The sequence below is a fragment of the Coregonus clupeaformis genome, chromosome 15, assembly GCF_020615455.1.
Source record: "Coregonus clupeaformis isolate EN_2021a chromosome 15, ASM2061545v1, whole genome shotgun sequence".
NCBI lineage: Eukaryota > Metazoa > Chordata > Actinopteri > Salmoniformes > Salmonidae > Coregonus > Coregonus clupeaformis.
The window spans coordinates 37812950-38101307 of record NC_059206.1 but is presented as its reverse complement, the minus strand read 5'-3'; the positions used below and the strand labels follow the sequence as shown (position 1 = coordinate 38101307).

General features: G+C 43.7%; 1 protein-coding gene across 1 annotated transcript; it reads left to right on the top strand.

Moving 5' to 3' along the window:
- The first annotated feature begins 49472 nt into the window (after window positions 1-49472).
- On the top strand, window positions 49473-246334 carry LOC121582486 (BMP/retinoic acid-inducible neural-specific protein 1-like). Its single transcript, XM_041898305.2, has 8 exons — window positions 49473-49905; window positions 104137-104404; window positions 148992-149182; window positions 159854-160023; window positions 174557-174662; window positions 226946-227182; window positions 228735-228957; window positions 242444-246334. Exons 2-8 carry the CDS (start codon window positions 104187-104189, stop codon window positions 243582-243584), a joined length of 2286 nt encoding a protein of 761 aa, XP_041754239.1. The 5' UTR covers window positions 49473-49905; window positions 104137-104186; the 3' UTR covers window positions 243585-246334.
- The last annotated feature ends 42024 nt before the right edge of the window (window positions 246335-288358 follow it).

Genomic DNA, 288358 nt, shown 5'->3' with positions numbered 1-288358 from the left:
GAGATTCAGGCCGGAATGGATCGCCGTCCTTGGGAGGAGACAGTGGAGGCGCGCGTCGTGCGAAGATGGGCATTCAGCCAGGACGGGGTGTGCCGGCTCAACGCTCGTGGTCTCCAGTACGCCTCCTCTGTCCCGTATATCCTGCGCCGGTGCTACGTACGGTATCGCCAGTACGCGTGCACAGCCCCGTACGTCCTGTGCTAATGCCTCACACATATTGTGTGGAAGTAGGCATCCAGCCAGGACGGATTGTGTCAGCTCTCCGCTCCAGACCTCCAGTCCGCCTCCAAAGTTCGGTACGGCCCGTTCCTGCTCCCCGCACCAAGCCAGTGGTGCGTGTTCCCAGTCTGGCCCGGCCCGTTCCTGCTCCCCGCACCAAGTCAGTGGTGCGTGTTCCCAGTCCGGTCCGGCCCGTTCCTGCTCCCCGCACCAAGCCAGGGGTGCGTGTTCCCAGTCCGGCCCGGCCCGTTCCTGCTCCCCGCACCAAGCCAGTGGTACGTGTTCCCCGTCCGGCCCGGCCCGTTCCTGCTCCCCGCACCAAGCCAGTGTTGCGTGTTCCCAGTCCGGCCCGGCCCGTTCCTGCTCCCCGCACCAAGCCAGTGTTGCGTGTTCCCAGTCCGGCCCGGCCCGTTCCTGCTCCCCGCACCAAGCCAGTGGTGCGTGTTCCCAGTCCGGCCCGGCCCGTTCCTGCTCCCCGCACCAAGCCAGGGGTGCGCGTCTCCAGCCCGGTCCGGCCCGTTCCTTAAGACTTCACGTATCGTTTGTTTGTTGTTTTGTCGTGTGTTTATTCGTTTAATAAACATGTACGCTTATCACGCTGCGCCTTGGTTCGACCAGTCTTTAAACGATCGTGACAATGTGGAAATAAGTATAGCCAGTTTATAATTGTAATGGCTTAGTAGATAATAACAAAAGAAGAACAATATTTACATGGCTCAAAGATAAGGATTATAATATATTTTGTTTACAGGAAACTCATTCAACAATTCTAGATGAAGTTGCGTGGAAAAGGGAATGGGGGGGGAATATACTTCTCCCATGGGCATAGAAACTCAAAAGGGGTGATGATATTAATTAACAGTAATAAATATGTTATTGGACCATGAACAGATATGGCTCATTAACCTTTACGGACCAAATAATGATGATCCACACTTCTTTGACAATATATATAATAAATTATCAACCCTACAAGCAATTCAATACTCTATTATTATGGTGGGAGATTATAATACTGTTTTAAATAGCTAAATGGACCGTAAAGGAAATCACACTACAAACTATCACCCTCATGCTCTTAAGGAAATCGTGAATGTCAAGGATACATTAGAACTAGTAGATATATGGAGGCTTAAATATCCTGATCTAGTGAGATATACATGGGGGAGACTCAATCAAGCTAGTTGTCTTGACTTCTTACTTATGTCATTCTCGTTGGCACCAAAAGTTAAAAAAGTGTTGATAGGGGACATAATGCGGTAGGACCATCATATAATTGGCATATACATTACTCTTACTGAATTTCCACGTGGGCGAGGATATTGAAAATTTAATCAAAGCCTATTGGATGATAACTTGTTTTTAACTAGGACAGAGGAATTTATAACTGATTTTTTCCGACATAACATAGGTACAGCAAATCCCCTTATTGTATGGGACACTTTTAAATGTGTCTTTAGCAGCCATGCAATTCAGTACTCATCTCGAAAACAAAAGCAATTTAGGTCAAAAGATTCCATACTAACAAAGGAAATAGAAGGTCTAACAGAACAGATAGACAGCAATAAAAACTAACATAGAGGCTCAGAATAAATTAGAGGGAAAAAAAAAGAAATGGAGAAACTTATTCAAGAAAGATCAAGTGTAGTATATTATAAAAATAAAGCAAACTGGATGGAATATGGGGAAAAATGCACCAAATTCTTTTTAAATCTTCAACATAGAAATGCTACCGAAAAGTATTTACCGAAACTGGTTACAAATGACGGAGTCACCCATGATTCACCAATTGATATTCTGAAGGAGGAAGCAAACTACTTTAAGCATATGTTTTTATTTCAGTCCCCTCCATCTCCTCTAACTGAAGCTAATTGTAGAGAATTGTTTTCTATTGATAATGTAAAATTAACAGCCATACAGAAAGACTCATGTGAAGGTGAAATTACAGAGGAGGAACTTTATATTTTTGGCCATTTTAGCAGACACTCTTATCCAGAGCAACTTACAGTTAGTGAGTGCATAAATCATTTTTTATTCTGGCCCCCCGTGGGAATCGAACCCACAACCCTGGCGTTGCAAACATCATGCTCTACCAACTGAGCTACATCCCTGCCGGCCATTCCCTCCCCTACCCTGGACAAATTGTGCGCCGCTCAATGGGTCTCCCGGTCGCGGCAGGCTACGACAGAGCCTGGATTCGAACCAGGATCTCTAGTGGCACAGCGCCACTGGGGATGTACTTAGACCACTGCGCCACTGGGGAGGTACTTCTGTACGCAATTAAATACTTTAAGTCCGGGAAAACTCCAGGGTTGGATGGTATACCAGTCGAGGTATACCAAACCTTTTCGGCGTTTCAGGTTATGTCGATATAGGACTCGATTTACTATGGATATAGATACTTTTGTACCTGTTTCCTCCAGCATCTTTACAAGGTCCTTTGCTGTTGTTCTGGGATTGATTTGCACTTTTTGCACCAAAGTACATTAATCTCTAGGAGACAGAACGCATCTCCTTCCTGAGCGGTACGACGGCTGCGTGGTCCCATGGTGTTTATACCTGCATACTATTGTTTGTACAGATGAACGTGGTACCTTCAGGCGTTTGGAAATTGCTCCCAAGTATGAACCAGACTTGTGGAGGTCTACAATTCTTTTTCTGAGGTCTTGGCTGATTTCTTTTGATTTTCCCATGATGTCAAGCAAAGAGGCACTGAGTTTGAAGGTAGGCCTTGAAATACATCCACAGGTACACATCCAAATGACTCAAATTATGTCAATTAGCCTATCAGAAGCTTCTAAAGCCATTACATTTTTCTGGAATTTTCCAAGCTGTTTAAAGGCACAGTCAACTTAGTTTATGTTAACTTCTGACCCACTGTAATTTTGATACAGTGAATTATAAGTGAAATAATCTGTCTGTAAACAATTGTTGGAAAAATTACTTGTGTCTTGCACAAAGTAGATGTCCTAACCGACTTGCCAAAACTATAGTTTGTTAACAAGAAATGTGTGGAGTGGTTGAAAAATGAGTTTTAATGACTCCAACCTAAGTGTATGTAAACTTTCAACTTCAACTGTATATGTATTTATATGTATGTATGTGTGTGTATATATATATATATATATACAGTGGGGGAAAAAAGTATTTAGTCAGCCACCAATTGTGCAAGTTCTCCCACTTAAAAAGATGAGAGAGGCCTGTAATTTTCATCATAGGTACACGTCAACTATGACAGACAAAATGATTTTTTTTTCTCCAGAAAATCACATTGTAGGATTTTTAATGAATTTATTTGGAAATTATGGTGGAAAATAAGTATTTGGTCAATAACAAAAGTTTCTCAATACCCTTTGTTGGCAATGACACAGGTCAAACGTTTTCTGTAAGTCTTCACAAGGTTTTCACACACTGTTGCTGGTATTTTGGCCCATTCCTCCATGCAGATCTCCTCTAGAGCAGTGATGTTTTGGGGCTGTCACTGGGCAACACTGACTTTCAACTCCCTCCAAAGATTTTCTATGGGGTTGAGATCTGGAGACTAGCTAGGCCACTCCAGGACCTTGAAATGCTTCTTACGTAGCCACTCCTTCGTTGCCCGGGCGGTGTGTTTGGGATCATTGTCATGCTGAAAGACCCAGCCACGTTTCATCTTCAATGCCCTTGCTGATGGAAGGAGGTTTTCACTCAAAATCTCACGATACATGGCCCCATTCATTCTTTCCTTTACACGGATCAGTCGTCCTGGTCCCTTTGCAGAAAAACAGCCCCAAAGCATGATGTTTCCACCCCCATGCTTCACAGTAGATATGGTGTTCTTTGGATGCAACTCAGCATTCTTTGTCCTCCAAACACGACGAGTTGAGTTTTTACCAAAAAGTTATATTTTGGTTTCATCTGACCATATCACATTCTCCCAATCCTCTTCTGGATCATCCAAATGCACACTAGCAAACTTCAGACGGGCCTGGACATGTACTGGCTTAAACAGGGGGACACGTCTTGCACTGCAGGATTTGAGTCCCTGGCGGCGTAGTGTGTTACTGATGGTAGGCTTTGTTACTTTGGTCCCAGGGTGAGATCTTGCGTGGAGCCCCAGATCGAGGGAGATTATCAGTGGTCTTGTATGTCTTCCATTTCCTAATAATTGCTCCCACAGTTGATTTCTTCAAACCAAGCTGCTTACCTATTGCAGATTCAGTCTTCCCAGCCTGGTGCAGGTCTACAATTTTGTTTCTGGTGTCCTTTGACAGCTCTTTGGTCTTGGCCATAGTGGAGTTTGGAGTGTGACTGTTTAAGGTTGTGGACAGGTGTCTTTTATACTGATAACAAGTTCAAACAGGTGCCATTAATACAGGTAACGAGTGGAGGACAGAGGAGCCTCTTAAAGAAGAAGTTACAGGTCTGTGAAAGCCAGAAATCTTATTTTCCACCATAATTTGCAAATAAATTCATTAAAAATCCTACAATGTGATTTTCTGGATTTTTTTTCTCAGTTTGTCTGTCATAGTTGACGTGTACGTATGATGAAAATTACAGGCCTCTCTCATCTTTTTAAGTGGGAGAACTTGCACAATTGGTGGCTGACTAAATACTTTTTTCCCCCACTGTATATATATATATTATTTATTTTTTTGCATAAAAAACACATGGGGGATTGGAAGTGATGCAGACAATTACATTGATGGAAGTTACAATCTATCTGCAATATTAAAGGTGATCTACTCCCTAAAATGTTTTACAATTAAATGTTGCCTGTGTTGCTCGTTGCTTGAGTTAAGCCCCTCTTGGTCCTTCATGGCGTATCTCCATGTGACAAGACATGACTGCCTCAGACCATCACTCTGACAGAAAGGAACAAAAGGTATAATTGACTATAAAAACCTGGGTCTCTACACTTTCATTTTTGATTGTTGTCATGTTTCCAATGCTTATAGAAATTTACAGAAGAGTATTAGGACTTTGATTTTTTTGTCGTTGCAAGATAGTACTTTAAAAAAGTGGCAATATTTTGAGAATAAAGTGGCAATATTTCGAGAATAAAGTCAAAATAAAATTGTGTGAATAAAGTGGCAATATTTCGAGAATAAAGTGCCATTATTTTGAGAATGAAGTGGCAATATTTCGAGATTAAAGTCTAAATGTAATTTAGAGAATAAAGTAAAAAATACACTCTTTCAAACAGTCATCACACAAACACACACACACACACGGTATCCCCAAAGCAATACCATTCTAACGACAATGGTTCGTGCATCAGTCCCTGTCATTGTGCCCTTCGAATTCGCTACAATGTTATCCTCAATTCCCTGCGTAGGGGAGACCGGGGATGGTTGCAACACATGATAGTTGTAACACTTGCAATTCGTCCAATCAGGAGCAAGGTAGAATCATGAGATTCACTGTGCACATGCTCAGTTTATTCCTGAACTCTCAATTGAATAAGTCCCTGTGATAAACTCTTCAGATTCTATTGTCAGAAATCAGATTTTGAGTTAACCAAATTATTTTTTGTGATGGCATCAACTGCTTTGTAGTTCCATTCACCAAACTTATATCAGGTTTATAACCAGTCTTTGTAGAGATATTTGATGCAAGTTAGCAATGCTAAAGTTTTAACATTTAGCAAAAATGAAAGCTAGCTAATGGCTGCAAAGGTCAGGTTTAGTTGTAACAACTTGTGAGAAAATGTTACAACTAACCCTGGTGTCAGGAAGGACAGACTGATATTCTGCAAAAGGTACAGGGATTGGACTGCTGAGGACTGGGGTAAAGTCATTTGCTCTGATGAATCCCCTTTCCGATTGTTTGGGGCATCCGGAAGAAAGCTTGTCCGGAGAAGACAAGGTGAGCGCTACCATCAGTCCTGTGTCATGCCAACAGTAAAGCATCCTGAGACCATTCATGTGTGGGGTTGCTTCTCAGCCAAGGGAGTGGGCTCACTCACAATTTAGCCTAAGAACACAGCCATGAATAAAGAATGGTACCAACACATCCTCCGAGAGAAACTTCTCCCAACCATCCAAGAACAGTTTGGTGACAACCAATGCCTTTTCCAGCATGATGGAGCACCTTGCCATAAGGCAAAAGTGATAACTAAGTGGCTCGGGGAACAAAACATCGACATTTTGGGTCCATGGCCAGGAAACTCCCCAGACCTTAATCCCATTGAGAAATTGTGGTCAATCCTCAAGAGGCGGGTGGACAAACAAAAACCCACAAATTCAGACAAACTCCAAGCATTGATTATGCAAGAATGGGCTGCCATCAGTCAGGATGTGGCCCAGAAGTTAATTGACAGCATGCCAGGGCGGATTGCAGAGGTCTTGAAAAGAAGGGTCAACACTACAAATATTGACTCTTTGCATAAACTTAATACAATTGTCAATAAAATCCTTTGACACTTTTGGAATGCTTGTAATTATACTTCAGTAAACCATAGTATCATCTGACAAAAATATCTAAAAACACTGAAGCAGTAAACTTTGTGAAGACCAATACTTTGTGAAGACCAATAACCAAAAAAGTTTTAAACAAACCAAACGACAGTATATTTGAGATTCTTCAAATAGCCACCCTTTGCCATCTCAATTGGGTTGAGGTCGGGGCATTGTGGAGGCCAGGTCATCTGATGCAGCACTCCATCACTCTCCTTCTTGGTAAAATAGCCCTTACACAGCCTGGAGGTGTATTGGGTCATAGTCCTGTTGAAAAACAAATGATAGTCCCAATAAGCCCAAACCAGATGGGATGGCGTATCGCTGTAGGATGCTGAGGTAGCCATGCTGGTTAAGTGTGCCTTGAATTCTAAATAACTCACAGACATTGTCACCAGCAAAGCACCACCACACCATAACACCTCCTCCTCCATGCTTTACGGTGGGAAATACACATGCAGAGATCATCCGTTCACCCACACCACGTCTCTCAAAGACACGGCGGTTGGAACCAAAAATCTCAAATTTGGACTCCAGACCAAAGGACACATTTCCACCAGTCTAATATCCATTTCTCGTGTTTCTTGGCACAAGCAGGTTTCTTCTTATTATTGGTGTCCTTTAGTAGTGGTTTCTATCCAGCAATTCGACCATGAAGGCCTGATTCACACTGTCCCCTCAGAACAGTTGATGTTAAGATGTGTCTGTTACTCGAACTATGTGAAGCATTTATTTGAGCTGCAGCTTCTAAGGCAGGTAACTCTAAAGAACTTATCCTCTGCAGCAGAGGTAACTCTGGGTCTTCCATTCCTGTGGCGGTCCTCATGAGAGCCAGTTTCATCATAGCGCTTGATGGTTTTTGCGACTGCACTTGAAGAAACGTTCAAAGTTCTTGAAATGTTCAGCATTGACTGACCTTCATGTCTTAAAGTAATGACGGACTGTCGTTTCTCTTTGCTTATTTGAGCTGTACTTGCCATAACATGGACTTGGTATTTTACCAAATAGGGCTATCTTCTGTATACCACCCCTACCTTATCACAACACAACTGATTGGCTCAAGAAGGAAAGAAATTCCACAAATTAACTTTTAAGAAGGCACACCTGTTAATTGAAATGCATTCCATGTGACTACCTCATGAAGCTGCTTGAGAGAATGCCAAGAGTGTGCCAAGCTGTCATCAAGGCAATGGGTGGCTATTTGAAGAAACTTAAATATAAAATATATTTTCATTTGTTTAACACTTTTTGGTTACTACATGATTCCATATGTGTTATTTCATAGTTTTGATTTCTTCACTATTATTCTACAATGTAGAAAACAGTAAAAATAAAGAAAAACCCTTGAATGAGTAGGTGTGTCCAAACTTTTGACTGCGTTTTTTACATTGGATAAAAGTAGTAGTTATAAACAATGCACTACAGTTGAGGAACAACGGGAAAGTAATTCTGCTTTGAAAGTTGATAAAGTTGTAACTCACTTTTGAGAAAATGGCCCTTGAATGTTTTGGTAAACCTACTGGAGAGCTCTTCTTTGTCTACACCCATTCAGCATCGTTCACACCCTTTTAAGCCTTAGCCCCACCCATCTCTTTAAGGATTCACATGTGAAGCCAAGTACTAAACAACTAAAGATTTCAAGACTAAAGGCTGGTTTATACTACGTCTATCGACAGTTGTCGCGCTGACATCATGAACATTCTATTGTCATCTGACATCAAACTTGTTATTGTCGTTATGAAAAAGTATAAACACAAAAACCACAGGTTGCATGACATCAGCAGCCTGATGGTCCAAAAAAGCATAACTAGTGTATTTTAACACCAATAAACCCACCCATTTAAAAATGAATTCAGTATATGTCAATCTAGCAAACCAGGGAACTAAAAGCAACTTTCTAACAATGTTTTGGTTCGTTTCTAGCTTGTTAGCTTGCTAGCTAATGTTAAGTTATTTGGCTAGCCAGTTCAAATAATGACCATATCATATAGCTGACAACGTCTTCACTTTAGCTCATTTGTCTTCATTATTACAGGAAAATAAACTCACAACAAGATCGTTATTTACAAATTAAAGGCGAGCCAATTACAGAAAATAGCTTACAGTTGTGAGTGTGACGAAATAAAAGCAAGGCATTCTACCAGAGAATTTTAGAACCTGGACACTGTCTCGTTGACCTAACGTTATATCCTAATTTGACTTTGTTGCAGTTCACGTTCGTCACATTACCGTCTTTGGTAAACACATACTATATCAAATAAAATCAAAGTTTATTTGTCACAGGCACAGGATACAGAAGGTGTAGTGAAATGGTTACTTGCATAGTGGAGTCTTTTGTTTAGACATGTAGCTAGCTAGCTAAACAATTAACCATAATCCCAACTCATAACGTTACTACCCTGCATGAATCTGCAGGTAGCTAACCAACCAGGTTCAATGTTAGCTAGCTAGCTATCATTAGGCAATAACTAGCAATGCAAATGGCTCTGAGATACGAATAATATTGCTACACAGATCATACATGTAACATTAGCTAGCGAGCCAGCCAGCTAAAGTTAGCTAGCTAGCTAACAGTATGCTTTAACGTGAAATGAAAATAACTCAGCCAATCATGGCCAGAGGGAAGGTTCCTGTCATTTTCCGTGGCTAAACCAACTAGACTCGTAATTTAACAATTGTATTCATATTTACAGATGGCATCCACGTTTGTTATTAAGGCACATGAAAGTTAACATGTTCCAGAAGGCATTTCTGCCGAAAAACACTTTTTTTTTTCTCTTAAGTTTATGTTCAAATGCCTCTCCTGTGAAGTAGTGACGCGCGATATATGCCTAGTTTCCTGAAACGAGTCACATTTATATTATGGATTGTCTCCCTTTGAGGTAAGCATGTGATAGGAATTAGTGAGGAGTAAGTCAGGGCAAAGTTAGCAGTTAATGTTGGTGGCAATTGTAATGAATACTCAGGGAGAAAAAGGTGTAGATTCACGCGCAGAGCATGGCAGGTGTTTATTTTGCCTTCGCAGAAGGCAGGAATCGTGGTCACAGGTAGGTGAATCAAAACTAGGACTGAAGGCTATACCTGGTTCTCACAAACGAGCTAGGAAAAGGCTTAGTAGAGTCAAAACAAACAATACCTCACAAGGCACAAACAGAATGAACTGAACTAAATAAGGAGCTGATGAGACCAGGTGAGTAACTAACACAGGTGAAATCAATGAACAAAAATGAAAGACAGGGCTACGTTCAAGAACACAAAGAAACAGGGCTACGTTCAAGAACACAAGGTGAACTAAGAAAATAAATACAGAACCTTACAGCAATTAAGGTCAAGGGAGGGAGTACTAATGGAAATGATAAATGTAAAGTGTTAATTGGGAGAAGTATTGAACATATTCTATTCTATTGTTACAGGTCAGGAAATTTGCCTACCAACTTGCTGTACAATATGGTTGTAAGCATCTTCAGTCATGGGATGAGACCTCTATGGCGGGAGCAGACTGGTTCTCGTCTTACCCAAAGCAACACCCTACTCACTCCATTAGGAGTGCTGAAGCAACTAGTCTGTCGTGGGCCACAAGTTTCAACAGAACAAATGTGGCAGAGTTTTTCAGCAAACTAGGAGAGGTGATAAATAAAGACATCTTTGATGGCAATGACATATGGAATGTTGACGAGACAGGAATATCCACAATACAAACACCTGATAGAGTGGTCGCGAAATGTGGCACCAAACAGGTTGGAGCAATCACTTCAGCAGAAAGGGGTACACAAGTGTCAACGGCATGTGCTATAAATGCGAAAGGAAACTCAATCACCACAACTTTTGTTTTCCCACGCAAAAGATACCACGACCACTTTGTACAGGATGGACCAATTTTGTAAGTGGAAATGGATCCGGCTGGATGCAGGAGGATGACTTCCTCATTTTCCTTGAACACTTCGCCAAACATTCCAAGGACAGCCTGGAAAGTAAGGTGATCCTTCTCCTTAACAACCACAGCTCACACCTGTCTATCAGGGCCATTGATTTCTGTAGGCGCTCTGGCATAGTCTTGCTTTCTTTCCCCCCACACTGTTCACACAAGCTCCATCCCCTGGACAGGAGTGTGTATGGGCCATTGAAGAAAATTGTGAACTCTGCCGGTGATGCCAGTATGAGGATGAACCCCGGAAAGACCATGACTATATATGACATTCCAGGCCTTGTCAAAACAGCACTTCAAGGTGCCACAACACCCACCAATGTACAGGCTGGGTTCAGGTGCACCAGCATTTGTCCATACAACCCTGATATATTTCAGGAATGTGACTTTGCATCGTCACTTGTCACTGATCGTCTTTCTCCAGCTGATACACTGGCCTTGCCAGCTGCCTCCCAGGTCACGCCACCTCGCAGGCCACTGTGCCCACTGAAGAGCATAAAAAGTCAAGCGCTCAGAAGGCAAAAATAAAAATTGCTGTACTAAAAAAACAGCTGGAAAGAAGCAAGCCAAGACAAACCATACTGAACAACAACAAAAAACTGTCCTGCCTAAGAAAAAAGCCAAAACAAAGCATGTTGAACCAGACAATTCATATTCCTCCAATGAGGAAAACCTCTGCATTGTGTGCATGGAGCACTTGAACAATTCCAAGTCCAAGGAGGTCTGGGTGCAGTGCTGGGAATGCAAAATATGGGCCCACCAAGCCTGTACCCCAGGACAGCCATTCCACTGTCACAACTGTGACTCTGATTAACTGAACATGTCCAATATTCAGTCACACACACAGACACACACACACACACACATACAGACACACAGACACACCCACACACCACAGACCATTTAGTGGAGAAAGACCATTTAGTGGAGGGTAAAATAATAAACATTTTATTATTTATATTTCATATTATTTCTGCCAAACAAAATGTTGAACATGGCAATGTTGCTCTCATGATCTCAATAAAGGCGTACAATAATTAGTTGCATGTCATGATTTACAGTCCACCCCAAGCACTGTTACAGCTAACCCAGACAATGGGGTAAATTGTAACACTTCACTCCTTGTATTTAAGACCACACAATGCATTTGCAGTTTGATTTACATATATACAGTAATAACCACACACATTTGTAAAGGACAGATGTAGGTTGTTTGTATCAAGTTTTGAATACACTACCATAAACAACCTCTGAGAAACTGACGAAAAGGTGAAAAGTGTTTCAACCATCCCCGGTCTCCCCCTAGGCTATAAATAAATAATCACTTATCTGACTGACATGACTTGATTGGTAGCCTATAGTAATATCTCCTTTCACTATCCATCTATCTGTGATGTCTTCAATGATGGAAGGAATGAAGGATGCATAGGTTATCCCAAAAAAGGGCATCATCTCCTTTATAGGCTATTTGTCTCAGCTATACCGCTAATTTAGGCTACCACCTTATAGAGGCTAGTGGCTAGACCTGTTGGCAGTTAAAAAATACTGTCTCACACAGGACTTTACCCAAGCCCCTGCCACTAGAGCAAGCACGTCAATACAAAACAAAAAGACGAAAGTGAAGTCCAACAGTAACAAAGACTAAACTTGGAACAAAAACCCACAACCCACATGAGAACACAGACAGAATAAATATGGCTCCCAATCAGAGATAACGAGCCGACAGCTGACACTCGTTACCTCCGATTGGGAGTCACACGACACCACAATTAACACACCCAAAACACAACCAACCGAATACACCCTTACAACCAACCCCACAACAAATACCCAACAAAACAAACACACCCTGGTTCATTCACAACGTCCCCGGAACCAGAGCGTGACAGTACCCCTCTAAAGGTGCGAACCCCGGACGCACCAACATAAAGACTAGGGGGAGGGTCTGGGTGGGCGTCTGTCCACGGTGGCGGCTCTGGCCCCGGTCGTGATCCCCACCCCACCACAGTCACAAACTGCTTAATAGGCAGCACCGGACTAAGGGACAGCACCTGACTAAGGGGCACACCGGACTAAGTGGCAGCACCGGACCAAGGGGCAGCACTGCCCAGGTGGCTGGTGCCTGCCCCGTGGCTATGCAAGGTCCATGACAGGGGTTTGGGGGCAGCCCTTGAGCCCGACAGGGACACCAATCCTTCTCCACACAATCCGTGTAGCCTATATAAAACACCATGCCATAACGCACACATTTGTAAGTTAACCTTTCGTTTCGACATATAGGCTGATGGCGTAGCTGCTGTTACTCTCTAAAATCAGGGGCGCAACTTTCACTGGGGACAGGGGGGACATGTTCCCCCCACATTCTGAAGTTGCATTTTTGTCCCCCCCAGTTTTAACATCGGAATGTGATACAAAACGAGGCTGTTTGGAGGACCATGCGGACGCCTCCGAGCGGTCGTGTAGGCTGTCTGAAGTATTTATCTGACTGAATAAAAAAATAAACATAATAATAATTATGTCCCCCCCACTTCTAAAACCAAAGTTGCGCCCCTGTCTAAAATATACTTTGCAAGGTGTTGACTTTGGCTATATAGCCTATCATCATTTATCTAATAGGCCTATATTTAGAATCATTTATTATTTCAAGAAAGGGAGACTCTAAACATGAATATATTCAAACAGCGCCTCAGATTAGCTGCTTTGCGCATGCAAGAGTGGTCCTTGAGTTGCCTCTCCTCCCACAGACACGTTTGCGTAAAACCCCTGCTTCATTGTTTATTCCTCCCGCAGCCGTTGGATAGGCCTATAATTTACTTTCACTTGCCCACTGTAATGTACGATTATCCTACAAGTTAGGGTACTCAATCTAGTGGGCTGCTATAGGTTTATAATGGGATGCAAAATAGCGGTGTTGCAGCGAATTTGGAGAGCAGCTTGACATGGGACACATACACACGCATAGCCCTTGGGCTCCACCGCTGGACAGACTCAACCAACACCAGTTCTTTTCGCAATCAGTGACAAAGCCAATAACGTTTTTTGTTTGCACTCCTAACGCACCATAGCCGTTAGAAGAGTGTATGCCTATAGTCTGAAATTGCCAGGGGGAAACTTGGTGTGTGTATGTGCGCGTGCGCATGCGTGCGCGTTATTAGATCATTAGATTGATAAGTGTGAGTGTGCAGTGATGGCTGTTTGAACGAGTGTATTAGATCACTAGATTGATGGCAATTTGTTTGTTTTGCCCCTACCTTTTACCGCCCTCACACACACCTGAATACACACACAACTCGCCCATCTCTACCTATGAAGGCCTATGTAACCACGGTTCCTCCTTCTGAAAATAATCCGTGGCACAACCTCCCAGGTCCTAATACTTATAATAATATAGTTATTATGTGCTAAAAGAGCAAGGATTTCCTTGTTACTAAAGCCAATTCTAAAGTATAGTTTCACCAGGTCATCTAACTCATGCATTTCAACAGTGGCGGACACAGAAACAGGGAGCCAGGGAGACATGCAGTTAACCAAATCCCATACAGTACATTAAACTTGAAGTATAACTGCGACTCAATTCTCGAAATATTCCCACTTTATTCTTGAAATATTGCCAGTTTATTCTCTAAATAAATTAAATTTTGAGTTTATTCTTGAAATATTGCCACTTTATTCACGAAATTTAATTTAGACTTTATTCTTGAAATATTGCCACTTTTCTAAACTACTATCTTGCACAAAAAAAATCTAAGTACCACTACCCATCTCCTTTATTTGTTTTTCTCTTCACTTGGCCCTAATACTCTATATATCCATTTTTATTTCACAGGTGCGGGAGCGAGCGATCATTATTACGTGATCCTAACCATGAAGTGCATAGTATATCTCATACATCAGGTCTGTTTTGCACCAAGCCCCTTATTTCCTACAATGCAGACCCAAGGCATGAGCATCAATACGGATTGAAGCAAATTCTAAAATATTGACCATTCCCTTCAGTCCTGCCTTTGGACCTGGTGATGTGTGCATCACTTAACCTGCATGCATTGTGATTCATCTATGGCAGAATGTGTTCTTGATGTATTGCATGCATCCTCTATTACTAGAGAGCAGCCATTGAGTGGCTACACCTATCTCATTCTCCCTATAGGAATGTTTTGAAAACGTATGCAAAAAAATATACGGACATTTCAGTAAATAAAATATACAGTACACTCTATTCAAGATTTTACTGAATCTCTTCTGCTCATCACATGACTCTACAGTAGCTACCTGTTTATGATTTACTTGTTTTATTTATTTCTTAGGTTGAAGCGGCGTCTTTGATCAGTGCAGATACAGGTAGGCCTACTGAATAATTGTCAATCAGATCACCTCCCCAGATTATTATACTGGCACTCACCGAATGCTCATGTTGCTTTCTGAATGTAGTGACAGATGAGTTTCTTTTGAAGACATCACAGTTGATGCAACAATTGTGTAACTTCAAAAATCCTTAGTAAACAGCTAATACATCTAATTCATGTTCTGTTTCACAATTGTGTAACTTAAAAAATCCTTAGTAAACAGCTAATACATCTAATTCATGTTCTGTTTCACAAAGGCAGGATCTATTTAATGAGTTATTACACATTTGAGTTATATCCCAAGATGTTCGCTTAAGAGTTATAACGCAACCCCGACTCTAAGATAAAAACACGTCATGACCAGTCCCAATCGAGAAAGGTAGTTTAAAATCGTTGGGAACTCCAGGGGTAAACTAATCAGGACCTATCCTGGCCTCCTACCTATCCTAATCACAGTCCAGTTTAAACAGCCATTGTGATGTACTCATGTCTTAAATTCTAAAGTGCACACAGACAGCTATTGATCGCCTTTGGGATGTGCTGTATCCAACGCATGGTTACCGTACAGCTTTCATTCATTCTGTTACGAATGGATGTGCTTGGTAATGTTGATATTGTTCTTCCTAGGCAGAACTACGACCACAAACATTATCATAAAATATGTTTAGTTGTTTGACCATTATAGTGTTCTTAATTCCTGGTCCATCCAGGTCGTGTAGTGTGTGCAGGCTGTTTTTCCTCAAAGTGGTACTAGAAGACCTGATTCAACGAAACAACTAATGACCTCTGCAATTAGGCCTTGATTAGCTGAATCAGGTGAATCAGTAATGAGCTGAAGCAACGTTTTTGGAGTCTGATCTACTTGGAATAGGTACTCTGACCTTCTAGATGCTACCAATTTCCACATCTGTGGTTCTCCATTACCGTTTGTATTATTTTGTTTTTATTTGATCTATTATATAATACAAAGAAGAAAACGGGACATTTTGATTCTTAAGATGGAGCGATAGAGGCCAGCAAATTTTATCCAGGTAAATATAGAGTCATAACACACTCGAGAACAGGGGCGTCATGCAACCATTATTTTAGAGGGGGCACGAAGTACTTGAGGATAGAGGTTGGAGATTCTTTTTCTTAATTTTTTTCACACCAGAAACAGCTTTTTCCTGCAATCCTTAGCCACAATCATTATGCTTAATTCTATGTCAGGTTATCTAAGCATACCTCTTTACCTTTACAAGCTACCCTACTCTTTGCCTGGTCCAGTCAGTGTGCCCCCTCTGCAAAATACCACTGACAGATCTTTTTATAAATAATTATGATAAAACGTGGCCTTAAAAATGTAGTTTAGTAATTAATTTAACTTCATTTAACATTTTTAAACAGGACAAATCTTTGGGGGCACATGCCCTTGTGCCCCCTATGGGCATGACACCTCTGCTCGAGACACTATTATTATTTTAGAGTCATTTTACCTGACTTTCCCCAGATTCACACTTGGAGTAAACAAATGATGTTTACTTAAAGCTCATTTCTAGCATTATAACAAAAATGCACTGGCAATGGCTGATTCCTGGTGCAGATTGATCAGATAATCAATCGCTGGACAACAAATAAAAAAAGAAAAGCAGGAAGAAAACAGGAGGCAGAGAAAAGCCGCTGGCGCTGCATGCTGCATCGCAAATGAATCAAACATTTTTATTGATTGGGTAATTGATTAGGATTTGGCTTGGCCGAGGCTGAGGCTTTTAATTAAACCTGGCACACAGTAGGGCGATGTCTCTTTAAGACATGTTAAGTGATGTAATTACCATTAAACAAGCAATTATCTTGCTGAAGTGGAAAACACAGTGGTGCACACCCAAGATTGCACGTCTACCTAGCAAGGACAAAGGAAAGATGGATAAAACTAGCCAAATATTTTGTGTCATTATTTTGTGCTGCTATTGGCTCTACTCAATTAGTTACTGCTTTGAGAGCAGATAGTCGTCACTGTAATTGTATTTGCAATCGGTTCATTCTGTCATAATATAACCATATTGCAGATAGATATCAGTATGTTCAAGGTCATTGAACTAATTTAATTTTACTGGATTTTCATTCAATTTGAATGAATGGCACTGTGTTGTGGACACACAGACAAGCCACATAAGCTATCGTCATTAGGGACATTAGGTGACCAGATGTTAATAACTTCAGTAATGATACTGCTCACTTTCCCCAAGACGTTATATCTGTTCACTCCTCATCTCTTTTTTATGGTCACACCCTGAGAAATATGAGTGACACGAGCAGAATGCAGTATGGAGTGGATTGCATTTAATAATGCAGCCAATCTCAGTCATAGGGTTACTCTCTGGGTACTTTTCCATGGATTCAGCATGTGAAAGTATGTTGAAAAAAATACCTCAGTAAAAGTGAAGGACAGCTCAACAGAGACTGACGCTCCAGACTCAATGCCACAGTGTTCTTTATTTTCTTATCACAAAAGACGCGCAGGTCCGCATTAAGGAAGTACACACACACACACACACACAAAGAAAAGTTAATTGAAAATGAACGATTGGTTTGGACACAGTCCTAATTGTGCTGTCATAAGGGAGGGAAAAAGCTGAGTGATAATGCTAGCTAACCACAGCCATGCAATATAGCACCTTGTTTATCTTTGTGCTGGGTAGCCTGATCTTCTCAGTGGAAAAATGGGCTGAATTCAAACAAGAGGCAGGGGGAAGTGATTTGAGCCCTGGGACTTTTGCACCTCCATCTGCAACATACTCTTATCACCTAGGGAACGCCTAGGATGGTTGTCATTATGAGAGTTTATGAGTTTGCCCTCTCTGGCCCTGAGAAGACACACTCTCAGTGGTAAGCCCCTCCAACACACAACCCTCAGGAGAGTTACTGACCTGTTTTCTAGCCTTGGCACAGAGAGAACAGACATGGGCCTATTTGCAGTAGATCAGCATTATATTGTTTGACTGCTTTGAAAGTTTTAGCTTCTAGCATGCTGCATGTCACAGTCTGCAAAGCTCTGTACCTATTGTATTGCTGCAATACAACTAATGTGTAGTAACACCTATGTGGTTGATGCACGGCAGCCATTTTGCGGCAGCCATCTTGAGTTCACCATGCATTGTCTATCGTGGCACAGAGGTGAGGAGTGATTGAGGAGCCAATTAGATGCTAGGAAAGATAAGAAGCCCATGATAGTAAGAGGATCCATGATGGTAATTTAGCGTGGACACCTGGGTAAACACCTTTACTAATGCTATACTGTATGTGCCAGGTGCTTTTAAGTGACCAAAAATAGCCAGGACCTTGGTTTGACATATCTTCCAAAGGATGGCACCCTTTGCGGTGCAGTGTCCCAGTCACTACCATGGGGCATTGGGATCTCCATGGAAAAATTGTAAAGGAGTGCAGCTTACTAACCACTTCAACACCACTGTCTCCCATCCCGGCACTATAGCTAAGCCCAGTCAGATAGAAGACAGCAGATGGATGGAAGGTAATACCAGGGCTCTAAAGTGCAACAATTTTGGTTGCATATGCTCCTTAATATTTTTCTGTGCTACCTGGAATTTTAATTTGGGAGCACCAGTGCAACTAGGAAATATCACCCAGATAATAATTGTTGTAATGATTAGGCTTTGCTGTACCCTTGTTTTCGAGTGCCTTAGAGAAAAAACCCAGCACAAATTTGTTAGCGCTATGGTTGCATCTGTACTAGGCTACATTGAAAAATGATTGTTTCTAGCCCAAACAGTTTAACATAAACAGAGTTCATCAGTGATTCATATTTCCTGCAACTTTCTAAAGTGTCAACGCACAGGAATGCCCCTGTCTGTGTGCTGTGAGGTTCACGCATATGTCTACTTTGTGTAGCCATTAGCGATGCTAATGATAAGCACCTTCTGGTAGATGGAAAGGCTTTCCCAAAAACCTTCTCAATTAAACATTAACTATAAAGTAGCTTATGCCTACCAGGCAGAAAGACTCAATTATTGATTATTTGCATCAATCCATTGGGCATTTATTTAGCAAACTCTGCACACAGACACACTGCTAACCAAAAACTGTCTATTGCTTTTGACATAGCGTACTCTAACATGTCTACTGCTGTACAGTGCCTTCGGAAAGTATTCAGACCCCTTCACTTTTTCCACATTTTGATACGTTACAGCCTTATTCTAAAATAGATTTTAAAAATCATTTTCCTCATCAATATAATATAATGACAAAGCAAAAACAGGTTTTAAGATTTTTTTTCTAATTTATTAAAAATAAAAACCTGAAATATAAGTATTCAGACCCTTTACTCAGTACGTTGTTGAAGCACTTACAGCATCGAGTCTTCTTGGGTATGATGCTACAAGCTTGGCACAACTATATTTGGGGAGTTTCTCCCATTCTTCTCTTCAGATCCTCTCAAGCTCTGTCAGGTTGGATGGGGAGCGTTGCTGCACAGCTATTTTCAGCTCTCTCCAGAGATGTTCTATCGGGTTCAAGACCGGGCTCTGGCTGGGCTACTCAAGGTCATTCAGAGACTTGTCCTGAAGCCACTCCTGCGTTGTCTTTGCTATGTGCTTAGGGTCATTGTCCTGTTGGAAGGTGAACCTTTGTCCCAGTCTGAAGACCACTCTCGAGCTTGTTTTCATCAAGGATCTCCCTGTACTTTGCTCCGTTCATCTTTGCCTCAATCCTGACTAGTCTCCCAGTCCCTGCCACTGAAAAACATCCCCACAACATGACGCTGCAGTCACCATGCTTCACCGTAGGGATAGTGCCAGGTTTCCTCCAGACGTGACGCTTGGCATTCAGGCCAAAGAGTTCAATCTTGGTTTCATCAGACCAGAGAATCTTGTTTCTCATGGTCTGAGAGTCTTTAGGTGTGGGCTGTCATGTGCCTTTTAATGAGGAGTGGCTTCCGTCTGGTCACTCTACCATAAAGGCCTGATTGGTGGAGTGCTGCAGTGATGGTTGTGCTTCTGGAAGGTTCTCAACCGAGGAACTCTAGAGCTCTGTCAGAGTGACCATCGCGTTCTTGGTCATCTCCCTGACCAAGGCCCTTCTCCCTCGATTGCTCAGTTTGTCCAGGAGGCCAGCTCTAGGAAGAGTCTTGGTGGTTCCAAACTTCTTCCATTTAAGAATGTGGGAGGCCACCGTGTTCTTGGGGACCTTCAATGCAGCAGACATTTTTTGGTACCCTTCCCCAGATCTGTGCCTCGACACAATCCTGTTTCGGAGCTCTACGGACAATTCCTTCGACCTCATGGTTTGGTTTTTGCTCTAACATGCACTGTCAACTGTGGGTCCTTACATAGACAGGTGTGTGCCTTTCCAAATCATGTCCAATCCATTGAATTTACCACAGGTGGACTCCAATCAAGTTCTAGAAATATCTCAAGTATGATCAATGGAAACAGGATGCACCTGAGCTCAATTTCGTGTCTCATAGCAAAGGGTCTGAATACTTATGTAAATAAGTATTCAGACCCTTTTGCTTTGTCATTATGGGGTATTGTGTGTAGATTGCTGAGGATTTGTATTTATGTAATCCATTTTAGAATAAGGCTGTAGCGTAACAACATGTGGAAGAAAATCAAGGGGTCTGAATACTTTCCGAAGCCAGACTACGGTTTCATTCTTAGTACATATTGTGTAAATTCATCCGGTGTAGATACGTATAGATTGCATTTGGATTACTGTTACAGCGCTATTTGGGTTGTTAATTGGATTCGTTCCGACATTTCTTGATTTTTTGTTGCTGTTTTTAAATGTTTTGCTATTAACTGGTACTGTTTGATATTATACTGCATTGTTAGGAGCTAGGTAACATAATCATTTTGCTGCATCCGCTATAAGATACAGACATTGTAATTGCATTTTCCCTGTAAGATACCACAGAGCCAGTGCGAGATATGGCTCGGAAAACGTACTTCAATCCAGGGATGTGAGAGGGCGCTGTACTCCTAATTATTCCATTATCCAAAGCTATCATCGAGAAGATTGAAATACTGCTGGTTATAAGTAACAATATAAAATAATCTCATCAAAATCCGTCAGTTTAAGCTAGAGATATCAGCTTTTTTTTGCATCGGATGAGTCTCAATCCACCGCATCCGCCAATGTCACACTTCCGCATCTGCGGTGACAGGTGGCAGCGCTAGAGTGGTGTTGGTCAGATCCCGAAAACTGGTCTTCTCACGAAAACGTCTGTAGCGTCTCATTCTATGGAAAGGGGAGACTCTCACAACACGATGGTGTTCTCCGTTTAGCTCTACGACTCCCACAAGTGTCAGGTGACTCGTCTGATGTCAGTACCGTCGATGTGCCAACTTGTGTTTGTAGCGTTTGAACCGTTTGGGCTACAAATGATTGTGACCCCACTGAGGAAAGAGGAGACCCCACAAGTGTCAGGGGACTCGTCTGAAGGTAACCAGTAGCATAAAAAAATTATAATGGAAGTATGAAGGTAGTTTTGTGCCTATATATATATATCTTGAACTTTCTTATATCTCCTAGATATATGACAAATACTTCAAAACCTTGTTTTCTTTACTGTCTTTTTTGCCATTTATGAATGTGTTATTCAATGCGTTCCTCTGGGCTAAGGTAGTAAAGGCCAAATTCAATATTTTAACAAATAGTTTTGTTCGATTATTTTGGCTTGCCTAACATGCTGACGAAAATGGCAGTTTAATTAAAAACTAACAGTATTCCAATCTTCTCAATTCACCATTCTTCATTTCGGGATGATTAGGAATACAGCGACATATTCCATCCCTTGATTAAGGTACGTTTTCCAAGCCATATACCGCACCGGGCTCTGGCTGTCCACATTCTGGCATAGCATTGTTCCGACTAGAGAAACTAACTTAACAAAAGTCGTATAGGTGAATGGTGCACACTTGAATTTAAAGTGAACTACATTCAAAACTAGAAAAGTATTAGACTTTTCCCAGACCTCAAAAGTGGTCTGTTAATGTGGTTTAAGCATTGTTGTGGACTTGGAACATCCAATATTGCTTTATATTAAAAAAGTGAGATTTTGAGAGTGAAAACCTGAAAGAATTAGTAGAATTTTAAACCTAGAAAAGCAAAATCGAGAACTGAATTTGGGACAAAACACAATCTGAATTAGACAAACACAAAAAATATTTATATAGGGCCATAACTACAGTTGAAGTCGGAAGTTTACATACACTTAGGTTGGAGTCATTAAAACTTGTTTTCAGCAAACTATCGTTTTGGCAAGTCGGTTAGGACATCTACTTTGTGCATGACACAATGTCACGATCGTCGACAGACGCGGACCAAGGCGCAGCGTGATAAGCATACATTCTTTATTTGTGTACACAACACGAACCAAAACAATAAACAAACGATACGTGAAGTCCTAGGTTACAACACAAACCTTTCGGAACAAGATCCCACAAAACTAACATGCCAAAAGGCTGCCTAAGTATGGTCCCCAATCAGAGACAACGAGCTACAGCTGTCTCTGATTGGGAACCACCCTGGCCAACATGGATATAAACGATCTAGAACGAAAAACATAGAAAACTAAACAATGAAAATCCACACCCTGACTCAACATTTAAGAGTCCCCAGAGCCAGGGCGTGACACACAAGTAATTTTTCCAACAATTGTTTACAGACAGATTATTTCACTTATAATTCACTGTATCACAATTCTAGTGGGTCATAAGTTTACATACACTAAGTTGACTGTGCCTTTAAACAGTTTGGAAATTTTCAGAAAATTATGTCATGGCTTTAGAAGCTTCTGATAGGCTAATTGACATCATTTGAGTCAATTGGAGGTGTACCTGTGGATGTATTGCAAAGCCTACTTTCAAACTCAGTGCCTCTTTTCTTGACATCATGGGAAAATCAAAAGAAATCAGCCAAGACCTCCGAAAAATAAATTGTAGACCTCCAAGTCTGGTTCATCCTAGGGAGCAATTTCCAAATGCCTGAAGGTACCACGTTCATCTGTACAAACAATAGTACGCAAGTATAAACTCCATGGGACCACGCGGCCATCCTACCACTCTGGAAGGAAACGCGTTCTGTCTCCTAGAGATGAACATACTTTGGTGCGAAAAGTGCAAATCAATCCCAGAACAACAGCAAAGGACCTTGTGAAGATGCTGGAGGAAACAAATAAGAAAGTATATATATCCACAGTAAAGCAAGTCCTATATATATATATATATATATATATATATTTTTTTTTTTGTTATTTAGCAGACGCTCTTATCCAGAACGACTTGTGAGTGCATACATTATTACATGTTTTATACTGTCGTCCCGTGGGAATCAAACCCACAACCCTGGCGTTGCAAACGCCATGCTCTACCAACTGAGCTACATCCCAGCCAGCCATTCCCTCTCCTACCCTGGACGACGCTGGGCCGATTGTGCGCCGCCCCATGGGTCTCCCAGTCGCAGCTGGCTACAATAGAGCCTGGATTTGAACCAGGATCTCTACTGGCACAGCTAGCACTACGATGCAGTGCCTTAGACCACTGCGCCACTCTGGAGAGCAAGGAAGCCGCTCAGCAAGGAAGAAGCAACTGCTCCAAAAAAAAGCCAGACTACGGTTTGCAACTGCACATGGGAACAAAGATCGTACTTTTGGGAGAAATAGAACTGTTTGGCCATAATGACCATCGTTATGTTTGGAGGAAAAAATGGGGTTGCTTGCATGCCGAAGAACACCATACCAACTGTGAAGCACGGGGGTGGCAGCATCATGCTGTGGAGGTGCTTTGCTGCAGGAGGGACTGGTGCACTTCACAAAGTAGATGGCATCATGAGGAAGGAAAATTATTATTACATCTCAAGACATCAGTCAGGAAGTTAAAGCTTGGTCGCAAATGGGTCTTCCACATGGACAATGACCCCAAGCATACTTCCAAAGTTGTGGCAAAATGGCTTAAGGACAACAAAGTCAAGGTATTGGAGTGGCCATCACAAAGCCCTGACCTCAATCCTATAGAAAATGTGTGGGCAGAACTGAAAAAGCGTGTGCGAGCAAGGAGGCCTACAAACCTGACTTAGTTACACCAGCTCTGTCAGGAGGAATGGGCCAAAATTCACCCAACTTATTGTGGGAAGCTGGTTAACCCAAGTTAAACAATTGAGTATACTAATTGAGTGTATGTAAACTTCTGACCCACTGGGAATGTGATGAAAGAAATAAAAGCTGAAATAAATCATTCTCTCTACTATTGTTCTGACATTTCACATTCTTAAAATAAAGTGGTGATCCTAACTGACCTAAGACAGGGAATTTTTACTAGGATTAAATGTCAGGAATTGTGAAAAACTGAGTTTAAATGTATTTGGCTAAGGTGTATGTAAATGTCCGACTTCAACTGTATGTAGAAACCTAATATTCCACAAATTACTTTGTAATTTCAATGACAGGTATTTGTATCTTTTTGGTTTTTATAATAAACAAATGTATTTACAGGGTTACCTATACATTTTTTAGGGTACAACATGTGCTTAAGTAACTCAAATTCATATAGGCCCAATATAGGCAATAGGCTATATATCAACCGATTTAATGAATCCTCTTTTCTGGTGCTCCTTTCTGGTGCAATGTTATATTGTGCTCCTTACTTTTAAAATTGTCCTGGGTGGTACTGCCAGGTAATTTTGTTTTTTTAGTGCATGTGCATATTGAGAGCAAGTCTGCATAGCAGTGGTCACAGTAAATCGATCAGTTCTGACTTACAAACAATACAATCCCTACAGAAAGAGTGGAGTCGTGATACGGTGACAGCAAATAGATGTATGCACAGGCACGTTCTTCACGGAAGCTGTGAAATAAAACCATGATGAATGGCTAAACACACACACACATGTTTTCAACCTTATTTCTATTAACCTAAGCCTAAGCAGAGAGTGAAAGGCTCTTTCTATCTATTTTGCAGTCACTGGGAGCATAGCTAGTTGCTGACCAGCATTCATCCCCCAGAAAGAAAAGAAAACTACATTCTGGCTTAACATTGATAGGAAACTCTTTCACTCTGTTCTGTTCTCCGCTGGGCTTTCACTTCATCTCCACGTTCTGCATGGTCCATGAAACACTCACAAATCGTTAATGCCATAAAATACGGGCCAGGGTTATAAATCATTGAGGGAGCTGGACGGGAGAAGGGAGTTCAACCAGGGTACCTCACTCTGGGGCTCGCCCGGGCAACCCCCTGAACTCCCCCAGTCCGTTGCCCTAACCACTGCTACCGTGTGTACCCAATCAAAGCCCCTCTGTGGCAATGATCAAAGAGGGGTGCTGGGAGAAGGAGAGAGGGAGAGGGGGAGGAGAGAGAGGTAAAGGGCATGCTTGAGGGCACAGGAGGGTGAGGTAATTTTGGCTCTAATGAGCAGACGTGGCGGGGTGAGAGAGAGCTCCTGCCCACTTACCCATGGCTGGCAGCCCACAGACGTGAGCTAGGCAGTGTGTGTGTGTGTGGAGAGAGAGAGATATATTAAATATATTTTCTACTCAGTGAGAGTGTGTATGAACAGTATGTACCAAACTGTCCATTTATAACTCTATTGGTGTGATTGCGTGTACGCATGTGCATGTTTGACCGAGTCTCCGTATTGTACATCTGTGTGCATGTGGACAGCACATGCATGTGTATTTGCGTGGCCAGTATTTCTGTGTATATGTGTGTGTGTGTATTGTGGCTATTGTGTGTTTACGAGCTCCTGTGGTGGCATAGATCCCATACTCCAGCCGTGCTCCTCCACCCACGCCTGTTTGCATGTTGGAGATCTCTGATAAACCTTGCCCACCCACCCGTTTCACTAATATGTAGGGGGAAATAGTGTATGCACTGCAACGCAGAGCATGGGAATCAACCATTTATCCTGTGATGTGCTCGATACACAGTGGAAAAGCAATAAAAGCAGGTAGCCATTTCTGTTGCTGGCCTTTGCCACTTTGCAAGCTGTTGCAGCCCAATTGAAATTATAGGCTACTGTTGGATGGAATATATTGTTGTCCTGATTTACCGCTCAGACCGCCTTTCACGGTGACACTTTCTATCCTCCAGAGCATCTACTATATACTGCCTATGCCTTGAGGGCAGTACAGTCGCACAAATATCCATTAAGTGAGTATTCCGAGTTATAATGTACAAAAATGCCACCTAGTGCATCTGGCAATGTATACAAAATAATACATTGTGTACAATAATTGTTACAATCTAAATTAATAATACCTTTAAGTTAAATACACCCATTATCCAGCCTTGTAGCATCCATTTGAACCCCAGAGGAACCCCTGACTGTTTCCTGTTTACCTTGCTCTCTCAAAAAGCTATTCACAACAACACACTTAGAAACATAACGACTGTTAGGCTTTCTATTCCTTCTCTCAGAGAATAGCTTTTTCAGAGGCGTAGCTACATATGCAGAGAGCGACGTTTGCCCTGGTAAACAAATCAATAAAACACATTTCCTTTCGGTCAATTGTTAATTAAACTGTGTAGTTTTCATTCCAATTAAAAAGTTACTGAAGTGCAAAATATGACACATAATCATATTTCACTGCTGGTCCTTGGGGGCAATTAAAAGAGGAAGGGATGATTAACATTTGACAATCGTTCTGTAATTTGTATATGCCCTTGAGCAATCATTTAAGGAAGGTATGCTTTGGCGAACCCCTTACCTGGTTAAGGATGCCCTTGCTGATGGGTGAGACTACAGGGCAAAGAGAGGGAGGCTGTTCAGAGACTACACGGTTGTCTTAGCAAATATTATCTGTATTTAGTTTGCGTACTGTACATGTTTGGGTACTTTCTTAGTTACATTATGAAAGACCCCCAAGACCAGGAAAACAGTAGAGACTATGTCAATGCACACTGAGACTTCAACCCATTTTAACTCAATGTGTTCTGCTTCAGGCAGTGCAGTAAGTAATGACAGATCCATACTGACTTGCACTACTTTTGGGTTTTCAATCAATTCTCTGATGCAGAGACCCTGTACCCAAACATGGCAGCACAGCACAGCACAGCACAGCCCCACCAAGGTGACTCATCGTGTTATTGGTTGTGGGTTCTGTACTGTAGATCTGCCTTACGTGAAGAGGCCATCTGACTGAAGTTAATATGGTGACAGTCATGTAACACTTTCTATCATCTACTAACAATGTAAAAACAAGCCTCATTTGCAATTGAAGCCTCATTTGCAGTACAGTGCATTCTGAAAATATTCAGACTTTTTCCAGAATTTGTTACGTTACAGCCTTATTTTCTCATCAATCTACATTCAATACCCCATAATGAAAAACCGAAAACAGGTTTTTAGATATTTTTGCAAATGTATGAAAAATAAAAAAACAGAAATACCTTATTTACATACAGTACCAGTCAAAAGTTTGGACACACATACTCATACCAGGGTTTTTCTTTATTTTTACTATTTTCCACATTGTAGAATAATGGTGAAGACATCAAAACTATGAAATAACACATAAGGATTCATGTGCTAACCAAAAAAAGTGTTAAACAAATCAAAATATATTTTATATTTGAGATTCTTCAAATAGCCACCCTTTGCCTTGATTTGCGTTTAAGGCAATCAGTTGTGTTGTGAAAACGTAGGGGGGGTATACAAAAGATAGCCCTATTTGGTAAAAGACCAAGTCCATATTATGGCAAGAACAGCTCAAATAAGCAAAGAGAAACGACAGTCCATCATTACTTTAAGACATGAAGGTCAGTCAATATGGAAAAAGTGCAGTCCCAAAAACTATCAAGCGCTATGATGAAACCGGCTCTCATGAGGACCGCCATAGGAATGGAAGACCCAGAGTTACCTCTGCTGCAGAGGATAAGTTCATTAGAGTTTACCAGACTCAGATATTGCAGCCCAAATAAATAATTCATAGAGTTCAAGTAACAGACATATCTTAACATCAACTGTTAAGAGGGACTGTGTGAATCAGGCCTTCATGGTTGAATTGCTGCAAATAAACTACTATTAAAGGACACAAATAATAAGAAGTGACCTGCTTGGGCCAAGAAACATGAACAATGGATATTAGATAGGTGGAAAACTGTTCCTTGGTCTGGAGTCCAAATTTGAGATTTTTCCTTCCAAACGCTGTCTCTTTGTGAGTCGCGGTGTGGGTGAACGGATGATCTCCGCACGTGTATTTCCCACCATAAAGCATGGAGGAGGAGGTGTTATGGTGTGGGGGTGCTTTGCTGTTGACACTGTCTGAGTTATTTAGAATTCACTTAACCAGCATGGCTACCACAGCATTCTGCAGCGATATGCCATCCCATCTGGTTTGGGCTTAGTGGGAATATCATTTGTTTTTCAACAGGACAATGACCCAACAGACCTCTAGGCTGTGTAAGGGCTATTTTACATTTACATTTACATTTACGTCATTTAGCAGACACCCTTATCCAGAGCGACTTACAAATTGGTGCATTCACCTTATGATAGCCAGTGCAACCACTTTACAATGTTTTTTTTTCTTTATATGTTTATATATTATTTTTGTATATATATATTTTTAATATTTTATTTATTTATTAATTTGTTGTTTTTTCTTCTTCTTCTTCTTCTTCTTCTTCTTCTTCTTCTTCTTCTTCTTCTTCTTCTTCTTCTTCTTCTTCTTCTTCTTCTTCTTCTTCTTCTTCTTCTTCTTCTTCTTCTTCTTCTTCTTTTATTATTATTATTATTATTATTTTGTGGGGGTTGGGTGGGGTAGGGGGGGGGTAGAAGGATTACTTTTACCAAGAAGGAGAGTGATGGAGTGCTGCATCAGATGACCTGGCCTCAACAATCCCCCGACCTGAGATGGTTTGGGATAAGTCGGTTCGCAGAGTGAAGGAAAAGCAGCCAATAAGTGCTCAGCATATGTGGGAACTGCTTCAAGACTGTTGGAAAAGCATTCCAGGTGAAGCTGGTTGAGAGAATGCCAAGAGTGTGCAAAGCTGTCATCAAGGCAAAGGGTGGCTATTTGAATTATCTCAAATATAAAATATATTTTGATTGTTTAAAACTTTTTTGTTTACTACATGATTCCATATGTGTTATTTCATAGTTTTGATGTCTTCACTATTATTCTACAATGTAAAACATTGTAAAACTAAAGAAAAACCCTTGAATGAGTAGGTGTGTCCAAACTTTTGACTGGTAGTGTAAGTATTCAGACCCTTTGCTATGAGACTTGAAATTGAGCTCTGGTGCATCCTGTTTCCATTGATCATTCTTGAGGTGTTTTTACAACTTGATTGGAGTCCACCTGTGGTAAATTGAATTGATTGGACATGATTTGGAAAGGCACACAGCTGTCTATATAAGGTCCCACAGTTGACAGTGCATGTCAGAGCAAAAACCAAGCCATGAGGTCGAAGGAATTGTCCATAGAGCTCTGAGACAGGATCGAGGCACAGATCCAGGGAAGTGTACCAAAACATTTCTGCAGCATTGAAGGTCCCCAAGAACACAGTGGCCTCCATCATTCTTACATGAAGAAGTTTGGAATCACCAAGACTCCTCCTGGAGCTGGCCTCCCGGCAAAACTGAGCAATTGGGGGAGAAGGGCCTTGGTCAGGGAGGTGACCAAGAAACCGATGGTCACTCTGACAGAGCTCCAGAGTTCCTCTGTGGAGATGGGAGAACCATCCAGAAGGACAACCATCTCTGCAGCACTCCACCAATCAGGCCTAGAATAAGGCTGAAAAGTAACAAAATGTGAAAAAAGTGAAGGGGTCTGAATACTTTCCGAATGCACTGTATGTTACTTAAAATAGACATCTGACCCGGCCTATTCCCTTGTCTCCGGCTCTGAGAGGGATGCCTTCAATATTGGTCTTCATGAAGTCTCTTCCAGCCACGGGCTTGACTGAGATTGAAAGGGGGATGAGCGAGGGAGGAGTGGCAGACAGAGGAAGGGGAGGTGGGGTGCAGGGGGATAGAGATGGAGATGGGGGAATGGTGGATCATGGCGTACAGTGAGATGTATCACTATGACAGATGCTTCTCCTGGAAATGCATCACTGTGCATTGGTTGGCTGCTGAGCTCTCAGCATCGGTTGGAAGACTTCCTGCTTGGAATTCCGAAGCTCCCTCCGCCGTCAACTTAAATTTTTCCGACCCTCTGCACAGCGTGAAATAAAGAACACGAGGGTATTTCTGTCTCCTTGCCTGCTCACGTTTCGACAAACTCAGCCATCTTGTAGACACACGTCTGTTCCTAGCTAACTAATTCAGAGTTCCGCTAAAGCTATATTTGCCCAATGAGTTTACTTTGGATTCCCAATTCTCTGAGTTGGAGACTATTTGCTCACTCTGTCTTTTTATTTATTCTACTCTCCAAACAGAGGAGTCTGTTTGGGCGGGATCCAAATATAACACAGGGGACAGAGGGTTCAGCTGTTTTAATTGAGCAGTTACACAAATTAATACAGCAGCCGCAGAATCATTGTGGGTAGAATAATGCAGATAGTGCTGCTCTGTTTGTATGCCTTAGTCATTGGCTTAGAAAAAAGCGACAACTATAAACAAACCATTTGATTACATAATGGCTTATGAAACAACTCACAAATAGTCTCTCAATACCGGTGCAAAACCATATCAGCATCTGTTCTCACTATTCAAATGGGCTGCAGAGGAAACTTTTTCTCCTTCACAAAGTTCATTGAAGAAGCAACTTTCCATTATATTATACTGTTCTTAGAAAGTCTGAAAGAAGTTGGTATAATTGACTGGCCACAAATAGATCGGTTCTTTATCACTGTTCAATAGTGATGTGGAGGTATTATTAAAACATACATACAGTGCTACATCTCTACAGAAAATATGCATGTTGCAATGTTTTTCAAAAAAATTCCATTAAGATGACCATATATACTCCCTGCCTGCACTGCAACATTGGGCAGCACACCAAACTCACCAGACCATGACAGCAGATCCCATTGGTACTACAATGGCCTCACTTTTTTTCTCTTATTTTCCACTGCAAACTCGATACAAAAATAATCTCTCAAACTGATTATGGAGTCACTAAAGGGAGGTCCTTGGGTCAGGGACACAAGGATTGCCTTAGAACCCTTGGTACAGGACTAGTCTGGGATCAGATTTGCATACAGTAACACCATCGAGCACAGCTACAGTATGCCAGATAGTCACAGTGTCCTTGTGGGTTACCTTGCAGCATGCAAAATGGTTGAGCAAAATTGTTGAGTAATTCTGTTCATTCAATCTTGCAATGTGGGTAAACCATAGAAAGCAAAGCAGTTCCTAGTCTCTAGTGTAATGTGCTTTTTAGTGGTGTAAATTGTATGCAATACCCCTTGGGGCTTCACTTGAAACAGGTGTTTACTTCAAAGTAAAAATCCTAAATTGGCTTTTGAAGAAAAAAATCATATTTTCAAGGATATTGAAGATTTTATCTATACCAATTTCTGTCATTGGGCGCGAACCAGGTTGGTTGCTTAACCAACTGTCCTCGTCAAATTCCAAAGTGCTGCCAATGTTCTTAGCAGCGTAGTGCTCCTCTGCTTCCCCCAGCATGAACATAGATTTAAATCAAGTTATCCACAAGGGGGGCTGCCCAAACAAACAATAATAACGTGGAGATCATAAATATGCTAATCAAGCGCGGCTGCTTGTGGGAGAGTTAAGGATTAAGCTCTTTTCACCAGTTTAATGTAGCCTATCAGTGTCTGAGGAGTTATAATTATTGTACTATCTTGCAGGGGGATCATTTTGAGTTTAGCTATCGATTTTGGTTTACCTGAAACATTGCTGGTGGCTCTTTTGGAGTGAGTGAGCTGACACATTTAACCATGCAGCTGGCAAGCTCTTTATCGCTGGACAGTTTCAACAATCAAAGTTCCACTTGACTTAACAGCTGGCCCAATGTCATCCACTGATGAATTAATCTGGATTGAATCATCTTTGCTCCCAAGAGACATCACCATGAGTAGTTTGATGTTCTAGTGGTCATCTGTAGCTCAGTTGGTAGAGCATGGTGCTTGCAATGCCAGGATTCCCAGGACCACCTATAAGTAAAATGTGTGCACACATGACTGTATGTCGCTTTGGATAAAAGTGTCTGCTAAACAACATATATTATATCAATATTACTAAGCCCAAATGTGAATCATGGAAGATAATGTAGGCTATAGTTATGGGGGTTGGTTTTGCTACAAAAGATAGACTCAGCAATATGACATTATCATACACAGCGGGATGACTTCCTGCTTATAGACATCAAAAACAATAAAATTACAACCTGCCAAGACTGCCACTGCTGGCTGTTTCCAATATGGTCATGGCTCGAGGGAGGATGTGAATTGTGGAAGAACCAATGGTGGGAGTCCTGGCATATTTTGTGTTCTGTTGGTATTGATGTCTGAAGCCTATTCTAAATTCCTACAGGATTCATGTAGGACCCTTTTGCAAGGGTTTGCATCTGTGTATATTGGGCTGTGTTTACAGAGGCAGCCTAATTCTGATATTCTTTCAGTAATTGGTCTTTTGACCAATCAGATCAGCTCTGAAAAAGATCTGATGTGAAAAGATCTGATGTGATTGGTCAAAAGACCAATGCCTGTGTAAACGCACCCATGATGTCAAATTGCTCCACCTTTAAATACATACATTTTTCTTCTATTGGCCATACTAGTTAACATGGATCAATATCTATATCTGACATCGACATATGATGATACTTGTCCACACAGTTCATCTGGCTAGCTTTAAACTGAACACTCACTTAGCATCGCATAATTTACTATATAGCATTACAATGTAGTTATCAATCAGTTTAAATAACACATAATGCAGTAAGAGTGAACTTCACCGCAAGCCTCCACTTGGAGGCCAGAACTCTCATTGACTTGGAAGGAGAATGGATAAGGGGGTATGGTAATAGAGCACATCTACATATGGGCCGATCTCTGTCTCATACTAAATGGAGTCCTCTGAGTGTGTTCCATAGTCAAGGTCATTGTTTACAGTGCTTTTACACATCTAAAATACTTCCTCTGAAAAGTTGAAAGTGTATTCTGTACACTTTGCCTGCTAATAACTCCTAGGCTTTTCAATGTCTCCACAATCAAAGACATTGATTGATGTGGTTGTCCCAACTTTGAGGGCAGAGAGAAGCTGCAGTTTACTTTGTTGGGTAAAAACATTTAAGAAAGCAGGCGGGTTGCATCAAAAATCACTAAATCGATGCACTGCCCACTTGAAGAAGTCCATTCTGGTTTATTGTTTACTTTGCAGTAATGCATTAAACCATGCACCTATGAAAAAGTGTTTATGCATGTTCATTTTCTCTTCAGGTTTATCATCACAGTATTGCATTGCATTATTCAAGAGGACAGATCTGCTGATAACAGCAAGCTGATTGTTTATTCTCTGTTGTTCTGCTGCATTTTCAAAACAGTTTCAATATGCAAATCAAAACAGACTGTGACCTTATGAATCACACTCTTTGCATATTTTACAATTGTCCATGGAAAGAGACACACTGTTGTATTTTTTCAGGGGAAATATGGTGGGGTCAACCAGGTATGCCATCCAAGTATGACAAGTAATATCCTCTGTTGCTATACATCTTCAGCTGCTAGGAAAAACTTTACACCAACATTAAGTGTCTCAGGTGGATGCTCTTATGAAAAGTGAAAGGTTCTTTTTTTATCTGATGCATCTTACAGTTTCCTAAAAGTAGACTGTTACATGTCTGGAATAAATTGCTCACACAGTCTTACAGTACATCTGTGTGACTTAATCAAGATTTACTAAAATCTCATCCTCTCTGTGAGTTTGAGATTAGAGCACTTTCACTCGTTGTGTGTGTGTGTGAGTGTATGAACGTGTGTATGTGTGTGTGTGTGTGTGCGTACATGGGTGTAAGTGTGTGTGTTAGTGCGTATGTGAATGCGTTTGTACAGTGTGTGTGTGTGTGTGTGTGTTCTAGCTTGATCCCATTTTCAGCCACTCTCTCAATGACAGAGATTTCCATGACACAGATCCCTGACCAGTGCGCTCATTTAATCTAATTACACTTAGCCAACAACAAAGAAGCAGGGAGAGGAGATCCACACTAATCACATTAGAGCAGGGGGGAAATTGGACCGTGTGATCGAGTGATTTGGCCGCACACGGCTGGACAGCCCTTCACCAATAACATTCAGGCCTGCTGCTGGTTGTTTATGAGATTGAGCTGTCATCTGGCCATCACTCAGTCTTAATCACTCCTATGACCTCATCACCTGTGAAGATAGACCTAATCTTATTTAGAACATAATAAAGAAAAATGTCTTAGAAAAGTATATAAATCATGGATTTCAGTGTACACTACCGGTCAAAAAAGTGTTAAACAAGTCAAAATATATTTTTTATTTGAGATTCTACAAATAGCCACCCTTTGCCTTGATGACAGCTTTGCACACGCTTGGCATTCTCTCAACCAGCTTCACCTGGAATGCTTTTCCAACAGTCTTGAAGGAGTTCCCACATATGCTGAGCACTTCTTGGCTGCTTTTCCTTCACTCTGCGAACCGACTCATCCCAAACCATCTCAGGTCGGGGGATTGTTGAGGCCAGGTCAAATGCCCACGCCTTGGTCAAATAGCCCTTACACAGCCTGGAGGTGTGTTGGGTCATTGTCCAAATGATAGTCCCACTAAGCGCAAACCAGATGGGATGGCGTATCGCTGAAGAATGCTGTTGTAGCCATGCTGGTTAAGTGTGCCTTGAATTCTAAATAAATCACAGACAGTGTCACCAGCAACGCACCCCCACATCATAACACTTCCTCCTCCATGCTTTATGGTGGGAAAGACACTTACGGAGATCATCCGTTCACCCACACCGCGTCTCACAAAGACACGCGGTTGGAACCAAAAATCTCTAGCCATTGGACTCCAGACTAAAGGACAAATTTCCACTGTCTAATTTCCATTGCTCGTGTTGTTGGCCCAAGCAAGTCTCTTCTTCTTATTGGTGTCCTTTAGTAGTGGTTTCTTTGCAGCAATTCGACCATGAAGGCCTGATTCACACAGTCCCCTCTGAACAGTTGATTTGGAGATGTGTCTGTTACTTGAACTCTGTGAAGCATTTATTTATTACCATTAGGCTGGTAACTCTAATGAACTTATCCTCTGCAGCAGAGGTAATCCTGGGTCTTCCATTCCTGTGGCAGTCCTCATGAGAGCCAGTTTCATTATAGCGCTTGATGGTTTTTGCGACTGCACTTGAAGACACTTTCAGAGTTCTTGAACTGTTCCGCATTGACTGACCTTCATGTCTTAAAGTAATGATGGACTGTCATTTCTCTTTGCTTATTTGAGCTGTTCTTGCCATAATATGGACTTGGTCTTTTACCAAATAGGGCTATCTTCTGTATACCACCCCTACCTTGTCACAACACAACTGATTGACTCAAATGCATTAAGAAGGAAATAAATCCCACAAATTAACTTTTAACAAGGCACACCTGTTAATTGAAATGCATTCCAGGTGACTACCTCATGAAGCTGGTTGAGAGAATGCCAAGAGTGTGCAAAGCTGTCATCAAGGCAATGGGTGGCTACTTTGAAGAATCTCAAATATATTTTGATTTGTTTAACACTTTTTGGTTACTACATGATTTCATATGTGTTATTTCATAGTTTTGATGTCTTCACTATTATTCTACAATGTAGAAAATAGTACAAATAAAGAAAAACCCTTGAATGAGTAGGTGTTCTAAATCTTTTGACCGGTAGTGTATATATACACAGTGTATACACATACAGTACACTTTACAGTAGAGTGCAGTACAGGCATCACAAGATCATACATTACAACAAAGCTATTGTAGTCAGTGCTCCAACTTGGTCCTTCTTACAGGTATTTGTTTTACCTGGGAACATTCTGTACTGTGGCATGTACTGTATGTTCATTATCATGGGAGTGTGAATGACACACAACTAGCATTACACACCATCTGGGCAGGTAACTCTAACAGGTCCTCTACAGTATTTGGCATCCTTTTGTGTTTGTCACATCCACAGCATTTCCCTAGAAAAGATACCTTCATGTTCACTTTTATAGTACCGCTTTCAAACACGACTCAACGTCTTCTGTTGACACAAATACGTTTGTTTTGTGTTTGTATCGGAACTCGGACTTTTCAGACATGCAGCGAGCTGGCATGTGAAGACATCGCCATTGTTTTCCAGATTTCATCATACTACATGCTACTTACTTACGATCATACACTCGTACCATGGTAATGAGGGTAAAATATGTAGCCAGGGAAAATAATTAGTTATTTTGTCGTAACCATCATTGCATTTTCCAGTAAATCTCTGTAGATTAATTTGTCCTTGTTAAGTAATCTATTACCATCTCAGATTGGACTACAACACACAACAAAGATGTGGATGATTCATAAGGTCTACAAAAATGGTGCTGTTTTCTGTGGAATGTGACATAGAGGTGTAATTTCACATCTTCATATTTGTATAATGTGTCGTGTACAGTATAATGCATGACCTTGGGAAACATGTCACTACTTGAACATCTAACATTGGTTTCATACACAGTGCCAATAAATAACAGTGATGTTATTCATACCTAAAATGTATTCACACCTTAAGCATATAAACACCCATATTGTTTCAGCAGCCTGCATATAAAAAACAACAACATTAAATGCCTCTCCATTTTGCAAGATTAAGTAAGATTTACTGTTCTCGCGGTCTTAACTTTCCTTCAATATTGAGGAGGACTCTGTTTTATCACTGTATGGTTCCGCTTCAGCACCATGGACAGCTATTGTGGGGGAAGCCAGTTTCAGCACCATTGGCAGCCCTTATGGGGGAGCTCCGGTAATGTACACAGCCTTAAAGCCCAGCTGCCAACTCACTCACTCTCCTGCTGGGGGTGATTGAAATTTCATCTCAGTGCAAATAGTTCATTAGCAAAACCTGGTGATTTCACCAGGGATGGCCCAGGAAGCACATGAACAAAGATGCTCTGCTGCGCCAAAGCAGATAAATGGGGAGCAGGGCTGGAATGAAATGTCAAGCAAAATGCCATCAATGTAATCTGCTTGGAAAAAGAACAAATCAGGCCCCTTTGTAGACCCAGCCACTGACCCACACAAGAAATACAGGGACAACCGAGAGAGAGAGAGAGAGAGAGAGAGAGAGAGAGAGAGAGAGAGAGAGAGAGAGAGAGAGAGAGAGAGAGAGAGAGAGAGAGAGAGAGAGAGAGAGAGAGAGAGAGAGAGAGAGAGAGAGAGAGAGAGAGAGAGAGAGAGAGAGAGAGAGAGAGAGAGAGAGAAGGACTGCAGTGGGAGTAGCTGTCAAGCTACAAGGAGAGGGCTGCACTAGGGGCTACACCACCGTGGGACGCTACAAAAGCGAGTGGCTCCACACAACATCCAAGCATCCCACCGAGAAGCTCATCAAAAAGCCCACAGCCACATCGTAATCACTGCTTAATGATTTACACGGAACAACAGTGTCTCAAGGCTTGTCTCTGTTTTCCTTTCCCATTGTACCCGCAAATGTTTTTCTGTTCCTCTTGACAAGAGAGAGAAACAAACTAACCCTACATTCTCTTTAAAATGACATAGTTCGCCGAAAGCAGTGAGGGGGAAAAAGAGAGTGCTGCTGTTAGATTGCCTGCTGCATGCTGCTGTTGTTGCAATGGCTAGAGACCTGTTCAGCTCCAGCAATGCTCCTGTTGGAGAGAAGATGTGATGAGGCAGATTGAGGCTCATTAGGTACTTGATTGGGCATTTAGAGATGCAAAAACACCTCAGTGGCACATAAATACAGTTAGTATTATGAAGATGAATCCATTGGCCTATGTGCACCAGGACTTACATGTACAGTTGAAGTCGGATGTTTCTATACACCTTAGCCAAATACATTTGAACTCAGTTTTTCACAATTCCTGACATTTAATCCTAGTACAAATTCCCTGTTTTAGGAAAGTTAGGATCACCACTTTATATTAAGAATGTGAAATGTCAGAATAATACTAGAGAGAATGATTTATTTCAGATTTTATTTATTTCATCACATTCCCAGTGGGTCAGAAGTGTACATACACTCAGATAGTATTTGGTAGCATTGCCTTTAAATTGTTTAACTTGGGTAAAACGTTTCAGGTAGCCTTCCACAAGCTTCCCACAATAAGTTGGGTGAATTTTGGCCCATTGATCCTACAGAGCTGGTGTAACTGAGTCAGGTGTGTAGGCCTCCTTGCTCGCACACGCTTTTTCAGTTCTGCCCACACCTTGACTTTGTTGTCCTTAAGCCATTTTGACACAAATTTAGAAGTATGCTTGGGGTCATTGTCCATTTGGAAGACCCATTTGCGACCAAGCTTTAACTTCCTGACTGATGTCTTGAGATGTTGCTTCAATATAGCCACATAATTTTCCTTCTTCATGATGCCATCTATTTTGTGAAATGCACCAGTCTCTCCTGCAGCAAAGTACCCCCACAGCATGATGCTGCCACACCCGTGTTTCACAGTTGGGATGGTGTTGTTCGGCTAGCAAGCCACCCCCTTTTTCCTCCAAACATAACGATGGTCATTATGGCCAAATAGTTCTATTTTTGTTTCATCAGACCACCAGACCATCTTTGTCCCCATGTGCAGTTGCAAACCGTAGTCTGGCTTTTTTATGGCGGTTTTGGAGCAGTGGCTTCTTCCTTGCTGAGCGGCCTTTCAGGTTATGTCAATATAGGACTCATTTTACTGTGGATATAGATACTTTTGTACCTGTTTCCTCCAGCATCTTCACAAGGTCCTTTGCTGTTGTGCTGGGATTGATTTGCAGTACGTTCATATCTAGGAGACAGAACGCGTCTCCTTCCTGAGCAGTATGACGTCTGCGTGGTCCCATGGTGTTTATACTTGCGTACTATTGTTTGTACAGATAAACATGGTACCTTCAGGCGTTTGGAAATTGCTCCCAAGGATGAACCAGACTTGTGGAGGTCTACAATTCTTTTTCTGAGGACTTGGCTGATTTCTTTTGAATTTCCCATGATGTCAAGCAAAGAGGCACTGCGTTTGAAGGTAGGCCTTGAAATACATCCACAGGTACACCTCCAATTGACTCAAATGATGTCAATTAGCCTATCAGAAGCTTATAAAGCCATGACATCATTTTCTGGAATTTAACAATCTGTTTAAAGGCACAGTTAACTTAGTGCATGTAAACTTCTGACCCACTGGAATTGTAATACAGTAAATTATAAGTGAAATAATCTGTCTGTAAACAATTGTAGGAAAAATTACTTGTGTCATGCACAAAGTAGATGTCCTAACCGGCTTGCAAAAACTATAGTTTGTTAATAAGACATTTGTGGAGTGGTTGAAAAACAAGTTTTAATGACTCCAACCTAAGTGTATGTAAACTTCCGACTTCAACTGTAGTTATGGCCCTATAGAAATATTTTTTGTGTTTGTCTAATTCAGATTGTGTTTTGTCCCAAATTCAGTTCCGACTTCAACTGTAAGTATTCAACCCCCTAAGTGTCACGCTCTGGCTCCGGGACTCTGTATGTTGAGCCAGGGTGTGTTCATTCATTGGGTGTATTTCTATGTTGGTATTTCTGTTGGGTTCATTTCTATGTTTGAATGAATGACTCCCAATCAGAGGCTACGAGTGTCAGCTGTGTGCTGGTTGTCTCTGATTGGGAGCCATATTTAACTGTCTGTGTTTCACTTTGTGTTTGTGGGTTTTTGTTCTATGTTCAGTCGTTGTCACTGAGGACTTCATGATCGTGTTTTGTTTTGTATTCTCGTGTATTGCATTAAAGTCAATATGTTCGCTACCAACGCTGCGCTTTGGTCCTACTTCATAGACGATCGTGACACTAAGTCAATACATGTTAGAATCACCTTTGGCAGCGATTACAGCTGTGAGTCTTTCTGGGTCAGTCTCTGAGAGCTTTGCAAACCAGAAAAAAACAAATATGTCCCCTTTTGTATTTTTCACCTCCAGCAGAAGAATTACATTCATGAGTGCATGATATTCAGTTTCACTGGCATTTAGTACGTTCTATTGATGGTCTTAAACTGCAGTAATTTATGTCTGAGATTATATGAACATGTCTGGGCATTCTAACATATCTCTATCTAGTCATCATCATCATCAATAGCATCTCCCAGGTCTTCCACACATTTTGTGTCATCAAAACAAAACAAAAAAACTTGATACAGTTTGGAAATCATAGAGGTTTGTCAGACTGCCTTAAAATAGTTTCAATCTTTGAAGCTTGTTGCTTGTCCAGTTTTTGCTGAACAGAGGGAATAAAGTGTTGTATCTGCAAAAGTTCACCTCTGCGCCGTCACAGACTGGTCTTCCCTGGCTGCCTGACCCTGATAAGACCCCTGTCACCATCTGATCCTGCTCAGATGAGGCATGACAAAGAAATACCTTGGTGTGCATTTATACATTATATTATCCAAAAATACAATCAATGGTTCAATAATTGAAATGACCATTATTCCCAGATCCCAGACTGTAGCCTACCCATCAACTCAAGATGGAACTTTGTATCCATTCACTGATTGTTATAATATACTGCAAAATTCACATGAGCTCCGTAGACTGGTCTTCCTTGGCTGTCTGACACTGCAGGGACACCTGTCACCATCTGATCCTGCTAAGACATGATGAGCATAGTGTTGTGTACTGACTGTGCCCCATGACAGTAAAACCTGTAGAGCTGTTTATACCATGCCAGGGTGAAAAGTAGGGAATTAGCTAGGAAAACTGACAGATAAATAACGTTACATTGCTATAGTAACTAATAAAAACTCACATTGAGCCGAAAAAACATCTGAATATTGGTTTTCAATCGTTTGGCCACTGGTTTCATCGTTTGATTCAGGTTTAGTGTGATAGAGACAAAAATAATAGCTAACGTTAGTCAGCTAGCTAGCTAGCTAACATTACCCAACTTTTGGCAACTTTTCTTCTGTCAAACAGCAGTTACCTTGCCAGCTAGATCAGTCAACTAAAGAGTCAACAGTTTCTGTTCTGCTTGCTTTTACAACTTGGAGAAAAACCGCAACACACACAGACAGCAGCCGCCTCTGTTCATCTCACATCTCTCCCGTGTTGGTCCTATACGCCAGCCTTTCAGAAGCTTTGCCTTCACACAGCCTGTCCGCACGTTTTGTATCACAGTACAATGATAAAACTGGAGGGGACAAATCAGAATGCAATATCAGAATGTGGGGTGGGGGGGGAGAGTCATGTCCCCCCCGTCCCAATGAAGGTTGCACCCCTACCCCTGTATTCAACCCTCATTTATACACCATCCAAAGCATACATGGTAACTTCACCATGCTCAAAGGGATATTCAGTGTCTGCTTTTTTTTTATTGTTACCCATCTACCAATAGGTGCCCTTCTTTGCGAGGCATTGAAAAACCTCCCTGGTCTTTGTGGTTGAATATGTTTTTGAAATTCACTGCTCGACTGAGGGACCTTACAGATAATTGTATGTGTGGGGTACAGATATGGGGTAATCATTCAACAATCAAGTTAACCACTATTATTGCACACAGAGTAAGTCCCTGCAAGTTATTATGTGACTTGCTAAGCAAATCCTTACTCCTGAACGTATTTAGGCTTGACATAAGAAAGGGGTCGAATACTTATTGACTCAAGATATTTCAGCTTTAAAAGTTGTATTAATTTGTAAAAATTTCTAAAAACAAAATTCCACTTTGACATTGTGAGGTATTGTGTGTAGATCAGTGGCACAAAATATCTAATTCAGGCTGCAAGACAACAAAATGTGAGAAAAGTCAAAGGGTGTGAATACTTTTAGAAGGCACTGTAGGCTACTCTGTACAGAACATACTACAACAGTCAAAGGATACATATCTGCAGTTAACTGGAGATTAAACTAGGATGGCTGGAGATTAAACTAGGATAGCTGGAGATTAAACTAGGATGGCTGGAGATTAAACTAGCTGTAAGAGGGGAGGTGGTGGTACTTAAAATGTCAATTATATAAAAACTCAAAGTATTCAAATCTGTAGAGTATACCATAATTTGCATGTTATACATAGCTAGTCGAGTGTTATGAAGAAGTCAAGTCGGGAAGCCTTCTAGAAAGTACAATGTTCACAGATTCAACTCCCACACATGCACTGTGATCTGGTTAGGGTTAGGGTTGGAGTGCTCATCTAAGATCAATGTTGCCTTTTAAATCATAATGAATAACATTAGATGGACAAAAGGGACCTGATCTTCAATCAGCATTCCTACTCTGAGAGGCTCTATGAATACAGCCCTGTAAAGTAATATTACCCAAGTCATTTGTCAGAGCAGTAAACCGTGCTCACGCCCCAGCATCAGTCATGGCTTCTTCATATCAACCCGATGACAGTATGAGAGGCTTTGCACCTCGTTAAACACTTTCAGGTCGCCCCATCGGAATCCTGTTAACCTCGGAGAGCGTGAACTCATGTATTTATTTTCCGCTCCTGTTTTACAGTTTCTGCTATAAACCCTGCCATCAGCGCTGATGGAATTATTGGAGTTTGTTGAATTGTATATCAATATCAGGTCCTGAGTGAACCCTAAATCAAGCCAAGCTCAGATTATATTACTGTAATTTGCCTGTCGATTAGGGGGGTAAACTGGTGAGGTATAAGCAAAATATGGAACTTAGGAATTGAAAGTTTCTTCAAGTGCAGTCACAAAAACCATAAAGCGCTATGATGAAACTGGCTCTCATGAGGACCGCCACAGGAAAGGAAGACCCAGAGTTGATCACCTGTTAATTGAAATTTATTCCAGGTGACTACCTCATGAAGCTGGTTGAGAGAATGCCAAGAGTGTGCAAAGCAGTCATCAAGGAAAAAGGTTGGCTACTTTGAAGAATTTCAAATATAAAATATATTTTAATTTGTTTAACACTTTTTTGGTTATTACATGATTCCACATGTGTTATTTCATAGTTTGATGTCTTCACTATTATTCTACAATGTAGAAAATAGTAAAAATAAAGAAAAACCCTTTCAATGAGTAGGTTTTCTAAACTTTTGACTGGTACTGGATATATTTCACAGTTTATCTGTAATTTTCTTATTTTTAATCATCAACCTTTAACTTAATTATAGTGCATTTTTGTCAGCACCATTGCATTTGTCACATTTACTCAGGCACCAGTGGATTGCACCATCCTGGGCCTAAGTGTAGGACAATTAAACTGGCATTTGCTGTCAGAGGAATGGCCTTATGAGAATTGAATTGAGGTTTGATGAGGTGGTCTATAAGAGGAGGAGGAGGAGGATGGTGTAGTATGTGGTGCTGGGCTGACTGCTGCCTGCCCAGGTAACCTTTAGCAGATGAGATTGTTTCTCATTAGAGTAAGGAGAAGACCAGGGTGGTAACCCTTCAATTCCTCCTCTCTCTCTCTCTCTCTCTCTCTCTCTCTCTCTCTCTCTCGCCTCTCTCTCGCCTCTCTCTCGCCTCTGTCTCTCTCTCTCTCTCTCTCTCTCTCTCTCTCTCTCCCACTCACTCTCTATGACTGATCTGTCTCCATCTCCATGCGCTCTACTTGGAGGAACTGAGAAAATCATCATGGAAATATAATGACGGATGGAGCTGCTGGGTATTTGGACATCTGTCTTCTCTCTCACAGCTCAGCCGGAGAGCCCAGGTTGTATGACAGGCCCATGGCCAGTGTGGAATAACACGGAAGATGGAGAATTATCTCCAGCACGTCTCCCTGCTACCCTCAGAGAACTGCCATTAGTAGGTTGTCAGTCTAGCAAACACCCCAGCAGCTTTCCAGACAGGACAAGTCAGCTCCTCACTTCTAATAGGGGGGCATGGGATCATATCTGCCTGGCTAAAGTTAGAACTATTTAGGTGATATGGGCCTAGGGTTTGGTGAGTGGCAAAACTACTGAGACGTAAAGATGATGAACTCAAAAGTGCAGAAAAAATATTAGATTCTCAGCAACCAACTACAACAAATATGGCATAGGCAACGGTAGTTGTTGTTGTTTGTGTTTTGAGTGTAGCGAGTGCAAAGCTATTTGTCAAATGTGTGTGTGTGTGTGTGTGTGTGTGTGTGTGTGTGGCTTTAGTGCATGTATGTATGTGTGTCACCATGAGCAAATGTCTGTAGATATTCATGTGCGGAGCTCCTAAAACATTAAAGACACAGTAGTGGGTGGTCTATATGCCATGTTAGAGGTAAATGAAACACTGATCAAGGGATGCTCTGGTTGATTTCAACAGTGAATAAATCCCTAATATCAAAGGGAAAATATGAGCTTCTACTCCAAAGGCAATTTTCCATGACAAGTGTTTTTAAACACATTATCAAAATTGTGCACAACTTGTCTGTTGTGCACATTTTTGATAATTCCTAACAAGGTATGTAATCTCAAATCAAATCACATTTTATTTGTCACATGCGCCGAATACAACAGGTGTAGACCTTACACTGAAATGCTTACTTACAAGTCCTTAACCAACAATGCAGTTTTAAGAAAGAATACCTAAAAAAAAATAAAAAAAAGTTACAAATAATGAAAGAGCAGCCGTAAAATAACAATAGCGAGGCGGGGTGGGGCAATGCAAATAGTCTGGGTAGCCATTTGATTAGATGTTCAGGTGTCTTATGGCTTGGGGGTAGAAGCTGTTTAGAAGCCTCTTGGACCTAGACTTGGATCTCCGGTACCGTTTGCCGTGCGGTAGCAGAGAGAACAGTCTATGACTAGGGTAGCTGGAGTCTTTGACAATTTTTAGGGCATTCCTCTGACACCGCCTGGTATAGAGGTACTGGATGGCAGGAAGCTTGGCCCCAGTGATGTACTGGGCCATACGCAGTACCCTATGTAGTGCCTTGCGGTCGGAGGCCAAGCAGTTGCCACACCAGGCAGTGATGCAACCAGTCAGGATGCTCTCGATGGTGCAGCTGTATAACCTTTTGAGGATCTGAGGACCCATGCCAAATCTTTTCAGTCTCCTTAGGGGGAATAGGTTTTGTCGTGCCTTCTTCACGACTGTGTTGGTGTGCTTGGACCATGTTAATTTGTTGGTGATGTGGAAACCAAGGAACTTGAAGCTCTCAACCTGCTCCACTACAGCCCCGTCGATGAGAATGGGGGTGTGCTCGGTCCTCTTCTTTTTCCTGTAGTCCACAATCATCTCCTTTGTCTTGATCAAGTTGAGGGAGAGGTTGTTCTCCTGGGACCACATGGCCAGGTCTCTGACCTCCTCCCTATAGGCTGTCTCGTTGTTGTCAGTGATCAGGCCTACCACTGTTGTGTCATCGGCAAACTTAATGATGGTGTTGGAGTCAAGCCTGGCCATGCAGTCATGAGTGAACAGGGAGTACAGGAGGGGACTGAGCATGCACCCCTGAGGGGCCCCTGTGTTGAGGATCAGCGTGGCGGATGTGTTGTTACCTACCCTTACCACCTGGGGGCGGACCGTCAGGAAGTCCAGGATCCAGTTACAGAGGGAGGTGTTTAGTCCCAGGGTCCTTAGCTAAGTGATGAGCTTTGAGGGCACTATGGTGTTGGTCTCCCGAGTGGCGCAGTGGTCTAAGGCACTGCATCGCAGTGCTAGCTGTGCCACTAGAGATCCTGGTTCGAATCCAGGCTCTGTCGTAGCTGGCCGTGACCGGGAGACCCATGGGGCGGCGCACAATTGGGGAGGGAATGGCCGGCAGGGATGTAGCTCAGTTGGTAGAGCATGGCATTTGCAATGCCAGGGTTGTGGGTTTGATTCCCATGGGGGGCCAGTATGAAAAAAAAAATGTATTCACTAACTGTAAGTTGCTCTGGATAAGAGCGTCTGCTAAATCACTAAAATGTTGAAAAAATTTAAATGTGTTGAACGCTGAGCTGTAGTCAATTAATAGCATTCTCACATAGGTGTTCCTTTTGTCCAGGTGTGAAAGGGCAGTGTGGAGCGCAATAGAGATTGAATCATCTGTGGATCTGTTGGGGCGGTATGCAAACATGAGTGCTATGGGTCGATTGTCATTTAGGCAGGTTATCTTAATGTTCTTGGGCACAGGGACTATGATGGTCTGCTTGAAACATGTTGGTATTACAGACTCAGACAGGGAGAGGTTGAAAATGTCAGTGAAGACACTTGCCGGTTGGTCAGCGCATGCTCGGAGTACACGTCCTGGTAATCCGTCTGGCCATGCAAGCTTGTGAATGTTGACCTGTTTAAAGGTATTACTCACATCGGCTACGGAGAGCGTGATCACACAGTCGTCCGGAACGGCTGATGCTCTCATGCATGTTTCAGTGTTACTTGCCTCGAAGCGAGCATAGAAGTAATTCAGCTCATCTGGTAGGCACGTGTCATTCGGCAGCTCGTGGCTGTGCTTCCCTTTGTAGTCTGTAATAGTTTGCAGGCCCTGCAACATCCGACGAGCATCGGAGCCGGTGTAGTACGATTCGATCTTAGTCCTGTATTGACGCTTTGCCTGTTTGATGGTTCGTCGGAGGGCAGAGTGGGATTTCTCATAAGCTTCCGGGTTAGAGTCCAGTTCCTTGAAAGCGGCAACTCTACCCTTTAGCCAGTACGGATGTTACCTGTAATCCATGGCTTCCGGTTGGGGTATGTACGTACAGTCACTGTGGGGACGATGTCATTGATGCACTTATTGATGAAGCCAGTGACTGATGTGGTGTCCTCCTCAATGCCATCAGAAGAATCCTGGAACATATTCCAGTCTGTGCTGCAAAACAGTCCTGTAGCTTAGCATCTGCTCCATCTGACCACTTTGTTATTGACCGAGTCACTGGTGCTTCCTGCTTTAGTTTTTGATTGTAAGCAGGAATCAGTAAGATAGAATTATGGTCAGATTTGCCAAATGGAGGGCGAGGGAGAGCTTTGTACTCAGTGTGTGGAGTAAATGTGGTCTAGAGGTTTTTTCCCCTGTGGTTGCACATTTAACATGCTGGTAGATATGATGACAAACGGATTTAAGTTTCCCTTCATTAAAGTCCCCGGCCACTAGGAGACCTGTCTCTGGACGAGCGTCCTGTATTGGCGCTTTGCCTGTTTGATGGTTCGTCGGAGGGCAGAGTGGGATTTCTCATAAGCTTCCGGGTTAAAGTCCCGTTCCTTGAAAGCGGCAACTCTACCCTTTAGCTCAGTACGGATGTTACCTGTAATCCATGGCTTCCGGTTGGGGTATGTACGTACAGTCACTGTGGGGACGATGTCATTGATGCACTTATTGATGAAGCCAGTGACTGATGTGGTATCCTCCTCAATGCCATCAGAAGAATCCTGGAACATATTCCAGTCCTGTAGCTTAGCATCTGCTCCATCTGACCACTTTGTTATTGACCGAGTCACTGGTGCTTCCTGCTTTAGTTTTTGATTGTAAGCAGGAATCAGGAGGATAAAGTTTCCCTAATTGTTCATTAGAAAACCCTTTTGCAATTATGTTAGCACAGCTGCAAACTGTTGTGCTGATTAAAATAGCAATAAAACTGGCCTTCTTGAGACTAGTTGAGTATCTGGAGAATCAGCAATTGTGGGTTCGATTACAGGCTCAAAATGGCCAGAAACAAAGGACTTTCTTCTGAAACTCATCAGTCTGTTCTTGTTCTGATAAATGAAGGCTATTCAATGCGAGAAATTGCCAAGAAACTGATGATCTTTTACAAAGCTGTGTAATACTCCCTTCACAGAACAGCGCAAACTGTCTCTATCCAGAATAGAAAGAGGAGTGGGAGGCCCCGGTGCACAACTGAGCAAGATGATAAATACATTAGAGTGTCTAGTTTGAGAAACAGGCGCCTCACATGTCCTCAACTGGCAGCTTCATTAAATAGTACCCGCAAAACACCAGTCTCAACGTCAACAGTGAAGAGGCGACTCCGGGATGCTGACCTTCTAGGCAGAGTTGCAAAGCCATATCTCAAGAAGGCCAGTTTTATTGCTTCTTTAATCAGCACAACAATTTTCAGCTGTGCTGACATAATTGCAAAAGGGTTTTCTAATGATCAATTAGCCTTTTAAAATGATAAACTTGGATTTGCAAACACAACGTGCCATTGGAACACAGGACTGATGGTTGCTGATAATGGGCCTCTGTACGCCTATGTAGATATTCCATTAAAAATCAGCCGTTTCCAGCTACAATAGCCATTTACAACATTAACAATGTCTACACTGTATTTCTGATCAATTTGATGTTATTTTAATGGACAAAAAAATTGCTTTTCTTTCGAAAACAAGGAAATGTCTAAGTGACCTTTGAAACTTTTGAAAGGTAGTGTAGATTAAAACTCTCTTGGTAGATGGTGTGGTCTACAGTTTATCATGACATACTCTACCTCAGGCGAGCAAAACCTTGAGACTTCCTTAGATATCATGCACCAGCTGTTGTTTACAAATATTCATAGACCGCCACGCCTTGTCTTACCAGAGGCTGCTGTTCTATCCTGCCAATACAGTGTATATCCTGCCAGCTGTATGTTATTCATGTCGTCGTTCAGCCACGACTCTGTGAAACATAAGATATTACTCTTTTTAATGTCCCGTTGGTAGGATATAGTGCTTGTAGTTCGTCCACTTTATTATCAAGCGATTGTACGTTGGCCAATAGTACCGATGGCAAAGGCAGATTAGCCACTTGTCACCGGCTCCTTACCAGGCACCTACATCTTAGTTCCTAGTAAGGTACAGTATGTTATCTTATCAACCCCTATATAAGTAATTAAGTGGAATCATCCACCTGTGAATGATATGAACCATGCACTTGTCAAAGCCATTCGAAATGCATAGGCGTCTGAAACACTGGAAAGCCAACTGCATTGCATAGGCCTCTAGACCATTTTCAGGACCATGGACAGTGGCGAGCCAAATTAATCGCACCTCTGTAATGTTTTCAGGACCATGGACAGACAAAATGCATAGCCCTCCATTCTGAAGCATCTGGACAGCACCTCCACAGCGTTTCTCTGCTTGCAGGTGCAAATAAATCCCACAAGGTCACTAGTTATTCATTCACTGGGCACAGTGTACAGCTATTATTCGTCATCTGATAGGGCTGTGTGTGCGTGTGTGTGTCTGTGTCTGTGTCTCTGTGTGTGTGTTGTATGTGTGTGAGTGAGAGAGAGAGAGACCTGCGTCGTTGGGTTTTATTTCTGACTGTTTTATTTTATCAGGTTTCTATTGAAGTACTCACACAATTATGTAAAAGCGCACAAGGTAGTGTAAATCATTCCGTAGGAATGCTGTTGTCAGAACTCCATCCGTATTTTCAAACCTAGACCCTACACTTTCCTCCGTTTGCGTATAGTCCGATTTGGTGTTGCTTTACGTCTGTCACACTCCCTCCTTTGTTTCCCCCACACAATTGAACCTTTATAATCGTTGTTTATCAACACAGAAAGTCGCGACATGGTCTCTCGTTCCTCCTCCATCCTTCGTTCCCCCCTCTCTCCCCCGTTTACCTCATGTGGTCCAGTCCCACCCCTTACTGTCTGGCATTACCGTCCTCTACAATACAAAACGGTTCTCAGTACCTCCCCCTAGTTTCGCTTGCTTTTGCACTGCACTCGCTCAGTCTGTGCGTCTCTGACTACCTTCATTGACATCCACCCTACCACCTCTCCACCTGCAAACAGTTTTCACGGATCCGAGCTCGCCCGAACCTCCCTAGAAGACATCTGGATGTTTCTTCCTGTCCGTTGAGCTCTCCCATTTCCCCTCAGGTCGATTTTATCACTCTGTTTCTCCGTGTACCAATGTATACGACCTCGCCGAACCGAAGGTTTTCTCTCTCTTGAGCATGAGAAGGACCGCAAACTCATCCGCAATCCAACATCTAAGATTGAGCTACCAGCATGCACACTGGAGACATATGCTCCTGCAGAAGTTTTCGGACAGAAAACTAAAGCACCTTGGACCACAGATTCAGAACAAGGGGGAAAATCCTTTTTAGGTAAGCCTGGTTAAGTTTAGTGTGATTTTCTATAAATACTCTACCCGTTATTACAGCTGGAGGTTATGCTGTAGCCTCTGGACAGTTATGGCGATGTTGCATGATCAACATGATACTGTCCTTTCTGGACGATATATTTTTCTGCTTTATTATTGTCAAGTTTTGTGTCTTATATGTAGCCTATGTTTGTTTTCATGTGTCCAAACTACGTCGGTGTTATTTATCTCAAGTAAAAGTTACTACAAGTCCATTACTGTGGATATGAACAACGCTAGATACTAGAACCAATAGGTTGCATTCTTTTAACATATGACTGACTGGAGACGGCGTGTAGGCTATGAATTGCGAGGAGGTCGAGAGAATGAAAGAGTGGAATAGAGAGGGAGAGAGAGCACTAAGAATCCGTTTTAAGTCCACACACACTTTCTTTCACATTGCCCCTCTCCTCAATCAGTCCAGGGCACTATGAAGTTCGACGGCGCCGCATCATAATATGTTTGTGTATTCTTGTGTATCTTGTTCTAGAACACTCGGTTTGCAGCTCAAACGTTGATTCACATTGCCCTGTTGGCTTATATCAACATTACTGCAGTTGATTGTGCAATGTGAGTCCATATCAGTTCATCTTACAGTATTACATACGACATATAAATTGACCATTCTGACATGCAATGGTGAAATGCATTACTGTTTAGCATCAGTCTCTCTGTTGTCAAGAGTCCGGACATTTTGTGTCACTTATTTGATCTTATCCGTGAATTCTTTCAAACACAGATTGGACAGAATCCATCGCGCACGTGTGTGTGTGTGTGTGTGTGTGTGTGTGTGTGTGTGTGTAAAAATATGTAAAAATATGGCATACCGGTATATGCGACAATATGACTGTTGCCTCAATACATTCTCAACACAGACAAGGCCATGTTGGAGAGCTGCTCAATCAATAATTAAATGATGCTGATGTTAATGGCTAATTGATATCGATTAAATAGAACAGAAATATTATAATCAGAAAAGATATGTAGGTTTTTGAGGTAGCACCAATGATCCAAAGTTGCCTCTCCCTCCATTCCTTCAATGGAAGTTGTGTGAGTGCGCTGCTGTTCACTAACTGTGGGGGGAGCTCGCGCTCTTTTGCGCCATGTGTCATGTTATCAGCTTCAGGCAGGATAATTGACTGGTGTTGATGGATACAAAATTAGAAATGCAACTCCTCTTTTACTGGTCATATAGTTTTAATGACTGTGTCTTCTTCTTCTTCTTTTTCTTCTTTTTCTTCTTCTTCTTCTTCTTCTTCTTCTTCTTCTTCTTCTTCTTCTTCTTCTTCTTCTTCTTCTTCTTCTTCTTCTTCTTCTTCTGCTTCTTCTTCTTCTTCTGCTTCTTCTGCTTCTGCTTCTAATTCTTCAGCCCCCTGTTCAGATCCCCCTCCTAGTTGCAGATCAATCATGGACTCCGTTTTACTCTCCTAAATTCCACATCAGACATCTTACAGCAATGATTGAACTAAGATCAATTATCTGTTGACATCTTAATATTATTCAAATCATAATAATTCATATAGCTGGAAATTTCAACATGTTCATCTACCAAGAAAGAAGTAGGCTACGGGAGCAATTTCAACATATTTATTGTCATTGTCAATATCAATATTGACATCATATCCATGCTACCATGTGGCCTGTCCCGTGATCAACACCAAGTTGAAAGTAAGTTGTCAATCGATATAGCTCTCATCAAGTCCACTCTGTGACTGACATTCCATTTCTACTCTGCATTTTTAATGCTCTTTACAATGGACACTTTCCAAGAACACTTGTCAGGCAAGGCATTAACACATACGTATTGACAGTATGCCAATATGTGAGATCACATTGTTCTGCATTTAACATGCATGTACAAATGGCTACATCCACAAAACAAAGGCTGTGTTATTTCAAATTGCTAATTCAATCTGTTGGCCTTTATATTGCCTACATGCTGGCAACATGTAATTATTTTAAAAGAGAAACGGCTCACAATCACAAATGCCAAAAAGAAAATGCCAGCAGTAGCTTGAGGCTACAGCTATGTCCTATGCTTGGTGACCCTGTGTTGATGAAGCATTCAAAGACTGGGAGTGCATGCTGCAGCGTAATGTTTTTGTGACGCGTGCTGTGCACTCCAATGATGGATTGATTGCAACCTCATGTTGCCATGATTCACAAAGGCAAAAAAAAGGACTACGCACAAGGGTGTGCACAACATACACACGCACACACACACACACACAAATACACACACACACACAAATACACACACTAATGGATTTGAGAGCACAGTAGCACATTCTCCCTTAATAGATAAACTGGGAGGTAGGCAGTGGTCCATTCTCCTTGAGTATGGACAAGAATATCAAATACAAGGCCTCTCTGTGCTGAAGCTAGAAGACCTAACTGTCTTACATTGATTGCCAAGAGGCATCAGGCATCTCCACTATTGGCAGGACTAGCAGTGGGTGCTGGTTCCAGCTGGAGTACCCCGGAAGGCTTCCTCCCAGGGGGAATAAAAAAACTGTTTTGATTGGAGGAAAAACAACAGGGGTCAAATCATGCCATGTCAGAGCAACACAAAACGGATGGTGAACTTAATTCCAAATCCCTGGCCTACACTTCTCCACTGTGGCAGGATGTGTTAGTTGACATGAGGCTGCTGTGGGATTGCTTGACTAGTACCCCAAACAACACAGTGTTATTGGATAACAAATAAATCATCAATGATTTGTCCCTATATGGACTCCTATATAACATTTACCTATATCCACTTGCCCAGTAGGTAACTGTGAGATGTGCATACTGTATCTCACTGTGCACTAATATATATATATATATATATATATATATATATATATATATATATATATCAGTGGGGAGAACAAGTATTTGATACACTGCCGATTTTGCAGGTTGTCCTACTTACAAAGCATGTAGAGGTCTGTAATTTTTAATCATAGGTACACTTCAACTGTGAGAGACGGAATATAAAAGAGCTGTGTAAGGACATCAGGGATGAAATTGTAGACCTGCACAAGGCTGGGATGGGCTACAGGACAATAGACAAGCAGCTTGGTGAGAAGGCAACAACTGTTGGCGCAATTATTAGAAAATGGAAGAAGTTCAAGATGACGGTCAATCACCCTCGGTCTGGGGCTCCATGCAAGATCTCACCTCATGGGGCATCAATGATCATGAGGAAGGTGAGGGATCAGCCCAGAACTACATGGCAGGACCTGGTCAATGACCTGAAGAGAGCTGGGACCACAGTCTCAAAGAAAACCATTAGTAACACACTACGCCGTCATGGATTAAAATCATGCAGCGCACGCAAGGTCCCCCTGCTCAAGCCAGCGCATGTCCAGGCCCGTCTGAAGTTTGCCAATGACCATCTGGATGATCCAGACGAGGAATGAGAGAAGGTCATGTGGTCTGATGAGACAAAAATAGAGCTTTTTGGTCTAAACACCATCCCAACCGTGAAGCATGGAGGTGGAAACATTCTTTGGGGATACTTTTCTGCAAAGGGGACAGGACGACTGCACCGTATTGAGGGGAGTATGGATGGGGCCATGTATCGCGAGATCTTGGCCAACAACCTCCTTCCCTCAGTAAGAGCATTGAAGATGGGTCGTGGCTGGGTCTTCCAGCATGACAATGACCCGAAACACACAGCCAGGGCAACTAAGGAGTGGCTCCGTAAGAACCATCTCAAGGTCCTGGAGTGACCTAGCCAGTCTCCAGACCTGAACCCAATAGAAAATCGTTGGAGGGAGCTGAAAGTCCGTATTGCCCAGCGACAGCCCCGAAACCTGAAGGATCTGGAGAAGGTCTGTATGGAGGAGTGGGCCAAAATCCCTGCTGCAGTGTGTGCAAACCTGGTCAAGACCTACAGGAAATGTATGATCTCTGTAATTGCAAACAAAGGTTTCTGTACCAAATATTAAGTTCTGCTTTTCTGATGTATCAAATACTTATGTCATGCAATAAAATGCAAATTAATTACTTAAAAATCATACAATGTGATTTTCTGGATTTTTGTTTTAGATTCCGTCTCTCACAGTTGAAGTGTACCTATGATAAATTACAGACCTCTACATGCTTTGTAAGTAGGAAAACCCGCAAAATCAGCAGTGTATCAAATACTTGTTCTCCCCACTGTATATATATATATATATACAGTTGAAGTCGGAAGTTTACATACACTTAGGTTGGAGTCATTAAAACTCACTTTTCAACCACTCCACATATTTCTTGTTAACAATCTATAGTTTTGGCAAGTCGGTTAGGACATCTACTTTGTGCATGACACAAGCAATTTTTCTAACAATTGTTTACAGACTGATTATTTCACTTATAATTCACTGTATCACAATTCCAGTGGGTCAGAAGTTTACATACACTAAGTTGACTGTTCCTTCAAACAGCTTGGAAAATTCCAGAAAATGATGTCATGGCTTTAGAAGCTTCTGATAGGCTAATTGATATCATTTGAGTCAATTGGAGGTGTACCTGTGGATATATTTCAAGGCCTACCTTCAAACTCAGTGCCTCTTTGCTTGACATCATGGGAAAATCAAAAGAAATCAGCCAAGACCTCAGAAAAAAACTGTAGACCTCTGGTTGATCCTTGGGAGCAATTTCCAAACGCCTGAAGGCACCACGTTCATCTGTACAAACAATAGTACGCAAGTATAAACACCATGGGACCACGCAGCCGTCATACCGCTCAGGATGGAGATGCGTTCTGTCTCCTAGAGATTAACGTACTTTGGTGCGAAAAGTGCAAATCAATCCCAGAACAACAGCAAAGGACCTTGTGAAGATGCTGGAGGAAACAGGTAAGAAAGTATCTATATCCACAGTAAAACAAGTCCTATATCGACATAACCTGAAAGGCCACTCAGCAAGGAAGAAGCCACTGCTCCAAAGCCGCCATAAAAAAGCCAGACTACGGTTTGCAACTGCACAAATATCGTACTTTTTGGAGAAATGTCTTCTGGTCTGATGAAACAAAAATAGAACTGTTTGGTCATAATGACCATCGTTAGGTTTGGAGGAAAAAGGGTTTGCTTGCTAGCTGAAGAACACCATCCCAACCGTGAAGCACGGGCGTGGCAGCATCATGCTGTGGGGGTGCTTTGCTGCAGGAGGGACTGGTGCACAAAATAGATGGCATCATGAGCAAGGAAAATTATGTGGATATATTGAAGCAACATCTCAAGACATCAGTCAGTATGTTAAAGCTTGGTCGCAATTGGGTCTTTAAAATGGACAATGACCCCAAGCATACTTCCAAAGTTGTGGCAAAATGGCTTAAGGACAACAAAGTCAAGGTATTGGAGTTGTCACGGATACGGCCGAGGCTGCCCCTCTTCCTCGTTCGGGCAGGCTTCGGCGGTCGTCGTCACCGGAGTAATAGCTGCCACCGATCGATGTTTCTGTGTCTCACTAGTTCTGTCTGTATTGTTCACACCTGTTACCCATTAGGCTTATTAGGTTCCCTATATTACCTCTGTTTTCCCTCCTGAGTGTGTGCGTGATTGTTCTTGTTACGTCGTTCTGTTGAGCTGTTGTTTTTGCTCTTCCCTGCGTGGAGGGTTTGCATTATTTACTTGGAGTCGAGTAAAGCCATTTAATTCTCAGTTCTGTGTCCTGCGCCTGATTCCGTTTCCCCACTGCACCCAGACACTGACAGAATCACGCACCTGTTATGGAGTCAGCAGGCACGCCCGATCCCAGCGCTTCGGTGGAGGAACGCATCCACCAGCATGCGACCATACTGCAGCGACTAGGCTCGGCTCTGGATCAAGTGATCCACACCATGGATCGATGGGAGAGAGTTGGGTTTTCTACACCTCCTCTTTCGCCAAATTCTCTTCCATCAGGATCCTCAACCCCTGGGTCCAGTGGTCTTCGGCTCTCGCTCCCGAGGGAATACAATGGGACGGCTGCCGGGTGTAAGGGTTTCCTGCTCCAGGTGGAGCTTTACCTGGCCACCATCCACCCGGCTCCCTCGGGATACGAGAGCGTGTCCGCCCTCATCTCCTGTCTGTCGGGCAGAGCCCTGGAATGGGCCAACGCGGAGTGGGGTGGAATAGACGCTGAGTCCGTTCGCTATGAGGATTTTACCCGCCGTTTCCGGGCAGTTTTCGATCATCCGCCTGAGGGGAGAGCGGCGGGGGAGCGTCTGTTTCACCTCAGTCAGGGAAGGAGGAGCGCACAGGAATACGGCCTGGATTTCAGGACACTGGCAGCCAGCGCGGGATGTAACGAGAGGGCCCCGATTGATCACTACCGATGCAGTCTACGGGAGGACGTTCGTCGGGAGCTGGCCTGCAGGGACACTAATCTTAACCTGGACCAGCTGGTAGATTTATCGATCCGGCTGGATAACCTGTTGGCTACTCCCGGACGTCCAGATCAGGGTCCGTCCAGTCCATCCCCCAGCACTTCCGAGTCCACACCTATGGAGCTTGGAAGTGCTGATGCGGAGAGGCCGAGCAAGGGGGTGGTCTCCTGCACCAACTGTGGCCGCAGAGGACACACTGCGGGCCGGTGCAGGAGAAGACCCTCATGGAATCGAGGCAGCAGGCAGGGTTCTGGGGGATCATCTCAGGTGAGTAGGCACCCAACTCACCCAGAGCTCCCTGTTGCTCACATGATGATTAATGTTATTTTCCCTGAGTTTTCCCCACATTCCCAGCATAGGGCGCTCGTAGATTCCGGCGCAGCTGGGAATTTTATGGACAGATTAGTTGCGCATAGATTAGGGATTCCTATATTGCCGTTAGATGTGCCCTTCCCCATACGTGCCCTAGATAGTCGCCCATTAGGGTCAGGTATGGTTAGGGAGGTCACAGCTCCACTTCGGATGGAGACACAGGGGGGTCATGAAGAGAGAATTAGTCTCTTCCTCATTGATACCCCTGCGTTTCCCGTGGTGCTGGGCCTTTCCTGGCTAGCCACCCATGACCCCAGTATTTCGTGGCAACAGAGGGCTGGTCAAGGGATGGTCAACTCAGTGCTCGGGAAGGTGTGTAGGTGTTTCCGTAAGGGCAACCACGGTGGAGAGTCCAAACCATGTCTCCCCAATGCACATTCCCTCAGAATATGCCGATTTGGCTCTCGCCTTCTGTAAAAGGAAGGCGACTCAATTACCACCCCATCGACGAGGGGATTGTGCGATAGATCTCCGTGAGGGTGCTGCACTTCCCAGGAGTCACGTGTATCCTCTGTCACAGGAGGAGACGGTGGCTATGGAGACATATGTCACCGAATCTCTGGGACAGGGATACATTCGGCCCTCCACTTCCCCTGCCTCCTCAAGTTTATTTTTTGTGAAGAAGAAGGATGGAGGTTTACGCCCGTGCATTGACTATCGAGGTCTAAATCAGATAACCGTAAAATACAGCTATCCTCTTCCTCTCATTGCTAGTATGACGGAGTCATTGCACGGTGCACGCTTCTTCACAAAATTGGACCTCAGGAGCGCATACAATCTGATCCGTATCCGGTAGTGGGACGAGTGGAAGACGCATTTAGTACCACCTCTGGTCACTATGACCACCTCGTCATGCCGTACGGGTTGATGAATGCTCCCTCAGTATTTCAATCCTTTGTCGATGAGATTTTCAGGGACCTGCACGGACAGGGTGTAGTGGTGTATATAGATGATATTCTCATATACTCCGCTACACGCGACGAGCATGTGTCCCTTGTGCGCAAGGTGCTTGGTAGACTGTTGGAGCATGACCTGTACGTTAGGGCTGAGAAATGTCTGTTCTTCAGACAGTCCGTCTCCTTCTTAGGATACCGCTTCAGAGTCAGGGGTCGAGATGGAGTGTGACCGCATTTCAGCCGTGCATAATTGGCCGACTCCTACCATGGTAAAGGAGGTGCAGCGATTTTTGGGTTTTGCCAACTACTTCCGGAGATTTATCCGGGGCTTTGGCCAGGTAGCAGCTCCCATAACCTCTTTGCTAAAGGGCGGTTCGGTGCGCCTGCAGTGGTCAGCGGAGGCGAACAGGGCTTTTGGTCAGCTGAAGGCGCTGTTCACCACAGCTCCCGTGCTGGCTCATCCGGATCCGTCCTTGCAATTCATAGTCGAGGTGGACGCGTCCGAGGCGGGGATAGGAGCTGTACTGTCTCAGCGCTCGGGTACGCCTCCCAAACTCCGCCCCTGTGCTTTCTTCTCGAAGAAGCTCAGCCCGGCGGAGCAAAACTACGACGTGGGGGATCGGGAGCTGTTAGCTGTTGTGAAAGCTCTTAAGGTGTGGAGACATTGGCTTGAGGGGGCTAAACACCCTTTTCTCATTTTGACTGACCACCGCAATCTGGAGTACATTCGGGCAGCGAGGAGACTGAATTCTCATCAGGCAAGGTGGGCCATGTTTTTCACACGTTTTGTGTTCACCCTATCGTATAGACCAGGTTCCCAGAATGCTAAGGCAGACGCTCTGTCCCGGCTATATGACTCAGAGGATCGGACCAGGGAGCCTACTCCCATACTTCCGGCTTCTTGTCTGGTGGCGCCGGTGGTATGGGAGCGGGTGTTACGCACGGAGCCCACTCCCCCCCAGTGTCCAGTGGGTCATGCGTACGTTCCGTCCGAGGTTCGCGATCGTTTGATTTATTGGGCTCACACGTCACCTGATTCTGGCCATCCTGGCATTGGTCGGACAGTGCGCTGTCTTAGTGGGAAGTACTGGTGGCCCACCTTAGCTCAGGACGTGAGGGTTTATGTTTCTTCCTGTTCGGTGTGCGCTCAGTGCAAGGCACCTAGACACCTGCCCAGAGGTAAATTACAACCTCTCCCCGTTCCACAGAGGCCGTGGTCACACCTATCGGTGGACTTTGTTACAGATCTTCCTCCGTCACAGGGTAACACCCCGAACCTGGTCGTTGTGGATCGGTTTTCTAAGTCCTTTGCCCGGTCTCCCTACTGCCCTACAGACCGCAGAGGCCCTGTTTACACACGACTTCCGGCACTACGGGGTGCCTGAGGATATAGTGTCTGATCGGGGTCCCCAGTTCACATCGAGGGTCTGGAAGGCGTTTATGGACCATCTGGGGGTCTCGGTCAGCCTGACCTCAGGTTTTCACCCCGAGAGTAATGGGCAGGTGGAAAGAGTAAACCAGGATGTGGGTAGGTTTCTGAGGTCGTATTGCCAGGACCGGCAGGGGGATTGGTCAGTTTACATCCCCTGGGCAGAAATGGCTCAAAATTCCCTCCGCCACTCCTCCACTGACCTGTCTCCCTTTCAGTGTGTACTAGGTTACCAGCCGGTCCTGGCACCGTGGCATCAGAGCCAGATCGAGGCTCCTGCGGTGGATGAATGGTTTCGGCGCTCGGAGGAGACATGGGACGCTGCCCATGTATGCCTGCAAAGGGCGATTATGAGACAGAAGGCGAATGCCGTCCGCCACCGCAGTGAGGCTCCGGTTTATGCACCGGGGGACCGGGTCTGGCTCTCGACCCGAAACCTGCCCCTTCACCTGCCCTGCCGGAAGCTGGGTCGGCGGTTTGTGGGGCCCTTTAAAGTCCTGAGGAGGTTGAACGAGGTTTGTTATAGGTTACAGCTCCCCCCTGATTACCATATTAACCCCTCGTTCCATGTGTCTCTCCTCAGGCCGGTGGTAGCTGGTCCGCTCCAGGAGTCCGAGGTGCGGGAGGTTCCTCCGCCCCCATTGGACATTGAGGGGGCACCGGCGTACTCGGTCCGTTCCATCATGGATTCGAGGCGTCGGGTTGGAGGCCTGCAGTATCTCGTGGAGTGGGGGTGGTACGATCCCTCCTTGTTAAGGGAGTTCCATCGTCGTCATCCGACTCGCCCTGCTCCGCGTCCTCCTGGCCGTCCCCGAGGCCGGTGTCGACGCACGGCTGGAGCCGCGCGTCAGGGGGGGGTACTGTCACGGATACGGCCGAGGCTGCCCCTCCTCCTCGTTCGGGCAGGCTTCGGCGGTCGTCGTCACCGGAGTACTAGCTGCCACCGATCGATGTTTCTGTGTCTCACTAGTTCTGTCTGTATTGTTCACACCTGTTACCCATTAGGCTTATTAGTTTCCCTATATTACCTCTGTTTTCCCTCCTGAGTGTGTGCATGATTGTTCTTGTTACGTCGTTCTGTTGAGCTGTTGTTTTTGCTCTTCCCTGCGTGGATGGTTTGCATTATTTACTTGGAGTCGAGTAAAGCCATTTAATTCTCAGTTCTGTGTCCTGCACCTGATTCCGTTTCCCCACTGCACCCAGACGCTGACAGGAGTGGTCATCACAAAGCCCTAACCTCAATCCTATAGAAAATTTGTGGGCAGAACTGAAAAAGCGTGTGCGAGCAAGGAGGCCTACAAACCTGGCTCAGTTACACCAGCTCTGTCAGGAGGCATGGGCCAAAATTCACCCAATTTATTGTGGGAAGCTTGTGGAAGGCTAGCCGAAACATTTGACCCAAGTTAAACAATTTAAAGGCAATGCTACGAAATACTAATTGAGTGTATGTAAACTTCTGACCCACTGGGAATGTGATGAAAGAAATAAAAGCTTAAATAAATAATTTTCTCTACTATTATTCTGACATTTCACATTCTTAAACTAAAGTTGTGATCCTAACTGACCTAAAACAGGGAATTTTTACTAGGATTAAATGTCAGGAATTGTGAAAAACTGAGTTTAAATGTATTTGCCTAAGGTGTATGTACACTTCTGACTTCAAATGTATATACAGTGGGGGAAAAAAGTATTTAGTCAGCCACCAATTGTGCAAGTTCTCCCACTTAAAAAGATGAGAGAGGCCTGTAATTTTCATCAAAGGTACATGTCAACTATGACAGACAAAATGAGAAAAAAAATCCAGAAAATCACATTGTAGGATTTTTAATGAATTTATTTGCAAATTATGGTGGAAAATAAGTATTTGGTCACCTACAAACAATCAAGATTTCTGGCTCTCACAGACCTGTAACTTCTTCTTTAAGAGGCTCCTCTGTCCTCCACTCATTACCTGTATTATTGGCACCTGTTTGAACTTGTTATCAGTATAAAAGACACCTGTCCACAACCTCAAACAGTCACACTCCAAACTCCACTATGGCCAAGACCAAAGAGCTGTCAAAGGACACAGAAACAAAATTGTAGACCTGCACCAGGCTGGGAAGACTGAATCTGCAATAGGTAAGCAGCTTGGTTTGAAGAAATCAACTGTGGGAGCAATTATTAAGGAAATGGAAGACATACAAGACCACTGATAATCTCCCTCGATCTGGGGCTCCACGCAAGATCTCACCCCGTGGGGTCAAAATGATCACAAGAACGGTGAGCAAAAATCCCAGAACCACACGGGGGGACCTAGTGAATGACCTGCAGAGAGCTGGGACCAAAGTAACAAAGCCTACCATCAGTAACACACTACGCGCCAGGGACTCAAATCCTGCAGTGCCAGACGTGTCCCCCTGCTTAAGCCAGTACATGTCCAGGCCCGTCTGAAGTTTGCTAGAGTGCATTTGGATGATCCAGAAGAGGATTGGGAGAATGTCATATGGTCAGATGAAACCAAAATAGAACTTTTTGGTAAAAACTCAACTCGTCGTGTTTGGAGGACAAAGAATGCTGAGTTGCATCCAAAGAACACCATACCTACTGTGAAGCATGGGGGTGGCAACATCATGCTTTGGGGCTGTTTTTCTGCAAAGGGACCAGGACGACTGATCCGTGTAAAGGAAAGAATGAATGGGGCCATGTATCGTGAGAGAAAATCTCCTTCCATCAGCAAGGGCATTGAAGATGAAACATTTACATTTACATTTTAGCAGACGCACTTATCCAGAGCGACTTACAGTTAGTGAATACATATTTTTTTTATACTGGCCCCCCGTGGGAATCGAACCCACAACCCTGGCGTTGCAAACGCCATGCTCTATCAACTGAGCTACATCCCTGCCGGCCATTCCCTCCCCTACCCTGGGCCAATTGTGCGCCGCCCATGAGTCTCCCGGTCGCGGCCGGCGGCGACAGAGCCTGGATTCGAACCAGGATCTCTAGTGGCACAGTTAGCACTGCGATGCAGTGCCTTAGACCACTGCGCCACTCAGGAGTACATGGCTGGGTCTTTCAGCATGACAATGATCCCAAACACACCGCCCGGGCAACGAAGGAGTGCCTTCGTAAGAAGCATTTCAAGGTCCTGGAGTGGCCTAGCCAGTCTCCAGATCTCAACCCCATAGAAAATCTTTGGAGGGAGTTGAAAGTCTGTGTTGCCCAGCGACAGCCCCAAAACATCACTGCTCTAGAGGAGATCTGCATGGAGGAATGGACCAAAATACCAGCAACAGTGTGTGAAAACCTTGTGAAGACTTACAGAAAACGTTTGACCTGTGTCATTGCCAACAAAGGGTATATAACAAAGTATTGAGAAACTTTTGTTATTGACCAAATACTTATTTTCCACCATAATTTGCAAATAAATTCATTAAAAATCCTACAATGTGATTTTCTGGATTTTTTTCTTCCTTCTCATTTGCCTGTCATAGTTGACGTGTACCTATGATGAAAATTACAGGCCTCTCTCATCTTTTTAAGTGGGAGAACTTGCACAATTGGTGGCTGACTAAATACTTTTTCCCCCACTGTATACAGTGCCCTCCACAATTATTGGCACCCCTGTTTAAGATGTGGTCGAGGACTTCCAAAAATTCTCCTTTTTTTTTAAACAACATAGAACCCAAATGCAAAAAAAGAGAAAAATCCAACCTTTTATTGAAGTACATTACTTTGGTGTAAAAAAAAAAAATCACACATTTAGAAAAAAAAAAACTTGAAATCATGTGTCCCACAATTATTGGCACCCCTGATGATAATACTTTGTACAACCCCCTTTTTGCCAACAAGACAGCACTTAATCTCCTCCTATAACATTTCACAAGATTGGAGAACACAGAGAGAGGGATCTTTGACCATTCTTCTTTGCACAATCTTTCTAGATCATCCAGTGTCCTGGGTCCTCTCTTATGCACTCTCCTCTTTAGCTCGCCCCACAGGTTTTCGATTGGGTTGAGGTCTGGGGACTGAGATGGCCATGGGAGGACCTTGAGTTTGTGACTGCTGAACCATTTTTGTGTAGATTTTGCCACATGTTTTGGATCATTATCCTGCTGAAAGACCCAATGACGACCCATCTTCAGCTTTCTGGCAGAGGCCATCAGGTTTTTATTTAAAATGTCCTGGTAGTTCAAAGCGTTCATAATGCCATGCACCCTAACAAGGTTCCCAGGGCCTTTGGAAGAGAAACAGGCCCACAGCATCACAGATCCTCCACCATACTTCACGGTGGGCATGAGGTGCTTTTCGGCATACTCATCTTTTGTTTTACGCCAGACCCACTTAGAGTGTTTGTTGCCAAAAAGCTCAATCTTAGTCTCATCTGACCAAAGCACACGATCCCAGTTGAAGTCCCAGTGCCGCTTAGCAAACTCCAGACGTTTACGTTTGTGAGTGTTAGTGAAAAAAAGGCTTTTTCCTTGCATGCCTCCCAAACAGCTTGTTGGCATGTAGAGAGCGTCTGATGGTTGTTTTGGAGACTTTGTGACCCCAAGATGCCACTCTTTGATGCAATTCTGTGACAGTGAGCTTAGGACTTTTTTTACTTCTCTTACCATCCTCCTCACTGTGCGTTGTGGCAAGATAAACTTGGGACCTCTTCCAGCCTTGTTTGTCACTGTTCCAGTTGTTTTAAACTTCTTAATGATTCCTCTGACTGTAGATACGGGCAAGTTAAGGCGAGTGGCTATTTTCTTGTAGCCATTGCCTGACTTATGAGGTCGACACAAATCTGCCTTACTTGAATGGTGTGTTCTCTTGTCTTTGCCATGTTGACAGATGGGTAAGAGAATTAGGCCTCTGTGTCACGTCATATTTATACCCCAGGGAAACAGGAAGTCATGAATTACTAATTAAAGTTCCTAGATACCCTGACCAACTTTAGCAACTACAGAAAAATATATTTAAAAAAAATCAATTAAAATTTTCAGCGGAATTGTTAGGGGTGCCAATAATTGTGGGACACATGATTTCAAGTTTTTTTTTTCTAAATGTGTGATTTTTTTTTTTTACCACCAAAGTAATGTACTTAAATAAAAGGTTGGATTTTTCTCTTTTTTGTATTTGGGTTCTATGTTGTTTAAAAAAAAGGAGAATTTTTGGAAGTCCTCGACCACATCTTAAACAGGGGTGCCAATAATAGTGGAGGGCACTGTATATATATATATATATATATATATATATATATATATATATATATATATATATATATATATACTTTACCAGTCAAAGAATTGGACACACCTACTCATTCAAGGGTTTTTCTTTATTTTTACTATTTTCTACATTGTAGAATAATAGTGAAGACATCAAAACAATGAAATAACACATATGGAATCATGTAGTTACCAAAAAAGTGTTAAACAAATCAAAATATATTTTATATTTGAGATTCTTAAATGTAACCACCCTTTGCCTTGATGACAGCTTTGCACACTCTTGGCATTCTCTCAACCAGCTTCACCTGGAATGCTTTTCCAACAGTCTTGAAGGAGTTCCCACATATCCTGAGCACTTGTTGGCTGCTTTTCCTTCTCTCATCTCAAACCATCTCAATTGGGTTGAGGTCGGGTGATTGTGGAGGCCAGGTCATCTGATGCAGCACTCCATCACTCTCCTTCTTGGACAAATAGCCCTTACACAGCCTGGAGGTGTGTTGGGTCATTGTCCTGTTGAAAAACAAATGATAGTCCCACTAAGCGCAAACCAGATGGGATGGCGTATCACTGCAGAATGCTGTGGTAGTCATGCTGGTTAAGTGTGCCTTGAATTCTAAATAAATCACAGACAGTGTCACCAGCAAAGCAACCCCACACCATCACACCTCCTCCTCCATGCTTCATGGTGGGAACCACACATGCGGAGATCATCCGTTCACCTACTCTGCGTCTCACAAAGACACGGCGGTTGGAACCAAAAATCTAAAATTTGGACTCATCAGACCAAAGGACAGATTTCCACCGGTCTAATGTCCATTGCTCATGTTTCTTGGCCCAAGCAAGTCTCTTCTTCTTATTGGTGTCCTTTAGTAGTGGTTTCTTTGCAGCAATTCGACCATGAAGGCCTGATTCACGCAGTCTCCTCTGAACAGTTGATGTTGAGATGTGTCTGTTATTTGAACTCTGTGAAGCATTTATTTGGGCTGCAATTTCTGAGGCTGGTAACTCTTATAAACGTATCCTCTACAGCAGAGGTAACTCTGGGTCTTTGTTTTTCTGTGGCGGTCCTCATGAGAGCCAGTTTCATCATAGCGCTTTATGGTTTTTGTGACTACACTTGAAGAAACTTTCAAAGATCTTGACATTTTCCGAATTGACTGACCTTCATATCTTCTCTTTGCTTATTTGAGCTGTTCTTGCCATAATATGGACTTGGTCTTTTACCAAATAGGGCTATCTTCTGTATACCACCCCTACCTTGTCACAACACAACCGATTGGCTCAAATTCATTAAGAAGGAAAGAAATTCCATGAATTAACTTTTAACAAGGCACACCTGTTAATTGAAATGCATTCCAGGTGACTACCTCATGAAGCTGGTTGAGAGAATGCCAAGAGTGTGCAAAGCTGTCATCAAGGCAAAGGGTGGCTACTTTGAAGAATCTCAATTATAAAATATATTTTGATTTGTTTAACACTTTTTTGATTACTACATGATTCCACGTGTTATTTTATAGTTTTGATGTCTTCACTATTATTCTACAATGTAGAAAATAGTAACAATAAAGAAAAACCCTTGAATGAGTAGGCGTGTCCAAACTTTTGACTGGTACTGTACATACAAAACATTAGGAACACCTTCCTAATATTGAGTTGCACCCCCCTTTGCCCTCAGAACAGCCTCAATTCGTCAGGGCATGTACTCTACAAGGTGTTGAAAGCGTTCCACAGGGATGCTGGCCCTTGTTGACTTCTCACATTTGTGTCAAGTTAGCTGGATGTCCTTTGGGTGGTTATTCCTGATACACACAGGAAACTGTTGAGCGTGAAAAGCCCAGCAGCGTTGCAGTTCGTGAAACAAACCATTGTGCCTGGAACCTACTACCGTACCCAGTTCAAAAGCACTTAAATCTTTTGTCTTGCCCATTCACCCTCTGAATGGCTCACATACACAATCATTGTCTCAATTGTCTCAAGGCTTAAACATCCTTCTTTAACCTGTGTCCTCCCCTTCATCTGCACTGATTTAAGTGTATTTAATACGTGACATTAATAAGGGATAATAGCTTTCACCTGGATTCACCTGGTCAGTCTTTGACATGATAAGAGCAGGTGTTCATAATGTTTTGTTCATTCAGTGTATATGCACCTTCATCAGGGGGAGAACCCTGTCTGTGTTAGACACTTGTGGTGAACCTGAAGATTAACAGACGTATTATCTATAACCACTGTAGAAGACACATATTTGTGGTTGCGAAATATTAACATTGTTTATAACCTGCAAGTGAATGGAGTTGTATGGCAATGTGTAAAATGTAGATTTATTTGACTATTTCTATTATAATACACAAAAAAAAGCTTGTAATGATTCACCCTGAATCAAGATTCATACAGTATTTACTGACAGTCAACAAAGATGAATACAGTAAATCAATTTCAGCCAAATACTGACGTCAGCCTAGTCATCTTCCAGGCCAGGTCAACAACATGTTTACCTCAAGAAAATCAATTGTGTGGTCAGTATAAAATAGGTTGACTCAGGTGCATGTCCACCTACATACTGATCATTTTATGGATTAAACAAATCCATATATACAATACCAGTCAAAAGTTTTAGAACACCTACTCATTGAAGGGTTTTTCTTTATTTTTACTATTTTCTACATTGTAGAATAATAGTTAAGACATCAAAAGTATGAAATAACACATATGGAATCATGTAGTATCCAAAGAAGTGTTAAACAATCAAAATATATTTTATATTTGAGATTCTTCAAATAGCCACCCTTTGCCTTGATGACAGCTTTAAACACTCTTGGCATTCTCTCAACCAGCTTCATGAGGTAGTCACCTGGAATGCATTTCAATTAACGGGTGTGCCTTCTTAAAAGTTAATTTGTGGAATTTCTTTCCTTCTTAATGCATTTGAGCCAATCAGTTGTGTTGTGACAAGGTAGGGGGGTATACTGAAGATAGCCCTATTTGGTAAAAAAACAAGTCCATATTATGGCAGCTCAAATAAGCTCAAATAAGCAAAGCGAAACGACAGTCCATCATTATTTTAAGACATGAAGGTCAGTGAATACAGAAATGTTCAAGAACTTTGAAAGTTTCTTACAGTGCAGTCGCAAAAACCATCAAGCGCTATGATGAAACTGGCTCTCATGAGGACCGCCACAGGAATGGAAGACCCACAGTTACCTCTGCTGCAGAGGATAAGTTCATTAGAGTTACCAGCCTCAGAAATTGCAGCCCAAATAAATGCTTTCAAGTAACAGAAACATCTCAACATCAACTGTTCAGAGGAGACTGTGTGAATCAGGCCTTCATGGTCGGATTGATTCAAAGAAACCACTACTAAAGGATACCAATAAGAAGAAGAGTCTTGCTTGGGCCAAGAAACACTATCAATGGACATTAGACCGGTGGAAATTTGTCCTTTGTTCTGGAGTCCAAATTTGAGATTTTTGATTCCAACCGCTGTGTCTTTGTGAAACGCGGTGTGGGTGAATGGATGATCTCTGCATGTGTAGTTCCCACCCTAAAGCATGGAGGAGGTGGTGTTATTGTGTGGGGTTGCTTTGCTGGTGACACTGTCTGTGATTTATTTTGAATTCAAGGCACACTTAACCAGCATGGCTACCACAGCATTCTGCAGTGATACGCCATCCCATCTGGTTTGGGCTTAGTGGGACTATCATTTGTTTTTCAACAGGACAATGACCCAACACACCTCCAGAGTACAGAGTGAAGGAAAAGCAGCCAACAAGTGCTCAACATATGTGGGAACTCCTTCAAGACTGTTGGAAAAGCATTCCAGGTGAAGCTGGTTGAGAGAATGCCAAGAGTGTGCAAAGTTGTCATCAAGGCAAGGGGTGGCTATTTGAAGAATCTCAAATAGAAAATATATTTTGATTTGTTTAACACTTTTTTGGTTACTACATGATTCCATATGTGTTATTTCATAATTCTGATGTCTTCACTATTATTCTACAATGTAGAAAATAGTACAAATAAAGAAACCATTGAATGAGTAGGTGTTCTTAAACTTTTGACCAGTAGTGTAGATAAATTCACAAATGTAATCCCAAAATGTACCCAAAGGATAGACCAAGGAAAATGTGCATTTATTTGTGGAGAGTGAGGGACATAGCCTGAGGGACATTGATTGACCAGAGAAGTTTATGTGGATAGACATAGTAGGCTGTACAAACCTTTGAAGGAAACTTAGGCTTGAATCAATCCAATTTATTGCAAGATTTTGTTTGGGATCTGTTTTTTACTCTTTTCTTTTATAATTTGATAGTTATCGTTGAGCTTCTGATGGATTAGATAGAACATTAATTGTTGAATGTAATTAATGGATTTGGCAACTTTGTTGCACCTTAAACAGTTTTGCAAATCATGCTAATTAGATTTTCATACTTTCAGGCTGTAATATTGCTGTAGCCATTATTGAATCTAAAGTGTATTAGCCTCAGGAGAGAGAATGCAATCAAAATATAATAATGAAAAGGAAATCTTATTGCCTCTGAGTCTACATTGTTAGTTTTTTCTTCTCACATTTGTATTTATTTTGTAGGACATTTTTTATCTTACAGCCTGCATTTTCTGTATTTAGACAACATATTAGACAGCAGCATACGTGTTTGGAAGAATGGATTTATTACTATTTTATTGCAAAATGTTTCACTGTCAGGATCCAAATATTAATTAGGTAATATCTAGGACTACCGTGCAATAAGGGTTGTTCTTGGTATGCATTTGAAGGGCTCACTGATGGAGACAGGCTGTATAACAAAATATTAGTGTTTGACATTTTGCTGATGACCTGATTCTAGCAACAGGTTGGTTTCATGCCACCACTGTCAAAGCTATTAGTCATCAATGAAGACTTTATGGCTTCACAATCACAAACACATTGCCACTCCTGAGACCATGTTCAATTTTGTCTCTTGGTATGTTGATGGGCGGCCCTATTCATGCAGGTATCAATGTTCACATTATGATAAAACATTCTTATCACCATGACTCTTGCCTATAGGCTATATGTCATGCTTGGTACCAGTCATAGTGACATTAAGAATCCTTACAGTTAAAGTAATTTACAATATCTATCTATGGCTTTGCCTGGATGTCCATTGAGCCACATTACACCTCTATAAATAACAAGCCTCCAAAGCCTCTGACATTTGGACTTAATTAACCTCTATAATTCATACAATTATATAATTACGATCCCTGAATGATGAGGAAAAAGCCCAGAGGCCTCTGCAGACAGCAGAAGCCCAGTACCCTGGTTGCTTGCATGTTGGATTGGACTCTAGACTCCTGTTCACCTCATGACAGGTTGGAAAGAAGAGAGAGAAAAGACTCCCCTACGGGTAATATTGGGCATCCATTGCGGAACTCACCAGCTGGACAGCCCTCTTCCCGTAGCCTGCGGAGGCTGCTGGGATTAACAATGGCAACCTGGAGGGGAGCAGCTGGCTGCTCCTCCTCACAACTGGTACCAGTCAGTCCCCAGTCAGTACGGTACAGTGTGGTAGCTGGCTGCCTGAAAAATTAAAAGCTCAGTTAGAAATTGCATGTGTGCCCCTCTCTCTCTCTCTCTCTCTCTCCGTGCCTTGATCGGTTGTCTCTCATCTCTGGCAAATTAGGGAATTAGTGTCGTCTTGATGCTAATCCACCATTTGAAATGCCGCTGTCTAAACCCACTTTCTCCTTCATGTTTTCTGATAGGAAAAAGGAGAACAAACAGCCAGGCCCTTTGTTTTTTTCCCTGAGATCAAATAAAGATCTGTTTTGAAGATAAATGTTCTCTCTTTAATAAGAGATTCTTACCATGAACTGAGTTGTGAATTCAGGATGGTGGTCTGGTTAGTTGTAATTGGTGCACTATGTAGAAATGGGGGTTGACTCAAGTTGTTGATTCAGATTTGCAATGGGATAGCATCTCTGACGTGGCATTCCTTACTATTCTAAATGTTCTGACTTTGCCTGCTCACCCAGTTCGAAATGTGTGAAAATACATAATGGCATTTCATGAGAATGTATTTTGCTCAAAGACGAATGAGTATGAGCTAGATTAAAGTTACTGAGAAATATATATCTGCAACGGTATGAGATTAGATAAAATGATTTGGTAGAGTCACATCATCATTGTCGTAATCATCATTGTCATCTTCTTCATTTTCTTCTTTACCACCCCAACCATCATCATCATCACTGACTGCATACAACACTAAAGTAACTCATGAAGTAATTTCAGTAAAATGTCTTCATCCATTGTGTGTCTTCATCAATTCTTTAATGCCACTGAGAAGTTCAGATTTCCCAGCTGCCTTGGCTATAAGCTCTTGATCTGGTGCCATTGTTCAGCTCAGAGTTCAGCCTTGTACCGAGAGCCACACTTGAAAGAAGGGACTGTGGGACAGAAAAAAGCCCCCCAAGTCCTGAATCTACCCAACTAAACTGCAACATCAGCTGTGGGGGAAAATTGCCTGGTGCAGCCAGTTTTCGACATCACATGCTCGGCCCCTCACAATGACGTGGAGCCAGGTGTAGAAGGAGGAGGAGGAGGAGGAGGAGGAGGAAATAGAGGAGCAGGAGGCAGGCAGTCTGCTTGATTTAACAGTAATTATAGAGTGCTATTTCCTCCATCTTCCCTCTCTGCCACTGGAAGCCAGTAGCCATTATTAAGTCCTGTCACCTCGTGATCACGTAACGGGGAGAAAATGCCTATTAGAGATAAGGCTAGTTGCAGGGGGCTTCTCCCATGGTTCTTGTTGGGAAGCTTGGGGGGATGGTGAGGGGGAGGATGGGGGGAGAGGGTAGATGGAGGTCAAGGTGTTAAGGAGACTGTGGAAACTGCTTTTAAAACTCTGGAGACTTTTCCAATGCAATGACTTTGAAATTTAAACTAGGGGAATACATCAGTATCCTTTTTTTCCTTCATATAAAAGAGAGGGAAGTCTTGCTCTAAGAGTGTGAAGTAATCTCTTTTTCCTAAAGTGAGATCGTTTCTAGAGTTCAGAAAACGTCCCCTCTGTGGTAAGTATGAGTGCTTTTGGTGATGTGGCTACCTTGGTTACCTTAGTAATGACAGTATCAGCAATGGCTGACGACCATGATATCGCGTCTGAGTGTGATTGATAGTTTATAGAATAATAGCAGACGATTGATAGTGAAGCACACTTGTTGTCTTGTTTTATCCTAAGCCAATGCTACCCAGTCATCTTTCTTTACAAACTGGGAGAGTGCTGTTTCTAACAGCCAACTGAGTTTATAGACTTCAGTGAAACAACCTCATTGTCAGTGATACCCTTTGCATCATTAACAAATATGTTACTGTGGAAGCTCATATAGTCCTCTGTTGCTGCAGGCCAAATAGATCCATGTTCCAGACTCTCCAAATCCTCCATGCCACTCTCTGTGTTTGCTTGGTATTGACTCAAGGCTGAATTCTAACTTGAGAGCTTTTACATGCACTGCATTGATAGACATGTCCATATCTGAAGTTAGAACTCAGCCCATTTCGGTCGATGCCTATTCACTTCAATGGATGAAACAGTTGCACCCATTTTGAGCCATAGAGAAATTGGAAAAATGTTGATTGAGCAGACTGACTGTGATTTGTAATACGTTGTGTGCCCACCCAAGTGGAGGATGATTGAATGACATAGGCTTGGGCAACCGAACTCCATCAATGGTTTTCTCAGTTCGAGTGTTCCCTAATTTGAAGTCACATGAAATCACTAGCCACCAGAACACTGCCCATGCATTATTCAAATCAGTGTTATCGGTTGTTTCCCAGATTTGGCTTCTATTTACACTTACTTTACACAACAGACAAATCCCTCCAATCATTAATTGAGACGTTTGTCAAAGCCGTTTGAAATATGAATGTGATGCAGTCGTTCACGGTGGGCCTATTTGTTACTACGGGATGCCTTTCCTCAAGAAAAAACCCCAGAACACACAGGGGTCCCAGGCACTGAGACGGAAATGAGTCATGTTTGATGTTGTCAGACTGCTGACAGAGTGAGACACAGGGAGTTACAGACACACACAGTATCTCATGTATGATTTAATCAGTAGGCCTACTGCTTGTTACTGATTTATTTCATACAGTGCAGTGCTTCATAATGCGGCCCATACTAACTGGTTGCCTATGGTCACTGTTGGTGTTGGTGTGTTACACCAGTGGTATTCAAACTTTTTCGGTGAGGAACCCATTTTTTTTTCGGCAGAATTTCTGCAGACCCTATTATTTTTGGCCAGAATTTGTGGCAATCCCACCCCAAATCTAATGACATAACCTTAACATGGGTAAATGTAGATATCCACATCAACAAATAACCTTCAATTCATGACAATTTCATCAATCTTATAAAAATTCAGAGAACCAATAAATACATTTACTCAATTACATTTTATTTTTTCAAATGATCTTTCTCAAAAACATTTATATTTTGTCCCATAAGATAATCTGTACTCAATAGTTTTGTTATTTTAAATTGGCGACCCCACTGCAATTCCCCCGCGACTACACCCCACTTTGAATACCACTGTGTTATGCAGTGCTGTACCATGTTTTGCAGGACACTGACTGCTGACATGTACAGTATGTGCTGCTGCTGTTTTTGACAAGCAGGGAGTGAAGCTCAGTTGATCCACAGAGACATGGAGGGGGCATGTAGGGACACACACATGCTCAAATAGGCAGAAATCAAATACTCTGTCAGACGTGTACACACAAATGTCCACACACACAACCCCGACGAGCGCTGTGTTGTCCTGCTTATGGAGGTAGTGCTGTTAGTTTTAATGATGGAGAGGCCAGTGTAGGTAAAGCTAGCTGAAGCAGGTACAGTATCCTCTCCAGGCTTTACGCACAGTCAGCACATCGACAATGTAGGGCAGAGCATACAGTGCCTTGCAAAAGTATTCATCCCCCTTGGCGTTTTTCCTATTTTGTTGTATTACAACCTGAAATTTAAATGGATTTGGATTTGGATTTCATGTAATGGACATACACAAATTGGTGAAGTGAAATGAAAAAAATAACTTGTTTCAAAAAATAAAATAAAATAAATAGTAGAAAAGTGGTGCGTGCATATGTATTCACCCCCTTTGCTATGAAGCCCCTAAATAAGATCTGGTGCAACCAATTACCTTCAGAAGTCACATAATTAGTTAAATATGATATGATGAATGGCGCTAAACACAGGGAAATTCTTGAGGGAAACCTGTTTCAGTCTTCCAGAGATTTGAGACTGGGATGGAGGTTCACCTTCCAGCAGGACAATGACCCTAAGCAACACTTGACTGGTTTAAGGGGAAACATTTAAATGTCTTGGAATGGCCTAGTCAAAGCCCAGACCTCAATCCAATTGAGAATCTGTGGTATGACTTAAAGATTGCTGTACACCAGCGGAACCCTTCCAACTTGAAGGAGCTGGAACAGTTTTGCCTTCAATAATGGGCAAAAATCCCAGTGGCTAGATGTGTCAAGCTCATAGAGACATACCCCAATAAACTTGCAGCTGTAATTGCTGCAAAAGGTGGCTCTACAAAGTATTGACTTTGGGGGGTTGAGTAGTTATGCACGCTCAAGTTTTCTGTTTTTTTGTCTTATTTCTTGTTTGTTTCACACAACAAAAAAAAATGTGCATCTTCAAAATGGTAGCCATGTTGTGTAAATCAAATGATACAAACTCCCAGAAAATATTAATTCCAGGTTGTAAGGCAACAAAATAGGAACAATGCCAAGGGGGGTGAATACTTTCGCAAGCCACTGTAGGCCATTGCATGTAGAAGTCGCTATAGTGAGCAGAAAAATGTGCAATGGTAGCCATACTGAACTGTCTCTCCTGCAAGAAGAAAGGGTTATGTTTTGATAGCTTTAGATCGGAACCCATAAAAAATGTGTGTGCTGTGATATTTAAGTGATATTTAAACGTCTGAGAAGACGGTTTTTGGAGGATATATTAGCACAGGTGTTGTTATATCCTCCAAACACCGGCTTGGAGTGCATTATCACTTTTATACAACAGGTTACCGACATACTCTAATAATGATTTACATATTTTCATTAAAAACTTGATTTTGATTAATTTATCGTTACTATTTCATCCTTACACAAGATATATTCCCGACACAAATCTAGTGTTACTACCCAAGCCGGCTGGTCGTTCGTCCTATTGGTTCGGTTGCCAGAGATGTGATTCAGTCGTTAAGTCTTTTTGTTCTGTATCCAGTCATTGTTCTATTGCCGTACTGGCTGGCAACGTTCTTAGCTGGAGATCGAAAATTCGAATATCAGAGAGACAGAAAGCAAGGTTTATACAAATCTCTGCTATCAAAAACCAATTGCTAGTCTAAAAGAAATGGGAGATAATGTCTTGATGCTATTTACAGTGGAGATCAAGTTTATAAATTGTCTGGCTAGGCTGATGAGACAGTGGATTGCACAGTGAAATGGAACAGAGTAAATAGGCATTTCAACGTGATAGCTTTAGCCGGAAGTAACTTGTGGAATAGACACTGGCTGGAATGTGGTTTTAACCTATCAGCGTCCAGGATTAGACCCACCCATTGTATATTTTATTTTACTGACCACTAACAGTGACCAGTTATTTTGCTTTTTGGAGTAGTCATCTTTTTTGTTTGATTCGATCCATCATTTTCATTACCACTGGTCCCTAGGGATATGAGGGGTGATCTGCACGAATACAGACTGCATCCTCAATAGAGAGAAACTAACACTGGCTCTGTTTATGGAAGAACCTACATCACAGAGGGCTTACGACATCACCCAGTTCTGTTATGGCACTGAGAGCAAGTTTAGAAAATCTGGTCCTTTAATTATTCAGAGTAGACGACATATCCTTTCAGTGACATGGACCATAGATTCGCTCAGCACTTGTGGTGATAGATGAATCTCACTGTGTATGGATATATTATACACGGACAGCACTATGATGCGTTTACTTACATATTGAAATATTGCCTTGGCATGGTAAATGAACGCATTAGCCCTGTGGGTATGAACTGGGAGCTTTAGAAATAGGACAACTCAGGGGGAAGATGAGCAGCAGAGGGAATATTTCAAAGGCAACGGGTCAAGAGCAATCCATTTTCAAGCTTAAAATAGGGGATGGTAGAATTCGGGAGGTAGAACCAATATCAAGGGCATATTTTTACCAATGATAACCTTCTACCATGAACCAGGAAAGGAAGAAGAGAAAATAAAGATATTCCCTCAGCAGAAATGCACAATCCTTTTAGTCATATCAGCCCTGAAATGTCTACCCTGGATGCCTCTGCATATGCAGTGTGTACGTGTGTGTGTGTGTGTGTGTGTGTGTGCGTGTGTGTGTATGTGTGTGTGTGTGTGTGTGTGTGTGTGTCTGTGTTTGTGTATGTGCACACATTTAAAGAGAGCCATATAGTACGTACAGTGAGGGAAAAAAGTATCTGATCCCCTGCTGATTTTGTACGTTTGCCCACTGACAAATAAATGATCAGTCTTTAATTTTAATGGTAGGTTTATTTGAACAGTGAGTGACAGAATAACAAAACAAAAATCCAGAAAAACGCATGTCAAAAATGTTAGAAATTGATTTGCATTTTAATGAGGGAAATAAGTATTTGACCCCCTCTCAATCAGAAAGATTTCTGGCTCCCAGGTGTCTTTTTATACAGGTAACAAGCTGAGATTAGGAGCACACTCTTAAAGGGAGTGCTCCTAATCTCATCTTGTTACCTGTATAAAAGACACCTGTCCACAGAAGCAATCAATCAATCAGATTCCAAACTCTCCACCATGGCCAAGACCAAAGAGCTCTCCAAGGATGTCAGGGACAAGATTGTAGACCTACACAAGGCTGGAATGGACTACAAGACCATCGCCAAGCAGCTTGGTGAGAAGGTGACAACAGTTGGTGCGATTATTCGCAAATGGAAGAAACACAAAATAACTGTCAATCTCCCTCGGCCTGGGGCTCCATGCAAGATCTCACCTCGTGGAGTGGCAATGATCATGAGAACGGTGAGGAATCAGCCCAGAACTACACGGGAGGATATTGTCACTGATCTCAAGGCAGCTGGGACCATAGTCACCAAGAAAACAATTGGTAACACACTACGCCGTGAAGGACTGAAATCCTGCAGCGCCCACAAGATCCCCCTGCTCAAGAAAGCACATTTACTGGGCCGTCTGAAGTTTGCCAATGAATATCTGAATGATTCAGAGGAGAACTGGGTGAAAGTGTTGTGGTCAGATGAGACCAAAATCGAGCTTTTTGGCCTCAACTCAACTCGCCGTGTTTGGAGGAGGAGGAATGCTGCCTATGACCCCAAGAACACCATCCCCACCGTCAAACATGGAGGTGGAAACATTATGCTTTGGGGGTGTTTTTCTGCTAAGGGGACAGGACAACTTCATCGCATCAAAGGGACGATGGATGGGGCCATGTACCGTCAAATCTTGGGAGAGAACCTCCTTCCCTCAGCCAGGGCATTGCAAATGGGTCGTGGATGGGTATTCCAGCATGACAATGACCCAAAACACACGGCTAAGGCAACAAAGGAGTGGCTCAAGAAGAAGCACATTAAGGTCCTGGAGTGGCCTAGCCAGTCTCCAAACCTTAATTTCATAGAAAATCTGTGTAGGGAGCTGAATGTTCGAGTTGCCAAACATCAGCCTCGAAACCTTAATGACTTGGAGAAGATCTGCAAAGAGGAGTGGAACAAAATCCCTCCTGAGATGTGTGCAAACCAGGTGGCCAACTACAAGAAACGTCTGACCTCTGTGATTGGCAACAAGGGTTTTGCCACCAAGTACTAAGTCATGTTTTGCAGTAGGGTCAAATACTTATTTCCCTCATTAAAATGCAAATCAATTTATAACATTTTTGACATGCTTTTTTCTGGAATTTGTTCTTGTTATTCTGTCTCTCACTGTTCAAATAAACCTACCATTAAAATTCTAGACTGATCATGTCTTTGTCAGTGGGCAAACGAACAAAATCAGCAGGGGATCAAATACTTTTTTCCCTCACTGTATCTCCACCACTAACACCACCTTTCACTACCTCTCCTCACTAAGCTATCGCCATGGATATAGCAAAGTACTACCTATTTGCTCTGCTTCCGTGTCTGAACACATTCAAACCACTTTCCAACTGCTTTCTACCGCTTAACGCCCTCTAAAAAACCCTTGGGTGGCAGTGACAGAACTCCCTTAAATTCTATCAAACACACAATGTCGAAACTCTCCCCACCTCATTGCAAAGATACAGTGTTTAATAATCATCGGAAAACAATGAGGCAAAGCCGTGACCTCCATTTGTTTGCAGAGGCAATCGTCTATTTACAGCCTCCATGGCGCTTCTGTTTATGACTGTATCATTGGAGGCCTCGACATCATCAGAACAGCGAGATCTCATACTAATATATTTTTTCTGTTTTAATTCATTGGCAGCTCCTGTTCGCATCTGCTGCGAGACAATGCCAAACTGTCTCGATAGTTCCCGTCCAAATTATAATTATTTAAGTCCCCATTCGAGTCAGGGATGATTATCATTGCCAAGGGAGCCCTTGACACTAGGGTAATCACTGCACTGAAATGCATCCAGGTCTATCAGGCGGAGGCGTCCAATTCTACTGGAGGCTAGAAGAAAGTAAACAGCTCAGACTGTGAGGACCGTCATTAAAACAGCACACTAGCTAGTGAACAGAGCAGTGCTGCTACTCTCAGAGAGACCACCCAACGTCATTTCAACTACAGAAAAAGAAACAGAGATGTACTGTAGTTTCAAACTCATGTTGGTGTGTGTGTGTTTAAGTACAGTATGTCTGTCTGTTTACGTGTGTCCTCAGATATATACATACTCTATCAAAAATGCTCAGTTTCGTATAACAAACACATACACTAAAATACAAGAATTGAATCTATGATTGATGTAGGACCTCACTCAATATTTATCATTCAGCGGGGTGCGGGGTGTTAGAAGTCAAACGAGGACTCAGCCTTTGGAACTGAACAAAACAACTTTGCAATATTGATATTCCTGCATCTGCTAGCTCTGATGTGTGGCAGGCTCTGGGTGCTGCTGAGCTGTTTAGCTTTGCAACACTTCATGAAAGAGGAATTGAAATGGGAGCGCAAGGCTTTTTTTTCCACTATCTGCTAGGTGTCTCAGCAGAGTCCTTCTGATTTATGGGTAGCTGTGCTCCCTCTGCTTCCTCTCCATTTCACCAATTTATGACATTGAATTAAGAACAATGGAACCATTGACCGTCCCCTTTAAAACCCCTATACCCGGTCTCCTTAGAGCGAGACAACGGTCGAATAGCAGCCCGGAGTAGAGAGAGTCTCCTTCCAGATAGCTCGGGAGGCACTGTATGTGTCAAGAAGTGAAATGGGGATAAACATTGTACTGGGGATGGAAATTAGGTCAGTAAATTCAGGCATGGCACTGGGAAGGAGGTGGGCGGAGGGGGAGAGTGGATCGGAGGCACAGACGGAAATAACGCACTGCAGCAGGGATGGAACCTTGCTCCGCATAGCACCAGGGGTCCGGTCCCCGGAGAGGGGAGCAGCTGTTCCATATTCTTGTCAGGAGAGACAGGAAAATAAGAGCTGACTGCAAACACGTCCTCCTTTGGAAACTCTTCAGCGAAAGGTTAGCGTTAGGAGTGGTGCGAATGAGGACGTGCTGGCAACAACAGTTTATTTATTATTTCAGGGGGTTGTATGGCAAATTGCCATAGGGTTTGCTGAGGTATGACGGTCGATTGCTGGCTCCTGACTCTTTGAGCATCACCTTGTGAACGGTCCCAGTGTGCGACAGGGATGAGGAGGACAACACCAATGTTTTTTTTCTTTTCGGCACACTCCTGCCTCTGATACTGAAATAGAGCGAGGCGAGTCATCCATCTTTCCACTCTGATAAAGTGGGACATTTTCCACACATATTTCTGTGAGATAAAAAGCTGTCCCTGTGGTTCAATTTGAGCCTTGCAATTCACAGCTGCCTGACAACAACATTGCGTCACCCCCTCCAGCCCAAACCAGCACCGACGGGAAGATTTAAATGCTGTTGTACAGATACACACAATTATGATGGATCTGTCACAGTAGGGGGTAGCAGAAGGCATGCACCGCTGTTTAATTCCACGGTAATTAGAGACTTATCAACAGCGCTGCAGCTCAGATTCACTTTTGATGTGTTTTTAAGTCTTGAGCAGTAGCTTGTTTTATTGTTGTGTACAAGCACTAGTTTACAACACACAAACATACTTCACACACTCTGAGAGACATATACACACTCAGACACACTCAGACACACACACAGACTGACACTTCACACACTTCGAGACAAGCACACACATGCACTCCTCCGACACACTTCCTCAGAGACACACACTAATGTTCTTCCCAGTATCTGGTGCTCCCATAGTTACACTATTTTTTGGTTGAGCTGGTAGAAAAGGCCAGTCACGATAACATCACTTGACATTTACATGTGTGAGCATAGAAGAACTGCAGCGGGGAGCAATGTAATTTACATCCTCTCCGCGGCCCTGTTCAGGGTCTGATTCATGTCAGGGGTCCTCTGGGTACACATGGAGTGTGTCCAGCTCATGGAATGAAAGTGGGGCTTCAGTGCTTCCGCCTTTCATCTTACATCATTTCATTGGAGTATTACAACAGGCTAGCTGCATGAAAAACCTATTAGGGTTGAAGCAGCACTCGTCTTCTTTTTTTGCTCCTCTACTTTTAAATGAAAGGTGTAACGGAAAAAATTCTAACAAGTGGACATGTACAGTTTGAATGAGGGGAAAGCTGCAGAAGCGAATTCTCATCAGCAGACCACAGAGCAAATTAGCTAGAGAGTTTGAAAGCCAATTTGCAGTTTGACAAATGATTAATCTTCATCTATAACACACACACCCGCGGTGGTAGGTTTAGTGACAGATGCGAAATCCCATAGCCTGCCTTTGCTAGCTTTTCAGAGACGTGGTAGAAGTGTCTAGCGCTGACCGAGAAAGCAGAATTGTTCTGCTATGCTTGCACTACCAAGGTAATTTTGTTCGACAGCTCACGTCATGGACTTCTCCTCGCGGAATGAACATTTGTACTCCCCAAATCAGTCACTACTTCACTGCAGCGAGGGACAAACAACAGCTAATGTGAAATTGAAAGTACTGTAGCTTACTGTAGTCTGTGTTTTGCTGACGGAGACAGGACATGACTGATTAGCATATCTGCTATGGTGCCCTTGCTTCATTAGGATGCTGGGACAGTCTTATTTTTGTCCTTTTCTATTTATTTCAACAACAAAAAATCTCACATGTTTTCTTTGAGAGAGAGAGAATGAAAATCACAGAAAACATTGACAGTTTATCAAACTGTGGAATAATTGATTCAGCTAGATTGATTGTCGTCATAAAATCTAATACAAATACATTTAAAAAATCATGAAACCGTTGCCTTATACATTTCTACAATAGCTTCCGCAGAGACAGAGGACAATTAACAGTGAATTATCTTTTGTTTCATTTAATTCCCGGTTAGGGTAGCCACTGCGGCTAATTTATCTGGATCATATAGTGCGACACCTTGACCAGCCAAGCTGTTGGTCTTTCTTCCGCACGCTTCAGGCCTTGTTAATTAGTTGGGTTTACAGAGCCAGTTCCGCTTAAGAAGGACTGCATAAAACGCACCCGCTCGGCATTCCTCGTCCACTGCCCCGTCCGCCCGCCGCCCTCTCGTCGGCCCCCATTGATCCATCCCCTCCCGGAATAGATTGGAAGACAATAGTTCAGCGGCCAGGTAAATTGGAACAATAACTCAGACCATTAGTGAATGAGTTTGTTTTTAAAATCGGCCATTGATCCCGGCAATGAGTTGATTGGTTGCAAAGCGAACCAGGCATTTAATTATCGAGCGGAGGGCCTGCTGAGCCATGCCTTCTGAAGGTCAGAGTGCCACTGCAGTCCTAAATAAAGCAACAAAAGGAGGGAAGCGAGGGAGGAACAAATCCAGTACAAATGGAGTTAGCCTGTTTGCCCCATTTCTGTTACTTCCCTGCAATTGCAAGTGGCAGGCCATTACCACGCCTGTCCAGACATCGCTGCAGGCTGGGTTATAATCATTCTCATAATTCTGCAGTCTCCCTGTGTGACAGAACCCTCCCCCTCTTTTTCTCCCTTCCTCTCAGTCATTCTCCACCATCACTCCATTACAACCCACTGTCCCTCCCTGAATGCATTAATACATAAGGTAACAGATTCCCAGAGGAGTCAAACCTGCCATGTTGGAATGACAACCATCCATAGCTTACGCTACTGCTGACATTACTGCTTGTGTTACCTCGCACCACTGGGACCAAATGCATTCTAAAACAGGACCCCTGACAGCAGTGCAGAGCAGACCACATCTGTGCCTGTCAAAAATAAGTCTGGCAACAGGTAGCTTAGCATCAAGGCTGCCTGGAACTGATGTCATAACCTGGATAAAGCACAGGATGAATTGAATATACTTGAACCCCCCCTAGAGACTGGTCCAGTCTGCCCCATGTCTGTTAGATAAGCGGCCACAAAGCAGCAGGCTTCATTCTCCCCTGTTCTCCCTACCAAGCCTCCTGTTTCTGTGAACTTTGTGTTACAAAGAGGTTGAGGAAGGCATCGATCGGTGGGTGGTGGGCGGCTACGAGACACGCATGGAGAATGATTTTCTCAATGAGCCAGGAGGGGCAGGTGGATGCGGAAGTTGCTGTGTGAATAGGACCGTTTAAAGGGGTCTCGAACAAACAACGCTCCCTTGTTGTTTCTCAGTTATTTGCTGAGGCAGACTTCCTCCTCTCTTCACCCCGGTTATTCAGGGACTCACGTGATCTCTCCTGCTACCTCTCTCTCCCTCCCTCTCTCTCCCTCTCTCACTTTCCCTCGCTCTGCCTCAGTAAACACATCACATCAACATTCAAAATACATATTCCAGACACCCTGAGGCCATTGTGTGAAAATCGAGGGAGATTTGCAAACGGTTTGGTTCGTCTTACACAACGGGAGACAACCAAACCGCGGATGGATGGAGAGAGAGAGAGCGGGAGAGAGGGATAAAACATCTGATGTTGAATCGCCTCTGGGAGGTGTCTGTCCATGAGAACATTAACCGAATGCAAATAAAACTGCCTAGCTAGCCTGTCATGAAATCAGGCTACTGCACTGCACCCTCTTTATTTTCAAATTACAAGCGGTATAGTCTGTAAAGATAGATAATTATGGTGCAAATCCTCCCCTTGGTTTAAGAGATATGATGTTATCTCACTCCAATTTTTGGGGGGTGGGTTTTGCAATGGGGGCTGAAGATTGTCTGGTACGATTTCCTATCATCTCTAGTCCATTTGGATGTAGATGTATCCTCCACATGGGGTTAGTGTACTGCAGCTCAGACAGACAGTGATGCTATATACCCCAGGTGGTATGAGGAAGCTCCGGGCCACAATAACAAGAGAGATGGGAGAAACAAACTGGTAAGGGAAGGAATTATCCACACAACTCCTGCCTGTCAGACAACCAGAGGCCGTAGAGTAATGTATGTTTGGATACCAGCATGGCAGTTAGAGTGGAGTGCACTCAGAGAGCAAGAGAGTGCTGCTGGTCTGAATGCTGTCTTAATACCCCTGGGCCAGCAATCAGAACTGCACCTGTCTTATCCAGTGTAAAAGAGCAAAAGCATGCATGTGACTGGCCTGATGAGTCTGTCGCTAGGGATGGCTAGGGTCAGCATCTTGTCTATTAGGGGTGGTTAAAATCAGCATCTTGAGGGAGTGCTGTAAGTGTGACTGAAAGGAGTTTGGTGTAGTTGTGAGTGACAGAGAGAGAGTGCGGTGTGTGTTTTTGTGTGTTCGTGCATGCGTGTCTGTGTGTGTGCGTGCGTGTTCATCCCTGTGTGTTAATGCCGGGGGTCCGTGTGTCGGCAACTGGTGGCTGTGCCAGGGTCTCTGGCTGCTCTGCCATGGCATCTGTGCAGCCTTTGATCTCAGTAGGCAGAAACAAACAGGGGTGATCTGGCTGACACTTACAGGGCCTGTTTAAATCCTGTTGCCTTCATCTGTCCTGCTGTCTCACTTTTGTCTGAATGAGAGAGGGAAAGAGAGAAATACTGTATCCAGCTGACAAAGGCTTGGTGGACACAATGAATAGTGTGTGCATAGTTGCCCTTTTTCGGGGGTCATATACAGTACATTACCTGTCTGTAATACCAGTATAAATGTAGAAATGATAATGGCATAATTACAAAACCCAATATCCAATATACAGTAAGTAAGGGATAAAAGCTGACGTTCTGTACATTATCTTGGAAATAGTTCAAAGGTAATGTACAGAACAGAGGCGTTTATCCTGCTTATACCACAGTTGCTGAAGAAAACAATACTAAAGCACACATTTACCTGGAGAAATGACATATTTGCATTGATATTTTTATACACTGCTCAAAAAAATAAAGGGAACACTTAAACAACACAATGTAACTCCAAGTCAATCACACTTCTGTGAAATCAAACTGTCCACTTAGGAAGCAACACTGATTGACAATAAATTTCACATGCTGTTGTGCAAATGGAATAGACAACAGGTGGAAATTATAGGCAATTAGCAAGACACCCCCAATAAAGAAGTGGTTCTGCAGGTGGTGACCACAGACCACTTCTCAGTTCCTATGCTTCCTGGCTGATGTTTTGGTCACTTTTGAATGCTGGAGGTGCTTTCACTCTAGTGGTAGCATGAGACGGAGTCTACAACCCACACAAGTGGCTCAGGTAGTGCAGCTCATCCAGGATGGCACATCAATGCGAACTGTGGCAAGAAGGTTTGCTGTGTCTGTCAGCGTAGTGTCCAGAGCATGGAGGCGCTACCAGGAGACAGACCAGTACATCAGGAGACGTGGAGGAGGCCGTAGGAGGGCAACAACCCAGCAGCAGGACCTACCTCCGCCTTTGTGCAAGGAGGAGCAGGAGGAGCACTGTCAGAGCCCTGCAAAAAGACCTCCAGCAGGCCACAAATGTGCATGTGTCTGCTCAAACGGTCAGAAACAGACTCCATGAGGGTGGTATGAGGGCCCGACGTCCACAGGTGGGGGTTGTACTTACAGCCCAACACCATGCAGGACGTTTGGCATTTGCCAGAGAACACCAAGATTGGCAAATTCGCCACTGGCACCCTGTGCTCTTCACAGATGAAAGCAGGTTCACACTGAGCACATGTGACAGACGTGACAGAGTCTGGAGATGCCGTGGAGAAAGCGTTCTGCTGCCTGCAACATCCTCCAGCATGACCGGTTTGGCGGTGGGTCAGTCATGGTGTGGGGTGGCATTTCTTTGGGGGGCCGCACAGCCCTCCATGTGCTCCCAGAGGTAGCCTGACTGCCATTAGGTACCGAGATGAGATCCTCAGACCCCTTGTGAGACCATATGCTGGTGCGGTTGGCCCTGGGTTCCTCCTAATGCAAGACAATGCTAGACCTCATGTGGCTGGAGTGTGTCAGCAGTTCCTGCAAGAGGAAGGCATTGATGCTATGGACTGGCCCGCCCGTTCCCCAGACCTGAATCCAAGTGACCACATCTGGGACATCATGTCTCGCTCCATCCACCAACGCCACGTTGCAACACAGACTGTCCAGGAGTTGGCGGATGCTTTAGTCCAGGTCTGGGAGGAGATGCCTCAGGAGACCATCCGCCACCTCATCAGGATCATGCCCAGGCATTGTAGGGAGGTCATACAGGCACGTGGAGGCCACACACTACTGAGCCTAATTTTGACTTGTTTTAAGTACATTACATCAAAGTTGGATCAGCCTGTAGTGTGGTTTTCCACTTTAATATTGAGGGTGACTCCAAATCCAGACCTCCATGGGTTGATCAATTTGATTTCCATTGATAATTTTTGTGTGATTTTGTTGTCGGCACATTCAACTATGTAAAGAAAAAAGTATTTAATAAGATTATTTAATTCATTCAGATCTAGGATGTGTTGTTTAAGTGTTCCCTTTATTTTTTTGAGCAATGTATTTCTAAGTAAATTCATACTTTTTCATTCTCCCACCAAACCTGGTTGTTAGCTCGTTGCCAGAGACGCGACCCAGTTGTTCATTATTTTTGTTCTATATCTATGGACACGACCCAGTCGTTCATTGCTGGCTGGCAATGTTCTCAACCCTTGCTTGCTACAGTAGCTAGCCAACTACGGCTAACAGTATTAGTGTCAAACAGTGCAGCCAAAATAACAGCAAAGCAGAAGCATTTGAGTTTGTTTAAGCTGTTTTCTAGTGACATTTATTTGGATACATTCATAACAACGAGCTGATGATGCTAGATTTCACCTGGCATAGATAATGTTGTTTCTCGACAGGACACTGTTCATTACAGTCAGAGGCGTCATGCCTCAGATTTGTCCTGTTTAAACCCTCTAGAGCAGTGGTCACCAACCTTTTCAGAGTCAAGATCACTTTCTGAGTCAAAATGCAAGACGAGATCTACCGCTCAGATTTTATTTTTTACATGAATTCAAAAACGTAAGCCTGTTTGTTTAATGAGTCCGACGCAAAGGATATATTGCTTTCAAGAGACCAGGCCCAAATCCCCGTCATGTGCGTGAAGAAAAGGCGGAGATACAGAGGGAGAAGGTCAGGGTGCCTTGTTAGGATTCGTAGCCGAGTGAGCAAATCGCCATTACCATCGATTCTATTGGCCAATGTGCAATCACTGGAAAACAAACTCAATGATGTACGGTCGTTGTCCTGCTGGAAGGTGAACCTCCGTCCCAGTCTCAAATCTCTGGAAGACTGAAACAGGTTTCCCTCAAGACATTCAGTGTATTTAGCACCATCCATCATTCCTTCAATTCTGACCAGTTTCCCAGTCCCTGCCGATGAAAAACATCCCCACAGCATGATGCTGCCACCACCATGCTTCACTGTGGGGATGGTGTTCTCGGGGTGATGAGAGGTGTTGGGTTTGCGCCAGACATAGTGTTTTCCTTGATGGCCAAAAAGCTCAATTTTTGTGTCATCTGACCAGAGTGCCTTCTTCCATATGTTTGGGGAGTCTCGTACATGCCATTTGGCGAACACCAAACGTGTTTGCTTATTTTTTTCTATAAGCAATGGCTTTTTCTGGCCACTCTGTGGAGTGTATGGCTTAAAGTGGTCCTATGGACACATAGTCCAATCTCCGCTGTGGAGCTTTGCAGCTCCTTCAGGGTTATCTTTTTAATAATGGATTTAATGGTGCTCCGTGGGATGTTCAACGTTTCTGATATTTTTTTTATAACCCAACCCTGATCTATACTTCTCCACAACTTTGTCCCTGACCTGTTTGGAGAGGTCCTTGGTCTTCATGGTGCCGTTTGCTTGGTGGCGCCCCTTGCTTAGTGGTGTTGCAGACTCTGGGGCCTTTCAGAACAGGTGTATATATACTGAGATCATCTAACAGATCATGTGACACTTAGATTGCACACAGGTGGACTTTATTTAACTAATTATGTGACTTCTGAAGGTAATTGGTTGCACCGATTTTATTTAGGGGCTTCATAGCAAAGGGGGTGAATACATATGCACCCACCACTTTTCCGTTATGTATTTTTTAGACGTTTTTGAAACAAGTTATTTTTTTTATTTCACTTCACCAATTTGGACAATTTTGTGTATGTCCATTTAAATTACAGGTTGTAATGTAACAAAATAGGAAAAACACCAAGGGGGATGAAAACTTTTGCAAGGCACTGTATAGCTGTAGGGTTTTCTGTCCGTCGGCGGGACAGAGCAGCTGCGTTTGGTAAGACGAGGGGCGGGGGTGTGTGTCTATTTGTCAATAACAGCTGGTGCGCTATGTCTAATACTAAAGAAGTCTCGAGGTATTGTTCGCCTGAGGTAGAGTACCTCATGATAAGCTATAGACCACACTATCTACCAAGAGAGTTCTCATCTATATTATTCGTAGCTGTCTATTTACCACCACAAACCGATGCTGGCACTAAGATCAAACTCAACGAGCTGTATAAGGCCATAAGCAAACAAGAAAATGCTCACCCAGAAGCGGCGCTTCTAGTGGCCGGGGACTTTAATGCAGGCAAACTGAAATCCGTTTTACCTCATTTCTACCAGCATGTGCAACCAGAGGAAAAAAACCTCTAGACCACCTTTACTCCACACACAGAGACGTGTAAAAAGCTCTTCCTCGCCCTCCATTTGGCAAATCTGACCATAATTATATCCTCCTGATTCCTGATTACAAGCAAAAACTAAAGCAGGGAGTACCAGTGAGTCACTCAATACGGAAGTGGTCAGATGACGCGGATTCTACGCTACAGGACTGTTTTGCTAGCACAGACTGGAATATGTTCCATGATTCATCCAATGGCATTGAGGAATATACCACCTCAGTCACCGGCTTCATCAATAAGTGCATTGACGCCGTCGTCCCCACAGTGACCGTATGTACATATCCCAACCAGAATCCATGTATTACAGGCAACATCCGCACGAGCTAAAGGCTAGAGCTGCCGCTTTCAAGGAGCGGGACACTAATCCGGACACATAAAAAATCCCACTATGCCGTCAGATGAACCATCGAACAGGCAAAGCGTCAATACAGGACTAAGATTGAATCCTACTACACCGGCTCTGATGCTCGTCGGAAGTGGCAGAGCTTGCAAACTATTACGGACTCATTGTAGTATAATAGTGAAGACATCAAAACTATGAAATAACACATATGGAATCATGTAGTAACCAAAAAAGTGTTAAACAAATCAAAATATATTTGAGATTCTTCAAAGTAGCCACCCATTGCCTTGATGACAGCTTTTCACACTCTTGGCATTCTCTCAACCAGCTTCATGAGGTACTCACCTGGAATGCATTTCAATTAACAGGTGTGCCTTGTTAAAAGTTAATTTGTGGGATTTATTTCCTTCTTAATGCATTTGAGTCAATTAGTTGTGTTGTGACAAGGTAGGGGTGGTATACAGAAGATAGCCCTATTTGGTAAAAGACCAAGTCCATATTATGGCAAGAACAGCTCAGATAAGCAAAGAGAAACGACAGTCCATCATTACTTTAAGACATGAAGGTCAGTCAATACGGAACATTTCAAGAACTTTGAATGTTTCTTCAATTGCAGTCGCAAAAACCATCAAGCGCTATGATGAAACTGGCTCTCATGAGGACCGCCACAGGAAAGGAAGACCCAGAGTTACCTCTGCTGCAGAGGATAAGTTCATTAGAGTTAACTGCACCTCAGATTGCAGCCCAAATAATTGCTTAACAGAGTTCAAGTAACAGACACATCTCAACATCAATTATTCAGAGGAGACTGCGTGAATCAGGCCTTCATGGTCGAATTGCTGCAAAGAAACCACTGCTAAAGCACATCAATAAGAAGAAGAGACCTGCTTGGGCCAAGAAACACGAGCAATGGACATTAGACCGGAAGTGGTCAGATGACGCGGATGCTACGCTACAGGACTGTTTTGCTAGCACAGACTGGAATATGTTCCATGATTCATCCAATGGCATTGAGGAGTATACCACCTCAGTCACCGGCTTCATCAATAAGTGCATCGACGCCGTCGTCCCCACAGTGACCGTATGTACATATCCCAACCAGAATCCATGTATTACAGGCAACATCCGCACGAGCTAAAGGCTAGAGCTGCCGCTTTCAAGGAGCGGGACACTAATCCGGACACATAAGAAATCCCACTATGCCGTCAGATGAACCATCGAACAGGCAAAGCGTCAATACAGGACTAAGATTGAATCCTACTACACCGGCTCTGATGCTCGTCGGAAGTGGCAGAGCTTGCAAACTATTACGGACTACAAAGGGAAACCCAGCCGCGAGCTGCACAGTGACGCGAGCCTACCGGACTAGCTAAATGCCTTTTTATGCTCACTTCGAGGCAAGCAACTCTGAAGCATGCATGAGAGCACCAGCCGTTCCGGACGACTGTGTGATCACGTTCTCCGTAGCCGATGTGAGCAATACCTTTAAACAGGTCAACATTCACAAGGCCGCGGGGTCAGATGGATTACCAACTGGAAAGTGTCTTCTCTGACATTTTCAACCTCTCCCTGACCTAGTCTATAATACCAATATGTTTCAAGCAGACCACCATAGTCCCTGTGCCCAAAAATGTAAAGGTAACCTGCCTAAATGACTACCGCCCCGTAGCACTCACGTTGGTAGCCATGAAGTGCTTTGAAAGGCTGGTCATGGCTCACATCAACACCATCATCCCGGAAACCCTAGACCCACTCCAATTGGCATACCACCCCAACAGATCCACAGATGACGCAATATCTATCGCGCTCCACACTGCCCTTTCCCACCTGGACAAAAGGAACACCTATGTGAGAATGCTGTTCATTGACTACAGCTCAGCGTTCAACACCATAGTGCCCACAAAGCTCATCACTAAGCTAAGGACCCTGGGACTAAACACCTCATAGATCCTGGACTTCCTTACGCACCGCCTCCAGGTGGTAAGGGTAGGCAACAACACATCTGCCACGGTGATCCTCAACAACAGGGTCCCTCATGGGTGCGTGCTTAGTCCCCTCCTGTGCTACCTGTTCACCCACGACTGCGTGGCTGACTCCAACACCATCATTAAGTTTGCTGACGACACAACAGTGGTTGGCCTGATCACCAACAACGATGAGACAGCCTATAGGGAGGAGGTCAGAGTCCTGGCAGGGTGGTGAGAAAGACAAAGGAGATGATTGTGGACTACAGGAAAAGGAGGGCCGAACAGGCCCCCATTAACATCGACGGGATCGTGTCGAGAGTTTCAAGTTCCTTGGTGTCCACATCACCAACAAACGATCCTGGTCCAAACACACCAAGACAGTCGTGAAGAAGGCACGACAACACCTTTTCCCCCTCTGGAGACTGAATAGATTTGGCATGGGTCCCCAGATCCTCAAAAAGTTCTACAGCTGCACCATCGAGAGCATCCTGACTGAATCACCGCCTGGTATGGCAACTGCTCGGCAGCCGACCGTAAGACGCTACAGAGGGTAGTGCGTATGGCCCAATACATCACTGAGGACAAGCTTCCTGCCATCCAGGACCTATATACTAGGCGGTGTCAAAGGAAGGCCCAAAAAATGGTCAAAGAATCCAGTCACCCAAATCATAGACTGTTCTGCTCTGTTACCGCACGGCAAGCGGTACCGGAGCGCCAACTCTAGGTCCAGAAGGCTCCTTAACAGCTTCTACCCCGAAGCTATAAGACTGCTGAACAATTACTCAAATGGCCACCCGGACTATTTACATTGACGCTGTTTATTATCTATGCATAGTCACTTTACCCCAATCTACATATACAAACTACTTTGATTAACCTGTAGCCCTGCACATTGACTCGGTACCGGTACCCCCTGTATATAGCCTTGTTATATATGTAATTTGTTATGTAATTTTATTGTGTTACCTTTTATTTTTTACTTTAGTCTATTTAGTAAATATTGTCTTAACTCTATTTCTTGAACTGCATTGTTGGTTAAGGGCTTGTAAGTAGGCATTTCACGGTAAGGTCTACATTTGTTGTATTCGGCGCATTTGACAAATAACATTTGATTTTATTAACCTATTAAAAACAGTACGGTAGCAATGAGGTTTGTGCAGTAGGCTGTAGCCCAATACATTATCACTGCATATTGGCTTTGTTCCAATGCATTGTTGTTCGGACCATTTAAAAATATATTTAAACATTTGAGGTAGGCTATATGATCAGACCGGTAATAGATCAGTTGTTGTATTACTTGTGAGGCATAACTGAGTGAGAATACATTTCAATCATTTGCTTTTTATTTTTATTTTACTGGGCTGATGGGGTGGATCTACTTAGCTAACATATGGAATTGTTTTAAGATGGTCATACAAATGATGATTTGGATATTTAATTTGAAATTTTTGCTATAAAAAATATAGTTAATATATGATGAAACATTCAATTTGCCCTTACTGCTCTTAGACCATAGAAACGCATTGAATAACAGATTCATGCATGGAAAGACAGATAGCCCAAAAAGTGTCCTATACAGTGAGAAAAAAACATATTTGATTCCCTGCTGATTTTGTACGTTTGCCAACTGACAAAGAAATTATCAGTCTATAATTTTAATAATAGGTTTGTGAGAGACAAACAGTGAGAGACAGAATAACAACAAAAAATCCAGAAAAACGTATGTCAAAAATGTTATAAATGGATTTGCATTTTAATAAGGGAAATAAGTATTTGACCCCCTCTCAATCAGAAAGATTTCTGGATCCCAGGTGTCTTTTATACAGGTAACGAGCTGAGATTAGGAGCACACTCTTAAAGGGAGTGCTCCTAATCTCAGTTTGTTACCTGTATAAAAGACACCTGTCCACAGAAGCAATCAATCAGATTCCAAACTCTCCACCATGGCCAAGACCAAAGAGCTCTCCAAGGATGTCAGGGACAAGGTTGTAGACCTACACAAGGCTGGAATGGGCTACAAGACCATCGCCAAGCAGCTTGGTGAGAAGGTGACAACAGTTGGTGCGATTATTCGCAAATGGAAGAAACACAAAATAACTGTCAATCTTCCTCGGCCTGGGGCTCCATGCAAAATTTCACCTTGTGGAGTTGCAATGATCATGAGAACGGTGAGGAATCAGCCCAGAACTACACGGGAGGATATTGTCAATGATGTCAATGCAGCTGGGACCATAGTCACCAAAAAAACAATTGGTAACACACTACGCCGTGAAGGACTGAAATCCTGCAGCGCTCGCAAGGTCCCCCTGCTCAAGAAAGCACATATACAGGCCCGTCTGAAGTTTGCCAATGAACATCAGAATGTTTCAGAGGTGAACTGGGTTTAAGTGTTGTGGTCAGATGAGACCAAAATGGAGCTCTTTGGCATCAACTCAACTCGCCGTGTTTGGAGGAGGAGGTATGGTGCCTATGACCCCAAGAACACCATCCCCACCGTCAAACATGGAGGTGGAAACATTATGCTTAGGGAGTGTTTTTCTGCTAAGGGGACAGGACAACTTCACCGCATCAAAGGGACAATGGACGGGGCCATATACCATCAAATCTTGGGAGAGAACCTCCTTCCCTCAGCCAGGGCATTGAAAATTGGTAGTGGATGGGTATTCCAGCATGACAATGACCCAAAACACACGGCCAAGGCAACAAAGGAGTGGCTCAAGAAGAAGCACATTAAGGTCCTGGAGTGGCTTAGCCAGTCTCCAGACCTTAATCCCATAGAAAATCTGTGGAGGGAGCTGAAGGTTCGAGTTGCCAAACATCAGCCTCGAAACCTTAATGACTTGGAGAAGATCTGCAAAGAGGAGTGGGACAAAATCCCTCCTGAGATGTTTGCAAACCTGGTGGCCAACTACAAGAAACGTCTGACCTCTGTGATTGCCAACAAGGGTTTTGCCACCAAGGACTAAGTCATGTTTTGCAGAGGGGTCAAATACTTACTTCCCTCATTAAAATGCTAATCAATTTATAACATTTTTGACATGTGTTTTTCTGGATTTTTTTGTTGTTATTCTGTCTCTCACTGTTCAAATAAACCTACCATTAAAATTATAGACTGATCATGTCTTTGTCAGTGGGCAAACATACAAAATCAGCAGGGGATCAAATTCTTTTTTCCCTCACTGTATCTGAGAGATATAAGACATTTCAGGAAACTTTTTTTTTTTTTTTTTTACATATATTAAACCCCTTTTTTTAGGCACTAAACTACTTCCATATATACTTCCATTCATTTTTTAAAACTGGTACTGGGCTACCTTCAGGCGAGTCTTGTGAGGCTTTCCATAGAGGGGTCATAATAGTTTGTAGGCCAAACTTTTCGGATGCTACAGACGTTTTCGTGAGAAGACCGATTTTCGGGATGTCTCATGGTCTGACAAACACCGCTGTAGCTCTGCCACCTTTCACCACAGATGCAGAAGGCCAATATCGGTGGATGCGGTGGATTGAGATGCAGCCCAAGCAAAAAACAGATATCTCTAGCTTAAACATACAGATTTTTATGGAAATGTTTTTATTGTGCTAATTAGATTTCTGTGGGGACGCGGAAATTGACTCAAGAGTTTTAAATACTACTAGCCACCGAACAATTTTATGAAGTTGGCTTTAGCTAGCCCAGATAAGTTCCCAATGTTCCAACCTCATAACTAGCTACCAAGAAGCCATTTCAGTCTATCAAGTTAGAGTAGCTAGCTTGTTTAACTATCTTAGCTGGCATGCCTGCTGGCAGGGATGGTAGACTGAAAAGGAAGCAATAACCAAGTATACTAAATAAAACTCACATTCCTTTCAATATTCTACCCAGATTTAAATATGCTGAAAAATATACATATTTTTTTACATAGTATTAAGCATAATGATTAAGTCTCTAGATTGCAGCATAAGCTGTTTCAGGTGTTTGAAAATGCTAAATTCTCCAACTTCAGGACGGGGGTCATAGCCCCCATCAGTACCACCCTCCAGGCATCCTAACATACTTTGTGCCCCCTCAGATTTTTGGGGTGCATGACGCCCCTGATTACAGTAGAGGAGATTGCAAATGAAACACTAGGCTAGAAGCTAGCTAAATTGTTTTTTTACTAGCAAATCTGCCAATATAACAATCGAATTCAACAATACCAGTTGCTGAAAACAGTTGGCCAAATTTAAAACATGTGGGAGTATTTGACCCGATATCGAAATGCCCATTCTTGAATGCCCTTCTAGACAATCAGAAACGAGTATAAAAAAATGCTGTGGTATATGTAAGGGATAAATGCCGACGTTCTGTACATTACCTTGGAAATAATGGACGGTCTGCCTCGTCCCTTTGCGTAGTTCATTTTCCTAAGGTAATGTACAGAACGGAGGAGTTTATCCCGGTTATACCACAGTTTTCAAAGAAAACAATATGAAAGCACACATTTACCGGTAGAAAAAAAAAAAAAATCATTGATATTTTCATTTTCATACTTTCTCATCTTTTGGTTGCTAGAGGCGCGACCCAGTCATTTGTTTGATTAGTCCGATATTTTGGATGTGACCCAGTTGTTTGTACTTTATGTTCCGTTGCCCAGCTCAGTGGCAACATTCTTATCCCTTGCTTGCTGCTAGCTAGCCATCTAGCTACGGCTACACAGTCATGACCTCTGCAGCCAGAATAACAGTAAAGTTTATTCTGTTGCGTTTGTTTAAGCTGTTTATCCCACTTATATTACAGTTGCCAAGAAAACAATACTATAAGAACACATTTACCGGTAGAAAGAAAAACAATTTGTCATAATTTCTCATATTTTGGTTGCTAGAGAAGGCAAACTCAGTCGTTCGTTCGATTAGTTTGATATTTATGGACACGACCCAGTCGTTCGTTCTTTATGTTCCGTTGCCATGCTCGCTGGCAATGTTCTTATCCCTTGCTTGTTAGCTAGCCAGCTACCTACGGATAACACAGTCATGACCTCTGCAGACAGAATAACAGCAAAGTTGCTGTTTTCTATTAACATTCATTTTGATACATCCATAACAATAAGCTGATAATGCCCGATTTTGCCTGGCATAGCTAGAAAAGTTTGCCTTCTCATCAGGACACTCGACACTGTTCATTACAAGGAAATCACATTGCATTTCAAATACTAGGCTAGAAGCTAGCTAAATAGTTTGTTGCTAGCAAACCTGCCATCATGACAACCAAATTCTAAAATATCAGTTGCTGAAAACAGCTGGTCAAACTACACTGAACAAAATTATGAATGCAAAATGTAAAGTGTTGATGCCATGTTTCATGAGCTGAAGAAAAAAAATCACAGACATGTTCCATACGTGCAAAAAGCTTATTTCTCTCAGATTTTGTGCACACATTTGTTTACATCCCTGTTAGTGAGCATTTCTCCTTTGCCAAGATAATCCCTCCACCTGACAGGTGTGGCAAATCAAGAAGCTGATTAAACAGCATGATCAGTACAGAGGTGTACCTTGTGCTGGGGACAATAAAATGGCACTCTAAAATGTGCAGTTTTGTCACATAACACAATGCCACAGATGTCTCAAGTTTTGAGGGAGCGTGCAATTCGGATGCTGGCTGCAGGAATGTCCATCAGAGCTGTTGCCAGATAATGTAATGTTCATTTCTCTAACATAAGCTGCCTCCAACGTTTTAGAGAATTTGACAGTACGTCCAACCGGCCTCACAACCGCAGACCATGTGTAACCATGGCAGCCCAGGACCTCCACATCCGGCTTCTTGGGTGGGCCAGGCTGATAAGTGGGTGGGCCTATGCCCTCCAAGGACCACCCATGGCAGCACCCCTGCCCAGACATGTGAAACCTATAGATTAGGGCCTCATTTATTTCTTTCAATTGACTGATTTCCTTATACAATCTTAGAAATTGTTGCATGTTGTGTTCATATTTTTGTTCAGTATAGAGAAGTGGAAGGATTTGACAGCCTAGCGCCACTCGCGTCATGACTGTAACAGTAGGGACCAGAAAAATTCATGTTCATCACTCTCCAAGTTAAGTCATCAGATGATCCAAGAAATGTCTCTGCAAAAACAAATCAATGCTAGCTAGCTAGCTACGTTTTTTCCTCGTTGGACCTGCGTTTACAATGTATCCAATTTCGGTTTGTGTGGTTGTTGGTTTAGCTTTATGTAACTTTGTAGCAAATACGGTCTGCAGCTGTAAGCGCTTATTGCGTCATGATTGCAAGGTCTCCCGATATCTTTTCCAACTGTCACGTTATCTGGTTTTAATGACCATTCTAGAATGCCCTTCTAGTCAATCAGAAACGATTATTCAACAATGCTGTGGTATAAAAAGCCCGAGTTTGCCAACCACATTCTCATTCATATTGGAGAGAGCACTTTAGAGTACCCTTTGGTTTGTTTTCATTAACCTTTTTATAATACAACATTAATTTGGTAAGTGGCTATTTGTTAGTATTACGGTGACACATATGCATGCCTGCAGGCATTCATATACTGGGCCAGCCTCACACCTGTGAATCCCCAACACACACACACACACGTACACACACGTACACACACGTACGCACACACAGGCACAAACACACAACACATTGCACACATACTCAAACACACAAAGGTGGACATGATGCATTCTGTTTCCCGCACACGGAGCAATATCATTTATGAATCCCCTCCTCCCCGTCTCCCCTCTCAATTAGATGATGTATTGTTACGTTTTGACAGCCAACCTCAAATTAGTCTAAACGAATTAGCTTAATGCTATTGTATGCAACATCACAATGGGTAACATATCAAACAGTAAACTATATGAGCAGGGGTACTCTGGTAGTCATGGGGATATAGCCTAGGTTATATGGATGTAGATATACAGTTGAAGTCGGAAGTTTACATACACCTTAGCCAAATACATTTAAACTCAGTTTTTCACAATTCCTGACATTTAATCCTAGTAAAAATTCCCTGTCTTAGGTCAGTTAGGATCACCACTTTATTTTAAGAATGTGAAATGTCAGAATAATAGAATAGAATAATTTATTTCAGCTTTTATTTCTTTCATCACATTCCCAGTGGGTCAGAAGTTTACATACACTCAATTAGTATTTGGTAGCATTGCCTTTAAATTGTTTAACTTGGGTCAAATGTTTCAGGTAGCCTTCCACAAGCTTCCCATAATAAGTTGGGTGAATTTTGGCCCATTCCTCTTGACAGAGCTGGTGTAACTGAGTCAGGTTTGTAGGCCTCCTTGCTCGCACACACTTTTTCAGTTCTGCCCACAAATCTTCTATAGGATTGAGGTCAGGGCTTTGTCATGGCGACTGCAATACCTTGACTTTGTTGTCCTTAAGCCATTTTGCCACAACTTTGGAAGTATGCTTGGGGCCATTGTCCATTTGGAAGACCCATTTGCGACCAAGCTTTAACTTCCTGACTGATGTCTTGAGATGTTGCTTCAATATATCCACGTAATTTTCCTTCCTCATGATGCCATCTATTTTGTTAAATGCACCAGTCCCTCCTGTAGCAAAGCACCCCCACAGCATGATGCTCCCACCCCTATGCTTCACGGTTGAGATGGTGTTCTTCGGCTTGCAAGCTATCCCCTTTTTCCTCCAAACATAACGATGGTCATTATTGCCAAACAGTTATATTTTTGTTCCATCAGACCAGAGGACATTTCTCCAAAAAGTACGATCTTTGTCCCCATGTGCAGTTGCAAACCGTAGTCTGGCTTTTTTATGGTGGTTTTGGAGCAGTGGCTTCTTCCTTGCTGAGCTGCCTTTCAGGTTATGTCGATATAGGACTTGTTTTACTGTGGATATAGATACTTTTGTACCCTTTTCCTCCAGCATCTTCACAAGGTCCTTTGCTGTTGTTCTGGGATTGATTTGCACTTTTTGCACCAAAGTACGTTCATCTCTAGGAGACAGAGCGCGTCTCCTTCCTGAGCGGTATAACGGCTGCGTGGTCCCATGCTGTTTATACTGGCGTACTATTGTTTGTACAGATAAATGTGGTACCTTCAGACATTTAGAAATTGCTCCCAAGGATCAACCAGACTTGTGGAGGTCTACAATTTATTTTCTGAGGTCTTGGCTGATTTATTTAGATTTTCCCATGTTGTCAAGCAAGAGGCACTGAGTTTGAAGGTAGGCCTTGAAATACATCCACAGGTACACCTCCAATTGACTCAAATGATGTCAATTAGCCTATCAGAAGCTTCTAAAGCCATGACATAATTTTCTGGAATTTTCCAAGCTGTTTAAAGGCACAGTCAACTTAGTGTATGTAAACTTCTGACCCACTGGAATTGTGATACAGTGAATTCTAAGTTAAATAATCTGTCTGTAAACAATTGTTGGAAAAATGAATTGTGTCATGCTCAAAGTAGATGTCCTAACCGACTTGCCAAAACTATAGTTTGTTAACAAGAAATTTGTGGAGTGGTTGAAAAACGAGTTTTAATGACTCCAACCTAAGTGTATGTAAACTTCCGACTTCAACTGTACTAAACTGGAATTTGGATGTGTCAGAGAATGAACTGATCCATAAATCCTACTGCATCATGACAGATTAATGCATAGGCAGATATAATCATTGATTTGATGGTATACTGTAAAAGGAAAACCAAATACACCTCTGCCAGTACATACTGTACAAATGGCTGCCATTACTGTACAGGAACTTTTGTAAGCAAACGATTCTTCCCCCCATTTCACAGTAAAATATTAGAACCATTAAATGTTGTCTGCTCTTTTATGACTTGTTATTGTCTAATAAAGTGTGAAAGGGGAAGAATTTCTGCATACAGTAGCACTAATTTGATAACATACTGTTGGTGCTCTACAGCCAGGGGCCTAAGTTCTTAAATACAATTATAGATGAAAATGGTTTTCTTATCAGTAACTAAAGACATGACTCCACTGGCAAGTGGGATAATAATGTGTGGTGACATTGTACAATAACTAAATGTATCATTTTAATAATACTCTGTCAGAAATGGTTTCAATTCTGTCTGGAATTATTATCGGCAGGAGCGGTCTGGGACAAGAATTCGGCCCTGGCATTTTATGCACACCAGCCCACATCACTGCACGTGCTGCCAAACAAATACAATATGTAAAAACACCACTGGAGACACAACTCACCACTATAACTGAGCCTCTGCTCTTTCCATTTTGTTTGCTTCCCTGTTGTGCTGTCTATCTGTCTCAGCATCTTCTCTGCTGTCACTCTGGGCTTCTTCTTGTTCTCTGTCTGTCCGTCTGTCTGTCTGCCTGTCGGCTTAAGCCATATACGTTATAAAAGCCAAGCTAACGACTTTGCGAATTAGTGCCTGTCATATGTGTTCGCCTGAATCAACACCTACCCTAAGTGTTAATTACTATTACAGGGCTCCAGATTAACATTATCCCCTGGTGCCACTGCCCATGATTTGGTCGAACCCAAATCATAGTGCTTTATTAAGAAGTATAATAAATAGACTACTGAGGTATTCAAAAAATAAGTTGTCTCATCTAACACGTCCAAGCATGATTCGAGATATTTTGATGTGTAACCTAATCCAGTGATTGTCATGCATTTTGGGTTGACAATTAGACTATAGTTGCTGTATTTTACTGTCAAAATAGGACTCCAGAATGTACTGTTTTGTTTTTTGTTCAATAGAGATTAATTACATTACATTTACATTTTAGTCATTTAGCAGACGCTCTTATCCAGAGCGACTTACAGTTAGTGAATACATATTTTTTTTTTATACTGGCCCCCCGTGGGAAACGAACCCACAACCCTGGCGTTGCAAACGCCATGCTCTATCAACTGAGCTACATCCCTGCCGGCCATTCCCTCCCGTACCCTGGACAACGCTGGGCCAATTGTGCGCCGTCCATGAGTCTCCCGGTCGCGGCCGGCTGCGACAGAGCCTGGATTCGAACCAGGATCTCTAGTGGCACAGTTAGCACTGCGATGCAGTGCCTTAGACCACTGCGCCACTCAGGAGTACGTACATCTTTATGTGCACTAACTAATATCCTAGGCTAATTCATGTGGGGTTCAAAACTTGAGGAAGTGGAAACTCTAAACACCTTAACTAGATCCCTAACACTAAATATAATACCCACTGCTAGTAGCCATGTATTCATCCAACAGTACATGTAATGTCCCAAAAAAACGTTGCAGTTGCAGGCTACTACCCATGAGACCTATAGGCCTATGCCCTCGCCATGGCCAGTGCGCATTTTGCATGGGCGCTGCTCCATATCTCAAAGCCATATCAAATAAAGTATCTTGGTTGTAAAATAGTTGCTATTGAGCTGAATATTGAGAGTTGAGAAATTAAAATATACCTACAAAAAGCTGAGACCCCCACTCAATTCGACAGGGACAATGGTTCCAAAGGTGTGTTTTTCCCGCAATTACATTTTGAAATGTTGTATGATCAGAAAGCATTTTGCTCTTGAGCGTGTGGGGGGAGAGGAGATTGGCTGGCTCATCACAGCAGCAGGCCCCAGCGAGGACACAGGCACAGGGGCAGGGCAGACACTTTCATTACAGGAATCATTAAGATAATGCAGTTAATTGTAAACATGTTTTTAGCCGCCCAAAAAATGGAAAGTTTTGAGTGAGGTGACAATGTAAAATGTGCTCGTTCTACGTTTGATTTGATTTACGGTGCCTCCAACCTAAATGTATGTAAACCTCCGATTTCAACTGTATATATTTAGTATTTTACCCCTTTTTTGATCTTGTCTCATCGCTGCAACTCCCCATAGGGCTCGGGAGACAAAGGTCGAGTCATACCGGGCACCAATGTGTCGGAGGAAACACCGTTCACCTGATGACACAGGGCCAATTGTGCGCCACCCTATGAGGCTCCCGATCTCAGCTGGTTGTGATACAGCTGGTTGTGATGACACCTCTAGCACTGTGATGCTGAGCATTAGACCGCTGCCCCACTCTGGAGGCCCATAGTATTCCTTTTATATATCTGTGTCCATATTGTCCATGAGTTTCTAGTGGATTGACCAAATGGTTCAAGAGAAAATAGCCTAATTACTGAAAAAGCATCTTATCAACAATGGCATTAATTTCAATTAACTCTGCAACTCTTCCAACTATTGTCTTTTTTCACAACTGCCACTAGTTTGTCCCCAAAACATTTACAACAAAGACATATTGACATAGTAAAATAAATAAAAGTGTGTAAAAAATATATAAAGGATATTTCATGCTGGAACTCTCATATTAATCACGAATGGTATTCACTAAGTTGATGGTTTATATTTAGGATAATGTTTTACAGCTTTGTCATCCTATGTTTTATTTTAAAATCATCTTATTGGAGTTTTAAAATATATTTTACATGTGATAAGGTCACACAGAGGACCATAAATAACTACCCACACCTGTGATAATCTGAAGTACCCAAAAAGGGCACTAGATGTCATCTGATAAAATTCCACATATTCCTTGAAAAAGTTACAAAAATTCTGGTAGTTTACTGGTAAACTTTGCAACCCTAGCCCTGTCTCTTAATTTGTATGCCATGTGTATAAGACTGGGTAGATATAACAAGTTATGTATGGTCATCTGAGTATGAGCTGAAAACAAGCCCAGACCTGAGATCTGTCAAACAGACTTTTTGAGTCGAGAGATTCTGAGAAGTGAGACCTTCTCACCCCAGTGTCATGTGAACTTGAGAGCAGTGCCAATCAATATCATTATACATCATTGTTAACTTTGCTGAGGTTTGCCTACAGAGAACCTTACAGCCCCGAGCTGTGCCCTGGACACCATATGTGAACTGATTGCCCCCCATCTATCCTCAGAGTTCGTACTGCTTGGTGACCTTACCTGGGATATGCTTAACACCCCGGCCAACCTACAGTGAGGGAAAAAAGTATTTGATCCCCTGCTGATTTTGTACGTTTGCCAACTGACAAAGACATGATCAGTTTATAATTTTAATGGTAGGTTTATTTGAAAAAGTGAGAGACAGAATAACAACAAAAACATCCAGAAAAACGCATGTAAAAAATGCTATAAATTGATTTGCATTTTAATGAGGGTAATAAGTATTTGACCCCTCTGCAAAACATGACTTAGTACTTGGTGGCAAAACCCTTGTTGGCAATCACAGAGGTCAGACGTTTCTTGTAGTTGGCCACCAGGTTTTCACACATCTCAGGAGGGATTTTGTCCCGCTGCTCTTTGCAGATCTTCTCCAAGTCATTAAGGTTTTGAGCCTGACATTTGGCAACTCGAACCTTCAGCTTTCTCCACAGATTTTCTATGGGATTAAGGTCTGGAGACTGGCTAGGTCACTCCAGGACCTTAATGTGCTTCTTCTTGAGCCTCTCCTTTGTTGCCTTGGCCGTGTGTTTTGGGTCATTGTCATGCTGGAATACCCATTCATGACCCATTTTCAATGCCCTGGCTGAGGGAAGGAGGTTCTCACCCAAGATTTGACTGTACATGGCGCCGTCCATCGTCCCTTTGATGCAGTGAAGTTGTCCTGTCCCTTTAGCAGAAAAACACCCCCAAAGCATAATGTTTCCACCTCCTTGTTTGACGGTGGGGATGGTGTTCTTGGGGTCATAGGCAGCATTCTTCCTCCTCCAAACACGGCGAGTTGAGTTGATGCCAAAGAGCTCCATTTTGGTCTCATCTGACCACAACACTTTCACCCAGTTCTCCTCTGAATCATTCTGATGTTCATTGGCAAACTTCAGGTGGGCCTGTATATGTGCTTTCTTGAGCAGGGGGACCTTGCGGGCGCTGCAGGATTTCAGTCCTTCACAGCGTAGTGTGTTACCAATTGTTTTCTTGGTGACTATGGTCCCAGCTGCCTTGAGATCATTGACAAGATCCTCCCGTGTAGTTCTGGGCTGATTCCTCACCATTCTCATGATCATTGCAACTCCACGAGGTGAGATCTTTTATGGAGCCCCAGGCCGAGGGAGATTGACAGTTATTTTGTGTTTCTTCCATTTGCGAATAATCACACCAACTGTTGTCACCTTCTCACTAAGCTGCTTGGTGATGGTCTTGTAGCCCATTCCAGCCTAGTGTAGGTCTAAAATATTGTCCCTGACATCCTTGGAGAGCTCTTTGGTCTTGGCCATGGTGGAGAGTTTGGAATCTCATTGATTGATTGCTTCTGTGGACAGGTGTCTTTTATACAGGTAACAAGCTGAGATTAGGAGCACTCCCTTTAAGAGAGTGCTCCTAATCTCAGCTCGTTACCTGTATAAAAGACACCTGGGAGCCAGAAATCTTTCTGATTGAGAGGGGGTCAAATACTTATTTCCCTCATTAAAATGCAAATCAATTTATAACATTTTTTACATGCGTTTTTCAGGATTTCTTTGTTGTTATTCAGCCTCTCACTGTTTAAATAAACCTACCATTAAAATTATAGACTGATCATTTCTTTGTCAGTGGGCAAACGTACAAAATCAGCAGGGGATCAAATACTTTTTTCCCTCAATGTATATATTTTCTGTTGTATTTTTGACTTTATGTTTTGTTTACCCCATATGTAACTCTATGTTGTTGTTTTTATCGCACTGCTTTGCTTTATCTTAGCCAGGTCGCAGTTGTAAATGAGAACTTGTTCTCAACTGGCTTACCTGGTGAAATAAATAAAATAAATAAAATTGCAGGCTGGTCTCATCCATGTATTGCCAATGTGTCTAATTCCTCTGATACATTGGCTTTACAGTATTGATTGGACAGAGGTTAGCCTTCAAGGCTACAAAGAGTCATTTCGATACACTTTGGGCGATCATTTCCCACATGAACCTAACCAATATATCTTCAGATAACTCATGTACTGCAAGTGAATGCTCATTTAAGGATATCACACCAATCTCGCCATATTGAATACAGCACTGTTCAGGTGTTTAAACGATCCAGGAAATCACCCGTCAATAGGCAGTTTTCCCTAGTAATTTATACTGAAGGGAACGGCAGACAGTGCTTCCCCATGTAAACCAGCTCCATGCTACAACATATCATAAAGCAGCCTCTTAACCTTGTCTGGCACCAATTAGTCTGGAGAAAGAGAAGGCCACACATCCAGGGATGTAATTCATTTTCATCTGCTGAAAGGGCAACATTCCTCATTAGTATGGAGAGCTGCAATCTGGGCCCTGACAACTCCTGAGATTGTAAAAAAAGGAAAACAGAAATTAATACACAAATCATATCACATTAAAAACAGCCTTTCAGTGACAATGTCTTGTTTGCCGATTAGACTAATTATTTTAAGTCTGTTTCACCTTCGCTGACACCCCAGGATTAAAAAAAAAATGGACTCATCATGTAATAAAATCTCCCCCTCTCTCTCTTTCCCCTCTTTCTCTCTTTCTGTCTTTCCACAGGTCTCCACAGAATGGAGCGAGAATGAACAGAGAGCGGCTGAAAGAAAAGCATGAACTGGAGGTTTATTGAGGTCATCTGCTTCCTGTTTATATGGGACCATATAACAGTTCAGTCTTCCCGCCAGGACCCGTCCGCCGCCGAGCAACATGTCACCAAGCAGTTTGATTGGCTCATCTCCGACCGCGGACCTTTCCACCACTCTCGGAGTTACCTCTCCTTTGTGGAAAGATTCCGCCAAGGATTTACAACCAGATATAAAATTTATAGGTGAGTTCACTTTCATTCATGAGTTTTGGTGCTGATGTTGCAGAGGTTTTTAAAGACACTCTCCGGCTAAATGTTTTTTCTATTTTGAGTCTCTATTGTTGGTCTCTTTTGAAGGGACCTTGCAAAGGTGTACTGTGTAAAAGCTTTGTGTGAAAGTGCACCCTTTTTACATAGTTACTGTACTTCCCTACCACACACAAGAAAGTTGGAAAGGATTTTACTTTATTAGGAAGGAGTGTCCTAAGATAATGTTGATGGGATAACTGTTTTTTCCTTCAAAGAAGCTTTAGTTGTCTATTTCTAACATTCACAGATTGATAGACACACTGCTTTCTTATCCTATCCTATTGTGTGTCCCAGCAAGAAACAAGGCCCCAATAGTACTCATCTCACTATTTGGCTATGGTCTGTGTCATGGCATTATGGCCCAATCAGCAGGCTAGCTTTGTTAAGGGGATGGAGTGGCTGTGCTGTGTGTTAGGCTGTGTGTCTGCTTAGAGGCTGGGGCTTAAGTGTGTTATAAATAGGTTATGTAATCACCAGCCATTGTACATATTTGCCTAACACATTGTGGCTCAGATAATCATTCCCCAATTACATAGTTATGTGAGGGAGATGGAGTCAGAGCCATCCTCTCTGATTAGCCTCTCAGACTCTACTGAATGGTTGTGTATATAAAAAGTGGCTATATTAAGACAAGAGACAAAAGCTGCATGGCTTGGCAGTCTGGATGAAATAAAACATCCAAGTACTGCATCGATATTACTTGCTGTATATTTTAGTTAACTTTTTAAGTTCTCAGATTATTATTATGCACATTTCTAGTAGTCATGTGGCTCTGATCAGACCCTACACCCAAACGAGGGCACTACGTTCATCCACTTCTGGCCTGCTAGTTCCCCTACCTCTACAGAAGCACAGTTCCCGCTCAGCCCAGTCAAAGCTATTCGCTGCTCTGGCACCCCAATGGTGGAACAAGCTCCCCCACGACGCCAGGACAGCGGAGTCACTGACCACCTTCCGGAGACACTTGAAACCGTACCTCTTTAAGGAATACCTGGAATAGTATAAAGTAATCCTTCTTCCCCCACCCCCCCATAAAAAAAAGGTGGTTGTCCCACTAGCTATCATAAGTTGAATGCACCAATTTGTAAGTCGCTCTGGATAAGAGCATCTGCTAAATGATGTAAATGTAGTGATCTATACAGGGCTACTGGGTTTGTTTGATAATAGACCCAAAAGTTACAAGTTAAATATCAAGCCTGGCTAGAGGCAGGGAGGTCAGTGTAGGATGCAATCTTTGTCATTTTATAATTCCTGTTTTCCATGTCTGGTTGTGTTTTTGTCTTAAGGGAAAGAATAATTGGCAACATGATATTGACAAATACTGTATTCTATTCTAGAAGCATGGCATAGTTGTCAAGGATTCTAGCTAGCATTTTGTAATGGGACGTGGTTGGCATTCTCTTGACAGGTATCAGCTTTCATGTCGTATTCGCTCCTCCCTGCTTCGTTACGTGTTGTTAAATACATGATCTGCCAGTGTTGGATTCCAAATAGCATCCTTTTATTTCCCCTCTCTCTTTGCATTATAAATACCCTTACAATTGACTGACAATGTATGGAAAATGGATACCTAGGAGCTTCCCTTCCCTTTCAGACGAGTGAGCTTTGATTTTCCTGCTCTGCAGTCCAGAATCCTAGAGAGAGAAAGGGGAGAGAGAGGGAGAGTGAGAGAGATAGGGAGACCAAGACGAGACACAGAAAGAGAGACTCATCAACAACATTCATTTAGTGATACAGTTAAATAGGGTCTCTCTTCTTTCTCTCCTCTCCTTGTTTCATAGATTGCCGCAGCAGCCTCTGGTCCCCACTGGCTTTGCTGTCTTTATATTGTCACATGTAAACAGATAATTTGCATAATATGTAGCTTGACAGCCTGGATAGCACACATACGCAGGAATCTCAGACGAACAGCCATCAATGGCCCGTGCTGCTGACAAGTGTGGCTTATGCTGTTTGTTCGATTCATAAAAGAATCAGAGGAGGAGGCACAGGCACAGGCATTATGCGTTTGCCAGGGGAACAGAGTCTTTGGCACTGCAACACAAATGTTGCGCAAGCAGGATAGTTCGACTACCTCCTTACGTCTCAGTTTCTTATAAAACAGTAGGAGGCATCGAATTCAGCTGTCAATGCAAGGTATCGTCTTGCTTGTGACAAGACAATTACATCTTGCATCAATACAGAGCGGAATCTAGTGCACTTCTCATAAAAAATTGACTGTGGAAATCTGCAATCACATCTGTCAGACATCTGGGCCAGTGTCATAGTCAACTGGATGCAAGGATGTGGTAGAAAACTTTCCCTTTAGTCTCAGTTTTTGCTGAAGAGTCAGATATACATATCATTCATTTTGATGAAGAGTGGGCTGCTTTTGACAAAGGGCAGCCATGCCCTCCAGATCCGCCATCAAATTCAATGTGTTTTCCTAGAATATGCAAATGTAATACGACATTTGGAATACATCAGACGCACTGAGTGAATGACTGTGGTAATTACTTGGCTGAGCCTTTTATGTACATGCACTGGGTAATATAGTCCATAAATATATACTGCCAGTCTAGTGCCAATACAAAAACAGAACCCTAATATTATTATTCACCCTGTTTGCACATCATCCAAACCAGTGGCGGTAATATGAAATTAGCTTTTGCAAAAATGTAAGACGTGTTGTGAAAACTATCCAATTATCTATGAAAAGTATCCAACTGTGAAATTGGCATACATGCTCCCAAGAACATGGATTATCACAGTTGGATTTGAATAATTAATGATAAAAGGTAAAAATGCCAAAGCGCTCTTCATTCTCCCAAGGTTCCCAAACATCTTAGCTACAAACACAGTGCTAGCATTTACAATGTCACATATGCCTCCGTGTCCACCTCTTTTTGGCTCCCATATGAAGCAAGTGAGTCGAGAAATAAATAAGGAATCGGCAGCAGATGCTAACTGGCAATGAGGAATGAATAGCTTTGTACATTTCCCCAAGGCTTCCACTGTCTTTGCAATTTACTGGTTAGAAAGTGGTTGAATCCGATTTGCAGGGAGATAAAGCATCCCTCTCTGCCTCTGTTATCAAGAAAGATTACCCTAAGGCGGACCGCCGGACAATACCAACCTGATCAGCAAAAAAAACATCTCCCTAGTCTTTATTAACCTGAGCACCGTGCCTCATTCTGCAGGCCAAACATACAAATTTAGGACCGCTTGTGCTCATTTGGCATGCTGGAAAGGTCACCATCACTTGGCGCAAAGACACACTACACTGCAGGGCTACAATTACCCCACCCCCAGAGGTGTGTTTCTTCTTCCCTAAGAATAATTGGAATGCATTGGTTAAGTAATCGGCTGCGACGCGGTAGAAAACTCACTAAACTAAAGTGCTATTTTTCTCTTTCTCTCCCCTCTATGCATATGTGTTGGATATGCATGAGCATGCATGCCTTCTTCTGTACCAAATACATCATACGCCAGATACAGTGAGGGAAAAAAGTATTTGATCCCCTGCTGATTTTGTACGTTTGCCCACTGACAAAGACATGATCAGTCTATAATTTTTATGGTAGGTTTATTTGAACAGTGAGAGAGAATAACAACAAAAAATCCAGAAAAACGCATGTCAAAAATTTTATGAATTGATTTGCATTTTAATGAGGGAAATAAGTATTTGACCCCTCTGCAAAAACACGACTTAGTACTTGGTGGCAAAACCCTTGTTGGCAATCACAGAGGTCAGACGTTTCTTGTAGTTGGCCACCAGGTTTGCACACATCACAGGAGGGATTTTGTTCCACTCCTCTTTGCAGATCTTCTCCAAGTCATTAAGGTTTCGAGGCTGACGTTTGGCAACTCGAACCTTCAGCTCCCTCCACAGATTTTCTATGGGATTAAGGTCTGGAGACTGGCTAGGCCACTCCAGGACCTTAATGTGCTTCTTCTTGAGCCACTCCTTTGTTGCCTTGGCCGTGTGTTTTGGGTCATTGTCATGCTGGAATACCCATCCATGACCCATTGTCAATGCCCTGGCTGAGGGAAGGAGGTTCTCACCCAAGATTTGACGGTACATGGCCCCGTCCATCATCCCTTTGATGCGGTGAAGTTGTCCTGTCCCCTTAGCAGAAAAACACCCCCAAAGCATAGTGTTTCCACCTCCATGTTTGACGGTGGGGATGGTGTTCTTGGGGTCATAGGCAGCATTCCTCCTCCTCCAAACACGGCGAGTTGAGTTGATGCCAAAGAGCTCGATTTTTACTCAGTTCTCCTCTGAATCATTCAGATGTTCATAGGCAAACTTCAGACGGGCCTGTATATGTGCTTTCTTGAGCAGGGGGACCTTGCGGGCGCTGCAGGATTTCAGTCCTTCACGGCGTAGTGTGTTACCAATTGTTTTTTTGGTGACTATGGTCCCAGCTGCATTGACATCATTGACAATATCCTCCCGTGTAGTTCTGGGCTGATTCCTCACCGTTCTCATGATCATTGCAACTCCACAAGGTGAAATTTTGCATGGAGCCCCAGGCCGAGGAAGTTTGACAGTTATTTTGTGTTTCTTCCATTTGCGAATAATCGCACCAACTGTTGTCACCTTCTCACCAAGCTGCTTGGCAATGGTCTTGTAGCCCATTCCAGCCTTGTGTAGGTCTACAATCTTGTCCCTGACATCCTTGGAGAGCTCTTTGGTCTTGGCCATGGTGGAGAGTTTGGAATTTGATTGATTGCTTCTGTGGACAGGTGTCTTTTATACAGGTAACAAGCTGAGATTAGGAGCACTCCCTTTAAGAGTGTGCTCCTAATCTCAGCTCGTTACCTGTATAAAAGACACCTGGGAGCCAGAAATCTTTCTGATTGAGAGGGGGTCAAATACTTATTTCCCTCATTAAAATGCAAATCAATTTGGACATTTTTGACATGTTTTTTTTCTGGATTTTGTTGTTGTTATTCTGTCTCTCACTGTTCAAATAAACCTACCATTAAAATTATAGACTAATCATTTCTTTGTCAGTGGGCAAACGTACAAAATCAGCAGGGGATCAAATACTTTTCCCTCACTGTAGACACTTTCGCTGTTGTAGCGTGTTGCAGATTTAATCGTTATTGACTGGGTATCAATCCATGCTTGAGTGAGTGGTAGAATGGCCTGCTTTCGCCTGGCCCTGACTTCCTCTCTCTGTGGCATATGTACTCTATTATGGGGTTGACTGTGTTTTTAGTAGGGCTGGGAATTGCCAGGGACCTGACGATATGATATTATCAAATTACTTAAGTGCCGATACGATATGTATTGTGATTCTCACGATTCTCACTATTCTATATGTATTGCGATTCGATACTGAGATTTCATTGCGATTCGATGTTCCAAACATATCGCTCACTATATGTCTGCTGCAGAGAGACAAGACAGAGCCATTAGAAAACAAGTTTTGATCAGTCAGGGAAATAAAATTGCAGAAAACAAATTGGCGCCCTATTTAAAAAGAAGATGAAGAACAAGCTATGAAGGGAAAATACTGGAGTTTTGGTGCAGGTACAGCCAACTAGCGTAAAAATAATATTGCGATATTGTCAAAATGATATGATATAATATATCATCAAAAATAATATCCTGATATGTAACTGTATCTATTTTTTCCCCATCACTAGTTTTTAGATGATATTGCTGTGGTCATTGTTCGTGGGCTCTATCTCAAGTCCTTGTGTACCAGAGAAATCCAATATAAATGCAAATCTCTGTCCATTAATGCATTTTTAAGGCTGGGAATCATCATTGTACTGTAATCAAAGGAGCGAGATGGAGGTTGTTATTAAGGATGAAAATGTTTATGAAAATGGCATGACGGTGCTCATTGATCTTGGATGTGGGGTTTGTGGTGTGCGAAGAGGAGGCTTGCCTCACACTGTCATTGGACCAAGATTCATTACCAACTGAAAATCTATCAAGAATTTGAATTGTTAATTGCCTACACAATGATCTACAGAGAAATTACCCAGAGGCATCACTCAGATGTCCACTCCAGCAGCTCTGTCAGAATTGGTCCTATTTTGTCTAGTTTTGTTTTGCAATTTTCCCATTGCTAAAACGCTAACTTGTGATTTGTGGTAGTTGAGAGAGAGATTTTTACTGTTTTTCAACAGAACAGTGTACAAGTGGCAGCAACATGCTGAATTGTGAGTACTACATTTGAATATGAAAATTGGCAACACTAACTAAAATAAAATAAACAACAGATACAGTGGGGGGGGGAAAGTATTTAGACAGCCACCAATTGTGCAAGTTCTCACACTTAAAAAGATGAGAGAGGCCTGTAATTTTCATCATAGGTACATGTCAACTATGACAGACAAAATGAGAAAAAAAAATTCTCCAGAAAATCACATTGTAGGATTTTTAATGAATTTATTTGCAAATTATGGTGGAAAATAAGTATTTGGTCACCTACAAACAAGCAAGATTTCTGGCTCTCACAGACCTGTAACTTCTTCTTTAAGAGGCTCCTCTGTCCTCCACTCGTTACCTGTATTAATGGCACCTGTTTGAACTTGTTATCAGTATAAAAGACACCTGTCCACAACCTCAAACAGTCACACTCCAAACTCCACTATGGCCAAGACCAAAGAGCTGTCAAAGGACACCAGAAACAAAATTGTAGACCTGCACCAGTCTGGGAAGACTGAATCTGCAATAGGTAAGCAGCTTGGTTTGAAGAAATCAACTGTGGGAGCAATTATTAGGAAATGGAAGACATACAAGACCACTGATAATCTCCCTCGATCTGGGGCTCCACGCAAGATCTCACCCAGTGGGGTCAAAATGATCACAAGAACGGTGAGCAAAAATCCCAGAACCACACGGGGGGACCTAGTGAATGACCTGCAGAGAGCTGGGACCAAAGTAACAAAGCCTAGCATCAGTAACACACTACGCCACCAGGGACTCAAATCCTGCAGTGCCAGACGTGGCTCCCTGCTTAAGCCAGTACATGTCCAGGCCCGTCTGAAGTTTGCTAGAGTGCATTTGAATGATCCAGAAGAGGATTGGGAGAATGTCATATGGTCAGATGAAACCAAAATATAACTTTTTGGTAAAAACTCAACTCGTCGTGTTTGGAGGACAAAGAATGCTGAGTTGCATCCAAATAACACCATACCTACTGTGAAGCATGGGGGTGGAAACATCATGCTTTGGGGCTGTTTTTCTGCAAAGGGACCAGGATGACTGATCCGTGTAAAGGAAAGAATGAATGGGGCCATGTATCGTGAGATTTTGAGTGAAAACCTCCTTCCATCAGCAAGGGCATTGAAGATGAAACGTGGCTGGGTCTTTCAGCATGACAATGATCCCAAACACACCGCCCGGGCAACAAAGGAGTGGCTTCGTAAGAAGCATTTCAAGGTCCTGGAGTGGCCTAGCCAGTCTCCAGATCTCAACCCCATAGAAAATCTTTGGAGGAGTTGAAAGTCCGTGTTGTCCAGCGACAGCCCCAAAACATCACTGCTCTAGAGGAGATCTGCATGGAGAAATGGGTCAAAATACCAGCAACAGTGTGTGAAAACCTTGTGAAGACTTACAGAAAACGTTTGACCTGTGTCATGTCACGAACAGAAGAGGACCCAAGAGCGCAAGTTCAAATTCAGAGTTCTTTATTCAAGGTTACAGGCGGGAAGAGGAGTCCCAGGGGTGTCAGGGGTCTTTCAGGGTCCTCCTGTGGGTACCTGTGCTCCGGGGGTCACCAAATGTCCGGGGGTGTCCAGTCCAAGTGCTTAGTGTGTGTGTTCCCCAGTGATGGAGCGGCGTATCGGGCTGAGGGTGGTGAAACGTCTGGGCACGCTCATCTGGTGGTCGGAGACCTGGGGAAACACACACACACACAGCAAAATGAATGGCAGGCAGAAGTACAGATCAGGGCTGGGCAAATATCGTGGTGAGAGACAGAAGGCAGAAACGAGTTACCGGAGGGGCTGAAGATCGGAGAGTAGTCGAGGTCCAGAAGGCAGGTTGGGATAGACGGGGCAGTAGAACAAGGAGGCAGTCAAGAAAGGATCGGGTATCACAAACAGAGTCAGAGCGCAGACAGGCAGGTTACTGGTCCGGGTTTGAAGACGATCTGACAGGGCTTGGCTGAAAAAACAGGGCTTGATATACTGGGAGAGGTAGTGGGGAAATGCAGTTCAGCTGGCAGAGTAATTAGAACAGAGTGAGGCAAGGTGAGGATGGTGAGTGGGAAATGCAGTGCAGCTGGCCAGGTAACAAGAGCAGAGCAGGGCAGGTGGAGCTAGTTAGGCTGAGTAGAGAGAGGGAGGTGAGCAGAGTGGAAGATAATTGAATGCAATTAATGTTGCTACCAGGGAGAGAGAGTGCTCATGACAGGACCCCCCCTCCAAGGGACGGCCCCAGAAGTCCCAAGAACAACATCATGCCGGGAGGGTGGAGGGAGCAGGCGGCGGGTCAGAACTCCTCCCGAGCGGTCCAGTGAATCTCCTCATCCTCAGAAGGAGCTGGAGGGTCACGGTCGGGAGACAGGACAGGCACTGAGACAGGAGCAGGGCGGGCCGGACGGCTAGGAACCCCTCTTGACGGCCCCTACGGATTGCAGGCTGATCAGGATGTAGTCGGTGGAAGTCAGTGATAAGGGTCCGGTCCACTATCCTCCTGGCCGGGATCCAGGTCCTCTCCTCTGGACCATATCCCTCCCAATCAACGAGGTACTGGAGACCCCTACCCCTTCGCCTAGAGCGGAGCAGCCGCCGGACGGTGAAGACAGGACCGCCATCTACGAGGCGCGGAGGAGGTGGCGCCGGAGCTGCAGGGACCAGGGGACTTTCATGGACCGGCTTGACCTTGGAGACGTGGAAGGTGGGGTGGACCCGCATGGAAGCGGGCAACTGAAGTCGGACCGCCGTTGGACTGATGACTTTCTGCACAGGAAAAGGACCAATGAAGCGAGGGGCCAGCTTTCGTGATACAACCCGCAGCGGCAGATCCCGGGCAGACAGCCAGACCTTCTGACCAACCCGGTAAGTAGGTGCTGGGGTCCTCCGTCGGTTGGCACCGGCGGCGTAGCTGGTTCCAGACTTCAGGAGCACAGTGCGAGCCTGGACCCAAGTGCGGCGGCAGCGGCGGGCATACGCAAGAGCAGACGGACAGGTGGCATCCGCCTCCTGGCTGGCAAACAGTGGAGGTTGATACCCGTAGACACACTGAAAGGGGGAGAGCCCGGTGGAGGAACTGGTGAGTGAATTATGGGCATATTCCACCCCAGAGCAGGTGTTGAGCCCAGGCCCGGGGATTTTGGGAAGCCACACACCTCAGTGCCTTCTCCAGCTCCTGGTTCATGCGTTCAGTCTGGCCGTTTGACTGCGGGTGGAATCCAGACGATAGGCTGGCGGTGGCCCCAAGGAGATGACAGAACTCCTTCCAAAAGGTTGCTGAGAATTGCGGGCCCGGTCTGACACTATATCCTGGGGTAGGCCATGGATACGAAACACATGTTCCAGGACCACCTGGGAGGTCTCTTTAGCAGAGGGTAGTTTGGGAAGGGGGCACGAAGTGGGTCATCTTACTAAAGCGGTCAACAATGGTAAGGATGACTGTGTGTCCCGTCAGAGGGCGGCAGGCCCGTAACAAAGTCCAGTGAAACGTGGGACCAGGGCCTCTTGGGTATGAGTAGGGGGTTGCAGCAACCCAGCAGGAGGCTGGTTGGGAGTCTTGTTTGAAGTTACAAGTGGGACAAGCTCGGATGAATTCTCGGACATCCCGTCTCATCCCCCGCCACCAGAACCGCTGGCGGACCAGATGAAGGGTGCGAGTGATGCCGGGATGACAGGCCAGACGGGATTCGTGCCCCCACTGAATCACAGGTGACCTGAGATTTGCTGGAACAAACAGACGGTTGGGGGCGCTGGTGCTTGGACCTGGCTGGTCCCGAAGAGCCTCCATGACCTGCTTCTCGATCTCCCAGGTGAGGGCCGCTACGACCAAGTGGCTGGGAAGAATGGGAGCTGTCATGGCGGTGGTCTCGTCCTTCTGAAACATCCGGGAAAGAGCATCAGGTTTGATGTTGCGAGATCCCGGGCGGTAGGAGCGTGAAATTGAAGCGCGTAAAGAACAGAGACCACCGCTGTTGACGGAGTTCAGCCTCCTGGCTGTTTGGATATACTCCAGGTTCTTGTGGTCTGTCCACACTACGAATGGTTCCTTTGACCCCTCTAACCAGTGCCGCCATTCTTCAAAGGGCGAGCTTGACAGCCAACAGCTCGCGGTTCCCAATGTCGTAGTTGCATTCGGCAGGGGTTAGCCGACGGGAGTAGAAGGCACAGGGGTGCATCTTGCCATCCTCAGCTGCTCTTTGAGAAAGCACTGCACCCACTCCCACGTCCGAAGCATCTACCTCCACCACAAACTGCCTTGCTGCATCTGGCATCTGGAGGATGGGAGCAGAAGTGAAACATGTCTTGAGGATATTGAAGGCCTTATCAGCAGCTGATGTCCATTGGTACGGTTGTTTAGTGCTGGTTAGCGCCGTGAGGGGTGCAGCCACTGTGCTATAGTTTCTGATGAATCTCCTATAAAAGTTGGCAAAGCCCAGGAACTGTTGCAACTTCTTCCGAGACTCAGGAACTGGCCAGGAAGTGACAGCCGACACCTTCGTGAGATCCATCTGAATGCTGCCCTCGGTCACCACATACCCCAGGAATGAAACGGTCTTGGCATGGAACTCGCACTTCTCTGCCTTCACGAAAAGAGAGTTCTCCAGCAGGCGGCGCAGGACCAACCGGACGTGGTGCGTGTGTTCTGACAGAGTCTTTGAGAATATTAAAATATCGTCAAAGGTACACAAATACGAACGTATTTAGCATGTCCCTGAGGATATCATTCACTAGGGCTTGAAAAACTGCTGGGGCATTGGTGAGGCCGAAGGGCATGACGAGATATTCATAGTGGCCGGTTGGTGTGTTGAACGCTGTCTTCCATTCGTCTCCCTCCCTCATCCGCACCAGATGGTAGGCATTGCGAAGGTCCAGCTTAGTGAATACAGTGGCTCCCTGCAGCAGTTCGAAGGCAGACGAAAGTAAGGGCAGTGGGTAGCGCTAGATCCTTCCCGGTGAACGGGCAGGGTGGCCCCCCTTAAACAGGTCTGGTGACAACTCCTTCCCCACTCACGGACTGTTCCTGTCTCCCAGTCGATGTGGGGGTTGTGCTGACGGAGCCACGGGTATCCAAGAATGAGTGGTTGGCCAGGTGAGTGTAGGAGGTGAAACTGGATGGACTCCTGGTGGTTTCCTGACAGCAGGATTGTCACAGGGGCGGAGATATGAGTGACAGTGCCAAGATGATGCCCATCCAGGGCTCGTGCAGGAATGGGTTGTGTCAGTTGATGATGGTTCACGCCCAGTTGCTGTGCAAGCTCAGGGTCCATGATGTTTGCTTCGGCTCCGGAATCCACAAGGGCGGCCAATGTATGAGTCTTGTCAGAAAGCTGAAGGCGGAGATGAAGCAGGGTCTTTCGGATGGAGGGAGACTGAAGGCTTGTTGAGCTCACCCGGATCTCCCTACACCTGGTGAGCTGCGGCTTTTGCCGGACAAGTAGCGACACGGTGATTCTCGCCACCACAGTAGAGGCAAAGGTTGGAGCTTAGACGGCGCCGACGCTCCTCGGGAGTCAGAGAGGCACGGCCAATCTCCATGGGCTCAGGCTGATTGAGTTGGCTATGGGACTTGACAGGCAGGGGCTGGACAGAAGCGGTATCGACCAGTACGGATGGCAGGTTGACTGAGACGGCCCCTTCTCCCTCCTCCCGGGTCTGTATACGGCGGTCAATGCGAACGGCAAGGTCAATGGCGGCGTCAAGCGTTGAGGGCGGGTCATGGGAAACAAGCTCGTCCCTGATATAGTCCGCCAGGCTATGGAGGAAGGCTTGCACCAGTGCCTCTGGGTTAAACAAGCTTTGACTGGCCAGGGTACGAAAGTCAATGGAGAAGTCTGCCACTGTCCGATTGCCCTGACGGATGGTGAGCAGAGCTTGTGACGCTTCGGCTGTTGGCGAGCCTAGGTCAAAGACCTTTAACATCTCCTCCTCAAAGGCACTGAAGGAGGCACAGGCTGGGGGTTTGCCGGTCGAATTCCGCCCGTTCCCCACAACCGAGCTCGACCGGTGAGATGTGTGATGACATACCCCACCTTGGCTCCCTCTGTTGAGAAAGTCCTGGGCTGTAGTGCAAACTGGATTCGGCAGCTGCTCAAGAATGGTCTTACTTGCTTCTGGTTGCCATCAAAAGCGTTCCGGGTTCCCAATCCTTGGTTCAGGAGCGTGGGGATCTGGTGGCAGCACTGCCGGGCCTGCAGCATTGGGACCTCCAGCGGAGGGATGAAGGAGTATCGGTGGTACAGGAACAAAAGGACCAGGGGGGTGCAGGTGGAGTAGCCGGGCTTGAGAGTAGTTGCAGGGCTTGGGCTAGCTGTTGTTGCTGCAGTTGGAACTGTTGTTGCTGCTGGTTGAATAGCTGGAGAAGGGAAGCGATGTCGCCAGCCATCCGATTTATGTCTCCCTCAGAGCGTTCCAGTCGCTGTAGGGCAGTCCTCTCTGGCTCTTCCTCCATCGTGGTCAGGGAGTGCGCTGGGTCCATGATGGTCAGATCGTTCTGTCACGAACAGAAGAGGACCCAAGAGCGCAAGTTCAAATTCAGAGTTCTTTATTCAAGGTTACAGGCGGAAGAGGAGTCCCAGGGGTGTCAGGGGTCTTTCAGGGTCCTCCTGTGGGTACCTGTGCTCCGGGGGTCACCAAATGTCCGGGGGTGTCCAGTCCAAGTGCTTAGTGTGTGTGTTCCCCAGTGATGGAGCGGCGTATCGGGCTGAGGGTGGTGAAACGTCTGGGCACGCTCATCTGGTGGTCGGAGACCTGGGGAAAACACACACACAACAGCAAAATGAATGGCAGGCAGAAGTACAGATCAGGGCTGGGCAAATATCGTGGTGAGAGACAGAAGGCAGAAACGAGTTACCGGAGGGGCTGAAGATCGGAGAGTAGTCGAGGTCCAGAAGGCAGGTTGGGATAGACGGGCAGTAGAACAAGGAGGCAGTCAAGAAAGGATCGGTATCACAAACAGGAGTCAGAGCGCAGACAGGCAGGTTACTGGTCCGGGTTTGAAGACGATCTGACAGGGCTTGGCTGAAAAACAGGGCTTGATATACTGGGAGAGGTAGTGGGGAAATGCAGTTCAGCTGGCAGAGTAATTAGAACAGAGTGAGGCAAGGTGAGGATGGTGAGTGGGAAATGCAGTGCAGCTGGCCAGGTAACAAGAGCAGAGCAGGGCAGGTGGAGCTAGTTAGGCTGAGTAGAGAGAGGGAGGTGAGCAGAGTGGAAGATAATTGAATGCAATTAATGTTGCTACCAGGGAGAGAGAGTGCTCATGACATGTCATTGCCAACAAAGGGTATATAACAAAGTATTGAGAAACATTTGTTATTGACCAAATACTTATTTTCCACCATAATTTGCAAATAAATTCATTAAAATCCTGCAATGTGAGTTTCTGGATTTTTTTTTCTCATTTTGTCTGTCATAGTTGACGTGTACCTATGATGAGAATTACAGGCCTCTCTCATCTTTTTAAGTGGGAGAACTTGCACAATTGGTGGCTGACTAAATACTTTTTTTCTCCACTGTATTGTGGTAGGGTTCAGATTTAAGATGTGATCTTGCGAAGGATCCTGAGAGACTTTCCCTGCGAGTGTGGAGTGATGATAGGCCCATATTAGTGCATACATCTGAGTAGGATGTGTAGTCTGTGGCCACGATGATATGTCTCCTTCCGGAGACATTTGAAACCCCACCTCTTTAAGGAATACCTGGGATAGGATAAAGTAATCCTTCTACACCCCCCTCTTACCCCAACCCCCCAATAAAAAGAAAGAAAACAAAGGAAACAAAAGGAAAAAAAAAAAGAAAAAAAAAAAGAAATAAAGACACAAAGGAATGTAAAAAAATAAAATAAAAAAAGGAAAAACATTGTAAGGTGGTTATCCCACTGGCTATAAGGTGAATGCACCTATTTGTAAGTCGCTCTGGATAAGAGCGTCTGCTAAATGACGTAAATGTAAATGTAAAAATGATACGAACTGGTGTTCTCTGGACTCTCTTGATTCTATCAGATTTTCACCTGGGCTGACCATCTTAGATTTCATTGAATGTAGATTCCGAGGATCTTGATAACCCCAACCTTTTGGAGTTCTGTGTTGTTAATTGACAGGGGTGTTAGTATGGGTGGTGACTTGGTGAAGTGCACATGGAGCACTTCTTAGGGTTAGAGCTGGGCGATATGGCCTATAAATCATATTCCCTTCTATTCTACCCTTCTATTCTCATTGTTTCTACATATTGTAAATTGAAAATAAACATTTTTGCTAAAAGTATTACTATATTATTGATCGATTGACTATGAGTTTTCAGATAACCCAGTAGTGCTATCTGCAGGGTTAGCTCCAGGTAAATATTGCAATCCTTTTGTCATTCCTGGACCTGTGTCCATAAACAAGCTACAAATGGACAGTACCAAAACAAATGATCTAATGATTCTGTCTCTTCACAGCAAAATCTGCAGAGCTGGGAAGATTGTATCCCCCATATAAATAACATTCTATTGGTAGCAAGAATTTTATATAATAATTTAAGTTTAAGTTTTGAATCCGGCGTCGTTTTGCGTATAAGTTCATAAACACTATGCCATGGAATCGGTACGTCAAAAATCTCTTCCCAACTATTTTGCAATGTATATGGGACGGCTGTCAATCTTTTGGTCCTTAAATGAAACTGGTATACTTTTTTATTTATCACAATTTTCTTTAACCAATTATGTTCTTTAATGCAGGGCCTACAGACAAGTTCCATACTTTTTCCCCCTTCCACTTTCCTCGTCCATTTTTGTGGTAATGGTTCAATTATTTGGTTGTAATTTTGGGTAGAACAGACATTTCCATATATTTCTGTTAGCTACATGTGCGACATAACTCTTAACATAAGATTATACCTTTTTTTTTTATAATGTTATTTTTTTATCAATGAGTATATTTGAGTTTAACTACAATATTTGTTGCATTATTTGTTCTGTCATTTCTGGAGGATTAAATTGAAATTGCAACCAACTTTCTATGGCTTTAGAAATAGTGATATTTGGGAGATGATTTCCTTTGTAATCTGACTAAAGGGAAAAAAGGGGGGGGTGGGGGGGATTGGTGTGTGTGTGTGTAAACCATAGAGGAAGAGGTGAAGAAAAAAACATATAATCTTTGTTGTTGTGAGTGACAGGGGGAGGGGCTTGGTGTGTGTGTGTGTGTAAATGGGAAGGTGCACAATGCCAGAGAGGAAGAGGCGAAGCGAGAGGTTTCACTTACCAAAATCTGTCCAAAATAAGGCCAATGCATGTCTATGGGCTTATTTTGGACCTAAGCTTGTCGCCTGCCTTTCTGCCTTTGGGACAACGGCACCCATTGTTAGGGTGGAGACATGAGCATCTCGTCATTATGATTTCTGACACAGCACAGAAGGAGCGAAGGAGACGAGACCAAAAGGATTACATGAGAACAAGTGGACATAAACGTTCATAAAAAATATAAATAATTTTGCTATACAGGCACTTGGAATATAGCGCTATAACATAAATTCAAATTAATTGAATTAATTTGATGTATCGACCAGCCCTACTTAGTAATATGGTATGTTTCTCTGAGTAGTGGCTAAACAAGGACATGGATAATGTACATCTAGCTGTTTTTTCTATGCATCATCAACACAGAACAACAGCTTCGGGTAAGGTTAAGGGGGGAGGTGTGTCTCTTTGTTAACAACAACTGGTGCGTGATCTCTAATGATAAGGAAGGCTTGAGGTTTTGCTCGCCTGAGTTAGAATACCTCATGATAAGCTGGAGACCATACTATTTACCAAGAGTGTTCATCTATATTTTTCGTAGCTGTCTATTTACCACCACAAATCACACCCAATGAGCTGTGTAGGGCCATAAGCAAACAAGAAAATGCACATCCTTAGGTGGTGCTCCTGAAATCCGTCGTATCTATTTTTACCTGTGCAACTAGAGGCCACAAAACTCTAGATCACCTTTACTCCACACACAGAAACTCATACAAAGCTCCCCCTCGTCCTCCTTTTTGCAAATCTGACCATAACTCTGTCCTACTGATTCCTGCTTACAAGCAAAAACTCAAACAGGAAGTGCCAGTGACGTGCTCAATATGGAAGTGGTCTGATGAAGCGGATGCTAAGCTACAGGACTGTTTCGCTAGCACAGATTGGAATATGTTCCGGGATTCATCCGATAACATTGAGGAGTTTACCACATCAGTCAATGGCTTCATTAATAAGTGCATCGACAACGACTTACCCGCAGTGACTGTACCTACATATCCCAACCAGAAGCCATGGATTGAAGGCAACATCCGCACTGAGCTAAAGGCTAGAGCTGCTGCTTTCAAGGAGCGGGACACTAATCCGGACGCTTATAAGAAATCCTGCTACGACCTCTGATGAGCCATCAAACAGTGAAAACGTCAAAACAGGTCTAAAATCAAATCCTACTACGCTGGCGCTGACGCTCATAGGATGTGGTAGGGCTTGCAAACTATCACGGATTACGAAGGGAATCCCAACCTCGAGCTGCCCAGTTACTCGAGCCTACCAGACAAGCTATATTCCTTCTCTGCTTGCTTCGAGGAAAGCAACATTGAATCATGCATGAGAGCACCACTGTAGCCAATGTGAGTAAGACCTTCAAACAGGTTAACATTCACAACACCGCAGGGCCAGACAGATTACCAACGACACGTACTCAGAGACCAGCTGACAAGTGTCTTTACTGATATTTTCAACCTCTGCCTGACCCTGTCTGTAATACCTACATGTTTCAACCAGACCACCATAATCCCTGTGCCCAAGAACGCCAAGGTAACCTGTCTAAATGACGATCGCCCCATAGCAATCACATCCGTAGCCATGAAATACTTTAAAAAGCTGGTCATGGCTCACATCAACACCATCGTCCTAGACACTCTGGACCCACTCCAATCTGCATACCGCCCCAACAGTTCCACAGAAGACACAATCTCTATTGCACTCCACACTGCCTTCTCCCACCTGGACAAGAGGAACATCTATGTGAGAATGCTGTTCATTGACTTCAGCTAAGCGTTCAACACCATAGTGCCCTGCAAGCTCATAACTAAGCTATGGACCCTGGGACTGAACACCTCCCTCTGCAGTTGGATCCTGGACTTCCTGACAGGCTGCCCCCAGGTGGTGAGGGTAGGCAACAACACATCCGCCACGCTGACCCTCAACACGGGGGCCCCTCAGGGTGCGTGCTTAGTCCCCTCCTGTACTCCCTGTTCACCCACGACTGCGTGGCCGCGCACCACTCCAACACCCTCATTAAGTTTGCTAATGACACAATGGTGGTCTGCCTGATCACCGACGATGATGAGACAGCGTATAGGGAGGTCGTCAGTGACCTGGCAGTATGGTGCCAGGAAAACAACCTCTCCCTCAACGTCAGCAAGACAAAGGAGCTGATCGTGAACTACAGGAAACGGCGGGCCAAGCACGCCCCTATCCACATCGACGGGGCTGTAGTGTAGCAGGTCGACAACTTTAACTTCCTCTGTGTCCACATCACTAAGGAATTATCATGGTCCACACACACCTAAACAGTCATGAAGAAGGAACGACAATTCCTCTTCCCCCTTCAGGAGGTTGAAAAGATTTGGCGTGGGCCCTGAGATCCTCAAAAAGTTATACAGCTGCAACATTGAGGGTATCTTGACACCGCTTGGTATAGCAACTGCTTGGCATCCGAACACAAGGCACTGCAGAGGGTAATGCTCCCTGCCATCCAGGACCTCTATACCAGGCGGTGTCAGAGAAAGGGCCTAAGAATTGTCAAAGACTCCAGCCACCCAAGTCATAGACTGTTCTCTCTGCTATCTCAAGGCAAGCGGTACCGATGCACCAAGTCTGGAACCAACTGGACACTGAACAGCTTCTACCCCCAAGCCATAAGACTTCTAAATAGTTAGTTAAATAGTTAACCAAATAGCTACCCGGGCTATCTGCATTGTCCCCTTTTTGCACTAAATCTTTTGACTCATCACAAACACTGCTGCTACTGTTTATTATCTATGCTGTTGCTTAGTCAATTTAACCCTACCTATATGTATATACCTCAATTACCTCGTACTCCTGCACATTGACTCAATACTGGTACCCCATGTATATAGCCGAGATATGGCTACTTATTCCTCGTGTTATTTTTCTATTATTTTATCTTTTTTTCTCTTTGCATTGTTGGGAAGGTATTTATTTCACTGTTAGTTTACACCTGTTGTTTACAAAGCATGTGACAAATGTGACAAATACAATTTGATTTGATTTAGGGTGCACAAACCAACTGACCACTTCTTATTATCCTTCATTCATGTAATTACAGATAAAATGCACCTTGCACAGATTATTTTCCGGCACAGATTGATTCCTTGCTTAGTACAGCACTGATGGCGTCACCTAAACTTCCATCAAGGTCAAGAGATGTGAGGCTGTATTTGACAAATTACAGACTTGGGCCTATTTTTCAACAAATGCCATTTTCTCAGTTGGCCTCAGGAGCACCTAACTCAACAACTTGGTGCTCAGCACTTTTTAGCACAAACCCTCACTATCTCTCTCTCTCTCTCTCTCTCTCTCTCGCTCACTCGCTCGCTCGCACAGACAATCAATCAATCAATCAATTTTATTTTATATAGCCCTTCTTACATCAGCTAATATCTCGAAGTGCTTTACAGAAACCCAGCCTAAAACCCCAAACAGCTAGTAATGCAGGTGTAGAAGCACGGTGGCTAGGAAAAACTCCCTAGAAAGGCCAAAACCTAGGAAGAAACCTAGAGAGGAACCAGGCTATGAGGGGTGGCCAGTCCTCTTCTGGCTGTGCCGGGTGGAGATTATAACAGAACCATGCCAAGATGTTCAAAAATGTTCATAAGTGACAAGCATGGTCAAATAATAATCAGGAATAAATCTCAGTTGGCTTTTCATAGCCGATCATTAAGAGTTGAAAACAGCAGGTCTGGGACAGGTAGGGGTTCCATAACCGCAGGCAGAACAGTTGAAACTGGAATAGCAGCAAGGCCAGACACACACACACACAGCATATGTAGTCAGCGTATGTTGCGAATGAACATAGTTAACTCATGTTTTGGTTTTCCCCTCCATTTCACTAACTCCACTTAATCCACATAATTCCATTTGATGTAATCTTTTAATGTGTTTTGACAAGGCATCTTTTTGTCTGGATCGTCAGATTTGTGTTTAGCCAACCACATTAGGATCTGTATCCTCTTACAGTATTAAGATGAAAACATGTTATGATCGGTTCTGATGGCTTCAGCAAATGTTTAGATCTTAATCCATCATATCCATTTGTCCATGTCCTATTTGTTCAGCTGGACCTCACATTTAGGGCAGAAGTTATCTCAAATGTTGTTTGTCTCATGTTTTAATTTTGCCAGATATTTTTGAGACCTCAAATCAAATCAAAGTTTATTCGTCACGTGCACAGGATACAGCAGATGTAAAAGATACAGTGCAATGTTTACTTTTAAGCGCTCCTCAACAGTGCAGTACAAATATCAATATGTTGACATGTCACACACTTGCCATTCACTTAGTTTGTGTTGTACTGCTATAAATAAACAGTACCTGTCAGTTGTCAAAAGGTAGTATCACATTCTAATATTCCATCTTTACATTAGCAGTATGGAAGCACACATCTACCGACATCCTAACCCTCACCCAAAGCACGTCAACCATGTTTGGTGGATAGGTTTGAGAGACAGGACATGCTCAATCATTTTCCAGCCAATTATACCGTGATTTGTGTAATGCATGGAGATTATGCACTTCTATAATTGAACATTTCCTCATCAGTTTAATTAGATAGACTCTCATCAGAGATCACATGATCAGCCTTAAAATATTATTATACATTCACCACTGATCTCCAGCTTCCCATTTGCATGTGCAAACAGTATGTCCTTGTTAACCTAGGCTTTAAACTGTTCATCAAACAGATATAGTCCAAGTTTTAACTCAATCTACACCTTTTATTCAACTCATTTTCTTTACTGTCTCCATCATCCCTTTGATGCTTTACATTGGCCTTTCATTGGTAAGGCATACAGCATTGTTCACTGCTGTGATGCAATATGCTACAAATAACAACGTCTGCATATTGATCCGATAAGGACCAAAAGAGCAGCATTGAAAGGAGCCAAACTCCTTCATAGGTTTAATTGTGAATAGTCTGTCTGGAGGGTGTTGTTGCGGCCCTTTGTTTTAAGCGCCGGGAGGAGACAAATCTTTTGTCCCATTCAGGCTGAGTTGAATGAGTCTAGATGATCCGTCTGTAATTAGATAGAGCAGGGGTGGATCATTTAGATGCAGTCAGCAGATCTTCGGCGAGGCGAGGGGAATGTTTAATTGAGGGGGCAGCCATAGTACACACACGAGAGAGAGAGAGAGAGAGAGAGAGAGAGAGAGAGAGAGAGAGAGAGAGAGAGAGAGAGAGAGGAGAGAGAGCAGGTGTATGTGTACAGTATGAGGGAGGGAGAGAGAGACATAGAGGCAGAAGAGACCAGTGGATCTGTGTCAGAGAAGAGGGTGGGTGCAGCAGACAGACAGAGAGACAAGCTGACAGAGAGGTCAGAGTCAAGGTGAGAAATAATCAGGGGCTCCCTTACGACACCATGCCCCCTCCAATGCCCCCTCCTCTCCAGCCCTCCTTTCAGCATTCACAGGAAGTATCTATCACAGCACCCATCTGTGGTCACTTACCCTTTCATATCCATGATTCAAAGATTGATCCTTCGAAACCAAGGTTTACTATCGATCTACTGCATGATCGCCATCACCACAATGTTTGTGAGACATTTCTATTGTGCAAGTAAAAAAAAATAAAAAATTACCCTCGGAACAGCCTCCCCAATTATAAACACACCACGAAACTGAGTCAGCCAGTCAGTCAAGTAAGACAGGCTCAGCTGTAAGTTAGGGAATCAACAGGGCTGATCTGGGGAGGGAGTTCTCTTGTCACTTCCCTCCTCAAACCTCCGATAATCAGCCCCACTGTAGGATTAGTTAATTACTGGCGGGGAGAGATGGTAATTACACGGAAGAACGGAGCTAGAGGAAGTGTCGGGGTCAAGTACTGACTAATTCACTGTGTGGGACGCTGCCTGGCTGGCTGACGCAGTCCCCAGAGACACGTCTTCCTCCTCCCTCCCCCCGGGGGAAGAAGACGATAGGAGAGGATGAGTGCCATAGATCCTGCACCATGGAATTTTAATGTGTACCATTAGAAGCTTTGGATTCCAAATGTGTTAGCTAGATGTTAAATACAGAGCTAATTGTGATGTCAGATATCATAGATTTAGCTGGTTCTGAAGATATACTGCACCATGGATTTTAAACGTGTACCATTAGATGCTCCTGACTAGTCTCCCAGTCCCTGCCGCTGAAAAACATCCCCACAGCATGATGCTGCCACCACCATGCTTCACCGTAGGGATGGTGCCAGGTTTCCCCCAGACGTGACACTTGGCAGTCAGGCCAAAGAGTTCAATCTTGGTTTCATCAGACCAGAGAATCTTGTTTCTCATGGTCAGAGAGTCTTTAAGTGCCTTTTGGCAAACTCCAAGTGGGCTGTCATGTGCCTTTTACTGAGGAGTGGCTTCCGCCTGGCCATTCTACCATAAAGGCCTGATTGGTGGAGTGCTGCAGAGATGGTTGTCCTTCTGGAAGGTTCTCCCATCTCCACAGAGAAACTCTGGAGCTCTGTCAGAGTGACCATCGGGTTCTTGGTCACCTTCATTACCAAGGCCCTTCTCACCCGATTGCTCAGTTTGGCCTGGCGGCCAGCTCTAGGAAGAGTCTTGGTGGTTCCAAACGTCTTCCATTTAAGAGTGATGGAGGCCACTGTGTACTTGGGGACCTTCAATGCTGCAGAAATGTTTTGGTACCCTTCCCCAGATATGTGCCTCGACACAATCCTGTCTCAGAGCTCTACGGACAATTCCTTCGACCTCATGGCTTGGATTTTGCTCTAACATGCACTGTCAACTGTCTGACCTTATATAGACAGGTGTGTGCCTTTCCAAATCATGTCCAATCAATTGAATTTACCACAGGTGGACTCCAATCAAGTTGTAGAAACATCTCAAGGATGATCAATGGAAACAGGATGTACCTGAGCTCAATTTTGGGTGTCATAGCAAAGGGTCTGAATACTTATGTAAATACGTTATTTTTTTTGCATAATTTTCTAAATACCTGTTTTGCTTTGTCATTATGAAGATTTTAGAATAAAGCTGTAACATAACAAAATGTGGAAAAAGTCAAGGGGTCTGAATACTTTCCGAATGCACTGTAGATATCATAGCATACATGCATATACACTGAGTGTACAAAACATTAGGAACATCTTCCTAATATTACCTTTCTAATATTGAGTTGCATGGAAAGAGCAGGTGTTCCTAATGCTTTGTACACTCAGTGTCTGTCCAAATATAGGCGTAGTAGATGCCATAGATTCCCTGTGGATGTGTACAATAGATTACATGGTATTTTTGTGAATATATATCAAAATATATGCTTTACAGATGGCATATATTCATAGATGTGAATTTCATATTCATATTCTATTCATCAGTGGAAGTTATTCCATAGAGAATTCAGGACATCAGCAGATGGATGAGACACAATACATGGCAGCTGGAGCATTGGCAGTAACATTTGTTTCATTTTACTGCATGTTTGGTTTGACCTTGATACCTCTAATGCTTATGCAGAGTCTGTAAGCATTGTTGTTATGAATGAGATTTGCATCTTTGATGCTGCAAAGAACCAAAGCTAGTATTTTATCAGTCAACAGAAAAGTGACCTATAAAGCTACAGGTTTCAATTGGCAGATGATACAACTGCAAAAGTAGACCTAATGCATTTGTTTTAGAAGGAACCATATCCCATTCATAGCAGATTTTTTTGGTCATTAGCAATGCTTAAAAAACTTTCCCAGTTTCCATATCTGTCAGAATATATCTTAAATGCAAGATCGCTTGCTGCTGATGCCTTTTCAGCTTTTATCAGTTTGTGCTCTTCTTGACCAATGATGTCACTTGAAACACTTTAGTACAGTTGAGTGTAATAAAACTCACAATGTTCTCCTCATTAACGTTTTCTCTATCTCCTCTAATCTGCAGTATATAATGTAGGCCTAAATTAGTTTACATGCAAGACTATACCTCTCTCTCAGACGTGTTCATCAGCAGTAGTTATTCTATTACATTGTTAATTAGATCTAAACAAGCAGCCAGGTCAGTCACCCGCGGATCTGATTCCAGCATCATGTCCTGCGTAAGCTGCTAGATTAAAGTGAATTAAGAGATTGTCGTGATTAGATCCATTTTAGGGCCCATAGCACAACAACCTCAATGTGCTGACGAAGCTATTAGCCTAGCCATGAAATTCAATCTATTTAAATATTACCACAGCAGTGTATACTGTATTTGTCAGGCCATCCGGGATAGTGATGATTTGTTATTTCCATTTCCATTTTAGTCATTTAGCAGACGCTCTTATCCAGAGCGACTTACAGCTAGTGCATTCATCTTAAAATAGCTAGGTGGGACAACCACATATCACAGTCATAGTAAGTACATTTTCTCTCAATAAAGTAGCTATCAGCAAAGTCAGAGCTAGTGGGGGGGTCAAGTGCAAGTGTTAGTTCACAAAAGTATTATTTATAGGGGGGAGGGTGAGGAGGTGGTGCGAGGGGGGGTGCTGTGGGATTATTTAAGATACTCTTTGAAGAGGTACAGTGGGGAGAACAAGTATTTGATACACTGCCGATTTTGCAGGTTTTCCTACTTACAAAGCATGTAGAGGTCTGTAATTTTTAAAATCCAGAAAATCACATTGTATGATTTTTAAGTAATTAATTTGCATTTTATTGCATGACATAAGTATTTCATACATCAGAAAAGAAGAACTTAATATTTGGTACAGAAACCTTTGTTTGCAATTACAGAGATCATACGTTTCCTGTAGGTCTTGACCAGGTTTGCACACACTGCAGCAGAAATTTTGGCCCACTCCTCCATACAGACCTTCTCCAGATCCTTCAGGTTTTGGGGCTGTCGCTGGGCAATACGGACTTTCAGCTCCCTCCAAAGATTTTCTATTGGGTTCAGGTCTGGAGACTGGCTAGGCCTCTCCAGGAACTTGAGATGCTTCTTACGGAGCCACTCCTTAGTTGCCCTGGCTGTGTGTTTCGGGTCATTGTCATGCTCTTACTGAGGGAAGGAGGTTGTTGGCCAAGATCTCGCGATACATGGCCCCATCCATCCTCCCCTCAATACGGTGCAGTCGTCCTGTCCCCTTTGCAGAAAAGTATCCCCAAAGAATTATGTTTCCACCTCCATGCTTCACGGTTGGGATGGTGTTCTTGGGGTTGTACTCATCCTTCTTCTTCCTCCAAACACGTCGAGTGGAGTTTAGAACAAAAAGCTCTATTTTTGTCTCATCAGACCACATGACCTTCTCCCATTCCTCCTCTGGATCATCCAGATGGTCATTGGCAAACTTCAGACGGGCCTGGAGCAGGGGGACCTTGCGTGCGCTGCAGGATTTTAATCCATGACGGCGTAGTGTGTTACTAATGGTTTTCTTTGAGACTGTGGTCCCAGCTCTCTTCAGGTCATTGACCAGGTCCTGTCGTGTAGTTCTGGGCTGATCCCTCACCTTCCTCATGATCATTGATGCCCCACGAGGTGAGATCTTGCATGGAGCCCCAGACCAAGGGTGATTGACGGTCATCTTGAACTTCTTCCATTTTCTAATAATTGCGCCAACAGTTGTTGCCTTCTCACCAAGCTGCTTGCCTATTGTCCTGTAGCCCATCCCAGCCTTGTGCAGGTCTAGAATTTTATCCCTGATGTCCTTACACAGCTCTCTGGTCTTGGCCATTGTGGAGAGGTTGGAGTCTGTTTGATTGAGTGTGTGGACAGGTGTCTTTTATACAGGTAACGAGTTCAAACAGGTGCAGTTAATACAGGTAATGAGTGAAGAACAGGAGGGCTTCTTAAAGAAAAACTAACAGGTCTGTGAGAGCCGGAATTCTTACTGGTTGGTAGGTGATCAAATACTTATGTCATGCAATAAAATGCAAATTAATTACTTAAAAATCATACAATGTGATTTTCTGGATTTTCCGTCTCTCACAGTTGAAGTGTACCTATGATAAAACTTACAGACCTTTACATGCTTTGTAAGTAGGAAAACCTGCAAAATCGGCAGTGTATCAAATACTTGTTCTCCCCACTGTAGGTTTTCAGATGTTTTCGGAAGATGGGCAGGGACTCTGCTGTCCTAGCTTCAGGGAGAAGCTGGTTCCACCATTGGGGTGCCAGGACAAAGAAGAGCATGGAGGGCCAAGAGACCAGAGGTGGCAAAATGAAGTGCTCGTATTGGGGTGTAGGGTTTGAGCATAGCCTGAAAGTAGGAAGGGGCAGTTCCTCTTGCTGCTCTGTAGGCAAGTACTGGAAGCCAGTGGAGCGTGTGGAGGAGCGGGGTGACATGAGATAACTTGGGAAGGTTAAACACCAGGCAGGCTGCAGCATTCTGGATAAGTTGCAGGGGCTTGATGGCACAAGCGGGTAGCCCAGCCAACAGCGAGTTGCAGTAGGCCAGATGGCAGATGCCAAGCATCTGGATTAGGACTTGAGCCATTTCCTGTGTGAGGTAGCGTCATACTCATTTACATTACATTTACATTTACGTCATTTAGCAGACGCTCTTATCCAGAGCGACTTACAAATTGGTGCATTCACCTTATAGCCAGTGGGATAACCACTTTACAATTTATTAATTTTTTTGGGGGGGTGGGGTGGGGTAAGAGGGGGGTTAGAAGGATTACTTTTTCCTATCCCAGGTGTTCCTTAAAGAGGTGGGGTTTCAAATGTCTCCGGAAGGTGGTGAGTGACTCTGCTGTCCTGGCGTCGTGAGGGAGCTTGTTCCACCATTGGGGTGCCAGAGCAGCGAACAGTTTTGACTGGGCTGAGCGGGAACTGTGCTTCAGCAGATGTTGTAGAGCATGAACCTGCAGGAGCGAGTCACTGTTTTTATGTTTGCAGAGAACGACAGGTTGTTCTCCAGGGTCACTCCAAGGTTCTTTGCACTTTGGGAGGGGGACACTGTTGAGTTGTCAACTGTGATGGAGAGATCTTGGAGCGGGCAGGCCTTCCCCGGGAGGACGGGCAGCTCCATCTTGTCGAGGTTGAGCTTGAGGTGGTGGACCGACATCCAAGCTGAGATATCTGCCAGGCACACTGCATGTAGCAATAATACAGGAAAATAATATTTATTCTCAGAATACCTTCACTTTTTTCAACGTAGCATGAATTCGGCCCAGGCTTAGCCCCCTCTCTAATTCTCCCTATCTCGTCATGATGATATTTTGACCGCTATTACCACAGGTTAGAGGAGAAATTTACCACAGTTTAGAGGAGAAATCCACTTTTTGTGGATTTAAGCTATTAAAGGCCCATTGCATTTTATATATATTTCCACACTGTGAAATTGTGAAAATTATGATAATGCCCTTTTAATGTAAGAGCTGTTTGAAAAGACAGACTGAAATTACAGCCTGTTTTCGTGGGAGGAAGTTTTGGCCTGCCTGGTGACATCACCAAGCGGTAAATTAGATAATAGACCAATAAGAAAGAGAGTTGCAAACCTCTCTGTCAATAACATCTACTTTTCAGTTTTCCTCTTCCCACCCATCACCACTCCCAGACAGTCATAGCAAAATCCTTGCTTGAGAAATTGTTCTTTGCTAAGAAGCTTTTTTTTAAAACATCATTTTCATTGAAAACAATCACAGTAAGGTACTTAATTGTTACCCAGAAATGTGATGATATTGAGATAACATCGTCTGCATTGGAACTTTAAGTGAAATTGATTTGTGCCAGAGAGATCATACTACGCTGGCAGGAGAAAGTAAACATTCCCCAAAACTAAAACAAATTTTTTTCAGATGGAACGTTTTCAACTCTCTCTCTCTACCGCAATTGCTATTTCAACCTCTAAATGCCCGGCTATGAAAAGCCAAGTGACATTTACTCCTGATGTACTGACCTGTTGTAACCTCTACAACCACTGTGATTATTGTTTGACCCTGTTCGAACATCTTGGAGAAAAATCTGGCCTTAATGGCCATGTACTGTTATAATCTCCACTCGGCACAGCCAGAAGGGGACTGGCCACCCCTCAGAGCCTGGTTCCTCTCTAGGTTTTTTCCTAGGTTTCTGCCTTTCTAGGGAGTTTTTCCTAGCCACCGTGCTTCTATTTCTGCATTGCTTGCTGTTTGGGGTTTTAGGCTGGGTTTTTGTATAGCACATTGTGACATATGCTGATGTAAAAAGGGCTTTATAAATACATTTGATTGATTGAATGGAACTAGACCTTTTTACCTCTGCTACTCTCTCTCTTTTCTCTCTCTTTTCTCTCTCATTCTTTCTCTTCTTTATGCTCTATAACCCTTGCCCCCTCCTCTCTCTCTCTCTCTCTCTCTCTCTCTCTCTCTCTCTCTCTCTCTCTCTCTCTCTCTCTCTCTCTCTCTCTCTCTCTCTCTCTTTCTCTCTCTATCTATCTCTCTCCCCCCTTTATTCTCTCTATAACCCTTGCCCCCTACTCCCGCTATCTCTCTGTTGCTAGTGCAAGTGTGGTGAGTGCCAGGCTGGTGCAACTGTTCAGTACAGATGGACTCTGCAAGCATCAGCCACTTTGCATGATGTCACATCTTGGAGAGGGTTTGCAGTGATCTGGAGAAGGGTGGTGTCTGGTGTGTTGTGGAGGCAAAACATTTACACTGTCAATAATCCAGGATATGTGCTTAAATGACCCTATGATGAATTGGTCTAGCTTATGTTCATACACAGTGCATTCAGAAAGACCCCTTGACTTTTTCCAAATTTTGTTACGTTACAGCCATATTCTAAAATTGATAAAATTAATTGTTTTACTCATCAATCTACAAACAATACCCCATAATGACAACACCAAAACATGTTTTTTGACATTTTGCCAAAAAACAGAAATGCTTTATTTACATAAGTATTCAGACCCTTTGCTAGGAGACTCGAAATTGAGCTCAGGTGCATCCTGTTTCCATTGATCAACCTTGAGATGTTTCTACAACTTGATTGGAGTCCACCTGTGGTAAACTTAATTGATTGGACATGATTTGGAAAGAGACACACCTGTCTATATAAGGTCCCACAGTTGACAATGCATGTCAGAGCAAAATCCAAGCCATGAAGTCAAAGGAATTGTCCGTAGAGCTCCGAGACAGGATAGTGTCGAGGCACAGATCTGGGGAAGGGTACCAAAAAATGTCTGCAGCATTGAAGGTCCCCAAGAGCATTGTGGCCTCCATCATTATTGAATGGAAGAAGTTTGGAACCACCAAGACTCTTCCTAAAGCTGGCTTCCAGGCCAAACTGAGCAATCGGGGAGAAGGGCCTTGGTCAGGGAGGTGACCAAGAACCCGATGGTCACAGACCTACAGAGTTCCTCTGTGGAGATGGGAGAACCTTCCAGAAGGACAACCATCTCTGCAGCATTCCACCAATCAGGCCTTTATGGTAGAGTGGCCAGAATGAAGCCACTCCTCAGTAAAAAGGCCATGACAACCTGCTTGTAGTTTGCCAAAAGGCACCTAAAGACTCTCAGATCATGAGAAACAAGATTTTGTGGTCTGATGAAACCAAGATTGAACTCTTTGGCATGAATGCCAAGCGTCACATCTGGAGGAAACCTGACACCATCCCTACGTTGGAGCATGGTGGTGGCAGCATCATGCTGTGGGGATGTTTTTCAGTGGCAGGGACTGGGAGACTAGTCAGGATCGAGGGAAAGATGAACGGAGCAAAGTACAGAGAGATCCTTGATGAAAACCTGCTCCAGAGTGCTCAGGACCTCACACTGGGGCGAAGGTTTACCTTCTAACATGACAACAACCCTAAGCACACAGGCAAACAACACAGGAGTGGCTTCGGGACAAGTCTCTGAATGTCCTTGAGTTGCACAGCCAGAGCCCGGACTTGAACCCGATCAAACATCTCTGGAGACCTGAAAATAGCTGTGCAGCGATACGCCCCATCCAACCTGACAGAACTTGAGAGGATCTGCAGAAGAATGGGAGAAACTCCCCAAATACAGGTGAGCCAAGCTTGTAGCATCATATTCAAGAAGACTCGATGCTGTAATCACTGCCAAAAGTGCTTCAACAAAGTACTGAGTAAAGGGTCTGAATACTTATGTAAATGTGATATTTCAGTGATTTTTTTTATTTATAAATGAGCAAACAGTTCAAAACACCTGTTTTTACTTCGTCATTATGGGGTATTGTGTGTAGATTGATGAGGGGGAAACAAACAATGTAATCAATTTTAGAATAAGGCTGTAATGTAACAAAATGTGGAAAAAGTCAAGGGGTCTGAATACTTTCGGAATGAACTGTATACATTTTTATCAGCACATACATAAATGGAAAAGAATGGGCATAGGAATATTAAAGGCCCAGTGGAGTCAAAAACGTAATGTTCCTTTGTTTTATATATATTTCCATACTGACATTGGAATAAAACTGTGAAAATTATGATAATGCCCTTTTAGTGTAAGAGCTGTTTGAAATGAAATTTCTGCCAGTTTTGGTGGGATGACGTTTTGGCCTGCCTGGTGACATCACCAGGCGGTAAATTAGTTAACCCTGGTGCTTTTCTGAAAACAAATTACGTTCATTGTGGTATGGGTCAGATTGACCCGCACTGTTCAATTTTGATTACATTGGAAGCTGACAGTCTACCTTGACTTCGTTGTGGTGACAGTGACCATTCTATATTACCATGTTGAGACGTCCATGTCCTCTCTTCTCTGGATGATGGTTGTTGCATGCTCTCTCTCTCATCTGGTGGAGGGGATGGTATGGCAGAATTTGTGATAAGGCTTCATTGACTGAAAATCTTTTGGAGCTCATTTTTGAGTGTCTGTGTCAGAGATCTGCTGCTCTCGCCATGAGAAGGAGAAGGTTGGGAAAGCTCCTACCCAAAAATAATTATAAAAATGCAACCAGAACCAGTCAAAACAAAATACATCAAAGACACTTGTTTATTTTGGACCTGTGCAAATATCTATACACATGAAAGCCTCCGGGTCAAAATGACCCACAACATCATGTTTGTATACAAAATCTACACAGACATTCAACAACACATCAGTGTGTCCACATTTTGCAGTTAGGTTCATGACCCTAAATGAGGAAAAGTCCTTTAATTTCATGGAGAAAAAGAGAGGTTAACTAGTATTTTAGACAACTCAAAAGTGGAAATGGGTCAAATTGACCTGCAACATAATAGACCAATAAGAAAGAGAGTTCCAAAACTGCTCTGCCAATAACAGCTAGTTTTCAGTTTTCCCCTGCCCGCTCAGACCACTCCCAGACAGTCCTTGCCAAATTCTTGCCTGAGAAATAGCTCTTTACTAGTAAGCTATTTTTGTTTCTTTTTGACAATTTTAATTGAAATCAATCACAATAAGGTACTTAATTGTTGTTTGATATTGAGATTAAAACGGCTGCATTGGACTTCAGATATGTGTGTTTAATGCCTATATATGTTACATCATTATTTACAGTGAAAAAGTATTTGCCCCCTTTCTAACTTTCTTTACTTTTGCATATTTTTTATTCTGAATGTTATCAGATCTTCAACCAAAACCTAATATTAGATAAACAGAACCTCAGTTTACAAATAACAAAAAAATTGATCCTTCTTTTATTTATTTAATTAACAAAGTTATGCAACACCCAATTCCCCTGTGTGAAAAGGTAATTGCCCCCTTACGCAATAACTGGTTGTGCCACCTTTAGCTGCAACGACTGCTACCAAATGCTTCATGTAGTTGTTGATCAGTCTCTCTCGTCACTGTGGAGGAATTTTGGCCCATTCTTCCATGCAGAACTGCTTTAACTCAGCAAGATGTGTGGGTTTTCAAGCATGAACTGCTCATTTCAAGTCCTGCCACAATATCTCAATTGGGATTAGGTCTGGACATTGACTAGGCCATTCCAAAACTTCTAATTTGTTGCTTTTTAACTATTTTATGTAGACTTGTGTGTTTTGGATCATTGTCTTGCTGCATGACCCAGCTGAGCTTCAGCTTCAGCTCACAGATGGATGGCCTTACATTCTCCAGTAGAATTATCTGATACAGAGCAGAATTCCTGGTTGCTTCTATTAAGGCAAGTCATCCAGGTCCTGAGGCAGCAAAGCATCCCCAAACCATCACTCCAGAGAACGCATTTCCACTGCTCCAGAGTCCAATAGCGGCGAGCTTTACACCACTCCAGCCAAGGCTTGGCATTGTGCATAGTGATCTTAGGCTTGTGTGTGGCTGTTCGGCCATGGAAACCCATATCATTAAGCTCCTGACGAACAGTTCTTGTGCTGAAGTTGCTTCCAGAGGCAGTTTGGAACTCGGTAGTGAGTGTTGCAACCGAGGACAGACAATTAATACGCTCTACACTCTTCAGCACTCGGCGGTCCCGTTTTGTGAGCTTGTGTGACCTACTTCTTCGTGGCTGAGCCGTTGTTGCTCCTAGATGTTTCCACTTCACAATAACAGCACTTACAGTTGACCGGGACAGCTCTAGCAGGGCAGAAATTTGACGAACTGACTTGTTGGAAAGGTGGCATCTTATGACAGTGCCACGTTGAAAGTCACTGAGCTCTTCAATAAGGCCATTCTACTGCCAATGTTTGTCTATGGAGATTGCATGGCTGTGTGCTTGATTTTATACACCTGTCAGCAACAGGTGTGGCTGAAATAGCCGAATCCACTAATTTGAAGGGGTGTCCATATACAGTACTTTTGTATATATAGTTTATCTCTCACAGCCTCTTTCATCATTCCCTGTAATGGATGTATGGGAACATCAACAGTGAAACCATCAGATTCATCACCACCACGCAAACCTATTTTTATGAATGCCCAGTGCTTGACTTGGGCAGGAGCTCACCGGAGCTGAGTACCGGGACCTCAAATGTTCTACTGCTTGAGCTCCTGTTCCTCTTATATAATATTATCTCAAAAGTATTGAGGAGCTCCTGCACCTAAATATAAACACATATAAACTCTGTGCTGTCTGAGCTCCATTATTGTCTGTGGCAGGGCTGAATCACACAGTACAGTCGTGGTCAAAAGTTTTTATGAGGGAAATTTGAATATACTCCAGAATGTTATGAAGAGTGATCAGATGAATTGCAATTAATTGCAAAGTCCCACTTTGCCATGAAAATGAACTTAATCCCCAAAAAACATTTCCACCGCATTTCAGCCCTGCCACAAAAGGACCAGCTGACATCATGTCAGTGATTCTCTCATTAACACAGGTGAGAGTGTTGTTGAGGACAAGGCTGGAGATCACTCTGTCATGCTGATTTAGTTAGAATAACAGACTGGAAGCTTTAAAAGGAGGGTGGTGCTTGAAATCATTGTTCTTACTCTGTTAACCATGGTTACCTGCAAGGAAACACGTGCCGTCATCATTGCTTTGCACAAAAAGGGCTTCACAGGCAAGGATATTGCTGCTAGTAAGATTGCACCTAAATCAACCATTTATCGGATCATCAAGAACTTCAAGGAGAGAGGTTCAATTGTTGTGAAGAAGGCTTCAGGGCGCCCAAGAAAGTCCAGTAAGCGCCAGGACCGTCTCCTAAAGTTGATTCAGCTGCGGGATCGGGGCACCACCCGTGCAGAGGTTGCTCAGGAATGGCAGCAGGCAGGTGTGAGTGCATCTGCACGCACAGTGAGGCGAATACTTTTGGAGGATGGCCTGGTGTCAAGAAGGGCAGCGAGGAAGCCACTTCTCTCCAGGAAAAACATCAGGGACAGACTGATATTCTGCAAAAGGTACAGGGATTGGACTGCTGAGGACTGGGGTAAAATCATTTTCTCTTATGAATCCCCTTTCCGATTGTTTGGGGCATCCGGAAAAAAGCTTGTCCGGAGAAGACAAGGTGAGCGCTACCATCAGTCCTGTGTCATGCCAACAGTAAAGCATCCTGAGACCATTCATGTGTGGGGTTGCTTCTCAGCCAAGGGAGTGGGCTCACTCACAATTTTGCCTAAGAACACAGCCATGAATAAAGAATGGTACCAACACATCCCCCGAGAGCAACTTCTCCCAACCATCCAAGAACAAAACATAGACATTTTGGGTCCATGGCCAGGAAACTCCCCAGACCTTAATCCCATTGAGAACTTGTGGTCAATCCTCAAGAGGTGGGTGGACAAACAAATACCCACCAATTTTGACATACTCCAAGCATTGATTATTCAAGAATGGGCTGCCATCAGTCAGGATGTGGCCCAGAAGTTAATTGACAGCATGCCAGGGCGGATTGCAGAGGTCTTGAAAAAGAAGGATCAACACTGCAAATATTGATTCTTTGCATAAACTTAATGTAATTGTCAATAAAAGTCTGACACTTATGGAATGCTTGTAATTATACTTCAGTATACCATAGTAACATCTGACAAAAATATCTAAAAACACTGAAACAGCAAACTTTGTGAAGACCAATACTTGTGTCATTCTCAAAACTTTTGACCACGACTTTACATTCAAATAGCCCTGGATTTAATTAAACAATTTCTGGCCTCAATGTTCCCTGCTTTACAGATACAGCCCACACCGGTACTGAATAGAAAGCAGCAAAGCAGCACCAGTGAAAACCAAAATAAACCCCCCATCGATTTCCACATGGCCCTGTGTAGGAAGAAAGCCATTAAGATGTATTCTTTAAAAAAATATATCCATTAAGATTCATCCCCCCCACCACACTGGTGGTCCCCACTATAGAACAATGGGAGAGTAGCTCAGATGTGAACTACTCACCAAGGGACTTAAACACTTCAGGCTAAAGCTTAACAACCTAGATCTCAGCATGTGGAGGTAATTTGTTTCAATTAGGTATTCATCCACTTGTGTTAGTATGTATAAGTCTGCTATCTGCTGTGTCATAGAACAATAATACCTGAGTCATGATTGGTTCACTGTGGTATGAATAGGATTTTGTATGGATATTAATCTAATTTAAATAGGATTTCCTCCAAAAGATGTGGGTTGGTTGAACAGACACAGGATAATGAGAGTGTTCTAATTTAAACCACACAACACCTTGGAGGGGGATGTGGGATATAGAATGGACACTTAGGGAAAAGCCTGGCACGTACACTAAAGACAAAGAAGATATGGCACATTCTCAAGTCACTTAGCATTGTCAGTTTGATTTAAGAGAGAGCCAAGCTTGCGAGGAATAGAAGAAATAAGTCAATACATTGTGGAAATGCATATATTTTTTTAAATAAAAGTTCACAGGTGCAGTGAAATGCTTGTGTTTCTAGCTCCAACAATAAAGTAATACTAGCAATAAAAATCATAAATAAACAGAGCAATAGTAAGAAATTAAGAAATATCAGAACGAGCTATGTCAGAGACCGGAATATAAATATATACAGTATATACGTATAATGTATATACAGTATATGAATGGAAAAGGTGTGTACAGCAGTAGTTATACAGGATGAGCCATGACTAGAATACAATATATATATACAAAGTGGGTAGAACAGTATGTAAACATTATAAAAGTGACCAGTGTTCAATGACATGTCATTTACCACGACATTCTTTGGGGAATTATGATAACTGGATCACAATCTATCCCAAGCAGCATGTAGCATGCCAGCTTTCTCTACAGAGACATCCACATAAGCAAGCCTCATCTGAACATCAAAGCTGAATAAGGACACATATTGGTTTTCATTGCCTTATGAAAATGACATTTGTAGCTGTCTCTGTCAGAGACATATAGCTGTCAGAAAACAGTGGGGTTCAGGGCCCATTCATCCGCAATGGATTCCCCATTTCTAATGGGGAATTGAATCTGGTTGTGGGATTGCATTCAAAACAGCTGCCTGGTGCCTTTATCGCTCTATAGAAAGTGATTAGATGCATGTAGGATGACAGCTGCAGGTTTGTTAGATGGTGAGTTTCTCCTGATCCCATAGAAAAAGGTTAAAGCTGTCTGTCAGATCTGTGGTAGCTGTTAAGATTGTACATCCCGGTAACATAAATGTCTCCCATGTCATCAAGAGCTATATCTGCTTACTTGAATAGAAAATACTGTATATCTTACTGTTTTCATAGAGCGTTATATGGGTTATTGAAGGATGTAGAGTTATTATTCAAATTAGCTTATCAAAGCCTGATTGTCTCTCAATCCTGGGGGCGTCGACTTTGACGGAGGAGATAGTGCCTTGATTGGCTGCATTTGTCTCTGAGTATTCTTCTCTTTCCCTCCCATTTACACATTTTCATATTCATTCATCTCCTGCAGTGCTCGCTGCTTAATAAGAGGCAGATTGAGTGTGATAGCTCAATGTGCAAGAGATTATGCTTAATTATGGACCGTGCACTGTGGACGTTCCTTTTCTTCAGGCCTTTAAGTTGTTCACGTCTGAAATAGAAGCAGAGATGACCAAAGCCACCAGGACACTCATTAGTGGTAGCATTCCCTGTTGAGATATGTCCCCATTCACCACGCATAGAAACCAGGGGTGGCCTGTTGCTTTGATTGCTCTAATGTCTTGTCTCAGCTCTGGGAAGACGAGTAAACAGATATAAAAACACAGAGAGGATGCTAGAAATGGTTGGGCAGGAATTAAATGAAATGTTCCCTCCAAACAAGTTTGCAGGGGAATTAGTGGAAGATGGATAGCTCTTCCTCAATGTTCCTCCTGGCATCAAACACAATAAGTTGAAATGCCTTTCGAAAGTCTTCCCCAGGTGGAAAACAGATGAATCATCTTGCATTTACATTTTGGAGAAAGGAGAATAAGATACAGGCATATTATTTTTGTTGTGGTTATATATTTGATAAAAGATAACAGGATACTGTAATGTTTTTCTAATGTAGTGTTATTTCTCATAAGCACAGGCCAGAGGAATGCGAAATGGGTAAATACTTCAAAAGATCAGTTGCCAGCAGTGGAAAATATTCAGTTTGGAGGGTATTAGAAATTTTCTCCCTGCTAGCTATAAAACAAAACCTCTTTCTTAGTTGAAGTATAAAAACAACAACAAGAGAGTAAGACGAGGCATTGGCAGAGGTTTGTGAATTAAGATATCTGCAAATTGTGTCGTGATGCATTAGTAATAGAGCAAGACCGTTTTTTTGGGTCCGATACCGATTTATTGTGGGACAAAACTTACAGTTGTCAATATACAGTATCTGCCGATATACTGTTTTACATTGGGGAAATTATAAAGTGACATTTTTCCACACTGACTTCTCATAAATGACCATCCTAAAGAGCAATTCTCCATGAAATATGCTTCAAATGTTGATTTCTTACTTTGTGACAAAAATGACACATCATGTGAATGGCCACAAGTGTTCAGAAAAGCATAAGATTCCCTTTTTTCATCCTATTTATTGAATATTGGTTATCGGTAGAATTCTCGTCTGAAACCGATATATCGGTAAATGGCCAATATCGGCTGAATATTGGTAACAATATTGGTGAAACGATATATCGGCTCTTATTAGTAAGCCATTAAAGTGTTATCTGAATTGATTTAGACTATTAGAGGACATTATTTTCACTGCATGTATGTCATAGACCTCAGCATGCATGTCCCCGCAACGGCCCATTTTTTTCCTCAAAGCCCCCACACCGGCCCATTTTATTCCTCCAGGCCGCCACACCGGCCCATTGTATTCCTTGAGTTCCCCATTATTAGCCAGATTATGAACATTTTGCACAACAACAAAAAAACTAGCCCGCTAGGCTAAAAATGGACCAGCCCATCTGGCATTTGCCCAAAATCGCAGATGGCCAGTCCGCCCCTGCACACACAATCTGTCCTCTAATGCCTGACTGAAGTGATAATCACACTTTCTTCCACTTGTCTTAGATTGCAGTGGCACTGGTATAATCTCCTCACAAGGTTATTTGAGGGGTCATTAAACTAGGCTTTGAGTTAAAGAATAAAGCAGTGAACCATATCACAGTTTCCATCTGCTGGCCTGCTTAATCTGGGCATATGGACCCAAATATATATATGGCCACCACTTACTGTATGTTTCTGTGCTAATCGTCCCAAGCCATGAAGAGGGATGTACTTAAAATGAATCGATGAGAGAGAGAGAGAGAGAGAGAGAGAGAGAGAGAGAGAGAGAGAGAGAGAGAGAGAGAGAGAGAGAGAGAGAGAGAGAGAGAGAGAGAGAGAGAGAGAGAGAGAGAGAGAGAGAGAGAGAGAGAGAGAGAGAGAGAGAGAGAGAGAGAGAGAGAGAGAGAGAGAGAGAGAGAGAGAGAGATTTTGGTCAATCTGATAATCTCTCAGTTTTCTTGGCATGGTTATTATCGCATTTGGTTCATGTCTGTTGACTTATCATTCCATTTAGATGTGTGTGTGTCCAACACACACACAGAGCAACTGCTCTCTGAAGAGCAGCCAGGCTGAATCAGCATACACCAACACACACCACCGAGCATTGTGCTCTAGAAAATTGCTTATCTTTTTGACATTGAAGAATTGTGATGTTTTTATTTTCTTCTCAAGAAAGTGTATTGGATATCTGATATGAACAAATGGTGGATGAATTATGGGAATACAAAGAAGGAAAAGATGAAACTGGCATATTATTTTGTGCTCATGCATGGCTTGTAACTGATCGATGCAGTCCACCATCCCCCTTTAGCTGATGAAATAACATAACCAACTAATCGGATAGAGGTAATTATACTTTTAGTAACATATGCTTTTCAGAACAGTTATTTTGAGAGGCTGTTCAGAGTTGCGATAAAAACATCTTACTCATTGCCTTTGTATTTACACCACCTGCTGTCCTTGTCTTCATGTGAATATACTTTATTAACCCTTAGTCACCATTTTATTACCTGTTATTTTAACAGAGACGTTGACAGAGACCATTCATTTACATGTCCCATTTATTAGGCCATATCATCACACTATCAAGACTGCTGGCCAATCTCTCTATTGCCTGTAAAAGTAGGCGTATATACTGATTAATGCATGGGACTTTGGACACAATCCAAGTACTGGAGTGCAGAAAAAAGGGAGTCTGATGGTAATAGCATGCTGAACACGGCCAATGAAAGGTGTTACTGCCGAGCAATGCACGGGGAAATTGAACCCAGTTCATCGACTCTGAGAATTGGAACTAAGTAATAGGTCAATTTGAAGGGCCCAAGGAGCTACTCACAGTTTAATCATGGTGAGGAACAGTTGAGGGTTGGTGAGTCTAGGAGAGGAAAATAGGCCTTGGTGGTGTACCTGCGACTAAGTATGCTTTCGGTGCTGTTATAGTACAGCAGAATTACTGTTCGCATATGTGCAATCAGCATGTGCAATGGAATTAGAATTTTCTGTCAGACAACATTGTATTGACACATTATTACTAGAACATATTGCCTAGATAACATCATGAGTCATTTCATATCCTGCTTTACATTTACAGCACAACCCATATTGTGTGTGCCTTTGCACACATGCCAACTATTTCAGCAGATCAGGTAATGAATGATAAACTAGGTAATTGAGTCAGACTTGATTTGTTTGGGCTTTTCTTACTAATGAGTAGTGCTATTTTACCTGGGCCCTGTGTTAACCTGCATTTAGCCTGCATCTGTTTTATTGTGTCAAGAGATAATAGAGGATAGAGTCCAAAGCTAAACCACAGGGTCCTTTCACTACAATGGACTCTATGAACACATTGAAGTCCTCATTGACATGGATCCAATGGACAGGGTTGCAGCAAATGAGAAAACTGAATAGGGCTGCTGCCTTTTTCTCGAACATGAGCCAAACACAGTGGAGAGATAAGCACAAATTGGACCAGATTGTAGCTTTCTTCATTTCTCCCTTCCTCTTTGTCTTTTTCTCTCTCTTTATCTCCATCTCTCCCTCACTCACTCGTGCTGAGACAATTACACACTGATACACAGACACACAGACGCACAGACACATACACACAAGTACACTTTCATATACAGAAGCTCACATATAGACATATACAATTACACATCCATACACATAATGCACGCACACACACAGACACACCCACACAAGTGTGCTACCTACCTTATGAGTGATTTCACGTGGAGACCTAATATGCCTCATTATCTTCCCTACTTTACCTTAATATTTGTTGATGCAAAACGAGCCACAATGCAATTTGCATACATTTGTTCCCATCCCCTTGAAAAGCTGTAATAAGAAAGTGCTTTTCAGAAGGCTGAGAGAGAGAGAGAGATTCACTTGTCACAGAGACACCGCACCTTCATCAAGGGCTGTGTATGTGTGTGTGTGTGTGTGTGTGTGCATGTGTTTCAAATCAAATCAAATCAAATTGTGTTTGTCACATGCTTCGTAAACAACAGGTGTAGACTAACATTTAAATGCTTACATACGGGCCCTTCCCTACAATGCAGAGAGAAAATAGAGAAATAATAGAAAAGTAATAACACATAATAATAAATACACAATGAGTAACGATAACTTGGCTCTATGCATGGGGTTCCAGTGCCGAGTCGATGTGCAGGAGTAAGAGGTAATTGAGGTAGATTGGCGTGGCGATTAAGAAAGTGACTAGGCAACAGGATAGATAATAAACGGTAGCAGCAGAGTATGTGATGAGTCAAAAAATGTTTGTGGTCAGCTTGTCCTTCTGTGCGAGAAATAAATATTCCAAACATACTCAGGGACAGTTGTGGGATGCGATTGATCCCATATTAATATAACCACTCGCATCAAAAAAACTTTTAAAAGCAATTAGGCTGATGCAACAGATCAGAACGTTTAGCTTAAAATGTTGATAAACTATTAGGCTATTTCTTCACATTATAAGTGCAGCAATGCGCACATGGCAGTAGGCTATAAGTGCGAATGTTCCAAAATGCAATGGACACTGTTCTCAAAAGTGACAGCAAATGTGATTATGCATGTAATGTTTTATTATAGAGGTGCATTTTTATGGTGAAAATTATCTTCCCCAAACTCACGCAGCGCCTATGTATGCCAGTTAATCTCTACACTGGTTGTAAAGCGGATTAATGTACTTAATTTTAAGAAGTTATTTGGTCACTTTAGTTGTGATACAAACCTTGTCAAAACATATAGGCCTATTGGCTAGGCTACATGAGGTGTGCGACTATGATTTGAAAAAGTCGCATACACTGTACTGCACACGCTGGGCATCATTAACAAGTGATAATACATCATTAAATTAGTTTTGATTTAGAATGGACCATTACCATGCACCTGTCTCGGGAAAAGGGCAGGAGAAAAAAATACATGTCAACTATACACTTAAATAGTGAATGGACAAGGATTTTCCCGTGGTTGATTTTCATGGTATCCAGGTAGGCTATACTCCTGTTGTAAAGCGAAGCAATGTGCTTAATATTAGGAAAGTTGAAAAATACATATAGTAGGCCTAGCCTATAGAAAGCTGATGGGGTCCTCCTATTTTTAATAGAGGCCATCAAACTATGTTTTCTCACGCAATGGCACAGCCTATAAAGATGTTGCGCAACATGAGCTCATGGGCTCTCATTAAGCGCTTGATTTGATTTCCCAATATATTTGCATTGATGTCAGAGTGATTAGAGGGACAATAGAATGCTGAGTACCAGGCAGTTAGCATGTTTGGTAGGCTACCAATGCCCATCAGCATCATCAGAGCTTGGAGAAGCCTAGTTACCATGCCTAAACGTTCACATGGAATTTGATTGCAGTTATGACTCATGACCGCCGGTGTGGTGGTAATATGGTCCCCATAACAGCCCTAGTCCCAGGGTCCTTAGCTTAGTTATAAGCTTGGAGGGCACTATGATGTTGAACGGTGAGCTGTAGTCAATGTACAGCATTCTCACATAGGTGTTCCTCTTGTCCAGGTGGGAGATGGAAATGTGGAGTGCAATAGATATTGCGTCTTCTGTGGATTTGTTTGGGTGGAGCACAAATTGGAGTGGGTCCAGGGTGTCTTGGATTATGGTGTTAATGTGAGCCATGACCAGCCTTTCAAAGCATTTCATGGCTACAGATGTGAATTCTACGGGGTGATAGTAATTTAGACAGGTTACCTTGGTGTTCTTGGGCACAGGGACTATGGTGTTCTGCTGGAAACAGGTAGGTATTACAGACTGGGTCAGGGAGAGGTTGAAAATGTCAGTAAAGACACTTGCCAGCTGGTCAGCGCATGCTCTGAGTAGATGTTCTGGTAATCTGTCTGGCCCTGCGGTGTTGTGAATGTTAACCTGTTTAAAGGTGCGTGATCACACAGTTGTCCGAAAGAGCTGGTGCTCTCATGCATGGTTCAGTGTTGCTTGCCTCGAAGTGAGCATAAAAGGCATTTAGCTTGTCTGGTAGGCTTTCGTCACTGGGCAGCTCACGGCTGGGTTTCCCTTTGTAATCTGTGATAGTTTGCAAGCCCTGCCACATCCGACAAGTGTAGTAGGATTCAATCTTAGCTGGCGTAGTAGGGTTCAATCTTAGTTCTGTATTGATGCTTTGCCTGTTTGATGGCTCGCCGGAGGTTGTAGCAGGATTTCTTATAGGTGTCCGGATTAGTGTCCCCCTTCCTTGAAAGCGGCAGCTCTAGCCTTTAGCTCAGTGCCTGTAAACCATGGCTTCTGGTTGGGATATGTACGTGCGGTCACTGTGGGGACGACCTCGTCGATGCACTTATTAATGAAGCTGGTTCATGATATGGTAAACTCCTCAATGCCATCGGATGAGTCTCGGAACATATTCCAGTCTCTGCTATCAACACAGTCCTGTAACTTAGCATCTGCTTTATTGGACCACTTCCGTATTGAGCGCGTCACTGGTACTTCCTGTTTGAGTTTTTGCTTGTAAGCAGGAATTAGCAGGATAGAGTTATGGTTCGATTTGCCAAATGGAGTGCGAGGGAGAGCTTTATATGCGTTTCTGTGTGTGGAGTAAAGGTTATCTAGGGTTTTTTCTTCTCTAGTTCCACAGATGACATGCTAGTAGAAATTAGGTAAGACGGATTTCAGTTTACCTGTATTAAAATCACCGTCCTCTGGATGAGCATTTTCTTGTTTGTTATGGCCCTATACTGCTTGTTGAGTGCAGTCTTCGTGCCATCATCGGTTTGTTGTGGTAAATAGACAGCTACGAAAAATATAGATGAAAATTTGGTAAATAGTATGGTCTACAGCTGATCATGAGATATTCTAACTCAGGTGAGCAGAACCTCTATACTTCCTTAATATTAGAGAATGCGCACCAACTGTTGTTAATAAAAAGACACACCTCCCCCCTTGAGTTTACCCGAGGCTGTCGTTCGATCCTGCCAAAGCATAGTAAAATCAGCTAGATGTACAGTATGTTATCTATGTCCTTGTTCAGCCATGACTCCGAGAAACAGGATATTACAGTTCTTCAGGTCCCGTTGATAGGATAGTCTCGAACGGAGCTCGTCCAGTTTGTTCTGCAGTGATTGTACGTTCGCCAATAGAACGGAGGGTAGATGCAGATTATTTATTCACTGATGTAATTTCGTCAGGGTACGTCAGACTCTCTTACGCCGTCTCTTCATTTTCCAAGTCTCTGGGATTAGTGCCTGGTCCGGGGTGAGCAGTATGTCCTGTGCCGCCGACTCGTTGAAGTAGAAATCTTCATCCAAATCGAGGTTAGTGATCGCTGTTCTGATGTCCAGAAGCTCTTTTCGGTCATAGGAAACAATAGTGGAAACATTATGTACCAACAAAAAAAAAGTTATGCGCAAAAGAACACGCAAAATAGCCAAATTGGTCAGGAGCCTGTAAAACGGCAGCTAGTTTTGTGTGTGTGCATTCGTGCAGGTGTCTGCGTGTTTGCATGAGTATGATAGGGTAGATGGGACAAAAATCCCTGCTTCACAATTGAATTAACGGGCAGTGGTATCTCTCAAACTAGTGCAATCTCTTATAAAATCCTCTTAAATTGCCGAAGGACCCAACCTGTTGAATGAGATTTACAAACCTGTCTGACTACCAAGGTGTCAAAAATGTAAGTGGATACTATACATAGCCTACGTCTTCAAGCTGCCAAGTGACATTTTTATTATAACACTGTCCTTCTTCCTCCCATTCAAAGTGTAACAATTATTTGGCGGGCCTGTGTTGCTAAACATGCAAACTGCAAGCTGGCTCATGGAAATTAAAAGGACAACTGGTCTGCCAGGGGGATTATTTCAGACAATGAATACATTTTACATTTTAGTAATTTAGCAGATGCTCTTATCCAGAGCGACTTACAGTTAGTGAGTGCATACATTTTTCATACTGGCCCCCCGTGGGAATACTAATCAAAGAATTATAGCTGGGGGGATATTTATATTTGAGACACCCCTAATCCTACTGCGTCAAACACATATGGCAAAGGCTGATTATGTCATAGCTATGCCGTTGTTAAATGTAATAGCAGGGAAATAATTCTGAATAACACCTGGATTACTGTGCAATGCAATATATGTAAAATGCTATGCTTTTCTTGTTTGTGGAATCACATAACTCTTTCAATTGTTTCCCCAGCCATTCCCTGGGGTAATGATGGACCAGCATTCCCATTGCAGTTATTAGACCATACAATTTACACAATAGGGACATAATTGATTTGTTTTATAATTGGATGTCTATAGTAGACATTTTAGTGTAATCTGTGAGAATATTGGTCTATGATTGTGATTCAATTAGAGATCAGGCGATTGCCAGGTTGCAGGACCCAGATCTGGCCCGTGGCAAAGGGGTTTGGTTTAATGCTGATCATTTACACAATCAGGACCTACAGAGAATCAGAGATAGCCCACAGCCATGCTTGGCATTTGCCTTGATTAGATAACATGGTGACTCAATGGCATGAGATGATGTTCACTGGCAGTTCTCTGCTTGGAGCAGAGCTAAATCAGCTAATTCAGTGCAATTACAGAGTGCCATGTGCTTCTAATATTTTATTATCTTACTTAGTGATGGCAATACCTCTTCCCTTTCAATAAGAATTTGATCACAATTGACTTACACTCGTGTTAACATTGCCGCTAGCTATTGTGAACAGTAACTGACATTTTAGACATTAGATGAGTATGGCATTGATGACATTATGTCAACAGGGAAGATGCTTGCTATAGCAGGTGCCAATTATTACATCTACTTATCTTGCCCCCAGTGCGGTTTGTTGCTGTTGCATAAATGGTTGTCATAATACCATTGATGAATATCTAAAGGCATAAGCATTTACCTATGCTGTTTTCCTTGTAGGGAGTTTGCGCGTTGGAAGGTGAGGAACACAGCCATCGAGAGGAGGGACCTGATCCGGAACCCCGTGCCGCTTATGCCAGACTTCCAGCGCAGTGTCCGGTTGCTAGGGCGACGACCCTCCACTCAGCAGTTCATTGACACCATCATCAAGAAATATGGAACCCACATCCTCATATCCGCCACCTTGGGAGGTGAGAAAGTATATATCTACTTCTACTTTACTAAGACATCCTTGGTGAGCCACAACAGTGGCTTGTGGGCTCCCGGGCTGCCAGGTGATGACTCCAAATTGCTTCCGCATGACCTTATTTAGGCAAAGTTCTGTTAATGTCCATGCCACTTTTCTGATGGCTTATTAATGGGGAATTGATGGGGAAATAATGGGTAATACATGTACATGTAGATGAGATATCAATGAGTAAATTGGTGATTTTGACTGTCAAATGAGCTTATGTCTGGCTTGCCATAATATAATGGCAAACCCCCTCTAAAAGCTGCACTTCCTCTCATGGTTCTGTCCTGTTAAGATAACATTTGACTTAGTTTAATCTGATTAAACATTGGTATATCAACCTGTCACTGAGGAGCTCATCCTATAGAAACCTAGCTTTTCTGTATAAATCTAGGACTTCACTTGAATGTCAAACAGTCTGTTTAATAATTCAGTTAAGGCAAGGGTGGGGGATTTCATAGGGAGAGGTTTAGAGTTGCAATATAAAGTATAAGCCTGCAAGGTGATTCACACTAACACACTAATTATGGAATTCTGAAATGTGATATTGAAGCGAAATATGATGCTATGGTAAAGTATTAATATGTTCAAAATAAATCCATTCCCAAGCAGGATGATTCACTGCTGCCACAAATGCAGAGGTGATTAAAGGTTGATGATAGATGAGGGGAATATTGACACACAGAACTGATTGCAATATTGCAGGCTATCGTTATTTTTCTCTGTTTGCTGTTTTCTTTCTCTCTCTTACTCTTTCTTCTCACTCTTACTCTTTCTTTATTTTTCTCTCTGTCACATACTCTCTCTTTTATCACCAGATCATATTTAACCTTGAAGGCATTTCAGAGCGTTATGGCCTAGAAGTCACTCATCTCAATCTATGGGTTGCACATTAAAGAACACCATTATGTGAGTCGATAAACCCAGAAACCAGGACTTTACTGAAAGCTGGCCTGCAGGCCCACAGCTATTACATCTAAAGTGATAAAGGAGTACAGAAAAGACGATGTGCTCTTCGCCAGATTCACTTTATAAGCTAAAAGGAGCGTGTATGTGTGTGTGTGTTTGTGTCCGTGCGTGTATGCGGATGTATCATGTGTATGTGTGTTTGCACATCTGTCTTTTACTCTGCATATGTTTTGATTCATACAGCTGAAGTCGGAAGTTTACATACACTTAGGTTGGAGTCATTAAAACTTGTTTTTCAACCACTCCACAAATGTCTTGTTAACAAACTATAGTTTTGGCAAGTCGGTTAGGACATCTACTTTGTGCATGACACAAGTAATTTTTCCAACAATTGTTTACAGACAGATTATTTCACTTATAATTGTCACGGATTCTGCCGAGACTGCTCCTCCCCCTGGTTCGGGCAGGCTTCGGCGTTCGCCGTCCCCGGAGTACTAGCTGCCACCGCTCTATGTTTCGTAGTGTGATTGCTTTTGTCTGTCTTTTAAACCTGTGTCCATTTGTGTGTTGATTACTGGTCTTATAAGTTCCTTGTTTTTCATTAGTCTGATTGTGTGTTGTTATTTTCAGCCTGTCGTGCAGAGCTGCGTGTCTGCACTCTGTCTTTGTTTGGGATTATTGTTTACGCGTGTTTGCGTAATTGCCTCGCCTCCGTCTGTTTTCGAGGTCGTGTTTTGTTTGTTGCTCTTTGGACTATTAAAGTCTTTTGGACGTATCCTCTGTGTCCTGCGCCTGACTCCTCCACCACATCCACATCGGAACTACTGACAGAACAACACACCTAAACTATGGAGTCAGCAGGAACAGCGGCGGCACCCGAATCCCTGGAAGACCGGATCAGCTACCAAGACACCATGATCCGGCAACTTGGGGCCGCCATGGACGAGGTGTCCAACACTCTGCGCCGGTTGGTGACTCGAGAGGTGCCCACGCACTCTTACACCATCCCATCACCAACGGCCAGTCCTCCTCTCTCAGCACCGGAACCCAGTGGCATTCGGCTCTCGCTCCCGAGGGCATATGACGGTTCTGCAGCCGGGTGTCAGGGATTCCTCCTGCAGGTAGAACTCTACCTGGCCACCATACACCCGGCGCCCTCGGGATACGAGAGCGTCTCCGCCCTCATCTTCTGTCTATCCGGCAAGGCGTTGGAGTGGGCCAACGCCGAATGGAGGGGAATAGACGCCGCTACCATCACCTACGCGGAGTTCTCCCGCCGCTTCAGGGCTGTCTTCGATCATCCACCTGAGGGGAAAGCGGCGGGAGAGCGTCTGTTCCACCTCCGACAGGGGAAGAGGAGCGCACAGGAGTTCGCACTGGAGTTCCGGACGCTAGCGGCGGATGCGGGGTGGAATGAGAGGGCCTTCATCGACCACTACCGGTGTAGCCTACGAGAGGACGTTCGTCGTGAGCTGGCCTGCAGGGACACCAACCTGTCGTTCGACCAGTTGGTGGACATTTCCATCCGTCTAGACACCCTGCTGGCTACCCGCGGACATCCCGAGTGGGGGTCGTCCATTCCACCCTCCAGCACCTCCGAGCCGATTCCCATGGAGCTCGGGGGTGCTGGCGCTAGAGAGAGGAGGAGAGAGAACCCGAGGGTGGGCCATCCCCTGCACCAACTGTGGTCGTGGAGGACACACCGCGGCCAGGTGCTGGGGAGGGTCTCCTGGGAGAGGGGACAACAGGTCACGCACTGGGGAGTCATTTCAGGAGAGTAGGCGCCCCACTTACCCAGAGCTTTCTGTTGGTCACATGAGTATTCCTGTGAGATTTCCACAGGTGGCACCTCATTCCCAGCATAAGACGCTAGTAGATTCAGGCGCAGCTGGGAACTTTATTGATCGGGCATTTTGTTGTAGGTTAGGAATTCCCCTTCGGCCGGTAGAAGCTCCATTTCCTGTCCACGCCTTAGACAGCCGGCCGTTGGGGTCGGGCCTGATCAGGGAGGTCACAGCACCACTGACGATGATGACGCAGGGGGGTCATGAGGAGAGCATTCAGTTTTATCTGATTGACTCTCCTGCGTACCCCGTGGTGTTGGGGCTTCCCTGGTTAAGCACCCATGATCCTACCATTGCGTGGCAACAGAGGGCTCTTATGGAGTGGTCTGCCCAGTGTGTAGGGAGATGTCTAGGTGTTTCGGTAGGGGCGACCTCGGTAGAGAGTCCGAACCAAGTGCCCGCACTGCGCATTCCCCCTGAGTATGAGGACTTAGCACTTGTGTTCAGCAAATCGAGGGCAACACGGCTACCTCCTCATAGACAGGGGGACTGTGCGATAAATCTCCAAACAGGAGCGGCTCTTCCACGGAGTCGTGTGTATCCCCTGTCTCAAGAGGAGACAGCGGCTATGGAGACTTATATAGCCGAGTCCTTGGCACAGGGATACATACGGTCCTCCACTTCCCCGGTTTCCTCGAGTTTCTTCTTTGTGAAGAAGAAGGACGGGGGATTGCGCCCTTGTATTGATTACCGTAGTCTCAATCAGATCACAGTTAAGTACAGTTACCCACTTCCACTGATTGCGACTATGACGGAATCGTTACGCGGAGCGCAGTTCTTCACAAAGTTGGATCTCAGGAGCGCGTACAATCTGGTGCGCATTAGGGAGGGGGATGAATGGAAAACAGCATTTAGCACCACCTCGGGTCATTACTAGTATCTCGTCATGCCATACGGGTTAATGAATGCTCCTTCAGTCTTCCAATCCTTTGTTGACGATATTTTCCGGGACATGCATGGGCAGGGTGTAGTAGTGTACATCGACGACATCCTAGTGTACTCTTCTACACGAGCCGAGCATGTAGCCCTGGTGCGCCGAGTGTTGAGAAGACTGTTGGAGCATGACTTGTATGTCAAGGCAGAGAAATGCCTGTTCTTCCAGGAGTCCGTCTCCTTTTTGGGTTATCGGTTGTCCGCGTCTGGTGTGGAGATAGAGGTAGACCGTGTATCGGCCGTGCGTAATTGGCAAACTCCAACCACTGTAAAAGAGGTGCAGCAGTTCTTGGGTTTTGCTAATTACTACCGGAGGTTTATTAGGGGTTTTGGACAAGTTGCAGCTCCCATTACGTCCCTGCTAAAGGGGGGTCCGGTTCGTTTGCAGTGGTCGGCTGAGGCGGACAGGGCATTTGTCAAACTGAAGAACCTGTTCACCTCGGCCCCGGTGCTGGCGCATCCGGATCCCTCTTTACCATTCCAAGTAGAGGTAGACGTGTCCGAGACCGGTATTGGGGCAGTCCTGTCACAACGGTCCGGCACGCCACCTAAACTCCGCCCCTGTGCGTTCTACTCCAAGAAGCTCAGCTCGGCGGAACGCAACTATGACGTTGGGGACAGGGAGCTGTTAGCCGTAGTCCAGGCCCTAAAGGTGTGGAGGCATTGGCTTGAGGGGGCTCAACACCCTTTCCTCATTCTGACAGATCACCGTAACCTGGAGTACATCCGGGCAGCTAGGAGATTGAACCCTCGTCAGGCTAGGTGGAACATGTTCCTAACCCGGTTTGTTTTTAAGATCACATACATCCCAGGGTCCCAGAATGGTAAGGCAGACGCCCTGTCCCGGCGGTATGACACAGAGGAGAGGTCCAACGAGCCTACTTCCATACTGCCGGAGTCTTGTTTGGTGGCTCCGGTGGTATGGGAGGTCGATGCGAAATCGAGCGGGCACTGCGTACCGACCCTACTCCCCCGAGTGTCCTGTGGGGCGGACGTACGTTCCGCTCGAGGTTCGGGATCGTCTTATTTATTGGGCTCATACATCACCCTCCTCTGGACATCCAGGTATTGGCCGGACCGTGCACTGTCTTAGCATGAAATACTGGTGGCCAACGTTAGCTAAGGATGTGAGGGTTTATGTCTCCTCCTGCTCGGTGTGTGCCCAGTGTAAGGCGCCTAGACATTTGCCAGGGGTAAGTTACATCCCCTGCCCGTTCCACAACGACCATGGTCCCACCTATCGGTGGACTTTGTAACCGACCTACCCCCCTCCCAGGGGAATACCACCATTTTGGTCGTTGTGGATCGGTTTTCCAAGGCCTGTCGTCTCCTTCCAATGCCGGGTCTCCCTACTGCCCTACAAACCGCTGAGGCCCTATTTACCCATGTGTTCCGGCACTATGGGGTCCCCGAGGATATTGTGTCTGACCGAGGTCCCCAGTTCACCTCCAGAGTTTGGGGGCGTTCATGGAACGATTGGGGGTCTCGGTAAGCCTTACCTCGGGGTACCACCCAGAGAGCAATGGGCAGGTGGAACGTGTCAACCAGGATGTGGGTAGGTTTTTGAGGTCCTATTGCTGGGACCGGCCGGAGGAGTGGTCTAGGTTCATCCCCTGGGCAGAGATGGCCCAGAACTCTCTCCGCCACTCCTCCACCAATTTAACACCTTTCCAGTGTGTTTTAGGTTATCAGCCGGTCCTGGCACAATGGCACGAGAGCCAGATCAAGGCCCCTGCGGTGGACGAGTGGATTCGGCGCTCGGAGGAGACGTGGGACGCTGCCCATGTCCATCTGCAGCGTGCCATCCGTAAACAAAAGGCGAGCGCCGATCGCCACCGCAGTGAGGGACCGGTGTACGCACCGGGAGATCGAGTCTGGCTCTCGACTCGAAACCTGCCCCTCCGCCTGCCCTGCCGGAAGCTGGGTCGGCGGTTTGTGGGGCCCTTCAAAGTCCTGAGAAGATTGAACGAGGTGTGTTACAGGTTACAACTGCCTATAGAGTACAAAAATATTAACCCCTCGTTCCATGTGTCTCTTCTCAGGCCGGTGGTAGCTGGCCCACTCCAAGAAGATGAGATAGGAGAGACCCCTCTGCCCCCTTTGGACATCGAGGGGCCCCGGCGTACAGGGTCCGGACCATCTTGGACTCGAGGCGCCGGATGAGTGGTCTCCAGTATCTCGTGGAGTGGGAGGGGTGCGGTCCGGAGGAACGGTGCTGGGTGCCCAGGAGGGACATCCTCGATCCATCCCTCCTGACTGAGTTCCACCGTGGGCATCCCACGCGCCCGGGTCCGCGTCCTCCTGGCCGTCCCCGAGGCCGGGGTCGGCGCACGGCTGGAGCCGCGCGTCAAGGGGGGGTACTGTCACGGATTCTGCCGAGACTGCTCCTCCCCCTGGTTCGGGCAGGCTTCGGCGTTCGCCGTCCCCGGAGTACTAGCTGCCACCGCTCTATGTTTCGTAGTGTGATTGCTTTTGTCTGTCTTTTACACCTGTGTCCATTTGTGTGTTGATCACTGGTCTTATAAGTTCCTTGTTTTGCATTAGTCTGATTGTATGTTGTTATTTTCTGCCTGTCGTGCAGAGCTGCGTGTCTGCACTCTGTCTTTGTTTGGGATTATTGTTTACGTGTGTTTGCGTAATTGCCTCGCCTCCGTCTGTTTTCGAGGTCGTGTTTTGTTTGTTGCTCTTTGGACTATTAAAGTCTTTTGGACGTATCCTCTGTGTCCTGCGCCTGACTCCTCCACCACATCCACATCGGAACTACTGACAATAATTCACTGTATCACAATTTCAGTGTGTCAGAAGTTTACATACACTAAGTTGACTGTGCCTTTAAACAGCTTGGAAAATTCCAGAAAATGATATCATGGCTTTAGAAGCTTCTGATTGACATCATTTGAGTCAATTGGAGGTGTACCTGTGGATGTATTTCAAGGCCTACCTTCAAACTCAGTGCTTCTTTGCTTGACATCATGGGAAAATCAAAAGAAATCAGCCAAGACCTCAGAAAATAAATTGTAGACCTCCACAAGTCTGGTTCATCCTTGGGAGCAATTTCCAAATGCCTGAAGGTACCACGTTCATCTGTACAAACAATAGTACGCAAGTATAAACACCATGGGACCATGCAGCCGTCATACCACTCAGGAAGGAGACGCGTTCTGTCTCCTAGAGATTAATGTACTTTGGTGCGAAAAGTGCAAATAAATCCCAGAACAACAGCAAAGGACCTTGTGAAGATGCTGGAGGAAACAGGTACAAAAGTATCTATATCCACAGTAAAAGGAGTCATATATCAACGTAACCTGAAAGGCCGCTCAGCAAGGAAGAAGCCACTGCTCCAAAACCGCCATAAAAAAGACAGACTACGGTTTGCAACTGCACATGGGGACAAAGATCGTACTTTTTGGAGAAATGTCCTCTGGTCTGATGAAACAAAAATAGAACTGTTTGGCCATAATGACCATTGTTATGTTTGGAGGAAAAAGGGGGACACTTGCAAGCCGAAGAACACCATCCCAACCGTGAAGCACGGGGGTGGCAGCATCATGCTGTGGGGGTGCTTTTCTGCAGGAGGGACTGGTGCACTTCACAAAATAGATGGCGTTATGAGGAAGGGAAATTATGTGGATATATTGAAGCAACATCTCAAGACATCAGTCAGGAAGTTAAAGCTTGGTGGCAAATGGGTCTTCCAAATGGACAATGACCCCAAGCATACTTCCAAAGTTGTGGCAAAATGGCTTAAGGTCAACAAAGTCAAGGTATTGGAGTGGCCATCACAAAGGCCTGACCTCAATCCTATAGAAAATTTGTGGGCAGAAATGAAAAAATGTGTGTGAGCAAGGAGGCCAGCTAACCTGACTCAGTTACACCAGCTCTGTCAGGAGGAATGGGCCAAAATTCACCCAACTTATTGTGGGAAGCTTGTGGAAGGCTACCCGAAACATTTGACCCAAGTTCAACAATTTAAAGGCAATGCTACCAAATACTAATTGAGTGTATGTAAACTTCTGACCCACTGGGAATGTGATGAAATAAATAAGTGGTGATCCTAACTGACCTAAGACAGGGAATTTTTACTAGGATTAAATGTCAGGAATTGTGAAAAACTGAGTTTAATGTATTTGGCTAAGGTATATGTAAACTATTGAACAGTGCACATTTTGCCATTGTGAAGTATAATAATAGAATGTAATATATCCTGTAAGATATACAGTAACACACACAGGTACCATTAACTCCTCAGTAGAGTACCTACGTCTTGCAATTCCATTGCTTTTAAGCACCAGTAGGCAGTCCTAGCACCAGACAGCAGACAGTGTTAATGATATACAGGTAAATCGATACCTTCCCCTCATGTATTGCTTTTATATATCCATCATCTTGTATTATTTCATTACAGTAGCCAATAAAATTGTGCCCCTGTTTGGCAATAATGTAAATCCATAAAAATGGGAAAACATAATTGACCATAGACTGAGACAGAGCTTTAGAACGCTAAAGGCTCAGCCATAGGTATGAATCAATTGAGTCATTATTGAGGCCCAGCGCCAAAGAGCTGCCGCTGTAAAATGTGAGACAATGTATTTCTTATGAAAAGTTCATCCACAAAGATAAAATAAAGCTACGCCTGCTGGGCCTGACTTCACTGAGGCAAGAGCAGTAAAGTAACATATTTATGTACAGGAGACCTACTTCAGAATAAACAGGAGAGGCACAAAGCTATAGCGATAGAGGGTTAATGTAGTATCATTATCCTTGTGCAGTAGGCCAAGGGTGTGTACATAACCTTCCTTTACCCGGGGAAGAGCAGGGAGAGCAGATAGAGAGTGGGTCTGTCCTCTTCCCATGCCATGGTACTGCTGGTTGGACAGGCATGAGACGTGGGCTTGAATGCCGCCCCCGGTCACGGCCACCACAAGCTAAGTGACCAAGGGCCAAATAACCAATCATGATGCAGAGAGTTGTGAACATATGTGACATGTTCATGAATGAGTTCCAGATAACTTGGCTTGTATGCTCTTTGAATGGCAAGGGGAGGGCGGTGGAGGAAAAATGAGCTGTTTATGCTGTTCAATTGACCTTTATTTCGTTTTAACTAACAGGCGTTAGTCATTGTTTGTTGCTCTGTAAAGGTTCAGGGCTTTCTGCCTGTTCACTTCTTCCCCTGTGGTGCCAGGATGTTCACTACTAAAGGTTATTCCCTCGGTGTGAAAGCAATCAAATCAAATCAAATTGTATTTGTCACGTGCCGAATACAACAGGTGTAGACCTTACAGTGAAATTCTTACTTACAAGCCCTTAACCAACAATGCAGTTTTAAGAAAGAATAGCCCAAAAATATAAATACATAAAAATAACACAAAAAAATACTATATCAAATAATACGAAATAAAAGTAAGAGCAGCAGTAAAAATAACAATAGCGAGGCTATATACAGGGGGTACCGGTACCGAGTCAATGTGCGGGGGCACCGGTTAGTCGAGGTAATTGAGGTAATATGTACATGTAGGTAGAGTTATTAAAGTGACTATGCATAGATAATAAACAGAGAGTAGCAGCAGCGTAAAAGAGAGGGAGGGGGGGTGTAAATAGTCTGGGTAGCCATTTGATTAGATGTTCAGGAGTCTTATGGCTTGGGGGTAGAAGCTGTTTAGAAGACTCTTGGACCTAGACATGGCCCTCCAGTACCGCTTCCCGTGTGGTAGCAGAAATAACAGTCTATGACTAGGGTGGCTGGAGTCTTTGACCATTTTTAGGGCCTTCCTCTGACACCGCCTGGTATAGAGGTCCTGGATGGTAGGAAGCTTGTCCCCAGTGATGTACTGGGCCGTACGCACTACCCTCTGTAGTGCCTTGCGGTCGGAGGCCGAGTAGTTGCCATGCCAGGTAGTGATGCAACCAGTCTAGATGCTCTCGATGGTGCAGCTGTAGAACCTTTTGAGGATCTGAGGACCCATGCCAAATCTTTTCAGTCTCCTGAGGGGGAATAGGTTTTGTTGTGCCCTCTTCACGACTGTCTTGGTGTTTTTGGACCATGTTAGTTTGTTGGTGATGTGGACACCAAGGAACTTGAAGCTCTCAACCTGCTCCACTACAGCCCCATCGATGAGAATGGGGGCATGCTCGGTCCTCTTCTTTTTCCTGTAGTCCACAATCATCTCCTTTGTCTTGATCACGTTGTGGGAGAGGTTGATGTCCTGGCACCACATGGCCAGGTCTCTGACCTCCTCCCTATAGGCTGTCTCGTCGTTGTCGGTGATCAGGCCTACCACTGTTGAGTCATCGGCAAACTTAATGATGGTGTTGGAGTCGTGCCTGGCCATGCAGTCATGAGTGAACAGGGAGTACAGGAGGGGACTGAGCACGCACCCCTGAGGGGCCCCCGTGTTGAGGATCAGCGTGGCGGATGTGTTGTTACCTACCCTTACCACCTGGGGACGGCCACACAGTGTGACTGGTTACAGTGGCTATACTTATCCCGTTGAGAATGTGCTGTGTGTGCTTCTTCCACTCACTTACGCCCTTAACCTCTTCACCCTTTATAAACACATCATATGGAGTTATTAGGGGAACATAGACTGTTCTTATTAAAATGTTGATTTGACATTTTAGTCATTGAGTAGATGCTCTTATCCATAGCGACTTACATTAGTGCATTCATCTTAAGATAGCTAGGTGAGACAACAACATATCACAATCGTAGAAAATACATTTTCCCTCAACAAAGTAGTTATCAGCAAAGTCAGAATTATGATTACAGTGAAGTTATGGAGATGGCTTGGAAACTTCAGTACTTCAATACTTGGTGCCTAACTAGCCACTGATGGACAACAAAGTGTACATAAGTGAATGATTCTACCAAGGAAAAGAGTAAGTCAACAATGGTATCATACTGCACTGTATCATAAAACAAGTCCCACTTCCTGTCTTCCCTGTAGGCGAGGAGGCGTTGACCATGTACATGGCCAAGAACAAGCTGGACCGAAAGCTGGTCAACGCCACTCAGAATGTGGAGGCCCTGCACCAGCTGGCGTCCTCATACTTCATCGACCGAGATGGCACCATGCGAAAACTCCACGAGATCCAGATCTCCACCAATGCCATCAAGGTATGCCATCTATACACATAAAAATGCGGTATTTAAATATGTTCAAATGTTTCCCACAGGAGTTGGATATAAAAGGAATGCATTTAAGAATTAGGGTAATATCAGCAACAACATTATGCTGCTCCCACAAGTGATCTTTAACAAGGTTTTTTTAACAACATGATCTAATTCAGGTACACACACACCTCTAGCCTCCTCCAGCCTCCTCTAGCCTTATCCAGCCTCCTCCAGCCCCCTCCTAGCCCCCTGGAGAGAGTGTCTTGTCATATTTTTGTTGTCCTAAGTGACAGGCAGATGAAGAGGTTCTGGCAGAGAGGACTCTGGATAGCAGGAAGTCAAGCATGACAAAAGTAAACAGAATTGACAATGGCTGCTGAGTCAGGGCCGGGCGAGGAGTCGATGAGGGAAGAAGCACACACAGCACATTTTCAATGGGATAAGTATAGCCACTGTAACCAGTCACACTGTGTGGAGCCAGAGAAGTCCTGACTGTCTTCTTGACTGACAAACCTGCTCTTAGTGTTACCGATGTTGAATAGTTGGACTGTGTATGTGGGAGATATTTGAGTATTAGGAAGTGTATGTGTGTGTGTGTGTTTGTGTGCGTGTGTGTTTGTGCGTGCGTGTGTGTGCATGCGTGTGTGTGCGTGTGTGCGTGTGTGCGTGTGTGCGTGTGCGTACGTCTGATTGTGTCAGTCCTCAATTATCACACATGTTATCAGAATTATATAGAATTATAAGAATGTGCCTACTCAAAGCCAAGTATTGTTTTACACTGAGTAAATGATTAATCATTTAATCTGTCTCACACTACAGTTACATTCAACATACACTACCAGTGAAAGGTTTGGACACACCTACTCATTCAAGGGTTTTTCTTTATTTTTACTATTTTTGTATTGTAGAATAATAGTGAAGACATCAAAACTATGAAATAACACATATGTAATCATGTAGTAACCAAAAAAGTGTTAAACATATCAAAATATATTTGATATTTGAGATTCTTCAAATAGTCACCCTTTGCCTTGATGACAGCTTTAAACACTCTTGGCATTCTCTCAACCAGCTTCATGAGGTAGTCACCTGGAATACATTTCAATTAACAGTTGTGCCTTCTTAAAAGTTAATTTGTGGGATTAATTTCCTTCTTAGTGCGTTTGAGCCAATCAGTTGTGTTGTGACAAGGTAGTGGAGGTATACAGAAGATAGCCCTATTTGGTAAAAGACCAAGTCCATATTATGAAAAAAAAACTGCTTAAATAAGCAAAGAGAAACGACAGTCCATCATTACTTTAAGACATGAAGGTCAGTCAATCCGGAACATTTCAAGAACTTTGAAAGTGTCTTCAAGTGCAGTCGCAAAAACCATCAAGCGCTATGATGGAACTGGCTCTCTTGAGAACCACCACAGGAATGGAAGGCCCAGAGTTAGCTCTGCTGCAGAGGATAAGTTCATTAGAGTTACCAGCCTCAGAAATTGCAGGCCAAATAAATGCTTTACAGAGTTCAAGTAACAGACACATCTCGACATCAACTGTTCAGAGGGGACTGTGTGAATCAGGCCTTCATGGTTGAATTGCTGCAAAGAAACCACTTCTAAAGGACACCAATAAGAAGAAGAGACCTGCTTGGGACAAGAAACACGAGCAATGGACATTAGACCGGTGGAAATTTGTCCTTTAGTGTGGAGTCCAAATTTGAGATTTTTGGTTCAAACCGCTTTGTCTTTGTGAGATGCGGTGTGGGTGAATGGAGGATCTCTGCATGTGTAGTTCCCACCATAAAGCATGGAGGAGGAGGTGTTATTGTGTGTGGGTGATTTGCTGGTGACACTGTCTGTGATGTATTTCGAATTCAAGGCACACGTAACCAGCATGGCTATCACAGCATTCTGCAGCGATATACCATCTCATCTGGTTTGGGCTTAGTGGGACTATCATTTGTTTTTCAACAGGACAATGACCCAACACACCTCCAGGCTGTGTAAGGGCTATTTGTCCAAGAAGGAGAGTGATGGAGTGCTGCATCAGATGACCTGGCTTCCACAATCCCCCGACCTCAACCAAATTGAGATGGTTTGGGATGAGTTGGAATGCAGAGTGAAGGAAAAGCAGCCAACAAGTGCTCAGCATATGTGGAAACTCCTTCAAGACTGTTGGAAAAGCATTCCAGGTGAAGCTGGTTGAGAGAATGACAAGAATGTGCAAAGCTGTCATCAAGGCAAAGGGTGGCTATTTGAAGAATCTCAAATATAAAATGTATTTTGATTTGTTTAACACTTTTTGGGTTACTACATGATTCCATATGTGTTATTTCATAGTTGTGATGTCTTCACTATTATTATATAATGTAGAAAATAGTAAAAATAAAGAAAAACCCTTGAATGAGTAGGTTTGTCCAAACCTTTGACTTGTTCTGTATATCATGATTGGACTGTCTCAACTGAGGGCAAATATAGCTCATTATAGTAATAATAATAATAATATGCCATTTAGCAGACGCTTTTATCCAAAGCGACTTACAGTCATGCGTGCATACATTTTTGTGTATGGGTGGTCCCGGGGATCGAACCCACTACCTTGGCGTTACAAGCGCCGTGCTCTACCAGCTGAGCTACAGAGGACCACTATAGTGAGGCAGAAAAGTTATCAAATCAAGAAACACTTTTATCACATTAATTTCATCCAATATAATCCAATATGTTGATATTATTTTCAATTTAAGTGGAAGGAACAATTAGTCCTTCAGGCGTTTGATAAGAAACACTCCATATTATATACCTAAAATAAACCACACAAAGGCAGTTGAAAATAACAAAAATAGTATATTACAAGAAAGAGAAAAACAGATAGAGTTTAGGAGGACAACAGTATAACAGAAATCAATTTGCATTGATTCCCAAAAGTAAACCAGAACAAAATAAAATAAAAATCAGTTTTAACAAAACAATAAAATATGTATTTGAGTCCACTGCCCACACAAATTAAGGCTGATACACAGAATATTGAAACTGTTATGCTTTGTCAGAAATACTATCATCCAAAATCAGTTGTGGGTCTATCTATCCCACTATAAATAGGAGGTAATGGCAGAAGTAAATTTAGCCGCTGATCCTGCAGTCAGACAACGATCTGTAGGTGGAGAGGAAGCTGAGTCTGACGCACAGCCTGGATCTATAAACACAGAGAACAAGGCCCTGCACTTCCAATATTGATTTAATATGGCTGTGAGTCCAACTTCACAGTGAGATGCTGCGGCCTATGGTGAAAACACAGGCACAAAGACATCAATAGAGACCAAAACTAAGATGTTTCCTGTCTGGTGAGCAAGCACATTTACTGTGTAGTACTGCAGTGATGAGTTTGGTTGCAATGGCATTTTACTTGGTGGTTTTCTTACAGTAATGCAATGTGAGTTTTAAGTCCTGGAAGTTGCTATTGTAAGTTGTGGTTTTTAATTTCCCTTTCATAATATTTCATATCCTCATCATATCATGTTATCACGCACACACACACACACGCAAGTGCACAAAAAAAACGCACACACAATACTAAATGACATAAATGTAAATGTTGTCATATGTCTAGAGTAAGCCCTAATCTTTCTAGCCTGTACACTCTTTTCTCCTGATACCTCTTGCTGGAGGGGGGACGTGCCCCAGACACTTCAATAGGTTTTGGTGAGGCAGAAGCAGAAAAATGAAGAGCAGGAGAATGTGTGTGGATGTGTTTGTGTGTGTGTGTGTGTGTGTGCGTGTGTGTGTGTTTGTGCGCGTGTGTTTATATGTGTACAGGCATTAGTGTGTGCTGGGATGGCCTGAGAGCATCCACTGATCTGCCAAGCCTGGCTATATTTATCAAGTCCTCATCCCTGGCCCGTCCCCCCCGTCTCCCCAAGCCTTAGCACTGCTTAAGAGGTTCCAGCAACATGCCAACGTTAATCAAAACGAAGATGTATTTCCACTGCCCTGGTGATGCCCAGGGCAAGCCGTGGACTTGTTATTTTTCTAAGACACCACACAGGAATTTATCTGCCCAAACCAATTGATTTTTGTAGCCAGGAAGCCTCAACCATCACCTCCTTTCCTTTTGGCTTTAAAAAGTTCACAGCCCTATGGGTGGCTTAATAGCAGAATTTCAAACAAACAAGGTTTTTGGGCCAAAGTGTCTCTGTAACTAGCAGTTTCTTGTTGGGGCTGTGAAGTCGTGAAGTGCAATGTGTGTGTAATGAAATGCGTGTATATGCTGAGACATCTTTCTCTTGATTAAGTGTAGAGTTCTCATTCTCAGCCCGAACCCTATGGGCCGGGCCCAGTTTCCCTCTCTCCGCGCTTTTCTAAGACAAGGGCTGTTTCCTCGTCTCCTCACTCCGCTACCGCATTGTTCTCAACACCAGTTTAAATCAATATACTGTTTTCGGGGGGGGGTTCGGGTTCAGGCTCATTACATTTCTGTGATGTTGGACCGGGCCTGGGTTCGGGCTTCAGCTCACCGAGCTTGGGTAAGACCGGGCTCTAATTTTGAGGCCCGATGAGAACTCTAATTCAGTGGCCCTGAAGAGAACAGGGAGCTCAGTAATGTTGCACATCAGCTTTTAAATGGAATTCAACTAAGGGGAAAGAGAACACACACACACACAGCTGCCACAGGCAGGCTGACCTGAGGTTACTGAGTGATGAGATCATATGGGGGGATTCCCACTGTACTTCATTTGTCTCCTCGAATGTAGAACACTTCTTCACTTCCTACACATTGAAGCTTTATTCTATCGCTTTTGCAATTAAATATACACAGCAATATCCATCCATCCATATTTCTGTCCCTCTGTTCATCAGACTACAGTATTTGTCTATTGGTCAACCCGTCCATTACACCCACCATTCACTCAGCCAACTACCTTTCATTGTGTTTGGTAGTCTGGCTACCCATTCGTTTGGCTTTCCATCCACCCATGCCTCAGCAGGGCAAACAAACAAATAATTGGGACACAGCATATTGGCTAAACCTGTAGCATAGCCCAAATCAGCCATGTACAGTAGCCCACCAAGTGAGAAAAAGAACAACACAGCACATAGAAGAACATGTGTCAAACTGTGCATGACACTAACACCTTGCTGTGAGAAATGAAAAGGAAGAGATGTGTGCTTCTGGGTAGCACAGGGATGGGCAACTGGCTGCCTTATTAAATAAAATGACAAATTAAAATCTATACAGTTTGGACACACCTACTCATTCTAGGTTTTTTCTTATTTTTGCTATTTTCTACATTGTAGAATAATAGTGAAGACTTCAAAACTTTGAAATAACACATCTGGAATCATGTACTGACTAAAAAAGTATATTTAACATTTGACATTCTTCAAATAGCCACCCTTTGCCTTGATGACAGCTTTGCACACTCTTGGCATTCTCTCAACCAGACACATCTCAACATCAACTGTTCAGAGGGGATTGTGTGAATCAGGCCTTCGTGGTCGAATTGCTGCAAAGAAACCACTACAAAGGACACCAATAAGAAGAAGAGACCTACTTGGGACAAGAAACACAAGCAATGGGCATTAGACTGGTGGAAATGTGTCCTTTGGTCTGGAGTCCAAATTGGAGATTTTTGGTTCCAACCGCTGTGTCTTTGTGAGACGCGGTGTGGGTGAACGGATGATCTCCGCATGTGTATTTCCCACCGTAAAGCATGGAGGAGGAAGTGTTATGGTGTGGGGGTGCTTTGCTGGTGACACTGTCTGTGATTTATTTAGAATTCAAAGTACACTTAACCAGCATGGCTATCACAGCATTATGCAGCAATACACCATCCCATCTGGTTTGGACTTAGTGGGACTAACATTTGTTTTTCAACAGGACATTGACCCAACACACCTCCAGGCTGTGTAAGGGCTATTTACCCAAGAAGGAGAGTGATGGAGTGCTGCATCAGATGACCTGGCCTCCACAATCCCCCGACCTCAACCCAATTGAGATGGTTTGGGATGAGTTGGAATGCAGAGTGAAGGAAAAGCAGCCAACAAGTGCTCAGCATATGTGGGAACTCCTTCAAGACTGTTGGAAAAGCATTCCAGGTGAAGCTGGTTGAGAGAATACCAAGAGTGTGCAAAGCTGTCATCAAGGCAAAGGGTGGCTATTTGAAGAATCTCAAATATAATATTTATTTTGATTTGTTTAACACTTTTTTGGTTACTACATGATTCCATATGTGTTATTTCATAGTTTTGATGTCTTCACTATTATTCTACATTGTACAAAATAGTAAAAATAAAGAAAACCCTACGAATGAGTAGGTGTGGTCAAACTTTTGACTGGTGGTGAATATCTCTTTATTTTTTAGGAACTCAGTCGGTGTCTCAACTAACTGTTGAGAATTAGAATAGTATAATACACAAGGTGCAATTTCTAAATGTGGTTGTGCATCAGAAGTTTTTCTCTTGTTATCTTAGTCACTCACAATCACTCAATTAGCCCATGTCAGCTAAATATTTTTCGATTGGTAAGTTAGTCTAGCGAGCTATCTGAACTTGTATTAATCATGAATTACCAACTGGGGGAACCTCACTGATTTTGTTAGTCACTCTCACTCAGATATCATTTTGAAAACTGCAAAAAAAATCTCCACCCTATGGCAAAATGAGTAGAATTGCAGGAAATTGAGCTGTAAAACTGCACATTTTTCTCTCCGCCCCATGGCAAAATGAGTCGAATTTGCATGAAATTAATTATAAAATAGCAACATTTTCTTTCCGCTCCATGAGAAAATGTGTAGAATTGCAGCAAACTTGCTTTAAAATTGCAACATTTGTGTAGAATTGCAGTAATTTAACTCTAAAACGTACAAATGTTTCTCTCCGCTGTCAAAAGGGTGGTCGCTAAAATGCTTTGCCCCCAAAAGGCTTGGGCCGACTCTGACTGCATGTGTGGGTATGGATGTGGGGACACAGACCCCCGAGCCACTGTGGTCCCTTATGATTCAGATGCCCGCATCCCTGGTGTAGCAGGACCCAAAAGCTACCTACGTGGTAGCACTCCTGGGGAGGAGATAATTTACGAAGGAAAATAAGATTCCCAGTAAAACTTTTTAATGAAAGAATGCAATTTTACGAGCAGGCTGTTTTTCTGTGACAAAGCTCCAGGATGATTATTCAGGGGTGGGGAGGAATATGGTTGCTGCTGTGTAACGTTGGCTAGTGTTTCCACAAGGTCACTTCCCTGAAGTGTCACTCTGCTGGCCTGATTTACACCAGGATTCAATATGCAGATTTACTGATGATGCAGCAGGATCCTGTTTCTCATTTCTGATTGCCACCTCTGTGGTCCACAGTCCTCTGGAGTAGAGTGGAGCAAAATGAGTCTGAGGTGTTAAAATTAACAGGCCCTGTTATTTAATCCAGATTTTGTGTGAATTTAACTAGGCTTTGATTGGTTGGTTGAGGAGGGTGTGGCATTTGAATTTTGAAGCAGCCTTATTATAATTCAATCTTAGAACTCAGTTTTAGCACTACCAATTGTACCAATTGTTACCTTTCCATGTAGGCTCCGAACAAAATTAAAACCCCTCACATTTCATGAGTTGTGCGGTTAGGCCATGGGACACAGTGAAGTTACCTCTTATTAAATTCCATGGAATCACCTTACATTCCAAAAGCAAACTTCCTCTGAGATGTGTCCAGCCACAGAGAGTTACTGGGGAGCATGTCCCTTCATTTCCCTGTTTCCAGAAATAGAAAGTCATTAGGCGAGTGGCAGGTGATGGGCAGATTAAGAAAGCTCTGCAGTGGCAGAAGTCCCCTGATGAAGACACTCCATCATACTGGATGTATCCCTCCCTCAAGCCCCAATCTATTCCCTCCATCCCTCTCTCCCTCCTTCTCTCAGGCTACCATCATTTTAATCCTGTCTTCAGTCGCCAGAGTTGTCCAATAGCAAATATGGCTAAAATGGATAAAGGACAGAGCTAGGGGATGTCTTAAGGACTTTGAGAATAAATTATGCTCATAACTGTGCCTTGATTCTCTTGCTGTAGCTATACCACAAATGCCTGTGTTGTCAGTAGTAATACTCCTCACCTCTGCACTGCAGCAACTGATGTGTAGATGTGTAGCACAAAATGGCTGCCATGCGTGCTATAGGTGGGCTCATTGTTGGTGAAAGAGGAAAGTTACTTCCTCTTGACATTAGAAGCACATTGTGACCTGGTAATATACAGTACATGAACATTCATGTAATTTTACATTTACATTTTATTCATTTAGCAGACACTCTTATCCGGAGCAACTTACAGGAGCAATTAGGGTTAAGTGCCTTGCTCAAGGACACATCGACAGATTTTTCACCTAGTCAGCTCAGGGATTCGAACCAGCAAGCTTTCGGTCCTGGCCCCAACGCCCTTAACCACTAGTACTTAATTACATATTTTTCCTAAATAAATATAGAGGGAGGAAGAGGGAATGATTGGTTGATTATGATTTATATTGCCAAAGACTTCAGCCACCCAAGCCATAGACAGTTACTCTGCTACCATCTGACAAACGGTACCAGAGAATCAGCTCTCGGACCAACAGGCTCCGAGACAGCTTCTACCCTCAAGCCATAAGACTTCTAAATAGCCATAAGGCTGCTAAATAGCCATAAGCCTGCTAAATAGCTAAATGGTTAAACAGACTATTTGCATTGACCCTATCTTGCACTGACTCTATGCACACTCACAAGCCTATATATATGCACTATAAACACACCAGAGGAGGCTGGTGGGAGGAGCTATAGGAGGATGGGCTCATTGTAATGGCTGGAATGGAGTTAATGGAACGGAGTCAAACGTGGCTTCCATGTGTTTGATGTGTTTGATACCATTAATTCCATCACAGCCATTACAGTGAGCCTGTCCTCCTATTGCTCTTCCCACCAGCCTCCTCTGATACACACTCATACACACTACATTGACACTCTCACACACATGCATACCAATACAACACACACACACACACACACACACACACACACACACACACACACACACACACACACATGCACACACACATACACACACATACACAAACACATTTTCACACTCATACATACTGTATATACATGAAGTCAGGGTAAAGGGACTAGACAGAGTAGCAGCAGCATATGACGAGTGTGAAAATGTGTTTGTATGTGTGTGTATATGTGTGTGTGCCTGTGTGTGTGTGTGTTTGTGTATGTGTTGTATCGGTATGTACATACACTTAGGTTGGAGTCATTAAAACTCATTTTTCAACCACTCCATACATTTCTTGTTAACAAACTATAGTTTTGGCAAGTCGGTTAGGACATATACTTTGTGCATGACACAAGTAATTTTTCCAACAATTGTTTACAGACAGACTATTTCACTTATAATTCACTGTATCACAATTGCAGTGGGTCAGAAGTTTACATACACTAAGTTGACTGTGCCTTTAAACAGCTTGGACAATTCCAGAAAATTATGTCATGGCTTTAGAAGCTTCTGATAGGCTAATTGACATCATTTGAGTCATTTGGAGGTGTACCTGTGGATGTGTTTCAAGGCCTACCTTCAAACTCAGTGCTTCTTTGCTTGACATCATGGAAAAATCAAAAGAAATCAGCCAAGACCTCCACAAGTCTGGTTCATCCTTGGGAGCAATTTCCAAACGCCTGAAGGTACCACGTTCATCTGTACAAACAATAGTACGCAATTATAAACACCATGGGACCACGCAGCCGTCATACCGCTCAGGAAGGAGATGCGTTCTGTCTCCTAGAGATGAACGTACTTTGGTACAAAATGTACAAAACCGCCATAGAAAAGCCAGACTACGGTTTGCAACTGCACATGGGGACAAAGATCGTACTTTTTGGAGAAATGTCCTCTGGTCTGATGAAACAAAAATAGAACTGTTTGGCCATAATGACCATCGTTATGTTTGGAGGAAAAAGGGGGTCGCTTGCAAGCCGAAAAACACCATCCCAACCGTTATGCACGGGGGTGGCAGCATCATGCTGTGGGGGTGCTTTGCTGCAGGAGGGACTGGTGCACTTCACAAAATAAATGGCATCATGAGGAAGTAAAATTATGTGGATATATTGAAGCAACATCTCAAGACATCAGTCAGGAAGTTAAAGCTTTGTCGCAAATGGGTCTTCCAAATCGACAATGACACCAAGCATACATCCAAATTGTGGCAAAATGGCTTAAGGACAACAAAGTCAAGGTATTGGAGTGGCCATAACAAAGCCCTGACCTCAAAATATAGACAATTTGTGGGCAGAACTGAAAAAGCGTGTGCGTGCAAGGAGGCCTACAAACCTGACTCAGTTACACAAGCTCTGTCAGGAGGAATGGGCCAAAATTCACCCAACTTATTGTGGGAAGCTTGTGGAAGGCTACCCGAAACGTTTGACCCAAGTGAAACAATTTAAAGGCAATGCTACCAAATACTAATTGAGTGTATGTACATTTCTGACCCACTGGGAATGTGATGAAAGAAATAAAAGCTTAAATAAATCATTCTCTCTACTATTATTCTGACATTTCACATTCTTAAAATAAATTGGTGATCCTAACTGACCTAAAACAGGGCATTTTTACTAGGATTAAATGTCAGGAATTATGAAAAACTGAGTTTAAATGTATTTGGCTAAGGTGTATGTAAACTTCCAACTTCAACTGTATGTATGTATGTCGTGTGTGTGGGTTTTGTATGAGAGTCAATGTAGTAGTTACTATTTGTAATATCTGTGCATCGTTGGGAAGGGCTAGTAAGCAAACATTTCGGCTCATGTGACAAATCAAATTTGATTTGAACTGTGCGGACGAGAAATTTCCTGAACTTCAGCAAGCTTGCAACAAGAACTCCTAAAGCCAGTCTTATTGGAGCCATATTTATTCTGTCACAATTCGTGCTTGAGGGAAAAATGTACAATTGCAAATTTGGAATAGGACTGCAACAGTGCATGAAGTTCACTTGAGCTCTATGAATCACAGACACCATACAAATTGTAATAATTGGTGTTAATAAAAAAGAGATGGTGATATCATTTAACAAAATGGTTATCAAAGATAACGTTGTCACTCATCCCCATTACATAATATATTGAAATGCCAATGCTCCTAAGGTCTCCAGGGTGACATGCTTTTAGCAATCTATTATGCATATAATTGGCAGGAAATATGCTGTAACTGGTAGTGGGATCCATCTAAATGATAAGAGATGGATAGGATGTAATGTACCCCACAAATTAATTATCCTGCTCTGGATGGAGATTGAGTACGCAATGAAAACAAATCCTAAAATTGACAAACACAGGACGATAACGTTGTTCCTATCATTATAATCCAAATATGCTTGTTGATTCTAGGTATCCTGGATTTTGGAAATCGAAGAGAAACAAAGAGAGTGTGTTCTAGGGCCATGGTAGTTAGGTAGGGCTATGAAACTGTATGCCCCCCCTGGGGTTCTGAGTTGTGTTCTGCTTAATAATCCAAATCCTCTAAATCCTCCTTGGCCTGTTTCAGCTCTTTGATTGCTCCTTGTATTTTTATTATGTTGTATGCCATTTTTTCAATTTTGTATGTGTGTTTGAGAGAGAGTGTGTGTTTGTATCTGTGTGTGGAGAGAAACTGCCTGATATCCTACTGGGCATTCAGATTATCAAGGATGGTAATCTGTTTTTCCACCTTTTGACAATATGATTGTTGGACGTGATGCACTATAGCACACATTGATCGAGGTAAAATGTTGAATGTATTTTCTGCATTATCATGTGTGCGTGTGTGCAATACAACCAGGAAATAATTTATTCTGTGATAAGCAACAACAAAAGGGAGAAAAGCACCCTGTCAGCACCCATCAAGATGCCACTGTTTGATAGGCTAGGTAAGCACAGTAATCAATCTACTTTGAAACTTTATGCAATGCTGCAGCGAGCTTAGAAAAGTTCTTGTTTTGGCTTCTCTGTCAATAACTTTACTTTAGCTTTCTGAAATTTTAGAGTTTGGAGTGGTGGAGAGTTGCAGTGGTATGGCTGCTGCAAGCATACCTACCTTTATATACACTTAAATCATAAACAGATAAAAAATGTGCTCTGATTCAGTCATAGTTTTGCAGAACATAGCATATCTACCCTTTGGCAGGAAGGGGCATACAATTCAATGTTAAGCTATGTTATTGCAGAGCGTCCCACTGGGCACACACTGGTTGAATCAATGTTGTTTCCACGTCATTTCAATTAAATTACGTTGAACCAATGTGGAATAGACATTGAATTGACGTCTGTGCCCAGTGGATTTTTAGGAGCCTGTCACTTTGTTTCCCCCCATGTTTCAAGTTTTACCCCATAAGAGAGTGTCGCCAAGGGTAAGATATACTGTACATCTGTCTAATTTCCTGCTTGTCAACCTGCCATCTGGCACTGAATCAACATTAAAGACAGGAAAATAGTGTCACATTGTCAATCGCAAACTGTTATAGTGTTGGCTGTACAGGAAGTGAGAAATAAGAACTTTACCCATCACTGCATTCTATGTCTGTCACGGTTAACTAAGCCAGAACCCAGAAGCAGACCAGGACACGGTACGTGAGACAAAGGTGAGTGTTTATTGTTAGAGTCCGAGTGAAGCTGAATAATCCAGGGAACAGAGCGGGTGGCGTGGATGGGTTGTTGAGGGTGCGGTGGTTGGTCCGGTACTGGCTCGGCAGCCGCCGACCATCAGGCAGAGGTTGGGTGAAGGTTCCGGGTGAGAGACTGCAGACAGAACAAAACGGAGGTCAGTACACAGCAAGTCAAAAAGGTGCAAAACAACAAAACTAACACTACTGGCTCAGAGACTGATACGCTGACAACATACTGTTCATGGCTAACGATCCGGCAGGAACTGGATGTTGGGCCAGAGCCTAAGAAGGGTGATGATCAGGACCAGGTGTGCAGATTGCTGATGGGATGCAGGTGCGGAAAAACCAGAGCGCTCCCCGGAGCGTTCCCGAACCCTCGGGAAACTGGAGAATACGAGCAGGAACACTAGTCACCAGACCGGACCCGACTCAGACAGCCGGGATCGTCACAATGTCAATGTAACTGTATCAATAGCTGTAGCTGTTTGTTCACCATGAAGTATTTTACTCTTCCCACATCGTCGATAACCCCTATTCACATGAGATTGGACTTCATGCATGCTGCCAACGCAACCCCCCACCTTAAAGCGTTGAGTTTTCTAACCGAGCCAGAGACTGAGTGAAATTCGTTTGAGGTTAATGCCACAAGTTTTTTTCTCTTAATCTCCTTTGCTGAGTAGCATCTCATCTGGCTTCTTGGACTCATGTGAATGTACTACTGAACACTGCCGGTCAACTCGTAATGAGAAGAAAAGGTGATAAAAAGGAGGAAAGTCACCCTTCTTTTTTTAAGAGCACTCTCATTAAACAAGTCTAAAGTCAGACTAAAAGCACCCTCACATTTGACTATCCTAATTATCCCATAGATTGAAGCTTGGGCTGGGAGAGAGGCCACTACTGCGACTTTTATAAGGGAAGTGTTATTCTCTAGCAGAGAGTGGGACGCAGGCACCGTTTGAAGAAAAAAAGTCCATTAGCGTCTCACCTCTTTTGAACGGAAACAAAGCCTTTAAAGTTCCTTAAAATAAAATTGGTCTCATAAGCCGGTCATGGTACACGTCACAGACAAATATAAAAAGGAGGTACTTATAAAAGTACTTCTTAGAAAGGCCTCATAAGTTGTCTGCTGTGCTCTGGCCCAATTACAGCTTACTTAGCTGAGCACTGCAGAACATGTATGTGCTAGCGTGACACACGTGGAGTTCAGATATTTATGAACTACTCACATGGTCACATTTGAAATATGAATGGCTTGATCATAGCTTAATTATGCAGTCAGCAGTATGTACTATGTTTTTAACATGTATAAGGGATATTATTAGTTGATGAATGTCCCCTTCTGTGTAAAGGAAATGCCTCACACTGTTTATTTATGTGGAAATATAATAATGCTTAATCAAAAGGGGACCATTGCACTCTTCCAGAACCTTGGCTGGTTCCTAAAACTTCAAATAAAGACAAACAAAAGGTATAATGAGTCCGCACTCAAAAAGATGTCACAAAGTTTAGTTCATTTTTAGATTTTTTAGATTTTTTCATTGCAGCCTTCTTCAGTGTGTAGGCACAATTTGTGCATCTTTTTAAATATAATAATGCTTGACATACAAAGGCATGACAAAAACATTCGCTCCTTTCCTTCAATGATATCAATGCATGCTTGATGAGTTACATGTGTAAATCTCTACTCAGTATTTCACTTTGTGAGGCTACTCAAATTGTAGTGAAAACAACTCTCTATGATCACCCCCATCCCATCCCATCCCATTCCAACACACACATACACACACACGCACACACTCACACACACACAGACACACACACACACACACACACACACACACATACATACACACCGCAGTGTCTCTCTCCCCTAGTGTTCCTGAAATCTTTGTCCTGATTATTTTGCAGGTGACAGAGACTCGTACGGGCCCGCTGGGATGCAGCAGCTATGATAATCTTGACTCGGTGAGCTCCGTCCTCCTGCAGAGCCCAGAGAGCAAGCTCCACCTGCAAGGTAAACATCCCCAACTGTATCCCTTACCGGGTCAAGGCCGGGGTCAATATTCCACTTTAGCCTCCAGTACATTTAGGAAATGAAAGTGAAATTCAGTTGATACATCGAAAACGCCTCTTAAGGCGTTTCGCCCGATTTGCACCATCTTGTGAAATGAATATAAATCTATTTTGACTAATAAAACAGAGATGGAGTTGAATTTGCTCCACAATCTTCAACCATTACTTTAGTATTGGATCTCCTGCCCCTATGATAATAATATGGTCATACCGGTTACCAGACATTTTTTTCCGTAGTGTGTGTGGCCCATGTGTTACAGGAGGGGGTCGCAGTTCCGGAGCGACCCACTAGGTGTCATCCTCCGACAACCTTAGGCACCTCCTCACTCACAGTCTGGACTAATCATTATCCTATTGGTGTCACCTGTGTCTACCTGTTCACCTGTGTATTTATGCCCTCACTTCCCTGTTTTCCCTTGCTCTGTTTTCTCTGCTAGTTTCTCAATGCCAAACAGTAATAATCAGTGTCTGATCGCGAGATGTATGTACAGGTACTTGAGAAGTGTTCTCCCTGTTTCATTGTTGTTTTCAGTATGTTTGCTGTCAGCCTGTTTTTGGAGACCAATTTGCTCCTCCTTTATTTTATTGTGACAAGTCTGTTATTTTGTATCCTGGTTTTGGGACCACCAGTAAAGATGGAGCGTTCCGTTACTCTCCCTCTCCGAGCTGGTTCCGGTCATGGGCCTGGATGGCCGGCTGTTGGGGTCGGGCTTCATCACCTGGCGCACTGTCGACGTGAGTGTCGGGGTGGCAGGGGGGCTATGGTAGGATATCCAGTTTTTCATTGTGGACTCTCCGGAGTGTCCCCTCGTCCTCGGGCACCGCTGGCTGGTCGCCCACAAACCCCGGATAGACTGGTCCACAGGGTGGCTCATCCTGGAGGGAGGCTCCGCTTCCGTCCTGTTCCGGTCTCCACCGACCACTCATCAGCCCAAACCACCATCCCAGACCACGTACCAGTCATCACCTCTTCCCCAGGCCCCGCACTCCGAACCGCCTACCACCCTAGCCGCGGTTGCCACCGGGAGGACGGCGGCTACAGACTCCGTCACCGGCCCAGACCTGGCAGGCGTTCCCCGGGAATATTGGGATCTGGGGGAGGTGTTTAGTAAGAGGCGTGCCAAGGGCCTACCTCCTCACAGGCCATAAGACTGCACTATCAATCTCCTGCCGGATGCCATGCCCGCACAAGGGCGATTGTTTTCCTTGTCCCAGCCGGCGACGCTGGCCATGAGGGAGTATATCGACGAGGCACTCGTCGAGGGTCACATCGGTCCCTCTACCTCACCCGCGGGCGCGGGCTTCTTCTTTGTGGGGAAAAAGGACGGTGGGCAGTGGCCGTGCATTGATTACCGGGCGCTCAACAACATCACGGTTAAGAACCGCTACAACTACAACGGTTTTTAGGGTTCGCTAATTTTTATAGGTGATTTATTCACAATTTTAGCTCCCTAGCTGCTCCCCTGACAGCCCTCACCCAGACGAACGTGCGCGCGCTCCTTCGCCTGGACCCCGGAAGTGGGGAACGCATTTGATAAGCTTAAGCGGCGCTTTACATCGGCCCTGGTCCTAGGGTATCCTGATCCGTCCCTGCCATTCATTGTGGAGGTGGATGCTTCAGACGTTGCGGTAGGAACAATTCTGTCCCAGCTGTTCCTCACGGATGGTAAGACTCACCCCATTGCGCGTTTTTCTCCCGTCGGCTGTCCCCGGTGGATCGGAATTACGACATGGAGAACCATGAGCTGCTAACGGTCAAGCTTGTCCTGGGAGAGTGGAGGCATTGGCTAAGGGTGCCGCCCATCCATTCGTCGTATGGACTGATCATAAGAACTTAGCCTACATTCAGGGGGCCAAGAGGCTCAACTCGCGCCAGGCCAGGTGGGCGTTGTTCTTCACCAGGTTCCGGTTCACCATCTCATACCGTCCGGGGACCTGGTGGAGAGGGACGACACCATTGTCCCCAACGCCATGAATGCTGCCCCAGTTTCGTGGGAATCAATAGACTGGTCAGAGCAGCGCTACAGCGGGAGCCCGATCTGGGCGGAGTTCCATCGGGGGGGATGTACGTACCCAAGACTGCGCGCTCTAGACTTCTTCAGTGGGCGCACGCTTCCGACCTCACCAGCCATCCGGGGGGTGCCAGGTTGTTGGAGTTCCTGCGTAGGAGGTTCTGGTGGCCATCAGCTGAGGGGGATACGCGCGCCTTCGTGGCTGCTTGCCCGGTGTGCACGCGCACGAAGAGCTCACGTCAGCCTGCGGCAGGGCTGCTCCGACCCCTGCCTATCCCGAAGCGCCCTTAGTCCCACATTTCGCTGGATTTAATTTCCGCCCTACCCCCCTCTGATGGATACACAGTCATCCTGGTCGTTGTGGACCGGTTTTTGAAGGCTGCCCACTTCATTCCCCTTCTCAAAGGGGGTCGCAGTTCCGGAGTGACCCACTAGGTGTCATCCTCCGACAACCTTAGGCACCTCCTCACTCACAGTCTGGACTAATCATTATCCTATTGGTGTCACCTGTGTCTACCTGTTCACCTGTGTATTTATGCCCTCACTTCCCTGTGTTCCCTTGCTCTGTTTTCTCTGCTAGTTTCTCGATGCCAAACAGTACTAATCAGTGTCTGATCATGAGACGTATGTACAGGTACTTGAGAAGTGTTCTCCCTGTTTCATTGTTGTTTTCAGTCATAGTTAGTATTTCGTATGTTTGCTGTCAGCCTGTTTTTGGAGACCAATTTGCTCCTGCTTTATTTTATCGTGACAAGTCCGTTATTTTGTATCCTGGTTTTGGGACCACCAGTAAATATCCTTGTTTCACCATCTCTGCCTACTGCCTACTGTCTATCCTGCACCGCACCTGGGTCACACCTCACACCAACCCTTACACCATGAAGGAATCAAACCCACAAGCCTGATGTTGCTAGCACCGTATTCAAACCCAGTAAGCATCAGAATATTTTAATTTACCCACACACTTCATCCTGGTCCTCTCAGTCAGTAGGGAAGATCTGACTAGCGTTGATCAAAGCCAATAGTACGAATGGTGTACGCTCAAGAATGTTTTGGTACTCAGACTACATATTACTGGCACTCTACATGGAGCTATGATGTATAATGTATTATCAGAATGAGAAAGCACTGTTAGCACTCCATTTTATACATTACATAGGACAGTGTTCTTCACTCCTTGTGCTGAAGGGTTGCAGTATGTGTCACGATCGTTGGAGGAAGTGGACCAATGCGCAGCGTGATGAGTGAACATACTTTTAATTTGATTCACCACACGAAACAAAACGATACGTGAAGTCCTAGGTAACAGACACAAACCATACACGGAACAAGATCCCACAAAACACTGTGGAAAACAGGCTGCCTAAGTATGGTTCCCAATCAGAGACAACAAGCAACAGCTGACACTCGTTGCCTCTGATTGAGAACCACCCCGGCCAACACAGAAACACATGAGCTAGATAACGAACCTAGAACACAAATACATAGAAACTACACACCCTGGCTCAACATAACAGAGACCCAGAGCCAGGGCGTGACAGTATGTGTGGGCTTTTGTTCCAGAACAGCAGTAGTACACCTGATTTAGCTAATACAGGTGTCGATTTTTGTATTAGTTGAATCAGATGTGACATTTCTAGGCTATGACAAAAGTATGCTAGCAAAAGTATGGTAGCGGTATAAATAACTTTGGCTAAGAAGATACAAAAGACATCTTAGTATATTCCATTTTAGACTAGATATATATACAGTCGTTATCAAAAGTTTTGAGAATGACACAAATACAAATTTTCAGAAAGTCTGTGCCTCAGTTTTGATGATGACAATTTGCATATACTCCAGAATGTCATGAAGAGTGATCAGATGAATTGCAATTAATTGCAAAGTCCCACTTTGCCATGAAAATGAACTTAATCCCCTAAAAACATTTCACTGCATTTCAGCCCTGCTGATTATCTCGTTAACACAGTTGAGAGTGTTGACGAGAACAAGGCTGTAGATTTACATTTACATTTTAGTCATTTAGCAGACGCTCTTATCCAGAGCGACTTACAGTTAGTGCATACATTTTTTATTTTTTTTTATACTGGAATCGAACCCACAACCCTGGCGTTGCAAATGCCATGCTCTACCAACTGAGCTACATCCCTGCCGGCCATTCCCTCCCCTACCCTGGACAACGCTGGGCCAATTGTGCGCCGCCCCATGGGTCTCCCGGTAGTGGCCGACTACGACAGAGCCTGGATTCAAAGCAGGATCTCTAGTGGCACAGCTAGCACTGCGATGTGCCTTAGACCACTGCGCCACTCGGGAGATCACTCTGTCATGCTGATTGAGTTAGAATAACAGACTGAAAGCTTTAAAAGGAGGGTGGTGCTTGAAATCATTGTTCTTCCTCTGTTAACCATGGTTACCTGCAAGCAAACACGTGCCGTCATCATTGCTTTGCACAAAAAGGGCTTCACAAGCAAGGATATTGCTGCTAGTAAGATTGTACCTAAATCAACCATTTATCGGATCATCAAGAACTTCAAGGAGAGAGGTTCAATTGTTGTGAAGAAAGCGTCAGGGCGCCCAAGAAAGTCCAGCAAGCGCCAGGACTGTCTCCTAAAGTGGATTCAGCTGCGGGATCGGGGCACCACCAGTGCAGAGCTTGCTCAGGAATGGCAGCAGGCAGGTGCGAGTGCATCTGCACGCATAGTGAGGCAAAGACTTTTGGAGGATGGCCTGGTGTCAAGAAGGGCAGCAAAGAAGCCACTTCTCTCCAGGAAAAACATCAGGGACAGACTGATATTCTGCAGAAGATTGGACTGCTGAGGACTGGCGTAAAGTCATTTTCTCTGATGAATCCCCTTTCCGATTGTTTGGGGCATCCGGAAAACACTTTGTCCGGAGAAGACAAGGTGCGCGCTACCATCAGTCCTGTGTCATGCCAACAGTAAAGCATCCTGAGACCATTCATGAGTGGGGTTGCTTCTCAGCGAAGGGAGTGGGCTCACTCACAATTTTGCCTAAGAACACAGCCATGAATAAAGAATGGTACTAAGTCATCCTCCGAGAGCAACTTCTCCCAACCATCCAAGAACAGTTTGGTGACGACCAATGCCTTTTCCAGCATGATGGAGCACCTTGCCATAAGGCAAAAGTGATAACTAAGTGGCTTGGGGAACAAAACATCGACATTTTGGGTCCATGGCCAGGAAACTCCCCAGACCTTAATCCCATTGAGAACATGTGGTCGATCCTCAAGAGGCAGGTGGACAAACAAAACCCCACAAATTCTGACAAACTCCAAGCATTGATTATGCAGGAATGGGCTGCCATCAATCAGGATGTGGCCCAGAAGTAAATTGACAGCATGCCAGGGCGGATTGCAGAGGTCTTGAAAAAGAAGGATCAACACTGCAAATATTGACTCTTTGCATAAACTTAATGTAATTGTCAATAAAAGCATTTGACACTTATGGAATGCTTGTAATTATACTTCAGTATACCATAGTAACATCTGACAAAAATATCTCATAACACTGAAGCAGTGAACTTTGTGAATACCAATACTTGTGTCATTCTCAAAACTTTTGACCACGACTGTACAGTACCAGTTAAAAGTATGGACATTGTAGAATAATAGTGATGACATCAAAACTATGAAATAACATGTAGTAACCAAAAAAGTATTAAACGAATCAAAATATATTTTTATACTTCAAAAAGCCACCCTTTGCCTTGATGACACTTTGCGCAATCTTGGAATTCTCTCAACCAGCTTCACCTGGAATGCTTTTCCAACAGTCTTGAAGGAGTTCCCACATATGCTGAGCACTTGTTGGCTGATTTTCCTTTACTCTGCCGTCCGACTCATCCCAAACCATCTCAATTTGGTTGAGGTCGGGGGATTGTGGAGGCCAGGTCATCTGGTGCAGCGCTCCATCACTCTCCTTCTTGGTAAAATAGCCCTTACACAGCCTGGAGGTGTGTTGGGTCATTGTCCTGTTGAAAAAGAAATGATAGTCCCACTAAGCCCAAACCAGATGGGATGGCATATCGCTGCAGAATGCTTTGGTAGCCATGCTGGTTAAGTTTGCCTTGAATTCTAAATAAATAAGACAGTGTCACCAGCAAAGCACCCCCACTCCATAACCCCTCCTCCTCCATGCTTTACGGTGGGAAATACACATGCAGAGATCATTCATTCACCCACAAGTGTCTGTTACTTCAACTCTGTGAAGTATTTATTTGCGCTGCAATTTCTGAGGCTGGTAACTCTAAGTAAGTTATCCTCTGCAGCAGAGGTAACTTTGGGTCTTCCTTTCCTGTGGCGGTCCTCATGAGATCCAGTTTCAACATAGCGTTGATGGTTTTTGCGACTGCACTTGAATAAACCTTCAAAGTTCTTCAAATTTTCCGTATTGACTGACCTTCATGTCTTAAAGTAATGATGGACTGTTGTTTCTCTTTGCATATTTGAGCTGTTCTTGCCATAATATGGACTTGGTATTTTACCAAATATGACTATTTTCAGTATACCCCCATACCTTGTCACAACACAGACGTCTGTAACTAATTTACCAAAGTATATTTTTAGCTTGGGTATACTTAGTTCACACACTGTATTAAAGATGAAAATACTGACAGTAAATTATATGCAATTATAGCTTTGAGTGGCAAAAAAGTTCGGTCACAAAGATAGAATAGTAGACAGAAGTAGTAATTAGCCGGTTGCTTTTGAAGAAATCGTTTGTGTCAACAGTTATCATCTCTAACTTTCTTCCTACGAATTATCATCTTCAACCGTTCCTTAGATATACCAAAGCTCCCATTGGGACAGTGATGAATGCCACCGTAAGAGTGGTCAAGTTTCTGAGACAAGCTATCACTTTTTAATTTATGCAATTTACCTTCAGTATAACAAAAAAAACAGAGCTCTTTTTAACTACACCACTGCATCTCTCCCTGAAAGGATCATTAGCTGCTCTTTGGATTCAGAGAATTACTCTGTCTGTCATAAATGCTTTCAAGTTCCCTCTGCCATTCGCTCAAAGGGAATCTATAGGTTTTAAAAGGGCTTCATTCCCATGCAACTTCTGTATTGGCCTCTGTTGCTTTGAAGACTAACATTTTGTCATCCAACTGATATGTGACAGCCAGATGAACAGCCTGTATCTTTCAGGATGATACAATTCGGTGAGAAAGAGATGAGTTTTCAAAAGCTGATATTTTATGAAGGTGTTTTGAAAGCTATTGTGTACTACAACTGAAATCTATCCTCCAAGAGCAATTATCATCTCAGAGTTAGAGTTAATCAGACCATCACAAAATCCTCAAAAGTTATGACACTTCAATGTCATTCCTGAGCTGGTGACACCTCTTCAGTCTTTAGAGAGTCTCTTTAGAGAGTATTAAGATTGCATAATCATTTAATCCAGCTGGTGGTATAAATGGCTGTGAAAGATCAGTATTTGCATGTGAAAATGTTGGATGAGCATCGAAAACGTTGCTCTTATATTCCTGTTAGTATTACACGTATGTGGGAACATTGAAGCCACTGTATGCCAAAAGCAGAAGCTTTGGATATTTACGCTACAGTAGTTGACATGACATTACCTCCAACCTTTCCATTCTTTGTTTGAAGTGTCAAATTCTGCCAATTAAACCAATGCTGGTTATTTGTGCCATTTGACCCTCAGGTCCTATAAACTGCACCATAGAGTAATCTGTCATATCTCTCTGCTGGTGTACTGCCTCTCCACACATCCCCGCTTGGTATCATAAAATATGGAGCTGAAGCCGAGAGGTAATATGCACTCTGTGTTTGTCAAGGCCCACATGCAGATGACAAGAACACACAGACAGCCTGTTCTTAGCAGGGTTTACTACTCTCAGCATATAAGGAGAGGAGATTACATTTTGCACATTGCAGCAGTCATTTTGTGGTGGTGGTGTGTGCGTGTGTGTGTACATGTGCGTGCATGTGTGTAGCGTAAGTATGTTTCAGAGTACGTAGATACCAATGACACCAGTGGTGAAATGATAGATGGTGAGGTGATGGTTTAAATCTCATAGAAAGGGACACATCTGTCTGGTAGCAACATTCCAGCCAGACGACATTGACTTTATTTATAAGTGAATTACGAAAGGTCAGTATGAGGGAGTTGACGGAATTGTTGTTTGCCATTAATAAAATGGACTTCCAATTTCTCCCTCTGTTCCACAGAGCATACTGCAGCCAATAAAATTGATGAAGGCTGTAGGGGAAAAAAATAGAACAACAATTATATGATTAGAAAATACATAAAGAAAGGGAGGGATGAAGAATTACCAGGACACACATTTCAATTATAGTACGTTATTTTCATCCAGGGGCACTCAGAAAAATATAGTTCTGCAGAGCAGGCTACCGACTGCAGGATGTTAGGATAAGAGCCAGCCAATGGGGACCTGGGTTCAGCAGTTTGGAACATACAATTCATTCTCCTCATCCAATTTGTTTAAAAAATGATTTGGCCAAAAAAGCAACTCTGATGGCCACCTGTAGCTCGCACAAAGGCTTGCTATCGATTTCATGCCCTAATGGATTTATATATTGGGACGATCCAGTGAAAATGTCCACAATAGCAATATCTACTGTCTGTTAGAGCACTAGGGATTTATATCAAACTGTTCCTGGTGGTGAAAAGAGTTGGGTGGATATATTAAAAAGACAGTCTATGTTCTTGGTACATTTAATGAACACCTTCTATGTGTCTCTCAAATGCCCATTGACCTTTTAGACAATTATAGAAAGAACAAAAGTGCTGGCAGTTAAAATGTGAAGAGATCACATCTGGCCAAAGTATGAGCTCACCCACAGTACTAACTAAAATAGCTTTTAAAGGTACAATACAGTATGCCAGGTCTCCTGCTTTTCGATGGTCATGTCAATTAATGATATCTTGATATTAGGTTATATACCCAGCTAGCGCATAACGTTCTGAGAACCATATGTTTTTGGAGCTTGGTGAGAGTGTTGTTGTCCTATGGTTATTTTTCATAGAACCTTCCATCAACTTTCTGGGAATGATACACTGGCGCCGACGAGGATGGCGGCCTCGCGACTAGCTCTTAGGAAACTTTGCGGTATTTTGTTTTTTTATGTATTCTTTTTTTTACATTATTAGCTCAGAAAGTGTTTTGTATCATTACATACAGCCGGGAAAAACTATTGAATATCAGAGCGGCAGTAACTCACCAGCATTACGACCAGGAATACGACTTTCCTGAAGCTGATCCTTTGTTTGCTCTCCCCAGGGCAATTGAACTGATTCCAGTGGCTGACCCAAAATATCGCCGGCGGAGGAGAGGCACTCGGAGCGGCCTGCTGGTTCGACTTAGGAGGCGCACACACCACCCACCGCTTCCAAGTATACTACTCGCTAATGTTCAGTCTCTGGTTAACAAGCTCGACGAGCTCCGGGCAAGGATTTCTTTCCAGAGAGACATCAAGGCCTGTAACATACTTTGTTTCACGGAAACATGGCTCTCTGGGGATATTCTGTCGAAATAGGTCTAGCCAGATGGGTTCTCAGTTCATCGCGCAGACAGGAATAAATATCTCTCCGGGAAGCAGAAGGGTGGAGGTGTGTGTTTCATGATTAACGACTCATGGTGTAATTTTAGTAACATACAGGAACTTGAGTCCTTCTGTTCACCCGACCTAGAATACCTCACAATCAAATGCTGACCGTATTATCTCCCAAGATAATTTTCTTCGGTTATAGTCACGGCCGTGTATATCCACCCTCAAGCCGATACCACGACGGCCCTCAAAGAACTTCACTGGACTTTATGCAAACTAGAAACCACATATCCTGAGGCTGCATTTATTGTAGCCGGGGATTTTAACAAAGCAAATTTGAGGACTAGGCTGCCAAAGTTCTATCAACATATCGACTGTTGTACCCGCGCTGCTAAAATCCTCAACCATTGCTATTCGAACTTCCAGGATGGTTATAAGTCCCTCCCCCGCCCTCCTTTTGGCAAATCTGACCACGACTCCATTTTGCTCCTCCCTTCCTATAGGCAGAAACTCAAACAGGAAGTACACGTGCTAAGGACTATTCAACGCTGGTCTGACCAATCGGAATCCATGCTTCAAGATTGTTTTGATCACACAGACTGGGATATGTTTCGGGTCGCCTCAAAGAATAACATTGGCGAATACACGGATACGGTGACTGAGTTTATCAGGAAGTATATAGGTGATGTTGTGCCAACTGTGACTATTAAAACCTACCCTAACCAGAAACCGTGGATAAATGGCAGCATTCACACAAAACTGAAAGCGCAAACCACCGCATTTAACCATGGCAAGGTGACTGGGAATATGGCAGAATACAAACAGTGTAGCTACTCAATCGGCAAGGCAATTAACCCTCCTGTTATGTTGTGGGTCAATTTGACCCGTTTCCACTTTTGCGTTGTCTAAAATACTAGTTAACCACTCTTTTTCGCCATGAAATTACATGACTTTTCCTCATTTAGGGTCATGAACCTAACTGCAAAATGTGGACACACTGATATGTTGTGGAATGTCTGTGTACATTTTGTATACAAACATGATGTTGTGGGTCATTTTGACCCGGAGGCTTTCATGTGTATATATATTTGCACAGGTGCAAAACAAAAAAGTGTCTTTGATGTATTTTGTTTTGACTGGTCCTGGTTGCACTTTTAGAATTGTGTTTGGGTTAAAAAGGGCTTTCCCAAGCTTCTCCTCAGTGTGAGAGCAGCAGGTCCCTGACACAGACACTCAAAAATGAGCTCCAAAAGATTTTCAATCAATGAAGTCTTATCACAAATTCTGGACTGTGACAGTGAAAAAGAAGAAGAGGTTTCAGAGACAGAGGATATTTCAGAGATAGAGGACAATGCTGTTGATGATCCAGATTTTGTCTTCATTGAAGAGGATTCAGAGGAGGAGTCTGCCGTACCATCCCCTACATCAGATGAGAGACAGAGCATGCAACAAGCATCATCAAGAGAAGAGAAGACATGGAAGTCTAAAGATGGTCATATTGAATGGTCACCGTCACCACAACGAGGTCAAGGTAGACTCTCAGCTTCCAATGTAATAAAAATGGTTCCAGGACCTACACGATTTGCTGTCACTCGAGTCCATGACATACAATCAGCTTTTGAGCTCTTTTTACCCCAAGCAATAGAGAAGATTGTTCTGGACATGACCAACTTGGAGGGGAGCCGTGTGTTTCAAGAGAACTGGAAGCCACTGGATCGGATTGACTTGCATGCATACATTGGATTGCTCATATTAGCTGGAGTCTACCGGTCAAACGGAGAAGCAACGGCCAGCCTGTGGAATGAAGAGAATGGAAGGCCAATATTTCGGGCAACAATGTCTCTACAAGAATTCCACATAATTTCTCGGGTGATTCGCTTTGATAACCGTGATACCAGACCGGTCGACGTGAAAGAGACAAACTAGCTGCAATCAGAGATGTATGGGATAAATGGGTGGAAATTCTACCGTTACTGTACAATCCCAGTCCTCATGTTACAGTTGATGAACGCCTTGTTCCATTCAGAGGACGTTGTCCCTTCCAGACAGTATATGCCAAACAAGCCTGCAAAATATGGCATCAAAATATGGGCAGCATGTGATGCCACATCAAGCTATGCATGGAATATGCAAGTTTACACTGGGAAGCCACCGGCGGAGTGCCTGAGAAAACCAGGGGATGCGGGTGGTGCTGGACATGAGTGAAGGGCTGCAAGGTCATAACATCACGTGTGACAACTTCTTCACATCCTACCGCCTTGGTGTTGAACTACAGAAGAGAAAGCTGACCATGGTTGGAACAATCAGAAAAACAAACCTGAACTTCCCAGTGAGCTTCTGAAAATGCAGGGCAGAACTGTGCATTCCTCTAAATTTGCTTTCTCTGAAAATGCAACTGTTGTTTCATACTGCCCAAAGAAGAACAAGAATGTTCTTGTAATGAGCACAATGCACAAAGATGCATCGCTGAGTGCAAGAGAGGACATCAAGCCACAAATAATACTGGACTACAATTCCACCAAAGGAGGAGTTGACAATTTGGATAAAGTCACAGCAACATATAGTTGTCAGCGCATGACTGCCCGCTGGCCTTTGGTGATTTTCTACAACATTGTGGATGTGTCTGCTTACAATGCCTATGTCCTGTGGACTGAAATCAACCAGCAATGGAATGGTGGCAAATTGTACCACGCCGGCTTTTCCTAGAGGAGCTCGGCAAAGCTCTCATCACTCCCAAGATCCAGAGGAGAGTCCGGCCTCCTCGGTCGACAGCAGCTGCATCTGCCGTCCAGAAAATTCAAGCTGGACCATCAACACATGCCTCCAATCAACCAGAAATGGATCCAGTGGATACAGGCAGTGGCAAGAAACGGAAAAGATGCCAGCTCTGCCCCCTCGACAAGACAGTAAAACAAGCACCACTTGTGTAGAATGCAATAAATACATCTGCAGAAAGCACACACACACACTTGTGTTCAACATGTAGAGAGAAAGACTGAAGGGATAATATGGACCAATAGGGGGAAAAACCTACTTGGGGAAACTGAAAAATCTTGTTTGTGAGAAAGGAAATATGTTTAACAAATAGTTCTTAAATATTGTTTAAAAAAAATAAAAAGTATTGTATTTCTTCTTTCTGAAATGTCTGATAAGACAAAATAAAGTTGTTTCTGTTTTTACTTAATTCTTTGACTGTCTTGAGTGTGTTTAAACTGTGCGGGTCAATTTGATCCGTAACATAATGGATGTCATTTTTTTCCAGCAAAGCACAAGGGTTAAACAGGCAAAACATCAGTATAGAGACAAAGTGGAGTCGCAATTCAACGGCTCAGACACGAGACATATGTGGCAGGGTCTACAGACAATCACGGACTACAAAAGGAAAATCAGCCACGCCGCCGACACCGACGTCTCGCTTCCAGACAAGCTAAACACCTTCTTCGCCCGCTTTGAGGATAACACAATGCCACCGACGAGGCCCACTACCAAGGACTGTGGCCTCTCCTTCTCCGTGGCCGACGTGAGTAAGACGTTGAAGCATGTCAACACCCGCAAGGCTGCCGGCCAAGACTGCATCCCTAGCCGTGTCCTCAGAGCATGCGCAGACCAGCTGGCTGGTGTGTTTACGGACATATTCATTCTCTCGCTTTCCCAGTCTGCTGTTCCCACATGCTTCAAGATGGCCACCATTGTTCCTGTACCCAAGAAAGCAAAGGTAACTGAACTAAATGACTATCGCCCCGTAGCACTCAACTCTGTCATCATGAAGTGCTTTGAGAGACTAGTCAAGGATCATATCACCTCTACCTTACCTGTCTCCCTAGACCCACTTCAATTTGCTTACCGCCCCAATAGATCCACAGACGATGCAATCGCCATCACACAGCAGACTGCCCTATCCCATCTGGACAAGAGGAATACCTATGTAAGAATGCTGTTCATTGACTATAGCTCAGCATTCAACATCATAGTACCCTCCATGCTCATCATTAAGCTTGAGGCCTTGGGTCTGAACCCCGCCCTGTGCAACTGGGTCCTGGACATCCTGATGGGCCGCCGCCAGGTGGTGAAGGTAGGAAACAATATCTCCACTTCGCTGATCCTCAACACTGGAGCCCCACAATGGTGCGTGCTCAGCCCCCTCCTGTACTCCCTGTTCACCCATGACTGCATGGCCAAGCACGCCTCCAACTCAATCATGAAGTTTGCAGACAACACAACAGTAGTAGGCTTGATTACCAAGAATGACGAGACGCCTACAGGGAGGAGGTGAGGGCTCTGGAAGTGTGGTGTCAGGGAAATAACCTCTCACTCAACGTCAACAAAACAAAGGATATGATCGTGGACTTCATGAAACAGCAGAGGGTGCACCCCCCTATCCACATCGTCGGGACCGCAGTGGAGAAGGTGGAAAGCTTCAAGTTCCTTGGCGTACACATCACTGACAAACTGAAATGTTCCACCCACGCAGACAGTGTGGTGAAGAAGGCACAACAGAGGAGGCTGAAGAAAATTGGCTTGGCACCTAAAACCCTCACAAACTTTTACAGATGCACAATTGAGAGCATCCTGTCGGGCTGTATCACTGCCTGGTACGGCAACTGCACCGCCCGCAACCGCAGGGCTCTCCAGGGGGTGGTGCGGTCTGCCGAACGCATTACCGGGGGCAAACTACCCGCCCTCCAAGACACCTACAGCACACGATGTGTCACAGGAAGACCAAAAAGATCATCAAGGACATAAACCACCCGAGCCACTGCCTGTTCACCCCGCTATCATCCAGAAGGCGAGATCAGTACAGGTGCATCAAAGCTGGGACTGAGAGAATGAAAAACAGCTTTTATCTCAAGGCCATCAGACTGTTAAATAGCCATCACTAGCACATTAGAGGCTGCTGCTGCCTATTGAAATTACTGGCCACTTTAAGAAATTGAAAAATAGTCACTTTAATAATTTTTTACATATCTTGCACTACTCATCTCATATGTGTATACTGTATTCTATTCTATAATATTCTACTGTATCTTAGTCCATGCTGCTCTGTCATTGCATTTCCATATATGTATATATTCTTAAATTTCATTCCTTACTAGATTTGTGTGTATTGGGTATATGTGTGAAATTGTTAGATATTACTTGTTAGATATTACTGCACTGTCGGAGCTAGAAGCACAAGCATTTTGCTACACCCGCAATAACATCTGCTAAACACGTGTATGTGACAAATAACATTTGATTTGATTTGATTTTAATGGTGCAGGATAGTTGCTTGGCTTTGGAACATTCTCAGCACATTTAAAGAACTTGACAAAAATACGTTATTTTCTTGGTATTCCATTACATGGTTACATTTTAATTTCAATTTTGGTAATAATAATTTGAAAACATGATTAAATAGAACCATGAGCAAACCTGTAGGAAACAATATGATGAAGTACCAAAATTCCCACAGAAGAACTTTTGCTTCTTAACGTTCTCTGAACTATTTGAGGACATTCCCAATGTCAAACTAGTTGTTTTTAAATAACATTCTCTGAACGTTACTGAAGTTTTCTTGTGGTTTTTATGTTTTCTTAACACTCTCGGAACAATAATTGTTCAGAGAACGATTTTTTTTTTTTAAACCACAAGAAAACGTTTGTAACGTTTAGAGAACGTTCTAAAAATGTTATTTAAAAACATATACATCCCGTATCAACAAGGCCACACCTTCACATAACCTACACTACCGGTCAAAAGATTGGACACACCTACTCATTCAAGGGTTTTACTTTGTTTGTTTTACTATTTTCTACATTGTAGAATAATAGTGAAGACATCAAAACTATGAAATAACACATATGGAATCATGTAGTAACCCATTTTTTTAATTAACAAATCAAAATATATTTGATATTTGAGATTCTTCAAATAGCCACCCTTTGCCTTGATGACAGCTTTTCACACTCCTGGCATTCTCTCAACCAGCTTCACCTGGAATGCTTTTCCAACAGTCTTGAAGGAGTTCCCACATATGCTGAGCACTTGTTGGTTGCTTTTCCTTCACTCTGCCGTCCGACTCATCCCTGTGATGAGGTGATGTCGAAGGAGTCAGGCGCAGGAGGGTAAATCACAGAATAACAGGCTTTATTCCGCAATTATGAAGAAATGCGTCAAAACAAAACAGGCGCAATGGAAAATACACGGCACCCAGGGAAATATCCCGGCGATACAAAATACACGGAGCTCCACCGAGCTTCATTATCCTCACAATAAACAATCACACACAAAGACAAGGGGGCAGAGGGAACACTTATGCAGGTACTGATGAGGGGATGTGAACCAGGTGTGTGTAATCAACAAGACAAAACAAATGGAATGATGAGATGAGGAGCGGCAGTGGCTAGAAGGCCGGTGAAGACAAATGCTGAAGCCTGCTCGAACAAGGAGAGGAGGCAGCCTCAGAGGAAGTCGTGACAGTACCCCCTCCCCGCCCCCATGCAGCTCCAGTAGCGCGCCGACACCGGCCTCGGGGACGGCCAGGAGGACGCGGAGCAGGGCGAGCCGGATGACGACGGTGGAAATCCCGCAACAGGGAGGAATCGAGGATATCCTTAACCGGGACCCAGCACTGCTCCTCCGACCATACCCCTCCCGCTCCACGAGGTACTGAAGGCCCCCCACCAGACTCCTCGAATCCAGGATGGAACGGACTGAGTACGCCGGGACCCCCTCAATTTCCAGAGGGAGTCTAGGGACCTCCCGCACCTCAGACTCCTGGAGCGGACCAGCCACCACCGGCCTGAGGAGAGACACATGGAACGAGGGGTTAATGCGATAATCAGGAGGGAGTAGTAACCTGTAAGTAACCTCATTTATTCTCCTTAGGACTTTGAACGGCCCCTCAAACCGCAAACTCAGCTCCGGCAGGGCAGGCGGAGGGGCAGATTCCGGGTCGAGAGCCAGACCCGATCACCCGGTACAAAGACCGGGGCCTCACTGCGGTGGCGGTCAGCGTTGGCCTTCTGATGAAGCACGGCACATTGAAGGTGGACGTGAGCAGCATTACCACGTCTCCTCCGCGCGCTGAAACCAGTCATCCATCGCAGGAGCCTCGGTCTGGCTCTGATGCCATGGTGCCAGAACCGACTGATAACCTAAAACACATTGAAATGGCGTTAGTTTAGTGGAGGAGTGGCAGAGAGAGTTCTGGGCATAATCGGCCCATGGCAAGAACACCAACCAGTCCCCCGGCCAGTCCTGGCAGTAGGACCGCAGGACCCTACCCACATCCTGATTCACCCGTTCCACCTGCCCATTAGACTCAGGGTGAAAACTAGAGGTCAGGCTGACCGAGATCTCCAGACGTTCCATGAATGCCTTCCAGTCCCTGGATGTGAACTGTGGACCCCGGTCAGACACTATGTCCTCTGGCACCACGTAGTGCTGGAAGACATGTGTAAACAGGGCCTCCGCAGTCTGCAGGGCTGTGGGGAGACCGGGCAGAGGAAGGAGGCAGCAAGCTTTGGAAAAGCGGTCCACATCGACCAGGATGGTGGTGTTACCAATGTCGGCTTCCATCGCCCACACTACCGGCACCACAATGCAAGAGGCCGGGGGTATTGGGGTGTTGTCTATGGGCCTCTCCTCTGTGTCGTACAGCCGTGACAGTGTGTCTGCCTTCACGTTCTTCGTACCCGGTATTTAAGACAGAGTAAAATCAAACCGGGTGAAGAATAGGGCCCACCTGGCCCGGCGAGGGTTCAGCCTCCTCGCTGCCTGAATGTACTCCAGGTTATGGTGGTCCATCCAGACGAGTAAAGGGTGTTTCGCCCCCTCGAGCCAGTGCCTCCACACGGTCAGGGCTCGGACAACAGTCAACAGTTCCCGATCACCAATGTCGTAGTTCTGCTCCGCCGGGCTGAGATTCTTGGAGAAGAAGGCACAGGGGCGGAGCTTGGGCGGCGTGACCGAGCGTTGAGATAGGACAGCGCCTATCCCTACCTCGGATGCATCCACCTCCACTACGAACGGTAGTGATGGATCGGGATGGGCCAGTACCGGGGCTGAGGTGAACAGAATCCTCAGGTTACTGAAGGCCCTGTCAGCCTCAGCTGACCAGCGGAGCCGGTACGGCCCACCCTTCAACAGAGATGTGATGGGAGCTGCGACCTTGCCAAAGCCCGGGATAAACCTCCGATAGTAGTTGGCAAAGCCAATAAAGCGCTGCACCTCCTTGACCGTGGTTGGAGTCTGCAATTACGCACGGCTGAAATGTGATCTCACTCCATCTCCACACCTGAGGTGGTAATGCGGTATCCGAGGAAGGAGACGGACTGTTGAAAAACAGACACTTTTCTGCCTTGGCATAAAGGTCATGTTCCAACCGTCGGGCCAGCACTTTGCAAACTAGGGACACATGCTCGGCGCGCGTAGCGGAATAGACCAGAATGTCATTGATGTAGACAACTACACCGTGACCAAGCATGTCCCGAAACACCTCGTTCACAAAGGACTGGAAGACGGATGGAGCATTCATCAAACCGTAAGGCATCACCAGGTATTCGTAATGCCCCGTGGTTGTGCTGAATGCTGTCTTCCACTCATCCCCCTCTCGGACACATACTAGGTTGTACGCACTCCGGAGAACTAATTTTGTGAAGAAGCGCACCCCATGCATTGACTCGATCACAGATGGAATGAGGGGTAAAGGATAACTATAACGTATTGTCCCCTTGTTCAGTGCTCAGGAATCAATGCAAGGGCGCAGACCTCCGTCTTTCTTCTTCACAAAAAATAAACTTGAGGAGGCGACTAGCGCCTTACACTGAGGAACTACTGTGTAGTCAGGAAAGTGGATGTGTAGGGTACAGTGTGCAGCAGAGGGCTCTGAACACGTGTGAGTGTTCGATACCTGAGGCGTAGCAGTGCGGTCGCTTTTATTCATTGTCCCTGTGTAAATATCCCGTTTCTTGTTTTTTTTGTCTAGTTTGTATATATTTCTAAATTTTTACTTTTCATTCTTTAACTAAATATACTCTCCTGCAACCCGCCTCACCCAACGTGGAAAGGATTCTACTATTTCTTTATAACTTTCATCAAGAACCGTAAGCTGAAAATTGTGTAGCTGCAACTGAATGGCTACTTGTTATTAGTCACCGTTAGCGTCTTCACCACTGTCCGTGGCCTACACTATCCACCAGCCAGCTCTAGCTCTAACCTGGACAATTCATCGGCCAGTCTGCACAGCGTGCTATCGACCCAGCGTGCTATCGACCCAGAACTTATTGGACTTTCTGCCGGAATCACTGGACCCTAGCGCCGGATCATCGCAACCAGCTAGCTAGCTGCAACCTGTTGTTGGCTGATTACCATTGCCCTATAGCAAGCACCAGTTAGCCTTGAGCTAGCCTCAGGCCCATCTCCCGGCTATCTACCTCTCTGTCAACCGGACGGGACCTCCTAGTGTTGACACTGAGCCCCGCCGATCCAACACGACTGGTCTGCCGACAAAATATTCTGATGTGGTTTCAGCAGGCTTCCCGTTGCGACGACCACGAAGATCCATCTGCCAGCCCCGGCCCGCTAGCACACGCAAACTACAACTGTGCTCCCTGCTAGCTGTGCTGAAGCACCAATTTGAACTGCTCTCGGACTCACATATTGCTGTTCACTGGACCTTATGATCACTCAGCTGCACAGCTGATGCCTACTGGACTGTTCCTTTACACGGTACCCTGTCCTGTTTATTCTGTTTAGCCTAGCCCAAACGTTATCGCTATTTCCAGTTGTTGTCTTAGCTCTCTCTAATAACACCTGTGACTGCTTTATGCCTCTCTCCCATGTCAATTATGCCTTGCCTATTGCTGTTTGGGTTAGTTCTTATTATACAATTTCACTGTAGAACCCCCAGTCCCTCTCAAACTGCCTCAAATAGTTCATTTGTTCCACCCCCCATACACGCCGAGACCGGCTCAATCGGTGCCTCCAGTGACGCTATCTCTTTCATTGTTACCCAACGCTTAGGGTTACCTGAACTGTACTCATATCCTTCCATATCCTTTTCTGTACATAATGCCCTGAATCTTTTCTCAACGCCCGGAGAACTGCCCCCTTTATTCTATGTACCCAACGCACTAGAAGACCAGTTCTTAAAGCCTTTAGTCGTATCCTTATTCTAGTCCTCCTCTGTTCCTCTGGTGATGTAGAGGCTAACCCAGGCCCTGCAGCCCCCAGTATCACTCCTACTCCCCAGGAGCTATCATTTGTTGACTTCTGTAACCGTAATAGTCTTGGTTTTCTGCACGTAAATATCAGAAGCCTCCTTCCTAAGTTTGAGTTATTCACTGCGTTAGCACACTCCGCCAACCCTGATGTTCTAGCAGTGTCTGAATCCTGGCTTAGGAAGGCCACCAAAAATTCTGAAATTTCCATCCCCAACTATAACATTTTCCGACAAGATAGAACTGCCAAAGGGGGTGGAGTTGCAATCTACTGTAGAGATAGCCTGCAGAGCTCTATCATACTATCCAGGTCTGTGCCCAAACAGTTTGAGCTTCTACTTCTAAAAATCCACCTTTCCAGAAATAAATCTCTCACTGTTGCCGCTTGCTACAGACCCCCCTCAGCCCCCAGCTGTGCCCTGGACACCATATGTGAATTGATTGCCCCCCATCTATCCTCAGAGTTCGTACTGCTTGGTGACCTAAATTGGGATATGCTTAACACCCCGGCCATCCTACAATCTAAACTAGATGCCCTCAATCTCACACAAATTATCAACGAACCTACCAGGTACAACCCTAAATCCGTAAACATGGGTACCCTCATAGATATCATCCTGACTAACTTACCCTCTAAATACACCTCCGCTGTCTTCAACCAGGATCTCAGCGATCACTGCCTTATTGCCTGCGTCTGTAACGGGTCCGCGGTCAAACGACCACCCCTCATCACTGTCAAACACTCCCAAAAACACTTCAGCGAGCAGGCCTTCCTAATTGACCTGGCCCAGGTATCCTGGATGGATATAGATCTCATTCCGTCAGTAGAGGATGCCTGGTTGTTCTTTAAAAGTAATTTCCTCTCAATCTTAAATAAACATGCCCCATTCAAAAAATAAAGAACTAAGAACAGATATAGCCCCTGGTTCTCCTCAGACTTGACTGCCCTTGACCAGCACAAAAACATCCTGTGGCGTACTGCATTAGCATCAAATAGCCCCCGCGATATGCAACTTTTCAGGGAAGTTAGGAACCAATATACACAAGCAGTTAGGAAAGCAAAGGCTAACTTTTTCAAACAGCAATTTGCATCCTGTAGCACTAACTCCAAAAAGTTTTGGGACACTGTAAAGTCCATGGAAAATAAGAGCACTTCCTCCCAGCTGCCCACTGCACTGAGGCTAGGAAACACTATCACCACAGATAAATCTACAATAATCGAGAATTTCAACAAGCATTTTGCTACGGCTGGCCATGCTTTCCACCTGGCTACCACTACCCTGGCCACCAGCTCTGCACCCTCCGCTGCAACTTGCCCATGCCCCCCCCCGCTTCTCCTTCACACAAATCCAGACAGCTGATGTTCTGAAAGAGCTGCAAAATCTGGACCCCTACAAATCATCTGGGCTAGACAATCTGGACCCTTTCTTTCTAAAACTAGCCGCCGAAATTGTCGCAACCCCCTATTACTAGCCTGTTCAACCTCTCTTTCGTAACGTCTGAGATCCCCAGAGATTGAAAAGCTGCCGCGGTCATCCCCCCTCTTCAAAGGGGGTGACACTCTAGATCCAAACTGTTACAGACCCATATCCATCCTGCCCTGCCTTTCAAAAGTTTTTGAAAGCCAAGTCAACAAACAGATCACCGACCATTTCGAATCCCACCGTACCTTCTCCGCTATGCAATCCGGTTTCCGAGCTGGTCATGGGTGCACTTCAGCCACGCTCAAAGTCCTAAACAATATTATAACCGCGATCGATAATAGACAGTACTGTGCAGCCGTTTTCATTGACCTGGCCAAGGCTTTCGACTCTGTCAACCACCGCATTCTTATTGGCAGACTAAATAACCTTGGTTTCTCAAATGACTGCCTCGCCTGGTTCACCAACTACTTCTCAGATAGAGTTCAATGTGTCAAATCGGAGGGCCTGTTGTCTGGACCTATGGCAGTCTCTATGGGGGTGCCACAGGGTTCAATTCTTGGGCCGACTCTTTTCTCTGTGTATATCAATGACGTCGCTCTTGCTGCTGGTGACTCTCAGATCCACCTCTACGCAGACGACACCATTTTGTATACATCTGGCCCTTCATTGGACACTGTGTTAACAAACCTCCAAACGAGCTTCAATGCCATTCAACACTCCTTCAGTAGCCTCCAACTGCTCTTAAACACTAGTAAAACTAAATGCATGCTCTTCAACCGAACGCTGCTTGCACCCGCCCACCCGACTAGAATCACTACTCTCGACGGGTCTGACCTAGAGTATGTGGACAACTACAAATATCTAGGTGTCTGGTTAGACTGTAAACTCTCCTTCCAGACTCACATTAAGAATCTCCAATCCAAAGTTAAATCTAGAATCGGTTTCATATTTCGCAACAAAGCCTCCTTCACTCATGCTGCCAAACATGCCCTCGTAAAACTGACTATCCTACCGATCCTTGACTTCGGCGATGTCATTTACAAAATAGCCTCCAACACTCTACTCAGCAAATTGGATGTAGTCTATCACAGTGCCATCCGTTTTGTCTCCAAAGCCCCATATAATACCCACCACTGTGACCTGTACGCTCTTGTTGGCTGGTCCTCACTACATATTCGTCGCCAAACCCACTGGCTCCAGGCCATCTATAAATCACTGCTAGGCAAATCCCCGCCTTATCTTAGCTCATTGGTCACCATAGCAACACCCACCCGTAGTCTGCGCTCCAGCAGGTATATCTCACTGGTCATCCCCAAAACCAACACCTCCTTTGGCCGCAATTCCTTCCAGTTCTCTGCTGCCAATGACTGGAACAAATTGCAAAAATCTCTGAAGCTGGAGACACTTATCTCCCTCACTAACTTTAAGCATCAGTTGTCAGAGCACCTTACCGATCACTGCACCTGTACACAGCCCATCTGATATTAGCCGGCCCAACTACCTCATCCCTATATTGTTATTTATTTTGCTCATTTGTACCCCAGTATCTCTATTTGCACATCATCTCTTGCACATCTATCATTCCAGTGTTAATACTAATTGTAATTATTTTGCACTATAGCCTATTTATTGCCTTACCTCCATAACTTGCTACATTTGCACACACTGTATATATATGTATTTCTGTTGTATTTTTGACTTTGTTTTGTTTTACCCCATATGTAACTCTGTGTTGTTGTTTTTATCGCACTGCTTTGCTTTATCTTGGCCAGGTCGCAGTTGTAAATGAGAACTTGTTCTCAACTGGTTTACTTGGTTAAATAAAGGTGAAATAAAAAAATAAAATAAAAAAGGTGACACGAGTGCCCTGCCTGCCGCCTCCAGACCCAAAAGAATGCCGACAACAGTGCGCAGGAGAATGTCCTCTCGTGCCACGAGAGTGACACTGGCGCTTTCGTCCTCCGCTCTCCCGGATCGCCGCTCCACCCAGCTACATGTCTTCAGGATCCGGGTTGACGTGGGTTGGAACAGGCAGGACCCTTCCAGGATGTCCTCTAGCAGCCAGCAAGTTGTCCAACCGGATGGACATGTCCACCAGTTGGTTTAAGGACAACATGTCCCGGGAGGCTAGCTCCCTTCGGACGGCCTCTCGTTAAAGGCACCGGAAGTGATCGATGAGGGCCCGTTCGTTCCTCCCCGGACCCAGCCGCTAGAGTCCGAAACTCCAGGGTGAAGTCCTGCGCGGTCCTCGTCCCCTGCCTCAGGTGGACCAGCCTCTCGCCGCCTCTCTACCTTCGGGTGGGTGATCGAAGACAACCCGAAAGAGGCGAGCAAACTTCCCGTAGTTGTCCAACACGGCTCCTTCTTCACTCCAGACCGCATTGGTCCACTCCAGGGCTTTCCCCGAGAGGCAGGAGACGAGGGCGGACACCTTCTCCCGCTCCGATGGAGCCTGGGCTGATGTTCGAATAGTATAACTCCAGTTGTAGGAGGAATCCCTGGCAGAGGACAGCTGTCCATTCGAAATCCCGTGGCCGGGATATATGGATCCCTCTAGGTGCAGGGGTGTGGGTGGCTGGATCCGTTCGCTCAGCCGGTCCTGAAAGATCGGGTCCTCTCCTCCCCAGGCGTTGGACGACTGGAGAACCCGATCCATCGCTTCTCCCAAGCTGGCTAGCATCGTCAAATGCTCCCGGACCCGTGCCACAACTCCAGGCATGTGCTCATCTCCTGCTGACTCCATGTCTGGTGTGTGATTCTGTGATGAGGTGATGTCGAAGGAGTCAGGCGCAGGAGGGTAAATCACAGAAAAACATGCCTGGAGTTTTGGCAAGGGTCCAGTAGCATTCCTCGATGCTGGCCAGCTAGGGGGAAGCGATGGATCGGGTTCTTCAGGTAGTAAAACGCCTGGAGAAGAGAGGAGCCGATCTATCGAGACCAGCTGGTCAACTGGATCCAGCCACCTACACCCCAGCCCCTGGAGGGATCCAGATATCCCGGCCACCGGTGTTTGATAGGATGGCAGCGCGATGTAAGGGATTTATGCTCCAACTCAAGCTGTATTTCTCCAGCATCAGGCCGGAGCCACTGGAGTGGAAGAAGGTATCCGTCCTCGTTTCCTGCCTTTGTGGGAGAGCCCTGGAGTGGGCCAACGCGGTGTGGAACGAGAGAGGTGCCGCATTGGAGGACTACGGGGAGTTTGCTCACCTCTTTCGGGCCATTTTTGATCACCCGCCTGAGAGTCGAGAGGTGTGCGAACGACTGGTCCATCTGAGGCAGGGGACGAGGACCGCACAGGACTACGTGCTGGAGTTCTGGACGCTGGCAGCAGGGTCCGGGTGGAACGAGCGGGCCCTGATAGGGTTCTGCCCGTTCTCACTCCGGACGACTCTGACACCGAGCAGATGGAGTTGGGGGGAGCCGCCACTCTGGTGGCACGAAGGTACAATCCACCTCACGTCACAGTCAACGTTCTTTTGGGTCTGGAGGTGGTAGGCAGGGTTCTCACGCATCACCCCAGGTAACGAACACCCAAACTTGTTCAGAGCCTTTTGCGACGCACTGTACCCTATCTATCTCCTTTCCCAATTACCTGGTAGTTTCCCAGTGTAATAATAATAATAATAATAAGCCATTTAGCAGATGCTTCTATCCAAAGCGACTTACAGTCATGCGTGCATAACATTTTTTTGTGTATGGGTGGTCCCGGGGATCGAACCCACTACCTTGGCGTTACAAGCGCCGTGCTCTACCAGCTGAGCTACAGAGGACACAGTCCATTCAGGCGCAGCTGGGACCTTTATGGACAGGGCATTTGCACGCCGTCAAGGTATTTCGTGGTTCCCCTATCCATTCCACTCCCCATCAGAGCACTTGATAGTTGACCATTATGGTCCGGGTTGGTTAAGGAGGTTAATGTACCAATCACCATGATTACACAGGAGACGCATATTGAGCAGATCACTTTTTTTGATTATTGAGCCTCCTGCTTACCCTGTAGTCTTAGGTATTCCCTGGTTAGGCCTTCACAACCCCAATTTTTCATGGCCGCAGAGGGTTATTACGGGGTGGTCGCGTGAGTGTCCGGGTAGGTGTCTAGGTGTTTCCGTTGGTGCGACCACAGTGGAAAGTCCAGACGGTACTCCCACACTGCGCATTCCCCCAGAATACCATGATCTGGAGCTCGTGTTTTCCAAGACCCAAGCGACTAAATTACCACCTCATCGGGAGGGGGATTGCGCGATAAACCTTTGGGTAGACGCTGTACCTCCCAGGAGTCATGTGTATCCCCTGTTGCGGGCTGAGACGGAGGCTATGGAAACATACGTCACCGAGTCCCTGTGCCAGGGGTATATACGTCCCTCCACTTCACCTGCCTCCTCAAGTTTCTTCTTTGTGAAGAAGAAAGATGTCGGTTTACGCCCGTGCATTGATTATCGACCACTGAATAAGGTGACGGTACGATTTAGTTATCCTCTTCCCCTCATTCTTTCAGTGATTGAGTCAATGCATGGGGCCCGTTTTTTCACAAAATCAGACCTCAGGAGTGCCTGCAACCTGGTGCGTATTCGGGAATTGGATGTGTGGAAAACAGCATTCAGCACAACCTCGGGGCATTATGAATACCTGGTGATGCCCTACCGTTTGATGAATGCTCCATCCATTTTCCAGTCCTTTGTGAACGAGGTGTTTCGGGACATGCTTGGTCGCAGTGTGGTGGTCTACATCGATGACATCCTGGTGTATTCCTCTACGTGTGCCGAGCATGTGTCCCTGGTTCGCAAGGTACTGGTTCCAGCAGTCAATCTTCTTCCTCGGATACCGCATTACTACCACAGGTGTGGAGATGGAGGGGGATCGCATTTCAGCCGTGCGTAATTGGCCGACTCCAACCACGGTGAAGGAGGTGCAGCGCTTCCTTGGCTTTGCCAACTACTATCGGAGGTTTATTCTGGGCTTTGGCAAGGTCGCAGCTCCTATTACCTCCTTGTTGAAGGGTGGGCTGTCCCGGCTCCGCTGGTCTGCTGAGGCTGATTTGGCCTTCAGTAGATTGCGGGATCTGTTCACCTCCGCCCTGGTACTGGCTCACCCCGATCCATCACTAGCGCCAGGTGGGCCCTCTTCTTCACACGGTTTGATTTCACACTCTCATACATTCCGGGTACGAAGAATGTGAAGGCAAACGCACGGCTGTATGACAAACGTCTCGGCTGTATGACACAGAGGAGAGGCCCAGAGACAACACCCCCATACTCCCAGCCTCATGCATTGTGGCGCCGGTAGTATGGGCGATGGATGCGGATATAGCTCAGGCATTACGCACTGATCCATCTCCACCGCAGTGTCCAGCTGGGCTGCAGTACGTGCCTGCACTTATCCGTGCTCGTCTGATCTACTGGGCACACACGTCACCTTCCTCTGGTCATCCAGGTATCGGTCGTACAATGCGCTGCCTGACCGAGAAGTACTGATGGCCTACCTTGGACTTGAGGGTGTATGTTTCCTCCTGCTCAGTGTGCACCCAGAGTAAGGCACCTAGGCACCTCCCAGCGGGTAAGCTACAACCTTTACCAGTTCCACAACGACCATGATCTCAACTTAGTATTGATTTTCATACTGATCTTCCCCTCTCCCAAGGTAACACCACTATCCTGGTCGTTGTGGATCGCTCTTCAAAGTCCTGCCGCTTCCTTCCTCTGCCCGGTCTCCCCACGTCCCTACAAACTGTAGAGGCTCTGTTTACTCACGTCTTCTGGCACTACGGGGTACCAGAGGATATAGTGTCCGACCGAGGTCACCAGTTCACATCTAGAGTCTGGAAGGCGTTCATGAACGTCTGGGAGTCTCGGTCAGCCTGACCTCTGGATTTCACCCCGAGAGTAATGGGCAGGTGGAAAGGGTGAATCAAGATGTGGGTAGGTTCCTGCGGACCTACTGTCAGGACCGGCCGGGGAAGTGGTCGGTGTTCCTGCCATGGGCAGAATACGCTCAGTACCCTCTCAGCCACTCCTCCACTAACCTAACACCCTTTCAATGTGTTTTGGGTTACCAACCGGTCCTGGCACCGTGGCACCAGAGCCAGACCGAGGCTCCTGCGGTGGATGACTGGTTTCGGAGCGCGGAAGAGACTTGGGACGCTGCCCACGTTCGCCTCCAGCGCGGCGTGCGTCGTCAGAAGGCGAACGCTGACCACCACCGCAGGGAGGCCCCGGTTTTTGTACCGTGGGATCGGGTCTGGCTCTCGACCCAGAATCTACCCCTCCGCCTGCCCTGCCGGAAGCTGAGCCTGCGGTTTGTGGGGCCGTTTAAAGTCCTGAGGTGGATAAACGAGGTTACTTACAGGTTGTTACTCCCCCCTGATTACCGTATTAACCCCTAATTTCATTTGTCTCTCCTCAGGCCGGTGGTAGCTGGTCCGCTCCAGGAGTCTGAGGTGCGGGAGGTTCCTCCACCTCCTCTGGACATCGAGGGGGCCCCGGCGTACTCGGTCCATTCCATACTGGATTCGAGGCGTCAGGTGGGGGGCCTTCAGTATCTCGTGGAGTGGGAGGGGTACGGTCCGGAGGAACGGTGCTGGGTCCCAAGGAGGGACATCCTCGATCCCCCCCGTTGAGGGATTTCCACCGTCGCCATCCGACTCGCCCTGCTCCGCGTCCTCCTGGCCGTCTCCGAGGCCGGGATCGGCGCACTGCTGAAGCCGCGCGTCAAGGGGGGGTACTGTCATGACTTCCGCCGAGGCTGCCTCCCCTCCTTGTTCGGGCAGGTTTCGGCGTTCGTCGTCACCGGCTTACTAGCTACTGCCGATCTCATTCTCATCACTCCACTTGTCATGTCTTGTCTTGTCAATCACACACACCTGGTGCTCATTCCCCTAATTAGTATGTGTATAAGTGTTCCCTCTGTTCCCCTTGTTTTTGTGAGTGATTGTTTATTGTGAGAGCGAGTAGCTCGGTTGAGCTACTCTTCTATTTGTACTTGCCAAGGTGGAATATTTCCCTTGTGATAGTTTCGTATTGACGCTTGGGGCATTTGATTTATGTAAACGGAATAAACTCTGGACTTCGGTGTTTTACCTCCTGCGCCTGACTCCTTCATTCATACCTCGTCACAAATGAGTAGGTGTGTCCACATTTTGACTGGTAGTGTATAATGTCTGTGCTCAGAACGTTAATAAAACCTCCCAGGAATACTTGCAGGGAACCATAGTAAAACGTTCTCAGTACCTCCCTGCAGGCGAAATGTTTACTTCCACTCTCAGAACATTTTAAAATCTGTTTTTATTTGTCAGGAAACGTATGGCTTCATTCCCAGAACCAATGTGAAACCAAAAACTGACGTTTCCACAACTTCTTGGGAACCAAATGTGTTAGCGGGGCTAGCTACATATATTTAATACAATGTGTAATGCACAGTTCAATTGACCAGGAAATGTAGCCTATTGTGCATATATTTTTTCCTAACTAGGTCTTATGGTCAGGAAAAACAGCTGGCCATAGTCACATAATCACTACTGTACACTAGTTGGCTGTTGACACTGTTCGTGTGGAGAGATTTCAGATGGAGACCCATCAGATGTCAGTCAGGCCTTGCTGGTTGAGACAGAAGCACTATAGCTAGACCAGGGCCCTGGCCCGGGCTCTGCAGGCTAGACCTCAGCATCCTCTCCAAGGTCAGGACCAGAGGTCAGGCTGGGGCAGAAGAGATCATTACATCCACAGTGGAGTAGGGGAGAGGTTTGGAGAGGCCTGCCGCTGAATCCGAATATTGTGTTATATCTGGGGAAGGCCCTGCAAGAGCCCAGTCCCTGCACACTACGGGGGCTTAACTGAGAGTTAGGGCAAGAGAACGGATCATTGTTCAGGCCCAGCGATGGGTTCAGAATGGAGGAGATGAGCCGTGCCGAGTAGGCCTCCCTGTTTGCACATAACGTTCTGAGAACCATATCTTTCCTAGAGCTTTGTGAGAGTCTTGTTGTCCCTTGATTATTTTGCATACAACCTTCCCACAACTTTCTGGGAATGGTGCAGGATAGGCTTTGGGACATTCTCAGTACATTTAAGGAACTTGACAAGCAAAACTTTACTTTAACAGGACGTTTCCTAAAAGTTCAAACATGGTTACATTTCATTTCCATTTTGATAATGTTCTAGGAATGTTCTCCAACTGGTTTGGCATTGGGAATATTCTCAAATAGTTCAGAGAACGTTAAGAAACAACGCTATTCTGTGGGAATTGTAGTTTGTCAGCATAACATTTCGTACAGGTTTCCTCATGGTTCTATTTAAAGTAATGTTCTGAAATTGTTCCAAGAACGTTAAGAAACAACATTCTTCTGTGGGAATTATAGTACACCAGCATAACGTTTCCTACAGGTTTCCTCATGGTTCTCTTTAAAGTCATGTTCTCATATTGTTCCGAGAACATTAAGAAAACTTTCCATAAAAACCACAAGAAAACTTTTGTAACGTTCAGAGAACGTTCTAATAATGTTTTTTAAAAACATACATTCTGTTCTCAGAACGTGAAGAAAATGTTCCATAAAAACAACAAGAAAACTTTAGTAACATTCACAGAACATTCTAAGATTGCTATTTAAAAACATATACATTCCATTCTCAGCATCAACAAAACTCTTTATATCCTCTATCTTGTCTAGGTAGAAGATGGGAAGGTTAAGACAACGGCATCACAATAATGTGGAGGTTCTACCACTCTGAATCAACCATGGGACCAGCTCAAGCTGCCTAGGCAGAAAAATGACAACAACCATCTAGCCAGCTAGCTAACGTTAGCATATAAGATTTAGCTCATCCTATTCATACATAGCTGACATAGCTAGCTGGTAAGGTTGAAGATGGAACGGTTAAGACAAAAATAAACAAATTAATGGGATCAGCGCCGTTGCTGGATTCTATAGGATTAACATTGAAAACGTGACCAGCTGTCGGGGAATCCATTAATAAAGTTAATAGATTATTTTAAAAACATCTACATTAATATAATGACAGTAAACAGTTATGCTATGTGTTCGCAGAGTAGTTAGCTGAAATTCACTATGATTGTGTTTTTTATTTTATTTACTTTGATGATTAACTTTCTTTGCTGCTACCATTCAATCCCAGTCATGCGGAAGCTGGTCCCTTGTTGAATAGTGGTGCATAGAGTTATGGGATATTAGAATCCTGTATATTTTGAAAATAGTATGTTCAGGTGTGTTGGTCATGCCCACAAATTGGCCACACCTTATCTTAATGAGTGCTTCTTTCCTCTGAAATGGGGACTGTTTGAAGAGACTAAATAGACAGCTTTGTATGCGTAAAAAAACATGGCATGCTAGCTCCATCCTTGTGGTGCAGTGAACTAATTCCATGGCTAGAGAACAGAAGATTATAGGTTGGAATCTCACTGATGCCATGTGTTTGCATGATTAATGCCTAAGGAAAGGAATTTCTGTGTCCTGTCAGTGTTTGTTCAAAAACGTTAACCCAGAATAGGCTAGCAGTGTTGTTTAAAGTCTTAATGAAACATTCAGTGAAAGTTTTAAGGAAGTTATTAAAAAGCCTGGAAATAACCAATAATTTCTGTTCTCCTCTCTTTTTTATTTTCACTCTCTTTCTCCATAACTCTCTTTCTCTCTTTCACTCTCTCTTACTCGCTCTCTTACTCTCTGTGTCTATTTCACGATCTATCGTTCATTCTCTTTCACAATTATTTATATCTGCTTCTATCGCTCCTTCTTTATCACTCTGCAGTCAGTGACAGTTGTGTATGTTGCTACGGGATGCCAGCTCTTGGAATATTAATGGTACTGGGGATTTGCCACTACTGAATCATAAATGGATGGATTCCATTAATTTTGAGCGCTTTAGAGTGCTTTGTTGACATTTGCAGGTCATTAATCATAATTGATTATATAATACTGCTTTCTTTTTAATTTGTTCCTTTTTATAGACCTTTCAATAAGCGTCAATAAACATTTTGTTAGGTAAACAACCAGTCATGTTGACCTGAGATACACTGCCTTAACCCAATGAGTACCACAGTCGCACAAGCATGATTTAGTACTTCTAACCCCTTTTAAACATTGTGTGTTTGAGCTACATACTTATGGGTCGTACCATTGCATCCGTTGGTACCAACCATAAGCCTGTGTGATTAACAGGGGCTGAGCTAGAGCAGTGTTGGTGAGACAAGGGTGTATCCCGAAGGGGCCCATGGCCGGGTCTTTTTTACAAAAACATCTGTGGTTTGAGCTACAAACTATTATAATCTATATATGAAAAGCTGAAACTCTCACTCTCACACACGTGTAACATGTTTAGCTCTATGATTCTCACAAGCTACACAAGAGTCGTTAGAAGGTAAGGGGTTCTTCTACGTAGAAGATCATAGGAAATCCCAGGACATAGTGTCTATAAAACTGTAGTAAGCTCACATAGTTGCTGTCACAAACGTGTAGCCCATGTTGTCCTCAAAAGAATACATTAAAACACTTCATTGTGAGGCTAAATATACGGGCTGAATATATCAGATAAATGAAGAGCCCATTTTTGCTGGGGTCTCGGGACTGATAGGGTTAAGAAATTAACTATGTGAACTGTAGTCCCAGTGTAACAAACAAACATCATTATCTAGCAGTATCTTCAGTTGACTGTAGTGTGGAGTGGTGACAACCATTGTTTGATACCAGTCAGTTACACGTCTTTGGCCTTTTTTCTAAGCCTAACCATTTAATGCATTTGAACAAATTAGGACTAGGAATTCAGCCTCTCTGTATTAGTATTCATGGCCACATTGGTGAGGACAAGATGCAGTAATGGCAAACCCACTCCATTTCCTTACTTTTAATTAAACTTTTACCTTTAATCACTTTTCTTTTCTCTCCAGTCTACTTCGTGCCCTCTAGTCCCAGCACTATATCTACCTAAATGTATACAAAACCAACACAGAAAGAATTAACCATTCTCAATGATCTCTGTTTAGATTGAATCAGTACACACTGCATAACTAGCAGACTTTTTACTTCCTTTTTGGACCAGAACACACAGAGACATTATGGAAAGAGCTTTAGAGGAATTAGCCAGAAATTGTTTCAACTAGCCATGATACTCAATGCAATGTACAGCAAGTACTGAAACCAATGTGAGAGGAACAGTAAGCTTAGTCACGGACACATTTCTCCTTTGACGTTTGACTAGAACTCCTAAATAACAACATTTTCAAATAAATATATTTTCTGGCCCTGCTCTTTGTAAGCCGCTGGCTGGCAACCACCAATAACATAGAGGGGTGATCAGGGTTAGGTATGTTACTTTCTAAATGTAATCCATTACAGTTACTAGTTACCTGTCCAAAATTGTAATCAGTAACATAACTTTTGGATTACCCAAAGTCAGTAACGTAATTTGATTACTTTGTTACTTTTGGATTACTTTCCCTTTAAGAGGTATTTGAAGAAGACAAAAAGGATCCTTTAAATGCATTTGGTGTGTCATAATGGTGGTCTCTGACTTGTGCTTAGACTCTCTCAGGTGGAATAAACTTAAACTTGAACCTCTTTTCAATACTGAATTGAATTTTATTGAGAAAACAGAAAGGTGTCATATCCCCCCTCCAACCCTCAGAAATGAAGATGACACAGGAACACATTTTTGTATTACACCTCTTGTGTGACTCACTTTGAGGTTGCCTCCAAACTCTGATTTAAAATCTGTTTCTTCTCAGAGATTTTTTCCTCTCCCAATAGGGGTTGGGCTGAGGTTAACTGTTCCTAGATCTGTGCTTAGAGAGAACCTTGGAGCTTTGCATACATCATTATTGACCGTCTTACCATAAAATGTCATCAGAGTTTGTTATTTGTGGTCACTGTTTGTGGTCACCCTGGAGGTCAGTATTGATCACTGTCAGAGAACACATTCATGTCTCTTTTTTAGGTCGATTGTTGGGATCCTCCAGGGATCCTAACAGCAATGTTATCTCAGCCCAGCACCTAATTATATAAATAGCTGTATTGTATTGTCTGTAGTAGAATAATGAGGCATTGCACAAGACATCCTTATTATGCGTAGATTTAGTATTGTGGCCTATATGTTTATAGCACATATTCATGCATACTTCATTACATGTAAAAATAATAATAATAATAATCTGTTTGAGGACAACTCAATGGTATCATGACTAATCATCCATACTTCAATCCAACCTCATGTCTTTATTCCAAAGCTATTTTCAGTTATGCCCAAGACTTCCTCTACTTTCCCTTTTTATTATGCCAAATCTAACTGATTAAATAGAGTATACTCTATCCAGTCTGGTCTGCCACTTCCATAGCACTCTAACCTTTTTTTGTAAAGATATCTTATAATTAGTGAGTAAACACACGTTCCTTTCAATCCTCATACATTTATTTTTGTCTTCTCTTTAACGCACCAACACGAGTAACCCCGGATATTGGTTTGTTCACCGACGCACTACTTTGGGGAACTATAAAGGCACCCCATCAAGGAAAGTGAGATTTAAGTGAAGGTGGGAATTAAAGAGGAACTGACAGCGTTTTAGCACCATTTAATCTAATGAAAATATGTTTATATACACCCTTGGGAAGAATATGGCGCATTTTTTAGCATTTTGTGACAAGCGATCAAATAGATATGTTTATTTCACGTTTTCATATATTCATAAAATGTTTCGGAATGATGTCGAGACGGGTATTTGCGAAAATTCGATAGTAATATGAGTGGGAAGCGGCCGTGCGTTTAGGCACAACAGTAAATAAAAATGAATAAAAACTTGTCAGTCTTATCCAGGCCCAGACCATTCTAAACCCTCTTTGTCCAGACTCTACACAGACCGGTGCGCCATAACCAATCAGAGCTACAGTTGGCCTATACAGTTGCGGACAAATATATTGGCACCCTTGCACTTTTCTTAAATATTTACCTATTTCTTCTAAAATAAGTTGAAATTTAAAAGAAACGTTGGTCTCCACATCTTGTTATCGGATTTTCAACATTGTGGAACCAATTTTATTTGTGTACACTTAAGTTTACAATTTTAAGAAAATATTTGTTTTTTATTGGAGCTAGTATTTAGTTGTATATTATTTGGCCAGATGAGTAAGACTTGTGAGTAAGACTTTTAAGCAGGTCAACATTCATAAGGACGCAGGGCCAGACGGATTACCAGGACGTGTACTCCGAGCATGCGCTGACCAACTAGCAAGTGTCTTCACTGACATTTTCAACATGTCCCTGACTGAGTCTGTAATACCAACATGTTTCAAGCAGACCACCACAGTCACTGTGCCCAAGAACACAAAGATAACCTGCCTAAATGAATACCGACCCGCAATACTGAAGTGCTTTGAAAGGTTGGTCATGGCTCACATCAACACCATTATCCCAGAAACCCTAGACCCACTCCAATTTGCATACCGCCCCAACAGATCCACAGATGATGCAGTCTCTATTGCACTCCACACTGCCCTTTCCCACCTTGACAAGAGGAACACCTACAGTGAGGGAAAAAAGTATTTGATCCCCTGCTGATTTTGTACGTTTGCCCACTGACAAATAAATGTTCAGTCTATAATTTTTATGGTAGGTTTATTTGAACAGTGAGAGACAGAATAACAACAAACACATGTCAAAAATGTTATTAATTGATTTTTGCATTTTAATGAGGGAAATAAGTATTTGACCCCCTCTCAATCAGAAAGATTTCTGGCTCCCAGGTATCTTTTATACAGGTAACGACCTGAGATCAGGAGCACACTCTTAAAGGGAGTGCTCCTAATCTCTGTTTGTTACCTGTATAAAAGACACCTGTCCACCGAAGCAATCAATCAATCAGATTCCAAACTCTCCACCATGGCCAAGACCAAAGAGCTCTCCAAGGATGTCAGGGACAAGATTGTAGACCTACACAAGGCTGGAATGGGCTACAAGACCATCGCCAAGCAGCTTGGTGAGAAGGTGACAACAGTTGGTGCGATTATTCGCAAATGGAAGAAACACAAAATAACTGTCAATCTCCCTCAGCCTGGGGCTCCATGCAAGATCTCACCTCGTGGAGTTGCAATTATCATGAGAATGGTGAGGAATCAGCCCAGAACTACACGGGAGGATCTTGTCAATGATCTCAAGGCAGCTGGGACCATAGTCACCAAGAAAACAATTGGTAACACACTACGTCGTGAAGGACTGAAATCCTGCAGCGCCCGCAAGGTCCCCCTGCTCAAGAAAGCACATAAACAGGCCTGTCTGAAGTTTGCCAATGAACATCTGAATGATTAAGAGGAGAACTGGGTGAAAGTGTTGTGGTCAGATGAGACCAAAATCGAGCTCTTTGGCATCAACTCAACTCACCGTGTTTGGAGGAGGAGGAATGCTGCCGATGACGCCAAGAACACCATCCCCACCGTCAAACATGGAGGTGGAAACATTATGCTTTGGGGGTGTTTTTCTGCTAAGGGGACAGGACAACTTCACCGCATCAAAGGGACGATGGACGGGGCCATGTACCGTCAAATCTTGGGTGAGAACCTCCTTCCCTCAGCCAGGGCATTGAAAATCGGTCGTGGATGGGTATTCCAGCATGACAATGACCCAAAACACACGGCCAAGGCAACAAAGGAGTGGCTCAAGAAGAAGCAAATTAAGGTCCTGGAGTGGCCTTGCCAGTCTCCAGACCTTAATCCCATAGAAAATCTGTGGAGGGAACTGAAGGTTCGAGTTGCCAAACGTCAGCCTCGAAACCTTAATGACTTGGAGAAGATCTGCGAAGAGGAGTGGGACAAAATCCCTCCTGAGATATGTGCAAACCTGATGGCCAACTTCAAGAAACGTCTGACCTCTGTGATTGCCAACAAGGGTTTTGCCACCAAGTACTAAGTCATGTTTTGCAGAGGGGTCAAATACTTATTTCCCTCATTAAAATGCAAATCAATTTATAAAATTTTTGACATGCGTTTTTCTGGATTATTTTGTTGTTATTCTGTCTCTCACTGTTAAAATAAACCTACCATTAAAATTATAGACTGATCATGTCTTTGTCAGTGGACAAACGTACAAAATCAGCAGGGGATCAAATACTTTTTTCCCTCACTGTACATGAGAATGCTATTCTTTGACTACAGCTCAGCGTTCAACACCATAGTGCCCTCAAAGCTCATCACTAAGCTAAGCACCCTGGAACTAAACACCTCCCTCTGCAACTGGATCCTGGACTTCCTGACGGGCCGCCCCCAGGTGGTAAGGGTAGGTAACAACACATCTGCCACGCTGATCCTCAACACGGGGTCCCCTCAGGGGTGCGTGCTCAGTCCCCTCCTGTACTCCCTGTTCACCCATGACTGCATGGCCAGGCACGACTCCAACACCATCATTAAGTTTGCCGACATCACAACGGTGGTAGGCCTGATCACCGACAACGATGAGACAGCCTATAGGGAGGAGGTCAGAGACCTGGCCATGTGGTGCCAGGATAACAACCTCTCCCTCAACGTGTTCAAGACAAAGGAGATGATTGTGGAATACAGGAAAAAAAGAGGACTGAGCACGCCCCTATTCTCATCTACAGGGCTGTAGTGGATCAGGTTGAGAGCTTCCACTTCCTTGGTGTCCACCTCACCAAAAAACTATAATGTTCCAAAAACACCAAGACAGTCGTGAAGAGGGCACGACAAAGCCTATTGTCCCTCTGGAGACTGAAAAGATTTGGCATGGGTCCTCAGATCCTCAAAAAGTTCAACAAATGCACCATTGAGAGCATCCTAACTGGTTGCATCACCGCCTGGTTTGGCAACTGCTCGGCCTCCGACCGCAAGGCACTACAGAGGGTAGTGCGTATGGCCCAGTACATCACTGGGGCCAAGCTTCCTGCCATCCTAGACCACTATACCAGGCAGTGTCAGAGGAAGGCACTAAAAATTATCAAAGACTCCAGCCACCCTAGTCATACACTGTTCTCTCTGTTACCGCACGGGAAGCGGTACCGGAGCGCCAAGTCTAGGTCCAAAAGGCTTCTTAACAGCTTCAACCCCCAAGCCATAAGACTCCTGAACAGCTAATCATGGCTACCAGGACTATTTGCATTGCCCCCCCCACCCAACCCCACCCCACAACAACCACCCTTTCTTTTACGCTGCTGCTACTCTGTTTATTATTTATGCATAGTCACTTCAACTCTACCCACATTTACATATTACCTAAATTACCTCGACTAACCAGTGCCCCCGCACATTGACTCTGTACCGGTACCCCCTGTATATAGACTACCTACTCTTATTTTATTTTACTGCTGCTCTTTAATTATTATCTATTTTAAATTTTTTACTTATCTATTTTTTACTTACATTATTATTTTTTAACTGCATTGTTGGTTAAGGGCTTGTAAGTAAGCATTTCACTGTAATGTCTACACCTGTTGTATTCGGCGCATGTGGCAAATACAATTTGATTTTACTTGAGCTCAAATCTAGCGAGGGATAAACCACAGACAAAAGGGAAAAACAGTGTCTTTGGGTAAACTTTGTCAAACTTTTTCAGCGTGTAGTTGCACTGATACGATGGGTTATAGTGGCCAGTTCGCTCGCCCTGCTGAATGGAATTTACCAGCTGGCTTGCCTGCCTGCCTGCCAATTTGATTGATGCCAAACACATTTGATAGACAACTAAGATATATGCTAACTGTGAATAACATTCGTTCAAGTTCAGAAGTCAGTTTCATGTTAGCTAGCTAACCAAATGACTCCGGCAACTTAGCTGTAGCCACTAAAGCTGCTAAAAACATTTTTGAGGAAAAAGTCTGCCACTTACCCACTCGTCCAAGCTATGACTTACATCCTCCAAGCAGCTAGCTAGCTACAACAAGGTTCCGTGTTTTTAGATTGCTAAATAAATACATAAATAGATAAGATAGCATATTAACAACGTTATGACTTATGATCAAAGCCCATGCTACTTTGATTATGTTCAGATGCCAGCCTTACTTTTGGCCCTATTTGTCAAAAATATTGAGTGAGTGAAACTAAAAGAGTGCATCACCCTAATGGCTTCAGGCAGCAAACAATGTACGAGCAGTGATTTATTCAGCATATTATGATTGTCTGTTTGTTTCATATCAGCAATGTTAAAACGGTGTCAGTTCCACTTTAACAAGTTGCAGTTAAACTGGCCAGTCTTTTGTCACTTAATCATGGGATATTCCTGCATCTCCCATGAATCTTGGCGCATGCAGAGCTGGTTGAGGACTACAGAGGGCTCGTGCCTCCCACCCACTCCCTGAACCATCTCCCAGACCACATCATCTCCGGTATGGCCGACATAAATTAGCTGCAAACGAAGTAATTTGCTTTTTTTTCTTCTCTCTCCTACTTCCAGGAGCCATGGAGCCCATCTTGTAAGATTTATGAATATGTTAGAATAGCCTGAGCCAACAGTTTTCAAAGTGGTGAAGTGAAAATAGATGAAATAGGCCTGTAGGCGATTCATCTGGAGAGTGATGGATTAGATGCTCATCGTTGTGCCGCTTGATTCCTGTCCTTTTTTGAAGCAGTTATAAACATTTAGGAAACAAACAAACATACAAATCGTGTTTGATGAATCAGACTTGTCCGATTGATTAGGACGCTAAATTACATTATCAACAATATTGACTTTGCAATGGAGAAATATTGTATTAATGAAATCATTGGTGCAAATAGAAGAAGCAATACATGTTGTCCCTGTGCCTGTGATAGGCATCACAATACACACATTCTCTCCTTGTCGCCTTTCTCTTTTATCTCTCAGCCATTCTTTCTCTGTTTCTCTTTTATCTATATCTTTTCACACAAACACACACATGCACACACCCACATGATAATAAGACAAAACATGCAACTGATAAAATCATAATATGATTTTGAGAGGATGCAGTCCATCATACTGATGGTTAATACTGCACTGTATCGAGCTGCCTCTTGGTATTGCAGATGCATCTTGACCTGAGGAATTATTCTCTTTATAAAAGTACATTTGCTCGGCCCAGATAACCAATATTATCAGATAATTTTGAAGATGGATAGCTACTCCCTTTATTCCACCTCTATACACCGCCATGGAGCCCCATTGAGCCCTGCTACCTGATGAAATCTCTCCACACTGACCTCTTGGTCAACTCTCAATTGGAGGTAGTCATTCAAGACTGAGTTTCCACTTGGGCCGGCTGGACCATAAATCAGCTATTTATTTTCTCTCTGGCAGCTTTAGGCCCCTCTGTGTCAGCAGGCAGCAGCACCCATGGATCAGTTTGGCTGCCATTCTAGCCGCCTCCTTTCTCCTCCAAGCCGTGGACTCACACATTCTTGTCTCCCGTCGATTGGAATTTAGTTTTTCTGATTTAAGGGTTCTCATTTTTGACAGCTTAATATTACCTAAGCCTCACCTTTTTATGGCCACTTTGTCATCCATGGAGTTTTAAGTGCCTCTAAATAGGGTTGATGTTTATGTCTCTCTGCAGCACTAGCAACCTCAAAATAGCTCTTGAATGTGAATTGATTTGAGCTTTGAAACCCTGCCATGTATTTATGTTTGGATTTTAAATAGTACGTTGGTTTTGGCAACTGCATCGTTGATGTGTATAATTAGAAAAAGTGCATCAATTACCTGAATGAAAGAAACAGGACGTTAATACACTAACTTACCAAAAGTATGTGGACACCTGCTCGTCGAACATCTCATTCCAAAATCATGGGTATTTATATGGAGTTGGTCTCCCCTTTGCTGCTATAACAGCCTCCACTCTTCTGGGAAACCTTTCCACTTCTGTTTGGTGAAGTGTAATTCATCACTCCAGAGAACGCGTTTCCACTGATCCAGAGTTCAATGGCGGCGAGCTTTACACCACTCCAGCCAATGCTTGGCATTGCGCATGGTGATCGTAGGCATGTGTGCGGCTGTTTGGCCATAGAAACCCATTTCATGAAGCTCCCGACGAACAGTTGTTGCTGACGTTGCTTCCAGAGGCAGTTTGGAAGTCGGTAGTGATTGTTGCAACAGAGGACAGACGATTTTTACGCGCCATGTGCTTCAGCATTTGAGCTTGTGTGGCCTACCACTTCGCGGCTGAGCCGTTGTTGCTCCTAGACGTTTCCACTTCACAATAACAGCACTTACAGTTGACCAGGGGCAGCTCTAGCAGGGCAGCACTTTGATGAACTGACTTGTTGGAAAGGTGGCATCCTATGACGGTGCCACTTTGAAAGTCACTGAGCTCTTCAGTAAGACCATTCTACTGCCAATGTTTGTCTATGGAGATTGTAAGGCTGTGTGCTTGATTATATACACCTGTCAGCAACGGGTGTGGCTGAAATAGCCGAATCCACTAATTTGAAGGGGTGTCCCCATACTTTTGTAGAGTGAGGGAAAAAAAGTTTTTGATCCCCTGCTGATTTTGTACGTTTGCCCACTGACAAATAAATGATCAGTCTATAATTTTAATGGTAGGTGTATTTGAACAGTGAGAGACAGAATAATAACAACAAAAAATCCAGAAAAACGCATGTAAAATTTTTTATAAATTGATTTTAATGAGGGAAATAAGTATTTGACCCCCTCTCAATCAGAAAAATGTCTGTCTCCCAGGTGTCTTTTATACAGGTAACGAGCTGAGATTAGGAGCACACTCTTAAAGGGAGTGCTCCTAATCTCAGCTTGTTACATGTATAAAAGACACCTGTCCACAGAAGCCAACAATCAATCAGATTGGAAGAAACACAAAATAACTGTCAATCTCCCTCAGCCTGGGGCTCCATGCAAGATTTCACCTCGTGGAGTTGCAATGATCATGAGAACGGTGAGGAATCAGCCCAGAACTACACGGGAGGATCTTGTCAATGATCTCAAGGCAGCTGGGACCATAGTCACCAAGAAAACAATTGGTAACACACTACGCCGTGAAGGACTGAAATCCTGCAGCGCCCAGAAGGTCCCCCTGCTCAAGAAAGCACATATACAGGGCCGTCTGAAGTTTGCCAATGAACATCTGAATGATTCAGAGGAGAACTGGGTGAAAGTTTTGTGGTCAGATGAGACCAAAATCGAGCTCTTTGGCATCAACTCAACTCGCCATGTTTGGAGGAGGAGGAATGCTGCCTATGACCCCAAGAACACCATCCCCACCGTCAAACATGGAGGTGGAAACATTATGCTTTGGGGGTGTTTTTCTGCTAAGGGAACAGGACAACTTCACCGCATCAAAGGGACGATGGACGGGGCCATGTACCGTCAAATCTTGGGTGAGAACCTCCTTCCCTCAGCCAGGGCATTGAAAATGGGTTGTGGATGGTTATTCCTCCTTGTGGTCCTCTGTAGCTCAATTGGTAGAGCATGGCGCTTGTAACGCCAGGGTAGTGGGTTTGATCCCCGGGACCACCCATACGTAAAAATGTATGCATACATGACTGTAAGTCGCATTGGATAAAAGCGTCTGCTAAATGGCATATTATTATTATTATTATTCCAGCATGACAATGACCCAAAACACACGGCCAAGGCAACAAAGGAGTGGCTCAAGAAGAAGCACATTAAGGTCCTGCAGTGTCCTAGCCAGTCTCCAGACCTTAATCCCATAGAAAATCTGTGGAGGGAGCTGAAGGTTCGAGTTGCATCGAATCCTTAATGACTTGAAGAAGATCTGCAAAGAGGAGTGGAACAAAATCCCTCCTGAGATGTGTGCAAACCTGGTGGCCAACTACAAGAAACGTCTGACCTCTGTGATTGCCAACAAGTGTTTTGCCACCAAGTACTAAGTCATGTTTTGCAGAGGGGTCAAATACTTATTTCCCTCATTAAAATGAAAATCAATTTATAACAAATTTTACATGCGTTTTTCTGGATTTCTTTGTTGTTATTCTGTCTCTCACTGTTCAAATATACCTACCATTAAAATTATAGACTGATCATGTCTTTGTCAGTGGGCAAACGTACAAAATCAGCAGGGGATCAAATACTTTTTTCCCTCACTGTATATATAGTGTATAATAATGAATATGATCAAAATCTAGCTCTTTCAAACTCCCTTTTTCCATGTGACATTGAGATTTTAATTAGCGACACTTTCAGAGTAGTTGTATCTGTTTACAGCCGAAATGGAATTGTTTAAGCTTGCACGCATCAGTGTCACACCTCTCTGTCTAGGCCCCTCCAGGATTCTTGTCGAACATGTGCTTTGTGGCTGAACCCGTAATGTGTGTGTGTGTGATATCAGCAGAAGATCCCACCAGCCGAGTTCCTGCTAGCGCTTCTGTGCACAGGAACACATTGGCTGCATGCATTAAATTCTACTGGTGCAGGTGACTGAGTAGCTTGTGCACTCTCACACTACACTCTTAGAAAAAAAGGTGCTATCTAGAACCCTAGACTAGACAGGTAAAACCCTTTTTGGATCCAGGTAGAACCCTTTTGGGTTCCATGTAGAACTATTTCTACAGAAGGTTCTAAATGCAACCCAAAAGGGTTCTACCTGGAACCAAAATGGGTTTTACCTGGATCCAAAAAGAGTTCTACCTGGAACCAAAAGGGTTATCCTATGGGGACAGCCACAGAACCCTTTTTTCTAAGAGTGTACAACACACACACACACAGCAACACACCAACAAATAAACAAGATTTCCAGTTTCACTGTGTGAAAACATATCTTTGCACAGTTAATGACTAGAGCTCTGAGAGATTTCTATCAGATAGTAGCAGATTGTGTAAGGACATTAATTTGATAACAGCAATACAACAAGCACTATATTTTTGCAACTGTCTGCAGGCACTGCTATTACAGAAAAGTACTACTGTTAATAAATCAATAACATTATTGTCCCCGCTGTAGTCTTGATGCTGTGTTGGTACAGAAGAAGAAAACATGTTATCACAGGTTTAGTATTGCCCTGACTCACCTCATCTCTCTGTGTCTCTGTGTCCAGTGTTCAGCATCATTGGCAATATTTCAGCACCATGGACAGCCCATATTGTGCTCCCCACCAGGTTCAATCCACCAAATGCTGCAACGTGCAATTTCTGCCTTGCCCTTTCTGAGAAAGCGATAATCGGCCTGAATGTCAGGGCAATTTATATATGGAACTTTCTGTTTTTACAGAAATTACGGTAGCCTCCCATTATTCTTTGAGGAAAGAGAATCATTATTAGGTTCCTCTGTATATACTTGTACAGTATATAGAGCGATGTTGTTGCTTCAGTGAATATGGGACTGGGCCACCACAATCCTGCTACTATATGCAACCCAAACATTATTGTGGAGTGCATTCAATGTAAACTACAGTTGAATGGATGCATTTCTCCAGATACGCTCTGGCAGTGCTCTATTGTTTTACTAGTCTAGGTATTTGCATAATGTTTTCCAGTATTCATAAAAATTGTAGGAAATCCAGTTGTCTACTTGAGAGATGAGGTAGGTAATACATCATGCATTTGTGCGATTTTCTCAAAATGAAACCAGTGATTTAATTTAAGTGTTTGGAAGATATCAAGAGCAAGATGCGGAACATTATTCCTATATATTAATTCTTAAATGAGCTTGTCGATCTCCTACAAAATAATCTACTAAACCAGCAGTTCTGTTTGACAACACTGCGGATAATCTGCCCAGAACAGACATAGAAATGCTTTAGCTATTTCAATTCTAAGTAAGGCACAGCCAGAACCGTAAAAAGCTGCATTCTAAGAAATTAGGATTTCTACAGTCATAGTTTGAACAGACACACTAAGCTAGCCAGAATGTAAAAAGCTATATACAAAAAAATGGAGATGACTAGCGACATTAGCTACACTGTAGAGGAGTCCGAGGTTGAGCTGAACAAAGTGGGAACACAAAGCAGAGGAGTAACACTTATGGTCTTAACGCCACCATGCGGCCCATTTGATTACGAGGGACATGGGGTGAGCCTACGATGAGTAAAAAGAGGTGGATTTCCAGTTTAGAGGTGTTCATGTTTTATGCTGTACTAAAATGAGCCAGTGTAATTTTATGCCCCATTCAAAGTAATGCACTTTATTGCACCAGTGGATTAAGTAATGATTATTTTGCGAATTTGCGGCCACACAATGGTCTATTAATCTTTGATGAAACTGTATTTTATGAGGCGGAGCGGGGCATCACAACGAGCGGCGAGCGTTAGCAAGGAGTTGTGAACGCTTGGCCGCCGCACGCACTGGCTCATCCATCAACATACCAAAAACTCTGGGAGAAAGAGCGAGACAGCAAAGTCACGGGCATGGGCCACTTTTTAGCATTCATGGAAGCCTGAGTCCTGCCACAGTGTATGTATGTTATACGTGAGGGAAATACCTTAACCTAAGATGCAATCACATTAGCTGGTATTCAAGGTGCTATTTATTTAGTGGCAGAGTAAGTCAGAGGGCTTGCTGTGAATTATGTGCACTGACGGAGCATGAAGTTGGAGGTTATCAAACAGTGGCAAAATAATTCTGATATTTACCTCCATTTTATTGGCAACTCTTTAGTTAAACTCCTTGATGTGCTGCCTCTCTGGCTTCTGATGGTTTGTAGTGCTGCCTAAAAAATATACAGTACTCATTTAACTATTATACTGGAAGCAGACTAAATGTATCAGGGTGGCATCATTTTAGTCATAAAGATATTTTTATAGACTCAATTTATTACACAGATTCTTCTTCATTTTGATTTGAAGAAGGGGAGACCATAAGATGGGCCGGTTATGACTGAAGAAGAGTGAGAGATGGGGAATAAGAAGGGGGAGAGAGAGAGAGAGTGAGGGAGAGAGAGAGAGAGAGAGAGAGAGAGAGAGAGAGAGAGAGAGAGAGAGAGAGAGAGAGAGAGAGAGAGAGAGAGAGAGAGAGAGAGAGAGAGAGAGAGAGAGAGAGAGAGAGAGAGAGAGAGAGAGAGAGAGAGAGCAATGGATGTGGGACTGAGAGAGAGTGGTGTGCTAGAGAGAATGAGGGAGTGAGAGTGAGTCAGAGAGAGAGACAGAGAAAATAATGAAGAGAGGCAGAAAGAGAGAGAGTCATCTGACTGGTTGAGCAGTGACAGTGTCTGTGTGAGTCCTGCAGTCTGGGCAGTAATTCTGTAATATCTAAAGGAGAATGAGTGGCCCTGGTGCTCGGAGGGAGAATAAGGGGTTGAGGCACTCTGTGTTATTGTGCACTCGACTGTTGGCACTGCCTCTGTCAGCGTGCGGCGTCGATCCGTGAACTCGCCATCTGGATTCTCCCACAAATCACATGAAAGTTTAGGGCCCAGGAATACATCAAGCCAAATTAATATTGACTCCGGGGGCCGCAGACAGGCCTGATGGAAAAAGAGCCCTTCGCAATCCTTCCCTTTCTTCCTTTCTCATCCACCCCTGATCGACACTGGGACTGATGAGGAGGACAGAGTTGTGAATGGAGTATTCTGTCACAGAGAGAATACAAAGTAAAGTTACACAGTGGGATTAAACTTTGTGAGCATACTGAGACACAAAGCAGAGTATCAAGATACAATATGTACTCATAGTAATCTGTGTATGCCTATGCACTACTGACATAGACCTCGGGTCGAAATGTTGCACTCAATAAAACTATGGGAGTATTCAACAGTGTGCACGAATTAACTGTTTTAACCTTACCTAGAGATGGACATGGTTTCATTTAATCAATCAATCAATTTTATTTTATATAGCCCTTCTTACATCAGCTAATATCTCGAAGTGCTGTACAGAAACCCAGACTAAAACCCCAAACAGCTAGTAATGCAGGTGTAGAAGCACGGTGGCTAGGAAAAACTCCCTAGAAAGGCGAAAACCTAGGAAGAAACCTAGAGAGGAACCAGGCTATGAGGGGTGGCCAGTCCTCTTCTGGCTGTGCCGGGTGAAGATTATAACAGAACCATGCCAAGATGTTCAAAAATGTTCATAAGTGACAAGCATGGTCAAATAATAGTCAGGAATAAATCTCAGTTGGCTTTTCATAGCCGATCATTAAGAGTTGAAAACAGCAGGTCTGGGACAGGTAGGGGTTCCATAACCGCAGGCAGAACAGTTGAAACTGGAATAGCAGCAAGGCCAGGCGGACTGGGGACAGCAAGGAGTCACCACGGCCGGTAGTCCCGACGTATGGTCCTAGGGCTCAGGTCTCTCAGTTGGCTTTTCATAGCCGATCATTAGGAGTTGAAAACAGCAGGTCTGGGACAGGTAGGGGTTTCGTAACCGCAGGCAGAACAGTTGAAACTGGAATAGCAGCAAGGCCAGGCGGACTGGGGACAGCAAGGTGTCATCATGCCCGGTAGTCCTGACGTATGGTCCTAGGGCTCAGGTTCTCAGAGAGAAAGAGAGAACGAGAGAATTAGAGAGAGCATACTTAAATTCACACAGGACACTGGATAAGACAGGAGAAGTACTCCAGGTATAACCAACTAACCCCAGCCCCCGACACATAAACTACTGCAGCATAAATACTGGAGGCTGAGACAGGAGCGGTCCGGGAGACACTGTGGCCCCATCCGAAGAAACCCCGGACAGGGCCAAACAGGAAGGATATAACCCCACCCACTCTGCCAAAGCACAGCCCCCGCACCACTAGAGGGATATCCTCAACCACCAACTTACAATCCTGAGACAAGGCCGAGTATAGCCCACAGAGGTCTCCACCACAGCACAAACCAAGGGGGGGCGCCAACCCAGACAGGAAGATCACGTCAGTAACTCAACCCACTCAAGTGACGCACCCCTCCCAGGGACGGCATGAAAGAGCACCAGCAAGCCAGTGACTCAGCCCCTGCAACAGGGTTAGAGGCAGAGAACCCCAGTGGAGAGGGGAACCGGCCTGGCAGAGACAGCAAGGGCTGTTCGTTGCTCCAGAGCCTTTCCGTTCACCTTCACACTCCTGGGCCAGACTACACTCAATCATATGACCTACTGAAGAGATAAGTCTTCAGTAAAGACTTAAAGGTTGAGACCGAGTCTGCGTCTCTCACATGGGTAGGCAGACTGTTCCATAAAAATGGAGATCTATAGGAGAAAGCCCTGCCTCCCGCTGTTTGCTTAGAAATTCTAGGGACAATTAGGAGGCCTGCGTCTTGTGACCGTAGCGTACGTATTGGTATGTACGGCAGGACCAACTCGGAAAGATAGGTAGGAGCAAGCCCATGTAACGCTTTATAGGTTAACAGTAAAACCTTGAAATCAGCCCTTGCCTTAACAGGAAGCCAGTGTAGGGAAGCTAGCACTGGAGGAATATGATCAAATTTCTTGGTTCTAGTCAGGATTCTAGCAGCCGTATTTAGCACTAACTGAAGTTTATTTAGTGCTTTATCCGGGTAGCCGGAAAATAGAGCATTGCAGTAGTCTAACCTAGAAGTAACAAATGCATGGATTAATTTTTCTGCATCATTTTTGGACAGAAAATTTCTGATTTTTGCAATGTTACGTAGATGGAAAAAAGCTGTCCTTGAAACAGTCTTGATATGTTCGTCAAAAGAGAGATCAGGGTCAAGAGTAACGCCGAGGTCCTTCACAGTTTTATTTGAGACGACTTTACAACCATCAAGATGAATTGTCAGATTTAACAGAAGATCTCTTTGTTTCTTGGGACCTAGAACAAGCATCTCTGTTTTGTCCGAGTTTAAAAGTAAAAAGTTTTCAGCCATCCACTTCCTTATGTCTGAAACACAGGCTTCTAGCGAGGGCAATTTTGGGGCTTCACCATGTTTCATTGAAATGTACAGCTGTGTGTCATCCGCATAGCAGTGAAAGTTAACATTATGTTTTCGAATAACATCCCCAAGAGGTAAAATATATAGTGAAAACAATAGTGGTCCTAAAACGGAACCTTGAGGAACACCGAAATGTACAGTTGATTTGTCGGAGGACAGACCATTCACAGAGACAAACTGATATCTTTCCGACAGGTAAGATCTAAACCAGGCCAGAACTTGTCCGTGTAGACCAATTTGGGTTTCCAGTCTCTCCAAAAGAATGTGGTGATCGATGGTGTCAAAGGCAGCACTAAGGTCTAGTAGCACGAGGACAGATGCAGAGCCTCGGTCTGACGCCATTAAAAGGTCATTTACCACCTTCACAAGTGCAGTCTCAGTGCTATGATGGGGTCTAAAACCAGACTGAAGCATTTCGTATACATTGTTTGTCTTCAGAAAGGCAGTGAGTTGCTGCGCAACAGCTTTTTCTAAAAATGGAAGATTCGATATAGGCCGATAGTTTTTTATATTTTCCGGGTCAAGGTTTGGCTTTTTCAAGAGAGGCTTTATCACTGCCACTTTTAGTGAGTTTGGTACACATCCGGTGGATAGAGAGCTGTTTATTATGTTCAACATAGGAGGGCCAAGCACAGGAAGCAGCTCCTTCAGCAGTTTAGTAGGAATAGGATCCAGTATGCAGCTTGAAGGTTTAGAGGCCATGATTATTTTCATCATTGTGTCAAGAGATATAGTACTAAAACACTTAAGTGTCTCTCCCGATCCCAGGCCCTCGCAGAGCTGTGCAGATCCAGGACAGCTAAGCCCGGGAGGAATACGCAGATTCAAAGAGGAGTCCGTAATTTGCTTTCTAATGGTCATGATCTTTTCCTCAAAGAAGTTCATGAATTTATTACTGCTGAAGTGAAAGCCATCCTCTCTTGGGGAATGCTGCTTTTAGTTAGCTTTGCAACAGTATCAAAAAGAAATTTTGGATTGTTCTTATTTTCCTCGATTAAGTTGGAAAAGTAGGATGATCGAGCAGCAGTGAGGGCTCTTCGGTACTGCACGGTACTGTCTTTCCAAGCTAGTCGGAAGACTTCCAGTTTGGTGTGGCGCCATTTCCGTTCCAATTTCCTGGAAGCTTGCTTCAAAGCTCGGGTATTTTCTGTATACCAGGGAGCTAGTTTCTTATGACAAATGTTTTTCGTTTTTAGGGGTGCAACTGCATCTAGGGTATTGCGCAAGGTTAAATTGAGTTCCTCAGTTAAGTGGTTAACTGATTTTTGTCCTCTGACGTCCTTGGGTAGGCAGAAGGAGTCTGGAAGGGCATCAAGGAATTTTTGTGTTGTCTGAGAATTTATAGCACGACTTTTGATGCTCCTTGGTTGGGGTCTGAGCAGATTATTTGTTGCGATTGCAAACGTAATAAAATGGTGGTCCGATAGTCCAGGATTTTGTGGAAAAACATTAAGATCTACAACATTTATTCCATGGGACAAAACTAGGTCCAGAGTATGACTGTGGCAGTGAGTAGGTCCAGAGACATGTTGGACAAAACCCACTGAGTCGATGATGGCTCCGAAAGACTTTTGGAGTGGGTCTGTGGACTTCTCCATGTGAATATTAAAATCACCAAAAATTAGAATATGATCTGCTATGACTACAAGGTCTGACAGGAATTCAGGGAACTCAGAGAGGAACGCTGTATATGGCCCAGGAGGCCTGTAAACAGTAGCTATAAAAAGTGATTGAGTAGGCTGCATAGATTTCATGACTAGAAGCTCAAAAGATGAAAACGCCATTTTTTTTTTGTAAATTTAAATTTGCTATCGTAAATGTTAGCAACACCTCCGCTTCTTGCGGGATGCACAGGGAATATGGTCACTAGTGTAACCAGGAGGTGAGGCCTCATTTAACACAGCAAATTCATCAGGCTTAAGCCATGTTTCAGTCAGGCCAATCACATCAAGATTATGATCAGTGATTAGTTCATTGACTATGACTGCCTTTGAAGTGAGGGATCTAACATTAAGTAACCCTATTTTGAGATGTGAGGTATCACGATCTCTTTCAATAATGGCAGGAATGGAGGAGGTCTTTATCCTAATAAGATTGCTAGGGTGAACACCGCCATGTTTAGTTTTGCCCAACCTAGGTCGAGGCACAGACACAGTCTCAATGGGTATGGCTGAGCTGACTACACTGACTATGCTATTGGCAGACTCCACTAAGCTGGCAGGTTGGCTAACAGCCTGCTGCCTGGCCTGCACCCTATTTCACTGTGGGGCTAGAGGAGTTAGAGCCCTATCTATGTTGGTAGATAAGAGGAGAGCACCCCTCCAGCTAGGATGGAGTCCGTCACTCCTCAGCAGGTCAGGCTTGGTCCTGTTTGTGGGTGAGTCCCAGAAAGAGGGCCAATTATCCACAAATGTTATCTTTTGGGAGGGGCAGAAAACAGTTTTCAACCAGCGATTGAGTGCTGAGACTCTGCTGTAGAGCTCGTCACTTCCCCTAACTGGGAGGGGGGCCAGAGACAATTACTCGATGCCGACACATCTTTCTAGCTAATTTACACACTGAAGCTATGTTGCACTTGGTGACCTCTGACTGTTTCATCCTAACATCGTTGGTGCCGACGTGGATAACAATATCTCTATACTCTCTACACTCGCCAGTTTTAGCTTTAGCCAGCACCATCTTTAGATTAGCCTTAACGTCGGTAGCCCTGCCCCCTGGTAAACAGTGTATGATCGCTGGGTGATTCGTTTTAAGTCTAATACTGCGGGTAATGGAGTCGCCAATGACTAGGGTTTTCAATTTGTCAGAGCTAATGGTGGGAGCCTTATTAGTCAGGTTACACGAAAGGAAAATTATTACTTAGTAGTATAAGGAAAGCCACCTACAGCTAGGTTTAATTCTTTTCAATCTTCATTAGCAAATGATGAACTTTGATAAGTGGCGCTTTGGGATTTAGCTGAATGTATTAGACGCATATCACTTTTGATCTTAAGACCTTCATTTATTTTGAAGCCACCCACCAGTTTTCAGTTTAGCTTTTCTTTCATGGATTTAATGAACGTCATACTCATATTGATTCTCCAACTGTTTATTTGCTGGCAAGATATCGTTAGATACAAGAATGTATAAAAGTATGGCTGCACTGAACAAAATAAAAAATATAATTGAATTTCATTTCATACTGTATCGTTTTGTTGATTTTGAAGCCCTGTTTTCACATTTGGGTAAAAAGCAAGTAAATCAATCAAATCAAAGTTTATTGGTCACGTACACAGATTTGCAGAAGTTACCGCAGGTGAAGCGAAATGCTTGTGTTTCTAGCTCCAACAGTGCAATACACACATAATCCAAGTATGGGATCATAATTAGTTCAATCACTCAATAGCACAATATCAACACATTACATTATGGTCTCTAGTTGCATATTTGCAGAGGCGCTGTTTGCACTAAAGTAAAAGCTATTACGGTTTAATTTGAGGAAGAAAAATCGATTTAGTTATTTTCTACAGTAGGTTGTTTTTTCAGTGTGAAGAAGTACTTTCAGTTCTACCAACTTCCAGATTACTAAGGCTAGGTCACTGCTAATATAAGAGAGACAATTATCTATTCAGCGTGTTACCAAACTGTTTGCACACACACACACACACACACACACACACACACACACACACACACACACACACACACACACACACACACACACACACACACACACAGGGAACAGGGAACAGGGAATACATGACTGCTGTGTTAAATAAACCAAGACACAACAGGACAGCAGGCATCAATCACTGTTCCATTTTGTCACATCATGAGTAGCCCTCCGGAGAAAGACAGCTCAAAGTGAAACATGGGCAAACTTTTAAACCAACTTTTTAAACCCATTTAAAGCTCATCAATATGCATTCATGTACAGAACCTGTCATGACAAACTGCAACCTGCAAACCCTATCAGTGACATTGAGGCATAATGTATTGGTTTAAAAGTATAGACATGCAAAAAAGTATTATAAGGTACGTCATCCATCCCCTATGAAGTGATACAGTACCACACAAGTCTGCTTACTTGCCATCCTAGTATTTTTTGTGATGTCATTTTTATATTTTTTATTTATTATATTATATTATTTATATATATATATATATATATATATATATATATATATATATATACATTTGTTTTACCTGTATCTCAAAATATCTACACTGATACAGATTAAACTTTCAGTTCAAATACAATTTCATACCAACCTCCCTTTTCAAAACGGCATAGACATGTATCTTATGAACCATTTCCCTTTGTGTTCCAGGTCTCCAGGTCATTTTCCCAGAGTACCTCCAGGAGAAGTTTGTCCAGTCGGCACTGAGCTACATCATGTGTAACGGGGAGGGGGAGTATGTCTGCCGGAACAGCCAGTGTATCTGCATGTGTTCTGATGAGTACCCACAATGCAACTGTCCCATCACCGACATCCAGATCATGGAGAACACCTTGCTGGGGCAGGCGGAGTCATGGGCAACCTCTTACAAGGATTTTGAGAACTCAGGTAAGCAGGGAATGATATTTGATAGCAAATTCTAGTTTGCTGTAAGTGTGTATGTGTCTTCGTCCACAAACACTATAGGTGTGGTAAGCGAGGTTACTGTTGAGTACAGGTAACAGATTAATTAACATCATGCTTTATTATTTTGTTATTTTATCCCCTTCCATCAACTATATTCCTAAAGTAAGGCAGAAACAAAGTAGGACCATTTGCATATGGACCTCAGCTAGGCTCTAATGGCCGCTCTTAAGCCAGCGCTACCTCCACTGATCTGTCCTTCAACAGGACACCAGATGCAGGTCTTTACAGCGTCAAATATCCACAGCAAACAGTGGTATAATGGTATATCCACTAACAGTAAGCTCTAAATTCATACTTTCAGCTGGTTTTTATCGGGAGTGTTGGCATTTTACGCAAGTCACCTTCTACTGAATACACCACATAAAGCGTCCAGAGCTCCCTGTTAACTTCTTGGAGGCAATCTGCAATAAAGTGGGGATGAATAATTCAGTGGCACGTTGGAACATCTTCTGTTTTAGAAAAAAGCTCCAGAAGTTAATCGTAACAGTCAATTCTCTCTACTACCTCAGCCAGGTTTCACTAAGCATGCCACAGGCTAAATGTGTATGAGGATCTATTGTCAGTCAGTCAGATAAGGAAGCCACACACCATGCAATCAGTACAGCCTCCTGCATGAAACAAAGGGTGAAACGATAACTTCTGTTGATACACCTTGCAAAATAGAACAGAACATGTGCCCTTCAAAACAGATGGAGAAACCCCATCAACAAACCACAATATTCCAAAGGCATAGCGAATGACCCACATAGCTGGCAGTTATGTCTGGCCACACATACACTCACACATCACCGAGCATCCCTTGTCTCATCCCCTACTGATCAAGTCGGAATATTGAAGTACAGAGGAGGCTGGTTACTCCCAAAGGGAATCGCTCAGCATCCACCTGATGGGGTTCGTACTTATATATTATTAACAAGTAATAAAAGGAGCCAAATAAAACCTGACAGCCATACATATATATATATATATATATATATATATATATATATATATATATATATATATATATATACATTTATATATTATAGAGGACACACAAAATGAGTTTGAGTCGCTCAAGGTCATTGGCAGCAATGCATCCATTGAAGAGATTTCTAAGATGAAGTGCCTACAGTATCAGCTAATAGCCATTTATAAAACAATACATAGAAGATTAGAAAACGGTGGATTCATATTCATCGAGAGTATTTTAGTTTGATCAGATGTATCAACATGATAAATGCCAATGGTATTTTGAGAGCTTAATTCAAGGCATGTAATGCATCATGATGCCACTTAAGCTTCAGTTGAAACATATACTAGAGAAAACATACTTGAGAACTGAAAGCACAGGAGACTTAGGAGACTGACCCAAGGTTGCTCTGACAACAGACAGTATTTGTCTGTGTCCCTCAATATCTCTTACTCACTCTCCATCCCACTCTTTCCCTCCCTCCCTCTCTTTCCCTCTCCCTCCCTCCCTCTCCTCCTCCAGACGAGTTTAAGTCGTTCCTGAAGAGGCTGCCCTCCACCCACTTCCTGCCGGTCAGCAGTGTCCACCTCCTGTGGGGCAATGACTGGGACCTGCAGGCCCGCTACCGCCTGCTCCAGAGCTCCCTGGAGACCCAGAGGCTCAAGATCCAGCACACCGCCAGCAAGCTCTTTGGCCTCAGCATCCGCTGCCACCACAACCCCAACCACCAGATGCCTAGGGAGAGGTGGGTCTCAGAAGCAGTAAAAAGGCCTTATGTAACCCTGATAATGCTGCATTGTTTTGGATGATGCAGTATTTTGATGCTGATGTTGTGGAACACGGTAAAATAGATGACAATGTTAATCTGAGGGAGAACATACTGTTAGGTAGAGGAGTTTCAGTATTTTGTTTCAGTGCTGCCTGTTGAAGTACTCTATGTGAATACTGTATGTGATGCATTTTGACTTTGAATTTGCTGGCTGTTATAGTTTTCTGTCCATGAAATCATGTAAACACCCAATGAACCCCAGTCCTACCTAGTATTTCACTATGCAGGATGAAAAATTATCTAACCATGGGAGGTCACTGGACAGGTCAATGCACAATGTGTCATCAGCTACTGTGACTGCAGTCAGCATGCTTTGCTGCAGACATGGCACTGTGCTATGCTGTCTGAAATGGAGTTATTCATTCCAATCCAAAATATACCAGACAACATGGACTGAAATAACACACTAAATACTTGACGTTAAAATATCCCAAAATATTACAGCTTGGAGGAATGTCAATATACAAATAGAAAGAGAAAATCCACAAAATATACGTTATTGTGGTTAAGAAACAAGCAGCTGTCAACTGTCACTAAGGTAGAAGGAACACACCCACGCTCGGATGCAAGCTTTGGAAAATGGTTTGTTCGAAGGTGTTATCAAAGCAGTGCACATTCCATGCTCGGCAGAGCACACATCAACGATGCCTGATGGCACTGTGAAGAGAAACTGTGTTTGTTTATTTGTTTCTGTACAGTATGTATGTGTGTGTGTGTGTGTTTATGTGTGAATGAATGAATGTGTGTCTGTGTGTGTATGTATGTGTGTGTGCATGCATATGTGGAAGTGAGAGATGCAATGTGCCAATAGGCATCATTCCTTTCGGACCAGTACACACATCAGTGTTTCTCTTTGATACCACCAATGCAGCGTAAACTAGACATAGAGATACTACTGTTTGTAGGATGTTTTCTCTGGAGACATCCAGTACACAGACAGGGCTAATATGATGAATTAGTCCCTTGCTGTGGGGCTCAGTTCATATACATAAGGCACAGGTTTAACAATTCATTTTTATATTCAAGCACACATATTATCAGGTAGATTTACAATGTACTCTCACAGCTTTTAGGATAAGTTAAGGTGATATCTCATTCTGAATTTCATGTATATCTGTGTGCAATATAGTGCAATGTTACTCCATTTAAAAAGCACACAAATCCACAACAGCACCAGTACATACAGCACTAGTAGTAGCAGCAGTAGACCTTGTTATACTGCTGCTCAGAGTTGAACTGAGGGCCCAGCCTCTCTGGTGGTATGGCCTTTGCCCCAAAGGCCCGAATTGGAGAGAGAAAAGACGGCCTGTGACAACCCAGCAAGCCCTGCTACTGATCTACTACCCACCGACGGGACACAAGCCTATAATTATAGGGAGCAAGGCTGCTGTAGTCCCCCTCGGACTCTGGAAGTGGAGAGACTTGGACAACTGCAGTAACAATATTAGCCCAGTCTCTCCAGGGTTGGAGGAGGTTCCTCCACAGTTTGACCCTACTGTGGAAGGCTGCTTATCTCCAGACCTGCAGGGGGAAACCCAGGGAGGACTTTGATGGTGGTGGCTTGACCTCTTGTCTGCTCCCCATAGTCTAATTACATCTATACCGATAATCACTGTTATACAATCCACAGGCAATCTACAGGCAAGGCTGGACCATACTCTTTTAAACATTGATGGTGTTTTTGCAGGGATAATGAGTGGAATATTCAAAGCAGCACAGAGTAGAGCCTCATCATCGGTTTCTTTTTGGCATGCTGTGGAACTGGATGTACTGCAGAACTAGGATCAGGAGATTTTGTGTTTTAACTGTGAAAATCTCTGGGCCCTAGTTAGAGCCACTACGTTTTTCCTGGTCAGATCACATGGTCAGGAAAGACTCCTGGCCCTATGCATGAACAGATGACTATACAGTCGTGGTCAAAGGTTTTGAGAATGACACAAATATTAATTTTCACAAAGTCTGCTGCCTCAGTTTTTATGATGGCAATTTGCATATACTCCAGAATGTTATGAAGAGTGATCAATGAATTGCAATTAATTGCAGTCCCTCTTTGCCATGAAAATGAACTTAATCCCAAAAAAACATTTCCACTGCATTTCAGCCCTGCCAGCTGACATCATGTCAGTGATTCTCTCGTTAACACAGGTGAGAGTGTTGACGAGGACAAGGCTGGAGATCACTCTGTCATGCTGATTGAGTTAGAATAACAGACTGGAAGCTTTAAAAGGAGGGTGGTGCTTGAAATCATTGTTCTTCCTCTGTTAACCATGGTTACCTGCAAGGAAACACGTGCCATCATCATTGCTTTGCACAAAAAGGGCTTCACAGGCAAGGATATTGCTGCTAGTAAGATTGCACCTAAATCAACCATTTATCGGATCATCAAGAACTTCAAGGAGAGAGGTACAATTGTTGTGAAGAAGGCTTCAGGGTGCCCAAGAAAGTCCAGCAAGCGCCAGGACCGTCTCCTAAAGTGGATTCAGCTGCGGGATTGGGGCACCACCAGTGCAGAGCTTGCTCAGGAATGGCAGCAGGCAGGTGTGAGTGCATCTGCATGCACAGTGAGGCGAAGACTTTTGGAGGATGGCCTGGTGTCAAGAAGGGCAGCGAGGAAGCCACTTCTCTCCAGGAAAAACATCAGGGACAGACTGATATTCTACAAAAGGTACAGGGATTGGACTGCTGAGGACTGGGGTAAAGTCATTTTCTCTGATGAATCCCCTTTCCGATTGTTTGGGGCATCCGGAAGAAAGCTTGTCCGGAGAAGACAAGGTGAGCGCTACCATCAGTCCTGTGTCATGCCAACAGTAAAGCATCCTGAGACCATTCATGTGTGGGGTTGCTTCTCAACCAAGGGAGTGGGCTCACTCACAATTTTGCCTAAGAACACAGCCATGAATAAAGAATGGTACCAACACATCCTCCGAGAGCAACTTCTCCCAACCATCCAAGAACAGTTTGGTGACGAACAATGCCTTTTCCAGTATGATGGAGCACCTTGCCATAAGGCAAAAGTGATAACTAAATGGCTCGGGGAACAAAACATCGACATTTTGGGTCCATGGCCAGGAAACTTCCCAGACCTTAATCCCATTGAGAACTTGTGGTCAATCCTCAAGAGGCGGGTGAACAAACAAAAACCCACAATTTCTGACAAACTCCAAGCATTGATTATGCAAGAATGGGCTGCCATTAGTCAGGATGTGGCCCAGAAGTTAATTGACAGCATGCCAGGGCGGATTGCAGAGGTCTTGAAAAAGAAGGGTCAACACTGCAAATATTGACTCTTTGCATAAACTTAATGTAATTGTCAATAAAAGCCTTTGACACTTATGGAATGCTTGTAATTATACTTCAGTATACCATAGTAACATCTGACAAAAATATCTAAAAACACTGAAGCAGCAAACTTTGTGAAGACCAATACTTGTGTCATTCTCAAAACTTTTGACCACAACTGTACAACCATGAGCCATGTGCATAAGTCATATTTTCATTGGTTTAATCTTGAGCTACAGTGAAGGATGGTGTTTGCTTATTTATGCCTGGTTGCCATTTCATGGACACATCCGTCATATCTCTAAGATAAATGTGTTATTCAATCAAAGAACCAACTGTAATTAAATGAGTAACCAAAGCGTGGTGGCCGTCTCTACATACGAAAGGCCTCAGATAAGTCTCTGTCCCTCAGTGATGGCTAGCATTAATTGCAGTCGTTTGTCATTTAGCAGAAGCTCTTATCGAGAGCGACTTACAGTAGGGAGTGCATACATTTCTGTACTGGTCCCCTGTGGGAATCGAACCCACAACGCTGGTATTACAAGCGCCAGTTTCTACCAACTGAGCCACACGGGACCTCATCAGCCTGGAGCTGTTAGACTGGAGGTGGAATGAGTTCTCATTGGAAAAACATGAGATGTGTGTTGCGAGGTAAATATAGGCTTGGCTCCACCTGCCTCACCTTGTTTTACACCCACTCACCTATCACAGATGTGAGCTCTCTATGCAGAGAAACATATGGAATGTGCCTGTGCAGAGCTACAGCCGATGTGGCAGGGGAGTATAGATAGAAGCTCCTCTCATTTGAAATGAAACAGAATATTTTTAATGGTGACCGATATGAAATAGCATAACTCCCGGCCAAGTAATCAGCATCGGTGTCTATGTATCAAAGTAATTATCCTTTGACAGACTTTAGCATGTTTACCGATTTGACTGTACTCTATATATTTATTAACAATGTTTGCTATTGACTTTCACAGGGTTATGGATGTTAAGATACACTACCTGACCAAAAGTATGTGGACACCTGTTCGTCAAACATCTAATTCCAAAATCATGGGTATTAATATGGAGTTGGTCCCCCCTTTGCTGCTATAACAGCCTCCACTCTTCTCGGAAGGCTTTCCACTAGATGTTGGAACATTGCTGCGGGGACTTCCTTCCATTCAGCCACAAGAACATTAGTGAGGTCGGTCACTGATGGGCGATTAGTCATGGCTCGCAGTCAGTGTTCCAATTCATCTCAAAGGTGTTCGATGGGGTTGAGATCAGGGCTCTGTGCAGGCCAGTCAAGATTTTACACACCGATCTCAACAAACCATTTCTGTATGGACCTCGCTTTGTGCATGGGGGCATTGTCATGCTGAAACAGGAAAGGACCTTTCCCAAACTGTTGCCACAAAGTTGGAAGCACAGAATCATCTAGAATGGCATTGTATGCTGAACCATTAAGATTTCCCCTCACTGGAACTAAGGGGCCTAGCCCGAACCATGAAAAACAGCCCCAGACCATTAATCCTCCTCCACCAAAATGTACAGTTGGCGCAATGAATTTGGGCAGGTAGCGTTCTCCTGGCATCTGCCAAACCCAGATCGGATTGCCAGATGGTGAAGCGTGATTCATCACTCCAGAGACCGCATTTCCACTGCTCCGGAGTCCAATGGCGGTGAGCTTTACATCACTCCAGCTGACGCTTGGCATTGCGCATGGCGATCTTAGGATTGTGTGCGGCTGCTCGGCCACAGAAACCCATTTCATGAAGCTCCCAACGAATAGTTATTGTGCTGACGTTGCTTCCAGAGGCAGTTTGGAACTCAGTAGTGATTGTTGCAACCGAGGACAGACGATTTTTACGTGCTACGCGCTTCAGTACTCGGGGGTCCTGTTCTGTGAGCTTGTGTGGCCGACCACATCACGGCTAAGTCGTTGTTGCTCCTAGACGTTTCCACTTTACAATAACAGCACTCACAGTTGACTGGGGCAGCTCTAGCAGGGCAGATATTTGACGAATTGACTTGTTGGACACTATGACGTGTTACGTTAAAAGTCACTGAGCTCTTCAGTAAGGCCATTCTACTGCCAATGTTTGTCTATGGCGATTGCATGGCTGTGTGCTCGATTTTATACACCTGTCAGCAACGGGTGTCGCTGAAATAGCTAAATCCACTAATTTGAAGGGGTGTCCATATACTTTTGTACATATAGTGTATGTCTGGTACATGATAAGTCCCTTACATAAGAACTTCTATCAGTAATGAAATCACAGGCTATATTTGTCCTCTAACATAATGCACCAATAGGAAAACTATCCCCCATTCAATCATCAGTATCGTCAAATATGTATCCTTCTCTGTATCTGTCTTTCTCTCTGTATATACTGTACCTCCCTCTCTCTTGTATTTCTCTTGTTTTATCCCTCTCTCTTTCTTCTTCCCTCGTTCCCCCACACAGAAGGGGAGTTGTGATTATGTATGTCATCTGTACTGAGCACCAGAGCTGTCTGATGCCCCATTACAAACAATGAGATTGTGCTGTGATTCGTAAAAACAAACAGCATTCATTCCCACTAATTTCCATCTCATCCCCTGTGGCAAACTCAACACAGCCACTTGTTTTGGAGGGAAATGAATAAGGACAAATGCAACTACTAGCATGATGCTCTCAAACTGCATATTGTGGAAACCAGTTATGTGATGGAACATATTTTAGCCCATATTTCAGACAGTGGAGGCTCCTCAGAGGAGGAAGGGGAAGATAATCCTCCTCGGTAAATTTCATAAAAAGAAAAATAGTGAAACAAAGTTATCCTTTTTAGATAAAACTATACTAAATATATTCACGTCTCCAAATAATTGATTAAAACACACTGTTTTGCAATGAAGGTCTACAGTAGCCTCAACAGCACTCTGTAGGGTAGCACCATGGTGTAGCTGGAGGACAGCTAGTTTCCGTCCTCCTCTGGGTATATTGACTTCAATACAAAATTTAGGAGGCTCATGGTACTCACCCCCTTCCATAGACTTACACAGTAATTATGACGACTTACGGAGGATGTCCTCCAACCTATCAGAGCTCTTGCAGCATGATCTGACATGTTGTCCACCCAATCAATGTATCAGACAATGAATATAGTACTGAACGAAAGCATAAGCTACAGTTAGCTAGCACTGCAGTGCATAAAATGTGGTTAGTAGTTGACTCAAAGAGAGAGAAAGACAATAGTTGAACAGTTTTGAACAAATTCATTTCTTCAAAAATGAAGGAGAAGCAAGAGAGAGAGAGCGAGAGAGAGAGATGTATTTTGTTGTATTTGTTTCACTTTCACTTACTTAGCTAGCGAATACAGCTAGCTAGTTTAGCCTACTCAAACACCCGGCTCAAACAGAGTGGGATGTTAGCTAGCTGGCTAAGGCTATCCAACACGGGAACTTTTCCATGTCAAGGTAAGCTTTTGGTTTTATTAATTTATTGCCACTGGGGCCTGCAGGTGTAACTGCTTGCTGTACACTGTACTGCATGATTGTAGCGGGTTTACTAATGCGTTATTTCTAGTAGCTATGTTGACTATGACGTTAGATAATATGGTGACAACGATGTATGCGGTGTGTAGCGGATAGCGGTTATGGTATGAAGGTTTGGCTTGGAAAGATTTTTTCACCTGGTCATAGACAGCTGTTATGTTGTGCACTGAAGTCCACAAGTCATGCTGTTTGTATGCAGTTGCTTTGAAAGTTAACTGTGTGCGGGTGATTGGGGTATATTAATTCTGACGATTCTGTTGAAAAACTTTTGTTAAAGGGAAGCAAACGCAACAAAACGGGGATAAACATACCTGAATTTGTCCAATAGAAACTCTCGTTTGCAACTGTTTGGACTAATGATTACACCCTAGATCATCTACAGTGGCTTGCGAAAGTATTCACCCCCTTGGCATTTTTCCTATTTTGTTGCCTTACAACCTGAAATTAAAATATATTTTTGGGGGGTTAATATCATTTGATTTACACAACATGTCTACCACTTTGAAGATGCAAAATCTTTTTTTGGGTGAAACAAACAAGAAATAAGACAAAAAAACAGAAAACTTGAGCGTGCATAACTACTATAAGACTCGGGGGCCTTTCAGAACAGGTGTATACAGTATCTCACAAAAGTGAGTACACCCCTCACATTTTTGTAAATATTTGAGTATATCTTTTCATGTGACAACACTGAAGAAATGACACTTTGCTACAATGTAAAGTAGTGAGTGTACAGCTTGTATAACAGTGTAAATTTGCTGGTTTAGCCATTAATGTCTAAACCACTGGCAACAAAAGTGAGTACACCCCTAGGTGAAAATGTCCAAATTGGGCCCAATTAGCCATTTTCCCTCCCCGGTGTCATGTGACTCGTTAGTCTCAGGTGTGAATGGGGAGCAGGTGTGTTAAATGTGGTGTCATCGCTCTCACACTACCTCAGACTGGTCACTGGAAGTTCAACATGGCACCTCATGGCAAAGAACTCTCTGAGAATCTGAAAAAAATAATTGTTGCTCTACATAAAGATGGCCTGGGCTATAAGAAGATTGCCAAGACCCTGAAACTGAGCTGCAGCACGGTGGCCAAGACCATACAGCGTTTTAACAGGACAGGTTCCACTCAGAACAGGCCTCGCCATGGTCGACCAAAGAAGTTGAGTGCGCGTGCTCAGCATCATATCTAGAGGTTGTCTTTGGGAAATAGACGTATGAGTTCTGCCAGCATTCCTGCAGCGGTTGAAGGGGTGGGGGGTCAGCCTGTCAGTGCTCAGACCATACGCCGCCCACTGCATCAAATTGGTCTGCATGGCTGACGTCCCAGAAGGAAGCCTCTTCTAAAGATGATGCACAAGAAAGCCCGCAAACAGTTTGCTGAAGACAAGCAGACTAAGGACATGGATTACTGGAACCATGTCCTGTGGTCTGATGAGACCAAGATAAACTTATTTGGTTCAGATGGTGTCAAGCGTGTGTGGCGGCAACCAGGTGAGGAGTACAAAGACAAGTGTGTCTTGCCTACAGTCAAGCATGGTGGTGGGAGTGTCATGATCTGGGGCTGCATGAGTGCTGCCGGCACTGGGGAGCTACATATCATTGAGGGAACCATGAATGCCAACATGTACTGTGACATACTGAAGCGGAGAATGATCCCCTCCCTTCGGAGACTGGGCCGCAGGGCAGTATTCCGACACAATAACGACCCCAAACACACCTCCAAGACGAACACTGCCTTGCTAAAGAAGCTGAGGGTAAAGGTGATGGACTGGCCAAGCATGTCTCCAGACCTAAACCCTATTGAGCATCTGTGGGGCATCCTCAAACGGAAGGTGGAGGAGTGCAAGGTCTCTAACATCCACCAGCTCCGTGATGTCGTCATGGAGGAGTGGAAGAGGACTACAGTGGCAACCTGTGAAGCTCTGGTGAACTCCATGCCCAAGAGGGTTAAGGCAGTGCTGGAAAATGATTTTGGCCACACAAAATATTGACACTTTGGGCCCAATTTGGACATTTTCACTTAGGGTTGTACTCACTTTTGTTGCCAGCGGTTTAGACATGAATGGCTGTGTGTTGTGTTATTTTGAGGGGACAGCAAATTTACACTGTTATACAAGCTGTACACTCACTACTTTACATTGTAGCAAAGTGTCATTTCTTCAGTGTTGTCACATGAAAAGATATACTCAAATATTTACAAAATGTGAGGGGTGTACTCACTTTTGTGAGATACTGTGTATACTGAGATCATGTTACAGATCATTTGACACTTAGATTGCACACAGGTGGACTTTATTTAAGTAATTATGTGACTTCTGAAGGTAATTGGTTGCACCAGATCTTATTTAGGGGCTTCATAGCAAAGGGGGTGAATACATATGCACGCACCACTTTTCCGTTATTTATTGTTTATTGTTTTTTTTCATTCCACTTCACCAATTTGGACAATTTTGTGTATGTCCATTACATGAAATGCAGATAAAAATCAATTTAAATTACAGGTTGTAATGCAACAAAATAGGAAAAACGCCAAGGGGGTTTGTCCCGTTGCTCCCCTCCGGCGCTCTGATTCGCCGGTCTACTGAGCCACCGGTCTGAGCGCACCACCTCGGCAACACCGGAATGGAAACCCAACACACCCTAATCACCTTCAGCGCAACTGCACCTCATCATCACCCCTATATAGCCCTGGACTGTTCAGTATTGTGTTGTGTTGTGTGTGATTGTTAGTGTCTTGTCGTGTACTCGCTCTTTGTTGCTCTCTTGCTCAGTGTTAAGTAAACCTTTACATTGTGATTCCTGCGTCTGCGTTCTGCCTCTTCGTATCCTCAGTACTCGTCACAGAGATTAATACTTTTGCAAGGCACTGTACAATAGATGCAGGCAAGAGTGTGCAATGCAGTATTGAATGTGTCATTGTCTGTCACTTTGATTACTGATACTTTTCTCTCGTTGTAAACTTTCATTTTTAGGTGGTAGCAACCTCATGATGGGTATAGGGAAATTTGAGTATCATGTAGTAGCATATAGGGCTGTGGTGGTCATGACATTTTGTCAGCCGGTGATTGTCAAGCAAATAACTGTTGGCCTCACGGTAATTGACTGTTATTTAACATAAATACATTTAGCATCTCCTGGCTTCCACACATTGCCTACGAGCCACTGATGCAGACATTTGGAACATCTACATTTTAAAAAGTCTAATAAATCCATTTAATATAGCCTACACCTTCACAATAAATCCATTATTTATTTTAGACAGGTCTAAAGAAGCATGATATGAAGAAAATGTAGTCTATTTCAGAAGAACAGAATAGCATACTCTGAGTTGTCCTTATGTTAGGTCCTGCTCTGGCTATGCCAAATGGCTGTGTGCTACACTAGTTAATTTAGTAGACAAGATTTGCTTAGAATTCCATGGCATTATTTTATAGTATGAAGAATATAATTGAACAAAGCTGAATAAAATAGAAATGATATTTTCTCCAAACGATTGAGGGAGTGCGCACATGCGGCTATTCTGTGTTGAGCGGTTAACAAATAAATAAGTATTCCTATATGCTTAATTTCTTCACATTATAAGCACAGCAATGCATACATGGCAGTAGGCTATAAGCGCGAATGTTCCATTAGAGGAAAACACCATTATCAAAAGTGACCGCAAATGCAATTATGCATGTTATGCTTTTATTATAAAGGTGCATTTTTATGGTGAATATTATCTTCACCTAACTTGAAACTGACACACTGCTTATGTGTGCCAGTTAGGCTCTACACCCCTTGTAAAGCGGATTAATGTGCTTAATGTTAAGAACTTATTTGGCCACTTTAGTTGTGATACAAACCTTATCAAAACATATAGGCCTATGGGCTAGGCTACATGAGGTGTGCGATTATGATTCGAAAAAGTCGCAAAGAAAGGCATTGTTTCTTATGCTGGGTATCATTCACAAGTGATAATATATAATTCACAAGTGATAGGCTAATATTGTCACCCATCAGACTATTCTTGATTTAATCTTGTCTTTACATATACTAAATAATATATGTGTGAAATTTGTTTTGATTTAGAATGGACCATTATCATGCACCTGTATCGAAACAGGGGCAGTGGGAAAAAATACATTTAATATATGCACTTAAATAGCGAATGGAGGACGCTTTTCAGGGGTTCATTTTCATGCCAGCCAGGTAGGCTATACTCCTGTTGTAAATATAAGCAATGTGCTTAATATTAGGAAAGTTGAGAAATAAATATAGTAGGCCTAGTGTATAGAAAGCTGATGGGATCCTCTTTTTAGTAGAGGCCATCACTCTGTTTGCATAGCCTATAGATATGTTGCGCAACATGAGCTCATGGACTCTCAGGAAATGTTTGATTCGATTTTCGATAACATTTGCATTGATGTTAGAGTGATTAGAGGGACAATAGAGTGCTGAGTACCAGGCAGTTAGCATGTTTGGTAGGCTACTAATGACCATCAGCAGCATCAGAGCTTGGAGAAGCCTAATTACCATGACTAAACAGTCACATGGAATTTGACTGCCTTCCTGACTCGTGACCGCCGGTGTGGCGGTAATACGGTCACTGCAACAGCCCTAGTAGCATAAACCTATCGATTATTACATTGAGCTGTGTGAATAGAATATGAATGACAGTCATCCAATATCCTGTAATATAAATAAGGCCATGCTCCCACCCCAAAAAACCTCCTCCCTAATCTTTAAACAGCACCGACCACCACTGGTTTCAGATCACACAAAACTCCAGTTATTGACGATGAATTCAAGGGGGGATATATGGAATAGTATGAGTATGCCTGCCTGTTGTACGTAAATGAATAGATAATAAAACTAATAGAATTGGTTAAATCTTTGTGGCGTAAACATCCACAAAATCTTTTAAATGTATTTTGTTTTTCATTTACGATAAAGCGTAGAATCCGTAGATTATGCCTCAAAATGTCTCAATAGTCCAATAACTACCTGAGTGCAGGGAAAAGGAGGACTAAGGCCTTATACCTCAAGTTCTACCTGGAACCAAAAATTGTTATCCTATGGGGACAGCCGAATAACCCTTTTAGGTTCTAGACAGCACCTTTTTTTCTTGGAGTGTATTGTGTTCTCTGAAGCTTTGGAGACAAATTTGTCAAAATGGTGTTCTATACAGTTTATCATTGCTACAAACTTAATTGAAAACCTGTCTATAAGTTTTGTCTGTCAACTTTGTTTGTTTAGTCATGGTACTTTTATCAATCTCCTCTGTTTTTTTTTTGTTCCATGAAACATTCAAGGTTCCTCTCAAGATTCAAGATGCTCTTACATGAGCACTGGAACCTATTTTTCATTCCAACAGAATGGCCATTGGCTTTGTCTTTATGTCCTGTAGCGATAAGAGTGGGGTGAATTTGTGGCCGTTAACAAAAGCATTACTTTCTCAAAGTGCATAGTAGGGTCAATGTTGCGGGACATGCATTCAGCCTTGTCTTTGTTATTTCACAATGTTACTCTTATCTTTTGATACTCCTATCCTCAGTTAAGGGGAACACAAAGAGAAAGGGACTTTTATCAGGTTAGGACTGAAAATATATGCAGACATTTTGAAGACTGCATCTGCTTTTTGTCAGTTTAATCAGTGTTCACAAAGTAATGGATTCAGGTTGATGTAAGAATTGCTAAGTAAAGACACTGCAAAGACGAAATGTTAAATGGATTAAAATATATATTTAGATCTGAACCTAATTTGTTCAGAATCAGTGCTAACTCCAAGTAAAACTTCCCAATCATATATCCATACAGCTAAAGCAGTTTTCACATTTTGGAATCTGTCTGATTATAATTGTAACATAATCCTCAAATTACCAGTGACATATCCTTCAACCTATTTCACATCCTAGAGGAGCAAAGGTAGTTTGAGTCTGAAGAGTGTCTCCTCTGTCCCCTTCCCAGGCTCTACCCATGGCTCATTTTGGGATGGCTTGGGGCTCCCTGGCTTGCCAAGCACTAGGTCATCCATCGTCGTTACCAGGCCGGTTCATTAGCATATCAGGCTAACCTTGAGCTCATCCTCTCAATCCTCTCCTAGAAATCAGGATTCTGGATTCATCTCACAGTATAACGTTTCAGTACTGTCAAGTTGACAGAAAGGGATGCCTGAGGGAGAATAAGAGACGTGATTTGCATAGGAAATAATGCTGCCATCCCACATGAAGGAAATAAAGGAACTCCGTCTTTGTGGAATACATTATCCCCTCCACTGACTACACCCTTACAAACAGTAGCAGGCTGTGGCAGTGACAGTGGAATTTAATGCTCAGAGTTTAACACTGAGTTTGTGCTTGCTAAACGGTCATTATTAATGGTGCATTTGTTTTATCCCTGTATCTCCCCTCCCCGTTTTTGTATTTTCCCCCTCGCTCACTCTGGTTCTGACACTCTTTCTTTCTTTCTTTCTTTCTTTCTTTCTTTCTTTCTTTCTTTCTTTCTTTCTTTCTTTCTTTCTTTCTTTCTTTCTTTCTTTCTTTCTTTCTTTCTTTCTTTCTTTCTTTCTTTCTTTCTTTCTTTCTTTCTTACTTCCATTATCTTTCTCTCTATCCATCCTCCAGGTCTGTGATGCAGTGGCTAAACAGGGTCCAGTCCTTCCTCTACTGCAATGAGAACGGTTTCTGGGGGACCTTCCTGGAGAGCCAGAGGACGTGCGTGTGCCACACGGGTGTCACCCTATGCCAGAGACCCATCCCATGTATCATCGGGGGCAACAACAGCTGTGCCATGTGCAGCCTGGCCAACATCTCGCAGTGTGGCTCCTGCAATAAGGGCTACAAGCTGTACCGAGGCCGCTGTGAGCCCCAGAACGTGGACTCAGAGCGCAGCGAGCAGTTCATCAGCTTCGAGACCGACCTGGACTTCCAGGACCTGGAGCTCAAGTACTTGCTCCAGAAGATGGACTCGCGTCTCTACATCCACACCACCTTCATAAGCAACGAGATCCGCCTGGAGACCTTCTTCGACCCACGGTGGCGCAAGCGCATGTCCCTGACCCTGAAGAGCAACAAGAACCGGATGGACTACCTCCACATGATCAACGGGCTCTCCATGAAGATCTGCCAGATGCGCAACAGCAGCATCGACCCCATGTTCTTTGTTTACGTTAACCCGTTCAGCGGCAGCCACTCGGAGGGCTGGAGCATGCCCTTTGGCGAGCACGGCTACCCGCGCTGGGAGAAGACGAGGCTGGGGAACTCCCAGTGCTTCAACTGGACCCTGCTGCTGGGAAACCGGTGGAAGACCTTCTTTGAGACAGTGCACATCTACCTACGAAGCCGAGCCAAGGTGCCCACCGGGCTGCGCAACGATACGGGCCATGGTCCCGTTGACTTGTCCGATCCCAACAAGCGCCAGATCTACATCAAGATCTCTGACATCCAGGTGTTTGGCTACAGCCTGCGCTTCAACGCCGACCTGCTCCGCAGCGCCGTGCAGCAGGTGAATCAGTCGTACACCCAGGGGACCCAGTTTTACTCCTCCTCCTCTGTCATGCTCTTGCTGCTGGACATTAGGGAGCGGATTAACCGCCTGGCCCCTCCAGTGGCGCCCGGGAAACCCCAGCTGGACCTGTTTTCCTGTATGCTGAAGCACAGGCTCAAGCTGAACAACAGTGAGATGATCCGGGTCAACCACGCCTTGGACATGTACAACACAGAGATACTGAAACAATCAGATCACCTGACTACCAAACTCTGCTGAGATACAGTAAACCACAAAACAAACAAAAAGAAGAGCAAACAGATACTAAAAATAGAACTGTTTGTGAATATTCATTTTTATTGAGTTTTCTCTTTTTTTTCTTTTTGGACCTTTTTGTTCTGCCTTTTGATGTAATATTAACAACTTTGTAAGTGTAATTGTTAAAGAGAACTCCAAAACATTGATGAAGCCTTTTAGTTGGATGAAGAAGAAGATTAATGAAAATCACTTTAAAGACTGTACCATATTTGTCCCAGCATGTCTGTCATTTCCTAAAAGAGCATAAAGAGAGAAGAAGAAAAAAATAAATCCATCTTCTGATGACAAAGAGGCCTTTATTTTACTCTAAGGGAACAAAGGTTATATCTGAAACTGCCATTCTTTACTAAGTTAAACATTTTTAAAGATATAATAAAGTCGCATTAGGGCAGACCAGATATCATCCTTTTATTTCAGTGAATATGCTTTATCAACAAACAAAATATTACAAACATGTAAAAGGACAGTTTAATACAGTATGAAGACATTTATATATTTTAAGGGTTAAATAACCTAGCGAACCGTTACTCTTAAGCGTTAGCTATATAGTCTCTTTGAAACATTGAAAATCCATGACAAGTCTGCATCCCATTCTTTGTGTAGTAAGGTATAAGGCACTTTGTTGCTGTACTTAAATTATAGGCACACAACCGGGGCAGCGATAGTCATATTTTGTCAAATAATGGAAGCCAGCTGTTTATATACTGTATGTGTATACCTTTATTTCGCCTGATGCTTATTGATGTTCGTTAATTGAATGTGAGAGTGAGTGAATCCAGTCAAAGCTAAAACTTGTCTTTAGGCACTACCTCCCGTGTTTGAAATTCTACCAGCATTTCTCATGAGGTGGTTTCTTCTGGTGCCTGAGTATAATATCGTGGTCTGAAGATGAACAATCAATGCTATTTCGTACAGCTTTGCAAAATGTACACCTTGTGACTGCTGATGTGTCAAGCTTTACGGCACATGGATCATTCACGTATATATCTGCAACAGACACCATAAAAGCCATACATTTCCCTGAGTACACATAAGACATGGAAAGCCCCCGCTAAATTTTTCGAAAACATGAAAAATTTCCCATTTGTTTTTTTTATGTTGTTGTTTTTATTTCTTCCCCAATTAATTTAAAATGGAGGATAGCACAGTGGACAGAGAGAGTATATTCTGTGGGATTATGTGATGACATTGTAAAGTCATTGGATTTCTGTTAACTAGAGTGAACCCAGAAGAGAAACAGATGAGAAATATAAAAGCTTCAAATACTTTTGTTGATTTTAATTTTGAAATGTACTTTTTATTTTCTTAATGCCACATTGGATCTTAATTTCTAACAACCATGCAAAACAGATTCTAACCCTCTGACAGACACAAGGTTGTTTAATATTTGCTGTTTAAAAGTCATACTTTATTGAAAGCACCGGCATGAAATGTGTTTATAGCTATATATAGCTACAGAATTTAACATAATGTCAAACGCCATACTATCTCAGAACTATCAAAGAACACTACCTAATATTATTATTATTATTATTATTATTATTATTATTATTATTATTATTATTATTATTATTATTATTATTATTATTATTATTATTATTATTAAGTGCCTGTTACCTATCCCTTTAAAATACTTAGAGAAGGGAAATTGCTTTTAGTTTAGTTATAATACAAACATATTAACACACAAGATAGACAGTCAAAGGAATTTAGCAACTCAGACCAAATCAATGCAGATCTGTCCCTCATCTCAGCCTGAGATACATGTTTTCTAGCTAAAGCCCGGCTGGTTTGAGCATGTGGGAAAATTACCCATCAGTAAGAGATTGAAGTCTCAATTTCCTGACACTGTCTCTCCAATGTACATTATACCTGTAAATAGCAACTTTGTGTTGGAATAGTTATAACATCAAAGACTACATAAATTATAGTAATTCCAAGAGAACAAAAGAGGCCATTATTACTGAGAATAACCACAATTACTGTTAGTGTACCTTGCACAAATTACAAATACACTCCATTCTCAAGTTATTTACTTCATTATGAATCTCAGAGAGGGATTGTAATTTCTGACTGTTTTGATCAAAGTATACTATATGAAATGAGTTAGTTTTGACCACTGCATACATGAAACAAGCACACGTTTGCTCTATCAGCATAACATCACTGCAATGTTCCATGGATACATTTGATTGAAGCTCCTAATACCTTGCATATGTACTTTTTGCTGTTATGTTGAAATCATTATATCATCTTATTTCAAATGAATGTTTCATATAATAATCTATTTCTCATTAAAAGGCTATCTTTAATAAGAAGAGCAATGTTTGTCTTTACCACAACACTGGACAGTAGTCACAATAGATGGTATATTGTCAAGGTTGTAATTTCTGTCATTGGACGTTGCTTTGTTAACTTAGAAAAATGCCATACGTTTTGCTTTCAATGAGGCCCAGACAAACCCTAAAAAGTAAGTGTTAATCTATACAGAGAGACAACGCCAGCAGTGTGGATTAGCATTTATTTATTTATTTAGTTATTCAAAAACGTCCTATTTAGATTCTCACAGACAGAACCCACACAGCACCACATTCAACCTTTGTTGGTGTTGATGATAAAAAGTATAGCTTGTTGTGATGTAACTGTAATTTAGCATTTGAAGGTTCCATTTTTTATGGGATCGGTGGATAATTACTAAAATATGTTCCAGTGAGATATGCTGTTCAGTAAAATAATCCTTACCACTGTGTTGTTAAATGCCTCTCCTAAACATTACATTTCCCTTTGTTATGTATCCTAAAGGTTGGTTTACTGTCAGCTCTTCAGTCACTCACCTCACTGTAGGTAGCAGTCAGTATTTGTGTTTGCGTTGCACATACACTATAGTACAGCATTTATCAAATCAGCTTATGAGACATTTCTACAGTACAAACCACACACACTTCACCCATTGCATCAATTGCAGGGGACTGTGAGAAACTCTAAAAGGCCTTGCTGTTCATATATCTTTGCAGCCCTCCCATGGCCAAAATGGGTGCTTACACCAGCACCCATTTTGGCCATGTCAATATGCTTTTCCTGATGACTTCCATGGTACTCTCAAGCCACGGGCTGACAGCTGTAGCAGAACACTGGATCATTGGATGCCCTGGTGACAACTTGTCCCACTTTAGCAAAGTACCAGAGGAGTTGATGCTGTATGGACTGTGAACAATGTCACAAGCTTTATTCTTGTCATGGCAAGATTATCATAATTTCCTCCAAATATGCACTAAAAGGCCCTGGCATATACACTATACATACTAAAGTATGTGGACACCCCTTCAAATTAGTGGATTCGGCTATTTCAGCCACACCCGTTGCTGACAGGTGTATAAAATCAAGCACACAGCCATGCAATCTCCATAGACAAACATTGGCAGTAGAAAAACCTTACTGAAGAGTTCAGTAACTTTCAACGTGGCACCGTCATAGGATGCAACCTTGCCAACAAGTCAGTTCGTCAAATTCCTGCCCTGCTAGAGCTGTCCCGGTCAACTGTAAGTGCTGTTATTGTGTAGTGGAAACATCTAGGAGCAACAACGGCTCAGCCGTGAAGTGGTCGGCCACACAAGCTCACAGAACGGGACCACCGAGTGCTGAAGCGCGTAACGCGTAAAAATCGTCTGACCTCGGTTGCAACAATCACTACCGAGTTCCAAACTGCCTCTGGAAGCAACGTCAGCACAATAACTGTTCGTCGGCGCTTCATGAAATGGGTTTCCTTGGCCAAGCAGCCGCACACAAGCCTAAGATTACCATGCGCAATGCCAAGCATCGGCTGGAGTGATGTAAAGCTCACCACCATTGGACTCTGGAGCAGTGGAAACGCTTTCTCTGGAGTGAGGAATCAGGCTTCACCATCTGGCAGTCCGACGGACGAATCTGGGTTTGGTGGATGCCAGGAGAACGCTACCAGCCCGAATGCATAGTGCCAACTGTAAAGTTTGGTGGAGGAGGAATAATGGTCTGGGGCTGTTTTTCATGGTTCGGGCTAGGCCCCTTAGTTCCAGTGAAGGGAAATCTTAACGCTACAGCATTCAATGACATTTTAGACGATTCTGTGCTTCTAACTTTGTGGCAACAGTTTGGGGAAGGACCTTTCCTGTTTCAGCATGACAATGCCCCTGTGCACAAAGCGTGGTAAATACAGAAATGGTTTGTCGAGATCAGTGTGGAAGAACTTGATTGGCTTGCACAAAGCCCTGACCTCAACTCCATCGACCACCTTTGGGATGAATTGGAATGTGAGCCAGGCCTAATCACCCAACATCAGTGCCCGACCTCACTAATGCTCTTGTGGCTGAATGAAAGCAAGTCCCCGCAGCAATGTTTCAACATCTAGTGGAAAGCCTTCCAGAAGAGTGGATGCTATTATAGTAGCAAAGGGAGACCAACACTATATTAATGCCCATGAGTTTGGAATGAGATGTTCAACGAGCAGGTGTCCATATACCTTTGGTCATGTAGTGTAAGAGTAAGACTTGAGAATGCATTAAAGCTCAAATGAGAAAAAGAGCATAATCTTTTCAAGAGATAACGTTGTATTTGATGGCCATAAGTCATTTCTACAAGGGCCCATTTCCTTAAGAAAGGGAGAACATTTTGCCTGTGAAGCTTCTGCATTAGAGTTTCACTGAGACCAGCTCTAATGCATCATCACAGTTTAAGATAAAGAATAGAGGGGAACCATTTTTAAGAAGCAGGGAAGCTGTTACACAATTAAACTCAATTGCAATAAACCTTGGTGAACAAAGGATTCAAATATCAATTCACAATGGTGGAATTGTACCTGATGTCCCCTGATTGCACTAGATCCAAACTGTCTCAAGTCAAGCAGTTTCATGTCTGTGGATGTGAGTGATTTTACATAAAGCCCTTTTACTGTTTGTCAGTAAGCACTATTCATACCAATACTGCTTACCTCTGTACTCTGTTTACATAAAACAAGAAACCCTGCTGGATTCATCCATCAATTTACGACCACATTGAGTAGCTCTTGTGTAAATTGTTGTTGTTCACAGAAAACATTTCTTCATCACTAATTCTATCTCAACCAATTTGACAAGCTTGCAAATCAAGGACAAGATGAGAGAGGCATACCAGAGAGGCCTACGAGTACAGCTATGGATATTGGCAGGTACAATCCTCTAAAATGAGGAATAGCCGACAGAACAGCTTTTGCATTTCCATTTCTACACAAATGGCCTACAGATGCATGCCACTATTTCCTCTAAAATAAGTTGAAAGTGAAACAACTTTTGGTGTTTACACGTGTATTTGTTTGATTTAGAACTGGACAGGACAAGGAAAGGAAAAACATATTAACTGAAATTTAAAATGTAAAAACCTGGACTAAATATTGTTAAAAATTCTAATTAATTTGGTTGGAGGCAATGATTCTCGTTTACTGTGTAATTTATCTCACCTGTGGTTGGTTGCAGGTGCCTACAGGGCAAAAATAGTAAATAAAAAACAGAACATTCTTCTCCATTTCACTCGATTGTGCAAGGATTCCAATATATTTGACCACATCTGTACTTCAAGGTCACATCTCCACTCCACTGTACCCCTTCTACATACAACTGGTACCTATGGTTATCATCTCTGTGTGGTTAATAAGCTGTGCGAAACCTCATAACGGGCATCACCGCAGGACTATGCTACACACCAAGTGCTGATTAATGCAGTAGTTCATATTCGTTAATGAGGCAAGCGGGTCTTTGTGTTTCAGCGTTCTCACCACACAGCCCACGCCCCCGACCCACCCTGCCAAAGTACTGGGAAGGGAGGAAGGGAGATGGTGGAGGGGGTGCAGTAATGATCAGAATTACAGCATTCTAATAAATCACACTGGTTTGGGTTTAATGTATCGTAAGCGAATGGCTAAGATGGCGGAAGCGATTGATAGGGAGGATTCCACCCTCAGTAATAGGCAATTTACTTGTTTAATACTTTGGGGAAAGTAATGCTCGGTTAAAGTAATGCTCGGTTAAAGTAATGACGTGTTGGCCCTCACTCTTATTCTGGCTGGCTTCACACTCTAACTATATTATAGCCCCGACCGAGACTCAGACCCAGGTCCAGCGACTGTCAAGCCAACACCTTAATTGTTACGCCAAGAGGTTCGATCCTCTTGATGAGATCGCTAAGTTTTGGGTTAAGAGCGCTACGATATAAATGGTACACTTACCAAACACAACAATATAAATGGTACCCTTACCAAATACCCTTATTATCATTGATGATGTTCTTTTCCCTCCAGTCTGATTTAGTGCCTGGTCTTGTCCACTCTGCTCTAATGAGTCCTGCACAGCTTGTGGACATTGTAGAGGGAAACAGAAGACACATACAGTGAGGGAAATAAGTATTTGATCCCCTGCTGATTTTGTACATTTGCCCACTGACAAAGAAACGATCAGTCTATAATTTTAATGGTAGGTTTATTTGAACAGTGAGAGACAGAACAACAACAAAAATATCCAGAAAAATGCATGTCAAAAATGTTATAAATTGATTTGCATTTTAATGAGGGAAATAAGTAGTTGAGCCCCTCTCAATCAGAAAGATTTCTGGCTCCCAGGTGTCTTTTATACAGGTAACGAGCTGAGATTAGGAGCACACTAATCTCAGCTTGTTACCTGTATAAAAGACACCTGTCCACAGAAGCAATCAATCAATCAGATTCCAAACTCTCCACCATGGCCAAGACCAAAGAGCTCTCCAAGGATGTCAGGGACAAAATTGTAGACCTACACAAGGCTGGAATGGGCTACAAGACCATCGCCAAGCAGCTTGGTGAGAAGGTGACAACAGTTGGTGCGATTATTCGCAAATGGAAAAAACACAAAAGACCTGTCAATTTCCCTCGGCCTGGGGCTCCATGCAAGATATCTCCTCGTGGAGTTGCAATGATCATGAGAACGGTGAGGAATCAGCCCAGAACTACACGGGAGAATCATGTCAATGATCTCAAGGCATCTGGGACCATAGTCACCAAGAAAACTATTGGTAACACAGTACGCCGTGAAGGACTGAAATCCTGCAGCGCCCGCAAGGTCCCCCTGCTCAAGAAAGCACATATACAGGGCCGTCTGAAGTTTGCCAAAGAACATCTGAATGATTCAGAGGAGAACTGGGTGAAAGTGTTGTGGTCAAATGAGACCAAAATGGAGCTCTTTGGCATCAACTCAACTCGCCGTGTTTGAAGGAGGAGGAATGCTGCCTATGACCCCAAGAACACCATCCCCACCGTCAAACATGGAGGTGGCAACATTATGCTTTGGGGGTGTTTTTCTGCTAAGGGGACCGAACAACTTCACCACATCAAAGGGACGATGGACGGGGCCATGTACCGTCAAATGGTGGGTATTCCAGCATGACAATGACCCAAAACACACGGCCAAGGCAACAACGGAGTGGCTCAAGAAGAAGCACATTAAGGTCCTGGAGTGGCCTAGCCAGTCTCCAGACCTTAATCCCATAGAAAATCTGTGGAGGGAGCTGAAGGTTCGAGTTGCCAAACGTCAGCCTCGAAACCTTAATAACTTAGAGAAGATCTGCAAAGAGGAGTGGGACAAAATCCCTCCTGAGATGTGTGCAAACCTGGTGGCCAACTACAAGAAACGTCTGACCTCTGTGATTGCCAACAAGGGTTTTGCCACCAAGTACTAAGTCATGTTTTGCAGAGGGGTCAAATACTTATTTAACTCATTAAAATGCAAATCAATTTATAACATTTTTGACATGCGTTTTTTTGGATTTTTTTGTTGTTATTCTGTCTCTCACTGTTCAAATAAACCTACCATTAAAATTATACACAGATCATTTATTTATCAGTGGGCAAACGTACAAAATCAGCAGGGGATCAAATACTTTTTTCGCTCACTGTATGTATTCCGTATCTTTCAGTGATGGGGACAAAATATTTTGTAGCTTAAACAGTTCGTAAGATAGAGTCACATTTATAGGAAGAAAACAGAAGCTGCTTTGTTTATTACAACCATATCTAGCTCCTACCGGAGGTTACTGACGTAACCCCGGTTCTATGAACCAAGCACAATTGTATTTATTTTATTTAAGCATTTTCTCGTGACCCCATTTTCAAATCAGGCAACCCCACATGGGGTTGCGATCCCTACTTTGGGAAATGCTTCCCTACATGTAGTGGACCTCATTCCCAGAACTGAGTTAATGTGAAAACACATTCCCATTCCCATGATTTACACCCTCCATTTCACACCAGTCCCTCTGCTTTGCATCCGGCTCACAATCGCTTTCTCCTGCCCAAAACTCCAAATGTTTTCCTTTTTAGAGGCAGAGAATGAAACAAACTCTCTCTATCTTCTCAAAGCTTCTGAGACAAAGCTAATGCAAACATAGACAGAAACAAAGAAACGAGAGGAACAAGACACAGAGGGTAAAAATCCATAGTTAAACGGATCAGGAGGAATACAATACGTTACAGGTATATGAATGGAAAGCACATTTATGGCAAATAGGTAAAGCTTTGTGTTTCCTCCGGGCAGACAAACAGCTGACAGGAATAAACACACTTGTTAGAGTACACTCTCACCTTGCAAAGAATTAAAACCAAGCTGGCAGGTAGCTCTCCAGACAGTTAAGATGCAGCCGTGAACGCCTTGAGGCTGTTGCTATTCCAGAATCTCGCAGACAGCTGCAAATGACAAAAAACACAGAGGTTTGCGCTTAAAGATGCTCTGAGCTTTCAGCAGAAAACTGTTGGAAAGAATATGCAGATAACCTAAAGTGACAATGAACTCTAAGTGCATTTGCTTTGCAGCCTGTTTTTCTACCAGCTAAAAATACAGATGATTAAAAAGCTGTCAATGTGGGCCAACTGTTTCCATGGATGCATAAACATCTAGAGGAGAGTGCCCTTAGATTTCTAAAGAACGTTTCGTTTTCTTTAATTGTGACAACACATGCATTGTGTTCTGTTGAATGGTTCTACACTGAGTGTACAAAAACATTAAGAACACCATCCTAATATAGAGTTCCACTGGGATGCTGGCCCATGTTGACTCCAATGCTTCCCACAGTTGTGTCAAGTTGGCTGGATGTCCTTTGGGTGGTGGACCATTCTTGAGACACATGGGAAACTGTTGAGCATGAAAAACTCAGCAATGTTGCAGTTCTTGACACAAACCGGTGAGCCTGGCACCTACTACAATACCCCGTTCAAAGGCACTTAAATCTTTTGTCTTGCCCATTCACCCTCTGAATGGCACACATACACATCTCAATTGTCTCAAGGCTTGAATATCCTTATTTAACCTATCTCCTCCCCTTCATTTACAGTGATTGAAGTGGATTTTTATTTTGTATTTTTGGTAGTTACAGTCTTGTCCCATCGCTGCATGTCAGGCTTGCTGAATGTGGATGTGGTGCAGGAATCAGGCGCAGGACACAGAAGCTTAGTCCAACAGACTTTAGTCACAAAAATACAAAACGAGCCTCAAAAGAGCCCGGAGGCGAGCGATTACGCACACAAGGCGTAAACTACAAAATACAAAGCAAACGCGCAAAACCTCTTCAACACAGAGGAGCAAAACTAACAGCAACAGTAGACAGGCGGAACTATAACACACAACACAAGACTAACCAAAAGAGAAACTTATAGGAGACATAATCAACCAAACAGGAAACAGGTGTACACAATCAGACAAAACCAAACAGACATCGAAAACATCAAACGGTGATAGCTAGTACTCCGGAGACGACGACCGCCGAAGCCTGCCCGAACAAGGAGGAGGAGCAGCCTCGGCCGAAACCGTGACAGTACCCCCCTTGACGCGCGGCTCCAGCCGTGCGCCGACCCCGGCATCGGGGACGACCAGGAGGACGCGGAGCAGGGCGCGTAGGGTGTCCACGGTGGAACTCCGTCAGGAGAGACGGGTCTAGGATGTCTCTACTCGGCACCCAGCACCGTTCCTCCGGACAGTGGCCCCTCCCACTCCACGAGATACTGGAGACCCCCCATCCGACGTCTCGAATCCAAGATGGACCGAACTGTGTACGCCGGAGCCCCCTCGATGTCCAGTGGGGGCGGAGGAGTCTCTCTTATCTCATCGTCCTGGAGTGGACCAGCTACCACAGGCCTGAGAAGAGACACATGGAACGAGGGGTTAATATTCTTATAATCAATAGGCAGTTGTAACCTGTAACACACCTCGTTCAATCTTCTCAGGACTTTAAAAGGCCCCACAAACCGCCGACCCAGTTTCCGTCAGGGCAGGCAGAGGGGTAGGTTTCTGGTAGAGAGCCAGACTCGATCACCAGGTGCGTACACCGGCCCCGTCTCCTCCGAGCGCCGCACCCACTCATCCACCGCAGGAGCCTCGATCTGGCTCTGCTGCCACGGTGCCAGAACCGGCTGGTAACCTAACACACATTGGAAAGGGTTAGATTAGTTGAGGAGTGGCGGAGAGAGTTCTGGGCCATCTCTGCCCAGGGGACATACCTCGCCCACTCCTCCGGCCGGCCCTGGCCATACGATCTAAGAAACCTACCCACATCCTGGTTCACACGTTCCACCTGCCCATTACTCTCCGGGTGGTAACCCGCGGTCATGCTCACCGAGACCCCCAAACGCTCCATAAACGCCCTCCAGACTCTGGAGGTAAATTGGGGACCTCGATCAGACACTATATCCTCGGGTACCCCGTAGTGCCGGAACACGTGGGTGAATAGTGCTTCGGCGGTCTGTAGGGCAGTAGGAAGACCCGGCATTGGGAGCAGACGACAGGCCTTAGAGAACCGATCCACAACGACCAGTATAGTAGTATTCCCCTGTGAGGGGGGAAGGTCTGTGACGAAATCCACCGAGAGGTGAGACCATGGTCGTTGTGGAACGGGCAGGGGTTGTAACTTACCCCTGGGCAGGTGTCTATGCGCCTTACACTGGGCGCACACCGAGCAGGAGGAGACATAAACCCTCACATCCCTGGCTAACGTTGGCCACCAGTACTTAGCGCTAAGGCAGTGCACAGTCCGGCCAATACCAGGATGTCCAGAGGAGGGTGACGTGTGAGCCCAATATATCAGTCGATCCCGAACCTCGAGCGGAACGTACGTCCGGCACACCGGGCACTGTGGAGGACTAGGGTCGGTACGCAACGCCCGCTCGATCTCAACATCGACCTCCCACACTACCGGTGCCACCAGACAAGACTCCGGCAGTATGGGAGTGGGCTCAACGGACCTCTCCTCCGTGTCATACCGCCGAGACAGTGCTTCTGCCTTACCGTTCTGGGACCCAGGGATTTACGTGATCTTAAATACGAACCGGGCTAAAAACATGTTCCACCGCGCCTGGCGAGGGTTCAATCTCCTAGCTGCCCGGATGTACTCCAGGTTCCGGTGGTCAGTCAAAATGAGAAAAGGGTGTTGAGCCCCCTCAAGCCAATGCCTCCACACCTTTAGGGCCTGTACCACGGCTAACAGCTCCCTGTCCCCTACGTCATAATTTCGCTCCGCCGGGCTGAGCTTTTTGGAGTAAAAAGCACAGGGGCGGAGTTTAGGTGGCGTACCGGACCGTTGCGAAAGTACGGCCCCAATACCGGCCTCTGACGCGTCAACCTCTACCTGAAATGGTAAAGCGGGATCCGGATGCGCCAGCACCGGAGCCGAAGTAAACAGGTCCTTCAGTCTCCCAAAAGCCCTGTCCGCCTTGGCTGACCACTGCAAACGCACCGGACCACCCTTCAACAGAGACGTTATGGGAGCTGCCACCTGTCCAAAACCCCGGATAAACCTCCGGTAGTAATTTGCAAACCCCAAAAACCGCTGCACCTCTTTAACAGTGGTTGGAGTTTGCCAATTACGCACGGCTGACACTCGGTCAACCTCCATCTTCACCCCTGACGCAGACAACTGATAACCCAAAAAGGAGATTGACTCCTGGAAAAACAGACATTTCTCTGCCTTGACATACAGGTCTTGCTCCAACAGCCTCCTCAACACTCGGCGCACCAGGGCTACATGCTCGGCTCGGGTAGAAGAGTATACAAGAATGTCATCAATGTACACGACCACCCCCTGCCCCTGCATGTCCCTGAAGATCTCATCTACGAAGGATTGGAAGACTGAAGGAGCATTCATCAACCCGTATGGCATGACGAGATACTCGTAATGACCTGAGGTGGTACTAAATGCTGTCTTCCATTCATCGCCCCCTCTAATGCGCACCAAGTTGTATGCGCTCCTGAGATCTAGTTTTGTGAAGAAACGCACCCCGTGCAATGACTCCGTCATAGTCGCAATCAGAGGGAGTGGATAACTGTATTTCACCGTGATCTGATTGAGACTACGGTAATCAATGCACGGGCGCAAACCTCCATCCTTCTTCTTCACAAAAAAGAAGCTTGAGGACGCAGGGGAAGTGGATGGCCGTATGTATCCTTGTCTCAGAGATTTGGCTATGTAAGTCTCCATAGCTCTCTTCTCCTCTTGAGACAGAGGATACACATGGCTCCGTGCAAGCGCTGCTCCTGCCTGGAGGTCTATCGCACAATCTCCCTGCCTATGAGGAGGCAACTGCGTCGCCCTCGATTTACTAAACACGATTGCCAAATCCTCATACTCGGGGGGAATGTGCAGTGCGGGCACCTGGTTTGGACTCTCAACCGAGGTCGCCCCCACGGAAACACCTAGACATCGCCCCACACACTGGGCAGACCACTCCTTAAGAGCCCTCTGTTGCCACGAAATAGAAGGATTATGGGTAATCAACCAGGGAAGCCCCAACACCACCGGATACGCAGGAGAGTCAATCAGATATAGCTGAATAGTTTCCTCATGACCCCGCTGCGTCTTCATCCTAAGTGGCGCTGTGACCTCCCTAATCAACCCCGATCCCAAGGGACGGCTGTCTAACGCATGGACAGGAAATGGGGTGTCGACTGGAAGAAGGGGAATTCCTAGTTTTAAACAAAAATGTCGATCAACAAAATTCCCAGCTGCGCCTGAATCTACTAGCGCCTTATGCTGGGAATGAGGTGCAACCTGTGGAAAATGTACAGGTAAACAGACGTGCACAACAGAAAGCTCTGGGTAAGTGGGACGCCTACTCACCTGGAATGACTCCCCAGTGCGTGGCCTGTCGTCCTCTCCCCTAGGAGACCCTCCCCAGCACCTGGCCGCAGTGTGCCCTCCACGGCCACAGTTGGTGCAGGGGACAGCCCCCCTCGGGCTCCTCCTTCTCCTCTCTCTAGCGCCAGCACCTCCGAGCTCCATAGGGCTCGGCTCGGAGGTGCTGGAGGGTGGAATGGACGACCCCCACTCGGAACGTCCGCGGGTAGCCAGCAGGGTGTCCAGCCGGATGGACATGTCCACTAACTGGTCGAACGTGAGGCTGGTATCCCTGCAGGCCAGCTCTCGACGGACGTCCTCCCGTAGACTACAACGGTAGTGGTCGATGAGGGCCCGCTCATTCCACCCTGCATCCGCCGCTAGAGTCCGGAATTCCAAGGCGAACTCCTGGGCGCTCCTCTTCCCCTGCCGGAGGTAGAATAGACGCTCCCCCGCCGCTTTCCCCTCAGGTGGATGGTCGAACACGGCCCTGAAGCGGCGGGAGAACTCCGCGTAGGTGATCGTGGCGGCGTCTATCCTCCTCCATTCGGCGTTGGCCCATTCCAACGCCTTGCCGGTGAGACAGGAGATGAGGGCGGAAACGCTCTCGTGTCCCGAGGGCGCCGGGTGTACGGTGGCCAGGTAGAGTTCCACCTGCAGGAGGAACCCCTGACACCCGGCAGCGGTGCCATCATACGCCCTCGGGAGCGAGAGCCGAATCCCACTGGGTTCTGGAGCTTGGAGGGACGGACTAGCCGATGGTGATAGTGAGGTAGGTGGAGGTGTGGGTGCACCTCTGTTCTCCCATCGGTGCAGAGTATTGATCACCTCCTGAAGGGCGGTCCCGATACGCTGGATCCTCTCGTCCTGTCCGTGGACGCGCTCCTCCAGTGTCTCGGGCCCTGCTGCTGCTCCTGCTGATTCCATCTGGTGTGTTATTCTGTCAGGCTTGCTGAATGTGGATGTGGTGCAGGAATCAGGCGCAGGACACAGAAGCTTAGTCCAACAGACTTTAGTCACAAAAATACGCACACAAGGCGTAAACTACAAAATACAAAGCAAACGCGCACAACCGTGCGCAAAACCTCTTCAACACAGAGGAGCAAAACTAACAGCAACAGTAGACAGGCGGAACAATAACACACAACACAAGACTAACCAAAAGAGAAACTTATAGGAGACATAATCAACCAAACAGGAAACAGGTGTACACAATCAGACAAAACCAAACAGACATCGAAAACATCAAACGGTGATAGCTAGTACTCCGGAGACGACGACCGCCGAAGCCTGCCCGAACAAGGAGGAGGAGCAGCCTCGGCCGAAACCGTGACACTGCAACTCGCCTACGGACTTGGGAGAGGCGAAGGTCGAGAGCCATGCGTCCTCCGAAACACTACCCTGCCAAGCCTCACTGCTTCTTGATACAATGCTCGCTTAAGCCGGAAGCCAGCCGCACCAATGTGTTGCAGGAAACACCGTCCAACTGGCAACCGGAGTCAGCTAGCAGGTGCCCGGCCCACCACAAGGAGTCGCTAGAGCATGATGGGACAAGGAAATCCTAGCCTGCCAAACCCTACCCTAACCCAGAAGACGATGAGCCAATTGTGCGCCGCCTCATGGGTCTCGCGGTCACGGCTGGCTGTGAAACCAGCCTGAGTCGAACCCGGGGCTGTAGTGACGACTCAAGCACTACGATGCAGTGCCATAGACCGCTGTGCCACTCGGGAGGCCTGATTGAAGTGGATTTAACAAGTGACATCAATAAGGGATCATAGCTTTCACTTGGAGTCACCTGGTCAGTCTATGTCATGGAAATAGCAGGTGTCCTTAATGTTTTGTACTCTCAGTCAGTGGATGCTCCTCAGAGGAGGAAGGGAAGCACCATCCTCCTCAGTGAATTTCTGTAAAATACAAATAATGAAATATTTAGATAAAACTATACTAAATATATTCACGTCACCAAAACACTGTTTTGCAATGAAGGTCTACAGTAGCCTCAACAGCACTCTGTGGGGTAGCAAGGGGGACAGCTAGTTTCTGTCCTCCTCTGGGTACATTGACTTCAATACAAAACTTAAGAGGCCCATGGTTCTCACCCACCTCCATATGACATCTTCTGGAAGACTTCCTCCAACCTATCAGAGCTCTTGCAGCATGAACGGACATGTTGTCCACCCAATCAAAGGATCAGAGAATGAATCTAGTACCGAAAGCATAAGCTACAGTTAGCTAGCACTGCAGTGCATAAGATGTGGTGAGTAGTTGACTCAAAGAGAGAGAAAGATAATAGTTGAACAGTTTTGAAAAATGAAGGATAAGCAAGAGAGAGAGTGAGAGAGAGAGCTAGTTATATTTCGTTATATTTTTTTTTTCACTTTCATTTTCACTTAGCTAGCGAATGCCTACTCAAACACTCGGCTCAAACAGAGAGGGATGCTATGTTAGCTAGCTGGCTATGCAACACTGGAACTCTTCCAAGTCAAGGTAAGCTTTTGGTAACTCCTAAACTGCTTGCTGACTGTACACTTTACTGCATGATTGTAGCGGGTTTACTACTGTAACGTGTTAGTTCTAGTAGCTATGTTGACTATGACGTTAGCTAATATGTGACTTATTTCAGGAAACCAGGCATATGTCGCGCGTCACTACTTCACAGGAGTGCCATTTGAAGGTAAACTTTTTTTTAAATCAAAATGGTTTTTTTTTGAAAGATATCACGTAGTAGAACTGCATAAGTGTTGCTCTCCACTTTCTGGGTGACCGAGTTTTGAAATCAGCGGAATTAGAGTATGATAGCTAATGAGATGGAGAACATTCTGGCGTTTGATTGCAAATATGCAGACGAAGTCGAAAAGAGTACACACAGAAGGCTGTTGTATAAAACACCTGTCTCCGGATTACATCTTCAAACTAAGGGCAATCATGGCATCCGTGACAGAGATGGAGAAGCATCCACTCATGTACACAGGTAAGATAGTCTAGCTTGCTGCATTTACAGATATTACACATTTCAAGTTAAAGTGTACTGTTAGCTAGCTAGCTAATGTTAGCTGGCTGGCTAGCTAGTTAACGTTATGTTTATGATCTGTGTGGTAATATTATTCAGGGCCATTTGCATTGCTAGTTATAGCCTAATGTTAGCTAGCTAACATTGAACCTGGTTGGTTAGCTACCTGCAGATTCATGCAGGGTAGTATCGTTATGAGTTGGGATTATGGTTAATTGTTTAGCTAGCTAGCTACATGTTTAAACAAAAGACTCCACTATGCAAGTAACTATTTCAATAGAAAGTTTATGATGTCACTGCGACAACTGTCGATAGACGTAACTGGTAAATTCACTCTGGCTATCTACTCCGATTTCAGAGCACTCTCGTTTCAGTGTGCCAGAGCGCAGAATAACTGACAAATTGATGAATGCTCAACACCCGTTGAATATGGCCGGTGTCAGTAAACGTTGGCAAAAAAAGCATAATTAACTTGTTGCCAGCAGCACAGTTGCAATCACCAATGCTCTGGATAACATAAAAACAGCCTAACCAGCTCTGCTAGGGCGAGTAAAATGGTCAGAGTGAGCTGCTCTCTCATTTGTGTCTGGAAGTAGCTAGCAAGCTAGCCAGTTAGCTTGGGTTCTTGACTGTTGTTGTTAGGTCAGAACGCTCAGATCAACCCTACTCCTCGCCAGAGCGTCCAGTGTGTGCTCTGAACGCTCCGAGACCGAAATGCTCTTAATTTACGAATGGACAATCTGACAACGCTCTGAATATACGAACGCCCAGAGCACACTCTGGCACTCCAGATTAAATTTACGAACACACCCATAGTATAAGCCAGCCTTTAATCTTGAAATCTTTGGTTGTTTAGTACATAGCCTCCCTCAAATGTGAATCCTTAAAGAGATGGGTGGGGCTAAAGCTTAAGAGGGTGTGAACGATGCTGAATGGGTGTAGACAAAGAAGCGCTCTCCAGTAGATACCAAAACATTCAAGGGCCAAGTTTATCAACTTTCAAAGCAGAATTACTTTCACATTGTTCCTCAACTGTAGTGTAGGATATACAATTTTCTAGCTCTGAGTCTCTACTTTTAGCCAATATAAATAACACAATTTCAAATTTTGCTACATAAGACCGAATCGAGCCGGTCGGTCACATATGGTGACAACAATGTAGGCTGTGTGTAGCGGTTAGTGGTTATGATATGAAGGTTTGGCAACACCTTGATTACTCAAATTTCTCTTGACCTACGTTGTAAACTTTCATTCATAGGCTAGGTTGTAGCAATCTCATGATGGGTATAGGGAAAATTTGATTATCACGTAGTAGCCTAAACCTATCAATGTTACATTGAGCTCGGTGAATGGAATATGAATGACAGTCATCCAATATGCTGTAATAGAAATAAGGCAAGCTCATATAATAAGGAAATGCTCATGTGTATGTTGCCCTAGTTGAGTGCAAATAGAAACTATGTGGCCTCTTTGAATCATATAATCAAGGGCTCATCTGACAGAAATGTATCCTTTCCAAACTCAACTGAACCGGTTATAAATTTTTATTTACAGTGGGGAAAAAAAGTATTTAGTCAGCCACCAATTGTGCAAGTTCTCCCACTTAAAAAGATGAGAGAGGCCTGTAATTTTCATCATAGGTACACGTCAACTATGACAGACAAATTGAGATTTTTTTTCTCCAGAAAATCACATTGTAGGATTTTAAATGAATTTATTTGCAAATTATGGTGGAAAATAAGTATTTGGTCACCTACAAAAAAGCAAGATTTCTGGCTCTCACAGACCTGTAACTTCATCTTTAAGAGGCTCCTCTGTCCTCCACTCGTTACCTGTATTAATGGCACCTGTTTGAACTTGTTATCAGTATAAAATACACCTGTCCACAACCTCAAACAGTCACACTCCAAACTCCACTATGGCCAAGACCAAAGAGCTGTCAAAGGACACCAGAAACAAAATTGTAGACCTGCACCAGGCTGGGAAGACTGAATATGCAATAGGTAAGCAGCTTGGTTTGAAGAAATCAACTGTGGGAGCAATTATTAGGAAATGGAAGACATACAAGACCACTGATAATCTCCCTCGATCTGGCAAGATCTCACCCCGTGGGGTCAAAATGATCACAAGAACGGTGGGCAAAAATCCCACAACCACACGGGGGGACCTAGTGAATGACCTGGAGAGAGCTGGGACCAAAATAACAAAGCCTACCATCAGTAACACACTACGCCGCCAGGGACTCAAATCCTGCAGTGCCAGACGTGTCCCCCTGCATAAGCCAGTACATGTCCAGGCCCGTCTGAAGTTTGCTAGAGTGAATTTGGATGATCCAGAAGAGGATTGGGAGAATGTCATATGGTCAGATGAAACCAAAATATAACTTTTTGGTAAAAACTCAACTCGTCGTGTTTGGAGGACAAAGAATGCTGAGTTGCATCCAAAGAACACCATACCTACTGTGAAGCATGGGGGGTGGAAACATCATGCTTTGGGGCTGTTTTTCTGCAAAGGGACCAGGATGACTGATCTGTGTAAAGGAAAGAATGAATGGGGCCATGTATCGTGAGATTTTGAGTGAAAACCTCCTTCCATCAGCAAGGGCATTGAAGATGAAACGTGGCTGGGTCTTTAGGCATGACAATGATCCCAAACACACCGCCCGGGCAACGAAGGAGTGGCTTCGTAAGAAGCATTTCAAGGTCCTGGAGTGGCCTAAGCCAGTCGCCAGATCTCAACCCCATAGAAAATCTTTGGAGCGAGTTGAAAGTCTGTGTTGCCCAGCGACAGCCCCAAAACATCACTGCTCTAGAGGAGATCTGCATGGAGGAATGGGCCAAAATACCAGCAACAGTGTGTGAAAACCTTGTGAAGACTTACAGAAAACGTTTGACCTGTGTCATTGCCAACAAAGGGTATATAACAAAGTATTGAGAAACTTTTGTTATTGACCAAATACTTATTTTCCACCATAATTTGCAAATAAATTCATAAAAAATCCTACAATGTGATTTTCTGGATATTTTTTTTCTCATTTTGTCTGTCAAAGTTGACGTGTACCTATGATGAAAATTACAGGCCTCTCACATCTTTTTAAGTGGGAGAACTTGCACAATTGGTGGCTGACTAAATACTTTTTTCCCCCACTGTACTGCATATCAAATACGAGAAGTGTACTCAATTTTGCACAACCAACATCGTATTATTTCAACCCAGATAGACGGAAGTAACCATAGCAATTGCACACTTCTGATCTTTGTTAATATTTACAAACATATCCTCTACAAACAAACAAACAAACAAAAACTGTTTATCAAATGTGTTGTACCTTTAATTTTCTCCCATTGCCCCTCATTTCATTTTAGGATTTCAAATGCCTAGCTAGTTCAGCCAGAGTTGTTAGCTGGCAAAGTACATCATAGAGAACTGCTGATGGCTAGCTGTCTGACTGAGGTTGTCTTTATATGGATACCATACACCCCTGTTTGCAATTTAAAAATGTGTTATTTTCGGTAATTCAACCACATGCCCAACCAATCACTTGGGCAAAGTAGTGAACCTTTCAATTATCTTTTCAGGATATTAATCACCCTACCCTCTGCCACTCATAGCCCCTGATGATAAACCCAACCATACACAATCTGCCTCTGGGTTGTCTGTTTTTGATTTATACAACTTATGATGAGCTGAGGCAAGTTCATAAAAATAACTACGCCATATGCTCAAAGACACAACATTCATTAAAGGGCATAAATCTTCAAAATAACTGTGTCTTTGCTAGGAAATTGTGTTAGAATATACCAGGAGGCTACAGAAAACAATAGAGACTGGAATTTCAGTCATCCTTGGGCATCGTCAATCATGGCAAATATAGTTATTACTGTAACCGGAGACCCATTTCTCAAAGACAATATTGCGGTGTTGCTTTTGAGTGATCAACCAGCCCGACTAGAACGTGATCAGGATCACAGTACCAACACGGCTGGCCACTGATGGGTCTGGAGACTCCCTCCCATTATGTCTTCACAAACCCTATTATGCAATTCCCTCATATGCAATCTGCATTTCAAGTAGAATATACAGGTTACTGCCAAAATAATGGAAACACTTGAGTAAATGAGGGATACAAAGTGTTTTGAAAGAAGGTGCTTCCACACAGGTGTGATTCCTAAGTTAATTAAGCAATTAACATCCCATCATAATTTTTACATTTTAGCAGATGCTCTTATCCAGAGCGACTTACAGTTAGTGATTGCATACATTTTCTTACTCGACCCCCGTGGGAAACGAACCCACAACCCTGGCGTTGCAAGCACCATGCTCTACCAACTGAGCTACAGGGGACTTATCATGGTTAGGGTCATGTATAAAAATGCTAGGCAGGCCATTATTTTGGCTACCATGGCTATGCGCCCATAGAATGACAATGCTCCCATCCACAGGGCACGAGTGATCACTGAATGGTTTGATGAGCATGAAAACGATGTAAACCATATGCCATGGCCATCTCAGTCACCAGATCTCAACCCAATTTAACACTTATGGGAGATTCTGGAGCGCCGTCTGAGACAGCGTTTTCCACCACCATCAACAAAACACTAAATGATGGAATTTCTCAATGGAAGAATGTTTTTTACCATCGAGGACCACATTGGAAACAAGTGTTTCAATTAATACCTTTAAGTGCTATTTTCTGGGAAACACATTGCACATATTTGTACATACAATATTGTACATATTGTTGTAGATGTCTTTTGCCCAAATTAAATTACATTCAAAGTCACATCCCTCCAATAGAGCTCCAGACACTTGTAGAATCTATGCCAAGGTGCATTGAAGCTGTTCTGGCTCATGGTGGCCCAATGTCGTATTAAGACACTTTATGTTGATGTTTCCTTCATTTTGGCAGTTACCTGTATATTGCATGTTGTTGCATTTTTTTATTCTGCCAATACTGGGCTATTAAATGAAGATTTGAGTGTTTGATATACAATGATGATATCAAATAGGACATGAAAGACATGTATTTTACCCTTATTTTTCCAGGTTAGTCTCATTGAGATTAAAACTATATTTTACAAGAGAGACCTGGCCAAAATAGCAAAACACAGCGTTTCAGACACATTTACAACATAAAACACAAAGCCCTACAGTTTAAAAACATAAATTTACAAATTGAGCAAGCAAGATGCTTTATCTTCAGGTATAAGGACCCAGGAATAATTTGCTACTATCAGAAAGAAATGCTGATTTTTGTACTTTACTTTCGTAAAACACTTTGATTAGCAAGTGTTTGCAAAATACTCCAAAAACACAGTTATCAAACACAATGAAAAACCCTCAACACAAAAAGGGCAACATCAACATATGCTAATTCAGTTCCACCTTAAGGTGCTCCTCGGTCCTCTCAGAATAGGATCAATAGTGTGGATCTTTCTTGTATTGGCATTTTAGGTGTTCCTTGGCAGAGGATCATTCGGCGGTGTAGTAATTATGACTAATTGACTTTACACTGCGACAGTACTTCAGACACAGCACTATTGTCTTTATTCCTCCCACGTTCCGCCAACGCATTTCAAATATTGCTCTGCCGTCAAAGTCATGCGAATGCACTGATGTGGTACATAGTAAGGTACGGTATATGCCATATAATGAGCTTCATGTGTAGACTCCATCTGAGGTACACATGCTTTTTCTCCATCTCTTTTTTTGTCCTTCTCTAGCTAACAAACACAGTGTTTGAAATGAATTACATCTCCAAAATCCACAAAAATCTTACTCTGACACATTTAGTTTTTTTTGTTGTTGATGAAAATTTGGTTCTCAAAAGGGTTGAGGAAGGAAATGGAAATAACTAAAAGAGTAAATAGGGTAAGTACACTCCGTTGAGATATAATTGTCCCGCAAATGGGACATCAATTATTTTTTCTTTTAATATTTTTGTTAATCTCAAATGTGGTTCCACGGTCCTTATACCTGAAGATAAAGCATCTTGCATGCTCTATTTGTAAATGTATGTTTTTAAACTGTAGGGCTTTGTGTTTTATGTTGTAAATGTGTCTGAAACATTGTGTGTTGCTATTTTAGCCAGGTCTCTCTTGTAAAATAGAGTTTTAATCTCAATGAGACTAACCTGGTAAAATAGAGGTATGTCTTTCATGTCCTATTTGATATCATCATTGTATATCAAACACTCAAATCTTCACTTAATAGCCCAGTATTGGCAGAATCAAAAAATGCAACAACATGCAATATACAGGTAACTGCCAAAATAAAGGAAACATCAACATAAAGTGTCTTAATACGACATTGGGCCACCATGAGCCAGAACAGCTTCAATACACCTTGGCATAGATTCTACAAGTGTCTGGAACTCTATTGGAGGGATGTGACTTTGAATGTAATTTAATTTGGGCAAAAGACATCTACAACAATGTGTACAATATTGTATGTACAAATATGTGCAATGTGTTCCCAGAAAATAGCACTTAAAAGTATTAATTGAAACACTTGTTTGCACATTCTTCCATATGAAATTCCATCATTTGGTGTTTGGTTTGGTCACTTTGACCAAAACCTAAAAAACCTAATGTTAGGATCAGCAAAATGGACCAGATTCCTATAAAGCCCTGTATTTGCTAACAGACACAGCTTCCATTAAGATAGGTTCCTATTTGATGCATTAGTTAGTGTCTGTCCATTGGGGAAGAAGAGGAACACAAGACTTAGTTAAGCAAAACTGAAAAACAAACTGTTCTCTGAGTACACCTTGTGAAGTGAATGTACTCTGGAAGAATTACTTAAACACAACTTAAACAAGGGATCCACATAGAGATGCCATAGAGATGTTTGGGCAATGAGATTAGGTCAAATGATAAGGTCACTGAGACACCATAACATTGTCATGTTCATCTTGTCTCAAATGTATGGACAGGATTATGTTTTTTACCTGAAAAGGGACATAATAATTCCTGCCCTATGCATTGTTTTGTTCTTGTTTAACCGTTATGTAAACCTGACATCATACGAACCAGCATTGAACACTCAGTGGGAGGCATTATTGGCTCATTGGTCACTGTAGCGGCATTGTTTGATGCAAATTTCACAGGATTAAGGAACGGCTAATTAGATGCCGTTTTGACTCCTGACCGCTCTTGGGAAATAGCTTCAATGAGCTTAAATCCACTAATCCTGTTCCATTGCATCAGAAGTTACGAATGCAAGCATTGTCATGTGAATTCTCCGTGGCACAGTGTCCTGAATAGGTACATGCACTTTACATGCAGAGCCAACGTTACTTGGCAAATGGTCTGTTCCATGAGTTGAATGCTGACTCACAGTTTGTTTCTGACCATAACAACTGTAGTTCTAATCAGCGCATTTGAGGTGTATTGCGATATGCTTTAGAAATGTGAAGTTTTCAGTGACAGGAATTTAATACAGACTTGTGCACATTTCATGATAATATTATCACACAGTGCCTGATCTGGGGATCATTTCAAACAATCCCATTGTAACTCAAGTTGCCATAGAGAACAACCCCAAACATAGCTAAACTTCGATGTGTGAGAAACATCCTTGGGATCTCCTGCTTTGTGTATTTCGTGTACTTCATGCACTCTGTCTTTGTCCTATCCCAAGTCACCTGTGACATCTAAAAAGCTGGAAGGCGCTGCTGTGACAGCAGGTAATTGGAGCGCATCGCACTGACCTTGTCTAATAGGATTATTCTGCAACCACTTCAGAGGTCACTACCACCCTCCCAAATCACTCTTTCTCATAGTGGCTCTTTCCACTACATCATGGGCTCATTCCTGAGAGACTATTGGCTCAGTTGAATCGAACCTGCATTGCAGTATCCACAATAGCGCTTTGACAATAAGACACAGTATGAGGTAGATTAAGTGTGATTATCAGGTGGCAAGATAGGTGTTTGGTAGGGGAAGATACACTTGTATGATAGTGACTGAACAGAAAGAGCACATTTAAAAAAAAATCCTTACTGAACACATTCACAACTGTGACTGTGACTGCATTGATAATCAATGCATGTTTATGTGTGAATCTGACTGAGAAATGGAAAGTGTTTGCAGTCACCAGATAATGCTGATAAGCTGATGAAACTGTGGGTTTGCACAAGAAGAATGAAGAATATCTGCAGAAACTGTCAAAAATCGTCTCAGGGAAGATTATCTGGGTGCTCGTCGTCCTCTCCAGGGTCTTGACCAGACTGCAGTTTGGCGTTTTAACTGACTTCCGTGGGCAGATGCTCACCTTCGATGCCACTGGCAAGCTGGAGAAGTGTGCTCTTCACAGATGAATTCCAATTTCAACTGTACCAGGCAGATGGCAGACGTGTGGGCGAGTGGTTTGCTGATGTCAATATTGTGAACAGAGTGCCCCTTAGTGGCGATGGGGTTATTGTATGGGTAGGCATAAGATACGGACAATGAACACAATTGCATCTTATCGATGGCAATTTGAATGCACAGAGACACCGTGATGAGATCCTGAGGCCCATTGTCGTGCCTTCATCTGCCTCCATCACCTCATGTTTCAGCATGATAATGCACGGCCCCATGTCGCAAGGATCTGTACTCAATTCATGGAAGCTGAAAATGTCCCAATTCTTCCATTGAGCATGTTTGGGATGCTCTAGATTGACATGTACAACAGCGTGTTCCAGTTTCCGCCAATATCCAGCAACTTCGCACAGCCATTGAAGAGGAATGGGACAACATTCCACAGGCCACAATCAACAGCCTGATCAACTCTATGCGAAGGAGATGTGTCACGCTGCATGAGGCAAATGGTGGTCACACCAGATACTGACTAGTTTTCTGATTGATGCCCCTACCTTTTTTATGATACAGTGGGGAGAACAAGTATTTGATACACTGCCGATTTTGCAGGTTTTCCTACTTACAAAGCATGTAGAGGTCTGTAATTTTTACCATAGGTACACTTCAACTGTGAGAGACGGAATCAAAAATCCAGAAAATCACATTGTATGATTTTTAAGTAATTAATTTGCATTTTATTGCATGACATAAGTATTTGATCAATCAGAAAAGCAGAACTTAATATTTGGTACAGAAACCTTTGTTTGCAATTACAGAGATCATACGTTTCCTGTAGTTCTTGACCAGGTTTGCACACACTGCAGCAGGGATTTTGGCCCACTCCTCCATACAGACCTTCTCCAGATCCTTCCGGTTTCGGGGCTGAAGGATTTTTTTTTTTTATTCTTTCTCTCACAGTTGAAGTGTACCTATGATAGAAATTACAGACCTCTACATGCTTTGTAAGTAGGAAAACCTGCAAAATCGGCAGTGTATCAAATACTTGTTCTCCCCACTGTATATGTGTCCAACAGTTGCATATCTGTATTCCCAGTCATGTGAAATCCATAGATTAGGGCTTAATTAATTTATTTCAATTGACTGATTTCCTTATATGAACTGTTCAGTGTAGATGTACAGAACACCTCATTCAAAGAACACAAGGGGAACTTTATCCTCTCGATCCAACCCTATAACCAGCTCCCTATTAACCTACTTCCCCATAGCTTTAACACATCCCATGGGGGGAATTAATGGGCTTCCCGTCGACCAAATGTATTCATCAACACCTGTTAATTCACAAGCAGCCAGTCCCCTTTAAAAATATATCTTCACCTCAGCAAGGAAGCTACATAAATCACAGCAGCCAGGAATAATTGTGTTGCCGCTCGTTCGAATTCTCTATGTGCAACTGTCTTCATTCATGTATTTATATATTTATTTGGAGCAGAAGGGTTACCAAATGTCCACTGTAAAATGCAGTTATTCTGCTGTAGAGATGAGGTCAATGTGATCAAATAATACTTAAGAGAGTACAAAGAAAGAGAGACAGAGAGGTGCAGCGCTTGAAAATCAGACTTCAAATGTGAAAAGGCTATATAGTAAGTGTTACACGATCGAGGGGGATACTATAGTGTGTAATATAGTATTCTGCAGTATTCTACAAAATATTATAGTAAGCACTACACGTTCGAGGGGGATACTACAGTGTGTAATATAGTATTCTACAGTATTCTACAAAATATTATAGTAAGTGTTACACGATCGAGGGGGATACTATAGTGTGTAATATAGTATTCTACACTATAATACAACATTCTAAAGTAAGCACTACACATGATCAAGGGATAGTATAGTGTGTAGTATGGTATTCTACTGTATACTTCAAAAGTCAATAGTAAGCACTACAAGATTGATGGATACTACAGTGAGTATAGGATTCTATAGTATACTACAGTTGACTACGATTTACTACATAATTCTATAGAATATTATAGTAAGTACTACAGTATTCTATATTATACAATTGGTGGGTCAAATCCTGGATGATTGGTTAAAACTGCATTCCAGCCGGTGTCTATTCCACCAGCTAAATCTATGACGTTGAAATGCCTATCCGCTGTCTCATCAGCTAAGCCAGGTGTCACGCCCTGGCTCTGGGGACTCTTGTATGTTGAGCCAGGGTGTTCGATTCTTTGTGTAGTGTCTATGTTTCGTTTTCTATGTTCTGTTCTAGGTTATATGGTTCTATGTTGGCCGGGGTGGTTCTCAATCAGAGGCAACGAGAATCAGCTGTTGCTTGTTGTCTCTGATTGGGAACCATACTTAGGCAGCCTGTTGTGCACTTGTGTTTTGTGGGATCTTGTTCCGTGTAGGTTTGTGTATGACCGAGGACTTCACGTTTCGTTTTGTTGTTTTGTAATTGTTGTTTGAAGTACACTATTAAAGAGATGTACGCATATCACGCTGCGCCTTGGTCCAATCATTATGACGAACGTGACAGAAGATCCCATCAAAACAGGACCAAGCAGCGTGTCCAGGAGCAGACAGCCTGGACTTGGGAGGAGATCTTGGACGGGCAGGGGTCCTGGACTTGGGAGGAAATCCAGGCCGGTATGGATCGCCGTCCGTGGGAGGAGACGGTGGAGGCGCGCCATAGAGAGGAGCAGCGGCGCCGACCGGGTCGACGTCGGACACGCAAGAGGCAACCCCAATAAATTTTTTTGGGGGGGGGCACACGGCATGGACGACGGGGCTGCTGGAGGCAGCTACGGGGCGAGTTTGGGGATTAGGAGAGGAGGCCACCGGGTTTGGGGGGCTGGAAGGGAGGTTGGCGGAACCTAGAGGTAGAGCAGAGCCAACTCCCCGTACTCAGGCTAGGCAGCGTGAGACTGGGCAGGTTCCAAGGTATGCGGAGCTGCGTACTGTGCCGCGAGTGGTCCGGCACCGCACGTGTCGTGCTAAGGTGGGCATGCAGCCAAGACGGAGTGTGCCGGCTCAATGCTCATGGCCTCCAGTACCCCTCCTCGGTCCCGGATATCCTGCGCCAGTGTCACGTGCTGTAGTGCCAGTACGAGTACACAGCCCTGTACGTCATGTGCTGATGCCTCACACAGAGTGTGTAAAAATAGGCATTCAGCCAGGACGGGTTGTGTCAGCTCTTCGCTACAGACCTCCAGTCCGTCTCCACAGCCCAGTCCAGCCTGTTCCTTTTCCCCGCACCAAGCCTGTGGTGCGCGTCACCAGCCCGGCCCGGCCTGTTCCTGCCCCTCGCACCAAGCCTCTGGTGCGCGTCACCAGCCCGGCCCCGCCTGTTCCTGCCCCTCGCACCAAGCCAATGGTGCGCGTCGCCAGCCCGGTCCGTCCTGTTCCTGCACCCCGCACCAAGCCTGTGGTGCGCGTCGTCAGCCCGGTCCGGCCTGTTCCTGCTCCCCGCACCAAGCCAATGGTGCGCGTCGCCATCCCGGCCCGGCCTGTTCCTGCTCCCTGCACCAAGCCTATGGTGCGCGTCGCCAGCCCGGCCCGGCCTGTTCCTGCTCCCCGCACCAAGCCAGTGGTGCGCTTCGTCAGCCCGGTCCGGCCCGTCCCTGCTCCCCGCACCAAGCCAATGGTGCGCGTCGTCAGCCCAGTCTGGCCCGTTCCTGCTCTCCGCACCAAGCCTGTGGTGCGCGTCGTCAGTCCGGCACAGCCCGTGCCTGTTTCACCGGTGCCTGGTCAGGTACCGGTCAGCTGCTCCACACCGGAGCCTAAGCAATCCGCTCCACCGATGTCCAGTCCAGCTCCAGCCAGCGGGACCAGACCAGGGGTGCTACGGGGGGGTTGTTAGAGGGTGGTGGTCACACCCGGAGCCGGATCCGCCTCCGAGGAGGAATGCCCACCCGGCCCCTCCCCTGTTGGGTTTATGTTGGCGCCTTTGGGGGGGGTACTGTCACACCCTGGCTCTGGGGACTCTTGTATGTTGAGCCAGGGTGTTAGTTATTTTGTGTAGTGTCTATGTTTCGTTTTCTATGTTCTGTTCTAGGTTATGTGGTTCTATGTTGGCCGGGGTGGTTCTCAATCAGAGGCAACGAGAATCAGCTGTTGCTTGTTGTCTCTGATTGGGAACCATACTTAGGCAGCCTGTTGTGCACTTGTGTTTTGTGGGATCTTGTTCCGTGTAGGTTTGTGTATGACCGAGGACTTCACGTTTCGTTTTGTTGTTTTGTAATTGTTGTTTGAAGTACACTATTAAAGAGATGTACGCATATCACGCTGCGCCTTGGTCCAATCATTATGACGAACGTGACACCAGGCAATTTATATATTAGATCTACACCGTAAAAAACATCTAGACATTATCTCCCATTCTGTTAGAGTAGCATTTGGTTTGCAACAGCAAATATTTGTAATAACCATGCTGTCTGTCTCTAACACATTTGCAACATTGTTTTAACATTGAAATTCGATCTTCAGCTGTCCTATGGTAATGAACGTGTTGGGAGTCGGGACGAGACAGGCTGGCAGCTTTTCTCAGCCAGTCATGAATCAGCATACTTTTTATGGAGCTACAGTGGGGGAAAAAAGTATTTAGTCAGCCAACAATTGTGCAAGTTCTCCCACTTAAAAAGATGAGAGAGGCCTGTAATTTTCATCATAGGTACACGTCAACTATGACAGACAAAATGAGAAAAAATCCAGATAATCACATTGTAGGATTTTTAATATATTTATTTGCAAATTATGGTGGAAAATAAGTATTTGGCCAATAACAAAAGTTTGTCAATACTTTGTTATATACCCTTTGTTGGCAATGACACAGGTCAAACGTTTTCTGTAAGTCTTCACAAGGTTTTCACACACTGTTGCTGGTATTTTGGCCCATTCCTCCATGCAGATCTCCTCTAGAGCAGTGATGTTTTGGGGCTGTTGCTGGGCAACACAGACTTTCAACTCCCTCCAAAGATTTTCTATGGGGTTGAGATCTGGAGACTGGCTAGGCCACTCCAGGACCTTGAAATGCTTCTTACGAAGCCACTCCTTCGTTGCCCGGGTGGTGTGTTTGGGATAATTGTCATGCTGAAAGTCCCAGCCACGTTTCATCTTCAATGCCCTTGCTGATGGAAGGAGGTTTTCACTCAAAATCTCACGATACATGGCCCCATTCATTCTTTCCTTTACACGGATCAGTCGTCCTGGTCCCTTTGCAGAAAAACAGCCCCAAAGCATGATGTTTCCACCCCCATGCTTCACAGTAGGTATGGTGTTCTTTGGATGCAACTCAGCATTCTTTGTCCTCCAAACACGACGAGTTGAGTTTTTACCAAAAAGTTATATTTTGGTTTCATCTGACCATATGACATTCTCCCAATCCTCTTCTGGATCATCCAAATGCACTCTAGCAAACTTCAGACGGGCCTGGACATGTACTGGCTTAAGCAGGGGGACACGTCTTGCACTGCAGGATTTGAGTCCCTGGCGGCGTAGTGTGTTACTGATGGTAGGCTTTGTTATTTTGGTCCCAGCTCTCTGCAGGTCATTCACTAGGTCCCCCCGTGTGGTTCTGGGATTTCTGCTCACCGTTCTTGTGATAATTTTGACCCCACGGGGTGAGATCTTGCGTGGAGCCCCAGATCGAGGGAGATTATCAGTGGTCTTGTATGTCTTCCATTTCCTAATAATTGCTCCCACAGTTGATTTCTTCAAACCAAGCTGCTTACCTATTGCAGATTCAGTCTTCCCAGCCTGGTGCAGGTCTACAATTTTGTTTCTGGTGTCCTTTGACAGCTCATTGGTCTTGGCCATAGTGGAGTTTGGAGTGTGACTGTTTCAGGTTGTGGACAGGTGTCTTTTATACTGATAACAAGTTCAAACAGGTGCCATTAATATAGGTAACGCGTGGAGGACAGAGGAGCCTCTTAAAGAAGAAGTTACAGGTCTGTGAGAGCCAGAAATCTTGCTTGTTTGTAGGTGACCAAATACTTATTTTCCACCATAATTTGCAAATAAATTCATAAAAAATCCTACAATGTGATTTTCTGGAAAAAAATCTCAATTTGTCTGTCATAGTTGACGTGTACCTATGATGAAAATTACAGGCCTCTCTCTTCTTTTTAAGTGGGAGAACTTGCACAATTGGTAGCTGACCATATACTTTTTTTCCCCACTGTATACAAAGAAATGTCAATAGAAAAACACGAAATGCAGCTAGTTTACTGTCATTCCAGCTTCAGTTTGAAGTGATTGTGTTAGTTGTGTAGTTGGCTATCTCTTCTGAACAACAGTGGCCTGGCGAAATCTCACATCATTAGCTCATTGTTATGGATGTATTTAAAAAATCACTAGAAACAGCTTAAACAAATGCAAATGCAGCTACTTTGCTGTTATTCTGGCTGCACTGTTTGACGTGACTGTGTTAGCCAAAGTTGGCTAGCTAGCAAGCAAGGGATAAGAATTTAGAACAAAAATACTTAACGACTGGGTTGTGTCTTTGGCAACCGAACCGAAATAACGAATGAACAGCCGGCTTGGGTAGCAACCCTAGATTTGTGTTGGGACTATATCTCATGGAAATATGAAATAGTATTAATACATTCATCAAAATAAAGTTTTTAATGAAAATATGGCAATCATTATTTGAATATGTTGGTAACCCATTGTATAAAAGTGATAATGCCCTCGAAGCCGGTGTTTGGAGGATATATTGGCACAGTTTATACCCGTGCCAATATATCCTCCAAACACTGGCTTCTCTGGCATTATCACTTAAGTAAACTGTAGTATTTTTGTATGTGGGCCATTTTACAGAATAGAACAAAGTATTTACAGATTGACGACCACAGACTAACCTTTCGTGTTTGCAAAGATACATGGATCGAAGAGAATAAACAGCTTGTCCTTGCCTTTCTAAGAGACCCCCAAAATAGTGTGCCATTGAGACGTAACACATTCATATTTGATGTTCTGTGAACACTAACAAACTAGCGCTCCCTGTTGTCTGATCCAGGCTGGCACTGTAGAGATTGATTGCTGTGACTTCAGGCCTGTATTTCAGTAACTCTGCCTATTTCCCTTTGACAGCGTTCTATAAACTGCTTCCTCTGGTAAATCTGGTGATTCTCTCCATCTGTCTCTGTTAGTTGGACCCACACACACATACAGTGCACGCACGCACACACACACTCGCACTCACACACACACAGCTGTGTTTTCGTAAAATGTCAGGACTTTTTGGCGTGTAACATTTTTCACCATTAAAAATCATATTTTCCCTAACCCCTAACCCTAAACCTAACCCCAATAACCCTAACCCTAAACCTAACCCTAACCCCCAAATCCTAAACCTAAGCCTTAAGCTTAAAATAGCATTTGAACAAATTCAGCACCTGAAAAAAGTCCTGACCTTTCAAAAAGTTATTGTTTTCCTACCTTTTCAGGACATTACAGTGAAATGTTAGGACATTGGGGTCCTAATAATGTAGGAAAACAAGTGCACATGCATGCACACACAAACACACACACTACCCTACCACTACAACCACAGCGACCAAAATACAGTAAGTGTGCCACACCTTCTCCAGCTAACAGCATCATTCATAACCCCCCACCCACATCCTTGAGGGGAGCCAGCCAGTCAAGGGTTGTCTGTGGATGAGGGCTCTGAGTGGACACAGGGAGCTGCCCCAAACCCAACAACACCCTCTCCATCTGTCTGCAGCATGCAGCATGGGTGAGGTCGGTCAGGAGAACAGGGACATCAGGAAACCAGGTACTCTTCAAGGGAGGGTCACTGTGCTACTTTCACTGAGACTGACCCAGAGCTGCTTTTTGGGACGTGCTCCTCCTTGGTGTTCATGGGAGTTTCTCGAGAGCCAAACGCCCAATTAACCCTCATGGCCCTCATGGCCCAGGAACATTTTTGTTTCATTTTAAACGGTTCCCAAAAGGCTAATGTAATTAATTAAATAATGGGGCACCAGGCCCACCTTATTGTTGGGGTGCAGAGTTCACATGACACTAATCAATGTGTTTACCTTTGGCCTTGTTTAATATGTGACTGAGGTCGATATGAAACCAAAACAAATTGTTAAATTGTACGGCAGCTAATTAGACCATGATATGAAAACAATTGGTTTTCCATTAAATTACATTTTTCACATTGGATGGACAACATTATTGTATTTTTTGTCAGCTGCCATCATTCCTCTCCGACAGAATATCATGAGGTTTGTATATTGTACCAATCAGCACCGCCTCCGCCAAAATATACTTTTCTTGTCGGAATCCGGCTGCCTGTTGATGTCAACGATGCAACTATGTGGTTGCAATTAAATCAATAAAAACGATAAGATGAATCGTTTTCATTATATAGTACCTTAACCGTTCATGACAGTTTATCATAAACAACGGTATATGACCTTACAATGTCCTGACCTAGCAAAGTAAAACACAACCAACATGAATCATTGTATGTGCCACTTAGTCTAAACATTAATTATTAGAAAATAATTCATGTTTAGATTAAGATGTCATGGAGACGGTAGTTCATGAGTGCCTAAGAATAGCATCATGCTGTCTTCCTGAAACATAATGGACTAAGGGGTCATAATTCATAAATGGTACAAGATGACCATCGCCGTCTTATGTGGAGACTTTCATGATAAGACAGAGATGCATATGACTTCAGATTGTGATAAATCATAAACAACCCAAAAACTATTTTATGAGTTGTTTGTCCATGCACCTGCATAATAACCATGAGTGCTGATAAGAAATTGATGCTAGTCACAAATCTTTTGAAATCCCTGACCATTTCATTTTAGTCACACCTCTTACAACTTTGAATCAGCCCATCAATGTGTAGCATTTCTCACAATAACTTGTATCATGAGAGCTTAGTTTCTAGCAATGTGGGGATTCTAAATAGCTATGTTAAATATGGGTGATTTCCATACTTCACTTGAAGGTGAGAAAAGGATAATTCCCTATACCCCCTTCTATTTGTTTAATCTCTCTCTCTGCCCGCCTCTTTCTCACTCTCTTTCTATCTCTTCCTTTCCCTCCCTCTCAACCCCTCTCAATCTGTTTTGATCAAAATCTTAACAGCTGTGTGCACTTCCGTAAGTAAGAGTGAATCACCCAAGAGGCTTTCATCAAAGCCTGCCAGGAAGACAAAAGGGCCGGCAGCCCTAGCTGCGCTAACTGCCTATGTGTTTAAAGGGCCCTGATAGTAACACCACTTTTGATACTGTGTAGGCCTCATATCATCACGTCTGTCAGACATCTTGTTTTTAGATTAATCACATTATATGATATGCTAATGAAAAATATGAATAATCAAAACACACCCTAATCCATTCACAATCAATAACTGTGAATATGCTAAATTGCCTCATGCACAATCCCTGGGTATTAGCACAGGTAATTTTGTATGTAGTCTATAAGGAATGAATCTATGCAAGAGATGAGAACTACACTGCTCACCTTGAAGTAAAAATATATCAGGAAGTCAGAATCACTCTCAGATAACTCCAGATAACACCTAAAATCAGGTAGCATTGAGTACTGCCACAGCCAAGAGTTCACCGCACATCACCTGGAGTATCTCTTCCAGGTCAGGGAACTTTTCTACTCTGCTCTGGTGTTCTCACTTGAAGATGGTGGCTGCTAGTGTTCCTATCCTGGGGGGTTACAGAGGCACGGCAGGGGCCTGCAGGGGCCGGGCCGAAGGCCCATTACCTCACGCTGTGCAGCGCAGGTAAGTGGCATGGCAAGGTCAGTCAGGGCCGAGGACGCCTGCTGTCAAAGCACCTTCACAAGGACAGCTCTGAAGATCCGCTGGGATATTCTCCCAGTCCAAACTGCCCCACGCCCCCCAACCCAGATCTCCTGGACGCTCTAAAAGATGAGGGAGTGGGAGTGGTGCCGCGTCCCTCCCCTCCATCTGGTGCCGAGTGCCTCTGTCAGGACGTCAGACAGTACAAAGTAATGAAGGGTCTCATCAAGGTTACTGCATGCTGGAGTGTGGCCTGATCTTCTCCCACTCTGTCTCAGAGTGGAACGGCAGACATTAACAAATGAAGAATCATGGGTCATGGCGAAATAGGGTTCAGTTGTGTATCGTAAACATATCCATCGCTTTTGGTCTACTGCCTTCCAACACTGTATTTCCACATTTTCTCCCCCGAATAACATTCATCTGATGATGTACTTGTAGCTGAAATCTATCTCCCTGATCAGTGGTGTTGCTATACTCTCAAGGCTGGAGATAAGACAGTAACTTTCCAAGGATTGTTTTCATGAAGGATGTGTATGAAATGATCAATGCAGAAGGCATACAAGCAATTACTGACTAACCACACCCCTCAATTCATTTCTGGTACATGGAGTACTTACGATTGATTCAGCACCCAATACAGGATTAAACATAATGCCTGTTGTATGGTGCAACTTTGTTTTGTAAACACAGACTTACCTGTAGACTTATTCACCATTCTTCTGTGCACCCCTTAGGTAACCTTTGCTGCTTTGCCTACAGAATGGTGTCAATATGAGAACTGGTGGCTTGGGGGAGGTGCCCAAAAAAGTGAGGTCAAACTACTTCAGCACTTAATTAAAACAGAATGTTAGGTGTAATGTATTGCATCATGATCTATATAGTTAACAAGCTAGCCATATTTCAAAAACTAAAGAACTTGGTGGCATAATTAAATCTAATGATGACTCTCAATCAAGCAAGGAATTACAAGCTTGTCTTTAGTATGCTGGTGGGCCCTCAGTAGGAGGTCACAGTCAAGGGCAAACCTCATATTTAGCTACTGTTATGAATGCTTACAATGTAACTGCAAAATCGTTTGTTCAAAGCGGTCTTCAGACAACCCCTCTCCCTACTCACTGTCCTTTTGGAAAAGTTCAATTAACTTGGTAATTGAAGGAGTGTCTGTTTTGAGCAATATAGTAACTGTCATGTTTGCTATTATACAGAATATAATAAATGTATCACCATCTTTTGCCATAAAATAAATACAAAACAACTAATTCCCTGAAAAAGGCCCTGGGGAAACTCAAAACAAAATGATTTTGAGTTGATTTACTGTTCCACATGACAGACATACTGCGCTCCCTGCCATTTAGTGGAGGCCTTACTCTTAACTCCACATTTCTGATGAGTCTGGCCAGGGACGTTGGTACGCTCTGGATCTCAGTTGCATTAATTTCCAGTCTGTCGCTTGTGATGTATGGGGCTATTGGGTGAACATGGCGGGGAGGGCAGCCAGACCTTTGGGGTCGAGCTCTCCCCGTTTGACTGAGCCTGGACCCAGAAGGCCCAGTACCAATTAAGTCCACTTTATCATCCTTACAATACTCAAGGTGACTAATTTGTTGCCTTGTTTGTGCCTCCAAAAAGCCCTGTGCTTAGTGTTATGGTTTTTAAATATCGAAGCAAGTTCAGTATGTTCCTTAACAGAAGCTGTGAATATGTGGTGAAAGATGTGACACTTGTTTACAGTAGAATTCCAGCTAGAAAGCACTGGAGTCTCCAGTACGTAACCTTGACTTCATGATTAATGCACAGTGAAGAATCGAGTCGTGCCTTGGTGTATTGTCCATAAAGGCTTTGCTTACTGTCCATCCATCGTAGTAATTTAGCATACTTTTTAAAGCAATTTGTGACTAAAAGGTTTCAAATGAAGGATGCAGAATGTGTCTTTCAAACAACCTTTTTAGTCTGCACCAGAGTGTCAAAACAAGAAAGCACATACAACCAGCCTTACATCCCTTGAATGAGCCAAACGATGGAGTGAATTAATTCCACTGATTTAAACGAGCCACCTGGTGGTGAATGGGGGTTTTGTGGCCTGTCATTTTATCCTCCTTGGCACGATCTCTCCATCGAGAGAACTGCCAATCATAGATGCCTCAACAGAGCAAAGAAGGGTGTAAAAATGTCCCAACGTGTCCTGAGGGGGAATCTTACTGCAACCAGAATGTCCATGAATTTGTGGAGCAAATCATCTGCAGGAATCTGAACACACTCTCAGCCCAGACAGTGGTGGTATAGTGTCGGTGGATCCAGAGAGAGGGAGGGATGGTGAAGCTTGAGGGATTGGGGCATGCTGCCTGCCTGTGCTGTTCTACATTGTCAGACAGCGAAGGGAATTCTCCTCTGCCAGCCTTTTACAGGACCATTACTGTCACAGAGAGAGATCTGACTCCAGCTATGAATGGGGCTTTGGAGGGAAATAACTGGGTAGTCCTGACACTAGCACATACTGTAGAAGGCTATGCTGTATTGGCTACAGTGGTACCATGTCAGTCATGTCAAGTAGTAAAACAGTACCTACTTTATTCTTTCCAAATGTAGTCTGAAATACTAATTTCTTTGGGTTATAGAATTACTTTATAGTTGTCTTCAATCAGGTTGATGTTTTAACCTAGCAACTTACCTTACACAGTCATGCGTAGTTTGGCTAGTGGTATGCACAGCTGACATAGATAACAGTTTATAGCATGAAAGTGTTAAATCAGCTGTCATACAGTGGGGGGAAAAAGTATTTAGTCAGCCACCAATTGTGCAAGTTCTCCCACTTAAAAAGATGAGAGAGGCCTGTAATTTTCATCATAGGTACACGTCAACTATGACAGACAAAATGAGAAAAAAAAAGTAGGATTGTAGGATTTTTTATGAATTTATTTGCAAATTATGGTGGAAAATAAGTATTTGGTTAATAACAAAAGTTTCTCAATACTTTGTTATATACCCTTTGTTGGCAATGACACAGGTCAAACGTTTTCTGTAAGTCTTCACAAGGTTTTCACACACTGTTGCTGGTATTTTGGCCCATTCCTCCATGCAGATCTCATCTAGAGCAGTGATGTTTTGGGGCTGTCGCTGGGCAACACAGACTTTCAACTCCCTCCAAAGATTTTCTATGGGGTTGAGATCTGGAGACTGGCTAGGCCACTCCAGGACCTTGAAATGCTTCTTACGAAGCCACTCCTTCGTTGCCCGGGCGGTGAGTTTGGGATCATTGTCATGCTGAAAGACCCAGCCACGTTTCATCTTCAATGCCCTTGCTGATGGATGGAGGTTTTCACTCAAAATCTCACGATACATGGCCCCATTCATTCTTTCCTTTACACGGATCAGTCGTCCTGTTCCCTTTGCAGAAAAACAGCCCCAAAGCATGATGTTTCCACTCCCATGCTTCACAGTAGGTATGGTGTTCTTTGGATGCAACTCAGCATTCTTTGTCCTCCAAACACGACGAGTTGAGTTTTTACCAAAAAGTTATATTTTGGTTTCATCTGACCATATGACATTCTCCCAATCCTCTTCTGGATCATCCAAATGCACTCTAGCAAACTTCAGACGGGCCTGGACATGTACTGGCTTAAGCATAGGCAAGCAGGGGGACACGTCTGGCACTGCAGGATTTGAGTCCCTGGCGGCGTAGTGTGTTACTGATGGTAGGCTTTGTTATTTTGGTCCCAGCTCTCTGCAGGTCCGTTCTTGTGATCATTTTGACCCCACGGGGTGAGATCTTGCGTGGAGCCCCAGATCGAGGGAGATTATCAGTGGTCTTGTATGTCTTCCATTTCCTAATAATTGCTCCCACAGTTGATTTCTTCAAACCAAGCTGCTTACCTATTGCAGATTCAGTCTTCCCAGCCTGGTGCAGGTGTACAATTTTGTTTCTGGTGTCCTTTGACAGCTCTTTGGTCTTGGCCATAGTGGAGTTTGGAGTGTGACTGTTTGAGGTTGTGGACAGGTGTCTTTTATACTGATAACAAGTTAAAACAGGTGCCATTAATACAGGTAACGAGTAGAGGACAGAGTAGCCTCTTAAAGAAGAAGTTACAGGTCTGTGAGAGCCAGAAATCTTGCTTGTTTGTAGGTGACCAAATACTTATTTTCCACCATAATTTGCAAATAAATTCATAAAAAATCCTACAATGTGATTTTCTGATTTTTTTTTTCTCAATTTGTCTGTCATAGTGGACGTGTACCTATGATGAAAATTACAGGCCTCTCTCATCTTTTTAAGTGGGAGAACTTGCACAATTGGTGGCTGACTAAATACTTTTTTTCCCCACTGTATGCTGACAGTAGCTGGCAGGGCATCGTATATACACTACTTATCATACGCTTTTATCCAAAGTGACTTATAGTCATGAGTGCATACATTTTATGCATGGATGGTCCCAGAAATCGAACCCACTATCCTGGTGTTTCCAGCAGCAAGCTCTACCAACTGAGCCAGATTACAACAGTGTTATGTAGCATTACTGTATAACAGGGGGGTTCAAGTAAAGTGTTTGCAACATCACATTAGTAGCCATGGTCATTCTGGAAAGACTTCTTTTTTTTATTATTTTTGTTTTAGGGGGTAGATCAGCTTTAATATTGCAGATAGATTGTAACTTCCATCAATGTAAATGTCTGCATCTCTTCCAATCCCCCATATTCAGTTTTTTTCTCGCAAATATATATATATATATATACACATACATACACATACATACATACATATGTACACATACATATACATATCCATTAAAAATATGTATTTCCCTTTATTACTTTCCAAACCCACCATCCCTTCCCTAATTGGAGTAAACTAGTGAACAAAAATGCTTAGGCCTCTACTGCCAGCTTATACATACTATATACATTTTATGGACAGTGTCAATTTTACAATAATTCTATTTTGTTTGTTTTTACTCCTGAACTTCCTCTACCCTCAACCTCTCCCATCATTTTCATGATGTCCATCTGGTTTGCTTCTATATGCCATATCTTTCTAACTGTGCTCTTTCACAAAGCTCTCAACCTATAACCTACAGTGGGGAGAACAAGTATTTGATACACTGCCAATTTTGCAGGTTTTCCTTCTTACAAAGCATGTAGAGGTCTGTAATTTTTATCATAGGTACACTTCAACTGTGAGAGACGGAATCTAAAACAAAAATCCAGAAAATCACATTGTATGATTTTTAAGTAATTAATTTGCATTTTATTGCATGACATAAGTATTTGATCACCTACCAACCAGTAAGAATTCCAGCTCTCACAGACCTGTTAGTTTTTCTTTAAGAATCCCTCCTGTTCTCCACTCATTACCTGCATTAACTGCACCTGTTTGAACTCGTTACCTGTATAAAAGACACCTGTCCACACACTCAATCAAACAGACTCCAACCTCTCCACAATGGCCAAGACCAGAGAGCTGTGTAAGGACATCAGGGATAAAATTGTAGACCTGCACATGGCTCTGATGGGCTACAGGACAATAGGCAAGCAGCTTGGTGAGAAGGCAACAACTGTTGGCGCAATTATTAGAAAATGGAAGAAGTTCAAGATGATGGTCAATCACCCTCGGTCTGGGGCTCCATGAAAGATCTCACCTCGTGGGGCATCAATGATCATGAGGATGGTGAGGGATCAGCCCAGAACTACACGGCAGGACCTGGTCAATGACCTGAAGAGAGCTGGGACCACAGTCTCAAAGAAAACCATCAGTAACACACTACGGCGTCATGGATTAAAATCCTGCAGCGCACGCAAGGTCCCCCTGCTCAAGCCAGCGCATGTCCAGGCCCGTCTGAAGTTTGCCAATGACCATCTGGATGATCCAGAGGAGGAATGGGAGAAGGTCATGTGGTCTGATGAGACAAAAATATAGCTTTTTGGTCTAAACTTCATTCTCCGTGTTTGGAGGAAGAAGAAGGATGAGTACAACCCGAAGAACACCATCCCAACCGTGAAGCATGGAGGTGGAAACATCATTCTTTGGGGATGCTTTTCTGCAAAGGGGACAGGACGACTGCACCGTATTGAGGGGAGGAAGGATGGGGCCATGTATCGCGAGATCTTGGCCAACAACCTCCTTCCCTCAGTAAGAGCATTGAAGATGGGTCGTGGCTGGGTCTTCCAGCATGACAACGACCCGAAACACACAGCCAGGGCAACTAAGGAGTGGCTCAGTAAGAAGCATCTCAAGGTCCTGGTCTCCAGACCTGAACCCAATAGAAAATCTTTGGAGGGAGCTGAAAGTCCGTATTGCACAGCGACAGCCCCGAAACCTGAAGGATCTGGAGAAGGTCTGTATGGAGGAGTGGGCCAAAATCCCTGCTGCAGTGGGTGCAAACCTGGTCAAGACCTACAGGAAACGTATGATCTCTGTAATTGCAAACAAAGGTTTCTGTACCAAATATTAAGTTCTGCTTTTCTGATGTATCAAATACTTATGTCATGCAATAAAATGTAAATGAATAACTTAAAAATCATACAATGTGATTTTCTGGATTTTTGTTTTAGATTCCGTCTCTCACAGTTGAAGTGTACTTATGATAAAAATGACAGACCTCTACATGCTTTGTAAGAAGGAAAACCTGCAAAATCGGCAGTGTATCAAATACTTGTTCTCCCCACTGTATATACTTATTATGGACACAATATGCTTACATTATTAGTTATCTTGTTGTTATTAGTTGTTGTTAGTTGTTATTAGTCCCATCCTTCAACTCCATTCAACATCACCCATCTATATCTTAACACCATCCATATTGGATTTCTATTTGCCATATATTTTTCAACTGTACTGTGATGTTTTACAAAAGTTCTGAACCCTTTTATTCTCATTGTTTCTACAGATTGTAAATTGAAAATAAACATTTTTGCTAAAAGTATTATTATATTATTGATCGATTGACTATGACTTTTCAGATCACCCAGTAGTGTTATCTGCAGGGTTAGCTCCAGGTAAATATTGCAATCCTTTAGCCATTCCTGGACCTGTGTCCAAAAACAAGCTACAAATGGACAGTAACAAAACAAATGATCTAATGATTCTGTCTCTTCGCAGCAAAATCTGCAGAGCTGGGAAGATTGTATCCCCCATATAAATAACATTATATTGGTAGCAAGAATTGTATATAAGAATTTAAATTGAAAATGTATAAGTTTTGAATCTGGCGTCGTTTTGCGTATCAGTTCATAAACACTATGCCATTGGATCTTCCCAACTATTTTGCAATCTATATGGGACGGCTGTCAATCCTTTGGTCCTTAAATGAAACTGGTATACTTTGTTATTTATCAAAGTTTTCTTTAACCAATTATGTTCTTTAATGCAAGGCCGACAGACAAGTTCCTTACATTTTCCCCCTTCCACTTTCCTCTTCCATTTTTGCGGTAATGCTGCAATTATTTGGTTGTAATTTGGGGTAGAGCAGACATTTCCATATGTTTTTGTTAGCTGCATGTGCGACATAACTCCACCAGTCCTACCGATGATATCATTTACGAAGATTATACATTTAAAAAAATATTTTTTTAATCAATTAGTATATTTGAGTTTAACCACAATATTTGTTGCATTATTTATTATGTGGTTTCTAGAGGATTAAAATGAAATTGCAACCAAATTTCTATGGCTTGTTTTAGAAATAATTATATTTGGGAGATGATTTCCTTTTCAAATAAGTGAAAGTGTGAGGTTGTAATCTTAATAAAGGGAAAAAGGCCATTCTTGAACATTGGGTGAGACAATCTTACTAATTTGCTAGAGAACCAGTTCGGATTTAAGTATAACTTTTGTATGACTGAAGCTTTTAGTGATAGGTCTAATGCTTTAATATGTAATAATTTCTGTCCTCTGAATTCATATTCATTATATAAATAGGCCTGTTTAATTTTGTCTGGCTTGCCGTTCCAAATAAAATTGAAAAATGTTTTCTCATATAATTTAAAAAACTGTTTGCTAGGCAAGGCCATAAGCAAATAGGTAAACTGGGATAATACTAAATAGTTAATGAAAGTGATTTTTCCACAAATTGACAGGAATTTACCTTTCAATGGTAGCAAGATCTTATCTATTTTTGCTAACTTTTTATTTGAATTGATTGGAGTGAGATCATTTATTTCATTTGGTATATGTATTCCGAGTATATCCACATCACCATCAGACCATTTTATTGGTAAACTACATGGTAATGTAACATTTTTATTTTTTTGTGATCCAATATGTAATATAGTACATTTATCATAATTTGGTTGTAATCCAGAGAAATTAGAAAATGTATCCTCTATGAGTGTCATGATCGTTATGAGAAGCGGACCAAGGCGCAGCGTGATAGGCGTACATACTTTTATTAAGTGTACACAACACTAACAAAAACAACAAAACGATACGTGAAGTCCTAGGTAATACAACAAACCATACGGAACAAGATCCCACAATAAACTGGTGCCACCAGGCTGCCTAAGTATGGTCCCCAATCAGAGACCACGAGCTACAGCTGTCTCTGATTGGGAACCACCCTGGCCAACATAGAAACTAAACGATCTAGAACACAACATAGAAAACTATAACATAGAAAAATCCACACCCTGGCTCAACATATAAGAGTCCCCAGAGCCAGGGCGTGACAATGAGGCTGTGGAGGGATTCAAGTTGTGGATTTAAAAGAAAACATGAATCATCAGCGTACAATGACACTTTTGTTTTAAAGCCCTGGACTTCTAATCCTTTGATATTATTGTTTCCCAGATTTTTCATATTGTTTTATTGTTTCCAGTACTTGCGTTATATTATCTCCAATGTATCGTCCATGTAAAAAACCTGTCTGATAAGAATGAATAATGTCCGACAATACCTTTTTAATTCTATGAGCTATACATTTTGCTAGAATTATTGCATCACAACACTGAAGTGTAAAGGGCCTCCAATTTTTTTAATGGACTGGATCTTTGTATTTTCCACTTGTATCCTGTTTCAGCAATAATGAAATCAGACCTTCTTCTTGAGTGTCTGATAATCTACCATTTACATAGGATTGGTTAAAACATGCTAATAACGGTCCTCTGAGTATATCAAAAAAGGTTTGGTATACCTAGACTGGTATGCCATCCAACCCTGGAGTTTTCTCAGACTTAAAGTATTTAATTGCATCCAGAAGTTCCTCCTCTGTAATTTCACCTTCACATGAGTCTTTCTGTATGGCTGTTAATTTTACATTATCAATAGAAAAAAAATCTCTACAATTAGCTTCAGTTAGAGCAGATGGATGCGACTGAAACGAAAACTTAAAAAACTTAAATGCTTAAAGTACTTTGTTTCCTCCTTCAAAATATCATTTGGTGAATCATGGGTGACTCCGTCATTTGCAAGGTAAACTTATTGCCTGTTGCCATAATGTGCTTATTTTTCTGTCCAGAGCACCAGGGCTAAACATTCTTCAAGAAAACAAATTCCAATCCATGAAAAACCCAAGGACTCGAGCAAAAATAATAGCAATAAAAGATATCCAGAAGATAGTTCCTATCTGCAGCCATCACACAGCCAAGCATGCATAATGCCTTTGTCCTTGAGGCCTTTTCCCCCCTGCCTTCCAATAGTCGTCCTGTCATATAAAAAGTGTGAATAAACAGTTCCTCTGTTGAAAAACTACACACGGTTTTCCAAAGTCATCATGTCTGCGGCAATAGATATTCCTGCATTGCCTTGCTATCTGCACATAGATTACAACATGTCCTGCACAATATAAATTGTTGAGCAGAAGATATTCTGGCTGACCTCACAAAATGGAGGAAAACCACAGTTCATCCTCCTGACCACAATAGTCATTACTTTTATTTACTGTTTTTGGCTTTAGATTGGAATGATGGACATTGGCAACTGAAAATGTAAGAAAAAGATATCCAGTGGTACAGTACTTTTCCATGAAATGGTGAAAACACATTTGTTTTGTTTTTCAAGGGTCTGGAAGACATAGGCTGGGATTCATTCTGATCTGCGTTAGATCCACCTCATAGCATGATTGACATTTAAAGGTAATTTCTGACATATGCATCGCTTACCGTGAATGTGGTCTCCACGTAAGCGGGAACATTACCTTTAAAAGGTGAATAACCGAAAAGGGCCGATCAGTTTCGATCCGATTGCGCATTATAGAAAATGTGCATTTAGAGTAAAGGTAATATCCGATACAGCCGAAATATGCAGCGTTTACCATTAATGCCGTCTCCGCGAACTGTGGCTGGAGAACTATGAAAGGTTTTGATAGTTTGTTGCCATAAGTATTTTAGCAAGTATTTTAAGGGAACAAATTACATATAAAATACTAAATAAATGGATCAAACATTATATAATACTTAGCACTAGATAACTTTTAACTGAAAGTAACACAACCACCTACAGTGGAATCACATACAGTATCAGACTGCTGCCCAATGCACAGAGAGGTACATATATCAAGCCCAACCTCTATGG

Excerpts from the sequence above, each read along its gene's own strand:
- LOC121582486 (XM_041898305.2), top strand. The coding sequence starts at position 104,187 with ATGAACTGGAGGTTTATTGAGGTCATCTGCTTCCTGTTTATATGGGAC. Across the intron at positions 174,663-226,945 it reads GAGCAAGCTCCACCTGCAAG|GTCTCCAGGTCATTTTCCCA; the intron begins GTAAACATCCCC and ends TTTGTGTTCCAG. Across the intron at positions 227,183-228,734 it reads CAAGGATTTTGAGAACTCAG|ACGAGTTTAAGTCGTTCCTG; the intron begins GTAAGCAGGGAA and ends CTCCTCCTCCAG.